Raw genomic sequence first — 288,358 nt, 5'->3', positions numbered from 1 at the left:
ATGGGGAACATTATTATTTCTCATTATGTATGCGTTGTGTCTAGATCCCAGGAAATGTGCACAAATATGGGAGATCATCATGTCATCCAGACATTCAACCAAAATATTTAATGGAGTGGTAATGCTTTCGATTTCTGTAGGTTTGTTCATTGGCTTGTGGTGGGATCAAACCCACATGCATACCATCAATGGAGCCAATGACATGAGGCATCTGCCCCAATGCAGAAAACTCCCCCTTGATGTCTGTCAACTGTCCTGGTATTGGGAACTCGATGTAGAGGTCCAGAAAATATAACATTGCCTCCAACATATCCCGAAGCACAAAGCTGAACATTGCCTGGGACATCCCACCAGCAGTTGCCACAGTATATTGGAAGGATCCTGTGGCAAAGAAATGTAGGGCTGCCATCACCGTCACCTTGGGGGTCAGCGCAAAGGGATTATGGCCGGGATGCCCGCCACCCCCTCCCAACACCTATCCCCAAGGATGGGAGAAGTCGGACACAGGTTGAACTTTTGGAAGGCGGGAGGGAGTCACCCTCCCGGCCGTATTTATTAAAATATGAAACAAAATGTAAAACATTAAATAAAAGTTTCATCATTATGCATTATGTAAAATTTTACATTTATTACATTTCGATGAAGACATGTACTTTGGCTAACCTTAACAGATCTCTAATACAAAGGTTTCCTAGCCGAGTCTAACATCCTGAAAATGCATACATTCTAAATTAAAATTGTACATCCTAGCATTAAGGGCCAATGGCAAGGTCTTAACCGGTGTCAGATCCCTACTACCAGACTCTCGCCCTCACGGTGTGAGTGGCGCATGCGCAGAGGACTGTACCCTCTGTGCCAACTCCAATTTCCCTTGTCTTGTTGGGGGCCCCCCATTTAAACTCGACGCCATCTTAAAGGTCGTCCGAGGACCCGTGTGAGGTGTCTGTAAGAAGGCAGCGTGGACTCCCCCTCCCACCCCACACTGTCTATCACATCCGCCGTCGCGGATATCCGGGCCCCGGGAAATTCGTAGGAGGGGCATATAGCCGCCTCCTCCCCTGGAAGGGGTCTATGGCCGTCCTCCCCTAGGCGACCCATACTTAGTGGGTGCCGCCTCCCCGTATGAGGGGCCAATGGCCGCCTCCCCCCAGGCGCTCCCATCCATAGTGGGTGGCGCCCCCCTCTAGGGACCTTGAAATTACTGCTCACCGATCATGACCTTACCGCCCGACCAAAAAATAAATACGACAGTTGTTTACCTACTAAGGAAAGAAAAATTCTGACATAGCCTCGATGTGTCATCAACTGCTCTCTCCTGCAGAGAACACATTCTGCAACTGCAAAAGTTACATCCTTATCCTAAACATTCCTTTATTTTCCTAAAAGGGGAAAAAAGGCCTATACTCCTCTTTCTCAGGAACACTTTATTTACACAAACATTTGCCATAAGGGGCTGGTGGGTGGGTCAAAATTGCTGCTTGTTCCGTCGAGGGCTCACGAGCAATGAGTGGGTGCAGCCTTCCGATCCGAGGAACAAGAGGACGCTTCTTCGGATTCCCGCTCTATTTATTCTTCTGCGGGAGGGCGTGTACCCTCCTCCTGTACGCCTACTGGGCGTGGTCTTCTGTGGAGGTGTCTAGGACAACCCTCTTGGGCGGGAGAAGGCGCACCCCAGCTACGCCACTTCGGGCATACCAGCCGAGCCACGCCCCCGCCCAAAATGGTTTACCGGGGGGATCGAGGCACCCAACCATACGTTCGGGGGGACCGAGTGGTCGCCCCTTTCCATATGGCCGGGATGCCCGCCACCCCCTCCCAACACCTATCCCCAAGGATGGGAGAAGTCGGACACAGGTTGAACTTTTGGAAGGCGGGAGGGAGTCACCCTCCCGGCCGTATTTATTAAAATATGAAACAAAATTTAAAACATTAAATAAAAGTTTCATCATTATGCATTATATACAATTTTACATTTATTACATTTCGATGAAGACATGTACTTTGGCTAACCTTAACAGATCTCTAATACAAAGGTTTCCTAGCCGAGTCTAACATCCTGAAAATGCATACATTCTAAATTAAAATTGTACATCCTAGCATTAAGGGCCAACGGCAAGGTCTTAACCGGTGTCAGATCCCTACTACCAGACTCTCGCCCTCACGGTGTGAGCGGCGCATGCGCAGAGGACTGTACCCTCTGTGCCAACTCCAATTTCCCTTGTCTTGTTGGGGGCCCCCCTTTTAAACTCAACGCCATCTTAAAGGTCGTCCGAGGACCCGTGTGAGGTGTCTGTAAGAAGGCAGCGTGGACTCCCCCTCCCACCCCACACTGTCTATCACATCCGCCGTCGCGGATATCCGGGCCCCGGGAAATTCGTAGGAGGGGCATATAGCCGCCTCCTCCCCTGGAAGGGGTCTATGGCCGTCTTCCCCTAGGCGACCCATACTTAATGGGTGCCGCCTCCCTGTGTGAGGGGCCAATGGCCGCCTCCCCCCAGGCGCTCCCATCCATAGTGGGTGGCGCCCCCCTGTAGGCACCTTGAAATTACTGCTCACCGATCATGACCTTACCGCCACAGGCCGGATAGTTGACTGGCTATCCGGCCCCCCCACAAACTCCTCCTAAAGGTCATGCTTTCTTAAACCCCTTAACCATGCTATGAAGTCTCCTATGAGTAAGACATTCCCCTCCCGGGAAAAGTGAACCCCATCCTCGAGATACATGTGATCACCCCGAATACACCCAAGCGGAATACTGTGCAACTGCGCTGAGCGAAACAACCTACCAATTTTGTTGTTGACCTTCTTTACTGAATGGTTCAGTGCTGACACCGAAAGGCCCCCCCGCCATACTTTCCTGGGAATCATGTGGGACCATGCAATCGTGCACCCCGGGATTCTTTTCGCCAGCCAGCTAACAGTAGACAATACTCGCTCGAGTAATACTCGCCTACCGAGTGTCACCATGTCGTTGCCCCCCAGGTGTACTATGATTACAGATGGCGGTGACCTCTGCTGCCCTAAGAGTCCCTTGATAAAAGATTCAAACTGGTCAATACAGAGCCCGCCCCTTCCGGGGAAGGTCACTCTGTACCCGTATTCCCCAGCTGCATGAGTCATGTCACCTGCTTTGAATACGTCCCCGGCCCGCCTCACGTATGAGTGGCCCACGACCCACACCACTCTCTCCTCAGCCGGTGATCTCTGACCGCTGGTCCCAAGGTGCCGGGTCGACTGCAAATTCCGCCCCGCATAACATGCTCGCGAAACTGTAAATCAAACAGAAGACAAGAAGCGTGAGTGCATGTAACTTGACTTCACAACATGTGCAACCGCACATACCTTTTAAAACAATTCGAGGACCATCGTCCCAACAGTTTCACCTCTTCGGCACTCTGACCCCTGGCTGTAGCCTCAGTAGCAGCCCCTATCCTGAAGGAGTGGGTCCCAAAATCGCACGGGTCCAAGCCCGCCGCTGCGATTGCCAATGTTAGCACCCTCTGAAACTGAAACCTCGTCAGTGGGGTGGCATCGATGTGTCTCAGTAGACTCCGACCCCATGTATCCGCCCTCAGCGCCAGATATTCCTCAATGCACTTTACCGGGCACATGGGGGACCCTTGCATGCGCTGGACCACAACACTGTCTCCCATAGCTGTCTGGTCAGTCTTGGACTTAGCTATTGTAACCACCATTGAATCACCCCTAATCAGGATGTGATTCCTACACAGACCTCCCTCCACATCGTTCTTATTCTTTGCTACCAGTTCGCTCACCCGCATAGCCCCATGGAATGCTAATGCAAAAGCGGCCCGGAACAGAACTGCCTCGAATTGGGAGGAACATGTCGTGGGTAGTATCGCCATGAGCAGGGACAACCTCTCTAACCCAATCGGGCGCCTCTCGTCTACTCTCCGACCCTCAAGGCGCTGCCAGCCACGAAGGGCTTTCTTTGCCAAAAAGGAAGATGTCGGGTCCTTGACGCCATGCACCTGCGCCATGAATGAAATGGCCGCCCGGTGCCTATTGGCCGTTGCCACTGATCGGCCTTCCCTATGTAATGCTACCAGAAACCTTAGGAAGCAATCCTCCTGACCCCATGTCTGATCCCCTGCCGGACCCAAAAATGCACAATAGGAACGAAACGCTCCTTCGTATGCCTTCCTTGTCCTGGGGGCTAAGCTTGCTGCCACGAGGTCTTGTAATCCGGGGCACCGAGTAGCCAGAGTACTTCGGGGAATGGTGCCGCCGGTAGGTCCGCAGTAGGTAGATAACCCCTGAACGCCTGCATATGTGAACGAGAGAGTGCATCAGCGGCATGATTCAGTACCCCCGGCACATGTTTTGCCCTGAATTGTACATTTAGTCTCATGCAAAGTAGTACAATTTCTTTCAGCAATCTCAATATCCACTTGCAGCGTGCTGCCTGATTATTTATGCATTCAACAACAGTCATATTGTCAGACCAAAATACCACGGAGCGATCTCTGAACTCGTCCGGCCATGCCCTCAGAGCCACAAATATAGGGAATAGCTCGAGGAAACCAATGTTACTTGTGAGACCGCTGGTGTGCCACCATGTCGGCCATGTTTGCGCCGACCATCGATTGCCGAAAATGGCGCCAAATCCCACGCTCCCCGCCGAGTCAGTCCACAAACCTAGCTCGTCCGAAGACGCTGGCGGCTTGTTCCACACTACTCGACCGTTGAAGTCCGCCAGGAATGCTAACCAAATACACATGTCCTGGCAAACCTCTGCGGACAGTCTCGTGCGGTGGTGTCCTTCTTTGAGACCGACCATAGCCTGTGCAATAGAGCGTGAAAAGGGGCGGGCCATTGGTATCACCCTCAGGGCAAAGTTAAGCTGACCCACTGCCTGTTGTAACTGATGCAGGGTCACTTTCTCCTTACTAAGGCACAGTTCCAGGGAAGCCCTAAATTTCGCTATTTTCCCTACCGGCAAACGGAAACATCCCTCCACAGAATCGAGCTCAATTCCCAGAAACTCGAGTGAAGTAGATGGTCCCACCGTCTTACCTGGTGCCAATGGCACCCCGAATTCCCTCATGAGGATGCAAAACTCCTGTAGCGCCTGCGCACATGTTGTGTCGCCGGCTGCCCCTAAGAACAGAAAATCATCTAAGTAATGCATAACATGGCTATGCCCAGTGGCCTCAGTGAACGCCCACTCCAAAAAACAGCTGAATTTCTCAAAATAAGCACAAGAGATGGAGCAACCCATTGGCATGCATCTATCCATGTAGTAACGTCCTTGGAACACAAAGCCTAACAGACGCTGGTCCTGTGGGTGTACCGGGAGCAACCGGAACGCCGACTCGATATCTGACTTCGCCATCAGCGCTCCGGGCCCCAGGCGATTCAACATGGTGACGGCATCATCGAAGGATGCGTACTGCACCGAACAAACTCCTGGGTCAATCGCATCGTTCACCTAGAGACCCTTCGGTGCTGACAAGTTATGGATCATCCTAAATTCCCCTGGGTCTTTTTTGGGGACTACTCCCAACGGGGAACAGACAAAATTTGCTACTGGAGGGTGCTGATATGGGCCCGCCACCCGGCCTAGTAAAACCTCTTTTTCAATCTTCTTCTCTACCACCGCTGGATTATGCCGAGCCGATAATTGGTTTCTACAAAGTGATTCCCCACGAAAATCCCCCGCCGGGATGCGGAAACCATATAAGAATCCGTTCCTCAACACCCCAGCGGAGACATGATCAGGGTATTTGTTTAGCCAGGGGGTTATTGCCATTATATCAACGGGGGTAGGTAACGGTACACGGTGATCCTCCTCAGTCTTGTTTGGACCCTCCCTTACCTCCCGACCCGCCATTTTTGGATCTGCACAAACTTTCCGGGTGCGAGGAATTCCCACAACCCGCACACGCATACCTGAACTTACATGCCCCTTGCGGTCTGGAGCAGTTACCTCTATTAAAGCTCCAACAGACCCCCCGCTTTCCCCCATTCCCCCCGGTCCTTGGTTGGTGATCGCCACCGGCGCCCGCTCGAAAGGGCACCGCCGGCTGTTGGCGGGAAAGCCCCGTCCCAATCCCGCCTGGCGAGCACGTCTTTGTCGCGCCCGGCAGGAGCTGCTTCTGCCAAGAAATGGAGTCGAGACAATCCCACGTCAGAGATGAATCGTACTCCTTGGCCTTACGGAACTTCATGTCGTAACCCATCCATTCGTTCCCCTCATACGTTTCATAGAAATCCATTATACGTGCCTGATAACAAGATAATTCGGGTAATACCGCGGGCTTACGCTCCCCAATAATTGCAGTAAACATCGCAAAGGCCTTGGCCCAATTCGATATAGTCTCATCCACCCTGTATCCCGCCATCTTGGCTCGCCAAACACTCGGGTGCCACAAATCTTTCTGCGTCTTAGCATACTCCATCTCGCGATGGTCAGTTAACAGAGAACGAATAGTGGAGATAACGGGGTGCACAGCGTCAAGTTGAACAAGATATTCAAGAAGGTATAATGGGTTTTGGGTGCTCACGTAGGGTGGTGTTATCCGTCGAAAAAACACCATCAAATATCAAGATTGTCGTGTATGCGGAGCCCCGCAAGAACATCCCCTGGTGGAGCACACCAATTGAGATCACACGAAGGTGCTTCTGTTTTAAGCAGTGAGGCTTTATTGCTTCATTTATATGGTGATTTTTAGGTTTGCACGGCTTTGATATTTAACAGCATATCGAGAATGTAATAATCCATTTACATGTGAACATTATGCTCCAATGCATTTCGGGCGTAGGCGCCCTTGGTCACGGAGAGTTCACAGTAAAAACGCGATGTCCTCGGGTGTGGTCCTGGGGTCATCTGTTTGCCGTCGGCCGAAATGCATCGGAGCATAATGTTCACATGTAAATGGATTATTACATTCTCGATATGCTGTTAAATATCGAAGCCGTGCAAACCTAAAAATCACCATATAAATGAAGCAATAAAGCCTCACTGCTTAAAACAGAAGCACCTTCGTGTGATCTCAATTGGTGTGCTCCACCAGGGGAGGTTCTTGCGGGGCTCCGCATACACGACAATCTTGTCAGTTAACAGAGAAAACATATTAACATACTTGTCAGCCCAAATCAATTCTTTCGTGGCCAACGGGATATGTTGAACCACTCTCTCCCGTCTTGAGGGCAATGAGCCCCCCCCCCCCGCAATTGGCAATGCCTGCTTACCCGGTTCGGTTGACGTTCCTGCTGTTTTTTCCACGCCAGCTGCCGGTCCTTCCGAGGTTACCTGTGGGGGGACAAGAGGGAGATTCGCCTTTGCGGCATCTCGCGACTGCCGCAACTGCTGCATTAGTAACCTGGCCTCTGCGGCCGTGTCTTCAGGTGCCGTAGCACCCCCTGTTTTCTTGCCGAGCCATGCGGCCAACTGGGCGGCCAATTCAGGCGGCATGTCCTCCTCGCTAGCGGGCGTAATCACAACCGGTATCGGCTGACCCGCGTCTGGGAGTACCGGGGCCTCGACCGGAATGGCAGGGCTCACCGGGGGTACCTCGGGGACGGGGACCTCCCCCCCTGGGGCCCTATTCCTGACCCGCTTCCCCCTACCCTCCGGGGCAAAACCCGGCAATGCCGGGCCTATTACCTTCTTTGGTTTACCCGGATTGTTTATCGCAGCCATCTGCTTCTTCATGTTCGCCATATCTCGTCCAACGTTTCGTTCCATCTTCGTAATTCTGCTAACCAACATCCAGAGCATCTGGTCAGTCTCGGACTTCTTTCCTGCCTTCTTGCCAGGCATTCCTTTCGAGTATTCACTCTAAGAAGATCAGAAACGGTCCTAGGTCTTTTAGCCTCGAAGTCGCTGAAAGAGAAACACAAGAATTATAAATTCTCAAAATTGCTGCTTGTTCCGTCGAGGGCTCACGAGCAACGAGTGGGTGCAGCCTTCCGATCCGAGGAACAAGAGGACGCTTCTTCGGATTCCCACTCTATTTATTCTTTTGCGGGAGGGCGTGTACCCTCCTCTTGTACGCCTACTGGGCGTGGTCTTCTGTGGAGGTGTCTAGGACAACCCTCTTGGGCGGGAGAAGGGGCGCCCCGGCTACGCCACTTCGGGCATACCAGCCGAGCCACGCCCCCCGCCCAAAATGGTTTCCCGGGGGGATCGAGGCACCCAACCATACGTTCGGGGGGACCGAGTGGTCGCCACTTTCCAATGTCCGTGCAGTCTGCAAATGTGGGGCAACTGGTCTCCCAACTACACATTGAGTGGTCTGGTGAAGCGGTATCGCCTGATGCAGTCCCATTCTTCCATGCTCTGAAGGTCGTGGAAGGGCCTGTGGATTGCCGGTCTCCTGCGGTATATATGTTACAAGTGAAAACACAGTTGAGATCACTTTCCAATGTGAAAAAGCAACATGCAATTACACACACAGCATTCTATCTGGACACAATGAAGTTAGAGGCCAAAGGTTGAGCCTAGATAAAAAGCACAGCAATGTGACCCTTAACAGACATGTTACCAAGTTATGGTTAGGCACCAATTACAGTGCTGTACTGTACCTGGTCACTGGTGTCCATCACTGTACATGTGAGCAAGCATCACATACTCTACAGCCAAAAAAAACTATCCAAATATAGGTTTGTGACAACTATCACATGGTAGAAAGGTACACAGAACTGCATCAGGTAATGTCAGATATGTGGGACACATGATACAGACCGCGGGTCACCATGCAAACCATGCAAACCACTGTAACACAGGGACACTGTCATGATGTAATGTCTGACAAACGTGTACAATCACATACACAGAACACTGACAATGTGAGGCAGGCATTTATTTGGCAAGCATCCACGTATGCCTCTGACACACAGGCAGAACAAAAACTCACATGAAAAACACAAGCTGATATGCCAGCTAAATATCATAGTACCAAAATTATGAAGTGTCAGCGTTGTACAAGACTCAGACACAGTAGATTAAAGACAACAAAAATGAACACAATGAACATTCTGATACACAGTCAACCAAAGCAGTGTATATGTGTGTACATAACATGTCTTTCCCAATGATAGCCCAGGACTGTGTCCAAGCTTGGGAGTGTGATCTGTGAAGTGAACTCTAAATGTTGTGATGGCCCCCACAAACAGTGTGTTGTGTGCCCCTCAAGCTTGGCTCCTCATGGGAGTGTGAGCTATCAAATCCAATGTCCAATGTCATGTTATTCATGGTCACCACACATGTAATGCACCAGAACATAACGTTTTTACTACTGCCTGCCCTGCTGATCGATTAGTTGAAGGTCGAGGTAAAAGGTGCATGGAGTTGACCATCATGCGTGATGTAATTGGCTGACATGTGTCAGCATATTGACTGACGTAGGACCTGTAATTAGTGTGGTACCAACATATATGTGCAGTATGTTGCTATTGGAGCACACAGGTGTGCATAAACAATACTATACATCCGGGCAAGCAGGTGAGACCAATGTGGATGACTTAGAGAAATTATCTTGATCATTTTGCCAAATGTTTTGTCCCAGACATAATGCTCAGTGTAATCACATGTATCCCAGGACAGGTATGCCAACTTTCGCCATCTGAGACACTGGCCTAGCACATGTTTGTGTGTCAGGCAACACTTTCACCATTCAAATGTGAGACTCCATGGGTCAGACTCTGTGACAATGAGTACACGTGTCAATCTTGGAAATGTTGGAAACCTGGCGAAACATCAGATGTATGTCTTTTGTCTCACATACACAAGTTGACATGAGTGTATCATCCCTTGACTGTGCATACTGGTGGCTTGAACATCAATGTGTATGCTGCATTGCTTTCAGCTTGAGAGATGTAAAATGTGCATGTAAATACATCTGTTGGTTCACCTAATCTGATGGCTAACTAGAGCAATGTGAGCCTGTCAAAGTATTCAAATTATGTTTAGCACGCAAGGGGCATGCATACTTGCCACCTACAAATGTGGCTTGAAGCAATATACACAGGGTTTTGACAAAGTGCTATCTGTAACCTTGAGAAGTACAATTCCAGTACCAAGAGTCCATACAGACAGTATTGCCAGAGATAGTGGCCAGTGGCATAGTGTGCCACATAAAACATTGTAAGAATGCAGTCCTTGTACTTGGAAGTTTATTGAATCTTTATCACATTTGTAACTGGTGAGCTGTATACAATGTGCATGCTATGCACAGTAATCACCCTAACACCCTCCATAGCTGAAACAAGACAGTGGGCCATTCAAGTTTCACCCTGGCTAGGCCTACAACCTTGGTGTATTCAAAGTAAGAATCATATGTGTGACCTGACAGCAGTGGACCAAAGACACTGGATACATGCACACAATCACTGTTTTCTGTGTGAAATAAGTCATGTTATGACTATGGAAGTTAGGTGTACTGCATGCAGACCATTTGACCAGTCACGTTAGAGACATAGGTGCACATCATGATGACTGGGGATGGAAGAATGTTGACCATGTCACATTTCAAATGTGTGCATCCCATTTGCAGTGTCAGCTCATATCACCCTTGCAGGAGATGAGATAGGTATGTCATGACACAAGACCATCAGGAGCATTACAGATCAGACCACCTGCTACATAGTGTAGTAGTTGATATAGTGCTGCCAAGAACCCAACTGGGCCTACAAAAAGCCCTCTCTACCTATATTAACTTTATGAAGAATAGGAGCTTACAGCTGAATGTGAAGAAGACCTTTGTTATGTCCTGTGGCAAGGGGAGAAATAATCAGTGTAACCTAGTAGTAGATAATGGGAAAATTGCATCAACAAAAAAGTTTTCTTATCTAGGTATTTCATTAGAGGACATGGGATCTGGGAGATCGGCAATTAAAAATAGGGCCCTTCTGTTTAAAAAGTAAATTGTAGCTGTGATGTTATTTTGTCAGAAAATGGGTTAAAGGCCCCCGGGGATCCTGCTAAAAATGTATCAAGCGAAATGCTTAAGCATAGCTATGTACGGGGCAGGAATTTGGGAGTTCTATGATGTTTCTTCTATTCAGGTTTTAGAAAATGCTTTCTTAAGATTTATATTAGCCGTTCCACAAAGCACATTGCTTTTTAACTGCCACAGTGAACTGGGGATCTCGCATATTGCCGATTTGATCAAAATGCAGCCCATGCTACTCTGGCACAGAGTTTGGACATCGTCACATTTAGCACTAAATAGAGAGATTTTAGCAGACTCTATGGGTCTAAAACTGTCTGGAAAAATCCCATGGTTAAGCTATATAAGAAAGCTGTCCAACGATATAGGGAGATCAAACTTTTATACTGATCTTAGTGTAATGTGTACTATGTCTAGAAAAGAGCTAAAGGGACTCTGTTTAAGTAATTTCGAGTCCTTAAGAATTGGGCTTGAAATTAACAAAAGTACTGTTCTTCGGCATCAAATGATCTTGTACTGTGACTCCATTCAACCATATTTAGTAATGTGTCTAGATGGCTATGATAGATACGTCCTGACTATGTTAAGGTTCGATCGTTTCCACCGCTTAGCACCTTTTCCAACTACTGATGATTGGATTAGACAGCTTTGCCCATGCCCATGTGATAATCACTCTATACAGACCACTATGCATGTGATTCTTTTTTGTAAATGTTATGTTTATGAACGTGCTAAATGGATTATCCCTTATTAAAAAAGATGCATGGAGGCAATGTCGTCCAGCTTTTTTATTATTACAACTGTTGGAAAATGTTTATGTAAACGGAATCATGGCTGGTTTTTTGAAAAGTGTAATGAGAAAAAGGAAAAGTTTAACTTTTTAACAAAGTAATAATTTTAATTAAATAATGTACTCTGAGGGCAGCTGATGGATGTATTTTAATTCGTAAATGAAAAGTACTGTATTAATGTGGTATCTGTGGCTTTTATGGTTTTATATGATTACTAAAATCGAATAAAGCATTTTCAGATCAGATATAGTGGTTGTGGTGTTTGACATTGATCTAACCGACGTTGCACATGACATCATGTGTCTGGGAACCATAGTTTACTGGCAGATTGGCAAATGCCATGTTCACATATGTGTAATAATTAGAAACCTGGCAGCAAAATGAGGTCTATGCTTGCTCTGTGATGTGTTTTAATGATACTCATGTGTCAAGTCTATGCAGATGACTCATGTGAATCTTTTTGTCATCCTTGTTCACAGCATCAGCACCGGCTACTGGAGGAGATAGTTCCACGGACCAAGGGTAAGCAGCTAGCCAGACTGGGTCCAGTGTGGAGGAGGAAGAGAGACCCAGTGGCACAGAGGTTGAGGGAAGCCACAATGAGGGCAGGTAAGAGACTTCTACAACATCTGAATACCACTCCAGCTCTAGTGATGACTCTCTTGTGGTGGTGGGTGTTCCCAGATTGGATCCCACAACATCAGAGTCCGCCCCTACCATCACCACTCACATCTTCACCCTCACAGCTGCTCCCATTCACAGTGTCCATGGACATTCCCGTGTAAGGGAGCATGTCTCCTTCGGGCCAGGCACCGCACCCCCTGCATCAGTCTCCCCTGCTGCTCTGAATGTGGAGGCCATGAATTTACAAAGCAGATCCATGTGGAGCAGACATCCATGCTGAATGTCTACCATGCACATACCAGTCTTTTGACACAATTGGTGTCATACATGCAGGGCATCTCATCAGTCATGTCTGCCCTACAGAGATCTAATCAGGCCCTGGCCTCCTCACTGACAGAAGCATTGTACCTCATCCAGCAGTCCCTCACCCCTTCTTCCTCTGCCCCATCCACAGTCCCCACTACCCTACCTGACCAAGCACACTCAAACAGGCACGTGCACACACAGCAACAGACACATGCAGCACACAAACACCCAAACAAAAATCAAAACACACATGCACGCACACTCAGGGGACTGACATCACACACCCTGAGGAGATGGCAAAAAAAGACAAACATGCATCCACAGACACTCCACATTCCACAGGTCCCTCTGCCTCTACAACTCCTACCCTTGACTGTCTTGCAACCCCCTCTTCCCAGCAGGTCTTCCTCTGTGACCTTGCCTCTTCACCAAAGAGCGATCTGACCACTCTTTCAAGGGGAAGTGGAAACCCACCAACCCAGAGATGAGATCCACACCTGCCTGTACGCCCTCCCCTAATAGGAAGACCCCATAGCCCCCCACTTGTACAACTCCCTGATCTTCAAAATCCAAAACCGCAATACCAACCCACACTTCTCCTGCAAAACCCACTTCCTCACAGTCCCAGGCCCCCCCTCCCAAAGTGGACACCTCAGACCTCAACCCTGTTTTCTCCACCGCCGTTACACCATCCCCAAGAAGGTCAAGTCCTCACCCCACCACAAGCACTCCCCTCCAATAGCCCCCCTTCAGTGTGTTCCTGACACTACAGTTAACCCCCCCTTAATCTGGCCATCCCACTGCAGTGGACACGCACACAACATCAGATCCCATCCCTCCCGAAACCTAAACCAGGCCCCCATAGCCCTGTCCCGGTGGTGCCAGGCATGCACCCATAGAAACCCTTCCCAGGGGAGGTGCCCCTTGCAGTTGAAGTGCAGGCAAGCAATGGAGGATGATTGGCCCTGCCCCCCTCCAGGACTCTACAAAAATGGACTGGCCCTTTGCCTTTTCTTTGTTTTGAAATATTGATGTTTCTATCACTGTGAATAAAGCATGCGAGCTTCTGTTAACTGTTGCTTTCTGTGTTCCCCAACTTGGTCATAAGTCAACTGTCATTAATGTGCAAATCTTGTTATGCGTATATGAAGATGTTGTGATTTCATGGACTGCATATCGTCCATGGACTGTGTGACCTATTACAGTATGTATCCAAGTCCTCATTGTCTACTTTTTTTTCGTGATCATCAACTATATTTTTTGCCAGTGAGGATGACATGAATTTGCCACACTGACATGTATTACTTAAACTTTTGCACATAGGTCTTGGTGAAATTTATATTAATTGTTCAAGTCTTTCACAATGCAACCGTCTAGGATGACCATGCAGTATAGGGCTGTGAAGTGCATTAAGTCATCTTTCTCATAATTACAACTGGGTACACTTGACGTTTGTGTACATGGTGGTGACTTTGGACACACCCATGTGCACAAGCTGATGGAAGTAAAGTATGATGTGACTTGGAAGTGTTGGAGCCATGTCTTAGTGTCCTCATGTGTTGAGCAGAGTGGACTGTGGGTGCCCAGGTGTGCAGTGTGTCCATCGGTCATGCATAGGCTACTGGAGCCTGTGTGACATCAATGCTCTTCATTGGCAAATAGGGGAGTAATAGTACATTTATTTGTGCAGCATAGCTGCAGGTGTGTTTATCAAGGTTGTTGTATGTGCTGAGCTTGCACACACAAGGGTAGAGGGGATGTAGACTGGTGTATTGTGTACATGGTGGTGACTTTGGACACACCCATGTGCACAAGCTGATGGAAGTAAAGTATGATGTGACTTGGAAGTGTTGGAGCCATGTCTTAGTGTCCTCATGTGTTGAGCAGAGTGGACTGTGGGTGCCCAGGTGTGCAGTGTGTCCATCGGTCATGCATAGGCTACTGGAGCCTGTGTGACATCCATGCTCTTCATTGGCAAATAGGGGAGTAATAGTACATTTATTTGTGCAGCATAGCTGCAGGTGTGTTTATCAAGGTTGTTGTATGTGCTGAGCTTGCACACACAAGGGTAGAGGGGATGTAGACTGGTGTATAGTATGTATGTATGGAGTGTAGACCCCTATGTGATGGCAGCAGACCATTTGAGATGGTGTCAGGTGTAGGGTGTGAATAAAGTTAAATATCATTTCTTGTGTAGGGGACATGGAGTGTCTACATTTTTCCTATGTGAGTGCTTGTCATGTGGGAGTGTGATTCAGAGTAGGTGAGCTTGATTTAGTGCTGCCACCCTGCACAAGGTGTGGTAGCAATGTGTGTATGTGATAGGGGGATATCCCAACGAACAAGGTTGTATTCTGGCATGTGATGAGAGCTGTGAGGTGAGGCACTATTGTGTGTTTTTAATGTAATAGTGCAGTTCTGAATGAGTGTTGTATGGTGATACTGTGCATGAGTCCATGGGGATATTGCTAATGGAAGTAATTTGTAGATGTGACAGGGCAACATTGAGAAAAAGTCTCACTAGTCATATGGGACAGAGTGGATTTATGAATGTAAAGGTATGTACATCAGTGATGTGATCATGTGTGCTGAATGTTGAAATATGAGGTGTTGTAGAGTTGTAGTATGTGGTATTTGAATGTGTGGATGCATATTTTCCAGAGTGAATATCCTTTGTACTTGTGCTAGTTTGGGGGAATATGCAGTGATATGCAAATGACTGAGTACAAAGAGTTTGCATGTCTGGGCGTGCTGTGATGCTGCACGTTGTGGCATGAGTGCAGCCAAGCATCACTGAGTTATGGCTGGTGATGACAGTGGTCCATCTGATATGTTGCGTTTGTCATCTGCTGAAGAGGGAATCCATAATGTACATTGTGTGCATATCATTTATCTGAGACATGCTGAGTATATGGTGATGGAGAGTGGTGCTGTGAGTGTAGGTGTGGATGTGATGAGGGCTGCACCCATGTGGTTTTGTATATCTTGGGTTGTAATGGTATGCGTACTGGACTAGATCTCATGATGCAGACATGCTTCTCTGTCTAGATGCACCAATGGGGGCTTATGACATGCTTGTGTGTTTGTGAGTCACTGATTGAGCCCCCACTGGTGTTGTCACCAGTGCAGACTGATTCTCTTACACATTTGGCTGTGCACTTGATCCTCAAAACCCTGTTGTTGTATCCTAAATCTGGTAACTCTTATGCTGTACACACTCCGCATCATCAAAATGGCATTAGTCATTGGCTGCACATACAGCAGCTTTTTGAGATAGATTTAGAGTTGCAGTGAAAGACATGCACCCAAGTTGCCAGTGTACATGTTCTGATCTTTTTAATTTTTTTTATTTTAACAGAGTTTTATACAGCGCAAACTTGACCCGGTATGGGGTATCAGAGCGCTTTACATGGCACCAGTTGCATTACGTGAGGACACATTCATTTTTGTTAGGCACAGGGAGATTAAGTGATTTGCCCAGAATCACAGGATGTTCAGCATCATTTCCCAGACTCGAAACATGGTTCCCCAGATTAGAGCTGGACCGCCCTAACCATTAAGCGAACTCCACATCTTAAGTTGTGTGCAACGCCGCCAGGCCACATATGGTGACTGTCTACTACAATGTTGTCTGATGCATGTTTTTCTCCATAGCAGGTAGGAATGTGGTCTAGACATGTGGCGCTGACAGCTGTGACACAACCACTTCTGTTTTGTTATAGTTGGAGGTTAATTATTCTATTTTGTGTGTCTGTGTACTTGTGTGGTGTCGGGCCAGTGTCCTCTGTGCTTCAGTGTACACATACTCATTACAATGCCATCCTTCTTTTAGTATGTGTACTCCTGTTGCCCTGCAGGGTTTGGATATGTGTTGTGGTGAACAGATATTGTGACTTTGTGTCACATACATGTTTGAGTCTCACACCTCCCGTATGTATTAGTATGTGGCATGCTGGGTGTACCAACTTGATGGTGTGATTCCCCCTTTGGTCATACACAACAGTACAGGGACACATGGTTGTATTGCTGTTACATTGATGGGTGGTCAATAATGGATTCATCATCAGACATCCATTGATCCACGCAGTGAAGGTGGCCTCTGCAATGTCACCTGTCAAGTGAGGTTTTGATGAGGCACAATGCTGCTGATCAAGAGGGGTGGTGTTTAGACTGGCCAAATGTGAGTTGGCTCCTGGCAAGGCCCCTACCTCCAATGAGGCCTCCCCGCACCGGCCATCCTTTGGGAGTCATGTTTGAGTATGTGAGATGACAGTGCTTCTTGCAAGGCACATGACACAGTGCGCAACAGTGAGTCTGCTCCAAAGTCTGGCCCACACTCACAGTTTGCATCTCAGCGGATCAGCAGACATGATACAGGCACCACAGTGCTGTGTCCTGTAGGAAATTGTGGAAGTGAGTCAGTCTCCTGATGTGGTATTTGATGGTCCCCCATGCCTGGCACACATATGAGTCTGGTGCACCCGCTCATCAACCAATGCCTGATTGACCTCATTGCCTAACCAAAACCTGTATAGAATACTTCCTGATTGGACTCAACACACATATGGCTTCGACCCCTGTCATGTGTATCGGCCAAGGCTAAGCCAACTTCCACACTCACACACATGTTGGGGCCAATTCACAGAACTAATCTGAGACAAAATCCTAAATTTACTACTTTTGGTATTCACAGAAGACATTTAGTAGTAGTAGTAAAGTTGGGATTTTGACTTAAGTTAGGATTTTGTGTTAAGTAAGGATTTTGTCTTAAACTTAAGTTTGTCTAATGTTTTGGTTTTAAGACAAAATCCTAACTTAAGACAAAATCCTAATTTAAGACAAAATACTAATTTAAGACAAAATCCTAACTTAGGACAAAATCCTAATTAAAGACTATGGGCCAGATGTAGGTAAATCCTATTTACCGACTCTTAAATACCGAATTTTACCGATTTGGTATTTAAGAGTCGGTAAATAGGAAGGGAGCAGATGTAGGTAATTCTAATTTTAGAATTACCGAATCTGTTGCCCATTGATTCCTATGGGCCTTGAAGCCCATAGGAATCAAAGGGCAATACCGATTCGGTATTTACCGAATCGGTAAATACCGAATCCTGCAAGGGTGCAGGGGGTGTCACTTTGACACCCTCTAGCACCCCAAGTACAGGCTTGTGTGCCATGTGGCACACATACATGCCCTTAGGGCATGTCTGTGTGTCACATTGCACAGGTGTGCATGCACAGATGTGCATGCACACCTGAATTCGGTATTTGACCACCCAATAGGATTGGGTGGTAAAATACCGACTCTTAAGGGCCTGTGGGCTGTGGCACTCTTAGGAGTGTCACCTACATGTGGATTTACCGAATCGGTAAATATACTAATTCTGTATTTTACCGATTCTGTAAATTTACCGATTCGGTAAATTTACAGAATCGGTAAAATATAGGCCCCCTACATCTGAAAACCCTAATACCGGTCAGTAACGGCCGAATTCGGCCGTTACCGACCGGTATTAGGGCTCTTACATCTGGCCCAAAATCCTAACTTTACTACTAATAAATGCCTTCTGTGAATACCAAAAGTAGTACGTTTAGGATTTTGTCTCAGATTAGTTCTGTGAATCGGCCCGTTGTGTTTGTTCTACACTGGGTGGGTATCCATTTGTCTTTATGTATCTTCCCCCCTGTATTTCATTCGTCTTTGAAGTGCATTGAGTGGATGGTGTGTTTTGTTTCTTCCTCCACTGGCCTTGGGCCTCCTACATCTCCACTCTGCCCATTCATTAGGTTTGGTAGTTTACGTTGCTGCCACAGTATGGGACTGCATCTCATCAAATATGGACTTTGGGATTGAATTATTAGTATTTTCTGCCGCTTGTACCCAAATGTGTGTGACTGTGTTGGTGCATTTTTGATGGTCACATGTCACATTGTCCAAGTACACATTGCTGGGAGTGTTATCCCCCCAAAGTACCAATTGGCTACACATAGCTGAGGTTATTTAACCCCCACCATAGTTTCTTGCATCAACAGGGCTACATGTGTTTGGCCTCGATCCCCCACTTAGTCACAACAGTGTAGTGGGGGTTAGCCCCCCAACCCCGTATTTGCTGGACCATGCTGAAGGTTGAGCCCCACAAGCTCCAAGTTGTCACAATAGTGCTGGTGGGTTAGCCCCCCAACCCCTTAATTTCTGTACCATGCTGGGGGGGTTGAGCCCCACAAGCTACACTTGACACTAATGTCCTGGTGGGGTTTGCCATTATACCACATTTTGTGTACATATTGCTGGGGGTTTGCACACGAAACACAATATTCCCATGACAATGCTAGTAGTGTTACGCATCCATCCCCCTATAGAGTAGACAATGGTGGGAGTGATAGGCATCCACCCACCTACAGGCATTAGATTACTGGTAGTGTTAGGCATCCACCCACAATTGGGGGAATAATGGTGGGAGCAATAGGCAATCACCCACCTATGGGGTGGACAATAGTGGGAGTGATAGGTGTTCATCCCCTATGGGGTGGCCCATGGGCTGGACAATGGTGGGAGTGATAGACATCCACCCTCCTATGGGCATTAGATTGCTGATAGTGTTACACATCCACCCCCTATAAGGTAAACAATGGTGGGAGTGATAGGCATCCACTGCCCTATGGGGTAGAGAATGGTGGGAGTGATAGGCATCCACTACCTCTATGATGTGGACAACAATGGGAGTGATAAGCATCCACCCCACTATGGGGTGGACAATGGTGGGAGCGATAGGCATCCACTCCCCTATGGACATTAGATTGCTGGTAGTGTTAGGCATCCACCCCCGTATAGGGTGGACAATGGTGGGAGGGATAGGCATCCACCCTCTATGGGGTGGACAGTGGTGTGAGTGTTAGGCTTCCACCCCCTATAGGGTGGACAGTGGTGGGAGGGATAGGCATCCAACCACTATGGGGTGAACAATGGTGGGAGTATTAGGCATTCTCCTCCCTATCCGGTGGACAACAGTGGGAGTGATAGGCATCCACCCCCCTATGGGGTCGATAAAGGTGGTAGTGATAGGCATCCACCCCCCTATAGGTTGAACAATGGTGGGAGTGTTAGACATCATCCCCCTTTAGGGTAGACAACAGTGGAAGTGATAGGCATCCACCACTCTATGGGGTGGACAACAGTGGGAGTGATAAGCATCCACCCCTTTGGGTGGACAGTGGTGGGAGTGATAGGCATCCACCCCCCTATGGGGTAGACAATAGTGGGAGTGATAGGGGTTCAGCCTCTATTGGGTGGCCCATGGGCTGGACAATGGTGGGAGAGATAGGCATCCATCCTCCTATGGGCATTAGATTGCTGATAGTGTTACACATCCACCCCCTATAGGGTAAACAATGGTGGGAGTGATAGGCATCCACTCCCCTATGGGGTAGACAATGGTGGGAGTGATAAGCATCCACCCCCCTTTGATGTGCACAACAATGGGAGTGATAGGCATCTACGCCCCTATGGGGTGGACAATGGTGAGAGCGATAGGCATCCACTCCCCTATGGACATTAGATTGCTGGTAGTGTTAGGCATCCACCCTCCTATAGGGTGGACAATGGTGGGAGTTATAGGCATCCACATCCCTATGAGGAGGACAATGGTGGGAGTGACAGGCACCACCCCCCTATGGGGTAGACAATGGTGGGAGTGATAGGCATCCACCCCCCTTTGATGTGCACAACAATGGGAGTGATAGGCATCTACGCCCCTATGGGGTGGACAATGGTGGGAGCGATAGGCATCCACTCCCCTATGGGCATTGGATTGCTGGTAGTGTTAGGCATCCACCCTCCAATAGGTTGGACAATGGTGGGAGTTATAGGCATCCACATCCCTATGAGGAGGACAATGGTGGGAGTGACAGGCACCGCCCCCTTATGGGGTAGACAACAGTGGGAGTGATAGGCATCCACCCCCCATGGGCATTAGATTGCTGGTAGAGTTAGGCATCCACCCCCTATAGGGTGGACAATGGTGGGAGGGATAGGCATTCACCTCCCTATCCGGTGAACAACAGTGGGAGTAGTAGGCATCCACCCCCCTATGGGGTCGATAACGGTGGTAGTGATAGGCATCCACCCCCTATAGGTTGGACAATGGTGGGAGTGTTAGGCATCATCCCCCTTTAGGGTAGACTACGCTGGAAGTGATAGGCATCCTCCACCCTATGGGGTGGACAACAGTGGGAGTGATAGGCATCCACCCCCCTTTGGGTGGACAGTGGTGGGAGTGATAGGCACCCATTCCCCTATGGGCAATAGATTGCTGGTAGTGTTAGGCATCCACACGCTATAGGGTAGAAAATGGTAGGAGTGTTAGGCATCCACCTCCTATGTGTTGAACAACGGTGGGAGTGATAGGCATTCACCCCGCAATGGGGTGGACAATGGTGGGCGTGTTAGGCATCCACCCTCCTACAGGGTGGGCAACGGTGGGAGTGTTAGGCATCCACCTCCCTATCCGGTGGACAACAGAGGGAGTGATAGGCATCCACCCCCCTATGGGGTTGATAATGGTGGTAGTGATAGGCATCCACCCCCCTATAGGTTGGACAATGGTGGGAGTGTTAGGCGTCATCCCCATTTAGGGTAGACAACGGTGGAAGTGATAGGCATCCACCACCCTATGGGGTGGACAACAGTGGGAGTGATATGCATCCACCTCCCTTTGGGTGGACAGTGGTGGGAGTGATTGGCATCCACCCCCCTATGGGCAATAGATTGCTGGTAGTTTTATGCATCCACACTCTATAGGGTAGAAAATGGTGGGAGTGATAGGCATCCACCCCCTATGTGGTGAACAACGGTGGGAGTGTTAGGCATCCACCCCCATATGAGGTGGACAACGATGGAAGTGATAGGCATCCACCCCCTCAAGGGGTGGACAACGGTGGGTGTGATAGGCATCCACCCCCCTATGGCCATTAGATTGCTGGTAGCCCACTATAGGGTGGACAATGGTGAGAGTGATAGGCATCCCCCTCTATGGGTGGACAACAGTGGGAGTGTTAGGCATCCACCCTCCTTTAGGGTGGACAACGGTGGGAATGTTAGGCATCCACCAACTTCCTTGCCTCTACATTGCTGCAAGATTTTCCCCTACTCCGATATTGACTGTGGTTTTGCACATGCTGTGTATTATGTTGCCTTTCCCAGGGTAGTAGTGTTTTTGTGTGTGGTAGGTGTCTGAATTACTGTCTGTGATGAACCCGTCGCTTGAGGTTGTAGTATCGGCCATAGGCATAGAGTATGGGTATAACGTGAGTAATAGGATATATGGCTGCACCATCTCGTTCGCAGGGATTGTGTTGTGGCGTGAATAGGAGCTGAAATACTGCTCTTCTGGATGCTCTGACGTCTGGGTAGTGGTGACGGATTCAGTGCATTGGAAGTACGCATCATACTTGGCCTTGTTGGAATCGGATTGGGAAATGCCTCCGTACGACTCCATTCAATGTTTACAGAGGCTTCTCGTTGGTAAAATGGAGCCGGAATCGGAGCATACGCATCGTTCGTTTATATTGAAGCTTTTTGCGCATCGTACTTTGTCATTTGGAAGGACCGGCTCCCAGGATGAGTCGGTCGGAAGGTAAGGCTACTTATTGCTTTGGGAGGGCCTTCCTGACGGGATCGTAATCAGGCCAAAAGACGGCTTGGTACCAGTGCTGTCTTCTAAAGAAAGTCAAACCATTTCTTCCAGAAAGTGGCTTCAGAACTGCTGTGCAAGACCTTGTGCTCCAACATCTTCACGGTGGCAAAGCCCTACTACATAGCTTCCAAAATGCCACGCTGGGTCAAATTTGTGGCATCCTATTTGCTCGATCATGTCTCATACTTGTTGCTGGAGATGACCATCTTGTGCGTTGTCACCATATTCATAGGGTACAAACGGAACATAGCCCGATGCCTTGATTCCTCCAGCGCCACTACCCCATTGGTGCGCTACCACTTCATGAGGCCCTTCAAGGGGCAATGATGAAGATAAAAAAGTCATATTCATGATAAGGTACCACTTCAATAAGTTTCTTTATTTTTGAATACCATGTTCCTCATCACATAATCTCATAAGAGCATCTCAACAAGTCAATACAAATACTCCCAGCACGTGTTTCAGGGACACACCCCTTCCTCAGAGATGAAAATTAAACAAAGACACACAATAACTTACCACAAAAAACCTATAAGTTGGTTGCATTTTAAATGTTCAAATCATATACAAAAAAGAAAAACAGAACATTACATAAAAAGTGTAGTTTCTGTATATCTCTTTATTGTATAAAGCATACATGTTCACTGATACCGTCAGCACATACAGGGAATGAAAGAAAAGTGCTTGTTCAAAACAGGTGGTGGATACCAGCTTAAAGAGTAATGAGATATGGAGACCAGTGTTTTAAAATGTTTTCACTATATTTGATAAGAACATAATTGATTGTAAGTAGGGATTCCACACTTGCTATATATATTCTCAATACTTCATATTAATCCTCAAGAAAAATTAAATTAAAGACTTTTCAGAAACACATGACAACACCAAGCTTAATGCGCCTTTCTCTGATTAATCACAGGATTGGAGAATAATTCAAATTATGAAGAATACATTAAATTGCAAGAGATTACAAACATGGAAATCATACCAGGTTTACAACCCTTTCATCAAATCAAATCCCACAGTAATTGTTTCCATGATTTCTCTGTACATTAAAGACTCTGTATTAACTCCAAATATAAACAATTATCAACAAATGCTTATCTTCAATGATCGTACAAAACGCCTTTATACACCAATTAAAATTGGGAAAATTTACTTTAAGTATAAATTTACATTCTCATGTGTTATCTGGCCACACTCAAAAACAATCACGTTCCTTCATTTATTAGTCTATTTATTATAGGTTTTGTTTAGAAATGTTCCTCTTGTTTCAGGGTATCATATAACTTGAAACTAATTAATAAAGGGTAAAGGAGTTTTTAATCATCAAGTTTCTTTTCCTTGGGATGATATACCTACTCGGTTGTATGTCAATACAACGCTGTGTTTACACCACACTACCATTTCAACGCTGGTTTTACAACGCAAGTCGTTACCACGACTTGCGCTGTAGGGTGCTGGACTTAGGAATAGTAAGATTTACTATTCCAACACCAGCCTACGTACAGTAGGGAAGGTGTTGGAATAGTAAATCTAATCTTCCTTAGCCTAGAGTGCCCTCCAGCGCAAGTCATGGTAACGACTTGCGTTGTAAAACCAGCATTATAATGGTAGTGCGGTGTAAACACAGCGTCGTAATGGATGTTCCCCTACCTACTCATGCAGTTCATGGACTCTATGAGATAATGAAGCACATCATATTGCAAAACCATGTACGTAAACATCATATGAAATCAGTCTTAGAGTACTATAGTCAGAAAAAGTATTGCTCTAAGCAATAGTTTACTGAAAGTCAGCATGAACACCAAACAGATGTGTACGTTATCAGATTTCTGGCAAATGTGGCGGTATATTGGCTGCTTCTTGTATACTGCAAAGATTCCTGCCCAAGTTCTGCCATGCGGTGTGACCCGGAAGTGATAATGCGCCATGACCCATTAACCCTACCAATGGGAGAAATACTTGAAGTACTAAACCCAGCTCCTTGTGTGGAATTTGTCTGTAGCCAATCCAATGCATAGGTGCTATTTTATTGAAACAACATATTGACTAGTTAGTTACAATATTTCCATGTATAATACTTCCAATTCATGAAAGACCCAATATAAAACATATTTTTTTTAATAAAAAGCCTTCTCCCTCACATAAACTCAAACTCACTACCTTCTTCATTAAAAGCCTTCTGTAATTGCTGTTGTGCTAGCTCTTCATGATTAAAATTGCTGTGGCCTTAGTTGTATATAAGATGGAATGAACTATGAGTAATGTAAGATTCACTTCTGTTTCCATTGTAAATACCACAGCCTAATTGATACTGGCTCACATTACAATAAAGTAAACAGCTCACTGTCTATATTCAAGCCATCTGATACTGTTTTAAGTTTATACATCCAAGGGATTTCCCTTATTCTAAACAGGTGTTCTAAGTCCCCCCTTTTAGTTAATGTTTTACTTGTTCAATTCCTAAAAGTTTAACTGATACACCTTTATCGAAGGTATGTTTCTCCTTCAAATGGGTCACAGTTGGATATTGTACACCCTCATTTTTATAGGGATTTGAGTGCTGTGTCCATAATTCCTTCAATGTTCTCATTGTGAACTACAGCTGTAAATGATCAGATAAGCACATGATTTTGCATTGCTTTTAATAAAAGCCTTGGTGCCAGATGTACAACCCATTTTTGCAGCCGCAAATGGGAGATTCTCCCATTTGTGGCTGCAAAAAAGGGTAATGGCATGTAAAAATGCTATTGTATGAGTCACTGACTCTCAAAATAGCATTTGTGACACCCACTATTAGGAAGGGGCGTCCCTTCCTAATATCGAGTAACCTTGCCATGTACAATTGTTTTGCGACTGCATTTGCGGCCGCAAAACACTTGCAATGTACCACCTACTTCAAGTAGGTGGTAAACCACTCACAAATGGGAAGGGGTTCCCTGGGGACCACTTCCCCTTTGTGACTATGTGGGAAAATATTTTTAAGAGCAGGCAATGGTCCCAGGGACTACTGCCTGCCTCAAAAAAATGAAAGGAAAACGGGCAGCATTTAAAAAAAAAGACTGCTTTATTTAAAAGCAGTCCCAGGCATGGTGATCTGCTGACCCAAGAAGACCACCATCCCTGGGAGTGCTAGCCATTACTAATGGGGTCGCAAATTTCAACAGCCTCATTAATATTCATGAGGCATACAATGTGCTACCCCTTTAGGAATCACTAATAGTGTCTGAGACACTGTTATACATGACAATTTGCAAGTCGCAAACTGCGAGTCTCAAATGTGATGCAATTTGTAAGTCACAAATTGGTGTGTCATACATCTGGCCCCTTATAACATACCTCCTCAGATTGTCACTGTAAGCAAATATTTTAGTGCCATCCATTATATATGTGCAACAATTGCATGGCCCACATTTATGGAACCTAGCAACTAAAGGTGGAAGTCATTGACTTCCTCCATGTTTTTCCTTGCTCTTATTTTTATGTATAGACATTTCACTGGGACTTAAGAGTGGGAGCCCTAGTATTAGAGATACATTGTCTGTTAAGAATTGTCTCAAATCCTGATCAACTTTCAATTGCAGTCAATGTTTGGTAAGCTTCGTAAATCAATATGATCTTGGCATTCTGTCTGTTCTACTCTTTGTCTTCTCCAGATCATGAACACTCTTTCAATGAATGTATTGACCATAATACCTTCCTCCTTTTTGTATTCTCACTCATGACTGCATGGCATTTGCATGGTATTGCCCAGATTGTTGCCTTATTTTGCTAAACCCATTTTCTGTTGGCCAAAAGACTCTGTGCACTTAACCCTTGCTAAACAGTAGTGAAGTGCATGTGCTATCATTTTTAATCATGTTCAAATTGGTGCACAACTGATTGGTACATTTAATTTGCTTGTAAGTCTCTAGTATGTTGTACCGCTTTTATCCAGGGCATGCAAAGTAAATGCTACTAGTTGGCTACAGCACTCAGTGTGCTACACACTAAAGAAGCACTCTAAAATATGGCTAAGGCTGGCCATTACAGCCTTGGTTGGCAGCTTTATACAGCCATTTTGACCTGGCAAAATAGCCTTTTGCCAGGCCAAACCTTCTTTTTAAACAATTATCACTCATCCATAATGTAAGCCTTAAAATTCAATAGGGCAAGGAGCATGATATTTAAAAGTAGGACATGTGAATTCACAGTGGCAAGGCCGTTTCTCCAAAATATTAACACTGTTTTCAACTATCACATTCAATTAGTGCTAAATTCAGTTTGGGAATAGTTAGAAAAATATTTCAAGGACTCATTTTAATAGTAGTTTAAAATCCAACTTAACCATCAAGTCAGATTTGACAATAATTGTTTTGGAAATTATACTTTTAGAAAGTTGTAATTTTCATTCTGAAAACCAGAAGCCTTTCCTGGCAGGGTCCAGCAGTCACATCACCTCTGATGGCTCCCCTGTGATGAGATGTGTATTGACCTAGACAATGGACAAAAAGCTCTGGGTGTGCCGAGGTGCCTCAATAACTTGACAGGATTATCAAAGGACACATACCCTGCAACTGTCAGATACAGTCCATGCCTATGCCTGCCCTCCTTTTGTCTCTCTAGTCAGGCTAACTCCAACCCAGTATTATTGGAAGAACTGACCTGCACTGGTTTGCAGGTTGGACAAAGGACTGCCCTCCACTCACAGGCCTGCATTGGAAGTAAATGTGGGCTTTGTTGAAGTGAATCTTAACCCCTAAGTGATGCTCCCTGGTCCTGAAACCTTTGCTGGTGCTGGAGTATACTCTTCTTGTCCCCAAACTGCAAGAAGTGGGACTGAGAACGTCTTTAACAGCCTTCTGCCTTGAGAACCAACGGAGACTGGAGTTACTGTATAAACTGCAGCCATTGAAATCGAATTACCGGTCAGTCTCAACTTGCCGGTTTGCTGTACTGAAGGAGTTCTGACTTCTGGAAAAGATTCTAAATTCAAACTTAGATGGCTTCACCGAAACCAATGCCATGCAGTATCCGATCAAGGTTGAGCCCTTCCAGTGCCAGGACTTCGGCTGCTTAGAACTTTCTGGCCTTCATTGACCAGTGCACTGGGACTCTGCTTATAAGTAGCCTTCTTTTCTCAAGTCCCCCTTTGGATTCAGCTTCCCGCTTGCCCCGCTGATGACTCGTGGATAACTACTTTTCCTCCATAAAGGTTTCCACGAGATGAACCTGGTCTCTGAATAATCAGACTGCTGATCAATCACTGTTGGCCTTAACCTTTTGACTTTGTCTTGGTCTTCTTCAAACAGATATCCATGGTTGGCGCTTTGTGCTTTTTGGATTCAGTTAAATTCAAATTAAAAAAATTCTTCTCCCAGGTTCTACTTCTTGAATTTGTCTTATTTTTACATCATTTTATGTATTAAAATATTCTCTATTTTTCTAAATTTGTTCCACAGTGTTCTTGCATTGTGTTTTCACTATATTAGTGTTTAAGTGCTGCATAAATACTTAGACATTGCATCTAAGTTAAGCCAGTGTGCTTTGTGCCAAGCTACCAGAGGGTTAAGCACAGGTTTATTTAGTGACTCCAGTGGTCCACAATGACAAGGATTGTGGTTATTATTTGAAGTGGGTTCTCCCCCCCTTTAACTAATACTCCATTTTCTTACACTTGTCTTTTGCTATGCACATCACTCTATTGACTTTTGGCAAGGTTTACACTATAGAAATAGCATACTCATGCACACCACAGCACTCCAATTATTACTGTCACTCTTTTTTCAATTAGTCCAACCACTCCACAATGTTTAGTTTGAAATTTGAGATTATGGCCATGTCTAAAAAGTCTAAAAAAGTTGCAATTATTTATAGCAGACTTCAGGGCAGCCCTGCAATTTACATGTATTGTAGATCAGGCAGGATTTGAAAGAGCAAAGGGGCCGATTACGATGGCGGGCAGATCGCCACTGTCAATCTCAATATTAAAACCGTCAAATTAGGATGGCGGTGGGAATGGGAATGGTACTGCGGCGGATGGAAAGACCGCCCGCCGTGGTCCCGCAAGGCGGCCCTTTTCCGCACGCCTTGTGGGACATGGTACAATGGGAGCATTATGGCAGTGCCTTGCAGGCACCGCCGTGTGCATTAGGATACCTGTCTTTTGTGGCGAAGATCCAGCCGCAAAAAGACAGGCGGAGAATGCCTTTGGGGAACGGTTACCTGCCCCCGGGGGCGTGGGGGTGGGTGGGGTGCTGCACATGGGGGGTACCTATGGTGCCCCCCTTCATTTGCATGTTAAGGTGGCCGGCACTACACGGTGCCTGTCACGTTGTACATACAAATGCAAAACATGTATTTTTATATTGCGGCGGGTGCTGCCGCTAGCTGCAATGTAAAAATACGGGATTCCCCCGCCAGTGTGGTGGGCGCATCGTAATTTGTATTATGGGACCGCCGCACCTATGGCGGCGGTCCCTTTTGCCTATGCGATGGCAGACGGACTTTGTCTGCCCGCCATCCTAATCGGCCCCAATGTTCCTCGGACAAGTGAATCTGCAAAAATAGTTAAACAATTATGATCCCTCAAGTGACTGGGAATTATTTTTCCATGGTATGGAGAATTTGTTTTTCAAGATCACATCTCCGATTTGGATCTCTCTTGATGCATTATTTTAACCATAATCCGTATATGAACGTAGCCCTAAAATTGGAACTCTCATTTTAAGATTACATTTACAGCAACTAGATTTATTATCCCTAGAGAAAAATGTAATCCTTACATCTTACATAACACATCTTTATAATATGAGTTTACCACCTATCAGGGTGTGTCCATACTGAGAGCTTCACACTTCTGTAATATTTTTGAAGAAGCTGGAACAAATACATGTAGTGAAACTGATAAAATGCTTCAGTTTCACTTATAAATAACAATATGTTGACTAACTCCTGGTTATCAAGTTCGGAATACAGCAATTTGCTCAGGGGAAGCCAGCAGTGGTGGTTACCTAATTTTTTAGGTTTGTATGGAAGGTCCACTGCACAACCACTAATGATGTGAGGATTTGAAATAATATACTTTTCCTTCTATTTTTTGTTCCTTGTTTCTATCTTTGATGTAATGCCAAAGTCACATTTTAATGGGTGTTGCTTCACATATTTTGGCTTTTGGATCACTGACAAAATATTGAGTGACAAAATATCGTTTCCCAAAATATCAGGACATAAATATCGATGTCATAAATATCGACATCCTATCTTCATTACGGTAAGTACTAAAATATCAACAACAACAAAAATATAGGGGCTCATTAGGATTGAGGAAGGTCCACCACAGCAAGCCATGCAATGGCGGGCCCTCCGCCATCTGACTGGCAATTTTCCCCCACCACATCACGATGGTGGGGGAATCATTCCGGTAGCGTGACGGGAGCATAGACCGCCTGCCACGCTTACGCCACAGGCAATTGTCACGATAGCCAGGCGGAGCGGATGGATGGATGTGAATGGTGGCGATACCTAGCAGGCATCATCCGCCAGATCACAATCGTGGCCTCAGCCAGCCTTTCCATGGCTGGTGGAGAATGGATTTAAGGGCCCTTTGTGGACCCTCTCTGTGTGGCGGGAGGTTGTCTGTGCACTGGGGGATACTCATGGTAACCCCCTACATTTTCCTGCACTAAGTGACTGGCACCGCATAGTTCCTGCCACGTAGTGCAGGGAAATGCACTACGTGTCAAATTTGCATTGAGAACGGTGCTGAAGCCAGCAGCAATGTCCGCAATGTGAAGGGCCCTGGATTCGCCCGCCATAGCGGCAGGCGCATCGTAATTAGCTTAGCAGGACCGCCGCCTTACTGGTAGGTGGTCCCAAGCACCGCAACCATGGCAGGCTGACTCCAGTCCACCCGCCAGTGTAATCAGCCCCACAGTTGTTGAAAATATTGAAGTAAAAAATGTTTTTTTTAATGTATAAAACATAATGGAAAATAAATTAAATGATACGTATAACTTTATTTAGAATTATTAGAAAATGTTAACAATTATAAATAATAAATGTAATGTAAAAATAAATTAAACACATATATATAGAAAATGTAATATATATATTTACTTAATACCAATTATTAAATAATTATTTTATTGAATTATAAAATAATAAGAATATATTAAAAATTGTAAAAACATATATATATATATATATATATATATACATGTGTATATATATATATATATATATATATATATATATATATATATATATATATATATATATATATATAAATACACCTGTAACATTATATATATAGATTAAGGGGCCGATTCCGATCCTGGGAAAAAAACTTCCGTACGATTTTCATCTGGAGCCATCGCCGTACGATTCGTACCCGTCAGTCCGAGACGCATAGTACGATCCGTATTCTGTCAATCCGCCTGAATCGTCGCAATCCGTACGTATTGCAAGGCTGAAAAAGTAACCGTATGACTCGTACACATGCCATACAACCCAACAAGTACGATCCAGACTGCGGTACGAGGACGTGATTCGTACGGTCCACGACAGGTAGGAGCGATTCGTACAGAAAAGCACACAATCACCTACACACCGTACGGTGCGTACACCCTATGATAGCAGGGGTACTGTGTGTACCCCTGCGATCTTGTGGTGTACGCACCGTACCCCGCGATCGCAGGGTGTATGCACTCCCAGCGAACGTACACCCAGCGAACATGGGAGTACGGTACGTACACCCCAAGATCGCGGGGTATGGTGCGTACACCCCGTGATCACAGGGGTATGCACCGTACCCCTGCAATCATGAGGTGTACGCACCGTACCCGGGGGGGGGCATTCCGTACCTGTTTCGGGGCGAACTCTGCTTTTACTGCTGTTTTCAGCTCCCGTAGAAAAAGGGTCGTACGGTACGTACCCGACACAAATCGTACTTGCCGGGTCGGAAAAATCAGCCGCGAACCGTACAGATGTCGCGTACAGCTGGTTCTGAGGGAGATTTGTACGGGGATTTGATTCGTACTGTCTCTGTACGATTCGTACGGAGTCCAGCCCGTGGTACAAATCGTACTTCATCGTACGTACGGGGGACGTTGCAGGGTACGAATCGTACGGGAAAAATGCTCCGAACGGCTATTCGGAGCGGTTTTTACTGAATCAGAATAAACCCCATAATGTAACAGGTATATATCTCTCTCTCTCTATATATATATATATATATATATAATGTTACAGGTGTATTTATATATATATATGTATTTATAATTTGTTTCTATATTTTAACATATATATATATATATATATATATATATATATATATATATATATATATATATATATATATATATATATATATATATATATATATATATATATATATATATTTATATAGGATAGTGATGTGGCGGCAGCAACATAGAGCGGAGTACAAGGAATATATTGCCTACTGGCAGTCGCCAGTAGGTAGTTCTAGTTAGGGTCTACTTTCCAACATTCTATTGGGAATAACTTTGGCGCCGGTGGATGAATCTTCGCGAATTTCTCAAAGTTCGTGGGCCGCTCCGCTCCGCTCCTTCCCTGAAAATGTGGGGGGGATTCATCAAGCGGGGGCCGAGATAAAAGGGGGTCCCAAAACGTGTTTTCTATATGTTAATTTCCATAGGGCGGTCAAACTCTCTTTTAGCCCGAACGGCTGAATGGCAGTTTTAAAAAAAAGTAGCTGTTTTAAAGAAATGTTCTTTTTGTTGTTTTTTAATTTTTTTATTTAAGTACCTACATGTAGGTACCAATGCAGGATGGAGGATTTGTATTTTGCGAAACAGTGAGGTTTCAGTAGTGAAATTGAATGCTTGTACATAGGACCTGCGCTGTGTTTGTAAAAAGTTATTAAAAAAACGATTTTAGGGGCAAATCAATGGTATTTACATTTGGGCCTTATTTATGATTGCCTTGTGCCGCCGGTGCGTCACTTTTAACATGGGAAAAAAATGACGCACCGGTGGAGCAAGGCCCGCATAAATAAGGCCCTGAGTTTCTTTGCTGTTGGTTTGTGTGTTGCTTTTTGATAATGCTTGCTATTAACATTTTCAAGATAGAGGATTTGTATTTTGTGAAACAGTGAGGTTTCAGTAGTGAAATTGAATGCTTGTACATAGGACCTGCGCTGTGTTTCTAAAAAGTTATTAAAAAAACGATTTTAGGGGCAAATCAATGGTATTTACATTTGGGCCTTATTTATGATTGCCTTGTGCCGCCGGTACATCACTTTTAACATGGGAAAAAAATGACGCACCGGTGGAGCAAGGCCTGCATAAATAAGGCCCTGAGTTTCTTTGCTGTTGGTTTGTGTGTTGCTTTTTGATAATGTTTGCTATCAAGATTTGCAAGATAGAGGATTTGTATTTTGTGAAACAGTGAGGTTGCAGTAGTAAAATTGAATGCTGGTACATAGGACCTGCGCGGTGTTTCTAAAATGTTATTCCAAAAATGATTTTGGGGGCAAATCAATGGTACTATCTAATCCTTGTCAATAATGTAAAACCAATTCAGGTGCTCAAAATATTTTTTTAGAATAACATTTAAAAAACAAAGATAAGGTCATATGTATAAGCATTGTAGTGTTTATATTGTTTGCTTATTGTCATTGCTTTGTTGTTTGGTAATAGTGGTCTTTAATGTGTTTTTTTTTTTACCACAGATTTAAATCAACATTTCAATAGTAAGGAAATATGCCCTCAAGCCAGAGGAGAAGGAAAGATGCTATGCGAAAAAAAACAAAAGGAGCAACGGAATTGAAGCAGTGTCCTACAACAAATACTACAAAAAACGCCAAAAAAGCTCCTGGTAAGACAACAAAGTCCTTTCTTCGGAATATATCTAGATCAAAAAAAATTATAAAGAACATGTGAATTTACAGAAGGAGAGAGCAAATTTGAAGAGAAAGGAGAGCCCCCCCAAAATCTTACTACTGCAGCAGGAGACAATAATATGTATAGGAATAGAAGGCAAAATGAATTTAAACGAATGTTTTGCAATAGGGTAGTTTTAAATTTAGTAAAAAACATTAGGAAAGGTACACAGAGAGCTGCTTTTTATAAGAAAAAGAAAAATGTAGAGAAGATTGTTGATCAAGCTTTTGAAGTTAAGAACAAATTATTTATTTTAGTAATCAATAGAATTAGGGCACTTAACAAGACAATTGATGTTTTCAAATCAATCAGTAGATCCAAAAGAGTTATAAAAATTTTGGCATGATTAACATTTTTATTATATTTACTCTTCCAACCAGGGTAAGGTGGAGATTGTTCAATCTGTCCAACTCCCCCCCTACTTTCTGTATAATAGGATTAATATTTAGTTCTACTACTTGTTCTAGTGCTGAGGCTATAGTTATTCCCAGATATGTTCCTGTCGTTGTCACCCTGGAATCCTGACATGGTGCCTTGCTGTTTTTTATAATTTGTGTTTTTCCAGTGTTCAAGGAATACCCAGACACTTTCCCAAATTCTTTTGCCTCTTCCTCCACATATCTTATAGCCTCTGTGGGTGATGATGTTATAACCGCCACGTCATCAGCGTATGCCAGGATCTTACACTCCCCCCTAAGTGTGATAATTGGGGGAATATGCCTATTTGCCTCCAGTTTTCTGATTAGCGGATCTAAATATATAGCAAACAGCAAAGGAGAGCATGGACACCCCTGCCTCGTGCCCCTTTGAATTTTTACATTGTCCGTTAAACCCGCGTTAATTCTAATTGCAGCGGTCGGGTCTCTATACAGTGTCTTTATCGCTGTCAAGAAGCCGCTGCCAAATCCCACTTTTTCCAGGACACTCCATAGGTATATCCATGACACCCGGTCGAACGCTTTTTCAGCGTCCAATAAAAGTACCGCGAATGGGTCCCCATTAACCTCCGTCATGTCCATGAGGGTAATTAATTTCCTTACATGGTGAGTGGTCCCCCGCCCTGGAATAAAGCCATGCTGATTGGTGGTGACTAACGGTGTTATTACACTGGCAAATCTAGTTGCCAATACTTTTGAATAGATCTTTGTATCAGTATTCATAAGGGTAATAGGTCTGTATGAGCCTGGATCAGTCGGTATCTTTCCTTTTTTGAGGATAATCACTATTTCAGCCTTAGACCAAGTGTTCGGTGTTGAGCACCCCTTCTGTGCTTGTTTAAAAGTATACAGCATATCTCCTGCCACCTCCTCCCAGAAAACTTTATAAAATTCTAACGGAATTTTATCTGGGCCAGCAGCCTTTCCTGCTGGTAAACTCTTCATAGCTGTTTCTACTTCCTCTAATTCCAAAACATTGTCCATCCTGTGTTTCTCTAATTCATCCAGCTGTCCCCCTTCATATTCATTCAAATACTCCATTATTTCTTCACGATCTTTTATCTGACTCTCAGAGTAAAGTTTCATGTAGAAGCTTCTAAAGACTTCCCTTATTTCTTGTGCATTAGTTACCATCATCCCTGAGCTATCCTTTATTGCTTTTATCTCACCTAGCGATGCCTTCTGTCTAGTTCTAGCTGCTAGCATTTTACCAACCCTTTCATTCAGCTCATAGCAGTTCTCCCTATTCACTGTATATTGTTTCGCAGCCCTTTCTGCTATGTACTCTTCTGCTGCCGTTCTTAATTTTACAAGCTTCAAAAGTGGGAGGTCTAATGAATCTCCGTTAGATGTTTGTCCTATCCTATTAATTAATTCCTCCTCTGCCGACAGCAACTCCCTCTTCATCCGCTCAGATCTTTCCTTTTCCTCTTTCCTTTTTCTAGCACCAAAACTGATGGTCTCCCCTCTTACTCCGGCCTTGAAACAATCCCACACTATCCCAGCCGATGCTGTGTCTCTGTTTATATTCAGAAACTCAACTATCCACTTCTTCATGTGCTGAATATATGCACCCTCCACAAGCAATGCCCTTTCGAATGTCCACTTAGTGTCCTTCCATACCGTTTTCATACCTTTCAGGGTGACAATAAGAGAGTTGTGATCTGAAAAGAGTCTTGGTATTCTTTCAATCTCTGCCCCATCCATGTGCTGAGTACTAATAAAAAAATAATCCAATCTAACACTTATCCTATGAGGTGATGAATAGAATGTGTACCCATTTTGTCCCGGGTTAAGAGTGTCCCATACATCTAATAATCCGTTATTCCTAGCTAGATTATAGACTGCTTTAAAGACTCTTCTCTTCCTCCCTTTGTATTTAACTGGGGGTCCTAGCCCTAGCCCCAAGCCTCCTGCTCCATTGATATTAAAATCCCCCCCTATCAATATGAAGGGTGCCCAAGTTGCCAACTCTATGTCAATTTCCTCAAAAATCTCCGGATCATCCCCTGTAGACCCATAGATAGAACCCAGGGTGACCCATGTTTCTCCAACCATACACTCTACTAAAGCCCATCTACCCCATACATCCTCCCATTTTTTCCTAGTGCATATATCTCTTTGCTTTGCCATAACAGCAACCCCCCTGTTCCTAGTGCCCTGCCTAGAGTGTGCTATAACCGTTAGCCCTAACTGATCCAGAAGCCTAATTTCAGATACCTGTATATGTGTTTCCTGTAATATTAAGAAGTCCAAACTTAATTGTTTGATCAGGGCTGCTGCCTTCTGCCTTTTTACCCTATCATTGAGGCCACATATATTCCATGTCATAATACGAGTACTCATCCTGGGTTTTTAACAAAGATTACCATTGATTTAATCATTTTACACAGAAAAAACTTGACGCAGTTTGTTGCCACAACTTTATAACTCACAAATTTTTCTTCTTCCATTTTATTAATCTTCTTATTCCATAATGTCTCTTGTACTCTATATTCCCAAATTCCTCTATGTTCCTTGCCCCCCTTGTGCACCCCACCCCTAGCCCCCCCCCCTGACTGTCCCACCCCCCCTACGGGCAAATAGGTCCATAGGACCTATATGTGACAGCTGTGCCTGCTTGGATCCCGTGCCTCCCTGCCCCCCCCCCACCCCCGTTGTCTGCTATCCATTGGCAGATAAAAAAGAAAGCAAAAAACTAACCCAAAATATGTAGTTTATTGCTGTCTTTCTATATATTATATACATCAGAATACTAAGACTATTCTGTTACTGTTTCTATTTCCCAGGACTATGCCCTAGATCCTACTATCTTTTTGCCATGAGGTCTACCACCAGTTCACTATCAGCGTGTGCTTGGGATTGTGGATGAGAATGCGGATTCTTTTCTTTCAGCCATTCCAAAAATTCAGCTGCCCTAATTTCTGAATGGAAAATTTTAAATTGGCCGTCTCTTACCACCTTCAATCTACTGGGGTACAGTAAATATGCCTCACAGCCAATTCTCTGGAACGGAGTTATTAATTCTCGCAATCTCCATCTGCGCTCTACCGTCGTGTGACAAAAGTCTGGTCTAGCAAAGAATTCTACATCTTGATATTTACATTTTGTCTGTGGCCTTGCTTTCCCCATGATCTCTTCCCGTAACAAGTAGTTGCCCACATAAATTAGAATTGCTCTGGGTTTACTTGAGCCAGCCCCCTTCCTCTGTACAAATGGAAATCTGTGGACACGTTGGATTTCTGACTCCCAATCCCAGCCTTTTATATCTGGCAGTGCCCCCTTAAGAAGCTCTATTATGTATGCTCTAATGTCTTTTCCTTCTCTTCCTTCCGGAATACCTAAGAGTCTTACATTATTCCTCCTCTGCCTATTCTCAAACTCTTCAAGCTTCCATAACATGTCACTATTAGTTCTTTCTTGATCTTGTTTAAATTCCTTCCAGCCTTTCATTTCGTCTTCCAAATTCCCTGTTCTTTCTTCAACTTCCGTGACTCTCCCTGCCAGTTCTGTACATGCCTTGCTTACTTCCCGAAGAGAGATTTGTATTTTTTTACTTTCCTGTCTGGCTCTCTGACTCTCTAACCTCGCCTCAGTTTGGATTTGTTTGAGCATTGAGAAAATCATTTCAAGCCCCTTAGGTGAGTCTTGGCCGAGTCCTTGAGTTTGGGATTGTGACTGATTATGAGCCTGGGTATGGTTCTGTATCTGAATATCAGATTGCCCTTGCCTAGCCCCCTCCCCAGTCCTCCGTAAAGGGTCCCTGATTTCATCTGTGCCACCAGTACCCTCTTTATACAACTGAGAGGTGGCTGCATAATCCCAATCTAGTCTTTTTGCAATGCTGTTAACAGCTGGGCTTATAGAACCTTTTGCTCTTCTTCTCTTTTTTGTCAGGACTTTTGGTTTGCGTTTTAAAGCTATATCTTGTATGGAGCCTGATGTAGTGGTAATCCCCGTCTCCAACCCAGACAATGTCAGGTCGCTTCCCGAGTCTACAATAGAGGAATCCGACTCACCTCCCCCTACCGCCCCCATCTCTTCCCCTTCCTCTTCACCCTCATTAACAGAAAAAAAACATTCATCACTAGGAGAACCAGTTATGTTTTTTGCTGCCTTAGGGTCATTGACAGTTACAACCTTCATGTTATTAACACCAACATCACCATTATCGCCAATATCCCCATTTTCATTGCCATTACCATTACCACGGTCATTTACATTACCACGTCCTTTTCCAGCCCCCCCTCCATCTGAGTGTATGCTTTTGCTGCCCTCTTGGCCACTTTTCCCTACTACAGGTGGATTAGTAACAGACAGATTATGACTGTTAAGGCTGCTTTCCCCCTCTCTAATTGCCTCAGTTAATGCCTCTGTTAAGATCAATATGTTAACTGTGTCTGCACCGGAGGGTAAAACATCCTCCCTAACATTCTCCTCAACATTATGTGCGGCTCCATTATCTCTCGCACTGCCAGAAGCCTCATTAGTGACATTGGCCATGCTGCCCTTTTCAGCACGATCTCTTATGTCCTTCTCCACAGCGATCTCGTCCCTCTCCTGCAGTAGGCTTCCTTGAAACAGGTCAGTATTTTTATGTACTTTTTCATTCGGAATAGTCTCATTTTCTATCCCTATCGCAGCACCGGATACCAGGAGAGTGCTATCGACCACTTTCATAGGGGCACCGTGTTCAGGGTCAAGGTCACATTCGGGCACATAATCCAGTTCACCTTCATCTTCTAGTAGCCCAGATTGTGCCCCTTCTGAATGACCTCCAGTCACATTAGTATCCACCGCCTGAGAACTAGAAACAGTGACAGGAAAAAAAGCCTCTGATACTAACGGTTGTCTCAGATTCCCTTGTTCTGTTACTTTTCCTTTATTTGCTTTGGCCAAAGCTCCTTTAAGTTTTTCCTTTTTTTTTTGTTTCTCCCCCGCAAAACTACCAGCCTCCTTACTTCTTACAGCATTCCTTCCTCGTTCATCAGTGCCGACCTCTTCCTGGGTCCGTGTCAGTTTTTTGGTTCGAAGGTTTGCTGCCGGCGCATCAGGCTCACTCCACGCTGCTTTCTCCTCTCTCAGCACCTTCGAGATTTTTGGCGCCATTGCGCGCCAGGCACCTGACAGCACTGCTGCCACCAAGCTTTGCTGCCGAAGACGCCGCTGCCTCCGTGAATGTCGATAGCTCTCCCTCCAAGCGTCCGCCTTCACCATCAGCTGATAGCCATTGACCAATACACGGGTCAGCACTGCATCCGCTGCCGGGAAGGTTAGTACCTGTGCAAAAAACCACATCGACCAGCTCTCTCCTCGTCTCTCCTCGTAGCTGTGCTTCCCGATTTCAAAATCCGCCGAAATCCGCTACAACCGCCAATACACGGGTCAGCACTGCTTCCGCCACCGGGAAGGTTAGTGCCTGTGCAAAAAACCACACATCAGCCGGCTCTCTCCTCGTAGCTGTGCATTCCGATTTTCAAAATCCGCTGAAATCCGCTGCAGCCGCCAATAGTCAAAACGCGGTATAGAATACAAACCGTCCGATGTTTTTTAGCGCTTCTGCCAGTCATTCACCTCATTGCTCTACCCGGGTCAGGGAGCAACAGGGAGCACGTCCTCCACCTACAGACTGTCAGCGGCCATCTTGCCCCATGTGGAAAGAGATTTCTATACCTCTTTCGAACAATTCCTCTATGGTTTGACAATGTCTGGTTTAAAAAGATTGAGAACATGATTAATAAATTCATATGGTCTAAAGGTAAGACTAGAAGGGCGGCGAGATTCCTGGCACTTCCACGTGAAAGAGGAGGATGGGCACTACCAGACATTAAGCTTTATTATTGGGCTGCTGCTCTACAGTATATGATGGGATTAATAGGTGGGGCCGAAGTAGAAGGAGAGGATCATCTGGGGTCACTAGCAATATACGGTATTCTGATGGGGGAAGAAACTAAGAACATTTTTTTGAAAAATTTCGACACGGTATACTATAAAAGAACACGCTTTAAGACGATGGTGGGAGCTCACAAGCTATGGAAGGCGTTTATGAAAAAATTTGGTTTGGGTAAATTTAATAGATATACGAGGATGTATGATAATGGGGCATTTCCGCGAGATATTTTCTCAGATGCAATATATAGAGAGTGGTTCCGAAATGGAGTAATAAAAATGGGGGACATTATGGGGACACAAGGGATGAAACAATTCGGAATAATACAGAAAAAATTTAATTTGCCAAGAAGCCATTTTTTTAAATACTTACAAGTAAGAAGCTTCCTACAAAATAAAAGAGGGGGGACGAAAGGTTTTGGAAAAAACATTATATTAGAAATAATAGAAAGTGGAGTAGATTGCACTATTAAAAGGTTTTACGCAGAGTTAAACGAACATAGAACAGATGACATGGCCAAATGGGGGGAAAGATGGTCAACGAAGTTGGGGATAGAACAAGACTGTTTTAAGGATTCAGTAGTCTTAGGGATAAATATTCTGTGCTCTGCATCATTACAGGCACAGCAATACAAGACCTTGTACTGGCTTTATTATACCCCGGCTAAACTGGCACAATGGGGAGCGACAAATGGTATACATTGCCCTAGGTGTACGAGTATAAACGCGGATGCTATCCATATGTTTGCAACATGTCCAAACTTAGTAATATTACTTAAGGAAATAGAAACGTTTCTACAAAGGGTATTAAAAATAGCTGTTAAATTAACACCCGTGACTATATTACTAGGGACAGATGGGAGTAATGAAGACGAAGCAGGGAAATACTGTATTTTTATTGCTATGGCAGTGTACAGACTATGTATAGCATCTGCATGGTTAGATCAAACGGTACCATCATTTCAGCAATGGCTAGCCAGGCTGTTGAATATACATAACTTAGAAAGAGCAATCTACTCAAGAAGGGGGAAAAATTCGAGGAAACTAGGCTTGAAAATATGGGAGGCTATAACGAAATGGAAGGATGAAGGTTGATGTATATAGAAATTGTATATAAACTGTATTTGTATATTTGTATATAGACTGTATATAAACTATGCATAACTGATAATACTTGGTGTATACTTAATGTATGTAAAGGACATCAAAAATAACATACAACTTCTAGGATTTTGAGTTAACTTTAACGATGATTGATGATATACTTTGTTTTGAAAAGTCAGCCCTAATTTACTCTATGTCGATGTTATACGAAGACGTTTGATATGAATATTCCATGGTTATGTTGTATTGTTCATTTGTTCCATGCCCCTTCTGTGCTCCAGAGGGTGGGAAAAATGCAAAAATCCATCAATAAAAAGAATTTAAAAAAAAAAAAAGTAGATCCAAAAGAGTAATTAATCAAACTAATTTTTGTAAAGTTTTTTCTGGAGAATGGATGCATAGTTCAAGTTTTGAGCCATTTTTTTAATGAGGAGAGTTACTTTCAGGATAATGATTTGGTGCATGCAGTTGACACCAGTGGTCGAGCATATGAGGTGAAAGATGGTTGTCCGATTGAAAAAGAGAAACTTGTGTCTAGAGATGTAGAAGAGGTATTAAGTGATGAAGTTTTAGGAAGATGTACTAAGGGTCCAATGTACAATTGGAAGTGTAGTAGTATTTGTAGTGTGCGACAGGATTCCATCGATGTTCTTCTTAATTTTTTACGTACATATAGTAAGAAAAGTCTAAAACAAAAAATGAAGATGTTTCAAGACTTAGATCCTTGCAGAGTGAGCGAAAACACAGATTTGCATGGGCATTCATTGGCTTGTCTTTCTAGAAAAGTACGTCAGAGTGTTTTTCATCATTTTAGGATGTTAGCAGTGCATCATAACAAAATGAGGAAATTAGTGATAAGGTTGTAGTTTGCAAAAAGTCCAGCACTTAAGCTTAAACAGTTAAACAGTGCTCTTTTGCATGGAACTGAATTAGATGTGAAGAAGATTTGTGAAGAAATTGAGATTTGTTATTTTTGTGAAAAAGAGGACAGTGTAGAAATTGACACAGTAATACAAGGTAATGTGGAAGAGAATGTACAGATTTCAAGTACAGAAAAGTTTGACCAGGAAATTAGCAAGTTTCAGTTGAAATCAAGTGAAAGGCCTAATTTTACTTGTGTGTGTTGTCGATGTACTCATTATAAGATTCAGACTAAGTTAGTTGATTTATATGCAAAAAGTGAAATGGAAAATAATAGTGAATGGAGGAATTTTGCAACTTATTTGTTGGGGGAGAATTCTTTTGATTTGAGTTTTGATCAGCGTATTTGTAAATATTGTTATAATAAATTAAATGAAAACAGAATGCCTGCTAGAGCTGTTTATAATAATCTGGAGTTGGTAGACATTCCTTCTGAATTGATGGATTTAAATACATATTAATATATTTTGATTCAATGTGTCCATCCTTTTCAGGCAATTGTTCGCATGGAGCCTAAGACAGGGAAATTGCCTCATTCAGATTTACAGAGAGGATTAAAGGGAAGAGTTGTTTATTTGCCTCTAGATTTCAAGAAAAATATTGATATAATTGGTGTAGAAAAAGTGGAAGAGGAACCTTTAGTTATTCTAGTTAATGGGGTTCCGACACAGAGTAAGAAAATCTGGCAAGATTTAGTGGATGTTAGGAAAGTAAAAAAGGCAACGTTGTATTTGTTCAAAAACAATGAGTACTACAAACATGTATTTGTTGAAGCAGAGGAAATAGTTGCAGAAGAAGACAGTGATTGTTCAGTCGGCCAAATTGAAAAAGTTGATGTGTCTAGAGATGAAGAAATATATGAACATTATACTGTTCATCCTTTGCATGCCAAAGAAGTAATGGGGAATGCAATTGACTTGTTTCAAATGAAAGCAGCAAAAGGAAGTCCCATTAGTGTATGGGAAGAAAGTTTAGAAGCTCGATGTTTTCCACAGCTATTTCCAACAGGTCGAGGCGGACGATATGACGATCGACCAGTTCAAATTCCTGCTTCTGAATACCGGACTTTAAGATTATATGCTGAAGATTCAAGGTTTCGTCAATGCATTCCATATTTGTTTCATCTACTGTATAAAAGTGACTTGTCTGGACTTTCATATGCAGTAAATCATATACTGAAAAGTGGAGCACATCTGCAAAATGTTTCGGCAAGGGATTTTATGGAGAAAGTCAATCTGCAAGAAAATATTTTGGAATCTCATCTAATCAATCTCATGGCATGTCAGTGTGGTACAAACGAGTATTGGTACCGTCGTCATGGGTAATTGAAATGTATGCTAAGAAACTTAGGAACTCCTACATGGTTCCTCACTCTTAGCTGTGCTGAGTATGCATGGGACTACTTACTTGAATTTCTATGCGAGACAAATGCTAATATACAAAATATAACATTGAAAACACCATGAGAACTGTGTTCTTTGGATCCAGTGAATGTATGCAGATATTTCAATCATAGATTTGAAGCTATGATGTCTGTTATTACCAATAAAAAATCCTCCTCTTGGAGAGGTTTTGGATTTCTTTTGGAGAAAGGAGTATTCAGCGAGAGGTGCTCCTCATATACATATGTTGTTGTGGATTAAAGATGCACCCAAATTAGGATCAGATTCGGATGAAACAGTGATGAGTTTCATTGCAGAGTATTCAACATGTGCTGTTCCGAAAAGTACTGAAGAAAATAATTTAAGGCAACAAGTTTTATGCTTCCAATCCCATCGTTGTGGGAAGTACTGTCGTCGAAAATTCAAAAACAAGGAAAAGTTCTACACAAAATGTCGTTTTGCGTTTCCACAACCAGTGATTTCTAAGGGAGTAAATAATTTGATGTCATCTCTACGACATACTGTGACGAGGAAATCACCCAAAAATACATACAATTTAAAAAGAAACGAAAAATCCAAGTACATCAACGACTACAACCCAGTGATTTTGTCCATGTGGAATGCTAACATGGATATTCAGTTCGTTGCTGACAACTCTATTGCTGTGGCTCGGTATGTGACATCTTACATCACAAAAAAAGAAAAGACAGAACTAAAGGAAATGTGGGAAGACATTTCACATGAAAAGAGTCTAAGCAAGAAATTATACAGTTTCAGTCATCTTCAATTCCTCTTTCTTGTAAATAGATCCTCATTTAGACTCCTTTCCCTTTCACTCATTTTCCTTTTACTTACTTCTCTTTCCTGATTTCGCTTTGGTATGTCACATTCTTTTAGTATCTTACTTACCTTCAGTAATTTGTTCTCCTTCTATTTCTTTTTCCCTCTTTTTTGTCTTTCTAAATTACTTTATTTACGTTTCTGTATCCTTCACTCTTGCTTTATTTCTTAGTACACTTTTTTTGATTTTTTACCTCTTGACCTGTTTCTTCTATTTTAAAATATATATTTTACTAATTATAACTTTTTTTTCTTTTGTCTTTCACAGATATTAAGTGTAGTTTAAACATGCAAGTAAGTTTTCATTAATTATATGGTAAGTTTGACTAAAAAATATAGTTTGTCATCACCCTTTGCTTTAACTTCACTACTTTTCTCACACCCTACCTCACCTCTGTTTCCTTAATCTGCTTCCCTCACTTATTCCTATCCTCCATGTTTATTTCCCTTTTCCTTACTTTCCTAACACATTCAACTTCTTTCAGTCTTCCTGCTCACCCCCACTCCCTCACTTTCCTTTCTTTTCTGGTTCACTCAGTCCCTTTCTATCCTTCCTTCCTTTACTCTCTCTGTTCTTTCTCTCTGTCACTCCCAATATCTTACCCTTATTCACTTTTATCCACTCTCTTTCACTTCTCTTTACTTACACTCACTGTTCTTCTCTTTCCCTCCATTACCGCTGTTCCTTTTCTCTAGTTCCGTCACTACCCGTCAGTCCCCATCCTTTACTTTCCTTCCTTTTACTTTCATCACCCATTCACATTCTCTCAGAACCTCTGATTTAGTCTTGTTCCTCTTTCTTCTCTTCTTTTGCTCCCTTATTCATGTTCCTTTTCTCAGTTACTTCGACTTATACCTTTTCTCTGTTTTACTATCTATTAAACAGTCCCTCTATGTTCTTCCTTCTAGCTCTCTTTCTCTTTACACCACTATCTCTGTCCCCTTTGTTCATGCTCACTCCTTCATTACTTTTTTTTTCTTTTTTTTTTGGTACGCTCCCGGGACGCGCCCCGGTACGCGCACCGGGACGCCCACCGGGAGCGCTCCAGGATGAAACATAAAAAAAATGAATATACTAAAAAAAAGGTATTATAATAATATACATATGTATTTACTGAAAAAACCATAGGTTTCACACTAGTTATAGATAGGAATTAGCATTTAAAAAACCTATGAAATTCACTGAAAAAACCATAGGTTTCACACCAGGTATAGTTAGCTGGAAATTTTACTGACATAAAACCATTGAAATTCCACGTTATAGTTAGTTGGACTCACTATAACCTGCACGTGTAATGCACTGCTGATGACGTCACATATTGCATCACTCATGACATGGTCAGTGACATCACTCATGACATCACTGATGACACCATCCTTGTGACAGAGTGACAGACCTCCTTTCACTGTAAAGTAACCCTTAAAACACATATTCAAAAATAGAAGCTAACATTTTCAAAAAAGTGGAGATACCCATCCCAGTTACAACAACCAATTCAGTAATTCCACCATTTATATACACATCCACTAATTCACCAACAGTTCTATATAGTCACTCATACATATACTCACTCATCATATGTAGTGATACACCTATACATCCTGTAACACATCGACAGTCATCCAAAAGTTGCTCACACACATACTCACACATGCAAATAAACTATTGAACATTCATTTATTTGCATATACAGCTATACACACACTAGCACCTTACTTCTAAGGAAACTTACACATACTTACTCTCTTAAACAATCACTTATAGAAACACATACTTATTTAAACAGGAACTCTTACAATCTCTCACTTTCACATATACTCACTTATATACATCAATACTCACATATACTATATTAAAACATATGTAGTTACTGATAAAGACACTAGTGAGACAGTCATTCACTCACCAACACACACATATACACACTCATCCACCCATACAGTCCTGCACATATGCCGTCTTCCAAACACATACAAACAGTGAGTCAGTCATTGATGCATCTATGTGCTAAGTAATACCCCCACTAAACCATACAGACACTCATACTGATACTAAAAAAAACCATCTAATAACTCATATACACACACATCTAGCTACTCACCAACCCATGCAGCCACTTATACACAAAGTGAAACACTGACACATATATTTAAATATTTAAACATTACTCGCTAATATATGTATTCACTAAGATACACTTAATAAGCCAGTTAACCAATCAATTAAAAAAAAAAACATTCATTAAAACACCTATTTAAACATGTATTCTTCCATCGACCTTTACATATACATATATAAAACATATTTATTTTTCAGAAAGACACACATTCACTGGATGGTGTCATCAGTTATGTCATGAGTGATGTCACTGACCATGTCATGAGTGATGTAATATGTGACGTCATCAGCAGTGCATTACACGCGCAAGTTATAGTGAGTCCAACTAACTATAACGTGGAATTTCAATGGTTTTATGTAAGTAAAATTTTCAGCTAACTATAACTGGTGTGAAACCTATGTTTTTTTCTGTGAATTTAATAGGTTTTTTAAATGCCAATTCCTAACTATAACTGGTGTGAAACCTATGGTTTTTTCAGTGAAAAAAAATATATATATATCTCCATTCCTGACTGGAGTCCGCCCTGAAATATATATATATATATATATATATATATATATATATATATATATATATATATATATATATATATATATATATTTAATATTAAAATATGAGAATATTTATTAATTTTTAAAACAACATTTTACACCACATTAAGTGTGTAACACAATAAATTACTATTCCCCCTCCAGCAAGTGCAACAGTAGGGAAAGTGTTGGATAGCGGAGGGGAATAATTTACTGTTCCCACTCCAGCAAGTGGAAAGGTAGAGAAAGTGTTGGATAGCGTAAGGGTAAAAATTACTATTCCCACTCCTGCGAGTGCAACAGTAGGGAAAGTGTTGGATAGCGCAGGGTAAGAATTACTATTCCCGCTCCAGTGAGTCCAATAGTAGGGAAAGTGTTGGATCGTATAGGGGTAAAAATTACTATTCCCACGCCAGCAAGTGCAACAGTAGGGAAAGTGTTGGATAGCGGAGGGGAATAATTTACTATTCCCACTCCAGCAAATGCAACAGTAGAGAAAGTGTTGGATAGTGAAGGGATTCATTTACTATTCCCACACCAATAAGTGCAACAGTAGGGAAAGTGTTGGATAGCAGAGGCATAAAAATTACTATTCACACTCCAGGGAGTGCAACAGTAGGGAAAGTGTTGGATAGTAGAGGGGTAAAAATTACTATTCCCACTCCAACTAATGCAACATTAGAGAAAGTGTTGGATAGCGTAGGGGTAAAAATTACCATTCCAACTCCAGAGAGTGCAACAGTAGGGAAAGTGTTGGATAGCGGAGGTAATAAAATTACTATTCCCACTGCAGACATTGCAACAGTAGGGAAAATGTTGGATAGCAGAGGGATAAAAATTACTATTCCCACTCCAGAGAGTGCAACAGTAGTGAAAGTGTTGGATAGCGGAGGTAATAAAATTACTATTCCCACTACAGATATTGCAACAGTAGGGAAAGTGTTGGATAGCGGAGTGGAATAACTTAGAATTCCCACTCCAATGAGTGCAACCATAGGGAAAGTGTTGGATAGCAGAGGGGTTAAAACCAAAGATTGCAGCTATTTAACCTAAATTCCCAAACAAAATAAAAACAAAGCAATTACCAAAAATATTTAGCAATTAATACATGAATATTAATGATCAACTAATGATTAATTTATTTAAACTAAATTACTTTCCACCCTCTACCCCAATAAACACCAAAACACACTCCTAAAAATATTCACACAATTAAGATAACTTATTTTACATCAATAAATTAATAACAATTAACAACAAATCATTAATTAATTAAAAAAAAATCATCTCAACATTTACAACTATAAACTTCACAACTCACACATCAAAACGTTTCCAAAATTAGCATATTTAATATGTAATTAATTAATTATTTAGCATTAATTAATTATAAATAATATACATCCCACCATATTCCCCTAAAAATGACACCACCAATGTTGTAAAACATGACACAATTAACATAAACAATTAACTTTTTATTAATTAATTAATACCAATTAACAAGCAAATTATAAACAATTAATATTAAATTAATTCAAACAATTAATACTATAAAATAACATTAAATAAATATTATATAACAAATATAGAAAAATGTATTCAAATTAAATTACTTCCCACCCTAGTCCCCCTTCAACCCACAACCAACTCCTAAAAAATGACACACTTAACATAATTACCAATTAATTATTAATAATCAACAACCAATTAATAATACATTAATTACTACTCTTAATAGTATAATATATTAAATACATAACGATTCATTCATAAATAATATTAATTAATTAGTTAATTATAATTCAATGACTTCCCCCCTATTCCCGTATAAACCCACAACCCGCTACAAAACTAAAACGCAAAACTTAATTAAAATAAAATTAACAGTTCTAAAAATTATTAATATATTTATTCTAATTAAATTACTTCCCACCCTATTCCCCTATATACCCACAACGGGACAAAAAAGCAAAATGTACAAAGACACAAAAATAGAACACAAACTTTTAAAATACATACTAAAATACATATCACTAACTAAAAAAATTATGTTTTAAACAGTTATATTTTGCAAACGATATTAATGACTTAGATATTGTTAAAAACAATATTACTTACCTTAGACTCGATATTCTTGTCCACAATATTCTGACAGTCAATATTTTTGTATCACAATATTTTGCACTCGATATTAGTGCAAGTCGACATTAAAAACTCGATATTCTGACTGGTTATCTGAGCTTTTAACAAAAAATGTTGCATACAATTTAATTAACTTTTCAGTCACTTAAATACTAGGGGGCAGATTTACAAGCCCCTTGCACCACCTTTGCGTCATTTTTCCCATGTTAAAAATTACGCAAAAGTGGCGCAAGGGGCTTGTAAATCTGCCCCTAATTATTCAATGTATTCTTTCATATATTCATCTCTTCAGTTATTGACTTTGTTTACTCCTGGACAAGTTATTTGGGGCCCATTTTCCTTGCTTGTTCCCTGCTTGCTTATGCTATGTCCAGGGCACCGTTGGTACTCCACTGTCCTAAATTACTGGAATCAAAACTCTAAATTCCTAAATTTGGTATTAAATCTCCAGTAAAATTGGCCTGATTTATTAGAAAGAGCAAATATGCCTACCCCTTTTTGTCCTTCGCCCAACTCTAAGGGGTCTTTTAGGATGGCGGGTGGAAAACCTCCCCGACCGCCATGGTAGTGGTAAAAGACCACCTGCAAGGACCACGGCATAACCACCGGTTCTACGATGTTAAAAGGAGCATGTTCTGCATCTCCCTGCACTGTGTGGCAGGCACTGTACAGTGCCTGCCACTTGGCACAGGGAAATGTAGGGGGTACCATGGATACCCCCCAGTGCACCCACACCCCCCCTAACACATTGGGGTCTCACAATGGGCCCCCGAAACATGTCTACACATGCTTCTCCATGGCAGTTCCAACGCCGCGGAAGGGCTGGCTACCGCCGACATCATAATCTTGCCGGTGGTGTTTGGCCCTGATCTGCAACAATTGTAGTGGTCCAGCTCCATCCGCCAGGCAAGCGGGCGGACTGCAACCGGCAGAAACGTGGCGGGCAGAAAATCACACCGCCACTGTCACGACCGCAATGCTAATTGGACAGGCATTTTTCTGGGTTTCGATCGCGGGCAGATGGCCGCCACAGGCACGGCTCGCCATCCTAATAGACCCCTTGGTTTTTTAACCCTGCAAATGACCACAGAAGATATCCAATTTTGTCACATAAATCTTCTCACTTTGAAATTAGAGAAAGAAAATAAACACCAAACTTCCTCAGAAGAAAGAGACTGGCATTTGACCTCGGTCTGTGAATACACTGCAAATAAGACAAGATAAGAACAAAATGTAAAGGCCTGTTTACAGAAAGCAAGCACTTGGGGAAGAATACAAAACGTGAATCAGAGAGGTGGTATTACAGGCTACTCTGCACATGAGGGACAAAGAAATGGTGGGCAACCTAAAACAAATAAAGCCAGCAAATAGAAATCAAGAAATATGAGTTACAAAACAAAACAAAAAGCCAATGGCAAGCAATGGACAGAATTAATGTTAGGGAAGCTTTCAGAATATTCCTAAGAAGTCTTTAAAGACCAGACCGAGCTGTCTCGTAAGCTTCGACCTAAAAATGTATCAGTTCTTGTGTAAAGCAGTACTCATGTAAAGTAATCTAATGGCCTGAAGCCAACTTTGCGCTGTATAACACTGCCAGAATAATCATGGTTTGAACTAATGAACATAATAACTCGTTTTTAGTAGAGTGCTTTATTCAATGACTTCTGAGTTCTGCCAACAACAGATATTACCCTCTGACAATAAAAGATATTTAACATTATCCAATTTAATATACTCATTCTTCATAAAATGTAATATACTCGTTATTCATATCAGAAATAATTACGTAGAGGCAGGCAGAGATTGAAAAATGTCAATTAAAATATTTTTAAAAATATGTGTAAGTAGGAGTGAAAAAATATATTTTATGTTGTGCGTTGACCCTAAAACCGCTCCTTTCCTTTCATAAGTGTAAGCCTAGCGCCTCCAGGCATGGAAACCCTATAACTGGTTATAGATGGAGCACATCATTCACCAGTATTGGCTTCTGTGCATGCAATAAGGCTTTCATGCTGGTGACCAACAATAGGAAATCCGACATTACACTTCAAGCATGCCCTAAAAACCTGCAGTGCCTTTGCCAACTATCACAGATGTCAGGGCACCAAAATGAACCATTCTCTTTACGTTTCGCATTTTCAGCCAAGGCAGTCATTTAAAACACATGAAATGTCCATTTTGCCTGAGAACAGATGGCTTTTGCTATCGAGGAAAGAAAACTTCCAGCACACAGTGACTCCCCTGAGGTAGCAGCAAGTGCTGTTTTCTAACCATTATGTTTAAGCGAAAACAAAAGGCTCAAGTGCAGCTGAATTGATTTATTCTTGTGCTTGAAAATCCATTGGATTATGATTTTGTGTTAACTCTCGCAAATGTTTGCAATTTTAAAACGTAACCATATCATGCAAGATGAAAGACTGCCATTCCTCTTCATAATGCAGATCACTCATTTATTTACTCAGATATGGAACTAAGGACCACTCTTTTAATTAAATATAAAGTGGATGTCATGTTTTCTTTATGAAAAAAACAAATTTCTTGTTTTGAATATAGACAAATGTGGAAACAAACGAATCTTGTCTTCATCAGAATTTCATACAAGACAGGAGGCTACGTTATGCATTAATCTTTTAATGCAGTCACAAGCAGCCGCACTTACATCATAAATAAAACAGTTCTAGAATGCAGTGGCAACATATGCTCAATAAAAGGCATGAGCAACAACAGAGCTGCCTCTTTTAAATGCGGCTCGCAAGCAGATAAGTTACTTTACCTTGCTTTCCTATTACCTTTGTTTACTTATGTATACTCTTTATTATTGATCTTGATTGCTTTCCTATTAACTTTGTTTACTTATGTCAAATCAAATCAAAATAAACTTTATTCGATTTTTCACAAATAAAAACCATAAAAGTATGCTAAAACACAACCTTACAGTACAGATTAGTCATTAATGCATCATATAAAACAGAGAACATATAATCATTAGCAGCCCTAATACATAATATTTGTACTCACATTTCTTAATTACACATTTAAAATCAAGACATAAATATATAAAAATAATTAATCATAACTTACCCTAGACTTGACTGCAGACTTTAGAAAGCCAACAATAAAAGGGACACAATCTTCCCTCAGTAACTGTAGAAACAGGAGAGCTGGCCGAGCCCATATAAAGTTCATCTTTTTTAAAACAGGAATTAAAAATAATTTCCGGGGGACATCATAAAACTTACATAAAAACATAAAGTGTAATATATCCTGTGGGGACAACCCGTTACAACCACAGGGTGCTAAGTGTTGGCCTTTCCTGTTGCCCCTTGGTACAGCAAGCAGGAGATGAAATAGATCTAAACGAAATCTGGTCAACAGATAGCGATCATACTTCGTAAGAGCCCCCAATAAGTATGGCTCAGTCCCTAGTGTGGTTTTCAACATAACAAATTTACGCACACTAGGTTTAGACAACTCGATCTCCTCCCTTTCCTGTGATTTCAGAGTAAAAAAAGCTTCCTTGATTAATCCAATATCTTTTTTGCAAATTGTATCGGGGTTGCTGAAAAGATTTGGGCGATTACGTTTGCCCAGCATTCGTTTTATGTACTGAAACCACGGGATTCTCAGAATGTTGTTAAGTTTCATGCAATCTATTAAAATGTGTTGCGTCATCAGCAAATACTCATTTATCCATATGTTTAACCAAAAAATTATAGGACGCAGGGCCAAAGTATCACACAAAAAGTGCATGCCTAGTTCTTCATGCACTATCAAATTAGCTGTACCTCCAGGCACTCCTAACACACGCTTTAAAATTTTTTTTTCCATCACCTGCAATCTGTCCAGACTACTGTAACACCAAATTTCACTCCCATAAGCAGCGATTGCAACACTTCTGGCATGATATATTTTCATTAATCCCGCAATTGGCCTATTACCTAATTTTGAGGCAAAATCAAACGTAGCACTATTCAGTCTCATCAAGTCTCTCTCTTTTCTCTGTTTTAACGGGCCCCAGGTAAGTTTATCATCTAAAACCATGCCCAGGTAAGAAAAAACATCAGTGCGTGGAATCGTAGCGGTTCCTGCTCTAAATTGAAAGCGGGATTTTTTCCGAGCCCCCAAATGCATGACAAATGATTTTGAGTTGTTGACTGTCAAATGCCAATCTCCCATAAAAGTGGAAAAAAGTTCAAGAAGTGACTGAAGACCCCTAACAGTTCTTGAGATAAGAACTGCGTTGTCCGCATATAAAAGAATTGTAAGTGGGCGCCTCCCTATGTATGGACAGTCAACAGCTGCAGCTGATAAGACCTTGTCAAGATCATTGATATAAAGGTAAAACGAGAAGGGTGCTAAAATACATCCTTGTCGCACTCCCCTCCGTGGAGCAAACGGCCTAGAAAGCTCCATGTTCTTAAAGTACCGCACCTGAGCAATGGTTTCATGGTGTAGATCCTGTAGGAAATTAACAATGCTACAGTCAGCTCCCATGGCCATCATGAACTGCCACAGCTTTTCCCGATTTACGCAATCGAATGCAGAGGACAAATCCATGAAGGCCAGGTAGATGGTTCCCGACCGTGCAATTGTATATTTACTAATAACCATTGTCAGGTTAAGGCACTGGGCTACCGTGGACCTTCCCGGGCGTAATCTATATTGAATGTCTGCCAAAATATCATTATCCTCCGCCCAGGTAGTAAGTCTCTCCAGGATTACTCGCCCCACCACCTTAACCACTGAATCGAGTAACGAGATCGGGCGGTAGCAATGGGGACTATCCGGGCTTCCCTTCTTGAAAATGGGAACTAAGGTGGAAGTGTCCCAGGACCCAGGGCATCCCACCAAGGCCGCAGCATTAAGTACAGAGGTTATGATTGATGCCCAAAAAACAGAGTCTGACTTGAATAAATCTGGGGGTATTCCATTGGGCCCAGGTGCCTTTTTGCAAGTTAGGCCAACAATACCCCTTTCATCCTCTCCCTGTGTGACAACTATAATTGGGTCACCAGCAGAATTGTTTTGGGAGCAAATAACGGGATTCGGGTCTTCAAACATCACTGTAAAGTAAGAGACATATTCCTCCTCAGTATTATGTGATCCCAAAGTGCTTACCTCCCCGTTATCTACTATTGGTTTGTTAATTATGCCCCAGAACCTAGCGCTATCTTTAATTGTAGCTGCCTCGATCAATTCAATCCAGGCCGACTTTTTCAAGCTTGATTTCCTATTTGCCAGTGTTTTTTTGTAGGCCAATCACATGTCCTTTATCAGGATACGATTCCTAGGAATTCCTTTAAGGGCCTTGTGTAGGTTGTTAGAGGCCTGTGTACATGCAGCATCAAACCACCTTGGTTTGAGGTTAACCTTTTTGCTTCGTGGGGCAGTTATTAAATCCCCTATTATACGGGAAATATTACCAAAAGCACTCATAACAGTATCCGGGGTAGCCCCAGCGGAATTACAAGACATTATGTCCTCTTAACAGACATCCTTGATAGTTTTATAGAAACCCTCCGGAGATATCTGTGACCATTTTAAATGCCTGTTTTCACTTGTGGGTCGAACAACACCACTTGGTACAACTACATTTTTGGCAGATAGGACAGGACTGGAGCATGATATACTGAGGGAGTTATGATCACTATGAACATTCTCCATCACAACCAAATTATCAAAAAAATAATATAAGGGGGATGAAAATATAATGTAATCAATAATCGTACCCCGCCTTTTCCCCTTAAATATTGGCACTTCCATGAGATGACACTCCTCTACTAGGGACCAGGCAGATAGAAAATTAGATTCCTGCATGATAGTATTCAAACTGTCCCCTTGGGTACTATGTTCAAAGTGGATCCCTTCCACCCCTGAGCATCCCAACTCTCTCAAACAAGATACCCTGGATTCTCCACAAGGGTAAATAATAAAATCTCCCAAAATTAAAATGTTACTCCCAACTTTGCTACCCAGCAAGTGTAGTAAAGATCCCAGCTGTTGCATATTGCCACACCCTTGTTCGTTAGTGACAGAGTTATGAAAAATTAACTAGACCCAACACATGGGCCCTTCTTCTCAGAACCAGCGTCTGTGAAACAGCAGTGGTGGATAGTGATTGGATACAGCATTCTAGGGCCAGCGAAATATAAGTAACCAGTCCTCTCTTTGATCTCCCTGTTACTGAGGGAATTGCTGGGGAGAAAAAGGCCTTATAACCTTCTAGTAGTAAGCTCTGATCCACAAGCCAAGTTTCTTGTAGACAAAAATGTTTAAATTGCCTAATAAAAGATAACCATGAGGGGTCTGAGAACTTGCTTGCCAAACCAGCAATATTCCAGGATATAATATTGAAAGTTTGTTGCCTCTGAAGTGCTGTTAGTGTACTACCCTCATCTACAGGGCGGCTTGGGCAGATGATGTCATTCTTAGGTTCTAGCTCACCCCCAGGGCCTAAAGAACTCTCCAGCAGTCAATCACAAAACTCCAAATCTGAGAGAGGTGAAAACCTGTTCATTAGATCAATGGGCGGGGTGAGCAAATTCAATGAGTTTGTGCCAGCATTTACGCTATTCTCGCCACAAACACCCCTGGCCCCAGTGCGGTATGCTAATGCTGTGGGATGTAATACAGGGGATGGATAGCTGCGACAAAAAGGCTGGAGTCTATATTGTCCAAGGGAATACAAATATTCTAGCGATAGTGCCGTAATTACTGAGATAGAACCCCTGCCTCGGCCATTATCATTTGGTGCAAGGAGTCTCTCAGCTATACGGGGCCTATAAATATTCACAATTACACAGTCCCCTCCACCCACCTTCTTACTGCTACCAATTCAGTCCTCTCTTCGCACCATATTGATATACTTTCCTACCCTTGAGCCCATAATGGTATTATGACTCATCCAGTGAAGCACTTTGTTCTTGAGTTGAGTAAAGTCCTCTGTTTTCCTCTGTGGCAGTTGAGGCACATTGACCAAAACTGTCACATAAGGTAGGGATTCTGGTGGCAGGTCAATCCTAGGGAAACACTCCCTCTGAACCTTATTTGGAGCCTTGCTAGTCTCCTGGACTACAGGATTGAGGCTCTTACTTGGGTTCTCGCCCCGATCTCCTTCTATTGAGTTGGATAACAGACGATCAATCTTGCCTCCAGAATCTCCATAATCAATTCCAACTGGGGCCAAAGTAGGTTTTCTCTTCTCTAAATTAATCAATCCATCTGGTGCTACTGGAACTGCTACTACTGGGGTTGGGACTGAAAGTTCTAAGGGCATTGAAGGAACTCCTGATGGTACAGTTAGGGGAACTGTCAAAGCTAGGGGATCTATAGGAGCCTTGAATGCAATAGCATCAATGCTAAGTTCAATCTGCATTAAACGATTAACTATGGGTTCCAGTTTGGCGTCCAGCAATGAGATCAGTACTGACTGAAAAGAATCCCTAATTCCCTTTATATACAAACACTGCGGAGATATGGGACAGTTGGCATTCATACTCCCCATGTTTGGTCTTGCTTTCTTTGCATTTCCCCCAGCTGTCTGGGACGTTCTCTTAATTCCTGAACGCAACACCCCCTTATCTATTCTGACTTCATCCGCATGAACCACCTTCTTATGTTCAGACATTTGAGGAGTATCTTGAAGTCTGGGCGCTGCTGCTATTACCGGTGTCACCTTTCCCCCCTGTAAAGAGGGCCCAACATGATCAACTTGGTTAGCAATGTGGAAGGCCGGGGATAGTGGAATTAAGGAAGCTGGTGGCAGAGAAGGAGGTGATATCCCAGTGGTGCTCCTGGGCTGCTATCTGGTTGAATATAGCGGGATGAAGATAAATCATCCTGGGCACCCGCCTCAGCATCCCCTTGATTAAAGCTATGCTGTTTCAGCAACCGGGATAACGGCGAGCGGGATAGGCGCCTATGGGTTAATTAAATTTCTTTATCGATAACCGCAGGGGCTCTTGTTAGAAACGCTTCCATGGTGACCACAGGAGCAGCGGCACTTTGGATCAATTATCAGTACCTGTCTAAGCCCTCTGTCCTACCATTGTATATTAGGCACAGGTATATCAATAACTACACAGTAATACAGCCTATAAATGACAACAGCACAGATTGTTCACCCTACTATTAGCTGTTCAGTGGTATACTCCAGAGGAGCTACGGCATAGACAAAACAAAGAGAGAGGAACACTGTGGCCACCCTGTTGCTAGTCAAGCAAGTGATAGAACCACAAATTCCCCCTTTTCAAGTCCATGCGGCATGATCCAAGACAACCTATACCCCAGCCCAGCACGGTCCATAAGTAAACTCAGACATGAGTCCCTTTCTCACTGCACCATCAGGATTCAAGCAAGCCGGGCCGACGACGGCTGAAATGCCAGAAACCGGTCCCTGGTAGCTTGTCTCCTTTCTGGTGAAGAATTGGCTTGGTAGTTTAGTCTGCCCTGTTCCCATGATGCACTGGTCCAGGGACAGACTGATTTGCATATAGCCAGGTTCTGAACTGGGATGGTGCAGTGAGATAAATAACGGTGATGGATCAAGCCCTGATCTTTGGACTGGGTAAGAGTGGTCTGTTTAATTCAGACACTCTGTTCATCACCACCCCCTTTTCTGAATCGTTTTTGGCCACTATAGGTGTGGCAGGGTATACTCAGACATGAGTCCCTTTCTCACTGCACCATCAGGATTCAAGCAAGCCGGGCCGACGACGGCTGAAATGCAAGAAACCGGTCCCTGGTAGCTTGTCTCCTTTCTGGTGATGAATTGGCTTGGTAGTTTAGTCTGCCCTGTTCCCATGATGCACTGGGCCAGGGACAGACTGATTTGCATATAGCCAGGTTCTGAACTGGGATGGTGCAGTGAGATAAATAACGGTGATGGATCAAGCCCTGATCTTTGGACTGGGTAAGAGTGGTCTGTTTAATTCAGACACTCTGTTCATCACCACCCCCTTTTCTGAATCGTTTTTGGCCACTATAGGTGTGGCAGGGTATACTCAGACATGAGTCCCTTTCTCACTGCACCATCAGGATTCAAGCAAGCCGGGCCGACGACGGCTGAAATGCCTGAAACCGGTCCCCGGTAGCTTGTCTCCTTTCTGGTGAAGAATTGGCTTGGTAGTTTAGTCTGCCCTGTTCCCATGATGCACTGGGCCAGGGACAGACTGATTTGCATATAGCCAGGTTCTGAACTGGGATGGTGCAGTGAGATAAATAATGGTGATGGATCAAGCCCTGATCTTTGGACTGGGTAAGAGTGGTCTGTTTAATTCAGACAGTCTGTTCATCACCACCCCCTTTTCTGAATCGTTTTTGGCCACTATAGGTGTGGCAGGGTATACTCAGACATGAGTCCCTTTCTCACTGCACCATCAGGATTCAAGCAAGCCGGGCCGACGACGGCTGAAATGCCAGAAACTGGTCCCCGGTAGCTTGTCTCCTTTCTGGTGAAGAATTGGCTTGGTAGTTTAGTCTGCCCTGTTCCCATGATGCACTGGGCCAGGGACAGACTGATTTGCATATAGCCAGGTTCTGAACTGGGATGGTGCAGTGAGATAAATAACGGTGATGGATCAAGCCCTGATCTTTGGACTGGGTAAGAGTGGTCTCTTTAATTCAGACACTCTGTTCATCACCAACCCCTTTTCTGAATCGTTTTTTGGCCACTATAGGTGTGGCAGGGTATACTCAGACATGAGTCCCTTTCTCACTGCACCATCAGGATTCAAGCAAGCCGGGCCGACGACGGCTGAAATGCCAGAAACCGGTCCCCGGTAGCTTGTCTCCTTTCTGGTGAAGAATTGGCTTGGTAGTTTAGTCTGCCCTGTTCCCATGATGCACTGGGCCAGGGACAGACTGATTTGCATATAGCCAGGTTCTGAACTGGGATGGTGCAGTGAGATAAATAACGGTGATGGATCAAGCCCTGATCTTTGGACTGGGTAAGAGTGGTCTGTTTAATTCAGACACTCTGTTCATCACCACCCCCTTTTCTGAATTGTTAAGTAACCAGCGGTAAATAAAGTGGCCCAGCCCGGCCTCTGTCAGTCTATGATGGGGGAAGGGGCTCTCACACCCTCTTATGCGCCTCCTGGCGCTCGATCATCATCTGTGGTGGTCGCGCCGCTAGTGCACCTGGGGCACCTGGGGAATGCAGTCCTCTCCCCTCGTGCTGGTGCAAGCAAGCATTCTCCAAGGCCCCCAAAACAGGGCACAGCAGGTGAAATAGTGGCCCGACAGCCACAACGGGCTCCCCTTGCGACACTATAGCATTGCTAGCAGTATTGTGCTATTGAACTGAAGCTATGTATTTGGCCGGCTCACCGCTTGTCCTGCCTTTGCTGGTCTCCAGAATGCTCACCAAATGCCGCTCTCCCAATGGCTTTTTCCTCTTTTTAAGCTCCTCTGCCCCTTGCCTCCTACTCCTCTCTTTTAATCATCACCACCACCTGCAGGAAACCTCCTCTGTTGCAGCACCCACTCTTTGCTTTGCAGAGAACCGAAGAAAACAGCTCCGTGAGCGCGCAACCGGCGCCCTGCTCCCAGCTGCTTTGATGGTTTTATGTATACTCATTGTTATTGATTTTGATCGTCTTTCTGCAGTGCTCTACATTACGAGTCTGCTTTTGCCGATAACCCTCCCCTTTCCCCTCCCTCAACTTCCAATTTATGGTTGTCGAGTCCGATCCCACACCCTCCCCCCTTCCTCACCGAAGTTCCTTCGGGTGAACCTGCACGCCTTCTTCACAATTCATCTTCACCCCTTTTCGTGCCTCTTCCTTGTCCACCGATTTTGCCTTTATCCAAGCCAGTTTCAAATACTAATGTAAAGCCAGTTTCCAATATTTATGTATTTTGCCACTATTTAAATCAGTTTGCGGCTTGTAAGATGCGCTCGCTCGCTCCGTCTTCGCAAGCGCGTCTTTCCCCACTACAGCGAGGAATAGCCCTCGGCAGCGGGAACGTCGCGTTCCCCACTTGCTTAGAGCCTTTCCTCTAATACTCCAGCAGCGGCTGGCTCGAGCGCGTCAGTTACATCGCGCTGCCAGCCTGCTGCCGGAGATCTCACCCTGATACTGTTTCCTCTCGTATTTTGTTACTGATATTTATAAAAGGGGCTAAACAACTTTATTAAAAGTCATATATAAAGGAGCTAAACAAGTTTATTGAAAGATAGCCCTTCTTTACATTTTACCCCCTCTCTGGCCCTGACCTTGAAGTCTTAAATATTTACCCAGCACTTTCAAAATAACCTATATTTCCTAACCATAAAAAATAAAATAATAAAAAAGAAGCCAAATTATATATAATACTTTTTCTTCCTTACTATATTTCCTTTTTAATCCTTACTTACCTCTTATCTTGTAAGTGCCTGTTATGTCTGACATGGAGTCTGACGATGCCATCGCCAGTTCCCCTAATCATACTAGTGATTCTTTTAAAAACTTCCTGCAAAAAGAAATGAGGTCCTGCATGATGGACATGCTGAAGGAGGTCATGTCATCCAAGAGACCCTTTTATTCTTGAACATGATGACACCTCTCCTTGTGATCCTCAACTCGTACATACCAAGAGCAGTAAGAAATCCAAGCAGCACTGCGAAGGCAGTATGGGAGGTCGTGGAACCTCAATTGACTTGGGAGGTCCCAGCACCTCAAACTGGTTTGGAGGCACTCGCGCCTCAAAAGATTTAGGTGTCCTTCGCGACACAAATAGGATAGGTGTCCGTAGCAACACAAACTTGATGGGCGTCCCTAGCGACATAAATCTTAACCCCTTCGGTGCTGATGACAGCTGCCAGTCGTCATGAGTCACGGTGCTCATGTGCTGATGACGGCTGCAAGCCGTCATGACCACGCCTGCGATCGGAATGTCCAGCACCGGCGCGGAATTCCAGCCACAGCCAAGGTGTTAATAGTGCCCATGATGATGCAGGTACCGACTCTGAAGAAGAAGTCTTCCATAACCCAAGCGACGAGTTTGTCCTTGACTTGAACAATTAAGATCTTGACTTCAATAACCAATTCAAGCTTGACTCTTCACCCTCTGCTAAAGATGCTATCCTTGACCCCTGGGTGGAGAAATGTTCTCCCCTCTTAACATCTCCCACCCCAATAGTTCCAAATGGTTTCCCCAAGATCATGTTCCAAAATTTATCACCAGAGGGCTCAGGAATTCTCTTGAGAGAGAGACACGTAACACTCTTAAGTCTGAATGTCCGAGGCCCTTTATTCAAGATCAAGACAAGGTCTGTCAGACTACAAACCTTGACCCTGATCTTATTAAAGTTTTATTTAAACTAGGTAAAGACCCTAGGAAGGGCCTCGAGAGAACTCTTAAAAAACTGCTAAGATCATCTCCTCGACATTCTCGGCCCCCTCACCAAGATTTTGGACTTAGCTGAAGATTCCTATATCTCTAACTCCCGTCTCGACATCAACCTGATCAGACGTTGGAGCCAAAGGGCCATTGTCTTACTTGGCAGCGCTAACTCAAGCCTCAACATCGAAAGGAGGAAGACCATCCTTAATAAAATCAATCCCAAACTGGGTGACTTAGCCGAGAAAGAACGTTCACAACACCCCAGAGCCCTCCTTTTCAGGGAAGACATGATTAAATCTATAGGAAAATACGTTTCCACCTTTACTGTCCTAGACAAGGTCCAGAGCAATCTGAGGCGGGTCTTCAACAGTAATGTTTTTGAACAGGCTGGAAGAAGGGGCCTTTCTTCCGGCTACGGCAACTACCGGCCCTTCTGATCCTCCAGAGGCAGAGGAGTATCAAGCAGAGGATTCTACTCTTCTAACTGCCACTTTTACCCGCAAAGAGGCAGAGGATCCCAGAACAGAGGTTTCTCCTCCCGTGGAGCTCCCAACAGCAACCCTCCAAGTAAGTCTTCCTCTCTCTTCTTCCCCTCTCAAGGTCGGGGGCAGACTCAAATACTTTTATGATGTTTGGAAATCTCTAACTCAGGATCCGTGGGTTCTGGAGACTGTTCAAGGTTTCAAAATAGACTTCAGGGATCTTCCCTCCTAAATACATACGCCAAAACCTTTGATTCTCTCAGTAGAATATCAAGAGATTGTCAAGGAGGAAATCTCCTCCATGCTTCAAAAAGGTGCTATTGTAGAAGTGCCATGGTCTCTGAAGAGATTTGTCAGTACTGTCTTCCTAATTTCAAATTCAAATTTATTTATTATGTTTTGGCTCTCAAAGAGGGCCACATAAACATATACAAACAAAGCAACACACTCATCAAAGGTACAAGAATTCTAAAAACATAATATTCAAACCGTAACAGCTACACTGCAGTCCATCAGTCCAACCAGGCCGGGCAGACACAGTTTTCCAGCAAAATTAATAAATAGCTAAAAATCCTTTAAAAAAGTTAAAAACATAAGCACAAAACATTGCATTTGGTGGGCAATAAAGTGCATGAAGAAAATCTTGTAAAGTGACAATGCTGAGGCGGAGACAGATTACTTTAAGCCATCGATCGCGCAATTTACGTAACATAGGACAAATCAAAAGTACATGCATACAGTCCTGGTTATTCATTTTACATAAATTGCACAAAGGTGAAGTTCCATGCCATTTGGACATCAACACGTTAAGAGGGATTAGGTCATAACGTAATAAAAACCAAAACCTACGTATCCCATGTGGTAAGTTCCATAGGGCATACGGTTGAGGCTGTTTCAACCTATAGGAGGAGATGAGCGGCTCCACATTCCTTTTATCTCCAACTGTTTTTTTGTCGGATGAAAAACAATACTCCCACGAAGCTTCCTTAAGTAGCTGCTTTAACTGCGTGGGAGAGTAGGAGAAAAGAGCGCTTTCATCCAGTTTAAGGATTTTCACAGCCCCTCTGAAATTACTAACGAGTTTAGAGAACTCCTTAAAATTGCCCAAAAGTTCATTTTTGAGTAAAACTCGCAGGGTTCCTTCTCTCGCTCTGGCCAGACTGGCTACCCACCTTATTAGGGCGCACAGCCCCTGAACCCAGGCACTCCTGAGTCCAAAATCCAGCCTGCAGGCAGCCAGTGGACAGGCATTGTTAAGAGTCGAGAGGGATCTTAGGAGTTTTCCCTCAGTCTTGTGGCAAAAGTCCCAATATTTTATCTCTATTATTTCTATACCGTACAAAATGGTTGCGGGGATTTTAGCTCTAAATACTTCTAAAAGGCTAGAAAAATGTCTTTTTCCCGTTGCCAGGTATAGGGACTTTAGCCCATTGCCATGGGCAAGAGCTTTGCGAGAGCAGTGCTCTATATGGAGATTCTCGCTCATATTGGCCGAGAATATTTTCCCTAAAAAGGTATAACAAGTTACAACCTCCAATCTATGCCCTCCAATAGCCCAACCAAAATTTGTCGAACGGCATTTCTTCCTACCAGCAATACACATCACTTTACTTTTATTAATATTGATTTTCATATGATGCACCTACTGTCTTCCTAGTTCAGAAAAAGGAAAAAGGTTGGAGACCATTTATAAACCTTCGAGGGGTAAACAAATATCTGGTCTACAGACACTTCAAAATGGAGGGTATTAGCCTCCTCAGAGATCTCCTTTAACAAGGAGACAGGCCCATCAAGCTAGATCTAAAGGATGCTTATTTTACCATCCATATTGCCAAAGAACACCATCCATTCCTTCAATTCATTTGGGGCAATCATCTCTTTCAATTTCAGGCCCTCCCATTCGGCCTCTCATCCGCCCCTTGGTGCTTCACCCAGATTATGAGAACTATTGTCTCTCTTCTGCGAGAAAGAGGCAATCAACTAATTATCTATCTAGACGATATCCTTATCATGTCCCAACTCCATTCTCAACTTTTGGAAGACCTCAAGGCTACCATGAATCTCATAGAGAGTCTCGGCTTCATTATAAATCGAAAAAAGTCTATTCTTATCTCCTCCAAATCTCTAGAATTCCTCAGGTTTACTGTAGATACCTCAAAATGCCTCCTTCTTCTTCCCAACAAGAAGATCACCAAGATTCGCAAAGAGATCAGATTTGTTCTAAAACAACAACCCCTTACTCTCAGGGAATTATCCAGGCTTCTGGGCTTACTTTCTTCCTCTATTCAAGTCATCTTTACAGGGCCACTCAATTACTGTGCTCTACAGAGAATAAAAACCCAAGCCCTCAGGTCTGGTCTTTGGTAGAAAGACCTTGTAACCCTAGATCAACAGGCCTGGTCGGAACTCTTCTAGTGGCTGGACAATTTTGGCACATGGAATGGGAGAGCCATCTTCGGATCAACTCCGGATTTTGTCCTGAATTCGGACGCCAGCCTTCATGGTTGGGCTGCTTGCTTCCTCAACCAGAACGCGGGCGGTGTTTGGTCTCATACAGAATCCTCCCAACATATACACTTTTCAGAACTTATGGCTGGTTTATGTGCCCTAATGAGCTTCAAACACTCTCTTCAGGGCAGATCTGTTATCCTCAAAATGGACAACATCTCCGCAGTCTCCTATATCAACCGCCTTGGTGGGACCAGATCAGCAGACGTCTCCGATTTAGCCAAGAAACTCAGGATGTTCTGTTTAGAACACAAAATTTCCCTGAAGGCAGAATATCTCCCAGGAAAGTCACATCTTTCAGCAGATTGGAACTCGAGATTCCTTTTGGACTTCAGTAATTGGAAACTCAATGTGAACATTTTCAACGCCCTGTTTCTTTTTTGGGGCTCTTTCGATGTAAACTTATTTGCGAGCAGATTGACTTTCCAACTGCCGAAGTACTTCATCTGGATGCCAGACCTGGGCGCTCTTGCAGTGAACGCCTTTCTCCAGTCATGGTCTCACCTTCAACCTTATGCCTTTCCTCCCTATGCCATGATCCAAAGGGTTCTACAGAAAGTGAGACAAGACCAGTGCTCTTTGGTCCTGATAACTCCCTTCTGGCCTTCTCAGGAGGCATGGTTCCCAAAAACTCTGGAACTGTCCTTCGACATCCCCTTCCTAATCCCTGCAATGAAAGGTCCGGTTTCCAACGCAAATGAAGAAGCTCACCACCTAATCCTTTCAGGGAATTTGAACCTTCTTGCTTGGAAAGTGTCAGGCAATCTAACGAGTTGTCTGGACTTTCGTCATCAGCTCTTACTCTTCTCAGAGAGTCCTGGGCACCTGGCAAACATTACAGATACAATACCATTTGGAGAAAATGGTTTTGTTGGTGCATGGAGAGGAACTTGGATCCCGTGGAGGCTCTTATCATCAACATAGTTTACTTCCTTGTCGAATTATTTGACAACGGCCTCTCCTACAGATCTATTAATTGTTACAGATCAGCGATCTCTGCTGGACATTCTCTCGTCAACCGTAAGACAGTAGGTAAGAATGGTATCATTTGTAGAGCCTTGAAAAGTATTAGACTAGGAAGACATACTAGACCCAAATACCATTCCTTGTGGGATGTTAAACTTATCCTGGACCTTTTTACTTCGTGGCCTGATAATCCTTTTCTTAATAGGAAATGTCTTTCCATTAAACTTGCAACTCTCTTATGTTTGATTTCTTGTCGTAGGGTATCTGATGTTAAATCTCTTGATATTTCTAATAGATGTTATGACATGTATGGTGTTAAGTTTGAAATCCTTAGAGGAGAACTAAATCCATGTCAGATTCTATCTTTTACCCTTGTTTTGATTACTGCAAAATACTTTGTGTTGTTGATTGTATGAATAGAATACAATTCCAGAATGAGAGACCTTCATCCTCAGGATGCTAATCAACTTCTCATTTCATTTGTTAAACCTTTTAAGCCGGTCTCTTCCTGTTCCATCACTAGATGGGTCAAACTGGCTTTGAACCTCGCTGGTATTGACCTTTCTAAATTTCAAGCCCACTCTCTCAGAGGTGCTATGGCTAGCAAGTCCTTCTGGTCTGGTTGTAAGTTAGATGACATCCGTAAAACTGCTGATTATTTGCACTTGTTCTTTTACTATTTACAGTATGCATTTTTTCTGCCTTTAATGCTTTAGGTTTTCAACCTTTTTTAATTTTTCATTCTTCTTTTCAGATAACTCAACCTAATGAATTGTCCTCATCTCCTCGACTTCTCTTCTCTTCGTTTCCTTTCCCGGAGTTCCGTATATTCTTCGCTCTCAAGAAAAAGTTGCATTTCAACCTTACAAACTCTCTTTTTTGCTTCTTTCCATTTAAAAGAGGCAGCTCTGTTGTTGCTCATGCCTTGTATTGAGCATATGTTGTCACTGCATTCTAGAACTGTTTATTTATGATGTAAGTGCGGCTGCTTGTGACTGCATTAAAAGATTAATGCATAATGTTAGCGTCCGTGTCTTTAATGAAATCCAGATTCTCTGGTCATGTTAATCGGAGAATCGCAATTCTCTCCTCGATAGCCCAGGGCTCATAAAGATCCCAGCTCCTCTCTGGGACACCAACTAGATGCAGATTGCGGCTTGGCTTGCACATTTATTCATGGACTGCTTGTTGAAATGTTTGCCAAAGGGTGAACAGTCAAAATATCGAAAATAAAATATCGACAGGACAGAATATCAAGTTTTTTTACATAGAATGGACAGAATATCAAATTTCAAAAATATAGTGGTGCAGAATATCGAAATTCAGGAAAAAAATATTGATTTTTCATAATCTCGAAGTAAGTAATATCGACAGTCATAATTTAGTTGTTAAACATATCTAATTTTTTATAGTGTTTTAAGTGTTAGTTTTTGTGTTAAAAGTATGTATTATTTTTTAAATGTATGTTTGAATTTAGTCAAAGAAATGAGTTTTATGTTATTTAATTTTTGCGTAATTTAATTCCGTAGCGGGTTGTGGGTTTATAGGGGAATAGGGTGGGGAGTATTTTCATTATAGTAAATTAAATATTCGTTTTTATTTATTGGTATTAATGATGAATTTACTGTTAATTCATTATTAATTGGTAATTAATATTTATTAATTGATAATACATTCTTATTAATTGGTACTTAATTTGTATTAATTGATCAATTGATTAATATATGAATTGTATTAATTTATTATTCGGTGCAGTTGTGGGTTTATAGGGGATTTGGGTGGGAAGCAATTTTATTGCAATTAAGTAATTATTGAAATTATTTTTGTGTATTGATAATGAATGTACTGTTAATTATTAATTGGTAATGCTTTTATTACTTATTAATTTTTGGTATTGAAAATAATTGGGCATTAATTAATTAGTAATAGGTAATTAATGTTTAATAAACAATACATATAATTAATTAATTATTAAATATTTTGTCATTGGTAATTCATTTTAACTATTTTTTTATTGGTATTGATAATTAATTTATTTTTATTCAAATATTAAATCATTACTTTCCCTACTGTTGCACTCACTGGAGTGGGAATGATAATTTTTACCCCTAAGCTATCCTACACTTTCCCTACTGTTGCACTCTCTGGAGTGGGAATGATACTTTTTACCCCTACACTATCCAACACTTTCTCTACTGTTGAAAACTCACTGGAGTGGGAATAGCATTGTTTAACCCTGCGCTATCAAAAACTTTACCTACTGCTGCAATCACTGGAGTCAGAATAGTAATTTGTACCCCTACGCTATCCAACACTTTCCCTACTTTTGCACTCACTGGAGTGGGAATAGTAATTTTTACCCCTACGCTATCCAACACTTTCCCTACTGTTGCACTCACTGAAGTGGGATTAGTAATTTTTAGCCCTACGCTATCCAACAACACTTTCCCTACTGTTGCACTCTCTGGAGTGGGAAAAGTAATTTTTATCCCTCCGCTATCCAACTCTTTCCCTGCTGTTGCACTCACTGGAGAGGGAATAGCAATTTTGACCCCTAAGCTATCCAACACTTTCCCTACTGTTGCACTCACTGGAGTAGGGATAGTAAATTTAACCCCTACGCTATCCAGCACTTTCCCTACTTTTGCACTCTCTGGAGTCGGAAAAGTAATTTCTACCCCCGCTATCCAACACTTTCCCTACTGGTGCACTCACTGGAGTGGGAATAGTCATTTTTACTCTCCCACTATCCAACGCTTTCCCTACTGTTGTACTCACCGGAGTGGGAATAGTAATTTTTACCTCTACACTATCCAACACTTTCCCTACTGTTGCACTCACTGGAGTGGGAATAGTCATTTTTACTCTGCCACTATCCAACGCTTTCCCTACTGTAGTACTCACTGGAGTGGGAATAGTAATTTTTACCTCTACACTATCCAACACTTTCCCTACTGTTGCACTCACTGGAGTGGGAATAGTAATGTTTACCCCTAAGCTATTCAACGGTTTCCCTACTGTTGCACTCACTGGATTGGGAATAGTCATTTTTACCCTCCCGCTATCCAACACTTTCCCTACTGCTGCACTCACTGAAGTGGGAATAGTAATTGTTACCCTCCCGCAATCCGACGCTTTCCCTACTGTTGCACTCACTGGAGTGGGAATAGAAATTTTTACCCTACTGCTATCCAATGCTTTCCCTACTGTTGCACTCACTGGATAGGGAATTGTAATTTTTACTCTTCCGCTATCCAACGCTTTCCCTACTGTTGCAATCACAGGTGTAGGAATAGTAATTTTTACCCCTACGCTAGCCAACACTTTCCCTACTGTTGCACTCACTGAAGTGGGAATAGTAGTTTTTACCCCTACGCAATCCAACAACACTTTCCCTACTGTTGCACTCTCTGGAGTGGGAAGTGTTTTTTATCCCTAAGCTATCCAACTCTTTCCCTACTGTTGCGCTCACTGGAGTGGGAATAGCAATTTTGAACCCTACGCTACCCAAAACTTTCCCTACTGTTGCACTCTCTGGAGTCAGAAAAGTAATTTTTACCCCCCGCTATCCAACACCTTCCCTAGTGTTGCACTCACTGGAGTGGGAATATAATTTTTACCTCTACGCTATCCAACACTTTCCCTACTGTTGTACTCACTGGAGTGGGAATAGTAATGTTTACCCCTACGCTATCCAACACTTTCCTTACTGTTGCACTCTCTGGAGTGGGAATAGTCATTATTACCCTTCCGCTATCCAACTCTTTCCCTACTGTGCACTCACTGGAGTGGGAATAGAACTTTTTACCCCTGGGCTATCCAACACTTTCCCTACTGTTTTACTCACTGGAGTATGAATAGTAATTTTTACCCCTACGCTATCCAACACTTTTGCTACTGTTGCACTTTCTGGAGTGGGAAAAGTAATTTCTACTCCCCGCTATCCAACGCTTTCCTTACTGTTGCACTCACTGGAGTGGGAATAGTAATTTTTACCCCTACGCTATTCAACACTTTCCCACCTGTTGAACTCCTGGAGTGGGAATAGTAAGGTTTACCCCTATGCTATCCAACACTTTTCCTACTGTTGCACTCACTGGAGAGGGAATAGTAATTGTTACCCTCCCGCAATTCAACGCTTTCCCTACTGTTGCACTCATTGGATTGGGAATAGTAATTTTTATCCTACTGCTATCCAATGCTTTCCCTACTGTTGCACTCACTGGAGTGGGAATAGTAATTTTTACCCTACTGCTATCCAATGCTTTCCCTACTGTTGCACTCACTGGATAGGGAATTGTAATTTTTACTTTTCCGCTATCCAAAGCTTTCCCTACTGTTGCACTCACTGGGGTGGGAATAGTTCTTGTTACCCTCCCGCTATCCAACGCTTTCCCTACTGTTGCACTCACTGGAGTAGGAATAGTAATTTTTACCCCTACGCTATCCAACACTTTCCCTACTGTTGCACTCTCTGGAGTGGGAAAAGTAATTTTTACCCCCACTATCCAACACTTTCCCTACTGTTGCACTCACTGGAGTGGGAATAGTAATTTTTACCCTCCCGCTATCCACCGCTTTCCGCTTTCCCTACTGTTGCACTCACTGGAGTGGGGATAGTAATTTTTACCCCAACGCTATCCAACACTTCCCCCACTGTTGCACTCACTGGAGTGGAAATAGCAATGTTTACCCCTACGCTATCCAACGATTTCCCTACTGTTGCACTCACTGGAGTGGGAATAGTCCTTTTTACCCTCCCGCTATCCAACACTTTCCCTACTGTTGCACTCACTGGAGTGGGAATAGACATTTTTATCCCTAAGCTCTCCAACACTTTCCCTACTGTTGCACCACACTGGAGTATGAATTGTAATTTTTATCCCTACTCTATCCAACACTTTCCCTACTGTTGCACTCTCTGGAATGGGAAAAGTAAATTTACCCCCGCTATCCAACACTTTCCCTACTGTTGCATTCACTGGAGTGGTAATAGCAATTTTTATCCTTGCGGTATCCAACGCTTTCCCTTCTGTTGCACTCAATGGAGTGGCAATAGTAATTTTTGCCCCTACGCTATCCAACACTTTTCCTACTGTTGCACTCACTGGAGTGGGAATAGTAATGTTTACCCCTATGCTATCCAACGCTTTCCCTACAGTTGCACTCACTGGAATGGGAATAGTCATTTTTACCCTCCCCCATCCAACACTTTCCCTACTGTTGCACTCACTGGAGTAGGAATAGTTATTTTTACCACTACGCTATCCAACACTTTCCCTACTGTTGCACTCTCTGGATAGGGAATTGTAGTTTTTACTCTTCTGCTATCCAACTCTTTCTGTTGCACTCCCTGGAGTGGGAATAGTACATTTTACCCTCCCGCTATCCAACACTTTCCCTACTGTTGCACTCTCTGGAGTGGGAAAAGTAATTTTTACCCACCCCCCCCCCACTATCCAACAAGTTCCCTACTGTTGCATTCACTGGAGTGGGAATAGCATTGTTTAACCCTGCGCTATCAAAAACTTTACCTACTGCTGCAATCACTGGAGTCAGAATAGTAATTTGTACCCCTACGCTATCCAACACTTTCCCTACTTTTGCACTCACTGGAGTGGGAATAGTAATTTTTACCCCTACGCTATCCAACACTTTCCCTACTGTTGCACTCACTGAAGTGGGATTAGTAATTTTTAGCCCTACGCTATCCGACAACACTTTCCCTACTGTTGCACTCTCTGGAGTGGGAAAAGTAATTTTTATCCCTTCGCTATCCAACTCTTTCCCTGCTGTTGCACTCACTGGAGAGGGAATAGCAATTTTGACCCCTAAGCTATTCAACACTTTCCCTACTGTTGCACTCACTGGAGTAGGGATAGTAAATTTTACCCCTACGCTATCCAGCACTTTCCCTACTTTTGCACTCTCTGGAGTCGGAAAAGTAATTTCTACCCCCGCTATCCAACACTTTCCCTACTGGTGCACTTACTGGAGTGGGAATAGTCATTTTTACTCTCCCACTATCCAACGCTTTCCCTACTGTTGTACTCACTGGAGTGGGAAAAGTAATTTTTACCTCTACACTATCCAACACTTTCCCTACTGTTGCACTCACTGGAGTGGGAATAGTCATTTTTACTCTCCCACTATCCAACGCTTTCCCTACTGTAGTACTCACTGGAGTGGGAATAGTAATTTTTACCTCTACACTATCCAACACTTTCCCTACTGTTGCACTCACTGGAGTAGGAATAGAAATTTTTACCCTACTGCTATCCAATGCTTTCCCTACTGTTGCACTCACTGGATAGGGAATTGTAATTTTTACTCTTCCGCTATCCAACGCTTTCCCTACTGTTGCAATCACAGGTGTAGGAATAGTAATTTTTACCCCTACGCTAGCCAACACTTTCCCTACTGTTGCACTCACTGGAGTGGGAATAGTAGTTTTTACCCCTACGCTATCCAACAACACTTTCCCTACTGTTGCACTCTCTGGAGTGGGAAAAGTAATTTTTATCCCTAAGCTATCCAACTCTTTCCCTACTGTTACACTCACTAGAGTGGGAATAGCAAATTTGAACCCTAAGCTATCCAACACTTTCCCTACTGTTGCACTCACTGGAGTAGGAATAGTAATCTTTACCCCTACGCTACCCAAAACTTTCCCTACTGTTGCACTCTCTGGAGTCAGAAAAGTAATTTTTGTACCCCCCGCTATCCAACACCTTCCCTAGTGTTGCACTCACTGAAGTGGGAATATAATTTTTACCTCTACGCTATCCAACACTTTTCCTACTGTTGTACTCACTGGAGTGGGAATAGTAATGTTTACCCCTACGCTATCCAACACTTTCCCTACTGTTGCACTCTCTGGAGTGGGAATAGTCATTATTACCCTTCCGCTATCCAACACTTTCCCTACTGTGCACTCACTGGAGTGGGAATAGAACTTTTTACCCCTAGGCTATCCAACACTTTCCCTACTGTTTCACTCACTGGAGTATGAATAGTAATTTTTACCCCCACACTATCCAACACTTTTGCTACTGTTGCACTCTCTGGAGTGGGAAAAGTAATTTCTACCCCCCGCTATCCAACGCTTTCCATACTGTTGCACTCACTGGAGTGGGAATAGTAATTTTTACCCCTACGCTATTCAACACTTTCCCACCTGTTGAACTCCTGGAGTGGGAATAGTAAGGTTTACCCCTATGCTATCCAACACTTTCCCTACTGTTGCACTCACTGGAGTGAGAATAGTAATTTTTACCCTCCTGCTATCCAATATTTTCCCTACTGCTGCACTCACTGGAGAGGGAATAGTAATTGTTACCCTCCCGCAATTCAACGCTTTCCCTACTGTTGCACTCACTGGATTGGGAATAGTAATTTTTATCCTACTGCTATCCAATGCTTTCCCTACTGTTGCATTCACTGGAGTGGGAATAGTAATTTTCACCCTACTGCTATCCAATGCTTTCCCTACTGTTGCACTCACTGGATAGGGAATTGTAATTTTTACATTTCCGCTATCCAAAGCTTTCCCTACTGTTGCACTCACTGGGGTGGGAATAGTTGTTGTTACCCTCCCGCTATCCAACGCTTTCCCTACTGTTGCACTCACTGGAGTAGGAATAGTAATTTCTACCCCTACGCTATCCAACACTTTCTCTACTGTTGCACTCTCTGGAGTGGGAAAAGTAATTTTTACCCCCACTATCCAACACTTTCCCTACTGTTGCACTCACTGGAGTGGGAATAGTAATTTTTACCCTCCCGCTAGCCACCGCTTTCCGCTTTCCCTACTGTTGCACTCACTGGAGTGGGGATAGTAATTTTTACCCCTACGCTATCCAACACTTCCCCCACTGTTGCACTCACTGGAGTGGAAATAGCAATGTTTACCCCTACGCTATCCAACGATTTCCCTACTGTTGCACTCACTGGAGTGGGAATAGTCCTTTTTACCCTCCCGCTATCCAACACTTTCCCTACTGTTGCACTCACTGGAGTGGGAATAGACATTTTTATCCCTAAGCTATCCAACACTTTCCCTACTGTTGCACCACACTGGAGAATGAATAGTAATTTTTATCCCTACTCTATCCAACACTTTCCCTACTGCTGCACTCTCTGGAATGGGAAAAGTAAATTTACCCCCCGCTATCCAACACTTTCCCTACTGTTGCATTCACTGGAGTGGTAATAGCAATTTTTATCCTTGCGGTATCCAACGCTTTCCCTTCTGTTGCACTCAATGGAGTGGCACTAGTGATTTTTGCCCCTACGCTATCCAACACTTTTCCTACTGTTGCACTCACTGGAGTAGGAATAGTAATGTTTACCCCTATGCTATCCAACGCTTTCCCTACAGTTGCACTCACTGGAATGGGAATAGTCATTTTTACCCTCCCCCATCCAACACTTTCCCTACTGTTGCACTCACTGGAGTAGGAATAGTATTTTTTTCCACTACGCTATCCAACACTTTCCCTACTGTTGCACTCTCTGGATAGGGAATTGTACATTTTACCCTTCCGCTATCCAACACTTTCCCTACTGTTGCACTCAATGGAGTAGGAATAGTAATTGTTACCACTACGCTATCCAACACTTTCCCTACTGTTGGACTCTCTGGAGTGGGAAAAGTAATTTTTACCCCCCCCCCCGCTATCCAACACGTTCCCTACTGTTACATTCACTGGAGTGGGAATAGTACATTTTACCCTTCCGCTATCCAACACTTTCCCTACTGTTGCACTCAATGGAGTAGGAATAGTAATTGTTATCACTACGCTATCCAACACTTTCCCTACTGTTGGACTCTCTGGAGTGGGAAAAGTAATTTTTACCCCCCCCGCTATCCAACACGTTCCCTACTGTTACATTCACTGGAGTGGGAATAGTAATTCTTACCCTCCCGCTATCCATCGCTTTCCCTACTGTTGCACTCACTGGAGTTGGGATAGTAATTTTTACCCCTACGCTATCCAACACTTTCCCTACTGTTGCACTCACTGGAGTTGGAATAGTAATTTTTACCCCTACGCTATCCAACGCTTTCCCTATTGTTGCACTAACTGGAGTGGGAATAGTCATTTTTACCCTCCCGCTATCCAACACTTTTCCTACTATTGCACTTACTGGACTGGGAATAGACATTTTTACCCCTAAGCTATCCAACACTTTCCCTACTGTTGCACCATACTGGAGTTTCAATAGTAATATGTATCCCTACACTATCCAAAACTTTCCCTACTGTTGCACTCTCTGGAGTGGGAAAAGTAAACTTACCCCCCGCTATCCAACACTTTCCCTACTGTTGCATTCACTGGAGTGGGAATAGCAATTTTTACCCTCCCGCTATCCAACGCTTTCCCTACTGTTGCACTCACTGGAGTGGGAATAGTAATTTTTACCCCTACACTATCCAACACTTTCCCTACTGTTGCACTCACTGGAATGGGAATAGTAATTTTTACCCTACTGCTATCCAACGCTTTCCCTACTGTTGCACTCACTGGAGTGGGAATAGTAATTTTTACCCCTACACTATCCAAAGCTTTCCCTACTGTTGCACTCACTGGAATGGGAATAGTAATTTTTACCCTCCTGCTATCCAACGCTTTCCCTACTGTTGCACTCACTGGAGTGTGAATAGTAAATTTTACCCTCCACCTATTCTACGCTAAAAATATAGAATTTGTTCAGTTAATATTAAGTTAATATATATATGCATTAAAAAATAAACATGAATGTTTATGTTTTTTAACTTTATTGATTAATTTTAAGGTTATTTACGTATTTTTAAGTATGTTTTAGCTAAATAAATGTGTTATTTCATTAATTTTACATTACATTTAAAAAATGTGATATTTTAACAAACTATATTATTTACAACAATATTTTGGATTCAATATTTTTGTACTTACCTGTTTGTAGGGAGGAGTACGATATTCTCGCATTCTATATTTTTTACTCGATATTTTGGCAGGTCGATATTTTCCTCCTCGATATTATGTCAGTGATCTGTGCCAAAGTATACCTGGTTGCTTTTTGGTTACTTTGTTGTTGCATGGTCAAATTTTGCAGCTCTGTATTCTGGGGCAGTGGAAACGAACAGATCCTGCTGCAGCTCCAAAACAGCCCCTCTACAAGTGTTCCACAATGCTCTGCAAGTACTTGACTCAGGCAACTCCTAACTCTTGATCCTTCTGGTCCTTACTGCAGCCTTTGATACTGTAAATCATAACACACTTCTCAACACACTAAAACAAAGAATGGGATTTGAAGGCACGGTGCTCAAATGGTTTGAATCAAACCTCACTGGCAGATCTCTGATGGTTAAAACTGAAAATGGTCTCTCTACATCAAAGGCTGTAGATCGAGGCATCCCTCAAGGCTTGTTCCTCGCGCCCACCCTTTTCAATCTTTACATGGAACCACTGGAAGACCTACTAAAAAAGTCTGGGATCCATTATCACCTCTATGTTGATGACACCGAACTCATAAAGTGTCCTCCCTACATGACATTTCAATCCTCGCCACCACCCTCAACTCCATCCAAGAATGGATGACGTCTCATCATCTGAATCTGAATCCCTCTAAAAACCGAATTCCTTCTTATCTCAACCTCAAACTCTCCACTTCCTGTTCAATCATGGATAGATAATCTGAACATTCTTAACAGCAATCCTACCATTGTTGACAACTGAATCCCAAGGAGTCATCTTAGACAAAAGTCTCAGCCTCCAATCGCAAATAAACACTATGGGCAAGAACGCACTCTCCCAACTGCACAATCTCTGGGGGATTCGGCATTTTATTTCTGAGCAAGACCTGAAAATTCTGGTTCAATCTTTGGTACTCTCCAAAATGGACCACTGCAATACTCTCTTGCAGGCCTCCAGTAAAACCCAGCTATCTCCTCTAAAATGATCCTTCATTCTGCGGCGCCTTCAGTATATGTGGACAAAAGAAACAACCATATTACGCCCATAGTGATCACTGGCTTCCCATTGAAGCTAGATCAATATATAAGACTGCTTGCATCACCCATAAAGCCACCCTTGATACCCGACTAACAGGCCGCTCCAGAACTTCACGCAGTGCTGAAAATCTACTACTCAAACCTCCAACTTTTAAAAGGGAAAGACTTATGGCGCAATCCTTCTCAGGTAATGCGGCTAGAATTTGTACCTCGCTACCTCCAAACCTTTGCACCACTACCTCTTTCTGAATTTTCAAAGGCAACCTTAAAACTCTTTTCTTCCAAAGACACTTCTATCAAAAATTCTCCTCATCCAGCTCCCCACCAGGCACACGCCTCTGTATCACAGGTCTTGCCCCTGATTGTTACATGTCACTCGCAACAGCTACTTCAAACCTCTGTCTCAAATTCATAAATATGTTGTATGTATTTGTGTAACCCTAATCATTCCACCTTTTCCTAATATGTAATCTTGAGTGAATATGTAACTTGTTAATCTGTAACTCTCACCATGAGTAACTGTAGAGTTGATATAAGTAATGTCACCTACTGACATGTTACTCTGAACTCCTTCTGTAATTTACTTCACTCCTTTGTAAAGCGCTCTGACTCCTCTGGGTAAAGTGTGCACTATATAAAAATGCATAACTAAATAAATAAATAAAATAAATAAAGTCCGCCAAGGAGAGTGTAAAAGCAAGGATGTCCTCTTTTGAGCTACTCATGCCTCTCTATCTTAGATTCTGTAAAGTGGTCACACTGCTTAATTTGAGACGGTGGGAGCAAGCTCCAGCATACATTTTCAGTTACCTCAACGCCGTTCATCATCAGCCTGTAAACCTGAGCCAGAGACAGAAATGTACAAAAAGGAGACAAGATGAAGTAGGGAAAGAGATATATAAGCAAATAGTGCCATATGGAGAAAGCAGTAATGAACACATCTACAGGAAGTGTAGGGTAGTGGAAAGATGAAGCATGAGATGGAATCAAGACTAGGCCTCCTTTTTATTCCGACCACCTTAGTTTATGGCAATGCAAGCAGCAGTATAAAACAAAGGGGCAGATTTATGAAGGACTTGCGCCGCCGGTGCGTCACTTTTTCCCATGTTAAAAATGACGCACCGGCGGCGCAAGGCCTTCATAAATCTGCCCCAAAGAATTTTGGGGCCCTCCATTAGCTTTTTTTCACAAATAAGGCCCTGGAAGAGGAGTAGTGAGACTATTTCCAGACACCTGCTACCAGGTCGAGTGATGTTAACCATGTCTTAAATGAATGAAGAGTACATTAGCTGCTTCACCCTTCTGTACTTTTTTTCAGAGAAGTGTGTCTTCGCTCATTAGGAGACCTAATAGCAAACAGGGCACACAGCACCATTTCTTTGCCTGTGCACACACTGAGGCCGGGATACTGTACAACATTAACATAAAGCATGACTATATAGGCCATTATTAGGACTTTGTTTGTTAAGGTGTGGTATTTCCACAGGGCGAGGTTTTGCCATGTGAGGTAAATACCTCCTATTCCGAGATTTTAAAAGGAAATGTAGCATAACATGTAAAGTCAGATTTTAACCTACCAAATTCCACTTGCTTTGTCTTTTTCCCAGGACACCTTTTGGGAAGTTTGACCTTCCAGAATTTATCAGGGAAAAACTGTGAGGGTGTGATAATGACCACACAGTTTGTAATTTCGATACTTAAACTCGTCAAGAGGGTCACAACATAGCGAAAGGTCGCAACGACATTCTGGGCTGGTGGAGATGTAAAATGTTCCGTATGGTTTTCTTTGCAAACACGCTAAAGGAGTCAGAATGATACACTAAACAACCAATAGCATGAAGTAAGAGGAAAATAGTCCTGAGGGAGGATCTACCCTCTCTTTACTTTAAAGAATTTGTAATAAGTGGTCTTGCAAACACCTGCACTGACAAGCCAGATCAAAACAATGGACATTGAAAAAGGGCCCCCACCAGGGCCTGTATTCATGTCCTTAACTTTACAAACAAAGCAATTGATTTCAGTTTTGGCAATGGGTGTAAGAACACTTACATTATTACAAGTCAGATATGCACTTCATGTTACATTTTACTTGTGTTACTTCCTGCTGCAAGGTTCTTATGTCCCTATTGCCTACGAGATTACCATAGTTTTGTTTGTGTACAGCATATGAGTCTTGTATAGAGTATACTACAAGCTGAGTCAATTACTTCTACTTGTGTCAATGAGTTTAGAGTGTAAATAGGTGTTCATGACAGGGCATGACTCAGAGGTCTGGAGTTGAGGTTGAAGCCACTGAGGGGCATAAGCCCTTATCGCCAAGGGAAAGTCACTTTTTTGTGATGTTCCCGTGGCGATAGGGGCCTTGCCTTATGTACAAGGCAGCGTTAAGCCACTTAATATGCATGAAAAGGGCATGCAGTGGGTGTTCTGGTGGGCGTTCCACTGCAAAACCCATTGTATTTGACGCTGCCCCCTATGTACAAGGATGGCGTACATAAAGTAGGCAAAACGAGGAGAAATGAATTATTTCTCCTCGTTTCTGCTTTTTCCTTGTGTGCTGTTTTGTACAGCACACATGGAAAAACCATAACCAATCCTCCTCTGCACTCTGGTGCAAGGGTGCCTGTGTTGGGGCTAAGTTGTTAAAGTTAGCGCCATCGCAGGGGGAAACGCAAGGCTGCCCCACAATCTTGTAAAAATGGTGAAGCCTTGCGTTTCCAAAGTGGCGGAGCGTATCATTAAGCCAAGGAGGCCAACGAAAAGCTCCGCCACTTCATTGTACATATCCCCCCCGAGAGTTTTTTACTTCATGGTCATTTATTCAATGATTTTCTGAAGGCTCACTAAGCGATGGTCACATGTGTGTTATTTGTAATTGCAATTTTGTGAGTGAAGGGAGTACGTAGGTATTGAAATATAGACAGGCAATACAGCAAAGGTGTGTGAAGGGAGTTTCATGTGGAGGAGATGAAAGGAAGTACAAGCAGAAGGGAAAATGAAAATACAGTGCTGGAGAGGAAGGAGATGAAGGATGGCACATACAGATGGAATAACTTCAGAAAAGAGTGTGGAGGGAAAGTAGATACATGAGATTTGCTAAGAAAGTGATGTGAATAGAAGCATCGGAGTTGTTGCTCATTTATCGGTTAACAAATATAAATCAGTGCGAACAAGCATAGGTATTGCCAATAGTTCTGCCAAGTTGTAGGTGTAGGAGTTAAAAGAAAACACACACAGAGGCTGAAGCATGGAGAAGTGTGGCTCACTGGTTAGAGGAGGCAGACCTGGAAGCAGAGGTCAGCCCAGGACCAGGGTTCAATTCCCGGCTCGGCGGGGTCTTGAGTCCTAAAATGTGCACGGACTCGACAATTCTCGCTCCGGTGCATACTCGATTCACGGGTTCACACTCTGCGACTCTGGGCAATAGCTTGCTTAATCTCCACAACGGCCCCTCGCGGTGGGATGCCTGGCTTTCACCTTGTGGATACCCTGTCCGGGTTATCTCACAGGGGAATACAAGGATGGGTTCCCTAAGCAAGCGCTTAGATACCGGGTCGGTGATTTGCGCTATATAAATACATGTACATTTACAAGCACAAGATTGTAGTTTAAATGTTTTAAACCGCACCGATAATTACATTGCCCACGCCTGTCTTAAAGGATTCCTAGATAGCTCCTCTTTGTCCACGCACCTCTTAGAGACCACCACATTTTCATCACATTTAAAGCACCTCTTAAACACCAATGTAATACCATAAGTGGAGTAACCATTATCATGAGCCCAACTATAATTTTTATCGCTTTAGTAATATTTCTTCAACCTTAAAGACAATAGTTCCATGATTTCAAGTTTCAAGCTCAAGATTAAATCTACAATGAGATCAACAATAAAACACCAATCATTTCATTAATCAATACATTTAAGAAGAAGAAACAAAAATGTAAAATGTTACAGTACCTAAATTGATTTCAAGACTCTTTTTACCTATTAATACATGTTTAAAAATGAGTTAAACAATTTTTAAAAAAGTACACCACATCATTTAATTTACTGTATGATAAAATAGTTGAAACACTTCTTTTATTTCTTTTTAAGTTTTATTAAAAAAGCCATTTTAGAATGCTAAACCGAGTTGTTTTAAGGGCAGTACACACAAACAAAACACTCAGTAATGTTAGTACAGCCTCAATATATAAAGTGCATACTATGTCCTCCCACTTTATGTGCTGCCAAGCGTCAGTCGCACTAGCAAGAGGCAAGCAGTTTAGCCTGCACAATAATATACATCAACAAACTTTGCGGCAGATTTACAATGACTGGCACATCCCTGCATATCAGCAGGGATGTGCCAGGTAAGATGCGTCACACAAGTTTACCCTTGCACCACCACAGATGTGCCACATTTACAATGCGGCGCATTGTGGCGCAAGGATAAACAGATGCGTGACACATCTGAATGGCGGAAGGGCGGCGCATTGCTGGGGTCATGTCACAAGTGCACTCCAGCAATGCTCCGGGGCTGCCCATACCTTACATGCTGCTTCACGCCTTACGCTTGCTTCAAGCAGGCGCACAATTTTGACGCAGCAGCGTCGGAAAAGTGACTCCGTGTAATCTTGTTGATTTCACTGTGTCACTTTTCCGAGGCTTTTTCCGACAGAACAGCCACCCTGCATACCTTAAACCTGATGCAGGTTTAATGTGGCACAGGGCTTTAACACCTTGGCTGCTATTGATATTTTCCTCCTGTGCTGAAAATCCTTGATCATCATAGTTTTATGACGAGCTCAGCTCGTCATCAGCACAGCTCAACTGTGCCTCATGACGAGCTGAGCTCGTCATGAGCAGGGAAGGGGTTAAAACAGGACGCATCTTCCTAGATACACCACGTTGTATATAAGTGGGAGTGGTCTGCTTAATTCAGATACTCTGTCCATCACCACCCACATTTCTGAAACGTTGTATATAAAGCACAACACGGCGCATGGTTTACGCTGCCGCTGCGTCACAGAAGTGACGCAACATTGGCGTAAATGTGAGGCAAAGGGCTTGTAAATCTGCCCCTATGTGATCTGAGTTCCAACTTAAGTAAGATTGAGATGCAGCTACTCGGAAGGACTGGACTATTTCATTAAACCTCTGCTTCTTCTCACATAATCTAATGTTATTTTCCATCGAGCTATTTTTCATAAATACTTTCAAGTAATTTGTGGCAGGTAAAATGTTCTAGATCTTCCCCATTGAGGCTAAATTGCAAGAGTGCATAGCCCCACTTAAAGGTGTAAAACATCCAATAGCTTCCGAAGAATGCCTTCATTGGAGTGAACCAGACGATAGCACCAACGAATTACAGCTGCCAAATCCCTTATGAATGTACTATTTAAGCCCATTTCTAATCATAATGCCTCAATTGGTGCCATTGTTTTTAAGGAGCAAATTGACAACAATATCTTTCCCTCTACCCTATGCAAATAATGACAGTGATCTACTTTTTACCGTCTCTGTACAGTATAAGAGGGTCGGAGAAATTTTAATTTTATAGACTGTGAAAAGATGGTGAAAATGTCTTAGAGCAAAGCCAAAGGGGATGATGAACGGAGTTGCAAGCACTCACCCCCAGTCAACTGATCTGAGTTTAATCCATCATCATTCTTTAGCTCACTTCGCCACCCCAGTTCAGACATGGCAAAAAGCAAATCAGTCTGACCCTGTGCCTCGTGGGAACAGACCAGCCCGAACTGCTAAGCCATGTCTTCCCTGGACGTAAACAAGCATCCTGGGACCAGTTTCAGGCTAATCAGCCATCATCAGCCAAGCTAGTGAGCAAGGGACCCATGTCTGGGCATACCATGCCAACTTAGGGTAAACAAAGCAAAACCAAAGGGGATGATGGACGGGGTGTTGAACATTGCAAGCACTCACCCCCAGTCAACTGATCTGGGTTTAATCCATCATCTATCTTTAGCTCACACCACCACCCCAGTTCAGACATGGCCATATACAAATCAGTCTGACCGTGTGCCTCATGGGAACAGTCCAGCCCGAACTGCTGAGCCATGTCTTCCCTGGACTTGAAACAAGCATCCTGGGACTGGCTTCTGGCAAACAGCCCTCATTATACAGGCTAGCTTGAATCCAGTAGCAAAGTGAGCAAGGGACCCACGTCTGGGCATACCATGCCAATTTAGGGAGAACAAAGCAAGCACAAGGAGATGATGGACAGAGCACAGACGCTTTTCAGACACTCACCCCCAGTCCCAGATCTGGGTTGAAAACATCATCATTCTTTAGCTCACTTGGCCACCCCAGCTCACAATGGATTTAGGCCCAGATCTCTGTACTGGGGTGAATGTAAGACTTTGTCCTGCGTTCTGTCCATCAATAGTTGTTTTTAGATTTGTCACCCCGAGTGGCAGGTGTATGCCCAGACGTGGGTCCCGTGCTCTCCATGCCACTGGAGTCATGCTATACTGGCTGGTGAGGGGTGAAATCCCAAAACCGGTCATAAGATGCTTTTTTACAGTTAAAGCAGGACCTGGCCTTGCAGTTTAGCCTGGACTGTACCCAATGGGCACAGGGTCAAGACTGATTGTAAATGGCTGGGTTCAAACTGGAATGGCATGGTGAGCAAAAAAACAATAAATTGAGGCCCGGATCTCTGTACTTGTTGTGCATTCTGTCTATAAATTGTTGTTTTTGCATTTGTCAGCCCGAGTGGGACGGGTATGCCCAGACGTGGGTCCCATGCTCTTCATGCCACTGGAGTCAAGCTATCCTGGCTGGTGAGGGGTGAAACCCCAAAACCGGCCTAGGATGCTTGTTTCCAGTCCAGGGAGGACCTGGCCTGGCAGTTCAGGCTGGGCTGTACCCAATGGGCACAGGGTCAAGAATGATTTCCATATGGCTGGGTTCAAACTGGAATGGCATGGTGAACAAAAGAACGATGGATTTAGGCCCAGATCTCTGTACTGGGATGAATGTATCACATTGTTCTGCATTCTGTCCATCAATTGTTGTTTTTTCACTTGTCACCCTGAGTGGGACAGGAATGTCCAGACGGTGGACCCGTGCTCTCCATGCCACTGGATTCAAGCAATCCTGGCTGATGAGGGGTTAAACCCCAAAACCGGTCCTAGGATGCTTGTTTTCAGTCCAGGGAGGACCTGGCCTGGCAGTTCGGGCTGGACTGTACCCAATGGGCACAGGGTCAAGACTGATTTGCATATGGCTGAGTTCAAACTGGAATGGCATAGTGAGCAAAAAAGCGATGGATTTAGGCCCAGATCTCTGTACTGGGTTGAATGTATGACATTGTTCTGCATTCTGTCCATCAATTGTTGTTTTTGCATTTGTCACCTGAGTGGCATGTGTATGCCCAGACGTGGGTCCAGTGCTCTCCATGCCACTGGAGTCATGCTATACTTGCTGGTGAGGGGTGAAATCCTAAAACCGGTCATAAGATGCTTTTTTACAGTCAAGGCAGGACCTGGCCTGGCAGTTCAGCCTGGACTGTACCCAATGGGCACAGGGTCAAGACTGATTGTAAATGGCTGGGTTCAAACTGGAATGGCATGGTGAACAAAAAAACAATAAATTGAGGACCGAATGTCTGTACTGGGGTGTATATATGACATTGTTGTGCATTCTGTCTATAAATTTTTGTTTTTGCATTTGTCAGCCCGAGTGGGACGGGTATGACCAGACGTGGGTCCCGTGCTCTTCATGCCACTGGAGTCATGCTATCCTGGCTGGTGAGGGGTGAAACCCCAAAACCGGCCTAGGATGCTTGTTTCCAGTCCAGGGAGGACCTGGCCTGGCAGTTCAGGCTGGGCTGTACCCAATGGGCACAGGGTCAAGAATGATTTCCATGTGGCTGGGTTCAAACTGGAATGGCATGGTGAACAAAAGAACGATGGATTTAGGCCCAGATTTCTGTACTGGGATGAATGTATCACATTGTTCTGCATTCTGTCCATCAATTGTTGTTTTTGCACTTGTCACCCTGAGTGGGACAGGAATGTCCAGACGGTGGACCCGTGCTCTCCATGCCACTTGATTCAAGCAATCCTGGCTGATGAGGGGTGAAACCCCAAAACCGGTCCTAGGATGCTTGTTTTCAGTCCATGGAGGACCTGGCCTGGCAGTTCGGACTGGACTGTACCCAATGGACACAGGGTCAAGACTGATTTGCATATGGCTGGGTTCAAACTGGAATGGCATAGTGAGCAAAAAAAATGATGGATTTCGGCCCAGATCTCTGTACTGGGTTGAATGTATGACATTGTTCTGCATTCTGTCCATCAATTGTTGTTTTTGCATTTGTCACCTGAGTGGGACGGGTATGCCCAGATGTGGGTCTTGTGCTCTCCATGAATCTGGAGTGTTCTGGAGTGTAGCTATCCTGGCTGTTGACGGGTGAAACCCTGAAACCAGTCCTAGGATGCTTGGTTCCAGTCGAAGGAAGACCAGGCCTGGTAGTTCAGGCTGGACTGTACCCAATGGGCACAGGGTCAAGACTGATTTGCATATGGCTGGGCTCAAACTGGAATGGCATGGTGAGCAAAAGAACAATGGATTTAGGCCCGGATCTCTGTACTAGGATGAATGTATGACATTGTTCTGCATTCTTTCCATCAATTGTTGTTTTCGCATTCGTCACCTGAGTGGGACGGGTATGCCCAGATGTGGGTCTCGTGCTCTCCATGAATCTGGAGTGTAGCTATCCTGGCTGTTGAGGGGTGAAACCCTGAAACCGGTCCTAGGATGCTTGGTTCCAGTTCAGGGAAGACCAGGCCTGGTAGTTCAGGCTGGACTGTGCCCAATGGGCACAGGGTCAAGACTGATTTGCATATGGCTGGGCTCAAACTGGAATGGCATGGTGAGCAAAAGAACAATGGATTTAGGCCCGGATCTCTGTACTCGGGTGAATGTATGACATTGTTCTGCATTCTTTCCATCAATTGTTGTTTTTGCATTTGTCCCCCCGAGTGGGACCGGTATGCCCAGATGGGGGACCCATGCTCTCTATGCCATTGGATTCAAGCAATCCCTGCTGATGAGGGGTGAAACCCCGATACCGGTCCTAGGATGCTTGTTTCCAGTCCAGAGAGGACCTGGCCTGGCTGTTCCGGCTGGACTGTACAAAATAGTCACAGGTTCAAGACTGATTTGCATGTGGCTGGGTTCGAACTGGAATGGCATGGTGAACAAAAAAAATATGGATTTGGGCCCAGATCGCTGTACTAGGGTGAATGTATGACATTGTTCTGCATTCTGTACATTAATTGTTGTGTTTCTACATGAACAATGTGGCATCAGGCACCTGTACTCATTAGGGAGTGAACCTATTTTGTGAGGGAAGATTGGCCTATTGATTTCCTTCTGTGCTGTAACTTCTTTATGAGGTAGACCACATGTGCTGCTTTCTGTACTATACCCATTTTGTGTGACAGAGGCCTTCAATGCTGTGTCTTGTGTGCCTGTTTTGGGACGCAGACTTGCACTGCTTCTCTCTGTACTGTACCTGTAATGTGCAAAGGAGGCCTGCACTTCTGCTTGCTGTGCCTGTGTTGTGAACTAGACCTGCCTTGGCTCTGTGTGGAGAACATTTTCATTTCCACAGTCTTTGCTGTACTTGTACTGTGTCTAAGAGAGAAGCTTACATTTCTTATGCATGTTGGGACCTGTTTTCTGTGTGAGGCAAGGATGCACTTCTGCCCATAGTGTATTCGTTTTGTGTGTGCATATGAAACTTGATTTCTGCGACCTCTGCTATGAAGTACAGGCAGTACAGGCAGTTATCTGCGCGGATACAAGCCAGAAGTCTTAACATTTATTTCATGCTGTTTTAAGATGTTATAAGTTGTAATTGTTTTTTAAACCGACACTGCTGCTAGAGTACTTTGCAATTTATCGACTAATTCAAATTCATGCCACGTTTTAAAGGTTTTAAACAAGGAATCAATTTGCACTTTTTGTTTGCACAGCTGCTCAGGGAATCTTGATTACCTGCTACACGCTTTTGCACTTGACTCTCCCCTGTCCACCGCAGCTCTTGTAGCTGATTGTGTGGAGGGAGAATTCCCTGCAGGAAAATACTCACTTCCGGGGGGCCACTAGACGGCTGCCATTTTGGAGAATTTTATTTATGTTTTAAATTTTTTATTAAAAAAAAAAACTTTATTGAGTAAAAGGCAGTGCAGGACATAAAATTAAAAGCAAAACTTGTGCTCCATGAAACATCAGCGTCAATTGTCAACACAGCGAGTAGACATGGAAAGCGTATCATATCCCTACCCCATCAAGATCCATCCCACAGGAGACAAACAGACCCAGTATCATTGTCACTGAAAGGGCCTGAGGCAAGGGGGCGGAGGTGTCCACTACAGGGAGGGTGATGCAGTCACTGGCCAGCACCGGCGGCCGCTGCGGACTCAGGGCCAGCGGGGAGAGCAGGAGAGGCAGCGCCACTGGGGTGAGAGCGGGAGAGGTAGGCAATCAGGGGGCCCCAGATATCAACAGGACGGGACCTAGCGGTCATTAAATCCCAGAACTCCGAGTGTCTGGCATCGAGAGGCATCCTCAAGCCAACTCTCAACCTTGGGAGCCGGCTTGTGACCCCAGCACATGGCCACCCTACGCCTAGCGAGGACCAGGAGCATTGCAATCAAGCTGCGGGAGATGTCGGAGCAGAACGTGACAAACCCTAAGAGGCACAGAGGTGGACCAGGCTGCACTGTCGTGCCAGTAATGTCAGAGATAGCAGAGCAAACTGCCCCTCCAAAACTCCGAGACCCTCGGACAAAGCCAAGCAAGATGCAGCAAGTCCACCGTAGGAGCGGCACATCGCATACAATTGTCTCCAGGATTGAGCCCAAGCCTATGGAGTTGCACCGGGGTATGGTAGAACCTATGCAGAAACTTAAAGTGGATCAAGTGAAGCCGGTAGTTTGGGGACAGTTTCCTAGTTTGATTACAACAATAAAGCCAGTCAGCGGTCATGGGAGCGGACACCAGAGCAATAGCGAAGAGTTTGGTAACCAGTTTGTGTGGGGACGAAGAGGTGTATATGAGATCCAGAGAGGGCATAGTGGCTGTGGGCTGTGGGAAGGTGGAGTGCAGCGTCCAACGCGTGGCACGCAGCTGGTAGAACAGGAGTTTATCTTGTGGTCCCAAGGCATCAGGGGCGTAAAAAAGGTGTCCTCCGGATAGAGGTCTGCCACTGTCGCAAGACCCAGACGAGTCGCACACCTGGACATACTCGAGGCCTGTAGGGAGGGAAAATCCGGGTGGTTTATGATGGGCACAGATTTGACGGTTAGCAAGGGGAGGTCAGAGAGCCGGCGCAGGCCAGACCAGGCCCATCGAAGTGTTGCGACCGTATCCACCTCAGCTCGGGGGTGCACTGCGGGCGCGAAGAGAGCCGTGGACAAAGGCCAGGGGGAAGCCAAATCCCTCTCAATGGCAACGTGAGGCTGGTAGGGGGCCCGGTGGACCCAGAAATGCAGAAAACTGGCCTGAGCGCATAGTGCATATAGCTTGAAATCTGGCTCGCCCATTCCGCCAGCAGACATGGGGAGAGTAAGAATATCGTGAGCTACTCTAGGTTGTTTACCAGCCCAGACCTAAGAAATAATCAGAGAACGCAATTTGCGGAAAAAGTGTGCAGTGAGGGGGATGGTAATATTTAAAAACAAGTAAAGAAATTTAGGAAGAACAACCATTTTGGCGATGGTGATGTGACCCACCAGGGGCAGCGGGAGCCTACTCCATGATGGAATCTTGGATTCCAGCCAGTCCACCGCACGGCAAAAGTTCGATCTCCACAATTCGTCCGAATCTCGGCTGCGCCAGACGCCCAGATAACGCGTCGGACCAGAGGCCCAAACAAATGGAAAGTCAAGGGGAAAAGGCACTGTAGCGTCAGTCAGGGGGAAAAGTACCAACTTGCCCCAGTTTACCTGGATGCCCGACAGCCCCCTAAACCGAATGATTTCACGGACGAGGGGGACAAGGTTCTCCTGGGGGTGACGGACATAAAGCATAATGTTGTCTGCATACATTGAAATGAGTAAGGCACGAGAAGAGAATCCAAGGCCCCTATGTGTATGGTGCTGTCGCAGCCTGGCAGCCAGAGGCTCCATAGCTATAGAAAAAAGCATGGGCGATAGCCAGCACCCCTGGCGCGTGCCGCGAGCAACAGCAATGGGGTCCGAAATTTGGCCATTGATGCGGAGGCGTGCTGTAGGGTTGGTGTATAGGAGTCTGATGTTGCGCAAGAAGTGGTCGCTAAAACCCATGCGTGGCAAGATGTATAATAAAAAGGGCCACTCCAGCGTGTCAAACGCCTTGGTGGCGTCACGCAAAGTGGCTACGGCTGGTAGGTCAGGATTGATTTGATGCAGGATCGAGAAAATTGTGCAGAGGTTGTGAGAGGTCGCCCTCCCTGGAATAAAACTAGATTGGTAGGAAAGAGCGATGGCAGGCATAAGTAAGAGAAGACGTGAAGCGATCAACTTAGCAAAGATTTAATTATCAATTTTTATAAGAGACAGGGGTCGGTAGGAGTCTCGGCTTATCAGGCTTAAGAAGGAGGGTCAGCAGTGCCTCGCGCAGGGAAGGCGGGAATGAGCCAGAGTCAAACGAGTCTTTGTACATTGCAGCGAGATGTGGCTCCAAAAGACCGGCAAAAGTCTTATAGAAGGAAGCTAGAAGACCATCTAATCCAGGGGCCTTGTCGCCGGGCAGACTGCTGATGGCTGCCAATATTTCTTCTCTGGAAAATGGTTCATCAAGAAATTTGCAATGGTAGTCTTCCAGCAAACCAGGCTGATGGAGTCGAAATATTGATCAAGGTCCGCTCGAGGAAGGGTGTGCCAGCAGAGTAGAGATGCGAGTAAAAATCAAGAAAATGGGACTTGATGACTTCCAGAGAAGTAGTCCTGTCCGATCTACCATCAACTAACGCCGTGACGTAGGAGGCTTAACAAAAAGGGGTAACCCTGTGTCCCTCAGAACCTGGGTATGTGTAATTAAACAAAACGTGGTTCTGTCGGGTGGCTATACCAATTACTTTGAGTAAGGCTGTGTTGAGCTCATAAACGATTGAAAAGAATGATAATAAATTACATTCAGATACACCTCTCAAACACCAGATTTAGTTCAAGGTTTTTATGTATGAAAAAATCAACATTGTATTGTACTGGAATTACTTCATCCCAATTTAAATACAATAACATTTAAAAACATGTGAACAAGTGACTGTTGGTGAACATAGTGAATAGTGAAACAGATTGAGTGACACTTATTTACAAATCTATACAGTATTGTACAAAAGTAAGTGGGAAAGGGGAGGGTTAGGGCAAAGTCTTTGGTTTTGGTGGTCAGAGTTCTAAATGAGTGCTCCAAGGACACAGATGGTCACTACGCCTGTTCCTGGAGATTTCTTGACCAATGTAGTGCGTCGACGTTTCGACCCTTTGGTGCCCCAATCGGTGGTCACGGCGGGTCTGTATCAAGACAGGGAAGGGGGGGGGGGGGAAACAGAAGGTCGGGGAATCGATGGATGGAGTAATCACACCCTGAAGGAAAGCCTGAGGTCAATCCAAGACAAACGGAGGGATGCTTCCGTGGCAGGTCCGAGCACCGACAAGCAGCGTGTGCAGTAGCTCGAAGTAGCTACTGCACACGCCTCTATATCTTCATTCTTCTCTCGAATGATGGTCAAGATCTTGTCCATCTGGAGCAGTTTCTGCCTATCCTGGGTGACCGCATCCACTGCGTCGTAAACCCTGGTCTCTACATGAAGGAGTCTGTTGTCGTGGGAGTCAACTCGGGCCTTTACCGAATCAAGGCGAGCAGATAGCTGATCCAGTTGAGAGGCAATGCCAGGGACGGTTGACTTAACTTCGAGCATTATCACCTTGAGGTCGTCTGCCCGGCACCCTTCGAGCCTGCACCGTCCTGGCGAGAGGATTTCCGGAGTTCAAAGGCGATCTTAGGTTGCTTCAGGTCTGATTTCCCCATGGCGAACACAACACTGTAGGTCCACAAGGTGCACAGGGAGGAGATAGATTCGCAGATGCAGGAAAATCAACAGGCTATCAGCAGCAAGTGGAAGGGAGTCCAGCAGGGAGAACACACCAGGGCTGTCGTCCCCAGCACTGCGTGGGACACAGATGTAGGTAAGTTATGCGCGTGAGGGACCAGAAAAACAGTCCGTGCCCGGCCACCACCAGCAGAGGAAAAGGAGAGGAAGACCGGAACAAGCCACGGTGCGGGGGGACTCCAAGCCGGAGTGGCGGGCGGTGGGGGCCAGTTCAGCAGATGCCCGATTAATCCAGGAGGCGCAAACCAAACTGGGGCGTGCGATGTACCAAAGCAAGAGACCTCTGGTGGATAGGCGACAGGATCGTGCAGGGCGTTGTGCCCCGGTCCGGGTCCGGGTGAGGGGGTTCCAGTCTACCCCAAACAGCCGCAACAAGGGGCCCCAGAACTTACATGCGTGCCAGATATCCGTGTTCCAAGTACCAGGGAGGGCCAAGGCAAGGCGAGCTGCAGATGGGCCCAAACAGTTGCCGCCCGAGCCCAGGGGCTGAAGAGGATTGTCAACAGTAGGTGTGGCCCAGAGGTGTCTCACCCCAATGGGGGGGGGCAGCATGCCCTCGCAGCAGACCACTGTGGCGGCAATAAAAGTTTCTGAGCCAGTCCTCCACCTCCCTCCGCGAAGCAGCCGGGGCCGGGAGCAGCAACCGGGCTGCAGCGAGGCCCAATGTAGGAAGCGCTGGGGGCAACAGAGGCGTGGTGACAGGCCAGCCCTCTCAGCACGGAACAGCGAGGGCTAGCGGAGAGCGGAGCGGCACCGGCCAGGGGAGCAAGGGGGGCACGCCACTCATGGAGCACAGCGGCACAGAGCCCACTCAGGTCTGGGGCCGAGGACTAGGTCGCAACCGAGCTGAAGATCAGGCTGCAACCAGGCCGCGGCACCGCAAGACAGGTCTCACAGCGAGCGCCCCCCAACCCCACCACCTGACACCCACAAATGGCGCGACTTACTGCGTCGTGCGAGTTGGGCTGCAGCCTGGAACACCAACGCACCACGGCCCTCGAACGATGTCGGCCCGGGGGAAGGTGCAGGCAACCGCACAGCGAGGGGGCCCAGCGCCAGCCACTGAACCTGTATCGCTGCCGAGGGAGCACACAGGAACACCAGACTGGGATCAGTAGATGGCAGCGACCCAGGTGTCTGAAAGCAGGCGTAATTGTGCAGCAGGAATGGCGATGACTGCAGGATAGTGGCGGATTGTAGTGCTTGGCCAGCAGAGCCCACTTAGAGTGCGGCCATCTTATAGCCGGCCAAGCCACGCCCCTGCTGTTTTGGAGAATTGACAGTCTAGACATTATTCTTGGCACCTCACTGGTCGGGATTTAAGGACGAGATGGCGCCGACGCGCAGGAGATGCGCACTGCGTGCGCGCCGCTGGCGCACCTAAGGCAAACCTATCTGTGCCCGTCCGCAACCAGTCCGGGACCAGGGGCAATGAATCCTGTCCAAATTGCCCAGGCTCCTGAAAAATTGATTATATATTCAATAAGGGGGCTTGAGGCGCTAAAGACAGTAGTTCACCCCTCCTGCCTGCACTCACTGGTGGTCAACGAGCCCCTGAGCTGCCCTATCTACAGCTTTGTATCAGGAGCCAGGGTGTAGCAAGGAAGTTGCAAAAGGAAGGAGGTAGACTACACCAAACTTTGGAGGATGGGGCTAATCAACTGTAGATTCCCTTCCAAAGCATGCAACCAAGATCAGTTTACTAATTGAGGAGGAAGACCTTGAGGTACTATTCCTCACAGAGACTTGGCTCCAAAAAAGATCGATCCCAGAGATTGTAAGCACCCTTCACGAACAATTAATCAATCAATCAATCAATCAATCAATCAGGTATTTTTTAAGCATGACTATTCACCCGTAAGGGTCTCAAGGCGCTGGGGGTCGCAGGTTCCAGTCCATCAAGGAGGGGGTCTGTCGAAGAGCCAGATTTTGAGGTATCTTGCGAAGATGGGGAGCAATGTTTTATGTCTGATGAGGTGGAGCGGAAGGTCGTTCCAGGCTCTGGCCACGCGGAAGTAGAAGGAGCGGCCTCCCGATCAGGTCTTCCTGGTTCAGGGGACTATGGCGTAGGAGAGCTGGGCTGATCGTAGGCTCCTTTGGGGTGCGTGAAATTTGAGTCGGCTGTTCAGGTATGCTGGTCCGGTGTCGTGGAGAGCCTTGTGAGCTGGGACCTGTGTGCTTTTCTTAGAGGCTATCCCAGACATCCTTGACAGCATGATGATAGGGAAACGCGCCTTCAAGGTATTAGGCCACTTTAATATTCATCTGGACGATCATACCAATCCATTGACAAAGAGATGTTTAGCTGACCTTGAAGCCTTACAACTAACACAATAGGTGCATCAGGTCACCCATGTAACGGGCCACACTTTGGACCCTATTTTTTCCAATGACTCCAGATTGGAGCCGGTTGCACCCATCCGAGTGCCCTGGACAGATAATTTCTTTATCCCAATTCGGTATAAAAAAAACCCTAACGAAAAACCCCAAAGGTGTGTGCTCAGTGCTAGGACACAAATGGCCTAGCATGGCCCCTGAAGCCTGGCTCAGAGACCTTGAGGTGAGATTTCTACAAGATACAAAAGATCTAGAGGAAGCCCAAAAAAGTGGCTAACCTGGATAAATGGATACGTGGAGTAGAACTTAAGAAAACCATGTCAAATAAAGCCAAAAAAATGTAATAGGTCTTCCTAGTTCAGTCCTCAATTGGTCGCTTAAAAGAAAAGCTGTAAAAAGCTAGAAAGAAGTTGGAGGAAAACGTATGCCCCGAGCTTAAAATAGCATATAAAGTAGCTATTCAGCAATACCAAAAGAACATTAGGAAAGCGTAAGCAGCTTTTAAAAGAAATAGAGAAGTCCTCTATCTCTTCAAATGAGCTGTTTAAGATTGTAAAGTCTCCTACAACAATTGAATCAGGTACATTCCTTTCTCAATGCTGAAAAGAGAGATGTAATGGGTTAGCTACATTCTTCAAGATTAAGGTGGAAAACATCTACAACTCCATTCATTCAAACACTAGCCAGGCATCAGTAGCAACTGAAGTCTCCTTGAGCACTCTTGAACTCTAGCACAGAGCAGTCAGCATCTTCCCTTTCCCCTGCTCTGTTTACTTTTCCCAAACTAAATGAAGAACAGGCTGGCTCCCTTTTACGTAACATTAAATCAGGGTCCCCTATGGACCAAGCTCCCCCTCACATCCTTGCTCAAGGGGGGAAATGCAAATTAACCCAACTCTCTTACCCAACTCTCTTACCTCATTTCCCTGAAAGATTGCAGAGAAACACGTGAAGAGGGTCATCTCACACTTTCTGGAACTTAATGGTATCCTACCCCAGATCCAGATGGGATTCCGACGGGTTACATAGTACAGAGTAAGCACTACTTGTTGTCAGCGAAAAATTAAAAAGCTTACTAGATCAGGAAAGAGCCGCTGCTATTGTGTTACTAGATGTAAGTGCGGCCTATGATACGGGTGACCACGAAATCCTTGTCAACAGCCTCAAAGATATCGGGATTAGAGGTACTGCCAATCAATGGGTGGCCCCGTTCCCCAGGGATAGATCCTTTCAGTGCATGGAGGCCGGCATACTGACAGACACCTTCTCAGCCCCTTCGTAGTGCCTCAGGGATCTTCCCTGAGTCTGACCCTTTTTAACATTTATCTGAGGCCGCTGGCTCACATAATACAGGAGTTCAGACTCTCCATTGTGTCATATGCCAAAGACATACAACTAGTGGTCTCAATAGCAGACACCCTTAATTCTGACCATAGACAACTAACCCTGTGACTGCAAAAAATAGGAACATGGATAGCCGACCGTAGTTTTAAGCTGAATGGGGATAAAACGGAGCTTATGATCTTGGGAAGTGGTTTCACCCAACGCTCAGAGATCCCCTGGCCAGTAATTTGGGCCTCTCCTCCTACCCCTAAAGCGTCCCAAAAAATGTGGGGATGTGGCTCGACCACAATCTAACCAATGAGACGCAAGCCAAAAAACTTTCAAGTACTTGTTTTGGGCTACTTCGGATGATTTGGAAAATGTTGAGCTTACTCCCAGAGAACTCAAGAAGGACGGTGGTGCAAGCCTCTGTAGTTTCGAGAGTTGACTACAGCAACTCGTTATACCTTGGCTCCCCCAAATACGTCACAGACAGGTTACAAATGGTACAGAATAAAGCAGCTAGACTGCTTATCAAGATACCCAGGCACCAGTCAGTGAGAGCCTCCTGGAGCGAGCTACTCTAGCTTCCGGTTCAGGCCAGGATTAAATTCAAGTCCCTGTGCTTGGCCCACAGAGCCATGTATGGGAGAGGCCCTGCTTTGTTACGAACTCTGATCTCCCACTATTCACCCCGTCGCTATCTCAGATCAGGGTCGAAGTTTCTGATGAACACTACTAGAATAAAGAGATCTAGGTGGGATGGAAGGTCAATTACTCACCTGGTGCTGAATCTCTGGAACAGTATGGTCCCAGAACTTCGACTGATTGGAGACGATCAGTCCTTTAAAAAGAAACTTAAAACATGGCTGTTCCCCTAACTTTTCACAAGAAAGTTTCCTTACCTGTTTCTTTCCAGCGCTGGAATGCCCGTGGGTAGCCATGCACTTTATAAATCCCTAAACGTAAACCTAAACCTAAGTGTGCACCACTGTTGCCCTTATCATACTTATTGTCTAAGCAGGAAACCTGCTAATTTGTTGCCTATCCTTTTGCATTTTATTGCAAGTGACACCACGATGTTATGGGCCCCCTTCAGCAGTTATATCTGCACTAAGGTGTAGGGTCATAAATGACCTAAAACATGAAGTGAAGTGGCAGGTCTGCAAGACCATGGACTGAGTGTCAGCCAAGGACTCCCCAAGATGGCAGTGATGGATAAATGATGAAAATGATAAAAATGAGGAATGATGAAGCAAAGGAAGAAAAAGCAGGACAGAACCAAGAACAAGAGAAAATAAAGAAAGAATGAAAGTGAGTCCAAAAAGAATAAGACTGTTGTAGGTAGAGAAGCTGTGCTATTTACATTGTGGACCTCAATAAAGCAAACCAGTTCCACAAAAGGAATAAGACTGAAAAGAAAAATGTGAGAAGGGGGGAAGAAAACGAAGGGTAGAGAGGGAGTATGAAAGGAAGGAGAAGAACTGGCAGGAGAAAGACACAGAAAAGGTAAAAGAGGAAGCAAAAAGGTGACGTAAAGGCAAGTTACAAAGAAAACCAGGATGAAAGAAAATATTAAGAGAATGGAATGAAATAGAAAGTAAGAACTGAACAAATAGGGTCAAAGAGAGCATGACGAAACTAAACACAGAATGGAAAGAAATTTAAAAAAGGTATAGAGCAATACATAAATGGAGAGTAAATAACAGACAAAGAAGAAGGACATGGAAAGAGAAGAGCAGTAACTTAGCAATAAGCAAAACAGAGAAAGAAGAATAGGAGGAAGAATCTTAGAGACGAGAACACGGGAGAGCAACATAGAAGGAGGGGGTGGTATGCAGCTATCCAGAGTAAGATGTATAACGGAAATAATTATGGGAGGCTGTCACGTAACAGAATAAATGGAGAGGCATGGTGGGAAATCAAGTGATAGAGTGAGATGCAGAGAAGATGTAAATTAAAAGGAAATTCGTGCTGGAAGAAACATAAACCTAAGATGTTGAAAAGAAAACTGTGAAATACTGACATAAAAGTCAAATGGGGAGCCATCCGAAGAAGGAGAAGAATTATGGAAGGGAGATGTGATAGAAGGTTTTAGGAACGAGGCATTGCATCTGTGTTTCGGTACTTAACCACTGCGAGACGTGGCTGGAGCCATGCACTCATGCCCCGGTATTTAAAGATTTGTATCATCGCTTCACTGACATGCCATGACCCAATAGGAAGAGCATAAAATAAGTTGGCAATGGCAAAGTGGTTTTCTTAACAAGAACTGTCTGCCTGCAGTCTCCAAGTTACATCAACAGTGGATGAGCATGCAGACACATGAAGGTCACAGGCTTCAATAACATTAAAACAGCTTAAAATACTAATGCATCTATTACCAAGATGTGTGTATCCACAAGTCCAAACACACACACTAAGATGTTTATGGGATAAATGTACTAACTTTGACAGCAGTCACATTGCTTAAGGCAGCCCACAAGATTTCAGCAGATGTTAGATTTTGGCGAAAATTGCGGTTTTCGCCAAAATCTAACGTCCTCTAAAATCCTGACTTAGCTATCCCTAAAATAGGGGGTGGATTATGCTGATACGACCACAGAGTCGTATCAGCAAGGTCATCGCCGTTTTGCAGGGAACATCGCAGGAATTGTTATCATCATGGAGATACGCGTTGCTTATAACGCGATATCTCCGCGATAAATACCTGCGATAGCCGGCGTAAACAAAATTGTGTTAAGCGCGCTTTGCAATAGTTATCGCAAAGCGTTGCTAATATGCCCCAAAGTCCTTTTGGAGAGCTCTGTGAATGTGTCAGTACTGGAATATTGGGAAGCCAAGAAGTTCAGGTAGAAGTGCTTTATACAATTTCAGGAGAGATATGTGGTGAAATAACTCTGTTGGTCTTTGCGTACTGATATATTATCGAGATTGAGATGCTCTGCATGTTTTGATTCTGTGAGTCCAGAGTGCACTGCAAAACAGATTACAGGGGCACTGCGAAAACTCTAATAAAGTCTAATTACTTAAGTACAAATGTACAAAGTAAGCAAACAGCAGGGGTAAGTATTTGGAGACCAGGGCACAATGCAGACCCAGACATTGCAATAATACTGCAAATGTCTTCACACTGGTGATCTACTGCATCATATATATCACAATTGAGGTACATTGTGAAAACTTACCTGATCTTTCAATGGCAGGACAGGTTAAAATAGACATGGATTATAGCAGTACTAAGAAGGCCTCAGAGAAAGCAAAGCTTTGCCAGGGCAGTTGAGGCTTTTCTGCCAACTGGGCATCCTGGACATTTCATATTTCACTGGAGCATTCCCAGTACTAATCAGGCATTTAAGGGTCTAGTTTGGAGCATGATCATGTGTAGATTTTTACATCAGGACCTGGCTAGGTTATTGATGTATCCTAGTATTATCTTTACATATTTTGTTATAATGTTCAAGTGGTAACTAATTTTAGGGCTGTTTTGTTGATTTTTTTCTGGTATTTAATATTTAATAGATATTGCATTTGTTGTACGTTTTTGCAGCAATTTCACTTCTATGATATATGTATGTATGTGATGAAGTCGTCTGAGCTGTCATCTGTGATGTGATCAAGGAAGCCACTTAACTTGTCATGAGTGATGTAATATGTGATGTGGCAAGCAATGCATAACAAAGGTCAAAGTTGTAGTTAGATCACTGAAAAATTACAGGCGAATTTCAGTGTTTTTTTGTTTTTAAACGTAAGATTTAGTTTCATTTCAATAACTAACTACAATGCTACTTTAAACGTTGTTTTTTTAAACATATATGAAGATCTTTACACCATATCTAACCATGACATAACTCTAAACTTTGGGGCATATTATCAAAGGGGTTTATCTCCGCTTTTTTGGCTTTAAAAGCCAAGAAAGCGGATATACAATTATCTCCCTATTACCTAGCTGTCGCTAACACCAGTTAGCGACAGCTAGTAGGAGATACCGACCATCTTGGGCCCCACTTTGCATGTCAGTGATATTTATCACTAATGACATGCAAAGTGGGCGTGCCAAGATGTTAGCGACTGGAAACAGTCGCTAACATCGATATCTCCTATTACCAACTTTTGGAGATATTCGCGCTAAGCGCAAATATCTCCAAAAGCTAACACCTGCCCTGAGCAGTTCCTAGCCATGTTATCCAATGAGAGGTGGATAACATGGCTAAGAGCATTAGCTCGGTAATGCATGAATATCGCTGACTTTTCAGCGATATTCATGCATTGCAGCCGATTTTTATCGCATTTGCGATAAACCTTGGTAATACCAAGGTTTATCTGCGATAAAAATCGCCGCAGCTTATCGGTAAATTTTTGTCTCTAACCAAGCAATAGCGATAATTATCGCTATTGCTTGGTAATATGCCCCTTTGTGTTTTACAGTCAATTTGTGACATTTTTTGATCAAATGGTAAATTAAGTGTATGCAACGCCTTCTTCAGACGGCCAAACCCGGCCATGGGTGTTAGAGACATGGCCAGGCCTCCAAATATGGTCCTGCACCCTACCATTTAATAGCATCCAACCTGTATTTCTGTGTAGGTCACAAACATTTGCTCCTAGCCAATTTGATATATTATTTGTGTTAGTTTTCTTTATTGGTTCGAAACGTAATTTATTTTAACTTTTTTTTACATCTTTAACAGTAAAGAGCTACTTCTTTTCTTTATATTTTCTTTATTGTTTTACTTTTTGTACTTAAATTTTTTATTTTAGTTCTTTCAACCCACCATATGGGCCTGGAGGTGAGGGTGTCCTTACTCTGCACAGTTATTTTCCCTTTATTTTTTCAGGGCGCTGGGACTGAGTGCCCGAATGCTCTAATGGCAGTTGAAATATGCCAGCCATTCGGATAATTTAAATACCACAGTACTAGTACAAGTACTGTGGTACCAAATTGTCTGATGGTGAAAAAATCCCCCTCAACCAATCAGGTTTGAGTATTTCTTTGATTCTGGTGCTGCAAGACTACTACAGTGCCATACTGCGGTATTTCCAAGGTACCAACAGTTCAGATATCTCTAACTCTTCTACAAGGTTAATCCCTTAATGCTGAACCCTAGCCCTTCTTTAAATACTTATATCTCAAAAACAGATGTATATCAAGTCACAATTAACTTGCTTTCTAAGTAAAGTTCTACAGTTTTACCAAATTTGGTGTAATTCCATTGATCCGCTTTCTTGGGTCCCACTTGACGGATCAGAGAAAAACTTTCCATGAAGACGCCAAAATGGGTAAACTTTTTTTAAAGTTTTGTACACATTCATCAAATTGCTCCAGCATTATTAAAGAAACAAAAAATCACTTTACCTATGAAAAGTCTAACCTAACTATAAGTACACCGGATCTAGCTCTGCATTGTAATCCATACATATTCAATGAAAAATAATGATTTTGTAGTTAGTTGAAAGAATGAGACCTGAATTAATATTTACTAACCCAAACCACTGAAATTTACCAGTTAGGGTTTATTGAACTAACTATAACGTGTGCCTAGTCATGCACTGCTTTGACCACACATATATCATCACTCATGACATCCCAAATAGCATATTGATGACATCACTTTAGGCATCTCAAATTCAATCATTGATGACATCACTGATAACATCACAGATGGCATCATACATGGTACTGCTATTCACCCATGTACCATCACTCATGGCAACTCAAATGACATTATTGATGGAATCATTGATGACATCTGGAATTATATTATGATGACATCGCAGATGATATCATCCATTATACTGCTATTCACATTACTCCATAAGCTTTCAATTTTTTTTAAAAAGAAACATTGGTAGTAAATGGCTCACTCTCATATACAACATACACTTACTATATGTACGCATGTGGTTGTAGAGAATGGAAATAGTGTTGTCCCTATAGCGAAAACTATTGGTGCAGGGCTTACCTACCAGTAAAGTTTTTGTGAAGAAGTACATCTCAAATATAGGATGATTAAAAGGTTTCTTTTTCTTATCACAAGAAGAAAAGGATCTCATCCACAGGAGACACAGGCAGGCAGCAACTGACAGAGTCCTGGCCTCAATTAGAATCATCACATAACTACATCATGACATTCTACGAATAACATTCTACAATCAGCAAGTCACACATACATAACACAGAGAAGGATACCACACACCTTCCCCTGAAACACAAAAATTGCTATTTTAAAATATAGTCTTTAAGAACTGCAGGAGCACGGGTTAAACGTGTACTTTTCCTGACAGGAACATCAGACTTAACATGAACTTCCTTGTTAATCAAATTGCTATTTGTCAAAGTCTTTCCAGCAGAACCTGGAAATGAAGCAATTCGATTCAAATTCCAAATCCTTCCATCATTTAGCTTAACAGCATTACGAAAGAGTTTTGTGACATAAAAGGGAGAAGAAAACTTTGGCCCTGAAGATCTAAGTGGAAGGCGAATTCTCACCCGATCCCCAACACACACTTTAGTATGAGCAACTGCATGTCTGCTATCAAAGTTCTTCTTCCTCAGATCAGACTTCATCTCCTGCTTCAATGAACTTAGGCCCTTGTTATCATTCCCTGTTTCCCCCCCTAAATTTCTCAACCAAGTTTGAAATATAGAAGTGTTTGGAGTGCGACCTCGGAAAAGCACAAAAGGGATCTCACCTGTGGTGGAATGTGGTGTAACTCTATAAACCATTACTCTTTCCATCAGGTTATTTTTCCAATCCGAGCCCTGATCTTTAGAAATCTGAATAGATTCCTTAAGTACGCGGTTGAACCTCTCCACCATTCCGTTACATTCCGGATGGTAAAGTGAACAACGCTTGTGTTTAATACCTTTACTCGCCAAGAAATCTTCCATTTCTTTCGATACTAGCTGTACACTATTATCTGTAAGGATAGTTTCAGGGAACCCTTCCCTACCAAAAACATCTCGTAAAAATTTGACTACATCCTTGGTCTCAATGTTTTGGGTTATTTTTATCTCTGGGCATCGTGAGAACATATCCATCATGACTAACACGTACCGTTGACTGTTCCCAGAAGAAATGGGACCTAGAATGTCTAAGGCTACATCCTGCCAACAACGTACCGGCATGTCCCTAATACCATTGGTTGCGTCCTTGTCTTACACACCTTGTCAGAAGAGTTACATTCAACACAATCACGAATCATTCGTTCTACAAGAAGATCGATACCTGGCCACCAGAAATGTAACTGTATCCTCTCCTTTGTTTTGGATATGCCTTGGTGTCCTTGGTGAGCTAAGAGAAGAATTTTTTCCCTAATCAGAGAAGGTGGGATAAGTCTAGTGCCTCTCCACAACAATCCATCCTTTAAGGATAATTCATCCTTGACATTCCAGTACCTCTTGGCAGTAACACTCAAATTCTTAAGACATGGCCAACCTTTACTTACCAAATCACAAACTTCCTGTAACTCAGAGTCTGTACACATAGCGTCTCTCCAATCACACTCTTGAACAATTCCTTCAACAATCTCACACACCTTGAACTCATCTACCTCCCAAGAATCTTCAGATGATAAAGAATTCTGGTCATTCTGTTCCACAACTAATCAAGAGAGAGACAATCCGCAACCTTATTATTCACCCCTGGTAAATATCTCACATCAAATTCAAACTCGTGGAGAGCGATAACCCATTTACAAATACGTGAAGAAATGGCATCCAAACCTTTTTTATAAAAGACCTCCTTCAATGGTTTATGATCAGTGTGAACCACAAACGAATTACCCCACAGACATTTTTTCAATTTCCTAATTGCCCAATAAATACAAAGGGCCTCCTTTTCAATCACAGAATATGACAACTCTGGGCCAACTAAAGATCTAGACAGAAACAAGATGGTAATCTCTTTCCCATCTCTCATTTGCTTGAGCACAGCTCCTAAACCTCGGGAACTAGCATCTGTGGCCAAAATTGAATCATAATTTACATCAAAACTCAGTAAAGAAGGAGCTAGACTCAAATCTTGTTTAACAAGTTCATACTCCTTTTGACACACCTGAGACCAAGAAAACTTTATTCCCTTTTTTAACAAAGCTCTCATGTTAGAAGTTTTATTCGCAAAATGAGGCACAAATTTGTTATAATATTCCGCCATACCTAAAAAGGTAACCAACTCTTCTCTAGACTTTGGCGTAGGCAAGCTGTGTATAGTTTTCACCAACTTATCCTTTGGTTTTATACCATCAGGAGTCAAACAGTGACCTAAATAGTCAATCTCAGTCAAATTAAATCTGCACTTATTTTCCCTTAAAGTCAGTCCTCTGTCCTCAAAACGCTCCAGAACAGATCTAACTCTAAGATCATGTTCACTTTGTGATGAACCAAAAACAAGTATGTTGTCTTGATAAATTTTAACGCTAGTAATACCCATCAATACATCCTCCATCACTCTCTGAAAAACAGAGGCTGCAGAGATTAAACCAAAAGGTAAGTGAGTAAACTTATATGTGCCAAAAGGTGTGATGAAGGTTGTGAAACCCATGGACGTTTCATCAATCCTCACTTGATGGTATGCAGCCCTCATGTCCAGAGGGGAGAACATGCAAGCATTCCCAAGTTGAGTTAACATGGTATTAATTTCGGGAAGAGGGTATCTATCTGCCACAACCTCTCTATTAAGACCCCTAAGGTCAACACAAAAACAAATCTCGCCTGAGAGTTTACGTGCTAAAACAACAGGCGAAACCCATTCACTTGCCTCATATTTCACAATGATTCCATCACTCAAGAGTTTCTCTAATTCCAACCGCATAGGTTCCTGCATAGCTAAAGGAACGCTACGCACTTTACATGCTACAGGAACTGCATCTGTCTTCAAGATAATATTATGAACATAACCAGAAAGACAACCTAGTTTGTCACTAAAGACATTTTCAAATAGTCCTCGCCAATCAGGATTAGACACCTCATTTTTACTAAGATTAGAGACCTTTTGTACACCTACCACATTACAGCCAGATGTACACGGAGACACATCATTTAAGACAGGATTATCTTCCCCAGAGTGAGATACTATGTCTCTTAGAACAATGCAGGGATTCTCACCAGGAACTAAAGCGAGATGTTAGTCGGCCTGATGAAACCAACTTAGAATGCTGTCCCCCCTGCAGGAGATGTAAATTTTCCCTGCAGTAAGTCGTCCCTTGTAGTCAATTTGACCATTGAAATAACCTACAAGTTTAATAGGTTTTCTCCCATAGGCCAGTGGTCTTATATCAGGCTTAAACACTTTTACCTTTCCAAAAAGTTTCTTCTCAAAGAAAACCTCAGGTATTAAAGTGATTTTTGCCCCAGAGTCAAATAACATTTTAACTTCACAATTGTCAATGCGTACAACATCAACAGCACCTATACATTTTTCCCATCAGATAAGGAAATTTCACCACAATGTAACTCATCTGAATCAGAATTAAAGGCTTCATCAAATAAGGAAATCTCACCACAATGTAAGTCATCTGAATCAGAATCAGAGTCTTCATCAATTATCATTTCTTTCACTTGTTTATTTTTCAATTAGTTTGAGACCTGCAAGCTTTCGAGTAATGCCCTACCTTACCGCAGTTGTTACATTTAGAAGATAAATCAGGGCATGACCTATCATTAGCCAGATGATCAGAGGCATTACAACAAAAGCATTTTAGTTTTGAATTAGTGGAGGTTCTGGAAAAATTATAAGAAGAAGAAGCAGAGTTGGACATTTTCTTAGCAGTTTTAGTTGTAGCTCTCAGGTCTGCTTTTTCCAGGGACTTCTTATTAACAACTAGGACTTTTTCCTCAGATGTTTCCTTTTCTTTCTTAAAAACCTTCACACATGCATCAGAATGTTCTAGTCTTTTGGCTATAGTGATGACCTCATCTAAATTAGGATCATCTTTTTGCCACAGTTCGTCTTTGACTTTTTCTAAACAACATCCTAACATGAATTGATCACGTATTCTTTCCTCTAAAGTACCTTCAAATTTACAAGTGGCAGCCAATTTGCTCAAAGCCGTGACATAAGTCTCTATAGACTCCTCATCTTTCTGCATGCACCTGCCAAAGTGGTACCTTTCTAAGATGGTACTCACTTTTGGCAAGTAATGTTTATCCAGTTTTTTAATGTTGACCTCAAATTCATTTAAATTGTTCGCTTCTTCAGTAGTCAATTCAGGTAAATGTTCGAAGACTTTTTGCCCCTCAGAGCCTAAGCAGTGCATTAATAGTGCAGACTTCCTTTCCGCAGAAATATAAGTACCACACACCCTTGCATAATTTAGAAACACTTTTTTCCATTTTGACCAGCAAATGGGTGGATCCCCTGGTTTCGAAAGGAAAAAAGGCGCAGCTGTAACGTTCTGCATAAGTGAATAGTAAAATAAGCACAAAAGGTGAAAACAGAAAAATTAGTAAAGTATGTCAATGAATCTGTAAGGAAGTAAAAGTAAGTTAAAATACACAAGATTATCAGCAAACCCTGTGAAAATTAATTAAAAGAAAGTACAGTATGAGTATAATAAATACACTCTAATAAAGCTGAGTGTGTCAGCGTAGATAAAGTATTCAAAACCATACACACTACTAAAATAAATACACTCTAATAAAGCTGAGTGTGTCAGCGTAGATAAAGTATTTAAAAGCATATACACTGCTAAAGCTGAGTGTGTCAGCGTAGAAAAAGGCCTTTTCCTACGAAGCACAGTTCAATGTTCAAGTGTTACTGTTGTTATGAGATTAAACGTTGTTACCGAAGATAAAGTCTTCAAAAACGACAAATTCTACGAAGTACAGCCAGTATTCAGGTTTTCTTGCCGTTAGGAAATGAAAGGCTGTCAGCTCTCCAACTCCTTTCACAAAGGATAATCGAGGAAGAAGCGCCGCTGTGAATCGATGTTCTGGTGCAGCGTTGTTAAGGAAGCCGAACGTTGCCAGGAGTCAAAGAATGTTCGTCCCTGTCTAAGTGTGACGCATGTGAAACACCGCGTAGAGAGGCTTGAAACGCAGCGTCAGGAGCATGCGCGTATGTTGTAATCAACAAGCTTGGAGCGCGAAGATGGAGGTAATTGTTTACTTCCAAATTTTCTTCGTTGTGGCCTCGCGGTCATTCAAAGCCCAAATTTACACAAGTCAAACACTTAGAATGAATAAGGGATGGTTTTTTAACAGTTAATGCCTTAGGAACAAGAAAGAAACTCAGCAGGCAAAACTCAGCAGGCAGTCATTGAAACTCGGCAGGCAAAACTCGGCAGGCAGTCATTGAACTTAATAAATAAATTAATGTTCTCCGTGAGGCGAGACTCTAACTTTCCAAAACTTCAGGGGTTGCAAATATTTCAAAGCCAGCAAATAAAAATTATATTAAAGGAAAGCCTGGGAAATCTGCCACTTTTAAATAAACGATAAGTGGGCAGATACCATCAAACCTCAAAAGGGAATGTAATGGCAGCAAAATAAAAGAAAGAAAATTTTAAATTGATGTAGAATTTTCCTTTCCTTAATTTCCAAAGCCGAATAGGAAAACGAAATTAGTGTAAAGTACCTTAAGATGAGGTTTGGTGTTGAGATCCTTTTGAGAATTTCCTTTTAAAAAGAAATGTTACCCTTCTTTTCCACATGAATGTTGAAAGTTGGAAGAGAAGTCCTCATCCCGTCCTCGTCGCCAATGTGAAGAAGTACATCTCAAATATAGGATGATTAAAAGGTTTCTTTATTCTTATCACAAGAAGAAAAGGATCTCATCCACAGGAGACACAGGCAGGCAGCAACTGACAGAGTCCTGGCCTCAATTAGAATCATCACATAACTACATCATGACATTCTATGAATAACATTCTACAATCAGCAAGTCACACATACATAACACAGAGAAGGATACCACAGTTTTACATGCAAGAGGTGCTCCACGTTGAACAAGGTAAAGCTTGAGAACACCAGGTATAATGTATGTTGCTTAGGCACCTTTCATATTAGGTTGTTACTTGAAGAGTATTATCAAAAATCTGTGAGGAAAGCAAAGATTGCTTGCACAGTAAATTATCTACTGGTGAATTTTTGGACATGAGCCCATCTTAATTGGTTGTTATATTGTGTTGTAGAGAAACTCTGTGTGCATTGGATATCAATGAGATGTGTGTGTTTATATGTAGATTTTCCATGAAGATTTTGAGACATTGTACATTGTTACTATACAATATAAGGGAGATGGTTTAACTCTGAGGAAGTTTGTTAACATGATTCCAAGGTTAATGCAATTATGATCCTTTCAGAAACGTATGACTTTATTTTACCAAACTACGGATGGTTATCCAAATGGTCTGGCTCACGGTGTCTTATCAGTGGCTACCTGCCAACCTCTTGATTTCCATATGCTGTGTTAGAATTGGGGGTCACCAGTTGGCAGGCTTCTGACCAAATAGGATCCCTCTCCTCCAGTCAGGGCAAGGTGGACACATGTTAGTAGATAATCCCTGCTGACCCCTTTGGTAGCTTGGCAGAGCAGACAGGCTTATCTCCAGGGCAGTGTGTAAAGTATTTGTGCCAACACATACAGTAATGAAATAGAGCACCACAAACGGACACCACACAGGTATATTTATAAAAATAATATATCTTTATATATTTTTAGGCAGACTTTAAAACGGACATAAACCAACATAAAATAGGCTTCTTGAAAGAAAAGTATTCTTCTTGTGGAAAGGGTTCTTAAAAAGCAAAAAGAGTCTATTGCAAAAGATTGTGCAATTCAGAATGCACCACTAGCAGTCTTTGATTGGAAAGGACTGCCCCTCTCTTCAAGGGGACCCTGGGCGCTTGTGCGCGTAAGAATGTAATGCCCCTATGAACTGTACCTCCTTAAGGCTACTCGGATGATGATCCTAACAATATATTCCTTTTAGCCCGGTATCGTACTTCACTCGGTGCTGCTACGGGCTTCCAGGGAGGGGCTTGGTGATAAATCCCTTCAGAGCCGGCTGATGCAGGCGATCAACACACTCCGCGCCTCCCTCTTTCCCCAGGTGGACACGCGCTCGTCCGAAGCAAACACTTGAGCGTTACCTAGGGGGGAAGCGGCAGGCAGTACGGCTCCCGGGTTCCTGGTGACGTGAAGCTCTTGACAAAGAAAGTAATTGGGGCTGGCACTGCCTAGTGTTAATCAATTGCAATCCAAATAAAGTTCTGTAGCGTGCTGCAGAAGAATCGCTGTCTTGTCCAAGCAGCGTCTATGATTCAAAGTCTATTACGAAGCTACCCCGTGGTGGGGTAGGGCACCTCCGGGCACCGCACAAATGACTGCAATAGTCTAATTCACTTTAAGTGAATTAGACTATTGCAGTCCTTTGTGCGGTGCCCGGAGGTGCCCTACCCCACCACGGGTTAGCTTCGTAATAGATGTGAAGCTCTTGGCAGACGCGCTGGGCCAATCCCAGCGCTGCTTCCGGGCTTTCCTCCGGATGACTCGGCAAGTCGCGAGCCACTCACAGTGCGGCCTCTGGGGATTCCGGCGATGACTTCAGGGCCCACGGGCCAATCGCAGCGTGGCAGGGACGACGAGCCCCCCTTCCCTCACGGCAAACTTCTCCGTGCGATTCCTCGGCGGGGGGACCCTCTGGACCTCGCGGTTCCAGCGGTGGGGATCAGGGGTCCTCGGCTCTTGGGGGAAGGCACAGCCAGGCATGGCCCGTGGCCGCAGCGGTGATCTTTGGCAAAACAGGCACCAGGGGGAGAGCGGGCCGGCAAGGCACACACCGCTCTCGTTCTCCTCCGGTGCAGCTGCAAAAAAAGTGTGATCTTCCCACTCTGAAGACAGCAGAGCGGTGCAGGTCGAAATGGCAGGAATTTGATGGCCCTGATTCCTGGGATCAGGAGGCTAGCTCTACTTCTAGCCCTTGGAGAGTTCTTCTTGGCAGGAGGGGGACCAAGCACACAGCACAGTCCCAACGGTCCCTCTTAGGTAGAACAATAAAGACAGCAGGTCAGCTCCCAGACACACAGCAATGGCAGCACTGTTCCCGGGGTCTTTTTACGGTGTCCTCTTCAGCAGGGACTCTCCTCTTCAGTCAGAAGTAGTCTGATTCTATCGTGCACGGGTCTTTCCTTTATACAGCAAATTGTCTTTGATGCCTTTGAGGTTTTGTGATTTAGGCACGGGTTGCCCTTGCCCAGAACCTGGGGGTGGGAGTCTCTTGGTCCTGGGGAATCTTTCTCTTTGAAGCAGGGAGGCAGGGACATCAGTCATCCAGCAGACAGGGGAGCCGATATCGTAAAAGGCAGGGCACAGCCCAGCACCACTCCTCCCCCTAACCTTCAGGGGCAGCCAGCTATCATCCTACTGCTGGAGCTTTCCCAGACCCTGTCACACTCCCTCTAACTCTCACACCCAGGCAGGCCCACGGACAGACTGGACAAGGAAATAACCACTTTCTAAAAGTGCTATTTTCAAACAGAACAATTAAAAAACCATCTGTGCTAAAAGATGTATTATCGATTTCTGAATCCTGGGAAACCAGGTTTGGATTTTCTATCTTGCTCCTGGGGGGAGATAGGTAGGTACACATGGGACCCAGCCCTCCCTAATTCTGTCCTATGGGCAAAAATAGCCTTGCTGCAGGTAAAAACGAGTTTGGCAGTAGTCCAATACTAAAGCATCTCCCCCACATCAGTACAGGCCCTACTAGGAGCACTTGCTCTTTGGCACTGATCAGCAGTGGCAACATGCCCAAAGCATCTAAACCAGCAAAACGTAACCCAGCATAGAGTCAAAAACATAGGGGGTAGAGATCAAAAAGTCAGGGGAAACCACGCGACGGATGCCAGGTCTAACATGCGGGTCATGTGAAATCTTTAAGAGGGTGTTTGCATTAGGGTGAATATAACTAAGAGTTTTTGGAGGGTATTCAAAGTTTAAAATCTGGGTGACCCGTTAAAGGTTATAGAGTTAGTAAGTTTGTTATTGGTTGAAAGGGTGGCAGCTTCACCAAGGCAACAACTATAATCATTGTCAGGGTGTACCACAAAAGTCACCAAATTAACCTGTGCTTACCTTCTGGCAGTTGGGCACAAAGCAGTCATGCTTAACTTAGAGGAACTGTAGAAAGTATTCAAGCAACACACAAACAGTAATAAAGTGAAACCACAACATAGGAAAAATACCAAACCAATTTAGAAAAATAGATTATATTTTAATGGATACATTTGTGACAGAATGACAATAATCTAATCAGTGAAACCAGAGTTATTGAATTTCACATTTTTAAGTAGATACACAGCGCTTAGATGCTTATGTGGCCGTGCTAGAGCTGTAGAAAGTCACAAGCACAGGCTGACCACAATGGAACATAGGCTGTTAGGCCAGCTGAAAAAGTTACCTTATGAAAGTCTGACATTTACAGTTACATTCGCAGTGAAGTAGCTCATGAGGAGATGGGAGAACATTGTGGATGGTCAGTGCTGTGGAGTGAAGAGCAAACAAAACAGGTGATGGACAGAATGTGGATCAATGTCACACATTCACCCCAGTCCGAAGATCTGGGCCCAAATCCATCGTTTTTTTGCACTCCACACCACCCTGGGTTAGACAATGGCGATATGCAAATCAGCTCTGACCCTGTGCCCCATGGGAACAGTCCAGTCCGAACTACAAAAGCCATGTCCTTCCCAGAACGGAATCAAGCATCCGAGGACCGGACCGGTTTCGAGGTAACACCTCTCATCAGCCCGGCTAGCTTGACTCCAGTGGTGTGGAGTGCCTGGGACCCACGTCTGAGCATCCCCGGCGGCAATTGCAAACAAAACAGGTGATGGACAGAATGTGGATCAATGTCACACATGGAGTGAAGAGCAGGCAGGGAGGCACAGGCTTTGTCACTGTAGTGCAAAAAGCCAGTCAGGCATTACTGGCAGTCGTTGCTCGGGCTCCCCATTGGCAGTCACCAGCAGATGTCATTGCTGTAGCACAAAATACAGCTCTAACATTCCTGGTCATTGCTGTAGAGTGAAGAGTTGGGTCCACCAGAGCTTTGCATTGGCTATTGCGATGCGCAGCAGAGTCTTGGCACGAACAGACCTGCTCACGGTCAGGAAGAGCCAAAAATGTCATAATTTCGTCTTGGTTTTTAGGAAGAGCTCAACTAATACAGCAAAGGGTCCAAGACCTCGGGAGGTTGCTCTTGGAGATCAGGAACTCACTCCAGATGAGGCCAGCAGGACTCAGACAGGTCCAGTTGCAGGTCCATGTAGTTCATATGGCTCAGGTCAGCTGGGTAGCTACAGGGAGGCATCTGTAGCCTGTTATGACCCTATAGCAAATACAGGAAGTCAGCCATCTGACCCTTGGAGTCACCCAGGTTATCCTGGGATGAAGGTATCAGGTCCTGTCTTCCTTCTCAGAGAGCAATGCAGTCCTCAACCAGGAGGGTAGCCCTCTGGTAGCAGTAGTACAGTCCTCTGGGAGACAAGGTAATTTCCACAAGTCCAAAAGTGTACTGATGAGTGGTTCCGATGGTTCAATATTTATACCTGGTGCCAGCCTTTGAGTGTAGGGGAACACCCTGCCCTACTCCCACATCTGGTTCTGAAATGTCTTCTCTTCCCCTATCAAGGTTCCAAGAAGTCTGTGGCGACTAAAGGCCACTGTCAGGTTTGTGTATGGTGGAGGCAAACCCTTTGAAGTGCAAGTGGGACAGGGCACAGTTCCTCCCCCCAGCCACCCTGGCAGGATGGCCAACTTTGCCCATACTCAGTCCCCTTTGTGTCGCTGTCTGGAAGGAATTCATAAACCCCACAGCAGAACCAGAAAATGTCAACTTTCTAAAATTATCATTTTCAGAATTGTGACTTAAAACCCCTAAAGTTTAAATCACAATTAATGTCAGTGTAAACCACATATCTGTTCCCAACACAAATGTCTCCCTTTTTAATTGTAATACGTTAATCCACTGTTCGTCAATGGGAGAGATAGGCTTTACCAGAGTAAAATGCAACTTTAGGAGTTTTTTACAGCTAGGACATGTCAAACTTAACTAATCACACATGTTGTACTTTTTAACTGCAGTGCACCCTGCCCTATGAGCTTTTATAGCATACCTTAGGGAGGACTTGTATGTAATAAAAATGAATATTTAGACTTGGCAAAAGGTTTATTTTGCCAGATAAAAATAGCAATTTCCAGCTGCATACAGGCTGCAGAACCAGGTTTTAAAAGCCTGTTTTAAGTGGGTGGCTCAATGAGTGATGCAGGTCCACTAGTAGCGCTTAATGGATACATGTAATACTATTTACTAGGGACTTACAAGTAAATTCAATGTACCAATCAGGTGCAAGCCAATTGTACCTTGTTTTGGAAGGAAAGCATGTGCACTTTAGCACTGCTTAGCAGTGGTAAAGTTCAGAGAGTCCTAATGCCAACAAAGCTAATTCAGAAAACAGGACAGGTGAAGGCAAAATGTTTGGGGTGAGCCTGCAGAGAGGGCCAGGTCCAATCAAAGCATTTTGGTTGTTAGGCGGGGGAAAAGGAGCAAAAGGAATGTGACATTCATAAAATGAGGGTGAGTTGACACATATAATATGAGTTTTGCCTGTTGCGTAAATATATATTAATGCTCACTTGATGGGTGATTTATTTATTTTTATTTATTTTGGAGATTTATAGAGCGCATGGCTGCCGGAGAGCGTCCCAGCGCTAATTGAAATCCACTATCAACTCCAGAGGAGGGGACCGGCGGGAAAGAAGAGATCAGGGGAACAGCCATGTCTTCAGGGATTTGCGGAATGAAAGGAGATTAGGTTGGGCCCGAAGGTCTGGTGGAAGAGTATTCCACATCTTGGACGCCTGAAATGAGAACTGTCGACCTCCAAAACGTGTTTTTTTGATCTTAGGTATTTTGGTCAGGTGGGCATTGGTTGAGCGTAGGGTTCTGATTGTCGTGTGAGGGGTCACGCGATCTTTCAGGACCGGGGGGGCTTTTCCATGCAGGATTTTGTGGGTTAGGCACATGGCCTTGAACTGCACCCTTTGTTCAACCGGGAGCCAATGGAGCTCCTTGAGTGCAGGTTTGGCGGAGCAGCGTTTTTTGGTGCCAGTGAGAATTCTGGCGGCCGCATTTTGCACCACCTGCAGCCTGGAGATGACTTTTTTTGGGGAACCAAGATATAGGGCGTTGCCGTAGTCAAGTCTAGACAATATGAGGCCCTGCATGACCAATTTTCTTGACTGGAATGGTAGGAGTGGGAGAATTTTACGGATGGAACGGAGCAGGCCGAAGCAAATTCCTGCAGTTTTCTTGGCCTGCGTGTTGAGAGTAAGTTTGTCATCCAGCCAAATCCCCAGACTCTTGATATCAGTTTTGGGGATTGGTGGTGGGCCCATACTGGAAGGCCAGAGAGACTCCGGGCGGAAGTGGGACTGGTTGCCTAGTACCATTAGCTCAGTTTTTTCCCCGTTGAGCTTTAAGTGGGAGTCGCTCATCCAGCTGACTATATTCTCTAAGCAGGAATACAGATCAATGGTGAGGGGTTCTGACTGGCTGAGGGAGACGACCAGCTGTGTGTCGTCCGCGTATGTCAAGAGTTTAATGCCATAGGGGACGACGATCTGTTCCAGAGGTGCCATGTATACGTTGAAGAGTGTAGGGCTCAATGAGGAGCCCTGGGGCACTCCGCAACGTATAGGGGTTTCCCTAGAGATGCAGTCTCCTTCTGCCACCTGAAAGGAGCGATTGTGGAGGAAGGATTTTAGCCATTCAAGGGCTTTCCCAGTGATGGCGAGGTTTTCCAGGCGTTGGGCAAGGATGCTATGGTTGACGGTGTCGAATGCTGCGCTGAGGTCCAGGAGGATCACTGCCACTGATCCTCCTGCATCGATGATTTTCCTGGTTTCTTCGACTACTGCCACCATTGCCGTTTCTGTCCCTTGGCCCGGGCGGAAACCAGTTTGGGAGGTTTTTAGCAGCTCATTGGACTCCAGATAATGAGAGAGCTGGGAGTTGATGTATTTTTCCGCTAGTTTACTAATGCCTGGGAGGAGTGATATTGGTCTGAAGTTGGCCAGGTTTTCCGGGTCAAGGGATGGTTTTTTTATAAGTGCCTTCACCACCGCTTTTTTCCAACTTGTGGGCACAGTTCCAGATTCAAAAGAGGCGTTAAGTAGGTTGGTCATGAGTGGGAGGATGCTCGGGGCAACCTGCTTCAGATGTCTCACCGGAGCTGGGTCATGAGGCGATCCGCTTTTGAGGGCTTGTAATATAGAACCAAGCGTTTCCGCGTTAATGAGTTGGAACTTGCTTAGCTCAATGTCTCTGTTCTGATGTTGGGAAGAGGGACGGGGGGAGGGGTCTATAGGAGAAAGAGGCGGAAGTTGTTTGAGTATAGTTTGTATTTTTGAGTCGAAGAAATTGGCTAGCTCATTGCAGTGTTCGATTGAAGGGTCTCGCGCAGCTGGGGGGGTAGGGGGTTTTAGAAGCTTTTTCAGGGTGAGAAACGTCTCCCTCGATGAACTTGCTGCTTTGCTAATTTTCTCACTGTAAAAGGAGATTTGTGCGTTTTTAAGAGCTTTTTTATAGTTAAGAATCATCAGTCTGTAGTTGTTTTTGCTGATGGGATTAAAGTCTTTTCTCCAGACTCTTTCTGCTCTCTTGCAGATTTTTTTTAAAAGGCGAATTTCTTGGGTAAACCATGGAGAGGTTGCTTTTGTCCTTGGTTTACGATGAGGTTTTTTTGGGAGAGCTTTGTCTAGAGAATTAGTGATCTAGGATGAGAATTCCCTATCGGCAAGGTCAATGGTTGAACTGAGGGTAGGGACTGTATCCTCGAGAGCTTGTTTCCATTTATCATAGTCTAGTTTCGCCCAGGGTCGAGATGGTCTGCCGGGAGCTTGGATTTGCGGCGGTTTGGGGTAAGTACACCAGCTGAAAGGAATAAGTAGGTGGTCGGACCATGGCACCGGAATGGGAGGCCTGGTCACAAGATCCTGGAAATTACAGAATATGGGATCGAGCAAATGCCCACGGTTATGAGTGGGGAGGGAGTTCTGTAGGTGTAGTTGGTGGACTGCCAAGTCTTGGATCAGCTCTGAGGCCGTGTTGTCTTTGCAATCCTCAAAGTGGACATTAAAGTCTCCTAGGATGAGGAAGTTGGTCCGGGCGCTAGATCTGGCCAAGGAGCATTCTAGGAGGGAGTTAAGAAATTTTCCCATGGTACCAGGGGGACGGTAGATAAGGAATCCGGAAAGAGAAGAGCAAGGGGAAATTTGCAGGGTGAAGTGGACGTTTTCACAGTCTAACAGAGGACTGTCAAGGAAACGGCATGGCATTGAATCCTTGGAGATGACAGCAATGCCTCCACCTCTGCCTTTGGGACGGTTAAGATGTTGGATACCGAATCCTGGGGGAAGGACTTGGACTATGTCGGCGTCTGAGTCAGGCGTCAGCCACGTTTCTGTAAGAAACAGTATTTCGAGGTTATGGTCTTCAATGAGCATATTTATTTCAAGGGCGTGTTTGGGCAGTGATCTGCAATTGATCATTGCCATGTTTATAGTCGTCTGGGTGGGGACGTTGATGATAGAAGGGGTGAATTTGAAAGAACAATGTGGACAGTGGGTAAAGCGAGAGTCTCCTTTCAGTACTTGGGAGCATGGCGATGGAACGGGCCTGTTGAGATGGCGTAGAGCATCTCCTGAATAAGTAAACCTTACCTCAGGCCTCTTGCCTGGCTCCTGGCGTGTACTGGCGCGGACGGGCGCAGACGGGCTTGCCTTAGGCGCGCCTTCGGCGCGCAAACGGCGCTCCCGCTGCGCTCGTCCGCTGCGCTTGCGTGGGAGGCACATTTGAGGGGAGAAGGGGAGGGCGTGGCCTATCCGGTGGGCGTGGCCTCGCGACTGGCGATGGCGGCCGTCAGAACAACTTCACGAAGCAGCGCTAAATCTGCTGCCTGTGAGCAAAGCGAATGTCAGGGGCCCAGCAAGAGCTCAGGGTAGGTAAATAAGTTTTAAAACAATGTCTCACACAGAAATAAACAGTTTTAAAATATCGTCGCAAAACCTCCGGCTTCCGCCTCAGAGGTAGTGTTTTCCAAAGGGCGCACTTGTGTTCAGTGCTTTTATAGGCTGGAAAGTGGGCGTGGCCTATCCAGTGGGCGTGGCCTCGCGACTGGCGATGGCGGCCGTCAGAACAACTTCACGAAGCAGCGCTAAATCTGCTGCCTGTGAGCAAAGCGAATGTCAGGGGCCCAGCAAGAGCTCAGGGTAGGTAAATAAGTTTTAAAACAATGTCTCACACAGAAATAAACAGTTTTAAAATATCGTTGCAAAACCTTCGGCTTCCGCCTCAGAGGTAGTGTTTTCCAAAGGGCGCACTTGTGTTCAGTGCTTTTATAGGCTGGAAAGTGGGCGTGGCCTATCCGGTGGGCGTGGCCTCGCGACTGGCGATGGCGCCGTCAGAACAACTTCACGAAGCAGCGCTAAATCTGCTGCCTGTGAGCAAAGCGAATGTCAGGGGCCCAGCAAGAGCTCAGGGTAGGTAAATAAGTTTTAAAACAATGTCTCACACAGAAATAAACAGTTTTAAAATATCGTTGCAAAACCTCCGGCTTCCGCCTCAGAGGTAGTGTTTTCCAAAGGGCGCACTTGTGTTCAGTGCTTTTATAGGCTGGAAAGTGGGCGTGGCCTATCCGGTGGGCGTGGCCTCGTGACTGGCGATGGCGGCCGTCAGAACAACTTCACGAAGCAGCGCTAAATCTGCTGCCTGTGAGCAAAGCGAATGTCAGGGGCCCAGCAAGAGCTCAGGGTAGGTAAATAAGTTTTAAAACAATGTCTCACACAGAAATAAACAGTTTTAAAATATCGTTGCAAAACCTCCGGCTTCCGCCTCAGAGGTAGAGATAGAAAATTAGACACAACTGTGACTTGATGATTCACTTAGAGTCTACAAAGTCCATAAGATATTGTCATAATTCACTGGAAGATGTCATCAGTGATGTCATCAATGGTGTCATTTAGCATGTCTTCAATGATGTCATATGTGAGGTCACATGCAGTGCATGACAGGCGTAATTTATTGTCAGTTCACTAAACTAGAACTGGTGTATTTCAGTTATTTTGGGGAATTTAAATGATAATTCTTGTCTTATTTCTAACTGCTAACCTTTGTTTTTTCCCCAAAAATTTCTTGGGGGAGGTTTAGCATACATCAATATCTTTTTATCATAACTAAATATAACATTTCTTTACCCTTCGTTTTTCAGTACATTTCTGTTTTTGCAAGCAAATTCTCCGGTAGAGAAGCTCTTACGTGTCGCACATCACAGGCACGCAAGCAGGAAGCAAGACAGCAAGGCAGGCAGCAGGGTGCCGGACTCCGCCTCCGATGAATGCTGCACTGTGAATAGCACTCTGAGAATAGCACAGCGGGTGCCGCAGCTGATAGCATGGCACCGCACCAAGGATTACATTGATGGTGCTACTTCTGAAACCCGTTGTCCGTCGCTAACTCCCGCTGGGGGGTCCCGCTGAACTCAGCTGCCACCTCCTGCCACCTCATGAGACCAGCAGTTCCAGTCCTGTCCCAGCTGAAATCTATGAGTGCAGTAAGCAAGTTCAGCACAGCACAGCGGTAAGCCAGGAAGGTGTGGACTGGGGGTGGTGAACCCAGCTGCCATTAGTGGCGGCTGCTGAGTACCAGCCCAGGCGAAGCTGCGGAAGTGGCCCAACTATGTTGGGTGCAGCTTGCGGCCACAACCAGAGTGCCCTGCTCACACGGCCCTCCAGGCCCACTGTGCCCCCCTAGGGAACACTGCAAGGCAGCTTGGGGAATGCTTGGGGGTAATTTTGACTCACTAAACCTCCTATTGAATAAAACACTACAATTTGGACATATTGATTAGTTGTTTGGTAAAGGGTGAGGCACAGATAGAAGCAGAGACACGTGTACAACGCAACATTTTGGGGCAGAGCCAGAGAGGCACGAGTGAACGAGTCAGACTGTTTGTACCCCCTGTAGCCTGAGATGAAAGATTTCAGAACCACGACCCGCTGCCTGAAATTTGTACCTGTTCTTTCATCATGGGTCGTGGATCATGCCGCTGCCGCGAAAACTTCAAACTCCCAATTTTAGCGGGTGCTGCGGTACACTTTCTTCGTCTGTAAGTCCAAAAACGCAATTTATTTGCTGGTGATGCCCTCCAGGGGCCTGCATTCAGGGCGCTCAACGGCTTCCTCTGGATCACCCACAGGATCTCCAGTGTTCCATCCTGGGCTAGCTAGTTGCACTACTGATCCCACCTCTGACCATACTTATCCCTTAAGTTACTCAAGATCATCAGGTGCAAGAAACCCAGGATCACCTCTCACACCTGAAATCCTATCCCTCTGTGATGTTGATGTTCAATAAGGCCGTTAAGAGTTCATTAAGAGGCCCAGCAGCAATGGATAAGGCCCAGGGATTGGCTTCTGGTGTAGTTTGTGAGTTTGAGGTGGTTGCTTGCCCCGCTCTTTCTGAGCTGACAGTTCCACTTTTCCCTAAATTTCTCCATCACATTTGCGGAGTATCCACAAAATCTCCATTAACACAGGCCACCAACGGCAGTGGCAGAAGATACTGAGATAAAAATGGACATACCTGTGCAAAATGTTGAGGCTCCATCGAAAACAAATTCCGCCGGAAAGTAGTTGTCTCCACTAGCAGGGATTAGTTATTATTCATTATTAATTAGCAATTGTAATGTTTTATCCTTGATTGGTAAATCTAGCCCCCTGAGCAATACAGAGTAGTGTTCTAGTCAACAAATGCCACAGACTGTAGACTACAGCCTTGAACTCGGGGGTCTAGAGGATTACACCTTGCCGGATATTGCCCTACCATTGGAAAAAAACAAAGTTTTGAAGGCCAGGGAGTTGGTGCAGAGAAAGTCTTCGGACACTCAGCCCAGTTGTCCTGGTATGCTAACCCTGTACAATAACACCCCCTCTAGTGCATCTTGTGTGCATTCATTAGATGTGTCTAATCTGGAGGTGTCAGAGGCTTCGCCAGATAAAGGGGTACATGATTTTCTGCAAGTATTACATGTAGCAGATAATATATTGGGGGAAGGTTAATCTTGAGATATTCTATGTTTTAGAGAGGCTTCTCTTGTCAATTTGATCCTTTTTGGAGAAAATCACTATGAATTCGGATCATATACTGGATGTCCTTTCACCAGATTTAATGGGGGTACAGAAGCTCTACTCTGTCAATCCCAGTATAAGTAAGTTTGAAAAGGACATTGAAGTAAAATCCCAGACATGCCCGACGTGTATTGAGGTGTCTAGTTTGGGAATTCAGGCTGAAGTTCAGAAGATTCAGGAAGATAAGGGGGTCCCCGTTGCTTCCAGGTTTAGAGGTAGTCACCTGGTAAATTCTGCCCCTAAAAACAATGCACATGCAATACTTTGTACATTAGTCCTGGGGACAACACAAATGCAACTGCACCTATGAATACATTACAGGTGTACCCTATCTTTAAAAAAGGGTACACAAACATATCTTGCACTATTGAATTATTAACCAACACCCTCCAAGTTAAACAGTCCATTGACAGTTTTGATTCTGTTTCCCATTGGGAGGTTGCCCCACTGAAAGAAAGCAAAGGACTAAAAGGTCAGAGAGGGAAAAAGAATAAGACTTAGCGCATTCCTAAATGGAATCTCACAAAATTGCGGTTTTCTTTGGCACTTGAGGAGCCAGAAATCTCAAACTCGCGTCAAAGTAGGAAGGACCTCCAGTCTTTGATGACGGTCAACATTTGGGTGTTACGAGATAAATCCTCCCACCCTCTCCTCTATAGTAGGTGACCCCTCTTGGAAGGAATTTGGGAGCTGGAAGGACAGGAAGAAAGAGGGATTCCAAAATGCATAGGAGAATTTAAAAAACGTATTGGCACCAAGGACTTAGTAAAGACCACAACTCAGAGAAATTAATAGCACAAGCCTATCCTGTTGAGCCAGAACTAGACCGGGCCATGGATAAAGTCCCCTCATCCCTCCTGGCCGGGGTACTCTCCCAGTTAGGATTGATCCCAGCCAGGGGATGCTCTTGGAGGGAGGTTCCGACCTTGCTCCCTGTACTGGTCTGTTGTCTGCATTGGGTTCTGATCTAAGGTTTAGTGATAAGACATATGCTGAACACAGATTTGGGCAAGCAACTAAAATTCTGATCTTCTCTTCCCTGTTTGATACCTTATCAGCTCTATCCAACAGAAGCTCTGCTGCAGCAGCTATCAGAAATAGAGAATTTAAGATTAGTGATAAGCAAAGGCATTGAGCTGGGAAATCTAGATCTCAGTAGCAATCCCCCAAATACCAGAGTCACATTTAGATCAGGGCTAATTGCAAAACTAGTGTTGGCTAATGCTGATTATTTTAGTAAAAGATGGATGGATGGGTTTCCACATGTGGAGCCCTCGGTGAGTCCGCTCAAATCTCACAGAATTGACTGCCAGGAGCCAGTCCCAACACAAGGGATACCGTAAATCCAAAGGATATTAAAATCTTGGTGGGTAGTTCTTCAGGAAAAAGAGAGATCAACAATATAGGACATGAGGTTCAAAGATCCAAAAATCTCAAAGGGGATGAAGCGATGGACCCATGGAGTTGGGTAGCTGGCTCACTGAATGTCTCAAAAGCAAATACAAAAACCCAAATGCTGTACAGGTAGCCCATTCGGAAAAATCTTGTCTTGGAACCTAGCGGGTGTTGTAAAATCCAATCTTAAATTTTAACTCCCTACTACAACACAATTCCAAAATAATTTGTCTCCAGGAAACATGGAGCTGCATGGATTTCAATTTTGATAACTTTTTTTTGTATATTGTGGTTCAGCAAAACCTTCAACAAAAGGTCATGCTAGTGGTGGCCTAGGCATTCTTTTTTACCTCAGCTGCACTATAAATTTGAATCCTGTGGTTTTTCTCCATCCTTCCAAGCTTTGCATGGGTGTGAAACTTAGGCTAGATAAAGGTATGCGTGGGCAGACTGCATTTCTTTTTTTGGTAAATGTATACATTCCACCAGGGAGAGCATCACACTCACTGGTTGAATCTATTTTTTCCTTTGTGCATAAGACAAGTATCTCCAAAGAGTGCACCTCGATATTGATGGTGGGTGATTTTAATGCTAAAATCTCGACCTGCTCCTCTCTGACTTTTTCTGACTCTGAGTTAGAGGACATATGGTCCATCCCTGAATCCTTAGTGCCTGGCCATATTTGATCAGGTGGGCAGGGTTTATCTTTCTTGCATAATCTGTGAACATGTGCTCTTGTGCTGTGGAATGACAGATTCCATGATGATTCTCTCCTGCCTCTTTCACCTTTCATGGCCCACGCGGGCACTCACTGATTGACTATATGATGATATCCTGCCAATTCTTTGGTGCATGTACGCAATTTAAGGTACTGCCCATAAACATGAGAGATCATGGAGTCCTGTCAGTAGATGTTAACATGGAGCTCGTGTTGCTGGAATCTTGGACTCAAAGGAATGAAAGTATTCTATACAGCAGAACTAATGGGTACACTTTTTGGTCTAATAAAATACTCCCATTTTTTAGGTAGATTGTTGAAAATGCATATCCTGACCTAGTCAGGATAATCCCAATTCCAGGTTTGAGAGGATAGTAGCCCTAATTTGATTGTGCAGAAGCAAAAAGCAAGTTAGTAACACTAATGCTTTAGTGGCTAAATCATGTGAGATAGAAAATCTAAATTGTGAGATTAACGCCCTGATAAGGGACCAATTTGAACAGTTGTCTATGTCCAGACAAAGGGTAATTAATAGAGTAAAACAGGCAGGTAAATGAAAATTGGCGTTAGAGTGTAGAGGGGTGGAAGATGCACATTGGATAAAATTAAGAGAGGTTGTACAGTCCAGTTATACTCGTAAATTTGGGGCTTTAATAGACACATTTTGTGACGGCAGAACTAAAGCGAAACCGGTTTTGATATCTGATGTAGAATGGACCATATATACATTTCTCAGTTATATGCCTCAAATCCCTTGGCTGGGTGGAATTTGGACTTTGTATTTGACTCCCCAGTGGGGAGCAACTATGGCTCCCCCACTTGTAATGAAATAGAGGGCTACATTAAAGTGGCAAGGTATTCAGGTGCGATGGGCCCTGATGACGTACCAATAGATATAGTTAAACAGGACAGCGCAGCATGGGCACAATTCTTCTTACTGCTATATGCATGGAACCATTCCATCATCCTGGAAGGGTAGTATTGTGGTCCCATTATATAAAATGGGACTAAAATATTTCCCTTCCAGCTGTAGAAAGATCACATTATTGGATGCTACCCGAAAACTGTTTGCCAAGAGCATACTTACCCATCTTGAAGACTAGGCCTTTGGAAACTGTTTTGTCCCTGTGGAGCAAGCCGGGTTCTGTAAACATAGTGGTACCCTTGATAATATTACTGCCCTGCAAACGTTAATTGAAAAATACCCAAAGAGTAGGAGTATGCCGTTATATGCGGCCTTTAGAGATTTCTCAAAGGCTTTCGATTGGTTAGACCGGGGGACACTATGGAGAAAATTGGCTGCTATGAGGATACCCATGAACCTATTAAATTAATTATCGCATTGCATTCCTCCACTTGGACTCAGGTCCTATTGGGTGGAATTCAGGGCCTGTCAAGTAAAATAGAGACTCATAACGGGCTGAGGCAAGGGTCGCTACTAGCCCCTCTTCTCTCTTTATATTAATGATTTGCCAGGTACGGTAGGGATTTGTAAAAGGGACTCCCCAAAAACTAGGAACTATGAAGTTGAGCTGCCTGCTCTATGTGGATTATGCCATTTTGTGAGATTTAACTCCAATTAGACTCCAAAGATGACTTAGTAAGTTATTCAGAAGATTACTTTTTTAAAATAAATATCCCAAAAAGTAAAATTATGTTTTTTAGATATTGGGGATGCTGAATCAGGAAATATATGCACTGGTTTTTGGAGAATGATAAACTTGCCGTGGTAACGTTATAACTTTACTTAGGGAGAATTTTCACAAGAACGTGCTCCAGTAGCGATCATATTGAATAATACAGAGGCAAGGAAATCTTGCAAACTGCCGCAATTAGCATACTTGATAAGCATTGCCGGGAAAGACACTTTGCACATGTTTTATCTATATATATAAAAACGAAAGTATGTCTGTTTGTCCTTTTTGCATTACTACACCATTCATCCGATCACCATGAAACTTTGGGAAGTTGTTGAGTACACTCCCGCCAAGGTTTCTGGCAAAAAATAAAAATAAAATAAAAAAAATGAAAAAATTGTTAAAAGTTGTTGAGTACACTCCCGCGAAGGTTTCTGGCAAAAAAAATATATATAAATAGTTAAATATCGGCCCCCCAGGGCCCTCATAATCTTTCCAATACTGAAGGTTTACAGTTTACGGTGCGACTCGCTTTTGCAATGACCATCAACAGAGCACAAAGACAATGGCTGCAAGTGTGTGCACTAGATTTGGAGAATCCGTGCTTCTCACATGGACAGCTCACGCGTCGGAAAACCTTCTGATTAATCTTTCAAATACTGAAATAGACAGCGAATTTGCGAGCATTATCGACAGTTATAACCCTCAAACGGAAATCGATTGGTCAATCTACATCAGAAGCACGAAAGAAAAAAGCATTACGAGCTTCAGAAACAGACGAGCAATGGGAAGCAAGATTAGAAGCTGTTCGAAGACAATCTGCTCAAGCCCGTAATTCTCAAACGAACGAGCAATGAGAATCAAGATTGGAAGCCGATCGAGTACGCACTTCTCAAGCCTGTTCTTCTCAAATGAACAAGCAATGAGAATCAAGATTGGAAACAGATATATTACCACTGCTCAAGCCCGCTCGAATGAAACAGGAGTGCAATGAGAATCAAGATTGGAAAACAATCAATTACGCACTGCTCAAGCCCGCTCAAATGAAACAGGAGAGCAACCAGAATCAAGATTGAAGCCAATCGAGGGCGCACTGCTCAAGCCACACTTAGAAATGTTTTCCATATTAAAATGAATAAGTTTCAATAACAATGACACAATGTAAATTGAATGTTATCATAACGAGTTTGCTTGAATTTCCTTTCTTCTGAGATCTCAGCAATGCGCGACGGGTAAGCTAGTCTATATATATAAAAACAAATGTATGTCTGTCTGTTTGTCCTTTATGCATTACTACACCATTCATCCGATTGGCATAAAACTTTGGGAAGTTGTTGACTAAACTCCTGTGAAGGTTTCTGGCCCCAATAAAATTAAAAATTGGTTAAAAGTTGTTGAGTACACCCGCAAAGGTTTCTGGCAAAAAAAAAAAAAGAATTGTAAAATATCGACCCTCATAAACTTTCCAATACTGAATGTTTACAGTTTCCGGTGTGACTCGCTTTTGCAATGACCATCAACAAAGCACAAGGACAATCGCTGCAAGTGTGTGGACTAGATTTGGAGAACCCGTTCTTCTCACATGGACAACTGTATGTGGACAGCTCACGCGTCAGAAAACCTTCTGATTTATTTGTGTACGCACCAGACGGAAAAACTAAAAATACCGTGTATCCACAAGCACTCAAACAAATAAACAGAAGTAAAACAACACTTTAAAATGTTTTCCATATTAAAATGAATAAGTTTCAATAACAATGACACAATGTAAATTGAATGTTATCATAACGAGTTTCCTTGAATTTCCTTTCTTCTGAGATTGCAGCAACGCGCGACGGGTAAGCTAGTCACAACGTATCTCATAAAAGAGATACAGCACTGTGTGCAGAGCATCGCAATATTGACCTTATAGTGGGGATTAGTATTTATAAAAAACCCCAACCTTACATTATATGGAACCTTCAACATGGAGTGCGCAAAATAATCCTGTTGCTCTGGTTGAAATTACTTCCCCTAAGAATTATAACAGGAGCTTGAAAGGTTCTTCCGAGGCAGTATGTGGTACTTGTGTACAGGAGTTAATTCATGTCCTATTTGTTTGTCCCCTACTAAAACCTTTACGATGTAGATATTTTACCCCTTTTTTTTAAGTGCAATATTGTTACAGCTGATGAGGCCCACATCTGTCTTCTGCCCTCCCCCCCTCCGAACAGGTCTGTTTAAAAATGTTTCGTTTTTTAAACAGTTTTTAAATATATTGTAAAGAAGAAACAGGTTGCCCCATTTAGCTGTAGGCGGCCGATAGGTTCCCTTTAGAGCTAAACCTAATGTACTTTTGGGTAGCTTTCATTAGAAGGTTGTAATTGTTTAAGTGTTATTGCTATAATATGTTCGTTATTAATTATTTCATGGTTGCATTTTAAAAGGTTTTTTGATATTGGTGCAATAGTTGCGTGCTTGCACTTGGATTCCTTGTATGCTGCTACAGTCATGTACAATTGAATAACTATCAATCCAAGATTTTGATATTTGAGCACTTGCACTTTTTTGTTTCCCTTTATGCTGCTAGTTACTGCGTACTGTACAATTCCGAATCATATAATTTTTTTAATCCTGGATTTTAATTCTTAATCTGAGACATATATTTTATATTTATTGCAATTATCGCAAAAGCATTGTTGAAGTTGTCTAAGGATCCAATAGTTTAAATTGCCTGGCCAGAGCCTGCAAGCTTTGTATAAAAGCAAACTGAGATTGATTTTGTGCCTACATTGCTCCTCTCTGCAATTAACACGTAATTATGATTTTTTAATACTTTATGAAAACAGAATTTCTCTTTTTTTAAGTGTTGGTTGAGTTAATCATTTGCATATATGTTTTTATGTGGAACTCTTTAGAGTTCCAAATCATAAGAAATACATTAACAATTGAAATGAAATTGTGAGCATATTCTAAATTTAGTATGTGTAAAACCTACTTCAGGAGGTCAAGGTCACTGTACATGGCCTGTGGCCATGCTCAGTTCTGGTTGGCCGCAGGCCTGGTTTTCGGCAAGGCCCTTCACCCTCCTCTGAGCAAGCTGCAGTTGTGTGCAATCAGTAGATGTGTCTTGTATTACAGTACCAGAACACCATTGCTTTAGCAATGCCCTTGGCAAACCATCTGAGTCCCAGGGAGTAAATTAGGTTATGCAAGACATAAATGCTAGAATACAATAAATTAAGCAATAATCATTCTTTAGAAGCTCTATCTCCTGCAAGTTGCCCTTGATAGCTATGTGACAAAGCTGACACTGTTTTCATTAGGAGTTCCAATTTTCTGCGCACAGTGTGAGGTTGCTGTTTTCACAACGTTGCAACTTCTTAAGAAAAAAAGGCAATTAACACAGTTTTATTAGGAACATAATTCCTAATGACTGTCTCAATAGGGGACCCTTTAGGATTCATTAAAAATCCAATCTGCTTTTAGACAGTTAAACAAACTTTTAAACGTTCAAGAAAGTCACCCAAATCTAATGTTTCTTGCTTTCACCTGTTTGTCACTTTCGATATACAGCTCAGAATTTGGGGCTAGTCATGTCTTGTTACTCATTTGCCAACTTCTTTTGTTTCTTACTGGTAATTTATCTAAATGCAAAAACAACAAATGATGGACGGAATGCTGAACGAATCAAACATTCACACCCATTTATTTTAGCTCACCATGGCACCCCAGTTTCGACCGAGCCATATGCACTTCACTCTTTATCCTGCTCCCTATTGAAACGGCCCAGCCCGAACCGCCAAGCCAGGTCTTTCCTGGACCAGGAACACGCATCTTGGGACGGCTTCAGGATATCAGCCAGGCTAGCTTGAATCCAGTGGCACAGTGAACACATGACCAATGTCTAGGTATCCCCTTCCCACTTAGGGCGACAAAACCCAGATGTGTGTCCCATGCCCAGATGTGTGTCCTGTGCTCACTGTGCCACCAGATTAAAGCTAGCCTGGCTGATGAGGGGTGATACCCCGAAACCGGTCCCACGATGCTTCCAACTTTTTCTGATTTCAAATTGTGCTACAGGGAACTGTTGATCGTCTGTTCAATGACTGGGGCTGATTTAGAGTTTGACAGAGAGGGTACAACATTTCATGGTGACAGAATTTCCAGTCTAAATATGGAAAATGGGCACTCTGTCAGGACAGTGGAGTATTTAACTGCCTCACTCTGATGGAGTACAATTAATACTCCAAACTATAAATTGGGCACTAAAAAATCTTCCCACAATCCATCAAGCCAAAAACTCTGAAGATGCAGTGGATGTTGCCTAGTGTATTTCCATTAACTCCATCCTGACTACATTAGAAAAGATGAGCAGCACCAAGAAGCAAAGAAGCCATTTAGGATGAAACACTCAGAACAGTTTATCGTGCTTCTAATGTTGCCATGTCTTGTTCCAAATAAATACAAACATTTTTACAGTATCACCAGTCTGTGTTACGTTGTGTTGCCTTTTGAGATCTAAACATTGAGAACTTTAATTTATAATTTATTCTGTTTCAGTATATAGCGATGGGACAGCAGTGTTACTCTTCTAATATATCTTTCGTAGCTGGTGACAAATGTTTGTATGGCCTAATTGTGCTGGCAACAGACAAGGAGTGTGGTAAAATTCAGAGATGCATATTGACATGCATTCACAGTGGTTTCCTTAGTATTCTAAACTAATGTTTAAATCTGGTGCTCTTACTCCCCGCAATTACACCCCCCAACATGCTTAAGCTTTCCCGGGTGAGGCATATTGAGGGGAAATTTGTAAAATATGTTTATTTCTTCTCGTTATTTCCTCTTTTTATGTGTGCTGCAGCACACATAGGAATAGGAAATGCATCTGATGATTGTTTTTGTGCAGAAGGTATCCCTTCCAGCACAAAAAACTATCCTGTCTGCAATACAGGCATCCCTGCAAGGAGCCTGCATTGGTTCTTGGTAGCCACTAGTGCACCAGTGCAGAGGGAGATCAGGAATGTGGCATATGTTAATAGATATGGCGCATTCTTGCCCTCTCTTTTTGACACAGGGTAGAGCATCAAATGTTAGTAAATCTGTTCATATCTATTATACCAACAAATCACATTACTCGTGGAAATGCACTGAAAACATTTATTTGAATGCATATCGGTCAACTGACCTTTAATTGTGTTTGGATATTAAAAGCTGGGATGTTTGAATCACTTGCTGTGCAAGATATTGAAAGGTACAGGATATATTTACTTGCAAAGGGGTAGCAAAGAAATATCTCGGTCTTATTGATGTACGTGTAATCATTACTTGAGCACATTGGCCCAATCGGAAAGCTACTTTAATGAAAATTCAACAGTGTGTAATTTTACGCTTATCCTCTTTTAAGCCTCAGTGGTCGGCCAAATAACTCTTACTGTTATCCATAAACTATGTATCTGACAGTATTATTCTTTCTGCGAGAACTTTAGTAAATACACTCTGGGACCTTTTTTTTGAGAGCCCTTTGTCACTTTTGCACTACATAAAATGGTAGACTTGTGATGCAGGGCTCTCAATTTGATTTATGATGCCAAGCAAAGCTAACCTGTTTGGCTTTTTGTGGCTTCATAAATCACGTGTAAGGCAACGCAGTGCAAATCACTGCGTCTCCTTACTCTGCACCTGGGATGCATTCCATGGGCATTGCAGTGGGTTTTTACCATGCAATACCCGTGGAATTTGATGCTGCTCCAGATTCACAAAATCATGTAAACCTGGGGAAGCAGAAAATCCACACACCTCCCAAGGTGAGGCATAATGACAAGAAATATGTTTATTTCTCCTCGTGTTTTCAACCTGCAGCACACATAGAAAGTAGAAAACACCTCTTAGGATTGTTTTGGTGCCCCTACTTGCACAAAAGCAATCCTGCATGCAACAGAGGCACCCTTGCAAAAATGAGCAAGGGTGCCTCCTTTGGTGCTAGGCTGCCAAAACAACACCATTGCAGGGAGAAAGGATAGGAATGCACAGTATTGCTTAAATAGGGTGCATTCCTGCCATTTCACTTTGGCGTAGGGCAGAGCAGTAAGGCACCTTGCTGCACTGCCCTATGCCAAAATCCTATAAATGAGAACTTTTGTGCCAGGAACATCAGAAGTCCCTTACAAAGCCAATATCCCCGGTATTGGCGGTCTATAATGGCAAAGCTGTTAGCTCCGCCCTGTATGGGGTTGAAATATGGGGATGTGAAAGTCTTAGGGGGATGACAAGCTCTGAAAATTCCTTTTTAAAGAATTTAATTAAACTATCACAGAGTACCCCCGTGAAACCACTATTCTATGATCTAGGGTTATCCCCAATAGCGCTTATTGCGTACTTTCGTCCAGTCTTATATTGGAGGAGGATCTGGACCACCCCGCAACTCGAGATCTTCGCAAGGGGCCTGCTTGATATTATTCGCTGTGACACCTTTCATAAGATCAAGTGGTTAGAGCATATTCAGGATCTCTTGTCTAACATGGGTTTGCGGGATCTGTGTGAGGACCCTACAATCTCAAGGTTCCCACCTAAAAAGATTTTAAAGACCTTGTATTGGCAGTATGTGGACTCTAGGTCCTACAGGACTACTGATCCTGGGTCCTTGACCGGTATGTTCTTGGATATCAAGGATGTTCCGAAACTGGAAGCATTATGGGACGTTATCTCAAAACCCCTTGACCGTAAATGATATTTTCAACTGAGGATTAGGAGCCTACCGGTGGGGGCATTCACTAGCAGGTGGTCACGGGGGGCCAAGGCTGTTTGTCCATCATGTTCAGCTCGCCCGGAAACTATAGGGCACATGCTATTCGAAAGTCCAGTATATATGGAACCCCGGAGAATGTGGCTTCGCCCAATGTGCAGGCTAATGGGTACCGACCGGGGATCGGTTGCAGTTCGTATTATCCGTTCCTGTACCGACACAACGGTTTGTATAGCCGTGGCAAAATTCTTGGGCTGGGCCTGGGTTATCAGAAGCAGAATGCTCAAAGATTAATATATAACCACTGTACCGAACTTAGAATTTTTTTTAACAATGTGTATACCTATTTAATTCCATAGTTTTATTGGATTCAACTGTGTAATGAATTTATTGGTTTTTATATGTAAATAAGTATAATTTTAAACTCAATTTATATGCCCAAATTTACATTTTTGTATGCACTGTTTGCTTTTATGACAATCGTCGAATAAAGCTTGTTTGAATTGAATTGAGAACCTCAGTATTACAATGCTTTTGAAAGAAGCATAGATGTGAATGGAGGGGCTTATTTATTAGAAGTTGTATGCTGCATTTGCACCTCGTACATGCACAACTCAAACCTTAAATAGGATTCATGACCTTGAGTCGCTCCACAATTCTGGAGTGATACGACGCAGCGCAAATCACTGCATTACCTTTCTTTGCCCTGGAAGGCATTCCATGGGCAATGTATGAGTATTCCCATGCAACTCCCTTGGTTTTTGATCCATTCTCAGATTTTCCACAACTGATAGACCTGGGAATGCATCAAAAAAGATACACCTTCCCAGGAGAGGAGTAACGAGGACAAATATCTCTATTCCTCCTCGTTTCTTCCTCTTTCTATGTGTGCAGCATACTGCAACACACATAGAAAGAGGAATATGTCAAAGAGGAATATGCCTCTTATGATTGTTATTGTGCTGGAAGGTGCCCCTTTCTGCAGAAAAACAATCCTGTTTGCAAAGTAGGCACTCCTGCACCATGGTGCATGCAGGCCTGCATTATCGCTAGGCTGCCAATAGGGCACCAGCTCAGGGGAAAAGGCAGAAATTCACCATATTGCTTAAGTACGACACATTCCTGGCCCTTCCCTTTCACGCAGTGCAGCAAGGTCAATTGCTGAGCTGCACCGTGTAACTTTTTCATGAATAGGCCCCTGAGGCTCTTATTAATTAAGGGCCTATGCCACGTTTCCATCACTTTTCGTGACACTGTGCCAGAGTAAAAAATGCACAACACAGTGCCATATTTACAAAGTGACACATCTAGGTAAATGTGTCACTTTGTAAACCCCTGTGCTACATTATATCTGAGTCAGATATAATGTGTGTTCCCCTGTAAAAAAGGCTCGTAGAAGTGTCAGTGAAGTCTATGAGATTTTGCTGCAACACTTCTACAACACTTCTATGACTTCACTGCATCAAATCCTTATGCCTGCATCACAGCAGGTGTAAGGACTGACCCAAGCAATTTTACATGAGACTCACCCATGCGTAATGACACATTGCTGGAGTTGCATCTGCTTTGCGACACAGTCCAGCAATACTTCAAAACTAAGCCACCAAATACGTCAGGATTCCTGACATATTTGGTCAATACTTGTGACATGGAGCACCGTACAGTAAATACGGTGCATTCAAGGTGTCACAAGGAGGGCTCAATCAAAAGTGTCACATCGCTGTTTTTTTTTTTTTTTTTTTTAAGTTTGAAGTTTATTGGAATATAAAGAAACAAAGACAGAAAATGAAGAAACAATCAAGAGTTATGAGAAACATGAGACCAATCTTACATAATAGCAAATTTAGTTGGGGAAAACTGAAGCATAAAATATAAAATAGGTAATGAATATGAGGAACATAGGGGGATGAGGAAATATCTTAAATTATGAAAGTATATAAAGAATATGGTAAAACAGTAGCTGTAAAAGGTAATATAATAATCGAATAAAGTAAAGTAATGCATTCATGGTGGTTTACAAACTTCAACAGTACGTATCGGAAATAGTGGAGGAGGTCTAGCAACTGTGGATAGATAGTCAGTGAGGGGGAGCCATAAGAGATCACGTTTGATTGCTAAGGAGATAGGAGAGACAAAATTAGTGTCAAGTCGGTGATTAAAGCAAACTGCGTTCCACCATGCAGTAAAAGAAACATCATTAGCTTGTTTCCAGTGTGATGTAATATGGTGGAAAGCAATAGCTATGCAAAGGTCAAGTAATTTTTGGTTGGGATGGGAGTCTGCAAAGATGGGAGAGAGGGAACCTAAGAAAATGTGTGAAATGGAGAATGAAACTGTAAAATTGAAAATCTTTTGTAACTGGGACCAAACTAAGTGCCAGAAACGTAATATAGGAGGACATTCAAATAACATGTGTTTCAAATCAGCCGAAAGGGATGTGCAGGACCAACAAGTAGATGGAGTATCTGGGGTCACATCGCTGTTTTCATCCAGCAATGTGTCACTATTCATTGATGAGGCCCATAATCTCTGAGCTTGGAGGAGAATGGATATGGCAGCCAAGCTCGTGTTCACAGCTACAATAGCTCCACAGCTGTTAAGATCAGCCGCACACCTGACATGTCCTTGATAAATACGATGAACAAAAAGCATTCTTTTTTTGTTTTTGCAGAGTCTTTTGAAAAGCTTTACAGATGATTTCAACATACTTCTAGAAATGGAGAAATGTTATTAATGAATGTAGCATGTTTCTCCCTTTCGCAACTGTTTTTATGTCTGTGTTAAAGAAACTGTACTAAGAGCTCCTGTTATGTAAGGTCGCAATATGTAGCGATTTAGATATTACAAATGTGAGTAAGAAACAGAGATAAAACGATGGACCCTTCCTAATGTCAGCACCTGACTACCTTTCTCCCCGAAATGTTACGTGGCCCTTGAGTTACTAAAGGGAATTGTGTGCACACTGGCTGGCACCCATCGTTACTGTGCCTATTCCCTAAGGAATCCAAGTACAAATAAAACAACCGCAAAGGTGCACCACAAAGTACAAAAAATAAGTGCAAATGATATTTAGCACAAGAAAGAATTTTTTCTCAAAAAGATGTTGGTAAACACCCGCAAAGTCGATGTGGAACACATCAACTTTGCGGGTGTTTCGGCGGGACGTAGGCTCTGTGGATGGGCGCCGGCTGCTTTAATACGAACGGCCTACTGGAATACAGTGCCCACATCCTCCTCCCTGGGACATATAGGACCTCTTGTCCTTTGAAATTCCGACAAATAACTCAGAATATGAAATGAGTCATATACATATTAAGGTTGCGAGACCGACCCCTCTTATTGTTTAGGAATCCTGCAAAGCTTTGTCCTCATCACTCAAAATTTTTTTACAGTTCAACCCTGACTGTTCCTAACTGGAAGTAAATAACTATTCCGGCTTGCATATTAGGACTACTGAGTCTGGGAAGGCGCCCTTCGGACTCTTTCCTGTATATTCGGTCAAAAAGATACGAACCAAGATTATAAAAGCCCTGAAGAAGTCCCAGCTTGGGACGAAACGCGTCGGCTGTATGTTTTACTGAAAATTGAAAATAAAGATTACCAGAAGATTACTAACATCTTTTTGAGAAAAAATTCTTTCTTGTGCTAAATATCATTTGCACTTATTTTTTGTACTTTGTGGTGCACCTTTGCGGTTGTTTTATAATTACAAATGTGAGTGTCAGATGGCACTCAAAGCCCATAATCAAGGACCAATTATCATAAGATTATCTGAGCCTGACTCTGGTCCAAACATGTAGAATTAGTTGGTGTTGAAACATAAAGCAGTAAATGTGTCCTTTTAGGTCATGCTTAGCATAGCACGCATTCCCTGCCCTAGGAGATGACCTTTAGAAATTGGTCTGCTCTTTTTGTTTGCTCGTGCGTGTGGGGGCAACCACTTTGCGGTAGCGGGCAGCGGCGCACGCAGGGGCCATCTCTCTTTTTTCCTTCTAGTTTTCGTGTCGCGTCCGCGCGCACGCCGGGCCATCAGTTTTTTTTTCTTGTTTTCGAATCGCGTCAGCACGGCCGCGCGCGCAGGGGGCATCTGTTTTTTCTTGTTCACGTCTGCGCTTGTTTTTCTTCCCCTGAGTTCCGCTGCGGCTAGTGGTTGACTCTTTGGCATGTGGCTGTACTCCTTTCTGTCCCGCATGATGGCCGTGACGGCGTGGGTGAAGGATCCCTTCACCGGAAAAGTTGACCGGCATAATGTCTGCGATGGGACCCCAGTGCATGATCTACTGCTTCCCAGGGACAAGGTGAGGGAGCTCTTGACGCAATGGGAACACTATGGCGTCATAAACATGCGCACGTCACATGGAGTGGCTGTCTCCTGAGTATACCGCCAGCCTTGGTGTTGTCACAGGTTGTTGACATCTTGTGGATATCTTTATTGTTGATTACGATTCTCCGAAGTTGCTTACTGTACATCTGTTTATCCTTTTGGCAAGTTGCGCTCATTATGATTTTAGTGGTGAAACTGTAATTTCTTTGCAGATGCCTTTGGTTCGCCATGAGCGGCACAGGGATAAAGAGTTGGGCTTAAATAGGTTTTAATATCTCTGACCAGATGTGGAATCGCTTGTGAACCATTTTCACCTCTTTATCATCTTATCCCGTGCTTGGCCGTGGGTTGCACCATGGACGTTAATTCTCCATAATATATGGGGTAGTGGAAGTACATCAATTTTTTTAACCCGATAGTATGTGACATCCCCGGCAGTAAATGTGTTAAATGAAGTTGCACTTTATTAAAAACATACAACTGTAAATCCCAATTGTTTACTGTGTTTCAGATGCATAGCATTTCCCAGGAAATAATTAAGTAAACTGTAAAGGTTGTAAGCTGTGCTTGTGATTGCAGGTGCGAGTTAGTGCGCTCATCATTATATCTCAAGCTAGGCAATGCTGGCTTACAGGGAAAAATATGATTGGCAGGAAAGTTCTCTGTTACTTTCTAGAACCCAACCGACCAATTGGCTGTTGCATCTTCAAAATGTTCGTTTTCAGCCGGTCGTTCTCGAACTCCTACATGGGTTGGCATATTTTTATACAAGAAACCAAACTGAGGCGAAATTTACATCTGAATGAGGCTTTGCTAAGTGCTAGAGACCTGCAAGCACTCTTTCTGGTGCTTATTTCAATTCGACTTGTCCTTAACTTGAAATGAATTTTAAGGGTTTATTTAATATTATTATTTTTAAATTCCGAGGTCTACAAAGTACTCGAAATAATTGGTGTGATCTACTTGTCTTAGGTTTTCGTTATGGACTTGTTTTTCTTTGTGGGAGCACCCTGTTCTGAAGGAGAGTGTTCTTAATGTGTATTTCCTACTGATCTCAAATACAAAATAAATAGGTTGAAACTTATCACTTTCAGATGTGGTTTACCACATTCATATAGTTCTCTAGGCCATAACTATAACAAAGCACTAGATGAGCCACCCATAACCAGTAACATGATGATTACATTTAGACTTGGTTCAGTGATAGGACGTAGAGTAACGTGGCCCACTCCAGTATATTGGTAATACTAAACCGATTTCTGCCATTCCTGATTCAAAATCCTCAAAGCTTAATTCTTTTATATGAACACCAGTTCTCCCCTCACCTCCTACCCTTGCTAGTCGAATTCTCTTGTATTATTTTGATATGGTATTAAGCGTTATTCTTATGTCCGTCTTCAGAAATGAAACCTGGGACAGTCACTGCTGGAACTGGACACACTTTCCTCCGGGCACCCCTACGTTGGGGGTAAAGAGGTGTGGAAACCGAGAGGAGAGGGAGCCACGACAAGCAGAGTCTGACAGCACCGTATACATTTATTTAAAAAAAAAACACTGCTGCAAAGAAATTGGCTGCAAGGACAACCATGATAGTAAAGCTGTTCTGGCTTAGTTGGACACAAACAGGGTACATTTTACACAGGTGCAGAACAGTGGCCTTGGTCTGACAGAGGGTGTGACCCTCTTTTAATCCTAATCCTATGTTTGCTTTTACAACCGGAATGCGTTAGTGATGGCCTAGGATGACCTAGGATGTAGAATTGTATAGCTCTTCAATCCCTGGTGGCACAACACACAGAATAATTTACTGCATGGCTAAACACATATAAGGTCCCAAAGGCGAGACCTATTGGCCTGCCAATGCTTGTTTCTTATTCTGGTTAGGGGAGGAGTATCCTGCAGCTATCGATATTTTGGCAGTGGATGTATTACAGAATAATGTATCCATAACTTCGACAGCAACTCCACTCTTTCCATAATTCAAAAGCACATTAAAAAATATTTGAGTGATGACATTCAATTACTCATTAGCGCCTCAAACACTTCCTCATCCCATCACAACAGAAAAACTGTCATCATTTTCTCCTACTCTGCCGCCTTCACTAAGATCCCCCCACAACAGGCGAGGGTGCAGTAGGCAGGCCTGACCTTCCAGAATTTTTGTATATGTGTTTCCACAATGCCCATGACCTGGCTGGGCTGTTGTTTTTTGAGGCAGAGAAGTATAGCTCAGATCGGCCCATTGTGGTTGGGGTCCGTAGGACATGTTGTGCTGAAACCTGGTCTATTCAGTGCCTTCAGTTAATATGGAGACAATGTTCCTCCAAAACCATCTATCAATAGACTGGAGAGGTTGGGCCTAAACAACAGCTGCAGACCTTGCTTGATTTCTTTGTTGGCTTTGAGTTCTGCTTCATGGTAGAAGTTGTGTGCTCTACCACACTGGAACAAGACATTGCCTAGACTTGTGGCATTTTTTCCGCAATCACAATTGCTGCCCGGAAGGATGTTTCCCCTTTTAAATGCAGACTGCAGGGACTGGGAAGTGTAGGTGGAGCTGAGTACTTTAGTGCCCTCCTCAGACATGTTGCCAGCCCTAGACCTGGATTTGGTGCTGCATGCAATGGAAAGCTTAATTGCACCTTTGGTGCTGTCTGTGATGCAAACACTCTTTGGATTATCCTTTCCACTGGATTGCCAGTGATGGAGAAAGGATTTGCTCATTGAGCGACTTGCTTGTATCAAGGACCTCAAATAATGTTAATAAACTAAACCAACATGTTTGTGTTACTAATATTGCACATTTTTACACTACACGGGGTATCCCAGTGATGCTTGCCTATGTGTTTACTAAACCTAATACGCTTGCCATTAAAATGGCTGCTGCTGCGTGGGAATTTAGACTGCGCATGCGTCGGTCATACCCATTTGACGTGACGTATTTGCAGTTCTGGTGAGAAAGTGTTTGCTCATGCGCAATACAGCTGACATGGCCGCTTTGTGTTCTCACATGCTCTGAGCTTGCATTGCCGCTTTCGCAAAGCTGTCTGTTCTGCCTAAAAACTTAATGCTTTAGTTATTATAAAGTAATGGGAATAATATAGCAACTCATGGTATACAGTGAAAACATTTATTCCATGTACTAAAACTGTTCTTTTCCATTTCATGTAACACTTCGAAAACTTGGCCTGTTCTAACGTGATCTTGCTTGAATCTGAGTCTGCGCGAGATCTGCGAGTCTCCACAGAAATGACCTTTGTACGGAAGCCAGAAGGCAACCCAAGCCAAGATGAGCCTGGGAGAGAGCCTTCTCACCTAGTTGAAGAAGCCGAACTGTACTACATTTGTAACAATTGTATATGAAAATTGTATTCACCATTGTTAGGGGAAAACATATGTCATGGGAAAGTAAAATTCGAGGGGCGGGTAGAAAATTCAAATAAGGAGCATGAGAAAGTCTAAAATTTAGGTGGTGTGATGACCTAACCTCCTCCTTTGTCCAATCAAAATTGGGGATCCTTACACTTTCAACATTTGGGGGGTGGTACACTGACCCGAAAAACAGTATAACTAGCGTAGGTTTAGCTAGAGAATTTGTCCAACTTGTCCGAATAGCTGACCTGTCACTGATCCAACGCACTCTATAGGTGACTGAATTCATAGAGCTGCGAAGCACTCTGTTGGGAGGTTCGAGAAACCCATTCGGGGTTTATGCAGATTTAGAAGTACTGGCGAAGGACTTTGCTGGGAGATTCGAGAACCCAATGAGGGTTATTGGCAGATTCCTTGCAGAGAGGGAGTAGCGCAGGCGTTGCAACCGAAGCTGCGGGTGTTGGTCGTACCCTTTGGTGAACCTGGTCCTGATCCAAATTCTGGGGTTATCCTGTCCTGACTGTCCATGAGCTGTACCTGCTCGCCTACTGGCATCTAAGTCCTTGAGGGTCCTTTCCCGTCTTTTCCAACTGAGCTGTGGCCAGGGTTGGTCTTCACTCTATCCTAGGTAAATATAAAGTCTGTGTGGGTGATTGCTTATATATATTTGCATTTCTAATTCTCGAATATTGCAAAGTATAATTGCATATGTTCCTTTTTCTCCCCTGTCCCTTTATAAATGAGATTTGCATGCATTATTTGTCTATTAGCATGTTCCTCTTTTCTACCTAGCTTTAGCCAATGCTAAATCGTTATTTTATAGTTTATGTTCCAATCTTACCCTCCCTATAGTGAATAAGCAAAATCCGGATAAATCAAATTGCATAAGTTTAATTTCCTATTAACAGTTAGTGAATTACAAAAGTCTACTTTGATTTAGCATGTTCCCTTTCTTTACCCGCCTTTAGTGAAGTTGTGAAAGTCTGTTGATCTAAATTAGCATGTTTCTTATTTTCACCTTCCCTTTATTTTTCGATTTCTAAATTAGTATTCTCTGCCTTATTCATAGCTATACGTTATTTCTAATTCTAGTTATAGATAGTCTTATCTGTGTAAATCTTATGCTCATGACATATGATGATGATGATGATTAGATAAAGGTTTTCAAAACTTCTTGAGTCTGTGGTTATTATAAAGAGTGCAAACAAATTTTAAATGATATTGTATTGTGATGACTGCTTATCTTTTCAGCTAGCTCCTTGATCCATTGTGATCTTAGGTACCTGTGACGAGGATTGGTAAGTCAGGTACATAGGAAATAAATAGAAAGGAACAGCGTCGCTGGTAGTAGAGTGTAGGTTACCCGATTAAATAAGTGTGATAAATAAATGATGGGCCCAAGTGTGCATATTTGGTAATAAAATAGTCGGGTGGCCTGCACGCTCTATAAGTAATAGTTATGTGGGCCCTTGTATGGTGCTGTACATGCTGCTTCTCCTGTTTTATGCATAGTGATGCCTATGTAGAGAGCAAGAAGAATACAAACTCATATCATCATGCCTCCCCTCAGAGGGGAAGGTGGAAAGGGAGCAGTAAAGAGTGATGCTCAGATCGAAGAGCACTGCACTACCTGATTCACAGATAGAGAATCTCATTGATTTTCTCTAAGGCTTTAATTACTCTAAATGGACATGCATAATGAAAGGAAGAGGCTCAGGACTTCTTTGCCAGCATCCTTTGTGGCTTCCTTTGCAGTGTCCTCACGTCCGGTATCGCTTCCTGTCCATCTCCTGAACGTTATGCAGAAGACAAAGTAGCACCTGATTATTTGCCTATGCAACAATTCACTGAGCAAGCAAAATCTTGGACTGCCGTTCAGTACAGTGCTTATGTTAGGAGCTTCATCTTGTGGATGAGCAACCAAGCAACAGTGATACTATCTTTCAGCATTTCTGTACTGTGACCTCTTCTAGGTTGGCAGTTAATCATGACGTGAAATAGTGGCTGTTGTGAAAATAGAAACATCCAGACCTAGCTACATTACTGCAGGTTTTCATCAAGGAGTATTTATTTATTTATTTATGGGCTTGTAACGCGCCGGCATCACACCCGAAGGTGTATCTCCGCGCGGTGCTGTGAAGAAACAGGTCGAGCAGCGCTCCAACTAGAATAGAGTTGTCTTTAGGCATTTCCTGAAAGCTAGATGACTCGGGCAATCTCTGAGGGAAAGGGGAAGACTGTTCCACAGACGCGGGCCCATAATGGAAAGGGCGCGACCTCCCTGTCTGGTATTGCTTTGCTAATTGTGAATTCAAGCCACCTCGCATTATTGTGATGGAACCTTTGCTGTTCCTCATTGGTTATGATAAAGTGAAAGTGTTGGTTCAGGTTCTTTTTGAAGAAGACGAGATTTTCAACTCATTTTGAAATTTGGAATTCATTTATATAATCCCGTTTCTAGTGTTCATATTTTCACTAGATATTGCAAGGGCCATATATAATTTGTATATTATTAATATTATGATTAGGCATATTTTAGTAAATACTCTACCTTTGTGACGAGGACCACTATTTCCACCTTGTACACATTGCACACCATTGCCTGGTGCATTAACTTCATGCACTCCAGCAACTGCACCAGTACAAAAACCAAAATCATTTGGAAAATCTTTGGGGTCCATTACGATGTCGGGCGGTTTGCCTCCGCCAGGCTGGCGGTGGCCACCGCTGGCCTGACGGAGGCAAACCGCCCGACATTGCAAGCCCAAATACCCCCGCCATATTAGGATGGCGGAGGGGAAGGTGGCGGTGCAAAATACTGCCCGCCTGTTTTCCGCCCCGGTTGCCTTGCGGCCGGGGCGGAAAACGAGTAACATGGAGGCGGTGTCTGTTAGACACCGCCCGCAATATTACCATGGGCTTTTTTCAATGCCTTTCATTGGCGGCAATGCCGCCACGGAAAGGCATGCGGTGTTCACTCTAGGGGCCCCCTGTGGGCCCCCAGAGTGAAGGCCAAAGGGGGGTGGCACATGGAGGGTACCTGTGGTACCCCCCTGCCTTTCCATAATCGAAGAGGCAGGCAACGTGCGGTGCCTGCCGCTTCTTTTGTGCAAAGGCGTGCTTTAGTTTCCTAACATTGTGGCGGGCGGTGCAGTGAGCACCGCCCACCACAATGTTAAATTGAGAAATGCGCCCGCCACTGTGGCGGGCGCATCCTAATGGCAATGTCGGGACCCCCGCCCTTTAGGTGGGCGGTCCCGATTTCCCCTAGGGTGGCGGGCGGGCAAAGCCCGCCCGCCATCCTAATGTGCCCCTTTGTTTTGAGTCATAATCCATTTGGCTTTTCATTTTTCGTGTTAACATTGCAAAAATCGCTACAGTACTTGTGAAGGCCAATATTTCATTCAACGATTTTCCTGCCAACACATCACACTAATCTCCAAGTGCAATCCCAACACACAAAAGCCAAAACGAATCCAGAAAGGCCTTCTTTCAAGGGGTCTTCAACTCCACTATACTGCCTCTAAATCTGCATCAATTTCTCATATTATGAGAAATTGATGCAGATTTAGAGGCAGTATAGTGGAGTTGAAGATTTATTCATCCGGATCTTGTGTTGCTCTCATAATTTTTACACAATTTACCGGTTTTTGAGGAACCTTTGTTCTTAAATGCACCATAATCTGATTATATTTCTGTTGAGGGCTTTTAGGGAGGAGCTTCTCTCTACGGTTTTTCTTCTAGCCACTGTACTAAAGTCTTACACTCAGTCCACAAATCCTGAGGCACAACTATTGATAATAAAGCATCCAAATCTGTGCAAAATACTTTTGAAATGGTCATAATCATTTCCACTTCTGTATATCACTTCTTGGCTTCCTCTCTGTGCTTTGGAAAATTATTTGTAAATGTTTACAGATCACTACTTGTTAAAAGTATGCTAACATATGCTTCTTCATGCGATTCTCTCAACTGAAAATCTTTTTCAACAACCACTTCACATTCAGAAACACACACACTCACATTGTTGTTCCTTTTACACTTTTTCGACACCCTAAGCTTATCAGGTGGTTCCATCCATTCTTCTAATACGTCATTATGTCTTTTTGTTTTCCAATTGTGTCTAATAATTCTATTAAATTTTCTTGCAGTGTTTTGGGATTCTGATTCATTTATTCCTATTGTGTCAATCCTATTTTATATGACTAGAAATTATATCTTATTTTAATTCCACTTTTAATTTCTTTGCCAATCCCTCAAGTTTCTGAAATGTGCAATGAGCACATCTTCCTGCTTCAGCACCCAAAAATTCCAATTTATTATTTTATGCATTCAAATATTATCTTCATATGTTTCTGTGTCTGCCTTAATTTCTACATCTCCTTTGAGTTTGAAAGTATTAATCTTCACCACTTTCATCTAATGTTATGAAGATGGAATAGACACTATCTTATATGTCCTGACACGGCTCTGCTGATTCTGTCTCTTCCACCTGCCTTGCAAATGAGCCTCGTTACATAGAGGTGGCCTTACTTCAGTAATCTGTCCATGAACACATCCTCTCCATCAGAATCACTCTCATTCTTTTCCATCTCATTCTTGCTCTCATTTTTGTCTCGTATGTTTTTTGTTGTATGGTTCATCAGCAATCACAGGGAAAGCCCCCATATTTTCACTTTCAATTTTCATGCCTTCTCCCATAAGCACAATCTCACATCCATCCAATGGTTGACAACTTTAACAATTTGCCCTTGCAGCATATTCGGATGTGCTTTCTATTCACCAAATAGTTCTACCCATTCAGGGCTTTGGTGTGCACAGATCTAGGCTGTGGCTTACTTTAAAACTTGGTATGTTAAACATTCTCAATATTTTTCACTTCAAACATACCATGCACAAAAATCTTTAACTTTTAATTGTCAGCAGTAACTCTATTTCAAGCCACAAACATATGTAATCCATGGTCCAAGAGCATTTCATGGGCAGGGCAGTATTATTCATTCACCAGCAGGAATTTCAGACTTATTTAACACCTTGGCTGCTAGGCGTTTTCCCCCCCTTGTGCTGGAAATTGCCATTTTGCTGGTGTCATGACGAGCTCAGCTCGTCATCAGCACAGCTCAACAGTGCATCATGACGAGCTGAGCTCGTCATGAGCATCGAAAGGGTTAAAAGTGCACTATGAGTAATTGAGTTGTTGGTTGGCTGGGATGGGGGCTCTGGTCAAACAACAGCCACAATACTTGGCAGGATGAACCACAAAAAGTACCCAGATTAACAGTAATAAAGTGAAAAGACAACTCAAGAAAAATCCCACACAATTTTAGAACAATAGAGTAAATTAATAATAAATTAATTGACAACAAAATGAAAAAATGTCCGATCAGTAGAGGTAGAGTTATCAATTTTAAAAGTTCAAAGCACCAACCGTGAGCATCTAGTCATATGAGAGTGGATCTAAGTTGAAAAATATGGGCATCTGCGATAAAACGCCAGTCAGATACAAGAAGTGGATTGGACCGGGTCAGAGGATACCTTCAGACTTAAAGGAATTTTCAAGAAAAATGTTATAAGAGGGTAAAATTCAGCAGGGAAAGGCTGCAGGCGGTGTCTCAAGAGGAAGCGCTGATGTCAGGGAGCCGCTGGAGGAAGTCATGGTGAGGATTTCTATGTTTGTATGTTTTAGAAGGTGACATTCTTCAGCAGGTTGAGGCAGGAGACTGTAGCGAAAAACAGTTCCAGGAGGTTGGACATCCCTTAGACAAAGGACCACTAAACAGGATTTGCTGCTGCTGAGAGGAACATAGTGAGAGCAGCCATATAGTCAGGCCAACCAGCAATGCACCTTGGGTGGATCGAAGAACAGGTTGGTCCTGGTCTACTCTCTGTTCTTGGAGCACTGTTTATCCAAAGATTATTTAAGTCCCATGTTTTGGATTTTGGCTGTCTGGGCACCTTAAGCATCATAACCAAGGGTCCTTAGCTGGAGTGACAACATTTGAGAGTTCAGGACTCGTAAAGGCTGGGTACAGATGCAGGTTCAAGATGGTAGGAGCCTTTTATGCTCCTTGGTCTCTGAACAGGAGGCAAGTAAACTAGCCATTGGAGTCATTTTGGTAGTCCTATGTTCAGGTGAAGGGATCATACAGCTGGGCTGGCTTGTAAGGTTTTAAGGCAGACTCCATGCAGCAAAGAAGTCCTTCCAAATGCAGCCAAGCAGTCTGCTGGAGTACACAGCAGGCCGCAGCAGTAGGCCGTCTTCTGAGAGTCATTCCACAGATTCAGAAAGTGAACCCCAAAGTGGGTCTGAGGGGCCTATGTTTATACATGGTGCCTTCCTAGGTGTGGGAGATGTTTCTAGAGGTTTCTCTTTGATGTGCTTGGAATTTCCTAACTCCCCTGCCCTGGATCTAAGCTGGCTGCAGAGACAATGTAGATGTAACAAGCACTTTGTGCAAAGGCAGAGATTAACCTATTCAGTTGCAAGTAATGCTGTGCCAAGCTCTGTCCCCATCCTGCCCACAGATGGTGCATTCAGGCAAACCTAATTCCTCTAGTAGGTTTTGTGTGGTATTCACAAAGTCAAGACTGCCAACTACACTCAGTCACGTGACACATGGGAGTCTGCAGGTAGAAAATGGCAAAAGACAGGAAAAAGACAACTTTCCAAAAGTGGCATTTTTAAAATTGTAATTTAAAATCCAACTCAACCCTTAGTGAGGATTTTCAAATACAATTTCATAGATACCAAACATGAAATGGCTATCTGTACCCAATCAATGGTCAGCAATTATTTAATGTAATAAAGCAACCCAATGTTATCCTTTGAGACAGGTGTGCCTCACAGTAGTGAAAAATAAATATAGGAGTTTTTCACTACCAGGACATGTAAAACTTAAATATGCCAATCAGGTGTAACTCAATTTAACCATGTTTAGGGGAGTAAGCACAAGTACTTTACCACTGGTTAGCATGGTGAAATGCACAGTGTCCTAAGGCCAACAAAAACAAATTTCAGCAGAAAAATTAATGGAAACAGGTAAAAGGTTTGGGGGAAGACGCCCTTGAGGCTGACAGGTCTAACAGGCACCCATTGTAATCTCAGCCTTTTCAAGCCGAGACTTAAAATGCAATATGTAAAACCTTACCATAAAACGTTTGTCTGCCTACAGAGATGAGACCAAAAATGAAATTCATCACAGATTAGGTAAAAAATATTAAATTAATCCAATCACACCAAGATCAGTTCTCAACCAGTGGTAACCTACCCTTGGATCCAATGCATCAAATTTCTTGCAAAAAAGAAGAAACAACACTACCCATATTAATTCATACACAGCTAGACTATTAATAGTTTCCTAGGACTTTAACCTTTAGGACTTTAACCTATATCATGACTTCACATCACCTGTCTTTTCAACAGACAACCTTAAAAAATTATCTTTAGAACTCGATATCCATGAATCCATAAACCTTTTACATTTACACATATACTTTTATTCAAAATGTAAGAATCATTACAGAAGGCAAAATGTAGTTAATTTGTCAGAACCAAATCTGCACCAATAATGCATAAAAAAATCCAATTACTAAAGGTTATAACATAAATGAATTTGCTGTGACCAAATATAGTATAGTAATGAGCTAGCATAAATCTACTTAGTTTGTACATCAATGGAAAGTAATCAACAAGAGACATGTAGTCTGCCCCTGAGAAACTTGATAGAGACAATAGATACATCAAGAGACTTTTAAAGAAGGAGATCACTTAGGAGAAAAACAAAAATAAATCTAATGAACAATCTGTTATGGGGGCTTTGAGATATGAAAGAGAGGAAACATCTCTAAGCATAAATCAAATAAGCAAATGAAACGTCTCAAGAAAGTCTCTGAATAGTCTGGGAGACATCCAAGAACGTCCACACTTTAAAGTTCCATGGAAATGAAAAACATCTCACTTGGCATAGCATGAAGTGGTTCACAGGGCTGTGAAGATATATGGCATTAACCAATTAACAGTGTAGAAATTGTGCTACATAAAATAGGATGTCTCAGTAAACACCTACATCATTAATAAGTAGTGAATATTGTTTACCTTATACACAAGGGAAATTGCATTGCACTTTTAAACAATTTGCCATGTTTAAATCAATGAAAATACTGTTGTGGCTTGGCAGCAGCAAGCCTTGAATATTGCAGTATACAAGAACATCTCAATAATGCACGCGTATAAATACATTGTATTGAGTACATGATAACCACACCATGAATCCCATGTCGACTATTTTAAGAAAACAAAAACACAGGGGAGAAGCATGCATGCATGAAAATTGTTCATGCAATTTCGAAAGCCACATTTTCTTCAGCAACTTTAAAAAGGATGTTAGCGTAAACAGACAGAGGCCTGTTAACTTAAATCTGTGGCCTAAGTAAGTATGCAAACTTACACACACATAAGTAAAAATTATTTTCTAATTGATAAAAATACTTTATCACTAATTGCAGCCTTTGGAATTTTACGATGAAGTTCAAAGGAACTAGTACTGTCCACAGTTGTGACAGCATTACAGTTGGACAGAATAACAAGTTAGAATGTACCAATCTCTGAATGAACAAGACAGGATTCGCCAAATTAAACAGAAAGAAAAGTCTTAGAATTAACAGTCACTCAGACACATGAACATGAGCATTGTTAGACCTGACCTCTTTGGCGTGGTTTCCCCCCAAACATTTTACTTTCACTCCTCCTGTTTTGTTGACTTTGTTTTTAGTGGCATTAGGCTTCTGTGCACTTTACCACTCCTAACCAGTGCTAAAGTGACTGAGCTCTCTCCTTTAAACATTGTAAAACGGGCTTACACCCAATGTGCACATTTAGTTTACTTATATGACCTGATGGTAGGGGCAGAGCTGTCATCTACCACATTTGTGCTTCAAATTAGCTGCCTCAGCACACATACACGCATAAAGAACTTCAAATTACCTTTTTGTGACTCCATACATCCTGAGACCAGGACAGGGAGTAGGGAAATTCCAGAACCATAAGTAGGGGAAGTCTAGAGGTTTTTACCACTTCAAAGCTGGTATACATATTAGACCCTCAGACCAACTCTTACGTACACCCCTATACCTGTGGATGGTACAGAGAAAGGACTGCCCCACTGCCAGAGGACTGCCCTGCTGCTTGAGGCTGCCCAACCACCTGAGAAGGAAGGCTGGGCTTGTTCCCTTCATCCCCCCCTTAAGTGGGTAAAAGAGTCAGCTGACTGGCTTGCTCCGCTGAGCTACAGCATCATACGAATCTCCAGAGGCCTCCCTGCAACTGCCCAGCTGATCTAATGTACTGGACCTGACTGGACCTTCAACTGGGCCTACCTGTGCCCTGCTGGCCTCTCCTGGTTTGAGTGACTAATCCCCAAGAGGTGCCTCCCAGCTCATGGGCCCTTGGTTTGTCTTCAGTTGAGCTCATGCTGGAAGAAAAGGTAAAATCCTAAAGTTTTGGGCTCTTTGCAACTATAAAGGGCCTGTTTGTGCCAAGATCTTGCTGGCTGTGATGACCACCAATGCAGAGTGCTAACCTGGTCCCTGTATCTGACACACACTTTACTGTGGTTTGTGATTTGTGATTTTTGCTCGATCTTGCATGACCAGATGACAGCGAGTGGCGCTTTGTACTTTGAGGGGCTATATCGACTTAGATCTTTGAAACTGCATATCTCTAGTTCAACTGGTTGGATTTTTGTTGTTTGGCTGTAAAGTCATTTGACACATTTTGCTCCATTTTTCTAAATTGGTGTGGGGATCTTCTTGAGTTGTGTTTTCTCTACGTTACTGTTTGTGTGCTTCATAAAAACTTTACACCTTGCCTCTCAGTTAAGCCTGACTGCTTTTGTGGCAAGATATCATAGGATTAAGCATAGGTTAATTCGGGGACTTTTTGCAGCATACCCTGGCAAGGATTATGGCTGTTGCTTGAAAGGGTCACACCTAAAATTGTTTAAAGCAGCTTTCCCTGAGCTTTCTCACTGGTCCTGGGAGACCGAGATACAAAGAGTCCACAGATTTCCATTGTTTCTAAAAAAGAAGACTGGCCCAGACATTAAACCTCGTGCAATATTAATTTTTTGGGGAATTTTTTTGCTGCGCCAAGTTATTTTCGAAAAGGCGAGACCAGACTCTAAACGATCGGGGGAAGGTCCTACTTTTTTTGTATACACGGACTTCTGCCACACTACGGTAGAGGGGAGGTAGCGGCTGCGAATGCTGATCACCCCGTTTAAAAAAAAGGGTGTGAGGTCTACTTGATGAACCCCGCAAAACTGAAGGTCATTTATCAAGGGAAGACCAGAGTTTTCATGTTGGAAATTCAAGCAGAGAATTATTTAAAGGAACTTACTGATGGCTAACTGAATATGTGGCTGAATCCGCTTACTTTGACTTATAGCGTTGCTGTAGATGCATGAAATTTGTACAAAATTGCCGGTCTGGAATGTATTATATATGTACTGCTCCTTTTTCTTGTTGGGGTAATATGGGGCATTAGGCCTAGGGTGCTCAGGTTTTTTGCTTCCCTTCTGGATTGCTGAATTTTATGATAGGGCCAAATTTGCTTTTCCTTCTCTTTTTTTCTTTTTTTTCTCCTTTTTTTGTTGGTATAAAAGGATCCAGGGAGTGACCATGTGGCACGAGATACGTGGGAGGCATCACAAGGGTCCGAGGACCTTTTTTGCCTGTTTGTTGGTGGAGAGAGGCATGGGGGGGGGTGGGTTCTGTTGGGGGGATCCGGCGCAGGGGGGGCGGAGGGGAGGAAATAAACAGAAGTTATATGGGGGGCAGGATTGAATGGGTCTTTCTTTTTCTTTTTTCTAGCTTATTTTTTGTTTCTGGAGTAGCATTGTTGGAATACTTTTTTGGGGATGGTTAATATTAGGATAGCATCCATAAATATTTGTGGACTCAATGATCCAGTTAAATGACGCAGATTTAAGGGGATATCCATTTCTTGTGGGCGGATATTATCTGCCTACAGGAGACCCACATGTAGGCAAGTCGCCATAAACTTCTCGAGTTTGAAGGGTTCCAACTGGCTGTTTGGATAAAACTGGAGGCAAAGACCAAAGGGGTTGTTATTCCTATTCGTAGAGGGGCTGCGAATATAAGTTGTTCTTTGGCGGATGAGCTTGGACGATGGGTTATTATACATGTAGAATTTCAAAATAGAGCTTTTTCACTCTGCTCTCTATATGGCCCGGTGCTAGATGACCCCGCGCTCTATAATAAGCTTAATCTTGAATTAGTTGGTTGGCCTTCCCCGTGTATATTATGTGGAGATTTTAATATCAATATTGGGAGTGAGCTTGCTAGCCGGCCGGATTTCAGGTAAGTTGGTCGTAAACCAAAAGTTTATAAATCTTTGAGGCAACTCCAGGAACTCCATGGTTCAGTCGGTACATGGGCTTTGTTCAGGAGGCAAGAACCAGAGTTTACCTATTTTTCAGCCCCCCATAAAATTCATTCTAGATTAGATTATTTCTTTATTTCTTCTAGTTTGGTACAGGGGTCCTTAATTTTTAAATATCCGAGAGTAATGTCGGATCACAATCCCTTAGTATTGGAGGTAAATATTCAGCCCAGGCCTAGGAAACCGGATGCTTGGACATTCAATCGAGGTTTGTTAAGAGATAGTTATTATGTGGAAGACATGTCATTATGGATTGTTAGATTCATTAACGAAAATATAGGCAGCACTAATATTCAGAATGTCTGGGATGCACTTAAGGCAGGGATAAGGGGGGAGACCACTCGTTATGGCTGGGAGAGTCAGAAAAGGGAGAAAATGAAGTTAGAGCAGCTTTATTTGAGGCTGGAAGAAGCCGGGAAAATGCTTGCTAGTGAATTATTGAGTGGAGGGAATGGTGATTTGGCACAAATCCAGATTATAATTATCTAATCAGATATTATCGCTATCTCTCAGGCTAAAGCTGCCAGCAAATTTCTTGCCTGGCGCTCTAAAGCGTATGAAAGTAATGAAAGAGCTGGGCAAATATTAGCTACTAGAACAAGAGAAAGGATAGCTGCTACACGAATAATGAGCATTATGGATCCAGAGGCTGGGTTGGTTTCGGATGAAGAGGTTATCGTTCTGGCATTCAAAAATTTTATCAGACATTATACGAGGAGGATATTGAGGATAATGGTGAAATTCAGATGGGGATCCAGAGATATTTGGATGGCATGGCTGTGCCGTCTCTATCAGAGGATGAGTTGAATATGTTAGATATGGAGATTAATGTTGAGGAACTTGGAATGGCTATAGATTCAATTCCAAGTGGTAAGGCGGTCAGTCCGGATTTTCTGCCTGAAGAGTTTTATAAGATTTTTCGTACTCAGCTAATCCCAGTAATACTGCAGCTATTCATTGGTGTTTAAAATGGGAATGCTCCCCCGAGTTCTTGGTGGACCGCAAGGATAGTCACTTTTTTAAAAAAGGGGAAGGACCCCACAGATACTGGCTCCTATTGCCCCATTACCATGATTAATAGTGACAATAAAATCTATTCCAAAGTGTTAGCCGATCATTTAGCTGGGGTAATTAAAAAGATGGTTTCTCCGCTACAGCACGGTTTTGTCCCTGGCCGCGAAACTATCGAACATATACGTCACACCATCACATTGTTCGATTATACCAAGGTTACAGGAGACCCTATGGCTATAATTCTGCTAGATGCTGAAAAAGCTTTCGATAGGGTCTCCTGGCCTTTTTTATGGGCTACATTGCAGCATTATGGCATCAGAGACAAATATATTAGGACTATTAAAAGTATGTATTTCCACCCTATGGCACAGGTCTCGGTAATGGGAAATCTATCAGCGACAATTCACATACGAAGAGGAACCAGACAGGGATGCCCATGTTCTCCCTTATTGTTCGCGATCTATATAGATCCGTTAATTCGGAAGATTTATGATGATGTTCTAATCCATCCGGTGCTGACTAAAGGGGGAGCTATTTTGACTGATTCTCCCCAGGCTGCTTTACAACAGATAGGCATTCTAACATCTCGTTTTGGCGCATTATCGGGCTACCTTCTTAATGAAACCAAAACCCAAATTGTATGTAACAACAAGTTTAATTTTATAGACCCTCGAATTATTAATAAAGCCAAATATTTGGGGATAGAGATTACTTCCTAAACTGAGCAGATTGTTGAAATGAATCTCAAACAGCTAGTTAAAAAGTTAGATTCAGATGCTCGTCGGATTAATAACTTGCCCCTAACTTTAATGGGCAGATGCAATGTGGTGAAAATGACCTTCCTACCAAAGATTCTGTACTGTCTTAGAGCTATTCCTTTATTGATTGACCCCATTTGGTTTAAAAAAATAGATCAGATTATTTCATGGTTTCTCTGGGCTGGTAAACGCCCCGGACGGGCTTTGAAATTTATGACTTTGTCCAGAGAAAGGGGGGGCTGGGAAGTACCAAATTTTCAGATGTACTATTGGTCTATAACACTTAGACATATAGCACCGATGTTGGATATTGGCTCTTTAGACTGCTTAGATAGCTCAATTTATCATTTAATTTTGGGGGAGGAGGCACGGGGGCTCTTATTTAGGCATATTGATTTAGCTTATTTTAAAAGGATTAGGTTTAAAACTCTTCTTGTAGCATTCAAAGTTTGGACGTCGGTTCGGAAAATATTCGATATTGGGCGATTGCATGTATATATACCGTTTTCTATGAACCCTCTTTTTTCTGAAATTTTTAAGGATGCTTATGTTAATAAATGGCTTGCTCGGGGTTTAGTGGGGTTAGGGACATAATGAAGATGAGCGACTTTTGTCCTTTGAAGCGATAAAATGTAAATATGGACTAGGGAATAGACAGTTCTTTAAATATTTACAGGTCAGAGATTTGTTTTCTAAAAGGACTGTCTCTTGGGAGTGTATTCCATTAGTAGAAGCTATCAATGGGAGTCAATCAACCATATCTTCTATTTATAAATTATTGAATACTAGGAGACCAGACGATTTGATTAAACATTTTACTTATTGGCAGAGAGGGGTTCAAGCCAGCCAAGGGGCCACTTTTTTTTAGTCAATCTGTCCTTATTTCTGCTAATTTGCAGGTCCAATGCTACAAAACTTGGTTTAATTTGTATATAACACAGTCTCAAATTCATAAATGGGGAGGGGTTGCAGGGATCAATTGCTCTCAATGTGGGGAATTAGCTGCAGATAGCATATATATGATTGCCTCCTGCCCTTCTTTGAGTCAACAGTTGTATGAAATGGAACAACGCTTAAGCCAAATTCTGTGTTTTACAGTTGAAATGTCTTTTCAGTTAATAATGCTTGGGGTGTCTGAGCAAAATATGTTAGAACTGGAGCGTAAGCTCTTATTTGCAGCAATGACTGCATGGAGATTGTGTTTGGCAACAGTGTGGTTAGATCCTGTTCCGCCAACAATTCATGTATGGTTTAGCAAATTGCTATCTATTTACAAATGGCAAAAATCTGTATATAAGAGGAGAGGGTTTAGGGCTAGGAGAGAGGGTGAGCGAATTTGGAAACCTTTAAGAAATTGGATAAATTCTGAGCAATAGGAATCCCAGGCTTCTTTCCTTTTTTCTGTTTCTGTTTACTCCTAGGCTTATATTTTATGTCTTTATGGGTTACACATATAATCCTGTTCTTCTCTCTTTTATGTAACTTCCCTGGCTCCCTGGTCGGACCCTCTGTGGCGGGGTTGGGGGGGTAGGGTTAAAATTTTCTAAAAATGTGGATATATGACATGTATGAAATTCAAGGTTAATTTTTTTTTTTGTTTGCTATGACTGTTTTACATGCCATGTCTCCCAATAAAAATGTATGAAATACTGAAAGGGTCACACCCCCTCAACAAGCAATCCACTGTATCTTAGTCATAAACTGCAATCTGATAGTTAGGTACTCTTTATGGGTTTCATTGTCCCAGAAATTATTTACATTGGATTGGCTTGTCCCAAATATTTTGTTACCTAACTCTAGAACAACATACTTGTTGGTGCAATATTAAACAAACAGTGTATTGTTATAGCCCTTTAAGGTAAAGTGAATGCCTCTAGTACATAGTCTTTCAGTAACTAAGTGACCATCTGCTTGTCTCTGATGATCAGGAAGAAAGCCAGAAATTTCAAGAAGATGTTCCTGGATCAAGCATTGGAAAGAGGAACAATCTACAAGGAGAACTGGACCATGATACAAGCATGATCAGAAACTCTAGGTAGTAATTGATTCCTCATGGGCTCAAATTAAATAGCGGTCTTATATTGATTCCAATGATAGGAGACATTGTGAATACCTTGGAAGGGCTCACAGGTCCTGCATAGCAGGCCTGGATAATAGAGGAATTGGTGTGAAATAGCATTACATCAAATTTGGAGAATATATAAAGACATTAATTGGAAATGGGCAATGCAGAATACTCAAAACACATAGTCATAATCACAATTACAATTTTGTTGAAGCTATCAGATATAGTTCGGAAAAGCAGACTGAAGAAAATATCTGCTGTTGCAGAGATTTCATGTGGGATGTCAAGAAGAAAACTTTTTAAAGACACAAGCTGACTAGATTGTACAGCACGTACTATCAAGTAAATTTTTCAAATAAATGATAACCAATGTGCTTTTTCCCAATTTGATTTTATAGTTGTATAAAAGTCTATTTGTTAAGATTGGTCCTTAGACATCAATGAGCAAGGTTTCTAATAGACTTATTATGTCACAACGGTGATTTAGGGTCTAGTATTGTATTTCCTGATAGTATTTATCCATAGACCAGATGTTCGAAAGCATACATGATAGGGATACTGGCTAATTGCGTCCGCCTAATTACAAGGGATTAGAACATAATGCACTTATAATTAGGCAGACAGAATATCTGTCACGTTTGTTAGAGAGGGCAACATTCTCCTAACTCTAAATCTGGCCCTTAGTCTGGAGCCCAAATTGCAACTCGATATCGTATACTGAATCGCATTTAAAAACACACATTTTCTGTTGCAAATGTTCAAATTAGACATTTGGGACTGGTAAATCGCTTTGAACATCAGGCACATCATTTGTTGTGTCAAGTTTTTGGTACAGCCATGACTCAAAATGCTGCTCGAGGTTTGCAAAGCAATGCAAGGACCGATTAGCGTGGCTTTGTAAAAAAAGTAATGCAACACAGACCCTTGCTCAGTTTTGCATTGCACTGCATAGGGTATGTTTTACATCATCCACCTATATATTTTGATGTAAACCCTTATTTACTAAAGACAGACTGGTGTGCCTAACTGTGAGAGGTGTAACAAGGAGAAATATGTTCATATGTGCATGTTACTTTGTCTTTCCATTTGTGCTGCATCCAGAAGTATGTATGGAAAGGGGAATATGTCTCTAAGGATTGTTTTTGTGCAGGAAGGAATGCCTACTTACCCTAAACCCCATAGCATAGGCATTCTTGCAACATGGGGCAGGGGTGCCTGTTCTGGTGTTAGGCTGTTTGGAGTGCACCAGAGCTATGAGAGAAAAGAAGTACACCATATCCTTGCAGATAAGGCCCATTTCTGATATCTCCTTTTCATGAAACACAGCGCAGCAAGTTGCCTTGTTGCGTTGGTTTGCTCCAAAGTTTAGTATATCAGTATTATGATATATATATATATATGTATATATAAAATCTACTTAATTGCCTAATCCCTCTTATTATATCCATTGAGCATAGCCATGAGGTTACTAGTCCGTCTATGAGCACTATGGAAAAACCACGCAGCATTGCAGAGCTGTCAAAATATTCTTAGATTTGAGGTGATTGCCTGGCTTTGGAATGGAAGGGTGAGGGCTGCTAAAGGGGAATTCACTGCCAGAGCTGCTAAGAGCTGTATCATATCTGACATGAACAACTTTAAAAAGATTTGATTTTTTGCAAAGCCTTTTGCAAATACTAATACGCTTGCAGAAAGATTAAATATATATTTTATGAAGAATTTAAAGGGCATGTTTTTTTCCTATCAGTTGTTATAAAAGGAAGACTCGTGTTGTATCAGAAGCAATTACACCTTTTAATTTAGCACATTTTAGCACAATTAGTTTTAGCACATTTAAATCCTACAAATTAGTGCAGTTATGAAAGTTAAACACACAGATGTTTAAGTAGGCATACATATTATTCGCAGTCAGATTTAGCAAATTACTGTTGCTAAATATAATAGTATGGAAAAGCCACCAGGCACATGTAGCACAATGCATACGTTTGCAGTAATGAGTCACTTACACTTCATGGCTTCTAAAGGGAGTTCTGCAAAGTCACAGCACTAGGCAGTTATTAAAGTCAACACTCGATCATTACAATCATCACACACGATCACATGGCTTACAGGAATCCAGGCATGCAAGCATCAGTCTTTAATGGAAAAATTGCAGTAGATATAGATGTTTTAAAGTTAGGACAGCAGTGGAGGATCAGGTGGATAGAGGTCCAGTAGGCAAGAGATGATAATCATCTGGTATTGTACAGTATTATGTCTCAGGGCCAAATTACGACTTTTGACAGAGTGCCAACTGCTAGGTCACTGCTCCGCCGAAGGTCGCTGCCGCCCACCAGATTATGACCAATTTTGTGGTCTGGTGAGTGGGCGGTGTGGCTGTCCCACTGCAGTGCGGCTTTCAAAGGTGGCGGTGCCTTTGAAATGTGGCACCACAATGGGAATACAACATGGGGTTCCTGCATGGCATGGACTCAAACATCCATGCTGTGCAGGAACCTGGGTTCATGCACACAAGTGGGCACAAGTTGCGCCCCCTGCATGCATCCCCAGGCTAAGGGGGTGCAAGGGGCCTTGGAGAGCCCCCTTTATTTTTGCACCACCAGCCTTCTTCATGGAGAAAAGACCTCCATGAAAGGAGGAGAGACGACCTTAAAATGCGACCAGGGCCACTGCACTTTACAAAATCAGCTTAAAATATTCTGGTTTGTGAGATCTTGGAAGAGGTGATAGAGCAATATACTTTCGTTTCAGCAAATACATTTGTGAAGCCTTCATGCTTGACTTGTGGCACATTGCAAGGTATCTTGGATGTCTGGTTACTTGGCTGTTCATTGTCTTGAATAGGAGTTTAATCCTTTCTCAGAAGCATCTAAGAGATATTTGAAATCAGGTACTTAGCTCTGAAGATGTGGCATTTGTAGTTTATTTTGGAATCTCTCAATCTTTTCAGTTTGAATGGCGAAGAGTGTTGTTTTCAATACTGGATTTTCTCAGGTTTTTTCTTTCAGTATATAGGTCTTTTCGGAACCAGAGAAAGAAGGTTTATGAATAATAAATTGTGCTTTTACGTGGCCTGATACGTCAAACAGAACCTTGGAGAAATTCTCAGAAACACTTTGTTTCTTTATAACCAGTATGCAGATATTACCAAGATCGACCTGAATATGTAGTCCTGGTACAATACCCTCCTACACTTCAACGCCTCGACTAGAACCCTGAACTGGATGTCAAACCACCATCTGAAATGCAACCCAACAAAAACAGAATTTATATCAATATCACTGAAATAGTCTAGCCTTCTTGCAGAAGAGTGGTTGAACTTATTTTCTCCCCTGGATTAAAACCCAGCATTGTGGATAACAATTTATCTTTGCGTTTTATTCTTCGGCATTGTTTGCATTCTGAGCACCTGCCTCTTCTGTATGAGAAAATGGATTTGCTCCTCAAGGAGGCAGTGGATCCTGTCCACAGATAAAACCATGGCAAAGGCGTTCTTCTGTGTTCTTGGCCTGAATGCTCTCTGGTGACTACTTGCTAATCATCGATCTCTAGGCTCTCAGACTGACTGTCAGAACAGTTCAAGTTCAGATTGAAAGGTTGTTCATTTTAGTTTTGCAAGAGAATTTCCTGAGGGCCACATACTTTCAGGAAATGTGATTTCGCGTACCAATCTGTTTGTACCACATACACACACACACACATTCTGTGTGATGGGGTTTTATTGAGAATAGAGTGTGCTGTCCTTTGGTCTTAAAGGTGTCAGCAAACATTATGGCTATGGTGATGGCACCCAAACTAGGCCATCTTAGACTTCCCATTATGCAGTATGCGGATGATCTGGTACTATTGGATCAAAGCATTGGTATGAAAAGGGCATTGGAGACATTACATTTATATAATATGGAAAACAAACTTCAAACTAAGGCCACCAAAATGAAGGTTCTGTTTTTTGGTTATAAACCAAAAAACCAACTGGTGAAACAGTATCATGGCCCGTTAAGTATTACCACTGCTAACAAATATAATTATCTGGGAATACAATTCTCAGACACTGGCAGATCAACACTGCAAGCCAAGGTAAGGAAAGTCAAGGCGGCTAAGGTTACACATAGATTATGTAAATTAATGCCCAAGCTCCAAAGCCATTCTGCAGAGGGTATCAGATGGGGCATGCAAGCAAAACTAATTCCAACATTGAGCTATGGGGTTTCTCATCTTTCAAGGACTGCTTACCGGAAAATTGGAGTGACTGTACCAAATGGCTTTTAGAAAGGTATTCAATCTCCCATATTCAACACGGCACACATTGATTCGGCTGGAGTACAATATCCCAACAATGGACGTTGAATGCAAAAAAGATATAGTCAAACTCTACCATTGTGTTCCCAAGGCTGCTCTGTAAATGTAACAGGAGAGACCGTATGTCCAGTCACTTAAAGATACTTCACTGGCTAAGAATTGACAACAGGGTTAAATTTAAGACTCTCAGCCTCATGCGCAGGATTAAGTGGGGCAATGCTCCCAAATACCTTCTGACCCTTGCGCATACCTACATGCCTGCCCGAGACTTGAGATCCGCCTCCCAAGGTCTCTTCTGCGTCCCTAAAATACGTCGGGCTAGGATGGGAGGAAGATCTTCTTCCTACCTAAGCCCAAAGATCTGGAATTCCCTTCCCCAATCTCTCTGTCTTGAAAATAGGTACCTACACTTTCGCAAAGCCATCAAAACCTGGCTTTTCAACCAGTGAGCGCTTTTGGTTTCCCATTTAAAACTTTTTCTGTCCTTCCAGTTCAAATTTCTGTTTAGCGCCGGGAAGCCCTTTTTGGGTATCTGTCGCGCTCTATAAACTAAATAAATAAATAAAATAAATAAAAGGTGGGTCCTGACACAATCAGGGTAGCACTAAAACAGTTTTCAAGGATAATAACAGCTGTTGGGCTAGGTATCTTATGAAGGCCAACGAGCCACTGGGCCTGCCCTCAGATGTTATAATTGACACATCCTTAACAATCGTCAGACTAGAAAGTTTGTTAAAGATACAGGGTAAGCGCATTACAAGGGAACAGGATCTTCAACTGATTAGACATACTCTTGGTGCAGAGGGCCTTGTCTACTCACACAAAGCCACACCATGTCAACCATATCTGAAAGCAGGGCTGGGAAGGCAAGCCCTACTGGATATTCTGAGAACCAGGCTCCTAACACTGCCAATATGGGGCTATAGGGGCCACTGGAAAAACAAATTTCCAGGAAACAAGGGATATTATCTGTGCCAATATCACACAGAATCAGCCAAGCACATTCTATGTTGCTGCCCCGCCCTACTGGGCCTGAGGTGGTTATACCTAAGAACAATATTCCTGCAAAATGGCTTAAGAACATGCAAAGAAGCCCTAATGTTCATCTACACTATCATGTTGCCTATGGTCCTAACACGAATTGGCAAGTTTTACGCTGAAGCAGGAAGAATTTTATGAACAACCCAAGAAACACGTTCTGGGGGCTCTCATCTGAATTGGCCCTAAGTGACTCTAAAATCGCATCTCGCACCCTAGGACCCAGAGGAGCAAATTAGTACGCATGAATGTTGCATTATTCGAGGCACCTTTGATATGGGTCTGACTCTACATCCAGTGTCCTGTTTACTTCTGGCACAATCTCTTGGTGGGGTCCTCTGCACAAATATGAGCAACATACATTCAAGTGCTCTACCTGCACCACAGGTTTTAACATATTATTATCATTGATCTTGGAGGAGTTTTGTTTTTAACTCGTATGAAATGAATTTTTGCACCGATTCGGCACCCTAAATCACAGCAGTATAGGGTCCCGTGCATACATTCTACAGCATTTGGATGTTCCAGATTTTTTGATTTTTATACATGCTCTCCACTGAGATACACATATGATTGGCTTGGGTGAAAAATATTGAGGGCCACAAAGTAACCTTGGAGTAATCCACAGTAATCTGCCGATGCATGCTCACACACTACATAATTTTATGCATGTCCACATGGCACAATACTGCACGCCTACGCAACCCATAGTTTCTGGTTTTGCCCATTGATACCTCATCTTGTATTTGCCTCGCAAAATAACTTTTCGAGTTATTTGCTGCTCCCATATCACAGGGCAGTAGCACTTCCTGATGCTGTTAACCTCGCTTGGGCTACAAGGCTTTTTATATATTTTTTATTTTTTTTACTTAAACAAACATTGTATAGGTTTTAACCATTTAGTTTTACATTTGACACCTGCTTTACAACGTCATTTTTTTTTGCAAATGATTTTAGGTAATCATACAATAAAGATGTTACTTACTGGTGATAGCTATCCTTCACAATTTTGGAACAATATCTCATCTATAATATATCAGCCTCTAAGGAGGCCATAGACTTAGGCTTGTCAGGCTCTGGACAAACACAGTTCCCTTCTTAATGAATATGGTACATTGCATCGCAATGTATTACATCGCATGCTTTTTCAACACGGTTGTTACAATGACAGCGTTGTTAGTTTGGGATGCTTTTTCATTGCAAGTCATTACAAGGTCTGGCACTAGGGGGCTCGCTGGACTTAGGAATATATTTAATTACTATTCCTACTCCAGTTTGCGCAACAGTAGGGAAGGTGTTGGAATTTATTTCCAATACCTCAGCTCCCCCTAGTGCAAGTCTTTGTAATGACTTGCATTATAAAAGTATCACGTACTAACAACGCTGTCGTAACGACCACGTTATAAAAGTACAGCGATGTAATGACAGTGTTGTAAACGCTGTTTCCCCTTCTTAACTCTCCAAAGTTTCATTTGGAACTCTCTTAAGATCTGATGTTCACTGGGGCATGAATCAGAACTCATGTGGAGGAGCTGTTTTTCCAGAAGAAAGAACATGCAGACTGAGATGGTTGCATTTTTACAATGAAGCAACAATGACTAAAGGCTGATTATAAGTACAGGCAGCATGATGACTATTTCTGGGGTTAGTGACCTGCAGGTCGCTTGCTCTATTTCACCCTTACAGTTTTCACTGAAGATTATGAGTTGATATTGTTTGTTCTAGGCCTTCTATGTGTTGGTCGTGCTGAGGACTAGTCCACATGTGGACCTCTTTTTTGCCATATCTGGCAATATTTCAAGAGGACAACCAGTAACTTTGAGAACCCCCTAAACAATGGAGTCTCTGTCTTTTATTAGAATTAGTGGTGGCTTTCTCCCACAATCCTAAAATCTTTACAAGAGCTGTTCCTCTCTATCTTCCTTCCCTATCACACTGGATGCAAGCACCTTGGGTTGAGATGCTAGACTGGAGAGCTAAATGGCAAAGTGTTGTTAGCTTTACTGGTTAATTCAGTTGGGGGGAGTTGTGGCTTGTATTCAGGGGAAGTTGTTGATTGACTTGATAGGTAATACAGCCACAAAAGCTTTCCTTACCAAGGAGTTGATCATAGACATATTGGCTCTAGATAACTTTACATTTAAAAAAAAGAATTGGACAAAATTCCTCTTCTCTAGCGCCATGAAACCTCTGGGTGCCCGTGCGCTATACAAATTATGAATAACATAACATAACATAACATTTTGTTTCTCCCTTCCACTCAAATGTGGGAGTGGATTTTGTGCAGGCAAATTGTCTTAGCAGGATCTTTCATCCTTGATACTTTCACTTGTCTTTGGTGGTCTTTGCAGAGATCTTTCAGTTTCAGGATGGACCAGCAAATTCTACATACATCTCTCCTACTTTCTCTTACAGTACCCGGAGGAGAGGGCCTTGGGGACTTGAGAGATTTAAGCGACTTCACTTGCCTTTGGTCTTGCTCTAACTCTATGAATTCCTTACCTTTCATCAAATATGAATATTGCTGGTCCGTATGTTCAGGGAATTCAGGGAGGCGATTTTCTGAATGAAGGACATATGAGCACAATCAAGCCAGTTTTCAGTTTAGACAACATTAGGCAATTCATGCAACGCATACTCCTGCCATCACATTTCCATAGGTTTGCTACGGTATTGTGTTTTATTTAGGTCTGGATATGGTAGCATTGAAATATGCATGTATCAATGCTTGTAATAATACCCATGAGCTTTTTCACATGATACTTCCGTTATCACCAGGACACTTTCTCTAGGTCCACCTGTAAAACCTTACAAATTGAACATCATTATCAGAAACAAAGGGAAGCATTATTTCAGTGAGGAAGCTATGGCTGCAAGGACATTCTAGCAGACAACCCAGTTAACCAGCTGTAGAGTGGACTGTGTGAGCAGAAGCAGTTCTCCCTTCCTGTATGTGATACTTTTATTCCAACCCTCATAATAACAGACCTTTTAAATGGTAATTCCTAGTAGCCAAGAGGCAATAGGAAAGAGAATAATTAAAAGTACCATGTTATTCCTCAACATAATGTCTTCATCTTCTCTATCGTCACTATAATTGTGATATTTTTTACTGTTATTTTGAAAATATTCTATATTTGCTTGGCATCTAATAGAATCCTTCACTAACACTAGTTCAAATGTCTTGTGAGCGTGCTAATTCCTGGCAAAATGGAATTATCTAGAAGGTTCTTCAATTCATAAGGTGGATCATTTCTGGGGACATTTGGCAGGGATTTACAGTACACCAGTCCGTTCCCCCTCAAATGATAGATTGGTCTACCTGCACTACCTCTTGGCCAAGGGAAATCTAGTAGTTGCAACCATGATTGGCTGGTAACTCAAGTGTTTGACCTCAGCATCCATATGGTCTGGGATGCCCGCAACCCCTGAATTGAAAAGGAGAAAATAGCAAACCAATTGATGGTATTTACGCCCTTGTTACAACCTCATTTTACATAATCATTACATGAACATTAATAATTCACTTAGACAATAACGTATGCAAAATATATGATTATTTTATTTTTCTAATTCTTTTGTTTCATTTTTTTTAAAAACTTTTTTCCATTTTTTGACAATGATTCATAGAATAACTATAATAATTCATACCAGTAACAATAAATAACATATAATACCTCTTGTGAACAAACATGCAACAATATACAATAAATACAGACAAGGTGCTTTACGATATGTTCGGTCGGTGGAAAGTTATATGAAGGCAAAATGCAGTAGAGTGGGACACAACGCGTTTCGGCCTGAGGCCTTCATCAGGTGACCGTCATTTCATTTTTTACACAAACAGGTGTACAACAAGTGCTTTATTTATTAATTGCGCGGAGTATGTTCCGGTTATTTCATAGGGCGAAGGTTCTGATGATTTTAATGATGCAGATGGTTCAGCAGGAAATGTATAGCACTGATATGTGATGATACCAATTATTATTGGTTATCAGGATTATTCTTGGGATATATTTTGTAGTTCAGAAGAGATACGCAGGCACAGCATGTTTCCTTCCACAGTTATTTCACAATTTTGATCTTAACAGTGGTAGTGTAGAAAGAGGGAAAATTTTTTTAATGGTTATGCCACCATTCTTTATATTTTCACATTCGCCATTCCTTGTTGTAACTTGTAGAGAGGGTTGGTTTCACTAGGTGGCCTCTTCTGGATTGTAATATTTGATAGCTGTGCGCGTTTCTCCGTAATGAGGGGATCTGCTGGTGTGCCTTCCAGTCGTGCCGGCGTGAAGGCACACCAGCAGATCCCCTCATTACGGAGAAACGCGCACAGCTATCAAATATTACAATCCAGAAGAGGCCACCTAGTGAAACCAACCCTCTCTACAAGTTACAACAAGGAATGGCAAATGTGAAAATATAAAGAATGGTGGCATAACCATTAAAAAATGTTTCCCTCTTTCTACACTACCACTGTTAAGATCAAAATTGTGAAATAACTGTGGAAGGAAACATGCTGTGCCTGCGTATCTCTTCTGAACTACAAAATATATCCTAAGAATAATCCTGATAACCAATAATAATTGGTATCATCACATATCAGTGCTATACATTTCCTGCTGAACCATCTGCATCATTAAAATCATCAGAACCTTCGCCCTATGAAATAACCGGAACATACTCCGCGCAATTAATAAATAAAGCACTTGTTGTACACCTGTTTGTGTAAAAAACGAAATGACGGTCACCTGATGAAGGCCTCAGGCCGAAACGCGTTGTGTCCCACTCTACCGCATTTTGCCTTCATATAACTTTCCACCGACCGAACATATCGTAAAGCACCTTGTCTGTATTTATTGTATATTGTTGCATGTTTGTTCACAAGAGGTATTATATGTTATTTATTGTTACTGGTATGAATTATTATAGTTATTCTATGAATCATTGTCAAAAAATGGAAAAAAGTTTTTTAAAAAAATGAAACAAAAGAATTAGAAAAATAAAATAATCATATATTTTGCATACGTTATTGTCTAAGTGAATTATTAATGTTCATGTAATGATTATGTAAAATGAGGTTGTAACAAGGGCGTAAATACCATCAATTGGTTTGCTATTTTCTCCTTTTCAATTCATGTCTGTACAATCCCTACGATTAGCAAACCACTAGGTTGTAGGGGTCCCCTCTTTCCAACTTATGCCCGCCACCCCTTCCACCACCAATCCCAATGGTAGGAGACAGACACATTTTTGAACTTTTGGAAGGCAGGGGGGCCTTGCGACCCCCCCGGCCGTATTTATTAAAATATGAAACAAAATTTAAAACTAGTAAATTAAAACGTTTCATTTATCATGTACAAAATTCAACTTTCATTACACTTGATGAAGAGAGGTATCCAGTCTAACCTTAACAAATCTCTAATACAAAGATTTTCCTAACCGAGTCTGACATCATGCATTGCATACGAATTTTGTACATCCTATCGTTAGGGGCCAATAGCAAGGTCTTAACCGGTGTCAGATCCCTATCACCAAATTTCCGCCCTCATGTGTGAGTGGGCATGCGCAGAGGGCTTTACCCTCGTAGCCAACCGTAACTTCCCTTGTCATGGGGGCCCCCTTGCACTCAGGGCCATCTTACGGTCGTCCGAGTTCCCATGCGGGGTAACCATAAGATGGACAGCGTGGACTCCCCCACTTTCCCCGCACTCTCTTCCGCTGCAGCGGATATCTGGCCCCCGGGAAATTCGTGGGAGGGACATATAGCCGTCTCCCCCTGGGAGGGGCCTATGGCCGTCTCCCCCTGGGTGATCCCATCCGTAATAGGTACCACCCCCCCCGTGGGAGGGGCCAATGGGCGCCTCCCCCCGGGCGCTCCCATCCATAATGGGTGGCGCCCCCACTAGGGACCTTGAAATCACTGCTCAGCGATCATGACCTTACCGCCCGGCCGAAGACTAAATAAATATGACAGTTAATAACCTACTAGTGGGAAAAAACCTATGCATAATTCATATCACAGCAAGATAAATCCCTCAATGCTACCCCCGCCCTTGTAAAGCGGAAGTCCCAGAATAGTACCCAACATACTATAAACATTGCTACAAAGGAGAAAAAGGTCCTATAACAGAGAAACCATTTTATTGCATACCGTTTATCACACTTCTACAAAGGAAGAAAGGCCTATATACAAGTATTCAGTTGCATACACAATCTTGGAATCAATCTACAATGGGAGAAAACGGCCTAGACAAGACGTTTATGCATCACAATCAATCGCAAATCATAACTTTGTTTACTCCCCAACTTCTGCAACAGGGGCTGGTGGGTGGGTCAAAAACTGCTGCTTGTCCCTTGAGGGCTCACGAGCGATGAGTGGTGCAGCCTTCAGAGCGCGGGAACAAGAGGACACCGGCCTGGACCCCCGCGCCTTTTAACTTGCAGTGGGGAGGCGGGGCGGCATCCCCCTACCGCCCAAAAGTGCACGGACTTCCGGGCGGGTGTTAGGACAACCCTCTTATGCGGCGGGGGCGTGCTCCAACCACGCCACTTTGGGCATACCGGCCGGGGACACGCCCCCCACCTGCAAAGGTTTCCCGGGCGGTCGGGGCACCTGGCCATACATTCGGGGTGACCGAGAGGTCTCCCCTTTCCATATGGTCCGGGATGCCCGCCACTCCTTCCACCACCAATCCCAATGGTAGGAGACAGACACATTTTTTAACTTTTGGAAGGCAGGGGGGCCTCGCGACCCCCCCGGCCGTATTTATTAAAATATGAAACAAAATTTAAAACTTTCAATTAAAACGTTTCATTTATCATGTACAAAATTCAACTTTCATTACACTCAATGAAGACAGGTATCCAGGCTAACCTTAACAAATCTCTAATACAAAGATTTTCCTAACCGAGTCTAACATCATGACATCATGCATTGCATACAAATTTTGTACATCCTATCATTAGGGGCCAACGGCAAGGTCTTAACCGGTGTCAGATCCCTTTCACCAAATTTCCGCCCTCACGTGTGAGTGGCGCATGCGCAGAGGGCTTTACCCTCGTAGCCAACCGTAACTTCCCTTGTCATGGGGGCCCCCTTCCACTCTGCGCCATCTTAAGGTCGTCCGAGTTCCCGTGCGGGGTAACCGTAAGAAGGACAGCGTGGACTCCCCCCCTTTCCCCGCACTCTCTTCCGCAGCAGCGGATATCCGGCTCCCGGGAAATTCGTGGGAGGGGCATATAGCCGTCTCCCCCTGGGAGGGGCCTATGGCCGTCTCCCCCTGTGGGATCCCATCCGTAATGGGTGCCGCCCCCCGTGGGAGGGGCCAATGGCCGCCTCCCCCCGGGCGCTCCCATCCATAATGGGTGGCGCCCCCACTAGGGACCTTGAAATCACTGCTCACCAATCATGACCTTACCGCCACAGGCCAGATAGTTGACCGACTATCTGGCCCCCGCACAACTCTAATGGGTCATGTCTCCTCAATCCCACTAGCCAAGCTATCATGTCTCCTATCAATGTTTTTCCCCACCCTGGACAGGTGTACCCCATCATCTGAAAAACAGTGGTCCCCCCAGATGCACCCGTGAGGTATACTTTGAAGGTGGTTAGATCAAAACAATTTCTCCATTTTATTGTTGACCCTCTTTACTGAATGGTTCAACGCTGTCGTGGACAACCCACCCCTCCATACCCTCCTCGGAATCATGTGTGACCAAGCTATTGTGCACCCCGGGAGTGTCTTTGCTAACCAACTAACTGCTGAAAGTATGTGTTCGATTAAAGCCCGTCTGCCCAACCTCACCAAGTCATTGCCCCCAATGTGCACTATGACTACTGATGGCGGTGACCTGTGCCGCCCTAACAATTCTTCGACAAAACTTTGCAGTCGGTCAATACACAAACCGCCCTTCCCATGGAAGGACACCCTGAAACCATATTCCTCAGATGTGTGAATCGCATCACCTGCACTGAATATGTCCGCGGCCCGTCTCACGTATGAGTGGCCCACGACCCAGACCACTCGTCTTCCATTCCTCACTCCTGACGTGGTAGTTAGCTGATACTGGGCCGGTCCCAATTTCCACCCTGCGTCACAGGCTCGTGAAACTGTAATCCAAACAAAGACAACAAGCTTGAGTGCACTTCTCAAATAAATTACAACATGTGCAACCGCACGTAACGTTTGAAACAGTTTGAAGACCATCGCCCCAACTGTTTAACATTGTCTGCCTGCAGACCCCCGGCCGTCGCTTCTGTAGCGGCCCCTATCCTGAATGAATGAGTTCCAAAATCACTCAGGTTCAAGCCCGCAGCTGCAATCGTGATCGCCAGCATCCTTTGGAACTGAAACTTTGTTAACGGGGTGCCGTCAGCATGCCGCAGCAAGGCCCCCCCCCCACGTCGTCACCCTTTGTTTTAGGTAGGCCTCAACGTGCATCACTGGACAACAGGGACTACCCGGAGCGCGCTGCAACACAATGCTACTCCCCTGGGCCTCCTTGTCTGTCTTTGACCTGGCAATCGAGATCAGCAGGGAATCCCCCCTCACTTGCCTATGGTCCCTGCGCAGACCCCCCTCAGTATCCCCTTTATTGGCAGCCACTAGTTCACCTACCCGCAGGGCCCCATAGAATGCCAGTGCAAATGCTGCCCAGAATAGGACAACCTCGCTAGGTGAGGAGCATGTCTCCTCTAGTTTAGCCAGCACGGCGGTCAACCTGTCAAATCCTATCGGATGCCTGGTGTCCTTTTTGCGCCCCTCTAGGCGCCGCCAGCCGCGCAGCGCCTTTCTGACTATAAAGGAGTCCGTCGGGTCCCTGATCCCTTGGAGCTGAGCCATAAATGATATGGCGGCCTTATACCGAATGGCGGTTGCCGCCAACCGGCCCTCCTCATGGAGTGCCACTAAAAATTGGGTAAATGACCCCTCCAGACCCCATCTATGCTCCCATTCAGGGCCCAAAAAGGCGCAGTACGAGCGGAACGCCGCTTCATAAGCTTTCCTTGTCCTGGGCACTAAACTGGCTGCCACGAAGTTTTGTAGTCCGGAGCGCCGATTTGCCATAGTGCCTCAAGAAATGGCGCTGCCGCTAGCTCCGCTGAGGGTAAACAATCCCTGAATGCCTGCATTTTGAAACGAGAGAGCGCATCAGCTGCATTATTCAGTACTCTCGGCACATGTTTTGCCCTGAATTGTACATTTAGCTTCAAGCATTTCTACACAATTTCTTTCAACAATCGCAATATCCAATTGCAGCTTGCTGCCTGCTGGTTAATGCACTCCACCACAGTCATGTTATCAGACCAGAATATCACCGAGTGGTTTCGGAACTCTTCTGGCCAGGCCGACAACGCTACCCAGATCGGGAATAACTCTAGGAAACCAATGTTGCTCGTCAAGCCACTTGCCACCCACCATGCTGGCCACTGCTGGGCCGACCATCGGTTACCAAGGATCGCGCCAAACCCCACACTGCCCGCAGAGTCAGTCCATAGACCTAACTCTGCTGACGAGGCCGGGGCTTTGCTCCAGACTACCCGGCCATTGAAGTCTGCCAGGAATGCCAACCAAATGAGCATGTCCTGGCGAACCTCTGCCGACAGTCTCATGCGATAGTGCCCTTCCTTAAGGTCAACCATGGCCTGAGCAATGGATCGTGAGAAAGGGCGAGCCATCGGTATAACCCTCAGCGCAAAATTCAGCTGTCCCACTGTTTGCTGCAGTTGATGCAGTGTCACCTTGTCGTTCCTAAGACATTGCAGCAAGGAGGCCCTGAATTTGGCGATTAATCTCCGCCAGCAGACGGAAGCAACCCTCCACGGAGTCTAGTTCAATACCCAGAAACTCCAGGGAGGTAGTTGGCCCCACTGTCTTACCTGGCGCCAACGGAACCCCGAAACCCCGCATGAGCACGCAAAATTCCTGCAATGCCCGTGCACAGTCCTGAGAGCCCGCCGGGCCGAGAAACAGGAAAACATCGAGATATTGCATCACATGTTGGTGCCCTGAGGCCCTTGAGAATGCCCACTCCAGGAATGAGCTAAACATTTCAAAGTAAGCACAAGAAATTAAACAACCCATCGGCATGCACATATCCATGTAGTACTTTCCCTGGAATGCGAAACCCAACAAGTGCTGATCCATGGGGTGCACCGGCAATAATCTAAATGTGGATTCAATATCCGATTTTGCTAACAGTTCCCCGGTGTTGCGCAATCACGCTGAGCACTCCGATGTTTCCTTCTTGACGCCGCTAGTCCCAACTCCCTCTTGAACCAGTCAACTGAGCAAGGATTTGAATTCACTTGCTGAACTAACTCGTCCTTAAGGGAAAGGGGAAGTGGATAGAGAAATAAACAAAACACTGGTCTTCGTCCAGTAGTACTTTCTCTGAGAAGTGTTCCGGGCCGTTCGTGTTCTGATGTTCTGGTCACTTGTACAAGAATCTTCTGAATATTACAAGACATACAATAAATAAAGCATTCCTCAAAGCGTAACTTGCAAAACTTATAATGTCTCACTTATTCAATTAACATACCAGCTGAAAGACCGGCCCTAGTATACACTTCGTTGGGTCTGGAGGATGTCTAGCTCTTGACTACTCCTTGAATATAATAACAGGAGAATTCTAAGACTTTAAGATTCATTGAATCAGTCAAGTAGTTAGTGTGGGTTAGTTATCAAAAGTAAGTTAACACTCCATGCACATACCTTGAGACTCAGATTGATTGCCGGAAAAAATGGAGTCTGTAAAAAACTAAAGAAGAAAAAGAAAACACAAACACCTGCACCGAAAACCTCTAGAGAAATGAGCACTTTTGGTATACTCGGTTGCACTATTGGTTAAATGTCACCAATGGCTTTAAATGACAATTGTAGTATTCTCTGCTTATTTAAATCATAAGCTAACTACCAAGTCATAACTCAGATCCTTTGTTGTCTTTTCCTAAGATCAAAGCCCGAACAATAATTATTCACATTGAAACCTTGAATTGTCTTGGGTTTGTTTAAACCACATGAATCTTAATGCATCTACAATAGAAACCTTGAATTGTCTTGGGCTTGTTTAAACTACATACAAGAACAGTTTACTGCATTTACATTAAAACCTTGAATTGTCTTGGGCTTGTTTAAATCACAAGAATCTAGCACTCACCGAGAAACATAACTTTGAAATGCCAGCAATAGTCTTTAAACAATGATTGTAGTCTAATAGCAGATCGAGCTACACTTTAGTCCAAGGTGTTGCCTAGCAACCTAATTCTTACTGTCCTTCCTTTTCAGTGTCCATGAGTAGAAGACGGGTCTCGAAGTAGACTTCCGGTGGACGTCGGCGATGACCACTGGAGGCTGGTCTTGAAAGGTGAGTTGTTGCCAGGGATTCCTCGGGAGATGAGAGGGGGGCAAAATTAGGGACAAGGAAGGGAAAAAGCCAGAGAGAGGTGGAGGGTTCGGAGAAGGCCGCCGAAGCTGGAAGGTCCGGGAGGAGGAGAAGAGGAGCGCTCGTCGTGACGCAATGCAAAGAGACAAAGCACTGTCACAAACGCGAGCACTCCTTTTATGGGCTCAGCAAGTTTTCGGTTCCTAATTTGCATATGTACACGTGCAGCCAAATAAGCGTGTAAAGCTTCTAGAACCCAGAACATAGACATTAAGCCAAAACAACAAGCATTGGCTAATGCAACGACCTGAACAAGAATGTATGAACCTTATTAAACAACTAAAGAGCTGTTAATAGCATGAACATGTGTACCCTTAAAAGTTCTCCCCCCCAAAGGTCGTCTCACTGGGCGTGGCTTGTCTGGGTGTAAGGCGTGGAAAGATCTAATGAGTCTAGAGGCATGTACATTGTTTTCTGGCTCCCATGATCGTTCTGAAGGATCATAACCTTTCCAGTCAATAAGATAGTAGAGACGACCTCGTATACGCTTGGCATCTAGAATCTTTTTTACTTCGTATTCGAGGTGATCTCCCACCACAATCGGTGGAGGGGGATTGTCTGGCCGTGTTGTTGGATCATGAGGTTTTAAAAGGGAGACATGGAATACAGGGTGGATTGCATATTCATCAGGTAGGCACAAAAGAACCGATACAGGATTTACTATTTTCTCAATAGAAAAAGGACCTATGTATCTTGGCTTCAACTTCTTGGGACCTTCTAACTGAATATTTCTAGTGGACAACCAAACCATTTGCCCTTCTTTATACAACGGTGCGGGTATTCTATGTTGATCTGCTGAATTTTTCATTTTTTCCATGCTCTTAACCCATTGTCTTTTTGCTCGTTCTTGGATGTCGAGTAGTGAGGTTAGTCTTTCGAATACCGCAGGCATGGTTTGTTGTTTTGTAGGTAAAAGAATGGGAAGAGATCTAGGATGTTGTCCTGTCAGGAAATAAAATGGAGAACAACCTAAGGCTGAGTGTGAAGTGTTATTGTATGAAAATTCTGCCCAAGGCAGAATCTCGTCCCAATGTGTAGTAGTAGTGGATAATAAACAACGTAAGCCTTGTTCAACATACTGATTCACCTTTTCTGTTTGACCATCAGTCTGAGGGTGACAAAAGGATGACAAAGCCAGTTCTATCCCCAAATGTTTACTGAGTTGCGACCAAAATTTGGACACAAATTGAGGACCTCTGTCAGAAATAATTTTACTTGGCAGACCATGCAATTTTACAATAGTAGACAAGAAAATGGTGCTAAACTCTGCTGCTGATGGTAGTTTTGATAACGGAATAAAGTGTCCCATTTTTGATAATACATCTACCACCACTAAAATCGTGGTGTACCCGTTAGACTCAGGTAGGTCTGTGATAAAATCTAAGCTAATAGTATGCCACGGTTGTGGAGGTAAGTTCATAGGATGAAGTAATCCCATTGGAGGTGTATGTAATGATTTCTGTCTGGAACAAACAGGACAAGACCTTATATATTGTTGGATAACCGGAATCATTTTTTCCCACCAGAAGAAACGTTGACATAATTCTAGTGTTTTGTTAACTCCTGGATGGGCGGCTATAGCCAAATCGTGATTCCATTGTATGACCCTGTCTTGTAATTCCTTAGTAGGAAGAAACAATTTGTCTTGATGGAAGAATAAACCGTCACTAATAGTATTGTGCTTCCTAGATAACCATTCGTGTGTATCATGAGATTCGAGTTCCTTTTTGACTAAGTCAAGAAAATTGGTTGTTTCAATTGCGACTAATATCCTTTCTTTTGGAAGAATACTTGGGGTATCTGTCATCTGATCACAATCCTTTTTACAAACTAAGCGTGAAAGGGTGTCTGAAAGCAATTGTTTATTACCTGGTCGATAAGTTATTATGAAATCGAATTCACTGAAGAATTGCAACTATCGTATTTGCCTTGGAGTAAATGCTTTTACTGTATAATAGAATTGCAAGTTTTTATGATCTGAATAGACGGTTATCGTATGTTTGGCCCCCAATAGATGATGTCTCCATTCTAGGAAAACATCTTTGATAGCCAGTAATTCACGTTCGGCGATTGTGTAATTTTGTTCTGCCAACAGTAATTTTCTAGAATGAAAGGCTACTGGATGTAAGTGGCCTGAATCAGGATTCTTTTGTAGAAGTACTCCTCCGATTGCAGTTTGAGAGGGGTCTGCTTCAACAAAAACGGCCTATCAGGATCTGGATGCACCAAAATGGGTGCAGAAGTGAATGCCTTTTTTAACAAGAGAAAAGCGTTGTTTGCTTCCTCGGTCCAAAGAAAGGATTTCCCTTTTTTCAGTAGCTGTGTGATGGGTGTCACAATTTCAGAGAAATGAGCGATGAACCGTCTGTAGAAATTTGCGAATCCCAGGATTCGTTGTGTATCTTTAACAGTCTTTGGGGTTGGCCAATTTAAAATTGCATCCACCTTTTTTGGATCCATTAAGATCCCATCTGGAGATAAACAATACCCCAAAAATTCCACCTTTGATTTGTTGAATTCGCATTTCTCAAGTTTCACAAATAAAGAATTATCTCTTAATCTTTGCAAAACTGAACGAACATGTTGTATATGATCCTCTGTATTTTTGGAGTAAATCAAGATGTCGTCTATGTACACAATACAGCAGACGTCCAGAAGGTCATGTAAGACTTCATTTATGAAGTACTGGAATGCTGCTGGAGCATTACAGAGACCAAACGGCATGACCGTATACTCGAAAAGACCAAATTGTGTACGGAAGGCAGTCTTCCATTCATCGCCTTCTTTTACACGAATTAGGTGATAAGCCTCTCTGAGATCTAATTTAGTATATATGCTGGAGCCTTTGACTTGATTAAGCAATACTGGGATGAGGGGCAAAGGATACCTATTCTTAATTGTCGCCTTGTTGACACTGCGATAATCGATGCAAGCCCTCAAATCGCCCGTCTTCTTCGCTACGAAGAAAAGTGGCGATGAAACTGGTGAGGTAGAATGTCGAATAAACCCCAACTCCAATAATTCGTCTAAATATTTTCTCAAGTACTCATTTTCAGGTTCTGTCAGAGCGTAAATTCTGCTACACGGTAGTACTGCTCCGGGAACTAAATCAATACGACAGTCATAGACCCTGTGTGGAGGAAGTTTGGTAGCTTTTACAGGGTCGAAGACATCTGAGAAGTCTTGATAGTCGGTAGGCAGACTACTGACTTCAGAAGTCAAGGCTGCACTAAACAGAGGCATTACTGGATCTTTAGTTTCTTGATAGCAATGTAACTTACAGTGAGATGAGTCCAGAATAACAGTTCTTTTTTGCCAATCAATTTTTGGGTTGTGTAATTCCAACCAAGGAATACCCAAAATCACCCCAAAGGTTGGAGTGTCAATTAAATCGAATACTGTATGTTCAGTATGACCGTTGTCAGCTATTATGGTCAAGGGTTCTGTGTGATACCGTATTAGTCCAGAAGACAATGCTGATCCGTCTACTGCCCTCACAGGTTCTGGTTCTTTCTTAAGAACTTGTACTAGATGCAACTTGCGAGCAAGTTCCAAATCAAAAAAGTTCCCTGTGGCCCCTGAATCAAGAAGTACTGGTATACTATGTCTTTGTTGAGTGGATAAAATAAAGATTACCCTGATAGTGAAGTGTTTAGGAACGCAAGAAACTACATTAGTAGCATAGTGAGAGATCTTTACTGGAACCATGTTTCTCGAAGAATCGATCTCGTCTTTCTCCGAGAAATTTAGTTTTCCGACTGCGAATGAGGAATAGAGTCTATCACGAAAACCTTTTTCTTGGCAGGTTTTACCGAACAATCCTTAGCGAAATGTCCGGGCTTCCCGCAATAAAGGCACAGGTTACCCTTGCGCCTTCTTTCTTTTTCTTCGGTCGATAAAGGCCCTTTGACTCCTCCGATTTGCATGGGTTCTACTGAAGAAGATTTATCCTCAATCTCTTTTTTGTCTGTTCTAAAATGTAAATTTCTTATATCTCCTCTGGGTCTTTCATTCCTACGTTCTCCTAATCTATGATCTAATTTTACAACTAAATCCTGAAATTCAGCAAAATCATCAGGTAAGTTCACAATATGAGCCAATGAGTCTTTAAGTTCGTCTTTAAGGCCCCTATAGAATAAAGAAATTCTTTTTTCCTCGGGCCAACGTGACGAAGATTTAAAAGCTCGTTATCCGATGCCTGGATAAATACATGCTTAGCAAACAAAGTGGACATAGCTGCCTTAAAATTGCTTAGGTTATGAAGAAGAGGATCATTAGAGTCAACTAATGGCATGGCCCAGTTAGCAGCAACTCCCCCTAAGTAAGAAATAATGAAAGCAACTTTAGCTGTATCATTGGTAAAGATCTGTGGTTTGCACAAAAAACGCAATTGACACTGACTTATAAAGGTAGTAAACTTACTACTATCGCCGACAAATCTTTCTGGATTAGCTAATGGGACAGGATTAGGAGTGACCACTGTGACCTGTACAGGAGCCTCAGAAGAATGTGTCTGATGTGAAGTGGTACCAAACTTGGAAGGGGTTAAAATTGGTCTCCTCTCCTCGGATGTGTCCCTCCATGTAGTAAAACCTACTCTGGTTTTATCTAATTCCTGTCGAAGGGACTGATTCTCTAATTGCAACTCCTCCATCTCTTCATTCAATTTTTGCACTAATTGTGTGAGCTCAGGGATATCCATGGGAGCGAGACAACGAGGTCAAGAGGAAGCAAGGTGTGGCTTTGTCTTCTGTTGCACAATCACGCTGAGCACTCCGATGTTTCCTTCTTGACGCCGCTAGTCCCAACTTGCTGAACTAACTCGTCCTTAAGGGAAAGGGGAACTGGATAGAGAAATAAACAAAACACTGGTCTTCGTCCAGTAGTTCTTTCTCTGAGAAGTGTTCCCGGCCGTTCGTGTTCTGATGTTCTGGTCACCTGTACAAGAATCTTCTGAATATTACTAGACATAGGCTCAGCAAGTTTTCGGTTCCTAATTTGCATATGTACACGTGCAGCCAAATAAACGTGTAAAGCTTCCAGAACCCAGAACACAGACATTAAGCCAAAACAACAAGCATTGACTAATGCAACGACCTGAACAAGAATGTATGAACCTTATTAAACAACTAAAGAGCTGTTGATAGCATGAACATGTGTACCCTTAACACCCGGGGCCTAGGCGATTCAACATGACCACTGCGTCATCTAACGATGCATAGCTCACACTGCAAATGCCTGGATTTATTGCCTCATTCACGGAAGCCCCCCTTGGTGCAGACAGATTATGTATGAGCCTGAACTCGCCCGGCTCCTTCTTGGGAACCACCCCTAATGGGGAACACACAAAATTGGCAGCTGGTATTTCACCAAACGGTACTGCAACCCGCCCCAAGCGAACGTCTTTTGCAATTTTTGCGGCGACCACAGTCAGGTTGTGCGTAACGGACAGTTGGTTCCTGCATAAGGGGGCCCTCTGAAAATCACCCGCCGGGATCCTGAAGCCATACGAGAAGCCATCCCGCAGGATCCCGGCGGACACATGATCAGGGCATTTGCTCAGCCAGGGGGTCATCGCCAAAATATCCACGGGCGTTTGCTTAGTCATCCGAGCCACCGTGTCAATCCTGCTTGGTACCCCCTTTTCCCCCGGTATCATTGCCTCTGGCTCGGCAGCTAGTATCGGGGTGGGAGGTGTTACCACAACCCGCGCAGGCATGCCTGAACCTGCATGTTCCCTGCGGCCTACTACACGTTCCCTTGTTAAAACCCCAACATACCCCTCGCTTGTTCCCATTCCCGCCCGATCTCGACTGAGTTTCTCCCCCGCGGGCTGGTCGAAAGGGCTGTGGTTGTTTCTGCTGAAAAGCCCTGAAACCATTCGCACTCTACCCTGTTCCTGCCGCCGAGCCTGGCGTGAACTGCGCATGCCATGATACAGTGTCCAAACAATCCCAAGTTAACGATTCATTAAACTCTTTTGCTTTTCTAAACGACACATCGTACCCTTTCCATGCGTCCCCCCCCATATTTCTCATGGAAGCCCGTGATCCTGCTCTGGTAGCAAGCAAGGTCTCCCAAGAATTCTGGTGTTCGTTCACCCATAATTGCCACAAACACAGAAAAAGCCCTGATCCAATTCATCATAGACTCTTCCACCCTGAATTCTGCCATTTTGGCCCTCCATTCACTTGGGTGCAGCCATTCCTTCTGGGTTTTGGCATACTCTAATTCACGATTGTCCATCAACAATGAAAACATATTAATGTACTTGTTTGCCCACACCATCTCTTTTGTGGCCATCGGAACATGTTGGGCCAGGCATTCCCTCCTTGACGGCACAGCGCCCTCCCCCATTATTGGGAGCGACCTCTTACCGTTTTCCATTGTACCTCCGGTCGTGTCCGTCGCCTTATTCTGGTTCTCGACCGCGGCCGTGCTCGTCACCTGCAGAGGAATAGAAGGCATGTTCCCTTCCCCAGAGCCCCTTGCCTGCCTGAGCTGGTCGATAATTTGCCTGGCCTCCTCAGCTGGATCTTCCGCTGCCGCGGATCCCCCCGCTCCCTTCTTCAACCAAGGCAATACCGCCGCTAGATGCATCGCCAGTTCGGGGGGTACCTGATCCTTATCCAGTGGTGTGATAATCACAGGGATTGGCAATCTCCCTTCCGGTGCGGGCACCGGGCTGGCCACTGGGGTTACTGGGAATAGCGGAACTTCCATCGGAACCGGGACCTCGCTAGGACCCCTTTTCTCTTTCTTCTTTTTCCCCTTGCCCCCCCCCCTGAAGTAACGTTTCGCAAAGCAGGCCCCACAATCCTCTTAGGTCTCCCTGAGGGCCCCGCCTGAGCTTCCACTTTCTCCTGGAGTGCCGCTAAGCTGCGACCCAATCGGTCCACTTTACCAAATTTCCTGTCCATTGCCGACACTTGGTTTACCAGTGTGCGAAGCATCCGTTCCATCCCGGAGCTCTTCCCATTCTTCTTTCCAGGCATATCCGACGTTCTGTTTTTCTCTCTGCCTGATTTCCAGCAGCTCCTCGGATCCCAGATACACCTCGACGCCTGAAACAGAAAAAACAACGATTACCACGTTCAAAAAACTGCTGCTTGTCCCTTGAGGGCTCACGAGCGATGAGTGGTGCAGCCTTCAGAGCGCGGGAACAAGAGGACGCCTGCCTCGACCCCCGCGCCTTTTAACTTGCAGTGGGGAGGCAGGGCGGCATCCCCCTCCCGCCCAAAAGTGCACAGACTTCCGGGCAGTTGTTAGGACAACCCTCTTAGGTGGCGGGGGCGTGCTCCAACCACGCCACTTTGGGCATACCGGCCGGGGACACGCCCCCCGCCTGCAAAGGTTTCCCAGGCGGTCGGGGCACCCGGCCATACGTTCGGGGTGACCGAGAGGTCTCCCCTTTCCATTGTGTTAAAAGGGCATACAGCCTTGAACTACATGGATTAATTCGTAATCTTCATTATTTCTTCAATGGACATAGATTTATGGGTTGGCGTGCATTCATGTGAGACATTGTTCTCCTATAACAGAACAGTAGTGTGTGGGCTTCTTCTGTTGCACAGATTCACTGACGTGATCCTTACCTTCACCGCCTGAGGCATGAACACCTGCACATGTAATACTGCATTTCTGAACCCCGACTGTTGCTCAGCCCTGAATGTTGCTGCACACATTGACTTGTGCCAGACAGTAATGACCTTACAACAGTTTGTCTTCATGTGGGTGGTTGTAACATAGGTGTATACAAAAAAGCGATGGATGAAACGCTTGAATTAATCTCAGCCACTGGCAATTGCTGTGGGAAGCATCCCAATCCATTGTTATTTTGCACACCAACCAATTAACAAAATAAAGCCTACATGTCTACTACACATAAACATTGACCTCACAAGTGAATAACTTATAGCCTATTTGTATGAGGTTTCCAAAAAATGTATTTCTTTCGTTGCCCAACCATTGTCAGAGATACATTTTAAACTCTGTAAAAATTTGTATACGTTTTTAATCACTTGCATTAATTGTAGAAACATGCACTCATCTCTTGTTCTCTGCTTTGGGCCTCTGTCCCATCCTCAAATACGCATCTATTTTTTTGCTACAGTTTCCTCCTCCCTTTCCAATTATTTAGACGGTGTACTCAAAGATCCTCAGCAGTCTGGCTATTTTTTATTCTGTGCACCTGAAATGCTAACTCCACTGTGGTTGTTTGGAGTCTTCACTCTTTTTGAGATATGCCTTTATTCCCAAGTACACTGCAGGCAGGTTATAATTGTCTCAAACAGAAGGTCAATTGAATTTTAATTCTGAACTTAAGTGCCTGTCTCCTTGTATTGGATTTTTTTGTTTCTAGTGAAACACTAATTTTCAATTAATTGATCAAAACTCAGACCTCTAATTACAAATTAAACTCCACTGCAATCAGCCTGACAATTATTATCACTTTAATTCAGTATTAATTAAAAGACTTCTAGGTTGCGACTCAAACAAGATGACCCAAAGGCTCTGCAATTCATCATGATCCTTCAATAATTGCCTGCTTTTCAAATTTCATAAACAGAATCACCCACAAAATCTGGAGTTTCTTTGTCTTTTTCTCGTCACCTTGTTTCAACTTTGTCTTTGAGAAGAGGAGCTTCAACTTGTTTTGTGCTCATACTACAATTTTTAGAATTTCAATTTGTAAATAAATATAGGTATATAAAGCCTCTACTTTTTTCGAGATTTTCAAAGTGTTCAACGTCTTGTAAACGCTAAGCTTGTTTTCTAGATGTCAGCAACACTAACTGTATCTATAACCCTACAATATTATGTGGTATGAAGTAATGTCATTGCTTCATTGAGAACAGCACATGCCTTTATCCTTGTCATGGAACTAGGGTCTCTGATTCAAACCGTTATGGTTATTTGACAGAATTTAAACAGCTTTTCTGTTCGTGTAATAAAAGGGCTCTGTCTGTTCGTGTAATAAAAGTGCTCATACTCCTGAATAAGCAGAGACAAATCTCTTATTCATTATAGGCTTTATGAACCTAGTCCTATGCTAGTTTATCTTTTGTGGAACCGAATGTGCGTTATCTCTCTCTCTCTCTCTCTCTCTCTCTCTCTCTCTCTCTCTCTCCATCTCTCTTGTGTTCACTCTAAAGTGCCATGAATGAAATAGTTCAAAAGTTCTTAACGCAGACATCTACCAGGTGCACTTTGAGCACAGTAGATGTTCATTATGGGTGCAAATCACGCCTGTTCACTTTTCACATAGGGGAAGGTGCATTGTGGAAGGGCTTTCCGGGTAGTCCAGGTGCTTTCCTGATTAGTTCAATCTGCACAGCAAACGTGTGTTTGTCTATTATTTCGTTCTGAAGCACCCTGCACCGGATGTATGACGTTACAACGCATACCATTACAACTACCTACCATTACAACGCGACCATTACAACGCATACCATTACAACGCATAGCGCTTAGAGGTGCTGGATAGTGGTAAGTATAATTTACTATTCCAACTCCAGTCCCCCTGGACACTAGGGAAGGTGTTGGATAGTAAATTAAACTTATTCCCTATCCTAGAGCGCCCCCCAGCGCAATGCGTTGTAATGGTATGCGTTGTAAAAGTTGCGTTGTAATGGTAGGTAGTTGTAAAAGTTGCGTTGTAACAGGTGTATACCCCCTGCACCCTACCTACAATGGTTTCTGAAACCCATTTCAGATATCCGAACTAAAGGGACTTACGTTTTAAAACAAGAAGGGCCTAATTTATTACACATGTAAATCAGACATACACATGCAAATAGCCTGCTTAATCAGTGCAAAACCACGTTTAGAATTCATGGAGGGCGACTTTGCACTCAGAAATTAATTTAGTCCTAGGGAGGTCTGCATGTGATAATATTTACTTATATGGACTGTGAGTGTGTTTTCAGCACAGCAAGGCTAGTCTTTTCTTCTTTACATATGCAGGCCTAGCAGCCAATTGCTGAAGCTGCTGAGCCGCTATGTCTGGGCGGTCATACAGTCAAATCGGTCCTGGGCAACTTGAAGGCGGGCAGGCAGAAAAGCCCTGACTGCTGTGGCCGGTGTGCTCGTACCATGGGTCCCAACTGTGGTCTCCTCAGAGGTTTGCTTCCTCCTCACCTGGGGAGTTACCAGTGGCAACAGCACCCACAGGTGCGGACTCCTTGGGGTCCCCCAAGAGATATAAGTGGCACCAGAGTGGCTTGCATCCTATCACCTTGGATGTTCTCCCTGCTCCACCCTCCTCCTCATAACACCACAGAAGCCTGAGAGGAAAATGTTGAATAAAAAGAAAGGCTTGACCCAAACAGGGCCCGGTTATGTGTGTAGGCCCGGCGTACGGCTGTAAAATAATGGACACCACACCAGTAGAGTTGGAACGTAAACTGCCCCGAGACATGGGCTCCCGGGCTCTTTATTTTTTTCCCGTATATCTAGGCCATTCAATCATGATCCGACGCAACGGGGGTAGTTCAATAACACCACCTGCTCGGGAGGCGACATGGAATGACCCCTGTAGCCACCGGAAACATAATATTCCTCCTTAACCTACACAAACGCAAATAAAAAAAAAAAGAAAAACAGTGTGACTGGAAAAACATAAGAATATGTATGTCAGCCGTAGAGCTGGACACTATCTCAGGCCTCAAACTGTGCTTCAGTTTTTGTTTCACTAGATAAAGAATCCCATATGAAAGAATAACTGGTTCAAAAATCAACATTTGCCACTCTGTGTCAGAAGGACAACCTCTTGCAGAATGACATTTTTCAATCTAGCAGGGCGAGCTCTCATATTATATCTGGTCATGCCTTGCCGACAATGTCCAGGACATACACCCTCCATCCCATCTGGTTGTACCGGAGAAACTCCCCTCAGACCACTCTTTTCATGAGTCTCTTGGGCATGGCCCCTTGACTCCGATAGTTCCGCAAAAGGAGGAGGAGAGTCGACCACCACTGACGGAACCCTTGTCGCCTCCCCTCTTGTACATGCTACCATCCTCGCCTTCAAACTCATGTTTCAAAGAGACCTCACCATTACCTGTAGATTGATAAGTCTTGAAGAATGATACATTTCTTGTGATGATCTCACGACCTTTCTGGGCAGTTAGCATCGTTCCTTTCACAGCACTCACTTATCAGGGGTCTACTTCAAAAGGCAATAGGAATTTTCTCTCAGGACGCCAATTTTATACAAGCACCCAGTCACCAACTTGAAAATGCCACCGCTTTGCATGTCTTTTCCTGGACATTTTGTCATTTTTCACCTGTCGCAAGGGTAAAGCATTAGCAACCTGAACATATAGTGTAGATGGTGCGTCAACATGAGGAATTGCATCACCAACAACCCGGTTCAAACATAGAGTGCTGGGAGAGAACTTGGTTGTGGCATGTGGAGTGAGTTGATATTCACAAAGGAAAACATATAGAGGACACTCAAGATTTTGTCCTTTAGCCAGTGCAATTCGCAGAACTTTATTGTGAGTTTGCATACAATGTTCTGCCTCCCCATTGGCCTGTGGCCATCGTGGGGTAATCTTCCGATGATGGATCTCTCTGGATGTCACGTAGTCAGCAAACTCTGGACTAGAAAAAGTAGGTCCACTATCAGTTCTTAGTTCTTTCAACAGACCATGGGTGGCCATGACTTTCTCGAAATGAAGGATAGTCTGGCTTGCAGTGATAGATTTGAGAATTTCAACCTCTGGATATTTTGAAAAGTCATCAATGATCACCAGCATGTGGCGACCATCTGAAATCTTCCATAGTCCGCACTGGCTCACTACCATGGAATAGAGGAAATGGCTTTAGTGATGAGAGGGGCTGGTGAGTCAGCCTGACCAGTGGCTTGACACAGAGAGCATTGCTGCACGGTGCGCTCCACCCTGTATCCAGCCCGGGAACTACTGACTTTGTCCTGACGGTCCCCTGATGAGCTACCTGAGCAAGATCCACCACCTGCTGTTGCAATGTCTCTGGAATCACTAAAGAAGAACCTCTCAGCAAGCACCCTTCCGGTGACACAACCAGGTCATGGCTCACATTATTCTTAAATACCAGCATTGCTCATGCCTCCTCGATACGATGAGAAACGTTCAGGGTAAGAATGTGCCAATTTCCTGAGGTGACTGCAAAGATTGCCAGTTGCAAACATTAATCAGCCCATGTAGCTGAGATAATCTCTTCCAGGGAGATGGGCAGAGGCCTTGAGCGCTCCACCACCAACCTGACGTACTCCTCTATGTCTTCAGGATCTGACATTCCACTAGCTGTGTCCGGTCTCACATTTCTCAAGAGATAATCTGCAGGATTCTGAGACCCTGATCAGTATATTGGAGACAACCAATATTCTTGAAGTGGGAGGATCCATTTTTCTATTCTGGTTGGTGGTGTTGATGACGATCCTGTGAATAGTGATATTAACGGTTTGTGGTCTGTGTGAACCACAAATGGCTGACCATACAGATATAGCTGGAAGTGGCAACATCCCCAATGAATAGCAATTGCTTCTTTTTCAATGTGTGAATAACTCTGTTCAGTAACAGTTAGCCCTCTGCTCGCATATGCTATGGGAGCCCACCCTCCATCATCCTGTCTCTGAGACAAAACATCTCCAAGACCAGTGAGGCTAGCATCCACTAACAACTCAGCGTCACCGTGAGGATCAAAGTATGCCAACATGGTGTGGGCAGACAGTGCTTGTTTGGTTGCTGCAAATGCTTCCTCCTGGGTGGTCCCCCACTCTCATACAGGATTGGCTTTGAGTAGTTCTCTCAGGCAAGAAAAGAGAGCAGTGAGATTTTGGATAAATCTGCCACAAAAGTTGACCATCCCCAGGAAACCACGGACACCACTGAAGATCGTCGGGGAAGGGGCTGATTGAAACGGTAGCCAAAAAAGGCCACTTCTGATTGCAGGAATGCGCACTTCTCACAATGAAGAGTGAGTCCATTTTCTTGCGGACTTCAAAATGTTACCTGCAGCCGATCCCGATGTTCTACAATTGATGGGGCATGCACAAAAATGTCATCACTGACATTTATAACCCTAACCAATGTGACTAAAACTCCTCTTATGGTGTCCTGAAAAACCTCAGCTTCACTAGAAATGCCAAAACTTAGGCATGTATATCTTTATAAACCCACATGAGTGGAGAAGGTGGTAATTGCTTGTGAATCCGAAGCCAGCATCAACTGATAATACCCTGCCCGCAGGTCCATTTTGACCACAATTTTGATCCACTCACTTCCGCCTCAATTTCATCAACAGTGGGGGTCTAATGGCATTCCATCCGTATCGCCATATTGGGCAACCTCATGTCCATTCGAATTCTCACTTTGCCTGTTTGGGTTTACGAGCAACAACGATTGGTGACACCCATGGAGAAGAACCCTCCACCTTTTCAATTATGTCAGCCAGTTTGAGCTTTCTGAGCTCCTCTTCTACTTTTGGGCTCAGATGAAAGGCAACCCAGCAATGTTTCAACGCTACAGTTGAAAGGAGTCATCAATATGAGATGTTTCAGGCGATCTTTGAAATACCCAATGCCCACGGACAGGTGTGCAAACTCCACTACCAACTCATTCACGTTCCCAAGATGAATACTAAAGGCGAATGACAGTGCTCTGTGCCAAGCTAAGAGTGAGTACAGGTAAACTTTGGCGTGTACTACACTTACCTTGACTAGAGTGTGAATCCTTGCTTGGACAGGATGCATAACTCTGCCAACGATAGACCCCATATTTTTAACACTGTATCTATTCTGCTTATCTGGAAATCATTTATTGAGTCATACCTTTAACTTAATTGAATTTACTTTCTGTCTTCTAGTGTGTGGTGAGGTGCCTTAACTCAGGGACAGATTGCCTCATGCAATTGAGGTTTAGCACCGTCTCGATTCATCAAATTGTGGGTGTTTGGACTGAAGTGAATTTTGGGGTGTCAACATTGTGGAGCCTCCAACACCCACAGTGCTAATTTGAAGCATGTCTTGGTCACGGTTTTGGACTGATTGCTATCTTTAATAGTGCATTAGCTATAGCGGTGGTATGTCACCACCTTCAATAGTGGTAAAAGGTTGCTTTACACTTGAACCATAATGCAAGGAGCTGCTTTTATATTGAAAACCCATTCGCCCCATTTAAAATCAACAAAGGGGAGAGTTATATAACAAAAGAAAAACACAGCAACAACAGGATAATAAAAAAATAGGACAAAATTCAAACCCATCAAAACAGCATAATCGGACCCAAATGACAACACAGCCACATTACAATGCAATTACATCCCACAATAACACAATTAGGGCCATATGTAGGTAGCTTAATACCGGTCGGTAACGGCCAAAAATCGGTAAATTTACTGTTACCGACCGGTATTTAGCTTTTTCTAATGTAGGTGGCTGGATGTAAGGATTCAATAATTTACCAATTCGGTAATTTAAGGAATCAGTAAATTACCGAATCCTTACAATACCGAATCGGTAAATTACCGAATCCTTAAATCCTATGTAGGGAGCACTCAAGTGCGTGCATTTTTGATTTAAGGATTCGTTATTTCCCACCAACTACAAGTTGGTGGTAAATATCAAAAACCTTTAAAAAAGCATTTTTGCGCTTTTTTAAAAGTGCCATGTGGCAAACATACATGCCCTTAGGGCATGTATGTGTGCCACATGTGCACACATGCACGATTCAGGGGTGCAACAGGGTGTCAATGTGACACCCTGCCAGCCTTGAATATGTTCCCTCTTTTGAGTTATGTTGTGTTGTTTTTGGTATATTTTTGTGTTGTATTTTTATGTTGCTGTGATATTGTTGTGTTTTTGTGTGTGATATCCTCAGTAGTGTTCTGCAGGTGTGTTTTAGGTTGGTGTGTTTCCTTGTTGTGTTTGAGTGCCGTGTTTTGTAGTTGTTTTCCTGTGTCTGTATTATGTTTTGTTGGTGTGCTGTTTCATCTTATTTGTGTGTGTTATTGCCTAATTATGTGGTGTGTGTGTTCCATTTAACTTTTATTAAATTGCTATTGCATATTGAGGTCTTGTTTTATTGTAATGTTGCATACTGTTCTGGTGCTGTTGTCGGACTGTGGTGTCACTGTAACTCAGCTGTAGTTTTACTGCTTAAATATGAAAAGATATTCCTGTCACATATTACAACATTTACAAGTTTTCTGTCACCCCCAGCAGTGGTTATTAGACCTGTCAGCCTTAGGGTGGTCTTCCACCGAACATTTTGCCTTCCTCATGCACTTGTGTTTGATGGTATTCGTACTCTGCGCACTTTACCACTGCTAACCAGTGGTAAAGTGGTTGCACTTTCTCCACTAAAAATGGTAATATTTGTCTATCCCCAATTGGCACATTTAATTTACTTATAAGTCCCTTTAAAGTGGCACTACATGTACTCAGGGCCTGTAAATTAAATACTACTAGTGGGCCAGCAAAACTGATTTTGACTCGCACTTAAGTAGCCCTTTAAATATGTCTCAGGCCTCTCATTGCAGAGCCTTCGTATGCAGTTTTAAATTACATTTCGACCTGGCGAAATTAACCTTTTGTAAGGCCCAAACCTTCCTTTTTGATACATATAGGTCACCCGTAAAGGTAGGCCCTGGACAACCCAGAGGGCAAGGTGGGATGTCCTGCTAAGTAAAACTTCACTACTGCAAGGTTTTGCTCTTCCATGGGCTAAACTTTGAGTTGCTTCTTTACATTTTATATAATTTCCAAATGGGAAGAGATAACTAGTTCAAGTGTGATGCTTCTGAAATCACAATTAAGACTGACAACTTTTGGTGAAGTAAGAATTTAAATTGCAATTTTGAAAATTCCACTTTTAGAAAGCAGACAATTGTTTGCCTTAGCCATTTGGTTCTTGCAACCTTTCTCTACTCACATGAATGGGTGTAGTTGACAGCTGGGATTTGTGCATTCCTCAAAGTCAGTCACACACAATGGGAGATTAGGTGTGACTGTATGGGCCATCACTGGCAGGATGGAATGGAGGAGCTGGACACACCCTCACTTACACCTGAGTATGCTGTGTCCTGTCCCCAGCCTCGCCTACACCTGAATAGTCTGTGTCCTGTCCCCAAAGGGCCTGATGACCCTGCATTGTCACTTTAGTCAGCTTGGAGCCAGGACAGAGGAGGCAGGGAATTCCTTGCACTTCAAACCAACTGTCTGGATGGTTCTCCCACCTTCTAGAGTCAGGGCACTAGGGAATAAACGATGGACCTCGGACACCACCACTTCAGTACACTTACTGACCTGTGGATAGAGTAGGTGGCAGGCCAGGATGGACCCGTTGCTCCACCCTCAGTATTGGCGATTCATACCTGGCTGGCATTCCAGTGACTTCGCCGGGCGACATCCTTGCGGCTTTCTCGTGCATCTGAAAGTTGTAGACACCGAAGACACCAGGAACCTGTCGAGTGCAGGGACAGGATCTTCTCTGTTCACACTGAGGAGGCGGGGCGATTGCAGGAAGCGGATGCCATCGGTGGAGGTGGGCGGCTGCCTCTGATCTCTGACCGGCGGGGAAGCCTTTCAACGGCCGCTTTGCTGATCAACTGCCGCTTCGTGGATCATTCGCGCCTTTCTGTATCACATTGCCTGCAGCCCCAGCGCAGCAGGGATCTGAGGCCATTTGGATACTTATCTCCCCCTAAACTCCCTGAACTTGTCGGTCTCTTGACGGGCAGAAACGTGAAGTAGAGTGCTGGCAAAGTGCTAAGAGACAGCAACTGGACGGACCGTCGGAGTATGGTGAAGAGCTTCATGAGAAAAAAAAAAAAAAAAAGTTACGGAGGATTCAGGGGGTGACACCTGGAATTAATAGTGATACTAGAGGTAGAAGAGGGACACAAAAGGACACGAAGGGAAAAAAAAGAGACTCGAAAAAATGGGCAAACTTTTGAAGCATGCAAACGCGGTCACCAAAATTGACTCTGCAGCTCGTCTTAAAGCTAAAACACGCTGAGCTCAGGCAAAAGAAGCTCTAAGACTGGCCAACAAGGAGAATACCATCAACTCCCATGGCCTCAATAGTACCCTTGAGAGCTGGGAGGAGGAGATGCCCCCCACCACCTCCCCAGAATACGAGGTACCGGTGATAGATCAGGCAAATGCTGCATCACATTCGATAGAAGGCGCAGCTTTGTCGTCTAAATCACAGCAGGACAATTTTGTATCAGACGTCCCAAAGAAAGTATTAAAAGGAGCAAATGAATTTCCGTTGTTTTTGAAAAAAGCAACCTAACAACCCCTCTTGCCAAGTCCAACCTCCAAAACATCAAAAGGCCTATGAGTGGTACCAGTGTTGCCCGTATCATTAGTAGATCCTGCTTTAAAAGTTCAGGAGAAACCTCACTGCTATCTCGAACCCGATCATCTGGTAGTCCAGGAGTCTTTTTCAGAACAAGGCCAAGACCAGGTGGTCTTGTCAGCACCAACATTATTAAGTCAAGGGGAAACGACTGTCTCTAGTAAAATTCACTCAAAGTTATGAGGAACATTTGATGAAGGTAATGAGTCAGCAATAAATATCTCTTTAAACCCGATGTCACCTCAATCTAAACTTCAGCCGCAACCCCAACCACTGTCTCAGGGTCAAGTATTGGTAGAGGGGTTGTCGGCCCAGGAGGATACCATGGCTGGAAATTCGAATCTTGGTACTACTGAATTGCAAAACAACCCCAGCCAAGATACGGAGGGGTTTATCAATTAGACATCAGAGCCATGCTCAACTTAATATTGGAGGAGGTTAGAGAAATGAAAAAAACAAAAAAATTGGAAATTGCCTCTCTGCACCTACTGCTAAGGAAAATTGAAGAAGTATTGTCTTGCTTCCCCATCAAACTACAAGAGGCCGAAGCTGGAATTTCAGCATTAGAAGATCAAATTAATACGGTTATCGGGGTAGTGAAAGAGGCAGTTAAAAATAAGAACTACATGGAGAATAAACTGGAGGATCTTGAAAACCATTCCCGGAGGTAGGACCTCCGAATAGTTGGGGTCTCACAAGGTATCGAAGGTTCTCAAACTCTGCAATGGGTCTACTACTTCATTAAGCAGAAAGTTCTCCCGGAATTTTGAAAAGATCTTACTATTACTAGGGCACATCGAGTCCTAGCCCACCCCTTCCCCATTTCCACAATGCCACGAACAATTTTGCTGAACGTTGCAGATTTTCGAATAAAGGAAAGAATCTTGACAAAGGCGATACAGCAGAGGCAGTTTTTATCATCAAGTGTTGCATATTTTCATTTGTTCAAAGCCCATGGTGCCCAAGCATCAATTGCCCAACAATCGAAACTGCGAGTTCTTGTTAAGGGAACGTTTTTTATGTTTTCTGATTTGGAAAGGCATTATTAATAGAGATTTCGCACGGATCCGGAGCTTAAGGGAACAGTTTAAAACACTTGGATCCGCTATATGTGAAGAAAAAGGGTTTCTCTTTTTTTTGGTGCTAGGCGTGCTCGCCAGACAGATAATTTTGAATGTTTTTTCTTCTTTTTTTGCTGGGGTAAACGAGGACACCCAGGGTGTAATTTCATGACACCCAGAAGGTTAGATGGGAGGAACAAAATGTGGCTAGCATGGCCAGTGGGGACATTTCCACATTTCGATGGATGTTTTTATTTGGGGTGGGAAGGGTGGGGATGGTAAAGGGTTCACTGCAGGAAATAGAGCAGGAGCAGAAGGTAAAGATTGCAAGCAATTTAGAAATTTGCTATTGAGTAAACCAGGAGTTTACTCTAGAGATAGAAACAACAATAAAAACCAGTAAATGTAAGATCCTATCAGTCAACGCTAACAGAATTTTAAATAAACAAAAGTACAGCGCTCTTATTAAATGACCGATATCATTCAACCCCCAAGTCTTGTTTTTTCAGGAGACACACTTAAAATCTAATTTCCCTAAATTATTTTTATCCAGGGATTTTTCTAATGTTTTCTTTGCGTCTGCAAGCCTTGCGATGAGAGGAGTTGCCATCTTTTTTTCTAGAAAACTACCCTGGGAATTTTTACAAGTTCATAGGGATCTACATGGGAGATGAATATGGGTGGCAACAAGGTTACATGGGAGGACCTTGAATTTCATAAGTTACTATGGCCCTGTCTCGGATGACATTTCTTGGCTGGTCAAAATTAATGAGCTTTTGAGGGGAGCCCCTGGACAGTTTATTGTAGGAGGGGTTTTTAACTTTATATAGGATTTAAAAAAAGACACTTCAAATAAAAATAAAAAACAACTGAAACCAAACACCCAAAAAATGGTGGAGGCCATTAAACAAGAATATCAACTAGTAGATCCATGGCGAAATATTAATCCTGATAAAAAATGTTTTACCTGTTACTCACACCGTTTTCAAACTGCAACTCAAATTGATTTTTTCCTTACATCCAGATCTCTTCAGGTTTTCAAGGCAGATATCAGGTGCAATCCCTTCTTGGACCACGTGTATATTGAGCTCGAACTCATACTTGGGGGCGGGGGGGGAGTAGAGAACAGCCCAGGTGGCAGCTGGACTGCCTCCTCCACCAAGACCAGGATTAGGTGAAAAGCTTTAGAGAATGGATCTGGAAATATTTTAAGGTTAATGAGAACACTGCAGAGCCTTTTTCTGTGTGGGGCGGGTTCAAGGCGGCAGCTCGCAAGCAAATAATTGCCTATACGGCTGCCAAGTCAAATGCTCAGAGGCTTAAAATAGCTGAATTACAACCTGCAGTTGAAAAAGAGTATGCCCTCCAGCTTCAGCAGCACCACAATCAACTCGAGCTGGCAAGAACAGCTCTGAGGGATTTTTTTGTCTTAGAAGAGCTCTGCAGTTCCAAAATGTATCACCATACGGTTTACGAGGATAGCCAGTTAATAGGTAAACTTTTGGCTAATTCGACAAGAAAAAAACAAGAAGCAGCTATAATATCCAAAGTACTTGACCCCCAGACCGGTCACAAAGTTGTCAATGGCAACGATATTCCACAGATCTTTTTAGAACATTTCCACCAACTTTATTCAACAGAATATTCGGTGGGGGAGGAGCTGATCCAGGATTATTTTTCAAATGTGAATATTCCAAATCTTTCAGATAACCGGATCAGTCAACTATTATCTGATGTGGAATCTGCTGAGATATTGGCATCTATTAAAGCAACAGCCGCGGCAAAAGCATGCAGACAGGATCGTTTCCCCATCAAATTTTATAAAACTTTTTCAAAAGAATTAATCGCGCCTTTGAAAAAACTATTTAATTATTATAAAAAGGGTGGTTTGGTTCCCGCACTTTTGAAAGAGGCAATAATTGTGTTCTTTGTCAAAAAAGATAAAAAATCGTGCAAATGTTAATTCTTATAGGCCCATCAGTCTTTTGAATTTGGATTATAAAATGAAAGTATGGGCCAAGAGCTTTTTATTTGTCGCCCAAGAGACAATTAATAGAGACCAGACTGGTTTTATAGCAGGTAGATTTATGGCGGCGAATACCGAGTTTTTAATACATGTCTTGGACTATTCTAATAGCAATCTTATTCCCTGTGTTTTGCCCTCAGTCAATTTGTCTTTCCTTGGCAGGTTATTAACATGCTATGCAACATTTACCAGGGGGGTTCGGCCCTGGTAGCAATAAAATCTAAACGAGCAGGAATTATAAAAATAAACCGGGGGGCAAGATAAGGTTGTCCGCTTTCGCCAATGCTTTTTACATTTTTTATTGAGCCATTGGTAATTAAAATGCGAAATAATGCTGCTATTCAATCCCCCCTCCCCGGCATGGAAACCTGAAACTTTTTGTGGACGATATTATTTTATATTTGATGCCTGACAAAGATAATCTGGAAATGGTACTAAGGGAATTTAGGGATTTTGAGCTAATTGGCGGCTATAAATTAAACTCTAACAAAACTGAAGTCCTTGCCCGCAATACAGATTCAAATCTTTTTCCATCTTGCATGAGGGCTCAAGCCGCTAAGCTAGATCCAATCAGATATTTTGGGATATTCGTGTCCAGCCAATACCAACAGCTATATAAATTGAATTACATAAGAATGAAAGATAGAATTGAGACTTTTGGAACAGTGGCTTTTACCCCCTTTAACGTTGGTGGGTAGAGTTTCATTAATTGAAATGTCCATACTTCAGTTGCTTATATTTCTTTTTGTTAATGTCCCTATAAAAATAAACCTGTCTTTTTTTAAAGAAATGGAAACGCTGTTTAGAGAATTTGTCTGGGGCAAGAAAGTGTCAAGGGTTAAGCTGACTGATGTCCAATTACCTACTTCACAGGGGGGTTTAGCTTTGCCTCATTTAAGAACTTATTATGAGGCAGCATTTTTAGATATAGTGGCTGGCTTGATGGGATCTAAATGTACTCAAGATAGCTTCTTTACTGATAAAATGATACAAGAAATTGGTTCTCAAATTCAAGTGTGTTTAAAAACCTCCAAACTTCCTAAAAAACTAGATACAAGACCTTAAGGGATTACTCTTTTAGACTTCAGTCCTTTTTTAAATAGACGGGCTCCTCGGGTCTGCAATATTTGAGATTGAGATAGTGTACTAGTCTCGGCCTCCAATTTCGAGAAAGCCATCTAAATAATTGGGAAGGTTGTGGGCTGTGGGAGCTAAGACATTTTGTTATTCTAAATAGGGTGATCTCCTGGCAAGAGGTAATGGCAAGGGCTGAGCGCCTTAGGAGACCTGACATTTTTTAATATTTGCAAGTAGTTCATTCTCTAAAAAATACTAATGGCATTTTTGATGCCCCAAATGAACTTGTGGTAGCTCTCTACGGGGCCAAAGTTAATGGCGTAGGGAATTGGTACTGGTTGTTACATCACCAGGGACAAGTACCCCTGATAGAAAGCCATTTGACTAAAATAGGTCGTGAGACACATTGTATTTTTTCTCTTAATGACTGGGAAGCCTATTGCCATCTAGGAAGTAAATCCCTGCGTGCAGCTAATTTTAAAAAGATGGCCTTCTTATCACAATGCTCTCCTACTTGACTCCGGAAGCTTTGGAAAAAAGATATCCGGAGGTCGAAAACTTGTGCTTTCGCTGCCAGGCTAACGGAGAGGGCGAGTGGCCCATTATTCTTTTTACTTGCCGATGGTTGAGGCCCTTTTGGGAGGCAATTTTTGTAGATATAGAGCTGGCAATTGGGAAGAGAGTTCAGCTTGAGGCCGAGGCTGCTCTGTTTGGATTATGTAGAGACAAAATGATGTTAACAGAGGCTGAAAAAGTTTCTCTATTTATTTCTTGTACTGTAGTCCATTCTTTAATTCTTCAGAATTGGAAATCTAGTGATGCTCCCTCACATTTCAAGTGGTTTAATAAAATGAAAAGGACACAACATTTTGAAGAAGCTTATGTAAGACGGGTGGGAGCAACTAAGAAATTTGAAAAAAACGAGAAGTTTTTTTAGTAATTTAGAAAAGCTAAAGGAGGGATATTAACACTCAATTTTAATGTAGAAGTTGTAGCAGTGATTGTGATAAAAGAGAACTAGCACTTTTCTTGCTGTTGCACTTTAGAAGCACTGGCATTTTTCTTGCTGTTGCACTTTACTACATGTTTTTGCACATTGATATTTTTTGTAATCATTGTTGATGTTATTAGCTGCTACAGACATATTTTTTAAAATTTTGTCATGGAAAGAAGAAGCTATTGTATTTTTGTAAGAAATGGTTTCAAGAATTATTTTAATCATAATATGTATATCATGTACTTAATGCTCTACTCAATAAAAAATATATTTAAAAAAAGACCTGTGGATACTCTGCCAGGACGAAGGACAGCTGTGCTGCTTAAAGACTGCCACTCTGCTGGATTCCAGATTTTCTGTGCTGACCCGTTGTTTGCTGCCCTCTTGTGTTGGTGAGAACGACTGTATGTGCACCTCTTTTACCCAGAACTCAAAGTGACTCCAATGGCTAGTTGGCAAGCTTCCTGATCTGAAGCCTCAGGGACGTAGGAGGCTTCCAACAACCTTGCATCTGCACTTGAACTCTGCCATCTGTGAGCCTGCCCTGCCAAGCTGTGCCACCCCAGTCCCAGACCCTTGGAAGTGGGCCTAAGGTGCTCTGATGTGTGGTACAAAATTGAGGGGAACCCATGCTTTGCCACCACTGCATGGAATGGACCTGTTGCATAGACATGATGTGCCGCTGCAACCTGCATTGCCTTTGGAAACTCTGCCATGCAACGGTTCCCGGGCGCGGGCATTGCATCTCTTGACAACGGCAGCCTTGACACCAGACTCCTCATTGTAACTTTGCAGCTCTTCAGAACAGACACATTGCACCAACTACACTTTGCATACCAGACACTAGGAATCACATCACAAGCTCTGTAGACAGGATCCTCGGCGTTGACGCAACAGGACCTCGCATTACAGCCTCGCTGCATCACGGAACCGACATATCACCTCAGCTGTTTCATGTATCTCTGAAATGGATACATGCAACTCACTGCAAACCAGGATTTAACATAGTTATGTTTAGAGGGCATAACTGGGTTCCTGTAACCAGCCTGCGCTCCATCACGGTCAGCCTTAACTTGCGACTTTGTCCTGGTCCTACTTGACCAAATATCCACTGTTGGCAAATATGCCATTTGGTGCTATTTTCTTTAAAAACGTAAACATTTTGATGGATTTTTTTTGTAATGGCCTTGTTTTAGTTATTAAAAACTTCTCTGTTTTTCTAATATTGTTGTGGACTCCTTATGTTGTGTGTTTTCGCTGTGTTACTGTTTGAAATGTTGCACACATACATTACATATTGCCTCTAAGTAAACCTGACAGCTCTGTACCAAGATATCAGGCTTTGAACACAGGTTGATTTGGGGTTTGCCTAATATGCAGTCTGCACGCTTCATTTCAATGTTGGCAGGTCCATGGAAAACACACTGGCAGAGTGATGCCGACTCCACCAGGAATAATCACCCACGTCTATGGTGTCTTATGCAGAAGCGGCTGTCAGCAGGAGTCCAGCCAAGATGACCGACAAGGTAATCACGATTTGGCTTACCATCGAGGCAGCTGTGGCGGAAATACCTCCTAATTTGAGTTGGCGGAATCCTAGGAAATTAAGTAAGAAGGTACTTTTTTTTACTGTTTTCACTTCTGTTTCCATCTAAACCCCATCATCCATGTTACTTCTTTGCAGCTCTGACTTCAACATGACGCCATCACTCAGTTGTTGCTGGGACCTAAGGTAAGCAACTTTTACAAATTCCTTACTACGAAACATTTGTTGATAATTGCTGTCGCCTTGTGTATTTTGCATTGCTCTTATATACAATTTTCTCTTATGTGTATTGCAGTAGTGCTCATTTTCCAACTTATTAAGGTAACATGAACACACCTGTATTGACATTTTAAAAAATATATAGTTTTTGGTGGTTGTGGGAATTGTGCTCGTAGTGCCTGTGGGTGTGCATTCAATAGTGTGTGTATGTTGTGTGTGTGGCATGCACTATGTAGAAAAAGGGGCATAACACATTACTTACATATGTTTTTGAGGCAAACACATGTGTATCAACATGAAAATAATTTGTACTTACCAGTCTTTCCTCCACCAGGGTCTCACTCCATCAGCAAACGGTTACCAGGATAACTGGAACATCTAAATAGACTAAGCTGAATACTGCGAGCTCGACAGCGATGGAGCCTGCAGAGCCAGCAATCATGTAAATAAGGTGGGTGGGACTCTGTCAAGTCAATGGAGATCATTGAACCACCGCCACGGAGGGACAGCAGGAGTACCGCCAAGATCTAAATCAGACCCTCACTCTTACAAGGAATGTGGTTGCCGCTTGACCAAGGTTCACACCCCAGTAAGCCAAAACCCAATTTCTTACACTGGTGTACAGCAGTGAGGATTGGACTTGTGTATGTGCAGTACCATACATTAATTTTGTGTTACGCTACCAACCCACATAAATAATTTAAGACCAATCCCAGTTAAATTCTCCCTGATTGGCCTTTTTGACTTTCCAAAAGTGTCTCTCTGAATCCACCTTTTGGAACTTGGAGTTTTAATTAGCAAACATGGAGTCCTAGGCCATGGCCAAGTTCAAGGATCTGTAAAGCAGGGGGATTCCAACCAAGAGCACCACCAGGAAGGTGGAATGCAAAAGATTCTGGAGGCCTGGGTGGACGTCTACCAGTCTCTTGTTATAACAGCTGAAGGAGATGAGGAGATAGACATACAAGAAGGGGATTTGGATCTCAGTCCTGAGGTCCAAAAGCCTGCTGAAGGGGATGATTTAATCACTAATTTCGAGCTCCATGTCATGATAGGGAGTACCATCTCTTTTCACACCTGTCCCCAGAGAAGCTGGTGGAGAGGAGGGAAGAGAGAGAGTTGAAGATAGAAATGGCCAGACTCAGGATGGAAGAGAACTGACCACAAACGCAGAACAAAAGAAGGTTGAAGCTGAGAGGTCCTTGGAGGAGAAAAGGTTACTATTGGCTCAAGAGATGAGTTTGAGAGAGCTGGATCTCAAGGCCAAGCAGGCAGAGTCCAACAGAAATGGTGACAGCTTACCTTCAGTGTCTGAATGACACAGAAAGATTCACCTACCCAAGGATTTAGTGCCCAATTGTGTGGTGAGTGATGACGTGGACAAGTGTTTTTCTGTTATGAGGTAGACCTGAGGGTTCATAATATCCAAGAAGAGCACTGGGGGTTCGTGGAAAACCATGCCTACAATGGGATGGGATACACTTTTTACTGTAGAGGTTGGGGATCAAGCCAGGTACTCTCCCAATAAGGCCATCTTGATAGCTCAAAAGTATCACCAAAGGTTCAGGGACAGCCAGAACCTCCCCAACCAATCCTAGGAATATTTTGTGGATTGCTTCAACAAGGCACTGAATGGTTGGTTGTGGAGTAGCAAGGTAATGAATATAATGGCTGTACAATCTAATTTCAAAAGAGAGCATAATCTCAGTATTTGTTTTCCAGAGCTGCGCCAGCACCTAGTTAACAGCAAGCTGACTGATCCAAGGACAAAACCAGCATCAAAGTGTGCGAAAAGTAGTGTGGACGGGAAACTATGCTCCGCTGGCAGAGCTTGTGGAGTTTTCCCCACCTCTAGCTCTGCTTGGAGCACGATGGTCGGCAAAAACTCTGCCAACCACCACATGGTGGAGTTTACAGCCCAAAGTGAATTAAAAGTGTTACGAAACCTAGGCGTATGTAACTCTTTTCCCATACTTGTTCAATGTGTCTTTAATGTACAAATCACGCGATGTGACAGAACTGGATGGCAAAAGAAATGTAAATGTTTTGAAACACGTCTAGATTATTGAAGGGAGCAGGAGAGGACTGCGTAAAGTGGATGGGTTTATGTCTCAGTAGGAAATGGGTGGAGATTCAGAGGTGACTGCTATAACCATTTTTGCGAAGAAAGAGAACAGGAACGTGCACTGATTAAGAACATTTGATACTTTTAACTGATTATTTCGACCAGCAAAACAGTAAGGGGCAGGTTTACAAGCCCCTTGCGCCACTTTTGCGTCATTTTTCCTATATTAAAAATTTCACCAAAAGTGGCGCAGGGGCTTGTAAATTTGCCCCTAAGTATTGTAATTCCTTTGGAAACTCCTAATCGTGCAACTGTGGCAACCGCTGACCTATTCATGTGAGGCACCTCTTTTCCAGTAACACATGCATAACATCAACAAAATGTGTTGTAATGTGTGGGAATGATAAACCGGAATTTGCTGCATTAGTTTGCTAACTCTTTAAATGACAGGGTATGTTTTATGCACTTTTAAACAACAATAGAAATCACTTGCCCGGCTAACATTTGTACTGGAAGGGAGATAACCATTTTTTAAATGAATGCATTTTATCTATTGTTTATAACTGATTAAAATTGTAGAGGCATTTACCAGAACTTGCGTGTTTTTACGATATCATTTTTACATTTTTAGTACACTGAATCGATGACAAATAAAGATCTGCAGAGAAGGGGTATCAGTGACAAATAAAAGATGTGCAAAGAAGGGACACTAGACGCCAAGGTTTATTATGGGCTCCAACGCCTTGTGCTGTCTTGGAGATGAGCCCAACTGGTTCACAAATTATGAACTTGTCTCTGCAGTCTTCAAAAGTATCAGGCAAAGAAAGAGAGGGTTGATTGCAGCAGTAACACAGCCAACCTCAGTCTGGCTGCCCAGCAGAGCCTTTACTCCATGCTTATAATACTCAACGTGCTCCCAGGCAACTTGTGTTGACCGGTGCTGGATATAACATAAATCGGTATGGGGTGAGTTTCCTTGCTGCTTTTACCATTTCCTATTAGGCACACTGTTCGATATACTTTAGGTAATCTTTGGTTTTGGTTTACATTTGCCGCTCCCTAGGCCACAGTGTACCGAAATGCTGCAGCTCGCAGAACTCCATGGAATGGTTTTGAGTTTTTAGGTAGCTCCATGGAATTCCAGGAGTTATGTCCACCCCTACAAAAAGGGTATCTGAGGGAGTGTCCCACAAGCGTGGTCAGGGGTCCTACCAGAAGAAAGAGGGGATAAAAACTTAAAAATAAGGAATTCTCTAAAGGACCCCAAAATATTTCCCAAGGGAGTGGTGGTAACCAGTTCCAGTCTGAGCCTAAGAAGGAGGAGTTCTTTGGCAAGCAAATATGTGGGTTTTACCTAAATTCACTTAGTGCTAAAAGTATGGGCACTCCAAGGGTGACTCTAAATGTCCCAGGAGGACACAGTTCCTCACTGGCAGACAGACACCTGTGCTGAAGAGTGCAGCACTCAGGGAGGAGGTAGTCCCAGTTAGCTTTGAGGAGCAGACAGAGGTGACCCTTGTTTCCCTGGGGGATAAGGAGATGGTGCCAAAAGTCCATATGTCTGCAAACACTTTTGAGTACAGGTAGTGGGTCGTCACCAATGGGCAATGGGTGGAGGCTCTGAGAGACACAGAAGCCAGCATGGCTACTTTAGGTGTCAGCTGGTGTGTCAGAGCAGATCCTTCCTAACACATTACACCAAGGCAGTCACCAAGAATCAGGAGAGCCATCTACCTGTAGCTTTGGTTCCCTTTGAGTTATGAAGGGTCTCAGGTTCTCTAAAAATAGCAGTTAGCTATGCCTGTAGATTTTCTGTTGGGCAACAACTAGGACCATACTATCTGGAAGGAGGTAGAGCTCAGGTTGCAAATAAAGAAGTTGGGATTACGTGAATGGGTCTGTATGACCTCAAGGTCCATGGCTCCCCAGGAAGCGAGTCAAGGGCTCCTGGAGCCTGGAACAATGGCCCAGGCAGCTGGCAAGATTGAGAGGGACCAGGGGCACAGGAAACAAGTCCCTAAAGTTTTCAAAGTTGACGAGACATCTAGGGAGGATGCCCCCTAGCCAACTGGGAATGGCATTGCCATCATGGGTGACTTGCCTGAGCTTGCTGTTTGGAATATTGGGGATGGACTCACCAGGGAGGAATTCTGCAAGGTGCAGAAAGAGTGCACCACTCTAGAGGACTTGAGGCAGCAAGCTGAGGCCCAGACAGCACATCTGGGGATCACCTGATCTATTGGGAGAATTACCTCCTATGTAGCAAGTCTAAGGCTTCTGGATCTGGAGCAGCCTGTGTGCTGGTGGTCTCCCAGTGTTACAGGACCACCATCCTACTAGTTTTGGTTCATGACATACCCCTGGCATGACATTTGTGGCAAGTGAAGACCTTTGCAAGACTTATTGTCCACATCTATTGGCCCAAATGAAGACAGCCTCAGATGCATTTGGTAGTTCTGGTCCGACCTGCCAGTCCAGTTGGAAGTCAAGAAAAAACCTCACTGCTCTCCTGACCCCATTAGCTGTTGTTGTCACTCGATTTGAGAGGATGAGCATTGAAATTATTGGACCATTGAACCCCAAGACAGCATTAATCAATCAGTTTTTTCCTGGTATTGGTGAACCACATTACTCGATACCCAGAGGCCATCCCTCTGAGGCCAGTGACTGCACCACCAGTGGCCAGGGCTCTGATGGGGAATTATACCCATGTGGTGTTCTCAAAAGTGGTAGTGTCTGACAGAGGCACTAACTTCATGTCATGTGTCAGTGGATGAGTGTAGAAAAACGTATAGGTTCTCCACACCCTTTCACCCCCAAATCCGCAGTCTTTTGGAGAAATTCAAGAAGACCTTTAAAGGCTTAATACTGGCCCTACCTGAGCCCATGAGGGGTAAGTGGACATCCTCCTTTCATGGCTCCTCTTTGCCTACAGGGAGGTTCCACAGAACAGAGTAGGGTTTAGCCCCCTCAAACATCTCTATGACCACCCTTTTATGGGACCTCTTAGCCTTGTGAGGATGAGTTGGGAGAAAGCTTCCAGGAAACCTCCTCAGGATTTGTTCAGCTAATTGCTGGTCCTCCAAAACCAGATGCACAGCTTCTGGAAAAAGGCAAAATGTAATCTTGAAGCCCGTCAGGAGGTTATAAAGCTTATAAAGCTCTGGTATGACCAGAAGGCCACTCAAGTAGAGTTTCAACCTGGACAGAAAGTGTGGGTTATAGAGCCTGTGGAGCCCAGGGCTCCCCATGGTTGCTGGACAGGCCTATACAAGAGTAAGGGGCAGAAGGGGGAGTCCAACTACTTGGTAGATCTACAGACACCTAGGAGCTCTTTAAGGGTGCTCCATGTGAACTGCCACAACCCGCACTTTGAGAGGTCTGAAGTAAACATGTTACAAGTAGAAGATGAAGAGTGGGTGAGGAGAGCTAGCCTCTCCCTGACCTCCTGTCTGCCTGGGAGTATGATGAGTCAGTGGAGGGTGTCAACCTCTCCCCTACCCTGTCCAAAGAGCAGCAGAGTGACCGTCACCAGTTACTGGGACAGTTTTCCTCTCTGTTTCCCCTCACCCTATGGCTCACACACCTGTGTGTCTATGACATTGACAATGGAGTATGTCCACCTGTTAAATATAAAATATACTGGTTGTCAGACAGGGTGAGGACCAGAATCAAGGATGAGTTCACCAAGATACTGGTGTTAGGGCTGATTGAGCCCTACAACAGTTTCTGGTTCAACCCCTTGGTGCTGGTACCAAAGGCTAGCCCACTGGGTGCCACACCAAAACTTAGGTTCTGCATGGACTACTGGAGACTCAAATCCATCATGAAAACGGATGCACCCCACATCCCCATAGCTAGTGAGTTCATAGACAGACTGGGTTCAGCCAAATTTCTCAGTACTTTTGATTTATCATCAGGGTACTGGCAGATCGCTCTGACTGAGGATGCAAAAGAGAAGTGTGCATTGTCAACCCCAGAGCACCCCTTCCAGTTGAAAGTGATGCTATTTGGGGTAAAGAATGTTCCTGCCACCTTTCAGAGGTTTATGAAACACACAAAGGTGATGGGAGGCTACATGCAAAAAGTCTTTGCACTGGCAATAGTTTGGGGTAGCACTCCAACCCATCTTTCTTTTGCTGACATGCCTCCTCAATTTAGACCCAGCTAAATGCAAATCAGTCTTGACACTGCTCCTCATGGGATTAGTCCTGCATGAACAGCCAAGCCAGGTCTTCCCTGAACTGTAACACAAGCAACCCAGGACCAGTTTCACCCTAGTAATGGGCTCATGAGCTGGGTACAGCTTGGTTTTAGTGACACAGTGAGCATGGGATCCATGTCCCATGCCAAATTATATCAGGGGAAAGGCTAAAAAAAAGGCAAAACATGCAGATTTCAGTGTAATAAATACATATTCTGCATGATATGCCTAATTTGAAACGTAAAAAGTAAGAATAAGAGGTATTTACCTTTGTCTGGGGTAATGGTATTCACCACATGTAGTACATACCTCACCTGTTCAGATTAACTTGCAATCTGGGCATCAGTAGTACATTTACATGTTTGAGAATATCCCCATAGAAATGATTGAACAGATGTATGTGAAGATTTAGACTTGCAGGTTAGTAAATTGCATTTTGCAGTAGGCCCTATAATCTCCTATTTTATGAAGATCATAAAATATGCATACTAACTATGGTATTTCTATAGAAGGAAATGACTGGGGCCTAGATTGGCTGCAGGTAAGTCTATCATATAACACACATTCTGTTATGCTTTTTTGATTCTAGATTTGCAAAGCCCCTGCATTGCCATTGCATCACACAAGGCAGTGCAAGGGTTTCAGTGAGATTTACTAATGTTGCAGGGATTCTTCTCCTACACAGAACTGTGCACACAGACCCAGGACCTCAGTGAATTGTGGTGGACCAAAAAATTCAGCTCAGTACCTAGAAACCCTAACCGGCTAGCATCAGTGTCACATTAGCTCTTCGTCCTATAGCAAAGGGCATGCGACTTAGGTTATACTCAGGAATGGTGGGAATCAAGAACACTCTTTTGTTTGTTATTCTCATACCAGTCCACAACAGGAGTAAAAAGAGACACGGGAAATGTTAAAATATTTATTTTAACGACGTGCTCTAAGATGCAGTATCTTTGCTTACATGAGCAGACATATGATTAAAAATAATATGATCAGCATTGTTACAATTCCATAAAACACAAAAGGGGAAATCATAGTACAATGATGGTGAAGGCAGGTCTCATAGTGCCTAGTGAATCACCCTCCCTAGCTAGGAACAATGTTTTTTAAAATATAGGTCTCTTAGGCTTGTGTGGGGGACCCCATAGCTCCAAGATCAGCAGGAGTAAATCACATTAGGATCTGCAAAAGCTCTCTGTCTCTCTGGAAAAACGGAATTCTTCCAAGTGTCTGAAATCATGCCTACAGTGCAATATTAAAGGCGCCAGAATCTCTGTAGACTGCGGCTGCATGTATGTTATGTCTGAAACGTGAGCCGATCAGCCCGAACAACAGCTACCTTGTTATGATAACTTTGGAGGCTTTAGCACTCACTGTGAAGACTAGGATCGCGATGTACGTCTAGGGATGCCTAAAACAAGCCATTCTCATGTGAAGTATTTCATGCAGCCTAACTTACAATAACAGCTATATGCAGTGTTGTGTGATAAAACCAGCAAAAGTTAAAATGGTGTTTAAACTTCTAATAAGCCTATGCTAACATAGCAATGTGCGCAAACAAGGCCCAGCCCTCACTACACTAAGTCTTGCAAAGCCACCTTGTGCGAATCTGCATGGCTTAGTAAATCTGGAGTAACGCAAGGCAGCACAAATCCCTACCTCATGCTACCTTGCCTTGGAAAGGGGTTGCATGGGTGGACTGTGGTTGTTCCCAAGCATTCACCCATGGATTTTGGTGCATTATCAGATTTACGGGAATGTGTAAATATGCTATGCTTTCCCAGGTGAGGCGTAAAAAGAAGATATATGTTTATTTCTCCTAGTTTATTCTTCTTTCTATTTGTGCTGCATTCTGCAGCACACAAAGAAAGAGAAAAAAGCCCTTGAAGATTATTTTTGCACAGGAAAATGGTTCTTCTGTACAAAAACAAACCTGGCTACAATGCAAGCACCCTTGCACCATGGTGCAAAGTGTCCCTCCATTGGCAGAGAGAGATCAGGAATACACCATTTTTTTTTTTGTATGGCACATTCCTGCTGTTGGAGTAGGCCCCCTTTGCATGGTCGGTCCCAAGTGTTTTACCTTTACGTTCTACATTTTGCGCAAAGTCATTTTTGCTGGCCTTAGCACTTTGCTACTGCTAACCAGTGCTACAGTGCTTGTGCTCTCTTACTTAAACATGGTAAAATGGTAAAATTGGCTTACACCTGTATTGCATATTAATTTCTTTATAAGTACAGTTTAGAGTGGTGTACCACATACCCAGGACCTGTAAATTAAATGCTACTAAAGGGACTGCATCCGATTTCTTGACACCCATTTGAGTAAACTCTTAAAGCATGTCCTAGCCCTGCCATTGCAGCCTGAAGGCAGTTTTAAACTACCACTTCTACTTGGTAATATGACTCCCTTCCCAAAATGAAAAAACTCCCCTTTTATTGCATGTACGTCACCCGTAAAGCAAGCCCTAGGCAGCCCAATAAGGCAGGCTGCATTGGCACGGTAATTACAAGATTGGACATGTACTTTTAAGTTTTACATGTCCTAGTAATGAAAAACTCCCACATTTATTTTCCACTACTGTGAGGTCTACCTCTCTCATAGGATAATATTGGGTTGCCTTCTTACAGTTAAGAAGTGTTACCTTTTGATTGGGAACATCTAAGCATTTTTGGTGTCTGAGAAATTGTTATTAAAATCTTCTTTAAGGATAAAGTCGTATTTTAAGTTACAATTCTGAAAAATCACAATTTTAGAATGTTGGCATTTTTTTGCCCTAACTATTTGGTGCCTGTAGCCTGTTACTGACATATGAGTGGGTGTAGTTGGTAGTTGGACTTTGTTTATTCATCACAGACAGCCACACAATAGAGGGATTATGTGTTCTTGGATGGGCCATCAACTGGCAGGATGGGGTTGGAAGTGCTGAGCACAGCCCCAGTGGCAACTGCATGTGCTGTGATCTGTCTTCACACAAATTACTTGTCACTTCTGCATTGTACATGCAGCCATATTCGAACTAAGGCAGGGGAGTCAAGAAACATCAAGCACTTCAAAAGGAATTCTCTAGAAAAGTCTACTGCTTAAAAGAAGGCACCAGCTGTAAAAATAGGTAAAGCAGACCCACTCTTCAGTTCACTTTCTGGTGTTCCAGAAGGACTGCTGATGTGTACTCCACAAGACTGCCTTGCTGTACCTGGAAGGACTGTGTTAAAACTGGGGGTTTTGTTGGCAGAGGTAGGCACCCTCTCTAAGCATGAACCAACATTCTAGTCAATGTCAGTCAGATGCACACTATAAAGTAGCCTGTTCTCACCAGCCAGTAGCTTGGCACAGAGCTATTAGGCTTATCTAAAGAGGCAATATTCGACATATTTGTGGAACACACACAAACAGCAACAGAATGATAACACCACAGAAATACTCCACACAAGTTTAGAAACACAGAGAATAATTTTCTGAGAAAACAAGACCAAAACAACAAAAGTCCAATAAGTGGAACCAGAGTTATGGATTTTTAAAGAATAAAACAAAAATAGTGCTTAGACATTATTAGTGCTAAAAGGTTACTTGAGGTTGGGCTAGACTGGGGTAAATCCAAACCTCCGACCTACCATGATGGAGGGCATGCTGGCTACAGGGCTCAGACAGTTCCCACACACAAAATTCCTTGGGTAGAGCAAAGCATTGTCATCAAGAGTACGATGCGTCAGTTCAGATTTGTGCAGTCTGTTCAGTGCGTGAAAGTCAAGCCTTGCAGTCGGGACTTCAGATCTGCACGGCATCAAAATCAAACTTCACAGTCAGACCTTGGATGAGCACTGCATCATGGTTAAGCCAAAAAAGTAAGGGGTAGGTTTACAAGCCCCTTGCGCCACTTTTGCGTCATTTTTCCCATATTAAAAATTTCACAAAAAGTGGCGCAAGGGGCTTGTAAATCTGCCCCTAAGTATTGTAATTCCTTTGGAAACTCCTAATCGTGCAACTGTGGCAACCGCTGACCTATGCATGTGAGGCACCTCTTTTCCAGTAACACATGCATAACATCATAAAAATGTGTTGTAATGTGTGGGAATGATAGACCGGAATCTGCTGCATTAGTTTACTAACTCTTTAAATGACAGGGTATGTTTTATGCACTTTTAAACAACAATAGAAATCACTTGCCCGGCTAACATTTGTACTGGAAGGGAGATAACCATTTTTTAAATGAATGCATTTTATCTATTGTTTATAACTGATTAAAATTGTAGAGGCATTTAACAGAACTTGCGTGTTTTTACGATATCATTTTTACATTTTTAGTACACTGAATCGATGACAAATAAAGATCTGCAGAGAAGGGGTATCAGTGACAAATAAAAGATGTGCAAAGAAGGGACACTAGAAGCCAAGGTTTATTATGGGCTCCAACGCCTTGTGCTGTCTTGGAGATGAGCCCAACTGGTTCACAAATTATGAACTTGTCTCTGCAGTCTTCAAAAGTATCAGGCAAAGAAAGAGAGGGTTGATTGCAGCAGTAACACAGCCAACCTCAGTCAGGCTGCCCAGCAGAGCCTTTACTCCATGCTTATAATGCTCAACGTGCTCCCAGGCAACTTGTGTTGACCGGTGCTGGATATAACATAAATCGGTATGGGGTGAGTTTCCTTGCTGCTTTTACCATTTCCTATTAGGCACACTGTTCGATATACTTTAGGTAATCTTTGGTTTTGGTTTACATTTGCCGCTCCCTAGGCCACAGTGTACCGAAATGCTGCAGCTCGCAGAACTCCATGGAATGGTTTTGAGTTTTTAGGTAGCTCCATGGAATTCCAGGAGTTATGTCCACCCCTACGAAAAGGGTATCTGAGGGAGTGTCCCACAAGCGTGGTCAGGGGTCCTACCAGAAGAAAGAGGGGATAAAAACTTAAAAATAAGGAATTCTCTAAAGGACCCCAAAATATTTCCCAAGGGAATGGTGGTAACCAGTTCCAGTCTGAGCCTAAGAAGGAGGAGTTCTTTGGCAAGCAAATATGTGGGTTTTACCTAAATTCACTTAGTGCTAAAAGTATGGGCACTCCAAGGGTGACTCTAAATGTCCCAGGAGGACACAGTTCCTCACTGGCAGACAGACACCTGTGCTGAAGAGTGCAGCACTCAGGGAGGAGGTAGTCCCAGTTAGCTTTGAGGAGCAGACAGAGGTGACCCTTGTTTCCCTGGGGGATAAGGAGATGGTGCCAAAAGTCCATATGTCTGCAAACACTTTTGAGTACAGGTAGTGGGTCGTCACCAATGGGCAATGGGTGGAGGCTCTGAGAGACACAGAAGCCAGCATGGCTACTTTGAGGTGTCAGCTGGTGTGTCAGAGCAGATCCTTCCTAACACATTACACCAAGGCAGTCACCAAGAATCAGGAGAGCCATCTACCTGTAGCTTTGGTTCCCTTTGAGTTATGAAGGGTCTCAGGTTCTCTAAAAATAGCAGTGAGCTATGCCTGTCGATTTTCTGTTGGGCAACAACTAGGACCATACTATCTGGAAGGAGGTAGAGCTCAGGTCGCAATTAAAGAAGTTGGGATTACGTGAATGGGTCTGTATGACCTCAAGGTCCATGGCTCCCCAGGAAGCGAGTCAAGGGCTCCTGGAGCCTGGAACAATGGCCCAGGCAGCTGGCAAGATTGAGAGGGACCAGGGGCACAGGAAACAAGTCCCTAAAGTTTTCAAAGTTGACGAGACATCTAGGGAGGATGCCCCCAAGCCAACTGGGAATGGCATTGCCATCATGGGTGACTTGCCTGAGCTTGCTGTTTGGAATGTTGGGGATGGACTCACGAGGGAGGAATTCTGCAAGGTGCAGAAAGAGTGCACCACTCTAGAGGACTTGAGGCAGCAAGCTGAGGCCCAGACAGCACATCTGGGGATCACCTGATCTATTGGGAGAATTACCTCCTATGTAGCAAGTCTAAGGCTTCTGGATCTGGAGCAGCCTGTGTGCTGGTGGTCTCCCAGTGTTACAGGACCACCATCCTACTAGTTTTGGTTCATGACATACCCCTGGCATGACATTTGTGGCAAGTGAAGACCTTTGCAAGACTTATTGTCCACATCTATTGGCCCAAATGAAGACAGCCTCAGATGCATTTGGTAGTTCTGGTCCGACCTGCCAGTCCAGTTGGAAGTCAAGAAAAAACCTCACTGCTCTCCTGACCCCATTAGCTGTTGTTGTCACTCGATTTGAGAGGGTGAGCATTGAAATTATTGGACCATTGAACCCCAAGACAGCATTAATCAATCAGTTTTTTCCTGGTATTGGTGAACCACATTACTCGATACCCAGAGGCCATCACTCTGAGGCCAGTGACTGCACCACCAGTGGCCAGGGCTCTGATGGGGAATTATACCCATGTGGTGTTCTCAAAAGTGGTAGTGTCTGACAGAGGCACTAACTTCATGTCATGTGTCAGTGGATGAGTGTAGAAAAACGTATAGGTTCTCCACACCCTTTCACCCCCAAATCCGCAGTCTTTTGGAGAAATTCAAGAAGACCTTTAAAGGCTTAATACTGGCCCTACCTGAGCCCATGAGGGGTAAGTGGACATCCTCCTTTCATGGCTCCTCTTTGCCTACAGGGAGGTTCCACAGAACAGAGTAGGGTTTAGCCCCCTCAAACATCTCTATGACCACCCTTTTATGGGACCTCTTAGCCTTGTGAGGATGAGTTGGGAGAAAGCTTCCAGGAAACCTCCTCAGGATTTGTTCAGCTAATTGCTGGTCCTCCAAAACCAGATGCACAGCTTCTGGAAAAAGGCAAAATGTAATCTTGAAGCCCGTCAGGAGGTTATAAAGCTTATAAAGCTCTGGTATGACCAGAAGGCCACTCAAGTAGAGTTTCAACCTGGACAGAAAGTGTGGGTTATAGAGCCTGTGGAGCCCAGGGCTCCCCATGGTTGCTGGACAGGCCTATACAAGAGTAAGGGGCAGAAGGGGGAGTCCAACTACTTGGTAGATCTACAGACACCTAGGAGCTCTTTAAGGGTGCTCCATGTGAACTGCCACAACCCGCACTTTGAGAGGTCTGAAGTAAACATGTTACAAGTAGAAGATGAAGAGTGGGTGAGGAGAGCTAGCCTCTCCCTGACCTCCTGTCTGCCTGGGAGTATGATGAGTCAGTGGAGGGTGTCAACCTCTCCCCTACCCTGTCCAAAGAGCAGCAGAGTGACCGTCACCAGTTACTGGGACAGTTTTCCTCTCTGTTTCCCCTCACCCTATGGCTCACACACCTGTGTGTCTATGACATTGACAATGGAGTATGTCCACCTGTTAAATATAAAATATACTGGTTGTCAGACAGGGTGAGGGCCAGAATCAAGGATGAGTTCACCAAGATACTGGTGTTAGGGCTGATTGAGCCCTACAACAGTTTCTGGTTCAACCCCTTGGTGCTGGTACCAAAGGCTAGCCCACTGGGTGCCACACCAAAACTTAGGTTCTGCATGGACTACTGGAGACTCAAATCCATCATGAAAACGGATGCACCCCACATCCCCATAGCTAGTGAGTTCATAGACAGACTGGGTTCAGCCAAATTTCTCAGTACTTTTGATTTATCATCAGGGTACTGGCAGATCGCTCTGACTGAGGATGCAAAAGAGAAGTGTGCATTGTCAACCCCAGAGCACCCCTTCCAGTTGAAAGTGATGCTATTTGGGGTAAAGAATGTTCCTGCCACCTTTCAGAGGTTTATGAAACACACAAAGGTGATGGGAGGCTACATGCAAAAAGTCTTTGCACTGGCAATAGTTTGGGGTAGCACTCCAACCCATCTTTCTTTTGCTGACATGCCTCCTCAATTTAGACCCAGCTAAATGCAAATCAGTCTTGACACTGCTCCTCATGGGATTAGTCCTGCCTGAACAGCCAAGCCAGGTCTTCCCTGAACTGTAACACAAGCAACCCAGGACCAGTTTCACCCTAGTAATGGGCTCATGAGCTGGGTACAGCTTGGTTTTAGTGACACAGTGAGCATGGGATCCATGTCCCATGCCAAATTATATCAGGGGAAAGGCTAAAAAAAAAGGCAAAACATGCAGATTTCAGTGTAATAAATACATATTCTGCATGATATGCCTAATTTGAAACGTAAAAAGTAAGAATAAGAGGTATTTACCTTTGTCTGGGGTAATGGTATTCACCACATGTAGTACATACCTCACCTGTTCAGATTAACTTGCAATCTGGGCATCAGTAGTACATTTACATGTTTGAGAATATCCCCATAGAAATGATTGAACAGATGTATGTGAAGATTTAGACTTGCAGGTTAGTAAATTGCATTTTGCAGTAGGCCCTATAATCTCCTATTTTATGAAGATCATAAAATACGCATACTAACTATGGTATTTCTATAGAAGGAAATGACTGGGGCCTAGATTGGCTGCAGGTAAGTCTATCATATAACACACATTCTGTTATGCTTTTTTGATTCTAGATTTGCAAAGCCCCTGCATTGCCATTGCATCACACAAGGCAGTGCAAGGGTTTCAGTGAGATTTACTAATGTTGCAGGGATTCTTCTCCTACACAGAACTGTGCACACAGACCCAGGACCTCAGTGAATTGTGGTGGACCAAAAAACTCAGCTCAGTACCTAGAAACCCTAACCGGCTAGCATCAGTGTCACATTAGCTCTTCGTCCTATAGCAAAGGGCATGCGACTTAGGTTATACTCAGGAATGGTGGGAATCAAGAACACTCTTTTGTTTGTTATTCTCATACCAGTCCACAACAGGAGTAAAAAGAGACACGGGAAATGTTAAAATATTTATTTTAACGACGTGCTCTAAGATGCAGTATCTTTGCTTACATGAGCAGACATATGATTAAAATGATCAGCATTGTTACAATTCCATAAAACACAAAAGGGGAAATCATAGTACAATGATGGTGAAGGCAGGTCTTATAGTGCCTAGTGAATCACCCTCCCTAGCTAGGAACAATGTTTTTTAAAATATAGGTCTCTTAGGCTTGTGTGGGGGACCCCATAGCTCCAAGATCAGCAGGAGTAAATCACATTAGGATCTGCAAAAGCTCTCTGTCTCTCTGGAAAAACGGAATTCTTCCAAGTGTCTGAAATCATGCCTACAGTGCAATATTAAAGGCGCCAGAATCTCTGTAGACTGCGGCTGCATGTATGTTATGTCTGAAACGTGAGCCGATCAGCCCGAACAACAGCTACCTTGTTATGATAACTTTGGAGGCTTTAGCACTCACTGTGAAGACTAGGATCGCGATCGATGTACGTCTAGGGATGCCTAAAACAAGCCATTCTCATGTGAAGTATTTCATGCAGCCTAACTTACAATAACAGCTATATGCAGTGTTGTGTGATAAAACCAGCAAAAGTTAAAATGGTGTTTAAACTTCTAATAAGCCTATGCTAACATAGCAATGTGCGCAAACAAGGCCCAGCCCTCACTACACTAAGTCTTGCAAAGCCACCTTGTGCGAATCTGCATGGCTTAGTAAATCTGGAGTAACGCAAGGCAGCACAAATCCCTACCTCATGCTACCTTGCCTTGGAAAGGGGTTGCATGGGTGGACTGTGGTTGTTCCCAAGCATTCACCCATGGATTTTGGTGCATTATCAGATTTACGGGAATGTGTAAATATGCTATGCTTTCCCAGGTGAGGCGTAAAAAGAAGATATATGTTTATTTCTCCTAGTTTATTCTTCTTTCTATTTGTGCTGCATTCTGCAGCACACAAAGAAAGAGAAAAAAGCCCTTGAAGATTATTTTTGCACAGGAAAATGGTTCTTCTGTACAAAAACAAACCTGGCTACAATGCAAGCACCCTTGCACCATGGTGCAAAGTGTCCCTCCATTGGCAGAGAGAGATCAGGAATACACCATTTTTTTTTTTGTATGGCACATTCCTGCTGTTGGAGTAGGCCCCCTTTGCATGGTCGGTCCCAAGTGTTTTACCTTTACGTTCTACATTTTGCGCAAAGTCATTTTTGCTGGCCGTAGCACTTTGCTACTGCTAACCAGTGCTACAGTGCTTGTGCTCTCTTACTTAAACATGGTAAAATGGTAAAATTGGCTTACACCTGTATTGCATATTAATTTCTTTATAAGTACAGTTTAGAGTGGTGTACCACATACCCAGGGCCTGTAAATTAAATGCTACTAAAGGGACTGCATCCGATTTCTTGACACCCATTTGAGTAAACTCTTAAAGCATGTCCTAGCCCTGCCATTGCAGCCTGAAGGCAGTTTTAAACTACCACTTCTACTTGGTAATATGACTCCCTTCCCAAAATGAAAAAACTCCCCTTTTATTGCATGTACGTCACCCGTAAAGCAAGCCCTAGGCAGCCCAATAAGGCAGGCTGCATTGGCACGGTAATTACAAGATTGGACATGTACTTTTAAGTTTTACATGTCCTAGTAATGAAAAACTCCCACATTTATTTTCCACTACTGTGAGGTCTACCTCTCTCATAGGATAATATTGGGTTGCCTTCTTACAGTTAAGAAGTGTTACCTTTTGATTGGGAACATCTAAGCATTTTTGGTGTCTGAGAAATTGTTATTAAAATCTTCTTTAAGGATAAAGTCGTATTTTAAGTTACAATTCTGAAAAATCACAATTTTAAAATGTTGGCTTTTTTTTGCCCTAACTATTTGGTGCCTGTAGCCTGTTACTGACATATGACTGGGTGTAGTTGGTAGTTGGACTTTGTTTATTCATCACAGACAGCCACACAATAGAGGGATTATGTGTTCTTGGATGGGCCATCAACTGGCAGGATGGGGTTGGAAGTGCTGAGCACAGCCCCAGTGGCAACTGCATGTGCTGTGATCTGTCTTCACACAAATTACTTGTCACTTCTGCATTGTACATGCAGCCATATTCGAACTAAGGCAGGGGAGTCAAGAAACATCAAGCACTTCAAAAGGAATTCTCTAGAAAAGTCTACTGCTTAAAAGAAGGCACCAGCTGTAAAAATAGGTAAAGCAGACCCACTCTTCAGTTCACTTTCTGGTGTTCCAGAAGGACTGCTGATGTGTACTCCACAAGACTGCCTTGCTGTACCTGGAAGGACTGTGTTAAAACTGGGGGTTTTGTTGGCAGAGGTAGGCACCCTCTCTAAGCATGAACCAACATTCTAGTCAATGTCAGTCAGATGCACACTATAAAGTAGCCTGTTCTCACCAGCCAGTAGCTTGGCACAGAGCTATCAGGCTTATCTAAAGAGCCAATATGCAACATATTTGTGGAACACACACAAACAGCAACAGAATGATAACACCACAGAAATACTCCACACAAGTTTAGAAACACAGAGAATAATTTTCTGAGAAAACAAGACCAAAACAACAAAAGTCCAATAAGTGGAACCAGAGTTATGGATTTTTAAAGAATAAAACAAAAATAGTGCTTAGACATTATTAGTGCTAAAAGGTTACTTGAGGTTGGGCTAGACTGGGGTAAATCCAAACCTCCGACCTACCATGATGGAGGGCATGCTGGCTACAGGGCTCAGACAGTTCCCACACACAAAATTCCTTGGGTAGAGCAAAGCATTGTCATCAAGAGTACGATGCGTCAGTTCAGATTTGTGCAGTCTGTTCAGTGCGTGAAAGTCAAGCCTTGCAGTCGGGACTTCAGATCTGCACTGCATCAAAATCAAACTTCACAGTCAGACCTTGGATGAGCACTGCATCATGGTTAAGCCAAAAAAGTAAGGGGTAGGTTTTCAAGCCCCCTGCGCCACTTTTGCGTCATTTTTCCCATATTAAAAATTTCACAAAAAGTGGCGCAAGGGGCTTGTAAATCTGCCCCTAAGTATTGTAATTCCTTTGGAAACTCCTAATCGTGCAACTGTGGCAACCGCTGACCTATGCATGTGAGGCACCTCTTTTCCAGTAACACATGCATAACATCATAAATATGTGTTGTAATGTGTGGGAATGATAGACCGGAATCTGCTGCATTAGTTTACTAACTCTTTAAATGACAGGGTATGTTTTATGCACTTTTAAACAACAATAGAAATCACTTGCCCGGCTAACATTTGTACTGGAAGGGAGATAACCATTTTTTAAATGAATGCATTTTATCTATTTTTTATAACTGATTAAAATTGTAGAGGCATTTAACAGAACTTGCGTGTTTTTACGATATCATTTTTACATTTTTAGTACACTGAATCGATGACAAATAAAGATCTGCAGAGAAGGGGTATCAGTGACAAATAAAAGATGTGCAAAGAAGGGACACTAGAAGCCAAGGTTTATTATGGGCTCCAACGCCTTGTGCTGTCTTGGAGATGAGCCCAACTGGTTCACAAATTATGAACTTGTCTCTGCAGTCTTCAAAAGTATCAGGCAAAGAAAGAGAGGGTTGATTGCAGCAGTAACACAGCCAACCTCAGTCTGGCTGCCCAGCAGAGCCTTTACTCCATGCTTATAATACTCAACGTGCTCCCAGGCAACTTGTGTTGACCGGTGCTGGATATAACATAAATCGGTATGGGGTGAGTTTCCTTGCTGCTTTTACCATTTCCTATTAGGCACACTGTTCGATATACTTTAGGTAATCTTTGGTTTTGGTTTACATTTGCCGCTCCCTAGGCCACAGTGTACCGAAATGCTGCAGCTCGCAGAACTCCATGGAATGTTTTTGAGTTTTTAGGTAGCTCCATGGAATTCCAGGAGTTATGTCCACCCCTACGAAAAGGGTATCTGAGGGAGTGTCCCACAAGCGTGGTCAGGGGTCCTACCAGAAGAAAGATGGGATAAAAACTTAAAAATAAGGAATTCTCTAAAGGACCCCAAAATATTTCCCAAGGGAATGGTGGTAACCAGTTCCAGTCTGAGGCTAAGAAGGAGGAGTTCTTTGGCAAGCAAATATGTGGGTTTTACCTAAATTCACTTAGTGCTAAAAGTATGGGCACTCCAAGGGTGACTCTAAATGTCCCAGGAGGACACAGTTCCTCACTGGCAGACAGACACCTGTGCTGAAGAGTGCAGCACTCAGGGAGGAGGTAGTCCCAGTTAGCTTTGAGGAGCAGACAGAGGTGACCCTTGTTTCCCTGGGGGATAAGGAGATGGTGCCAAAAGTCCATATGTCTGCAAACACTTTTGAGTACAGGTAGTGGGTCGTCACCAATGGGCAATGGGTGGAGGCTCTGAGAGACACAGAAGCCAGCATGGCTACTTTAGGTGTCAGCTGGTGTGTCAGAGCAGATCCTTCCTAACACATTACACCAAGGCAGTCACCAAGAATCAGGAGAGCCATCTACCTGTAGCTTTGGTTCCCTTTGAGTTATGAAGGGTCTCAGGTTCTCTAAAAATAGCAGTGAGCTATGCCTGTAGATTTTCTGTTGGGCAACAACTAGGACCATACTATCTGGAAGGAGGTAGAGCTCAGGTTGCAATTAAAGAAGTTGGGATTACGTGAATGGGTCTGTCTGACCTCAAGGTCCATGGCTCCCCAGGAAGCAAGTCAAGGGCTCCTGGAGCCTGGAACAATGGCCCAGGCAGCTGGCAAGATTGAGAGGGACCAGGGGCACAGGAAACAAGTCCCTAAAGTTTTCAAAGTTGACGAGACATCTAGGGAGGATGCCCCCAAGCCAACTGGGAATGGCATTGCCATCATGGGTGACTTGCCTGAGCTTGCTGTTTGGAATGTTGGGGATGGACTCACCAGGGAGGAATTCTGCAAGGTGCAGAAAGAGTGCACCACTCTAGAGGACTTGAGGCAGCAACTGAGGCCCAGACAGCACATCTGGGGATCACCTGATCTATTGGGAGAATTACCTCCTATGTAGCAAGTCTAAGGCTTCTGGATCTGGAGCAGCCTGTGTGCTGGTGGTCTCCCAGTGTTACAGGACCACCATCCTACTAGGTTTGGTTCATGACATACCCCTGGCATGACATTTGTGGCAAGTGAAGACCTTTGCAAGACTTATTGTCCACATCTTTTGGCCCAAATGAAGACAGCCTCAGATGCATTTGGTAGTTCTGGTCCGACCTGCCAGTCCAGTTGGAAGTCAAGAAAAAACCTCACTGCTCTCCTGACCCCGTTAGCTGTTGTTGTCACTCGATTTGAGAGGGTGAGCATTGAAATTATTGGACCATTGAACCCCAAGACAGCATTAATCAATCAGTTTTTTCCTGGTATTGGTGAACCACATTACTCGATACCCAGAGGCCATCCCTCTGAGGCCAGTGACTGCACCACCAGTGGCAGGGCTCTGATGGGGAATTATACCCATGTGGGGTTCTCAAAAGTGGGAGTGTCTGACAGAGGCACTAACTTCATGTCAGTGTACATTAAGTCCATGTGGGATGAGTGTAGAAAAACGTATAGGTTCTCCACACCCTTTCACCCCCAAATCCGCAGTCTTTTGGAGAAATTCAAGAAGACCTTTAAAGGCTTAATACTGGCCCTACCTGAGCCCATGAGGGGTAAGTGGACATCCTCCTTTCATGGCTCCTCTTTGCCCACAGGGAGGTTCCACAGAACAGAGTAGGGTTTAGCCCCCTCAAACATCTCTATGACCACCCTTTTATGGGACCTCTTAGCCTTGTGAGGATGAGTTGGGAGAAAGCTTCCAGGAAACCTCCTCAGGATTTGTTCAGCTAATTGCTGGTCCTCCAAAACCAGATGCACAGCTTCTGGAAAAAGGCAAAATGTAATCTTGAAGCCCGTCAGGAGGTTATGAAGCTTATAAAGCTCTGGTATGACCAGAAGGCCACTCAAGTAGAGTTTCAACCTGGACAGAAAGTGTGGGTTATAGAGCCTGTGGAGCCCAGGGCTCCCCATGGTTGCTGGACAGGCCTATACAAGAGTAAGGGGCAGAAGGGGGAGTCCAACTACTTGGTAGATCTACAGACACCTAGGAGCTCTTTAAGGGTGCTCCATGTGAACTGCCACAACCCGCACTTTGAGAGGTCTGAAGTAAACATGTTACAAGTAGAAGATGAAGAGTGGGTGAGGAGAGCTAGCCTCTCCCTGACCTCCTGTCTGCCTGGGAGTATGATGAGTCAGTGGAGGGTGTCAACCTCTCCCCTACCCTGTCCAAAGAGCAGCAGAGTGACCGTCACCAGTTACTGGGACAGTTTTCCTCTCTGTTTCCCCTCACCCTATGGCTCACACACCTGTGTGTCTATGACATTGGCAATGGAGAATGTCCACCTGTTAAATATAAAATATACTGGTTGTCAGACAGGGTGAGGGCCAGAATCAAGGATGAGTTCACCAAGATACTGGTGTTAGGGCTGATTGAGCCCTACAACAGTTTCTGGTTCAACCCCTTGGTGCTGGTACCAAAGGCTAGCCCACTGGGTGCCACACCAAAACTTAGGTTCTGCATGGACTACTGGAGACTCAAATCCATCATGAAAACGGATGCACCCCACATCCCCATAGCTAGTGAGTTCATAGACAGACTGGGTTCAGCCAAATTTCTCAGTACTTTTGATTTATCATCAGGGTACTGGCAGATCGCTCTGACTGAGGATGCAAAAGAGAAGTGTGCATTGTCAACCCCAGAGCACCCCTTCCAGTTGAAAGTGATGCTATTTGGGGTAAAGAATGTTCCTGCCACCTTTCAGAGGTTTATGAAACACACAAAGGTGATGGGAGGCTACATGCAAAAAGTCTTTGCACTGGCAATAGTTTGGGGTAGCACTCCAACCCATCTTTCTTTTGCTGACATGCCTCCTCAATTTGGACCCAGCTAAATACAAATCAGTCTTGACGCTGCTCCTCATGGGAACAGTCCTGCATGAACAGCCAAGCCAGGTCTTCCCTGAACTGTAACACAAGCAACCCAGGACCAGTTTCACCCTAGTAATGGGCTCATGAGCTGGGTACAGCTTGGTTTTAGTGACACAGTGAGCATGGGATCCATGTCCCATGCCAAATTATATCAGGGGAAAGGCTAAAAAAAAAGGCAAAACATGCAGATTTCAGTGTAATAAATACATATTCTGCATGATATGCCTAATTTGAAACGTAAAAAGTAAGAATAAGAGGGATTTACCTTTGTCTGGGGTAATGGTATTCACCACATGTAGTACATACCTCACCTGTTCAGATTAACTTGCAATCTGGGCATCAGTAGTACATTTACATGTTTGAGAATATCCCCATAGAAATGATTGAACAGATGTATGTGAAGATTTAGACTTGCAGGTTAGTAAATTGCATTTTGCAGTAGGCCCTATAATCTCCTATTTTATGAAGATCATAAAATATGCATACTAACTATGGTATTTCTATAGAAGGAAATGACTGGGGCCTAGATTGGCTGCAGGTAAGTCTATCATATAACACACATTCTGTTATGCTTTTTTGATTCTAGATTTGCAAAGCCCCTGCATTGCCATTGCATCACACAAGGCAGTGCAAGGGTTTCAGTGAGATTTACTAATGTTGCAGGGATTCTTCTCCTACACAGAACTGTGCACACAGACCCAGGACCTCAGTGAATTGTGGTGGACCAAAAAACTCAGCTCAGTACCTAGAAACCCTAACCGGCTAGCATCAGTGTCACATTAGCTCTTCGTCCTATAGCAAAGGACATGCGACTTAGGTTATACTCAGGAATGGTGGGAATCAAGAACACTCTTTTGTTTGTTATTCTCATACCAGTCCACAACAGGAGTAAAAAGAGACACGGAAATGTTAAAATATTTATTTTAACGACGTGCTCTAAGATGCAGTATCTTTGCTTACATGAGCAGACATATGATTAAAAATAATATGATCAGCATTGTTACAATTCCATAAAACACAAAAGGGGAAATCATAGTACAACGATGGTGAAAGCAGGTCTTATAGTGCCTAGTGAATCACCCTCCCTAGCTAGGAACAATGTTTTTTAAGATATAGGTCTCTTAGGCTTGCGTGGGGGACCCCATAGCTCCAAGATCAGCAGGAGTAAATCACATTAGGATCTGCAAAAGCTCTCTGTCTCTCTGGAAAAACGGAATTCTTCCAAGTGTCTGAAATCATGCCTACAGTGCAATATTAAAGGCGCCAGAATCTCTGTAGACTGCGGCTGCATGTATGTTATGTCTGAAACGTGAGCCGATCAGCCCGAACAACAGCTACCTTGTTATGATAACTTTGGAGGCTTTAGCACTCACTGTGAAGACTAGGGTCACGATGTACGTCTAGGGATGCCTAAAACAAGCCATTCTCATGTGAAGTATTTCACGCAGCCTAACTTACAATAACAGCTATATGCAGTGTTGTGTGCAAAAACCAGCAAAAATTAAAATGGTGTTTAAACTTCTAATAAGCCTATGCTAACATAGCAATGTGCGCAAACAAGGCCCAGCCCTCACTACACTAAGTCTTGCAAAGCCACCTTGTGCGAATCTGCATGGCTTAGTAAATCTGGAGTAACGCAAGGCAGCACAAATCCCTACCTCATGCTACCTTGCCTTGGAAAGGGGTTGCATGGGTGGACTGTGGTTGTTCCCAAGCATTCACCCATGGATTTTGGTGCATTATCAGATTTACGGGAATGTGTAAATATGCTATGCTTTCCCAGGTGAGGCGTAAAAAGAAGATATATGTTTATTTCTCCTAGTTTATTCTTCTTTCTATTTGTGCTGCATTCTGCAGCACACAAAGAAAGAGAAAAAGCCCTTGAAGATTATTTTTGCACAGGAAAATGGTTCTTCTGTACAAAAACAAACCTGGCTACAATGCAAGCACCCTTGCACCATGGTGCAAAGTGTCTCTCCATTGGCAGAGAGAGATCAGGAATACACCATATTTTTTTTTGTATGGCACATTCCTGCTGTTGGAGTAGGCCCCCTTTGCGTGGTCGGTCCCAAGTGTTTTACCTTTACGTTCTACATTTTGCACAAAGTCATTTTTGCTGGCCTTAGCACTTTGCTACTGCTAACCAGTGCTACAGTGCTTGTGCTCTCTTACTTAAACATGGTAAAATGGTAAAATTGGCTTACACCTGTATTGCATATTAATTTCTTTATAAGTACAGTTTAGAGTGGTGTACCACATACCCAGGACCTGTAAATTAAATGCTACTAAAGGGACTGCATCCGATTTCTTGACACCCATTTGAGTAAACTCTTAAAGCATGTCCTAGCCCTGCCATTGCAGCCTGAAGGCAGTTTTAAACTACCACTTCTACTTGGTAATATGACTCCCTTCCCAAAATGAAAAAACTCCCCTTTTATTGCATGTACGTCACCCGTAAAGCAAGCCCTAGGCAGCCCAATAAGGCAGGCTGCATTGGCACGGTAATTACAAGATTGGACATGTACTTTTAAGTTTTACATGTCCTAGTAATAAAAAACTCCCAGAGAAATTGTTATTAAAATCTTCTTTAAGGATAAAGTCGTATTTTAAGTTACAATTCTGAAAAAATCACAATTTTAGAATGTTGGCATTTTTTTGCCCTAACTATTTGGTGCCTGTAGCCTGTTACTGACATATGACTGGGTGTAGTTGGTAGTTGGACTTTGTTTATTCATCACAGACAGCCACACAATAGAGGGATTATGTGTTCTTGGATGGGCCATCAACTGGCAGGATGGGGTTGGAAGTGCTGAGCACAGCCCCAGTGGCAACTGCATGTGCTGTGATCTGTCTTCACACAAATTACTTGTCACTTCTGCATTGTACATGCAGCCATATTCGAACTAAGGCAGGGGAGTCAAGAAACATCAAGCACTTCAAAAGGAATTCTCTAGAAAAGTCTACTGCTTAAAAGAAGGCACCAGCTGTAAAAATAGGTAAAGCAGACCCACTCTTCAGTTCACTTTCTGGTGTTCCAGAAGGACTGCTGATGTGTACTCCACAAGACTGCCTTGCTGTACCTGGAAGGACTGTGTTAAAACTGGGGGTTTTGTTGGCAGAGGTAGGCACCCTCTCTAAGCATGAACCAACATTCTAGTCAATGTCAGTCAGATGCACACTATAAAGTAGCCTGTTCTCACCAGCCAGTAGCTTGGCACAGAGCTATCAGGCTTATCTAAAGAGGCAATATGCGACATATTTGTGGAACACACACAAACAGCAACAGAATGATAACACCACAGAAATACTCCACACAAGTTTAGAAACACAGAGAATAATTTTCTGAGAAAACAGGACCAAAACAACAAAAGTCCAATAAGTGGAACCAGAGTTATGGATTTTTAAAGAATAAAACAAAAATAGTGCTTAGACATTATTAGTGCTAAAAGGTTACTTGAGGTTGGGCTAGACTGGGGTAAATCCAAACCTCCGACCTAACATGATGGAGGGCATGCTGGCTACAGGGCTCAGACAGTTCCCACACACAAATTTCCTTGGGTAGAGCAAAGCATTGTCATCAAGAGTACGATGCGTCAGTTCAGATTTGTGCAGTCTGTTCAGTGCGTGAAAGTCAAGCCTTGCAGTCGGGACTTCAGATCTGCACTGCATCAAAATCAAACTTCACAGTCAGACCTTGGATGAGCACTGCATCATGCTTAAGCCACGCAGCAATCTTTTCTGATAGCCACTGCGTTGGCATCAAAGGGCACTGCATTGGTTCCCATCGGCACAGTGGTGATGATGCCCAGGGCTGGAGATGCGCCTCAGGCAAGAGTAAGGCTCACAGGTGGCAGAGTTCAGCAGCACCAGCAGATTTGCAAGAAGTATTTTATGACCGTGAGACTTTAGAAAACAGGAGTCAAGCCAGCAAGATTTTGGAGTCACTCGGGATTCAAGTGAGATGTACCAATCCCTGTCCCCAAGGCAGCTCAGCACAACGGCGAAGCAGGTCCTTAGAACAGGGCAAAAGTAACAGGCCCCCGGGCCAAACGGCATACCGCCAGCTGTTTTCAAAGATGCACCGGAATATTGGGGCACATTACTTGAGAAACTCTTTGCAGACATCCAAACATACAACCTAGTGCCTGAAAGCTGGCGCGGTTCTATCACAATGCCAATATACAAGGGCGGTGAGAGATCCAACCCTGCAAATTACAGATTAATCGCCCTGCAGGACGTCGGAGCCAAATACTTTGCATTGCTATTATTAGTTGATCTGGTAAATTGGTCAGGAGAGAGGGATCTGATCCCACTTAATCAAACAGGATTTAGAGAAGGGATCGGGACTATAACAAATATTTTATCCATCTCCATGATCGCGGATAAATGTAAGCGCATTAAACAAGATCTGAACTTGTGCTTCATTGACCTCCAAGCAGCATTCGACAGCGTGGATAGGAACCTATTATGGGCGAAATTAAGAGCCTGGATGATTCCAGAAAACGTATTAAGGGGTCTGCTGCTATTTTACTCCGACACCTGGACGCAAGTATGGCTAGGAGACGGGTCACGACTATCAAAAAAAGTGCACACAACATCTGGCTTAAAACAGTTATGCGTCCTGGCCCTGCATCTGTTTAATTTATTCATTTCGGACCTCTCAGCAAAGTTAAATGGATGTAACGCCCACCCGCCAAAATTAGGCGACATACAATTGACACATCTGGCTTACGCCGACGATATCGTCCTCATGAGTCAGACAAAGGTTGGCTTATCAAGACAGCTATCGGTTCTATCAGCTTTTCTGTCTGCAAACAACTTGGCTCTTAATTTTTCAAAATCTAAAACAATGCTAATTACTAATCGGCATATAACTTCACACAATGTTTGGCTAGAAGGAAAACAGTTGGAAAGGGTGAAAAGTTACAAATACTTGGGATATTACATCGATGATAAGCTCACCTTAAAGGCCCAGAAAACCTATTTACTTATAGATCAACAGCACTAAAATTTGCACTTAGCACTTTATCGAAAAAGCTTGAAGGTCCCTCTTTAAAACCCTTACTTACGGTGATAGCCAATAAAGCTCTTCCAACGCTAACCTACGGTAGTGTAGCAATGAATGGCAAGGATTCCGTTCTCCTAAACAGTTTAATTACCAAAATTTACAAACATGTACTACAATTGCCGAACTCTGCTTAACCAGCGCAAATTCGCCTAGAGTTTGGACTAAAGAATGAAAGCTTGGGACGGCTTTATTCATGCATAAAAGAGTGGTATTGGATCAAAAAGAGAGCAGCAGCTAATAATTTGAACAAATATCTATGGCAGGAATTAGAAACTCAAAAAAAAAAATCAGAAGCAAACAAATATCTGACTAGTGCATTGGAGATAACATGCACCGCTAAAATTTGGGACAAAAACCTGCCATTTTCAGCATTCAAAATAGCACTAAATAAGGCCGCAAAATTTCACTCTCTGATTATGGACAAAGCCATTTTTTTGCACCGTTCACATTCTTGGATGCTGATCAATAGCTACAGATTTTTAACCCCAGCGGCTTATCTGGATGCAACATACTCAATCTTTATCAAAAGAAAGCTGATGGCATTGAGGTTCGGTAAATTTCCAACATTGGCCGACGAGCCAGCCTGGAAACATACAGAATCCGTCTCCTGCCGCCTCTGTGGGCATGTAAAAGAAGATCTTATTCATATAATATGTATCTGTAAACCGTTGACAATGGAGCGAAGGCGCTTTTTAAGGAACATATTCCTAGCAAGGAAACTACGTACTTGTAGGACTGCTGTAATTGGTTGTCTGGACGCAACGTCACCACAATCAAATTGCAAGACTGTAAAGTTCATGAGGACTTTCGAAAAACTTGTGAACGCAATGTAAATACTAAGTTTTTGTTTTATTTCTTTAATATTTCCAGTTATTTGTTTAAATATAATTATTAGGTTTTAAATAGAAGACCAAATTCAATTATCAAAATTTTAATTTAAGTTGAGATGATAATGGAAATGTGTTGTATTTGTTCTTATTCATTGATCACATTTTAATTATGCTTAAGACCGATAAGGAAATTTTGTTAAGGTTTTAATTAACTGAACAATAAAATAAATATACAGTTCTCCAGCGCAGTCAGTCAAGCAGAGTAAAATCCTTGTAGCACAGCAGTCTTACTCCTGACAGAGTTGTTCACAGGTCCTGTGTTTGTTACACACACGTTTGCCAAAGCTGCACACACCCCCCAGGTTACATTCATCTGGGCAGTTTATGACCCTCAGTTTACCCTTACTCGGTATGGAGAGACGTTATCCCACCTGGTGGGGTGGTGGAGAGGAGTAGGTGCCCCCATTGAGATGACAGAGCTTCCTTCGTGCAGAGCAGTGGATGCCTGATGCACGGCAAAGGACTACAGGGGCATATTACCAACAACTAGCGATAATTTTTGTCTCTAACTTGTTTAGAGACAAAAATTATCGCCGCACATCGGCGATTTTTATCGCAGATAAACCTTGCTATTAGCAAGGTTTATCGCAAATGCGATAAAAAACGGAGCAATGCATGAATATCGCTGAATAGTCCGCGATATTCATGCATTATCGAGCAAATGCTCTTAGCCATGTTATCCACCTCCCATTGGATAACATGGCTAAGAACTGCTCAGGGCAGGTGTTAGCTTTTGGAGATATTCGCGCTTAGCGCGAATATCTCCAAAAGTTGGTAATAGGAGATAGCGATGTTAGGGACTGTTTCCAGTCGCTAACATCTTGGCACGCCCACTTTGCATGTCATTAGTGATAAATATCACTGACATGCAAAGCGGGGCCCAAGATGGTCGCTATCTCCTATTAGCTGTCACTAACTGGTGTTAGCGACAGCTTGGTAATAGGGAGATAATTTTATCTCCGCTTTCTTGGCTTTTAAAGCCAAAAAAGCGGAGATAAACCCCCTTGATAATATGCCCCACAGTTCCTATGAGGCAAAGCGGAAATGACCGTGTTTGCTTGGGAATGAGCCCGTGTATAGGCCTGGGCGGTAAATTCCGTTACGCTCGCGTAATTTGCGGAATTTGGGTAATTTCGCGTTCCGCGGAGAACGCAAAATTGCCCAAAATTCTGGGTTCCGCGACTTCGTGACATTTTTTGCTTGTTCGCGTTCTAAAATGCGTGTTCGCAAGATATTTCACCCCGAGCACGCAAACAGCGATTGCGAACAGTAAAAAAGCATCGCGAACAAGCAATTCCGCATGTTCGCAGAATTTCTGCGTGTTCACAGAGATTTTTTACCGTTTTGCAGAGATTTGCGTAACGCGATTACGCAAATTCCGCCCATCCCTACCCGTGTAACCTGAAATTGAAGTACAGCATAAAAGTGCCCTGGCTAGGAAAGACGCTGCTGATTATTCCACCAAGCAGCGAGTTCTACATGCTGCCCTCTAATGCTTTTTGCCTGGTAAAGGTGCATGCAGGATAGGGGAAGTATTATTTTCATTTACAGATACTAAGGCTATTATTTACTATGTTCGGAAAGATATGATTATAGAGAGTTACCATTTATCTGTATTGCTTGTTTTTCAGGTCTCCATCCCAGCTGATCCTACCCTTTCCTTCTCCCACTTGGTCATCCCAAATCCCTGTGCGATTACCATAATCAGGGTTGGGACTATCGAGAGGGGGATCCCTTTTTCCATTGAACCATTCCTGAGGAATAACCAGGCTAACAGAAGCTGACATTGTTGTTCTGTCTTGGTAGGGTCAGAGCCATAGTACTAATACCCAAATGTGCCTTTGGTGTGGGGGCACTTCAAAGCAGCTCCTTAAATTGCACAGGGCTCCTTTCACCCCAGTCCTGTCTGTCAGGCTATCTTTGGGGGTTAATCAGCCCTTATTGTGGGACACAGGAGACTGCCTATTCAGATGTGAGTGTCAGCTCCCACTCCTCCTTCCTGCTCAGGAAGGCTTACAGAATGCAGATGAATTTAGATAAGTCCTCTGTCACACCAACCCTTCCTGTGTTTGTGGCTTTCTGGAGGGAATGCACAAAGTGAATCTATCACCCAGCCCACACATGTATTGCAGACAGGATGTAAGGCACATAGAGCAGGCAGAGCAGAGTAATGTCCTCTTTGTAAAAGTGACATTTCTAAAATAGTAATGTTGAATCCAACTTTATCAATAAAGAGGATTTGTCTTTACTATTCCAAAGATATGAAACATGATGCAACTACCCCTTCCTAAACAGGAATTACAGCTTTAAAAAGTTTTAAGGAATTCCCAATGCTAGCGTATTAGAGGAGTAGGCCTTACAGTAGCAAAACATGAATGTAGCTGTTTGTCACTACCAGGACTTGCAAAACAAAAAAGCACATGTCCTACCTTTTACTTCCACAGAAACCTGACATTAGGCCTTCAAAGGGTCTACTTTAGGGGTGACCTGCAGGTAATAAAAGGGGAGCTTAAGGCTTGGCAAGTGGTTTTAAATAGCAAGTCGAAGTGACAGTAAAATACACACACAAACAGGTCTTGCAATGGTAGGCCAGAGACAGGTTTGAAAGGCTATTTGTGTAAGTGGCATAACCATTGCCGCAGGCCCATTTGTAGGATTTAGATTACAGGTCCTGTATATATGGTATACCACCTTACAAGGGACTTAAAAGTATCCTAAATATGCCAATCAATCAATCAATCAATCAACCAATCAAAGCATTTATATAGCGCACTACTCACCCAGAGGGTCTCAAATGTCATCATGCCTTAGGGGAGAAGATTGTGCACTTTAGCACTAGTTAGCTGTGGTAAGGTCCTCAGTGTCCTATGGCCAACAAAAAGATACAGCAAAAAGTGGGGGTCAGCAGACAAAAAGTTGGGGGTAGATCACCCTAAAGATGACAGGTCTAGCAGACAGCTTTGCTGTCTTGATACTGCCTTGGACCCTCAGCGGCTTGCCCTGTTGCTTGATCTCTATTTCATCACTTGAAACCAGGACTACTAGCGTGACTCTGAGGGCTAGTTGGCTGGACTCCTGATCATAGCCTGATCAGAACCTCAGGAGCAAAATAGGCTCCAACCAACTTGAACCTGTACCTGACCCAGCCTGAGTGAGTCCTAGCCCCCCAAGTGGTGCTCAAGTGGTGCCTCTCTAGTCCCCAATGCTTGGTGGTCATGCTAAAAGTGGCCAAATAGGCAACATCTAAAACTTGGGAGTGTTTGGCTAGAAACTGCTCTGAGAAGGAGGGAAGACCAAGATCACCTGCTAATATTTCCGACCAAGGTGCATCTCCGATCCGCCTGACTTCGTAGCAGCTCCTGCATTTTTCTCCTCAGCCGCAAACTCTGTTCAGCAATCCTTAACCGTAGGCGTGTCCAGCCTTGTGGAACTCTTATAGGCTATAGCCTCAAGCCTCATCCTTCTGGAGACTTTCAACTTCCAAACTTCATCCAGCAGGTCCCCAAAAATGATGCTCCCTCCTCGGACACTGCCTGCAGCCTTGCCCTGCTGAACTTTAGCGTCTCAGAACATTTCTCTTTGAAATTTCTTCCAAATCTTGAAAGTAAGCGCCAAATGGTATTTTGAATCTGACTCGCACTCCATTGCGATCGGCCATATCTTTTGACTTTGCTTTGGTCTCATGCAATTAGATGTCCGTGGTTGGTGCTTTGACATTTTTCACATTAGTTTTTGCCTTAAACTAAAAAAAAAAAACATACCTCCGGTTCTACTAACTGGATTTTTGTCATTTGTTTCGGTGTCAAATAATTTAATAAAATGTAGTCTGTTGTTCTTATTTGGTATGGGTTTTTTCTTGTGTTTTCACTTCATTGCTATTTGTATGCTGCATTAATACTGTACACATTGGGCCCGATTCCCAGAATGAATTTACTACTTTTGGCATTCACAGAATGCACTTACTACTTTTGGTGTTCACAGAATGCACTTACTCATTTCGGTATTCACAGAAGTTAGGACTACTAACTTTAGGACTCTTAAATGCCTTCTGTGAATACCGAAAGTCTTAAAATTAGGATTTTTCTCAATTTAGTAGTAGTAAAGTTAGGACTACTAACTTTAGGACGCCTAAATGCCTTCTGTGAATACCGAAAGTCTTAAAATTAGGATTTTTCTCAATTTAGTAGTAGTAAAGTTAGGACTACTAACTTTAAGACTCCTAAATGCCTTCTGTGAATACCGAAAGTCTTAAAATTACGATTTTTCTCAATTTAATAGTAGTAAAGTTAGGACTCTTAACTTTAGGACTCCTAAATGCCTTCTTTGAATACTGAAAGTCTTAAAATTAGGATTTTTCTCAATTTAGTAGTAGTAAAGTTAGTAGTCCTAACTTTACTACTACTAAATTGAGAAAAATCGTAATTTTAAGACTTTCGGTATTCACAGAAGGCATTTAGGCATCCTAAAGTTAGTTGTCCTAACTTTACTACTACTAAATTGAGAAAAATCGTAATTTTAAGGGTACACAGACAAAATATCGAGATTTAAATTTCGATATACAATTATATCGAAGTTTAAATATCGATGGGACAAAATATCGAAGGTAAGTAATATCGACAGTCTTAATATCGATATTAGTATGATATCAGTAATATCGAAGTTTTAAATATCGATGTCAATAATATCGAAATAAATAACTTCGATGTTACTAATATCAATTTTTAAATAAATTTAGTGTATATTATATTGTATTTATTATGTTTTATTATTTATTTTTAATGTAATTTAATTAAATATTGTCTTTTACTACTGTAGCGGGTTGTGAGTTTATAGGGGAATAGGGTGGGAAGTAATTTAATTATGTTAAACTAATTATTAATTAGTAGGAATTATTAATTAATTAATTGAGAATTAATTGAGAATTAATTTAAATTAATTGATTAATTGATAAATATGTTCTGTAGCGGGTTATGGGTTTATAGGGGAATAGGGTGGGAAGTAATTTAATAATAATTAATTAATTAATATATGTTTGTACATATTTTAATTAATAATTAATTGGTAATTAATTTATATTAATTAGTTAATTAATTAATATAATTTTGTACATATTTTTAATTAATAATTAGTTGGTAATTAATTAATATTAATTAGTTAATTACATTAATTAGAGTAATTTTTTTATATATATAATTTTTTGTTATTCTTAATTAATTAATTGGGAAAAATAATATTAATTATTAAATTAAATTAATTACAGCTAATGTGCTAATATATTTACTTTATTGTTATTGTTAATTAATAATTAATTGGTAATTAAATAATATTAATTAATTTTGGGTAAAGGAGTTTTTTTAGGGTTCAGGGTCAGTTTTCAGTTTTTGGGTAAAGGGGTATTTTTAGGGTTCAGGGTCAGTTTTCAGTTTTTTGGGTAAAGGGGTATTTTTAGGGTTCAGGGTCAGTTTTCAGTTCTTGGGTAAAGGGGTATTTTTAGGGTTCAGGGTCAGTTTTCAGTTTTTGGGTAAAGGGGTATTTTTAGGGTTCAGGGTCAGTTTTCAGTTTTTGGGTAAAGGGGTATTTTTAGGGTTCAAGGTCAGTTTTCAGTTCTTGGGTAAAGGGGTATTTTTAGGGTTCAGGGTCAGTTTTCAGTTTTTGAGTAAAGGGGTATTTTTAGGGTTCAGGGTCAGTTTTCAGTTTTTGGGTAAATGGGTATTTTTAGGGTTCAGGGTCAGTTTTGGGTTTTTGGGGTACAGGGATATTTTTAGGGTTCAGGGTCAGTTTTGGGTTTTTGGGGTACAGGGATATTTTTAGGGTTCAGGGTCAGTTTTGGGTTTTTGGGGTACAGGCGTACAGGGTAAAAATAAAAAAAAATTACATTAAATCAATTAAATGAAATTAAAAAAAAGAAAATTACATTAAATTATTAAGTGTTTTATTTATTTTAAATGTATATGTATTACTTTTAATTTTGTTTTAATATTTTTATTTAATATTTGTAAAATTATATGTATTTTAAAATTATGTTTACATTATTATTAATACATTTAAAAAAACGATATTTTTAATTTCGATATTTTTGTACTACGATATTATTTTTTCGATATTTTTGTACTTACCTTTATGAAGATATGACTCCGATATTTTTGATGTCGATATTTTTGTGCCGATATTTTTGTATTTCGATATTCTGTCTGTCGATATTATGTCAGACATTCAATTTTAAGACTTTCGGTATTCACAGAAGGCATTTAGGCATCCTAAAGTTAGTAGTCCTAACTTTACTACTACTAAATTGAGAACAATCGTAATTTTAAGACTTTCGGTATTCACAGAAGGCATTTAGGCATCCTAAAGTTAGTAGTCCTAACTTTACTACTACTAAATTGAGAAAAATCGTAATTTTAGGACTTTGGGTATTCACAGAAGGCATTTAGGAGTCCTAAAGTAAGGAGTCCTAACTTTACTACTACTAAATATAGAAAAATCCTAATTTTAAGACTTTCGGTATTCACAGAAGGCATTTAGGAGTCCTAAAGTTAGTAGTCCTAACTTCTGTGAATACCGAAATGAGGAAGTTCATTCTGTGAATACCAAAAGTATTAAGTGCATTCTGTGAATACCAAAAGTAGTAAGTGCATTCTGTGAATGCCAAAAGTAGTAAGTTCATTCTGTGAATCGGGCCCAATGCCTCTAATGCCTGACTGCTTTTGTGCTAAGCTACCAAAGCTTTAAGGATGGATTAATTTAGTGAATCTTCTGGTTCACCCTGACATTGATTGAGGCTGTTGCTTTACCAAGGTTAACACCTCAGTCAACCAACAACCTAATTTCTCCACCTACTCTCTCCCTGTCATGGAACACAGTACGGCATTGAGTGATTTACTAGTAAATCTGCCCTGTAATGTCAATTGTGCCTCGATCCATGTATGTCATGTCTTACTTTTCTGACACAAGAATGCAGATCTCCTTCCCCATACTTTGACATGATCTTCATCTTTGCCACACTAAATTGTAATGGAGCATAGTGCAAAGCAATCATGCAAGTAGATTTTTAAATATTAGCCTATTATTATCAAAAGAGGTATCACACCACTAACCTTTCTTATGCCATTAAAAATGCTATTAAAAGATTAGCATGAGACTTTGTACATATTACTTACCATTGACTCAACATCAGAACACTTAGGAATATTTTTGCGTGTGACACTGGACATTTTCGGATTAAATGAAGCAAAAGTGCATGAAGAAAGCCGGTTGTGGGATAATCCTCCTTTAGCGTGTATCATTAAGCATTACTAAGGATTTTTATAAAGAGCCATTAATATTAAGCATTAAGAGACAGCAGCAGCTGCCCCCATAGTAAGTTGGTAGGGAGGTGGGAGGGGGAGCTTGGGGTTGGGTTTTAAAAATAAAATAAAATAAAAAGACTTATCTGCCTCTCTGCTACTGCTGCTGGCCACCTCGATGCTGATTGTAAATCAAATACCTTGTCAGATGGTTGTAAATAATTTTTTGTGAGATTTTTTTTATAATATACTGGATTGCGTAAGTATATGCAGGGTAAATAATTTGAAAAAATCCTCATTGGATTTCTTTGTGATGCATATTTTTAGGCTTATTTTCACATATAACCTAGCAGAGTTAACTTTGCGAACTTCCGGGTATATTTACAAGCCCATATCGCCACCAACATGTCACTTTTAGTTACATTGTGGTGGCGATAGTGGCTTTGCCTTATTTACAAGGCAAAACGAGGTGAAATGTTTTATTTCTCCTCGTTTTTGCTGTTTCTATGTGTGTTGTGCAGCACACATAGAAACAGCAAAACCCCATTGATTATGTGCAGGAAATCATCCCTTCCTGCACATAAACAATATAAAAAAAGAGGTTTTGCAACTTCTATGTGTGCTGGATTAAGCAGCACACATAAAAGTTTTGATGGAGCCGGTTTCCACTTTCTAGACTTACCCTGGAACCCCTGGCTAATGGATCTTTATTACCTGCTTTGCAAGCGTGGAGGGGAGAGAAAATCATTAGCCAATTATACATCACCATTACCCATTGATCTAAAGAACACAGACTCCTGATCTAAAATGTTAGTATATTTATTATAGAGCCAAGAAAAGTTGGACATACAAATACCTCAAAACAAAAGTGCAAAAATACATGGGCACTATTAGGAAACCAAATCTATGTATGACATTTAGACGATGCAACATACATAAAATAGCCAATTCAAGAATCAGAACACAAATAATTCAAGAGACTGCATCAAAAGCCTTCTTCATTTGTAAAAGGGTTAGTCTGTACCTACAATACTGCTCGCAGGACATCCCTGCTTATCATTTTCGCTAGGCAAGTCCCTAGAAGGTCTCTCTAGTAAAAGAGAGGGACCCACAGACCAAAGGGGTAGGGTACCAAAAGACAAATGTCAAAACAGGATTTCTCCTTTGGGCAAAATTACTATAGCATCTACACTTGCATACACAACATTAAATTCAGAGAGGAACAAGGAGGAAAATATAAAAATAATAGCTTCATAGAAAAATAATAGGTTCATAAAAAAAGTACAATTTATTCAAACATATATTAAAAATATAATATACATTATTAATTAATAAAAATGATACACATAAAAATATCAAATGATACAAGTTTAAAAACACACAGAAGTGGGAAACAGAAGAAAGGAATAAATGGTTCCTATTGTAATGAAGCAAATACAGTAGTCCGAAGCGCAATCAAACTCTAATACATATGTAGCTTTTGTAATTAGAGTCATTGTTTCATAGACTTAACGTATTGGAACTCAAAGATTGCATCAACGCGTTTTGGTGGGAACGTATTTAGAGAGCCAACACCTTCTTCAGGATATAAAATGTGAATCCCACATACACAGTAATTATATCGCAAGGGGTCGCAAAGAACCTCAATATATCCAAACTGTCAACGCGATACCACTTTATGGTTATCTTTATACGGATTGTTGCTCCGTTTACTTCAGAGAGTCAGGATTCGCAATAATTCACTGACATAATCACTAGTCTTCAATCTGCTAACCACAGTCATTCAGTACATGCAGTATATCCCAAACGGAGGTACCCGTATGCTTAGAATAGTTATGGGCGTTGCGGGTTACGTTGTAATCCCGACCACCATGAATGCAGGACCGCCAGCAGTCTGCTTAGTTCCAGAAATGCAGGTTGTCGGGTCAGACGCCTCAGTAGATCTGTACCCGACAACTGAGGTGACGAAGGGAGCTAAAGAACGATGATGAATTCAACCCAGATCTGTGACGGGGGGTGAGTGTCTGAAAAGTTTCAGTGCTCCATCCATTGTCTCCTTGCGTTAACTTTCTAATCTTCACATCACTTAGAACTACTCCCTGGCTCTGTATCATTCCTCCAAACATATCTCTACAATCTCTCCTGCACTTGTGCCACGCTTCTTTCGACAAGTCATTCTCATTTCCAAGGGCCACATATCCTCCACATGATAAAGCTTGGGAAATATGAAAGCCAAATAACATGTAAGGCTGGGTGGTTAACTCCGCTCCGCCATCGAAGTTTGTGGATTTTTAAAACTGCACTCCGTTTGGAGTGAGAAGCTTTCTAAAACTCTGCAATCGCAGCAGAGCGGAGTTAACCATTCTGCTGGGAGACTTACCTTCCTCCCAAATCGGTGTCCTGCTCCTGCTGCTGGCTCCACTCGACTTTCGCTGCTCTGGTTAAATTAACAGGAAAACTGCAGTGCTCATGGCATACTGCGCGAAGGCATGCCTGACCCAATGAAATCTCATGATAGGGTTAGGCAATGTGATCACACACGCTCTGTCCCACAAATATTACATTATAATATGTCTGTGTCTGTCTGATGCAAAGCTTTCCTAGGAGTTAGAAATCTAAAACTATTGGACCATAACTTCCCCTTGCCTTATGGGCTAACTCCTCCTCAGTACACTGAATTTTTACATCTCTACTATTAGGCCTACATAATGATTGTCTAAGCCTATCTTCTATCTGATCTACAAATTTCTTTTCTATGTCAGTCAACATACAAGTCAGATTGTGTAAATGCGCCTAAGCTGTATCCAATGTAATGTTGGTACAAAATATTTTGCCATTCTCTCTTCTTGTTTATAATAGTCATACTCATTCAGGTTCTTATAAGTTGGTACTTTTGAAAACACTACGTCATAGTTGGAAAAATAATACTCATAATGTCCTTTGCTATAAAACATGCTAAGCAATATACTACAAGTGATACCATATGTCAGGGGTAGGTGGTGATATCTTATTCCCTCCTCTACTGATGCTGGTAACTGCATGCACACATAACAATCTCTCACATCCATAGTGTCCACATACTCATATAACAGCTTCACATATACATTCAATGTGTAATCACCTTTATACAAATCTACATGCAATATGCAACTAGTTTGTTCTATCATAGCTCTGTCAGCTCCTAAAGTACCCTCCTTTGTGCTAAAAGTAGAAGTCGGGGATGTCCCTCGTATCCTCACACCCTCAGTTTCTCTTTCATGTGACTCTACAAGGGATATAACAATGACTACACCTATAACTATGATTACTCCTACTATGAGTGTGCCCATTGCACACGTCTTCCTACAATTCGAATTTCCAGACTCTATTTTTAATTGATTTTAGGTGGCAACCTGTAAGAGGATCAAGCAAAGTCTTTTCTCTGCCTCTCACTTGTCGTACACAAAGTTCATACACGATCTTAAAATCTTGCACTTAATATGAACTAAGGTTATAGTACAGATATTTGCACTGCTTAAAAGAGTTCTGTAGTCCTTTTTCTTCTTCTGCCAAAAGGTACCTACATTTATTCTTTTCCCACCCGTCCTAGGTTATCTTCTTGCAACAACAGCTTTTCATTTACAGTTCAATTTACATCATGAATGAGATCGGAGCCAACTTCTTCAACCACAAGCTGTAAGATTTCCATACAAAATGCTGCCATCTCCTGAGCTGAAGGCTGGTGCCCAAAACTTGGAAACGAAAGCTCGCTTAGAAACAGATTCTGCAAGCTATTCAGTCTTGGACAATCATGCATAGTCAGTGTCAGAACTCAGTGAGCTTTTACTCCACGTACCAACAATTCAATCTCAATTATCAGCACTGAGGTTCTGTGCCTCACTCGTCCAGATCTCAGTTTCCCCAATCTTTCTGTTCCCTGCATTTGTGATCAGATACGTTCACTCTGATGCAGCTTATCTCTAGCACAGTACTCTTGGTCTCCTTCTTCTTCACTGACTTCCTGGATTTTGCTCTGTATCACTCTGCTCTGATTCAGGCGTTTCACATATGGGGGAAAGATCTCTTTCAGATACAAGTCTCAAATTCAGCCTTTCTTGTCTCACCAGCCACGGTTCTCTTTCAAACTTTGTACTTCTCTGCAGCACTCGACCAGGACCCACACCAGTCTCCTTAGCTGAGACTGACTCTATACCAATCACAACGTTACTGTCTCCCTCAGAGTTTATACCTGGGCCCGGTTTGACCTGGGCCCCTGTTAGAAATGGGGGTTTCTAGTTGGCAAAAGTTTGCACCTTTGTCCAAGTAGGGACCATTCTTTCTAGTCAGGATAAGGGAGTTACACTCCTAAAATAACCCCTGCTCACCCCAGTGGTAGCTTGGCACGTGCAGTCAGGCTTATCTTAGAGGCTGTGTGTAAAGCAGCTGCACATAACCAACAGTAAAACCGTGAAAGGACTACAAAAAGACACCACACCAGTTTTGAAAAATATCCAATATTTTGATATATCCAAAACAAGACCAAAAGTGATAAAAATCGACCATACAGTTCTCAGAAATCTTCAGTAATCAAAATAGACTTGAAATACAGTTCCTTGAAGTCAATAGCGCTGTCTGGGGCTATCACGGTGTAGTAAACAACAAATCCAATGGTGTTGGGAAGACCCGTAAAACAGTACCTTTAGAAATGCCGGGCATCAGCGACCTCTTGATGAGCTGTAAAGAGCCGACATTTGCAAGCGTCTGTTCAGGAGGTCGGTGAAGGAGTTGTTGGGCCCTTGAAATCACACAAGTTGCAAATCGAACTCCTCAGGTTGAAGTCAGGAGGGCCGGCATCAGCACGTGTCCCGGCTGCGGTGTGAAGTGCCCACAGGTCATGGCGCAGGCAGCAGCTTGGTGACAGTCGTCTTGCGGTGTTGGCGAGACCAGGGCTGGGGTGCAAAGTGATGTGGTGCTCATTGTGGTGCTGGCAGGTCACAAGGCAGGCATCCGCGTCTTTACTGAAGCGCTGTTGTCGGCTAACGAATTGGAGTCGATTGTGCTATCATTGGTAGGCCAAGATTGTGATGTGGGATGAGGACAGTGCGTTGTGTAACTTACGATCGGTGCTCTCGAACCACAGTGCAAGCAGCGGCGTCAATGTTGGCATGGAGCTTCATCAACAGGGATACCAAGGCTGTGTCATGAAGCGAGGTGGTGCAAAGTGAGGTGCCCAAAGGTCGCGGTGCAAGCAGTGGATCGGTGGCGGCGTCTGGTGGAGTTATCGGTGAGATCATGGTTGCGGTGCAGCAGTGCCCTCTGCAGGGCCTTCAGGACATGGAGTCAGCAGCAGCATCGTAGATGGCGTTGGGTTGCTTTTTCTTCTGTTGCAGCACAAAACACACAGTCCCCAGTGCTGGAAACAGATAAACTTGAAGTGTTTTCTGTTCCTGAGACTACTTGAACAGGGGGAAAGCTCTACCTCAAGCCCTTGGAGAAAGTTGAAAAAAGTTCAGTACAGTCATTTCACTGCCCAAGACAGAAACAGTCACTGCAGCGCAACACAGCAAAGCACCAAGCAACATGGTAGTCCCTCCTTACAGCTTCTCCAGCTCTTCTATGTTGGCAGTCTTCTTGGTTCCAAAAGAGTTGTAAAGTTCTAGGTTATGTGCCCCAATATTTATACTTCAAATTCCTTTGTTTAATCAGGCAGAGTGTCTGTGCTTTGTCCAAACTAGTTTGGTCCTCTCTGGCCCAGCTTCCCAGCAAGAGGCAGAGACAGCATGGTCCAAGGCAGACAGGGCCTATTTAGGTGCAAGGGAAATCTCCTCCTACCACTCTCAATGCAGGCCGGGCCTATTCAGGTGCTAGTGAAAGCTCCTCCCACTACTCTGAATGCAGCCCACGCCTATTCAGCCCAACCCTGACTCATACAGATACTCTGGAGCATCTTCACATCCCCAGCCCATGTCACTCCAAAGCCAGACAGTCAATATACATCCTACCAGAGGCACACTGGCTGGCTAAGCAAGAAAATACCTACTTTTTAAAAGTTGTGTTTTCAAACACAGAATGTAAAAATCACCCTCACTAAAAGATGCATTTTAATTTTCTGAGTTCAGTCGTACTAAACTTTGTCTTCCTATCTGGTCCCAATGGGATGTTATATTTATAAGATGTTATAAATTAACTCCCATGCTTTCCTATCGGCCAGACAGCCTTTCAATAGTGAAAAACGAAATCTGCAGTATTTCACTATCAGGACATGCAACACATATATGGACATGTCCTACCTTTCACATACACTGCACGCTGCCCATAGTGGTACCTTAGGCCTACCTTAGGGGTGACTCACATGTAAGAAAAGGGAAGGTTAGGGCATGGCAAGTGGGTACACTTGATATTAGAAAATGAAGTGAGCGGTGCACATTGGAATTTAACAGGTTTGAGAGTATGCTGAGAAAATAGGATGTGTATTTTTGCCAAAATTGATTAATGTTCTACGTGTGCTACACAGTGTTTGTGGGCTGCCTGTCCCACATTTATATGAATCTCCAAAAAATTCAAGAGAACTCTCACTTGATTATCTGTGTGCACTACCGTTAATCTTTCAACATATTAAACACTCTGTTCAAAATTAAAACAATGTTAAGCCATGGGATGTATCATAGCACACAAAAGAAATATTAACACCAAATGAATATGCAATTTAGTGGCCCCCGAGGGAGGGACTGGTGTCCCAAAATGCATCGGGCTATCTCAAAATGTTTTTTTTGCTCTACAAAATATGTGAAAACCGGATAGGCATGATGTATAGAAGAAATATCTGATGTTCATTATGTGACATGTATTGTTAATGTACAATAAGGTTATGTACATGAAATTGTTGATTGTGAAAATAACAATTTTTTTTGTGTACAATGATACATCCCATGGATTAACATTGTTTTAATTTTGAACAGAGTGTTTAATATGTTGAAAGATTAACGGTAGTGCACACAGCTAATCAAGTGAGAGTTCTCTTGAATTTTTGGGCGTATAAGTGGGTGCACTTGCCAAGTCGAAATGACAGTTAGAAACTGCTTGCAGACTCCACAGTGGCAGGTCTGAGTTACCTTTTCTGGACTACTCATGTGGGTGGCACAATCAGTGCTGCAGGCCCACTAGTAGCATTTGATTTACAGGCCCTGGCACACTCAGTACACTTACTAGGGGCTTACACAATTCATAATACAAATTTCAGAGAGAGCATATGTCCTTTAGCACTGAATAGCAGTGGTAAAGTGCCCAGAGTCCTGAAACTAACAGCAGCAGGTCAGGAAAAAATAGGAGGAAGAAGCAAAATGTTTGAGGATAACCTTGCAAAAAGGGCCATTTCCCAAAAAAAACTCAGCTCGACTTGGTGGGTAACCATTCTCGTCAGGAACCCCCACAGTTTGCCGTGGCCTTACCACCACAGCTGGATTCTTTTCAGGGAGAGGAGCTGTGTCTTCCAATGGTTCTGGAACTCTGCGGGTGAAGGGAGGTAGAAATACAGTTTTGCAAACCTTCACACTTCACAGCAGTATTCATCAATAAGATCACCTGATAAATACCTTGCCACCAGGTATCAAGACAGTTCTTCCTCAAGTACTTACAAACCAATACCCAGTCTCCCGGGCATAGGTCATGCAAGAGGTCCTTCGAGGTTGGTGCAGTCATAGCTTCAACCTGGTGAGACACAGAAAGAACCAAATCAGCTAATCTCTTGCAATAATAAAGGATCAAATCATCAGTGATGCTTATAAATGCTGTGGCTGGCACTGCAGGCAAGCGCATCGCCCTCCCATCCGTATCTCATGAGGTGAAAGTCCTGTTCTCCTATCAGGAGTACTACGCAAAATCATCAGCAGCAAAAGCAACATATCAGGCCAGTTCAAAGACATCGAAGAGCACACTTTCGCCATCCTCAATTTAAGAGTCCTGTTAATGTGGTCCACCATTCCGGACGCCTCCAGGTTATAACTACAACGTAGTCTCTGGTTAACTTTAAGGCAGTGCACAACAGTTTCATAATCTTGTTGTGGAAATGCTTTGCTCTATCTGATTCCAATGAGGATGGAAATCTGACCCGTGGTAGCAGCTCTCTAAGCAATAACTTTGCTACCATGAGACTATTACATCTCCTAGTTGGATAAGCCTCAACTCACTGTGAAAAAAAACATACACCACCACCAAGATGTACCTCAGGCATCTCAATAAAATCAAACTGAATCCTGTTAAAAGGACCCCCTGACCTCCCAATATGACTCAAAGCAACCACAGTTTTCTTTCCAGCATTCATCTGTGGACATGTAACACACCTGTGGCACACTGCTTCAACAAACACACAAAACTTCGGATTAAACCAGGTTTGTCATAGGACTCATCAAGCAATCTGGTAACACTACTCTACCATCGGTTGAGACCCAAATGCCATCATCTCTTTTCTCACAACCTGCCTTAGTCCAACCAGCTTCTACTTGGTCTGACATTTCTGCAGACGGTTGACCTCATCCCAAGTTTCCGCTATGGCTAGCATTATGCTGAGCTCGGTCCCTACAGTGCTTTCTCCTGAGTATACCCCATTGCAAATGCAAGCATGTTCAGTGCAAAAGCATGCAACTAAACCTGTGTAATAGTTACCCATAGTAACAAGGTCTTCCACCTTCCCATGAGCAATGCATTTTACTACCCCCACTTCATTTGGTTCCTACAAAGCTTCCAACAGTTGTCTCATGTATTCCCCATTCCTAATAGGAGATCCTGAGGACGTTAAGAACCCCCTCTGTGACCATAGCTGTCTGAAGTTATGAACCACACAAATCCATCTTGGCTATTCGTATAGATGGTGACTCGAATGTAATCAGAAACAAGATATGCATGTTTCAAGGCAATGATTTCAGCTACTTTTGCGGAGTGTGCCCCCTGTAACCAAGCAGCTTCCACAACTACAGAAATAGTACAAACAGTAAACGCTGCACTCAAGTTACCCTCATTGTCTCTTAAGCATATTCCATCTACAAAAAGAACTTGATCTGATTCAGGCAGTTGTTCTTCCACAATGTTGGGCCTTGGTTTGGTACAAAGCTCAGTCACATACAGACAGTCAAGGTCCTCACAATCTTCCCCTTCAGGATTCGTAATAGGCATCAAGGTTGCAGGATTTAGTATAGAGCATCTCTTCAAGATAACATGTGCAGAGGCCAATATGATCTGTTCATAACGAGTAAGCCTATTATTAGTCAAAAGCTGTGCTTTGGTTCTTGTCATCAGGAGCTCAAATGAGTGTGAAACATAAGCAGTAAGTGGATGACCCATCACAATACTTTCACATCTTTCGATGCTGACACCAGTTGCAGCAACGGATCTGAGACATCCGGGCAATGCAGAAGCTACTGGATTTAATGTAGCTAAAAAATAGGCCACTGTTCTACGGACACCCCCATGTGCCTGGGTAAGTACAGCTAGTGTACAACCCTCACTTTGGCAGCAAAAGAGCGAAAATGCTCTGGTGTAATCATGCATTCCCAAAGACGGAGCACAACACAGGCTCTCTCTCAGCTCCAGGAGTGCTACCAGACAGTCATTTTCCCATGGTACAGAAGCACTCACATTCTTGCACCTCAACCTCTATAACCACTGTCAACAATAGCTGGACTTTCCCAAAAACATCCGGATTTCCTTTTGAGTAGTGGGTGGATTCATTTGCAAGATCGCATCAATGTGATCTGTTGACACCTTCATCTTGCCTTTCTCAATACGGTGACCCAAATACTGGACTGAGGTGAACAGTACTGGAGTGTGCTGGGGGGACACCCCGTGCCCATTTTCTGCCAGATGGGTCAACAAAGCAACAGTATCAACTCTACAAGCATCCTCAGTCTCTGAAGCAATCCAGAGATCGGCAATATATTTTAATCAATCAAAAACACTTGTATAGCGCGCTATTCACCCGGAAGGGTCTCAAGGCGCTAGGGGGGAGGGGGCTGCTACTGCTCGAACAGCCAGGTCTTGAGTTGTCTCCTGAAGGCGAGGTGGTCCTGGGTCAGCCGAAGGTGGATGGGGAGGGAGTTCCATGTCTTGGCCGCCAGGTATGAGAAGGATCTTCCTCCGGCGGTGGCTCTTCGGATGCGTGGTACGGTGGTGAGGGCGAGGCTGGCGGACCGTAGCTGGCGGGTGGGCGTGTGGAAGGTCAGGCAGTCGTTGAGGTACTTGGGGCCTAGGTTGTGGAGAGACTTGTGTGCGTGGGTGAGGAGCCTGAAGGTGATCCTCTTGTTGACGGGGAGCCAGTGCAGGTTCCTCTGGTGGCTGGAGATGTGGCTGCGTCGAAGGATGTCCAGGATGAGTCGGGCTGAGGCGTTCTGGACGCGTTCTAGTCTTTTCTGTAGCTTGGCTGTGGTTCCTGCGTAGAGGGTGTTTCCGTAGTCCAGCCGGCTGGTGACGAGGGCCTGGGTGACAGTCTTCCTGGTTTCGATCGGGACCCATCGGAAGATCTTGCGGAGCATGCGGAGGGTGTGAAAGCAAGAAGAGGAGACGGCGTTGACATGTCTGGTCATCGAGAGGGTGGAGTCCAGGATGAAGCCTAGGTTGCGTGCGTGGTCTGTCGGCTTGGGGGCGGTGCCCAGGGCTGGGGGCCACCAGGAGTCGTCCCTGGCGAAGGGTGATGGTCCAAGGAGGAGGACTTCCGTCTTGTCTGAGTTCAGTTTCAAGTGGCTGCTGTTCATCCACTCGGCGACGTCTTTCATCCTTTCGTGGAGGCTGGTTCTGGCGGTGTCGGGGTCTCTGGTGAGGGAGAGGATCAGCTGGGTGTCGTCGGCGTAGGAGATGATGTTGAGGTTGTGTTGGCATGCGATGGCTGCAAGAGGTCTCATGTAGACTTTGAAGAGGGTGGGGCTGAGTGATGATCCTTGCGGGACGCCGCAGATGACTTCAGTGGCCTCGGAACAAAACGGGGGGAGGCGGACTCTCTGTGTTCTTCCAGCGAGGAATGAGACGATCCACTTCAATGCCTTCTCTTGGATGCCGGCGTTGCTGAGGCGTTGGACTAGGGTGCGGTGGCAGACAGTGTCGAACACGGCGGAGAGGTCCAGGAGGATGAGTGCCGCTGTTTCCACGTTGTCGAGAAGGGCTCGGATGTCGTCGGTGGCTGCGATGAGGGCGGTCTCGGTGCTGTGGTTGGCTCTAAAACCGGACTGCGAGGGGTCGAGTGATCCATTCGTCTCGAGGAAGGTGGCAAGCTGTCTGTTGGCGATCTTCTCGATGGCTTTGGCAGGAAACGGGAGGAGTGAGATGGGGCGGAAGTTTTTGAGGTCAGTGGGGTCCGCTGTTGGTTTCTTCAGGAGGGCGCTGAGCTCGGCGTGCTTCCAGCTCTCTGGGAAGATGGCGGTGTCGAAGGAGGTGTTGATGACATCTCGGAGTTGGGGTGCGATGGTGGAGTCGGCCTTGTTGAAGATGTGGTGGGGGCAGGGGTCAGTCGGAGATCCAGAGTCGATGGTGTTCATCGTGCGGGCTGTGTCTTCGGTGGTCACTGCGGTCCAGGTGCGGAGGGTCGTGGCGGGGTGCGTTGGTTCGACGGTAGGGTGCGAGGATGGTGTGCCGAAGCTGTTGTGGATGTCGGCAATCTTGCAGTGGAAGAACGAGGCGAGGGAGTCACAGAGATCTTGTGAAGGGGTGATGTCGTTGTTGCCGGTGCTGGGGTTGGAGAACTCCTTGACGATGCTGAAGAGTTCCTTGCTGTCGTGAGCGTTGTTGTCCAGTCGATCCTTCAGTGATGTCTTCTTGGTGGTGCGGATGAGCTGGTCGTGCTTGTGGGTCGCGTGTTTGAGGGCGGTCATGTTGTCAGTGGTCCGGTCGAGGAACCAGGCTTTCTCGAGGGTGCGGCAGGTCTTCTTGGAGCCCTTGAGTTCGTCGGTGAACCAGGGGGCCTTCTTGCTATTCGGTTTGCTGGGGGGGTTCTTCAGTGGTGCGAGGTCGTCAGCGCAGGCTGTCAGCCACTGCGTGAAGTTGCGGGCTGCTTCGTTGGGGTCCGGTGTGCTGGTAGGTTGGTTCTGGATGAGGGAGGTGGTGAGCTGGTCGGGGGTGATCTTGCTCCAGCTTCTGTGAGGACCCTGTTGCGGGTGGTGGTGGGTAGTGGTTTTTCTGAAGCTGAAGTGGACGCAGCTGTGGTCGGTCCAGTGAAGTTCGGTGGAGTGGCTGAAGGAGATGTGCTTGCTGGATGAGAAGACGGGGTCAAGCATGTGGCCGGTGTAGTGGGTGGGGGTGTTGACCAGTTGCTTGAGTCCGAGGTTTGCCAGGTTGTCCAGCAGGGCGGCGGTGTTGCTGTCCTTGCTGTTCTCCAGGTGGAAGTTGAAGTCCCCTAGGAGGATGTAGTCGGCGGAGGGGAGGGCGTGTGGGCTGATGAAGTCTGTGATGTCTTCGCTGAATTGTGTGCGTGGTCCCGGGGGCCTGTAGATGAGGGTGCCTCTGAGGGTCGTCTTTGGGTCGGTGTGAATCTGGAAGTGGAGGTGTTCAGCGGCGGTGAAGGTGTCGTCGGCGTCGGTCATGATGCGGATGGTGTTCTTGTGGATTATGGCGATGCCTCCTCCGGTTTGGTTGACGCGGTCCCTCCTGATGATCTTGTATCCATCCGGGATGGCGATGGCGATGTCGGGGGATGAGGAGGCGTTCATCCATGTTTCGGTGAGGAAGGCAACGTCTGGTGATGTTGTGTCGAGCAGGTTCCAGAGCTCGACGGCGTGCCTGTGGACGGAGCGGGTGTTGAGCAGGATGCACTTGAGATCGCTGCTGGGGTTTGGCCTTGCTGGTGCGGTGTATGTTCGGAGGCAGGTGAACTTGCAGGTTGTGCAGGTGAAGGGTCCGTGGAAGCGTTTCGGGGCGGCTCGGCAGCAGGCGGGGTTCCGGCCGGCATCCAGTGCGTTGAAGGTGGCGGCGTCGTAGGTCTGTCGGGTCGTCTTGCATCGTCGGTGGGGCCAGGGGTCCTGGCACTGGGCGCAGTCCAGGCGTGGACGGGCGCAGACGGGCTTACTTTTGGCGCGCCTTCGGCGCACAATCGGCGCGCCCACTGCGCGTGATATGGCAGAATCGACTCCACATGTCACAGCCCCTGCATGTGCTGCCATCCCTGTTCTTTCTGGCCCCATTGAAATCTTTCCCACGACTCTCGCACTAGAGGCTTTCTGTGGTGCTTCCATTCCTTCCATGCTCGCTGTACTTGCCAGTTCTCACCTTCCCTCCTCTGAAAGTGGATTATAGGGAGGAGGGCGCTCCGCTAATAGTTTGTCTAACAGACAGTCAACAGTGTCACTTGCATCCTCCCCATTCCTATTGCTAGTGTCTCCATCCTTCATTAATAATGGGTACAGTTTTTACCCCTCAATGGTGTCTACTCTCCACCTCTTCAACTGTGCATCCCATTGTGCATCCTGATATGCTTTCATTGCTTTTTTTTACCCTTCCTTGAGATTTTTCCCTGTTCCTTGCATGTGCAGCTCACATCCAAGCATTGAATGCTTCGAAATGTGTTGTCCTAGGTGGAGGCCATAATGAAGACATCACTCCCCTCAACTGGTATCATACATCCAAACGGAATGACCCATAATGAGGGAAAGCCAAATCTCCCTCGCTCTTCGTAATCTTGTGCCAATTTTGAAGCCAAACTATAGTATGGAGACCTACGTTCATTGCCATGTAATGTGCCGGAGTATCCTAGGGTGGTGCTTCCTCACCCACTTGAGTTATCACACATGTCTCCCCTGCACAAATCTCATAGTAACCCACATTATTTTTCATGACAAATTCCTAACTTCGACTTCCTGATGACAGCTCACCAATCCCAGTGTGGTGTTACACCAACCAACCTATCGCATCAAAGCGCACCCTGACATCACTTTTTCCTCCTCACAGCAATTCACCCTTCTTCACAATCACACCATTCACATTCAATTTTGCACTCATAAAACAAAGTAGCTGTCTGCCTTCCAAATGAGGGGACAGACACAATAAACCAAAAGAAAGTAACTGTCTGCCTTCCAAATGACCGGAAAGTTTCAGTAAACCAAGCAATTGTCTGCCTTACTAAAAGATTGATAGAATTCAATCACTCAAGCACATTCATCCCCCATGACCCACGACCTGTGCTGGCCACTCAAATCGCTGGAGTCCTCGCCTGCGCAAAAGGCTTTCCACACACAATTCTAAAAAGTCCACTCACACAAAGTTCCCTGTCTCAAGCGCTTCGTCGATAGTGCTCCACGCCTTTCCAACAAACCAATGGTCAGGCAATTACAACAAATCAGTGTTTCCTACATCACAAATATATCCCGGGATCTTACGCTACACTTGAGCCCGATAAACCAAAACCAAACCGAAACCTCATGGACCATGCGCGTTTGGCCTGATAAACCACATTCATCCGACTATCATCTCAACTCTGCAAGACATCACAAACTGAAATTACCACAATGTAATACACACATCCCGTTTCATACTCACACCACCATTCACCGCTGTCCTTGCCACACCATCAATCTTCACCGACATCCACCAAAGCCCGTCATTGTCCACTCTCAATCATTGGGCTCTATTTTGGGACTCTGTGGGTCTAAATCTAACTAGCTTTTCTGGATTCTCCCCTCATTTCAAGAGGTAACCGTCCTCTGCTACCAACTGATAGAGCCAGGTTCCATTTTCTGGACTTACTCTGAACCCTTGGCCGATGGGTCTTTGTTACCTTCTTTGCAAGCATGGAGGGGAGAGAAAATCATTAGCCACTTATACATTGCCATTACCCATGGCTCTAAAGAACACAGACTCCTGATCCAAAGTTGTAGTATATTTATTATAGAGTAGGCATGGGCGGTGAACTCTGCTCTGTTCGCAGAGTTTGTAGAGTTTTCTGCCCTCCGTGGAGCTTGCAGAGTTCAGAAAACTCCACTCCACGTAGTGCAGCGGAGCTTTTTCCCGCTTGTGCTTGAACAAGGTAAGTTGGCGAGCACGAGCTGCCACATGGATAGAATTTCTACCCGAGCTGCAGGAAGATCAGCGCAAATGGCAGTTCGCACTCCACTGCTTTCGAAACTACGCAAAGGTTTTTTGTCCCTTTGGAGGGTTTTGCATAGGGAAACTCCGCGAACCACGCCCAGACCTATTATACTGCCAAGAAAAGTTGGACATAAAAACACCTTCAAACAAAAGCGTAAAAATACATGAGCACTATTATGAAACCAAATCTATGTATGAAATTTAGACAATGCAAAATACGTAAAATAGACAATTAAAGAAGCAGAACACAAATAATTATAGAAACTACATCAAGGGGTTTCTTCATTTGTATTTCGTAAACAAAATGGATTAGTCTGTCCCTACACTACTGCTAGCAGGACATCCCTACTTAACATTTTCCCCAGGCAAATCCCCAGGAGGAGTCAGCACATGAAGTCTTCCTAAGAAGCGCACTCATGTTCAATGGGTCAAGTAGCTTAAAGCTACTGAGCTCGGTCTAAGATACTCTCTTCTCTCCAGGTAAGGCAAATTAGCCCGGTGGGAGCAGAGAGCTCCGAAAGTGCGTCCTACAGCCACGCAATCTTGGCTCGCCCCCCCAGTGAAACATTTTTGTTTGCCCATCAAAAGTAGTGATTTGTTAAAGACACCATAAAGAAATCAGTAGTTGGAAAAGGTTATAGCACCAAGGATGGGATTTGACTTTCTAAACTTAGTAGTATACTTATTATTTGTCTCTGGTCTACACGTTTTGACATCATTTGATGGAATCAGAGCAGTGCCAAAGATGCTTGGTGTCTAGGTGTGATGATGCTTATAGATAGGGTTGCATATTAATAACAGATTAACCAATAGGGATGTCGATCTTCTCAGGTAGCAGATGCATATGGCCAAATTAAATACCATGAAGGCGTGGATGCATTTCTTCTGCACTTTACAGAATATCTGGGCGGCTCTCTTTCAAAGGTCCCCACCCGCATCTATTGGATGGATACACAAGAAGGAAGAAAACCAAATACTTTAACGTCCTTCGAAACGAATGTGATCCCTAATAAAGCTAAAGAGGGTTTTATTGCCAATTGTATCAAAGCTTGCCTATGAATGGGAGGGCCAGAAAGAATCATTTCAAGTGCAACATGCGACTGCCTTCATCAATTGCACGCCCACATTTGTTCCCAGAATATTACTTGTATGTATGTATGTATGTATGACACACTTATAAAGCGCTCCTGTCACCCAACGGGCATCCTGGCGCTGTGATCTAACAGATCCTGAAACACTGTCAATACTATATCACCAAGCTACACTATCCTAGGGAACAGGTGAGTTTTTAGTTCTTTTTTAAAGGAGAGAAGGTCTCCTAAGCATCTGAGCGACAGTGGCAGATCATTCCACAACTTGGATGCCGTAAAGCCAAAGGAACGGCCCCCCATTCGCTTTCTCCAGATCTTGGGAACAACTACCAAGTAGGCTGAGGCAGAGCGGAGAGATCTAGTAGGGATGTACCAAGAGAACATCTCCTGTAGGGGCAGCGGTCCCAAGCCATGAAGGGCCCGGAAGACCAAGCATAAAGCTTTAAACTCAACCCGCTGAGAGATGGGCAGGGCAATTATTGAGGTATAATTTCTCACCCCTGTGTCAAATTGCACAGATATAGTCAGGAGTGACGTGACAAAAGTCAGTTTAAAACAATTGAGGAATAGTTTGTTAGTGAAAAGATGTTACTTGACTATACCCAGCTAATAAAGATGGATGCTTTTACTGATCAAGTGGAAGGCAGCAGACTGCGCTCTCTTTACATTCTTCACCTGAACTAGGGTAGAAATCTGTTCAGGTTCTGTCAAAAGTGGAGTGTGCATTTCTGAACTAGTGCCAATGCTTGCTTGCTGTATCATTTTGCCTCGTAGTAAGTCTTTCCATTGCAATATATGAGTTGGTCTGTTTTCATTTGATGGCAGGGAATATTTCTTAAATGCCACAGTCATCTGAAGGCTTTTGCCTATGAAAGTGACATGTTCTGCATTAAAAGAAATCTTTACTGAAATTATGATTACATAATACGTATGTAGATGCTCTATGTAAAGTGTCATGGGTTACTTTTAATGAAAATTTATTCACTTTTGATGCCGCTTAAAATTAAAAAATATTTTCAATAAAAAGAACAATTGTCTTCTATTTTGTAGCATTTTTATAGTTTTGTCAATCATTTGTCTTTTTACTCAGGTTCCCAATTCATTTTTGAGTTTGATCGGCTTGTTTCTTTTTAAATTGAACTTCTTTAGTTTTTCTGCCAGTTATATGAGCCACTGTTGACCTTTTATGTTACTTATATGTGCATTTATGCATAGAAAATGTGTAATAATTTACACTTAGATATTCTGGTCACGAAATGGTGACCCTTCAAATATTCCCGACCCTTAGGGGTCCATTATGATATCGGGCGGATTGCCTCCGCCAGGCTGGCGGTAGCCACTTCCAGCCTGGATGGAGGCAATCCGCCCGATATCATAACCAGATTTCCCCCCGCCATATTAGGATGGCGGGGGGGACCACGGTGGATGGAAAGACCGTCCGCCGCTTTTCCGCCCCGGTCCCCTTGCGGCCGGGGCGGAAAAGGAATAATATGGTGTCGGTGTCTAATAGACACCGCCAGCCATATCATGATGTCTGGTTTACAGTGCCTTTCCGTGGCGGCGATGCCACCACAAAAAGGCATGCGGTCTTCATTCTGGGGGCCCCCTGCAGGCCCCCAGAATGAAGTACAGGTGGGGGGTGCACATGGGGATACCTGTGGTACCCCCCCTTCATTGTCATTTACAAAGCGGCAGGCACCGCACAGGGCCTGCCGCTTTGTAAATGACAATGTGAAAGTGCATTTTCAGCATTGTGGCGGGCGGTGCAGAGAGCACCGCCCACCACAATGCTGAAAATACAGGATGTGCCCGCCACTGTGGCGGGCACATCCTAATAGCACCCCCGGGACCCCCTCCCTTATGGCGGGCGGTCCCCATTTACGATGGGATGACGGGCGGGTAAAGTCCGCCTGTCATCCTAATGAGGCCCTTAGTCTTTCTGGGTGGGTCTGGGATGACTTTGTGGCTGCATTCAGAAGAGCTATGAAAAGTTTATATTAAAAGGCAACAACTGTATTATTCACCAATCAAATAATGTCAAATATCTATACAGGCGTAGCAGACTTTCTATGTTTAGCCTGTAAATAAAACAAGCACTGGCGTTGCCAATAGGTCTCGCAGTAGGAAAGTTGGAGCTATTACAATTGCAAATAACAATGCCTTTTATTTTTGTTTTCATTTTAAAAACATAAAGGGCTTTGTCATTTACAAAACCAATAGCTCCAACTTTCCTACTGCGAGACCTATTGTGCACTGCACAGTGTGGGTGAAAGTGGCACTGCGTGTGTGTGAGTGGCTTTGAGTGAGTTGCGTTGCGTGGGTGAGTGGCGTTGCATGTGTGAGTGTTGTTGCGTGGGTGAGTGGCGTTGCGTGGGTGAGTGGCGTTGCGTGGGTGAGTTGCGTTGCGTGGGTGAGTGGCATTGCATGGGTGAGAGTGGTGTTGCGTGTGTGAGAGTGGGCTTGCGTGGGTGTGAGTGGCGTTGTGTGTCTGAAAGTGGTGCTGTGTGGGTAAAAGTGGCACTGCGTGGGTGTGAGTGGATTTGCGTGTGTGAGTGGCGTTGTGTGTGTGAGTGGTGTTGCGTGTGTGAGTGGCGTTGCGTGTGTGAGTGGCATTGCGTGTGTGAGTGGTGTTGCGTGTGTGAGTGGCGTTGCATGTGTGAGTGGCGTTGCATGTGTGAGTGGCATTGAATGGGTGAGAGTGGCGTTGCGTGTGTGAGAGTGGGCTTGCGTGGGTGTGAGTGGCGTTGTGTGGCTGAAAGTGGTGCTGTGTGGGTAAAAGTGGCACTGCGTGGGTGTGAGTGGATTTGCGTGTGTGAGTGGCATTGCGTGTGTGAGTGGCGTTGCGTGTGTGAGTGTCGTTGCGTGTGTGAGTGGCGGTGCATGTGTGAGTGGCGTTGCGTGTGTGAGTGGTGTTGCGTGTGTGAGTGGCGTTGCGTGGGTGAGTGGCGTTGCGTGGGTGAGTGGCATTGCGTGGGTGAGTGGCATTGCGTGGATGAGTGGCGTTGCGTGGGTGAGTGGCGTTGTGTGGGTGAGTGGCATTGCGTGTGTGAGTGGCGTTGCATATGTGAGTGGCCTTGCATGTTTGAGTGGCGTTGCATGTGTGAGTGGCGTTGCGTGTGTGAGTGGCGTTGCGTGGGTGAGTGGCGTTGCGTGTGTGAGTGGCGTTGCATGGGTGAGTGGCGTTGCGTGTGTGAGTGGCATTGCGTGGGTGAGTGGCGTTGCGTGGCTGAGTGGCGTTGCATGTGTGAGTGGCGTTGCATGTGTGAGTGGCGTTGCGTGTGTGAGTGGCGTTGCGTGTGTGAGTGGCGTTGCATGGGTGAGTGGCGTTGCGTGGGTGAGTGGCGTTGCGTGGGTGAGTGGTGTTGCGTGGGTGAGTGGCGTTGCGTGGTTGGGTGGCATTGCGTGGGTGAGTGGCATTGCGTGTGTGAGTGGCGTTGCGTGTGTGAGTGGCGTTGTGTGTGTGAGTGGCGTTGCATGTGTGAGTGGCGTTGCATGTGTGAGTGGCGTTGCATGTGTGAGTGGCATTGAATGGGTGAGAGTGGCGTTGCGTGTGTGAGAGTGGGCTTGCGTGGGTGTGAGTGGCGTTGTGTGGCTGAAAGTGGTGCTGTGTGGGTAAAAGTGGCACTGCGTGGGTGTGAGTGGATTTGCGTGTGTGAGTGGCGTTGCGTGTGTGAGTGGCGTTGCGTGTGTGAGTGTCGTTGCGTGTGTGAGTGGCGTTGCATGTGTGAGTGGCAATGCGTGTGTGAGTGGTGTTGCGTGTGTGAGTGGCGTTGCGTGGGTGAGTGGCGTTGCGTGGGTGAGTGGCATTGCGTGGGTGAGTGGCTTTGCGTGGATGAGTGGCGTTGCGTGGGTGAGTGGCGTTGTGTGGGTGAGTGGCGTTGCGTGTGTGAGTGGCGTTGCATATGTGAGTGGCCTTGCATGTGTGAGTGGCGTTGCATGTGTGAGTGGCGTTGCGTGTGTGAGTGGCGTTGCGTGGGTGAGTGGCGTTGCATGTGTGAGTGGCATTGCGTGGGTGAGTGATGTTGCGTGTGTGAGTGGCGTTGCGTGTGTGAGTGGCGTTGCGTGGGTGAGTGGCGTTGCGTGGCTGAGTGGCATTGCATGTGTGAGTGGCGTTGCATGTGTGAGTGGCGTTGCATGTGTGAGTGGCGTTGCGTGTGTGAGTGGCGTTGCATGGGTGAGTGGCGTTGTGTGGGTGAGTGGCGTTGCGTGGGTGAGTGGTGTTGCGTGTGTGAGTGGCGTTGCGTGGTTGGGTGGCGTTGCGTGGGTGAGTGGCATTGCGTGCGTGAGTGGTGTTGCGTGTGTGAGTGGCGTTGCGTGGATGAGTGGCGTTGCGTGGATGAGTGGCGCTGCGTGGATGAGTGGCGTTGCGTGGATGAGTGGCGTTGCGTGGATGAGTGGGGTTGCGTGGATGAGTGGGGTTGCGTGGGTGAGTGGTGTTGCTTGGGTGAGTGTGGCATTGCGTGGGTGATAATGGGCTTGCGTGGGTGTGAGTGGCGTTGCGTGTCTGAAAGTGGTGCTGTGTGGGTGAAAGTGGCACTGCGTGGGTGTGAGTGGCTTTGCGTGAGTGAGTGAGTGAGTGGCGTTGCGTGGGTGAGTGTGGTGTTGCGTGGATGATAGTGGGCTTGCGTGGGTGTGAGTGGCGTTGCGTGTCTGTAAGTGTTGCTGTGTGGGTGAAAGTGGCACAGAGCCTTTGATGTGGCCTGGCGCAGGAGAAATGCTGCTGCTGCTAATCAAATATAAAACGTGTTTAGGGACTCACGGCTGCCGAGAGTAACAAGGCAGTGCTGGGAGGGGGGCTGCACACCAACTGAAGTGCTCTGGTTGCACGGCCTGCGGCCAGCCGTGTGAAGTGATAAGCCTTTGAAGTACACAGGCATGCTGTGATGGAGGTGTGAGAGGTCTGGCAGGGAACAGATGGCCTGGCTGTGAAGCAGGGGGCGGGGCAGCGCTGGGGAAGCCTGTGGGAGGGTGATTGATGCCTTTGATGTGGGGAGGGAGGAGAGCCTTTTGCGAGCCTGCAGGAGAAATGCTGCTGATGCGCGTGCATGTTTAATCACGTGATTCACGTGAACTTAAAGAAAACCGCGGCTGAAAGCCCGTGGTTTGAAGAGGGTTTTGCCGACTTGAATTCTCCCCATTTCCCATTCCTGCGGAATGGTAAAGGCGAGACTTAAAAACTAATTTGCACTCTAAGAGATAGTGGAGAGATAACTTTGTATGTAGCTCCAGATGTTAAAATCATTTTGCAGTATTTTCTGATGATATATTGCTAATAGCTCTCGGGGGTCAAATGTTGAAATAGCTATTCAGCTTGGTGTTGCCTCTGGGAATAAGTTTATTGATGGTAAGATAAAGATCTTGGCTGGTTACACCCATAATACACGATGTTGTTCTTGTCCACAATCAACCGTTTTCTCACTTTCAAGCTCCATAAAAACTAACGCAAATGTCCACTGTTTATGATTGAAAGGATTAGTTTGAACCAAATGTCATCAGCATGAGGGATTTATTTCTGGTTTGTGCCCTTCGGTTCCTGCTCCTTCAAGAAATGAACAGGAATTCGAACCAGTTAATGTGAGGGAGCAAGGGCAAGTGGGTACTGAAAGTGATTAATTGTAGCTGTAATGCAAAGGTACAGGTTAAGGGGATTTACTAAGATTTTACAATGTGTTTGCGTCGGGCAAAATCATTTTTTTTCGATTTACTTACCAGAGCTAAACTTCTTTAATGTGGAAATAATGTGAAACTAACAAAAAGCAGCACCCTGTTTCCAGCATTACTTGGCGGCAAGGGGCCGTACCTTGGGTGGAGCATGGGCATTTCCATGAGCCACCCAAGGTTTCTGATACTAAACCCAATTTACTAAATAAAGTAGACAGGGTTTAGCATCAGAAACTGTGCCTTTTTTCAGTGGGCGCGAGGTAGGAGAAATGCTTTAATTTCTCCTTCCTTTTCCGAAATTCCACATGTGCTGCACTGTACAGCACACACACAAAGAGGAAAAATGGATTAACCCCTTCGATGTGGATGACAAAGCCAGCTCGTCACGGGCGTTACCTGCGCTGTGCGCATGACGAGCTGGCTTTGTCACGTAACCCGCGAATTTCGAATCTTCAGCGCGCAGTGGGAAAACCCGCTAGCGCGCATGCCGTTGAGTCAGTCAATGCATAGTATTTGGTACCCATTCATTACAAAACTTATGCTAGACTTGCGGAGACGCCCTTGCACCATGGCACATATCAGCTGATTTCAGCGCCGGTGCTAGGGCCAGGGGAGGAGAGCGCCATATTTCAGTATATGTAGAACTCTCCGCCTCTCTCCTTTCCACGCAGTGCTACACAGCACAGCTTTTTGGCTGCTGTGCTACGTGAAAGAGTGGTCTATCTGCCCCTTAATGCATTGGACTTGAAGCTATACCCGGGAAGCTCTAGCAGATAGAATCTGTCGGAGCATGAATTCATCAACCTCCCTGTCCCCAGCTGGTGCTATCGTGTTCTTCTGCCAAGGCAATAACCATAAGCACTCAAGTTCAATGGCCTTTTATACTACCAATAAGTGAGACTGCATTGCGCAGATGCAATCTGTCAAGCTTAGGCTAAATGTTTTCTAGAATTCACTTTAACTGCACCCTTCAGCCCATAATCTTCTGTGGCAAAACAATGTGACATGCCCATATCTAAGGGAAACCGTGACAGAGGTCTGAAAAGATAAAACCCTTCTCATTTTCTCTGATGTCTTTTAAAGAAAGTTGAGACCCAGATCAATCTACACAGAACTCATTTCTTTAAATATTTTTTGGTTCTTTCTGCAGTGACACCCCTGCTGAACTTCGAATGAACTCCAACATTTCATATGAGAAGCTCGCTAAAGAGGAATCAATCTTAAAGGAGAACTTCATTAGGCAGTTCTACACCGTTCAATTAGATCTGTGAGAAAATCTGGATGTCATCTGGAGCAGATGGGATCTCACGTTGGACTCGGAAATGTGACCAAGCAAATGACAGATTCACTGGATCAGGCCAGTTGCCTTTGGCAAACAGGCATTACAACGCAGCTGTTACCATGCATAGCCTTTACCACGCGTTTGGTGCAACATATGTACCGTTATCAGGCATAGCCTTTACCATGCAGGATTTTACAATGCATATGCCTTCACCGAGCATGCGTGTACACCGAACAACGTTGTAAAGGTATGAATGGTAAGAGCATATGCGTGGTACTGGTGGTAAGGGCATATGTGTGGTAACAGTGGTAAAGGCATATATGTGTCAGTCAGCATCATTAGAGGTGCGAAGAGAGCCTCCGCCTTCCTCTTTAGGGGAGAAATAACCTGCAGTGTGTCAGCCTTGAAGGGCTGTCTCGTAATGGGGTAAGGAGAATTGCACAGGAAAGTGTGGGACGGGGAGTTTTCAGGGCCAGGGCATGGCTTTCAGGCTTTGAGCTGCGGGTAGTTTTTTTGAGCGGGCAGTGGGGTTGAGCCATGGACATGTTTTAGGGATTTTATTTGGGACCAGCTTTTTTTATAAGGGCAGGAAGCTGACAGGATTGCGCTAGGGACCCAGTATTAGGGCTTAGGGCTCAGGGCTGTGGCCTGGATCCTTTAAACAGATGGGGCCAGGGGGTGTTGCACCAGGATCCAGTTTTACTGAGCTTTTGATTCTGACTGAACATGTATTTATTTTGCCCAGTTTAGAATGATTTACACTCACTCCCATAGGGAAATGGGAGGTGAGGTTCATCCCTGCACCCCGTGGCAGGCAACGAAATGTGGCTGCCATGGGGAGCAGGGACCAACAGGGGGGCACCGTAGGTGCAACCTCGGCCTCTAACCGAGAACCCTTACACACATGGGGACCATGCCGGAAACCGAGCATTGTAATCCCAAGGGCAGAAAGGCCCGCCCTTTGGGATTATGAGCCTATTCCAACCAGCCGAAGGGCTCCTTGAGCCCATTCGGAAGCCAGCCAGAATAAAGTACACGTTCATCCACAAAGGGGCATCTTGGCACAGAATAACAGATGTTTATTGTTACCCAACACAATGGGACTCACTTTATCGACCTCAAAAAGGATGAGAGACTGAGTGGACCCCCGGGATTTGAACCTGTGACCACGAGGTCGAACACAGGCCCTGCAGTAGATGCTTTAATCCACTGAGCCAACGCTCCCATGGACTGGCTGGTTTCAATTCAGACCCGCTGCATCATAATCAGCCGGTCAGAATTGAAACCGACGATGATGGTTGGAAAGCCTTTGAGTGAATGTTGGAGGTTTTTATCATCGTAATAGGCCCCTAAGTGTGCAAAAAACATATTGCCATGCAATTAGAAATTTGGTTATTGGTTTTCGGGGGAGGAAGCCCAACTCAGGCAACAACCTCAACCCTTATCATGGTGAACCACAGAAAGTCACTAAAGTAACATGCTTAGCTCTCTGGTAGCTTGGCACAAAAGTAATACGCCTTAATTTAGAGGCAATGCGCAAAGTATTTATGTTGCACACAAACAGTAATAAAGTGAAATCACAACTCAAGAAAAATCCAAAACCAATTTAGAACAATAAAGTACATTTCAATAAACAAAATTACCCCACAACAAATTAAATCCAATATCCAAAACCAAAGTAATGAATTGTTAGAAAAATAGTGCCAAAAGAACAAAGCACCAACTGCGGGTATCTGGTAATGCAAGACAGGGCCAAAGTCAGAAGTTAAGCTAGACTGTGATAGAGTGCGGGTTAACTACATGTTTGCCCTGGTCTAAGAGTTACCTCCAGGCATAGAACAATTCTTGAAGATTTCCTGGCAAAGGTAGGGTTTTTAGCGAGTTAAAGGCAGCAAGCTATATCCAAGATGAGGCCGTTGTTGTCAAGGAGATACTGGACGAGGTCATGGTGAAGATTTCTACCTTCTGACTTTTTTCAGAAGTCAGATTCCATCAGAGGGTCAAAGCTGCAGGCTATAGTTGAAGAGAGCTCCACGAAGCCAGGTATCTTCATCGGAGAAGAACATAGTGGAAGCTTCAGCGAGGTCAATTCCACCGGCTATGCACCATCTGTGGATCGACTTGTAGATATTTCCCATACTCCTGTTGGTTCTCAGAGCAGAATTTCTGAAAAAGTTTCTTAAAAACAGAGTTTGGGCTAAGGCAGGAGGAGTGCTACCAACAGCAATATAAAGTGTCCAGGAACTTGGGGCACCACTTGGGGGCTTCGGACGCACTCCAGCTGAGGCAAACAGCAGGGTCAGGGCATCTGCAAGATTGTTGTGCTCCTGTAGCTCACAGAGGAGGCTAGCCAACTAGCCCTTGGAGTCACTCTTTTGATCCTGACCTCAAGAGAGCAGGTCCAGGTTTCCTTTTTCAAAAAGCAGGACAGCAGCACAGTCCTTCCAGCAGCAGGGCAGTCCATCTTGCAGCAGGGCAACAATACAGTTCTTCTGAATCTACCACAGGTCCAGAGGTGATCAGATATGGGGTCTGACAGTACCACCTTTTATCCCCAGTGCTGGCCTTTGTGTGGTGGGACCATGCCGGAAACCGAGCATTGTAATCCCCCACAACTGGGTCCGGAAAGTTCTTCCCTTGAGGAAGATCCAAATGGACTAACTTGGCAAAAAGCAGGGCAGTCTTTGTGCAAGGTTCACCTTGTGTGTGATGTAGGCAAAGCCATTTGAAGTGTTAGTGGGATTGGCTACAACTTCAACCTGCCAATCCGTGCAGGATGGCCCATTCGGTCCACATCTCTCCCCCTATGAATCATTGTCTGGCAGCAATACACTGCTGAACTGAGGTGGCGAAGTAAGCTAAAGAATGATGAGGGATTCAACCCAGATCCGTGACTGGGGGTGAGTGTCTGAAAAGTTTCAGTGCTCCGTCCATCATCTCATTGTGTTGTTTTTGTTTGTCCTATATTGGCAGGGTATGCCCAGACGTGGGTCTGTCGCTCACTTTGCCACTAGATTCAAGCTAGCCTGGCTGAAGAAGGGTGTTACCCAGAAACCGGTCCCTGAATGCTTGTTTCCGGATCAGGAAAGACCTGGCTTGGCAGTTTGGGCTGGGTCATAGACTTATTTGCATATAGCTGGGTCTGACCTGAGGTGGTGAACTGAACTAAAGATCGATAGTGGATTCAACCCAGATCTGTGACGGGGGGTGAGTGTCTAAAAAGTTTCAGCGCTCCGTCCAACATCTCCTTGTGTTTGCTTTGTTTAACCTAAGATGGCAAGGTATGCCCAGGTATGGGTCCCTTGCTCACTTTGCCACTGAATTCCAGCTAGCCTGGCTGGCGAAGGGTGTTACCCGGAAACCGGTCCCAGGATGCTTGTTTCTGGTTCAGGGAAGACCTGGCTTGGCAGTTTAGGCTGGATTGTTCCCATGAGGCACAAGGTCAAGACAGATTTGCATATAGCTGGTTCTGAACTGAGGTGGAAGTGAGCTAAAGAATGATGATGGATGCAACCCATATCTGTGACTGGGGTGTGTCTGAAAAGTTTCAGCGCTCAGTCTATCATCTCCTTGTGTTTGCTTTGTTTACCCTAAGATCGCAGGGTATGCCCAGATGTGGGTCCCTGGCTCACTTTGCCACTGCAGTCAAGTTAGTATGGATGATGAAGGGTGTTACCCAGAAACCAATCCCAGGATGCTTGTTTCCAGTTCTTGTAGAGTTGGCTTGGCAGTTCGGGCTGTGCTATTCCCATGGGGCACTGGGTCACGACTGATTTGCATATAGCTGGATCTGAACTGTAGTGGCGAAGTGAGCTAAAGAATGATGATGGATTCAATCCAGATCTGTGACTTGAGGTGAGTGTCTGAAAAGTTTCAGCGCACCGTCACTCATCTCCTTGTGTTCACTTTGTTTGGCCTAGTTGGCTGGGTATGCCCAGACGTGGGTCCCTTGCTCACTTTACCACTAGATTCAAGCTAGCCAGGCGGATGAAGGGTTTTACCCAGAAACAGGTCCGAGGATGCTTGTTTCTGGAGCAGGCTTGGCAGTTTGGGCTGGACTGTTCCCTTAAGGTGCAGGTCCAGACTGATTTGCACATAGCTGATTCTGAACTGAGGTGGCGAACTGAGCTAAAGAATGACAATGGATTCAACGCAGAAATGTGACTGTGGGTGAGTGTCTGGAAAGTTTCAGCGCTCCGTCCATCATCTCTTTGTGTTTGCTTTGTTTGCCCTAAGTTGGCAGAGTATGCCCAGACGTGGGTCTTTTGCCTTGTTTGCCACTGGATTCAAGCTAGCCTGGCTGATGAAGCGTGTTACCCAGAAAACGGTCCCATGATGCTTGTTTCCAGTTCAGGGAAGCCCTTTGTAGTTCACACTGCACCATTCCCAAGAGGCACAGGTCCAGACTGATTTGCATATAGCTGGTTCTGAACTGAGGTGGCAAAGTGAGCTAACGAATGATGATGGATTCAACCCAGATCTGTGACTGGGGGTGAGTGTCTGAAAAGTTTCAGTTCTCCGTCTATCATCTCCTTGTGTTTGCTTTGTTTGCCCTAGTTGGCAGGGTATGCCCAGATGTGGGTCCCTTGCTCACTTTGCCACTGGATTCAAGCTTGCATGGCTGAGAAGGGTGTTACCCAGAAACCGGTCCCAGGATGTTTGTTTCTGGTTGTGGGAAGACCTGACATGGCAGTTCGGGTTGGACTGCTCCCATGAAAAAAGAAGAATGCGGAACACCGTCATACATTCACCCCAGTACAGAGATCTGGGCCTAAATCCATTGTCGTTTTGCTCACCATGGCATTCCAGTTTGGACCCAGCTATATGCAAATAAGTCTCGACTTTGCGCCCAATGAGACCAATCCAGCCCTAAGTGCCAGGCCCTCCCTGAACCCGAAAGAAGCATCCTAGGACCGTTTTGGGCTTTCAGCCCTCATCAGCCCAGATAGTTTGACTCCAGTGAGATGGAGAGCAGGGGACCCACGTCCGGGCATACCATTCCGACTCGGGGTGACAAATGCAAAAAGAACAATTGAGGGACAGAATGCAGAACAATGGCATACATTCACCCCAGTACAGAGATCTGGGCCTAAATTCATAGTTTTTTGCTCACCTTGCCATTCCAGTTTGGACTCAGCCATAAGCAAATCAGTCTTGTCCTTGCACCCAATGGGAACAGTCCAGCCCGAACTGCCAGGCCAGGTCCTCCATGGCCTGGAAAGAAGCATCCTAGGAATGATATTCATTCTTTCAGCCCTCATCAGCCAGGATTGCTTGACTCCAGTGGCATATAAAGCACGGGACCCACGTCTGGGTATACCTATCCCACTCGGGGTGACAAATGCAAAAAGAACAATTGATGGACAGAATACAAAACAATGTCATACATTCACCCCAGCACAGAGATCTGGACCTAAATCCGTTGTTTTTTTTCTCACCATTCTATTCCAGTTTGGACTCAGCCATATGCAAATAAGTAGACCTTAAGGCCAATGAGACCAATCCAGCCCAAACTGCCGGGCCAGGTCCTCCCTGGACTGGAAACTATCAGCCTAGGACTAGTTTTGGGCTTTTGGCCCTCATTAGCCAGGATAGCTTGACTCCAGTGGCATGGAGAGCACAGGACCCACGTCTGGGCATACCCATCCCACTCAGGGTGACAAACGAAAGGATGCTTGTTTTCGTTCCACGAAGGACCTGGCTTGGCAGTTCGGTCTGGACTGTTCCCATGCGGCACAGGGTCAAGACTGATTTGCATATGGCTGGGTCCAAACTGGGGTGGTGTAGTGGGCAAAAGAACAATGAATTTAACCCAGATTTCTTGACTGAGGGAGAATGTTTGAATCATTTAGCATTCCGTTCATCATTTGTTGCAGTTAGACTAATCTCGTAAGGCACAGGGTCAAGACTGATTTGCATATAGCTGGGTCTGAACTGAGGTGGCGAAGTGAGCTAAAGAAGGATGCTGGATTCAACCCAGACCTGTGACTGGGGTTGAGTGTCTGAAAAGTTTCAGAGCTCCGTCCATCATCTCTTTGTGTTAGCTTTGTTTCCCCTAAGTTGGCATGGTATGCCCAGACGTGGGCCCCTTGCTCACTTTGCCACTGGATTCAAGCTAGCATGGCTGATGAAGGGTGTTACCCAGAAACCGGTCCCAGAATGCTTGTGATGATGATGGATTCAACCCAGATCTGTGATTGGGTGTGAGTGTCTGAAAAGTTTCAGAGCTCTGTCCATCATCTCCTTGTTTTAGCAAACACAACCCACAACAGCAGAGTCATGTGACCCAGGCTCCTCGCAGAACAGCACATTTTATCAATTGCAATTTTTTAAAAATGGCATTTTTACAGTTATAATTCAAAATCCAACTTTATTATTAAAGAGGATTTTAAATTACAATTCAAAAGAGTCAAAGAAATATTTTATTACCTGCTCCTAATTCAAAGTTAATTCTTATTGAATGTAATAAAGCAACTCTATGTAAATCTATGGGAGAGTTTGGCCATATAAATAGTGAAAAACAACGTTTGGAGTTTTTCACTACCAGGACCTGTAAAACTTCACCCTGCATGCCCTGCTTTTTTAAAGGCCATCAAACCGTGCCCTAAGAGCATTCAGTGTCTTCCTTAGGATTGACTTAGAAGTATTATAAAGGAAGGTTTAGGCCTGGCAAAAGGTTTAGTTTGCCAGGGCGAAATGGCAGTTTAATACTGCACACACATGCTGCAGTGAGTGGCATGCCTGAGACATGTTTAATAGGGCTACTTTAGTGATTAGCACAATGAGTGCTGCAAGCACACTAATGGCATTTGTTGTACCTATAGTACCAGATACTAGGGACTTATCAGTAAACTAAATGTGGCAATTAGGTATAGACCAATTTTATAATGTTTTCGGAAGAGAACACAAGCACTTTAGTACTTGTTAGCAGTGGTAAAGTTCATAGGGGATATTATCAAGAAGTGGCAATAATTATCGTTAAACGCCATTAGCGTGACTTTTTTATCGCTGTCTACAGCGGGAAATTATAACCTTGTTAGCGGCGTATTAACAACACATCGCTAACAGGCGATAGTTTCTCTTACAGGCTGAAATGTCCAGCGATAAAATTAGCGCGTCTGCGATAAAAATCCTCACCCTAACGTTAAAAAGTGGTGATATGCCCATTAGCGATAAAAAAAACGCACGTTAGGCAGCCCAACATGAGTGATTTTTCCCTCTAACTTCAAAAATAGCCTCACAGTTCACCTCCCATAGAAAAGATTACCAAAAAAAGTTTAATGCAGATTGGAGCAACCAGTGCCAAGTGAAGCACACATCAACAGCCCCCTCAAGCCACCCAACATCCGGGATGACCAGGATGAGAGCCTGGATGCCGTGCTGGACCTACATCTTGAGCCAGGATGCCTCCCTGGACCTTCGTCAGGAGCATGGATGCTTCCCTGGACCTGTGCCTGGCTGCCCCACTGGACCTGTATCTTGAGCCTGGATGACTCCCTGGACCTGCATCTGAAGCCTGGATGCCCAGCTGGACCTGCGTCTGGAGCCTGGATGCCTCGCTGGACCTGCGTCTTGAGCCTGGATGCCTACCAGGACTTGCGTCTGGAGCCTAAATGCCCCGCTGGACCTGCGTCTGGAGCCTGGATGCCTCGCTGGACCTGCGTCTTGAGCCTGGATGCTTCCCTGGGCCTGCTTCTGGAGCCTGGATGCCCCGCTGGACCTGCGTCTTGAGCCCGGATGCTTCACTGGACCTGGGTCTGGAGCCTGGAGTTGGATGTGGAGGAGCTGTGGAGTCGATGAGACATGGTGGGAGACATTGATGCACGACGATTGCCAGTACCTGGTTGTGAAGTCTGGCAGGTCGCATGGAGCCAAGTAGCTGACCTGTGTGAGAAGACCACCTTGCGACCCTTGGAGCAGTTAATGTTAGAGGCGCTCCTGCGCACTAACGTAGTGAGGTCTGCATCACATACTACAATCCACCACTACACCGGGGTGCACGGAGGGGATTACCAATGATGTGTGCCATCTCCCTGCATCACAGGCCGGAAGATGTTGGGCTGGCCATACACTGTGGAGGCTGAGGCCCCTGTTCTACAGTGAATTTGTGTGGTGTGAGCACTGCACTTTCACAGCTAAGTGGACCCTGCTGCATCATCAGCATCAGGAGGTCCACCAGTGTACTAGGCGGTGACTGCTGTACCCAGCCAAGTGAAATCACACCAGGCTGAGGCTCCTGCTGGCTCAGTCACAGATTTGGAGAGAGTGCAGTGGATTGCGCCACAGTCTTAATGTCTAGGTAAGGAGAAGGTGGGACGCGTAGTGCAAGAGGGCCAGGGGTGAGTCGCTCAGGCCTAACACACATTGATGACAACCCCCAGTGGCGGCCCTTCCGCTATGGCGGAATAGCGTTACCCACCGCCTCAAGCAGTGCAGAAGAGGAACAATCACCATATGATGATATCTCAATCAATGAATCAATCAGGGGAATTGTAAGCGTGCTACTACCCCTTGAGGGTATCAAGGCGCTGAGGGGGGAGGGGGGGGGGGAGGCGCATAACTGTTAGCCGAAGAGCCAGGTCTCGTGGGTCTTCCTGATGGTGTTCAGGGAGGGGGCGTGTCTGATATCTGCCGGCAGCTTCCTTCAGGTCATAGATGGAATGTGGGGGAAGGATCGTCCACCTGCTCTGGCTCTGTTGATGCTTGGGTTTTTGGCCAGGGCGATTTTGGAAGATCGAATGTCTCTTTTGGGGACTTGAAAGTTGATTCTGTCATTGAGGTATTTGGGTCCTGTTTGTGTAGGCCTTTGTCGGCGTGAGTGAGGATTTTTAAGGTGACTCTTTTCTCCACGGGGAGCCAGTGGAGTCTACATAGGTGTTGGCTGATGTGTTTGTGCCAGGGGATGGCGAGGATGAGTCTGGTGGCGTTGTTCTGTAATTTGCGGAGTAGGGACTAGTACATGTTGGCATAGTATGTGTTTCATTAGTTCAGTCTGCTGGTGATGAGTGCATGGGTAAATGTCTTCCTTGACTCCAGGGGGCTCTATTTGAAGGTCTTGTGGAGGATGCAGAGGGTGTTGAAGCAGCTGGAGGTGACGTGTAGACCTGTCGGTTCATGGTGAAGGATGAGTCGAGCAAGATGCTGAGGTTTTTGGTGTTGTCTGAGAGGGTAGGTGGGCTTCCAAGGGCAGCAGACACCAGTTGCCATCCCATGCTGAAGGGGTGGTTTCAAAGACGAGGACAACTGTCTTCTCGGCATTGAGCTACATGCCGCTGGTGGTCATCCAGACCAACGTCATGCATTCCTTTCAGGAAGTTTAGTCTGGCAGTGGTGGGGTCTTTGGTGAGGGAGAGGATGAGCTGGGTGTCATCAGCATAGGATACGATGTTGAGGCTGTGTTGTCAGATGATGGCGGCGAAGGAGGCCATGTAGATGTTGAAGAGGGTTGGGCTCAGAGATGACCCCTGTGGGACTCTGCAGGTGATTTACGTGGGATCGGAGAGGAAGGGTGGCAGTCTGATCCTTTGGCATCTTCCGGGGAGGAATGATTGGATCCAGTCTAGGGCTGTTCCTTGTATGCCGGCGTCGTGAAGACTGGCGACTAGTGTGTGGTGGGGGATGGTGTCGAAGGCCACTGAAAAGGTTGAGTAGGATGAGGGCTGTGGAGTGGCTTTGATCCAGGAGGATGCAGATGTCGTCTGTGGCAGCGAGTAGAGCAATCTCGGTGCTGTGATAAATGTAAGGAGGGCAGGGGTCAGTGGGGGCCCCCGAGTGGATGCCTTTCATGGTCTAAGCGGTGTATTCGGTTGTGACCGGCGTCCAGGTGGAGATGGCGGACTGGCTGTTGTGTCAGGGGCCAGCTGTGGTGTCTGGTGGATGGTCGGCGAAGATGTTGTAGAGTTTTTTAATCTTGAGGTTGAAGTAGGTTCCATGCTTATTGAAGAGGTCTTGGCATGGGTTGATGTCTGTGGCTTTGCTGCGTGGGTTCCTGAATTCATGAATGACCTTGAAGAGTTGCTTGTAGTTGGTGGAGTTGTTGAGGATTTGGTTGTGGTAGTCCGTCATGGCGTCCTTGTAGGTATTGTAGTATTGTAAATATCTGGTGTCTTGGTGTTTCTCCAGTTCTTCTCTAGGCATCTGCAGGTGGTTCTTGATTCTTGGAGATCGGTGGTGAACCAGGCGGCTTTCCTGGGGTGCTGTTTGTCAGACTTGTGTAGCGACGAGTTTGCATGCGCAGTTGGAGAGCCATGTGTGGAGTTCTCTGGCTGCAACTCTGGCGTCGGATGTGTGGGAGCCCAGGGTTTTGGTTAAGGTCTGGCAGCAGTAAAGGCAGGAGAACTGGACGTGAGTTGTGTTTGGCGAGGCCTGTTGTCAGTCTCTGAGTTTACCGTGGTTAAGTGCGTGGATGGTGGCTTTGCTGTAGCAGTGGCTGGTTCGAGATCCAGGGTTCCTGGCGCTGGTCATGGTCAGGTCACAGACGGATGCAGACGGGCTTGGCTTAGGTGCATTTTCTGCCCACCAGCGGCGCACGCCCACTGCGCAACCGCCATTTAGTAGGGGGGAGGAACGATCAGCTAGGAAGCAGCAATTGGCGAGGACAAGGGTGCGGGCCACAGGGGCAGCAGCTGCAGGAAGCAGGAAGTGCGGGCTCCGAGAAGCCAACAAAACAGATCACAAGTTAAAAACAAGGGATAACTAACTGATGTAATCATGCTATGTATCCTAAGGGGGTGGGTGGATGGATAGGATGGCTCCAAACACAGGGCAGGGCATGGGCAAATTGGCATGCCCACTCAAGTGTGCAATGACTGTTTGGTCGGCCCATTCAGGCTGCCCAAAGCAGTCAGGCACACTTCCCTGTTCGCAATGCAGGCTGCATTAAAGCCTGCATGGAGAACATGGCCACCCCCCAGTCCCTGGCTGCATGACTTGTCCTGTTACCGATTACCAATCACACTGCTGCATCGCAGGGGAGGGAGCCTGGCTGCCTACTTCCTTTTCCTAGAAGCAGACGCAGTAGAGAAGGAGCTACAAAGACACGGATCACAGCTTCAAGGTAAGACTTCCCTCAATACATTTTTAACAACACACGCTCCCACACACATCCCCGCGTCTACGCACCATCCAGTGTTATTTCCGGCATTTACCACCTCTCAGCAGTCCAGCACACCCGTACTTCTCAATGGTGGCTGATGTGCGCCCATGCACAGCGGGCGTAACACTTGTGTGCCAAAGGCACATACGTAGTTGCGACGCATGCCATCACCTCGCATTCCATTCCAATGCATACTAATACTAGGCACATTGCCACAGTAGAGTGGGTGTTGCATAGCGGAGACATAAAGATCACTGTTCCCACTTCAGTGAGAGCAACCCAAAACTAACCTTTGCACCACAAACCCAACCGTGAACCCTGGAATTCCTTTTTTGATCCCCAATATACACACACACAAATCACATTTGAGATAAATGCAAACCCCATTTTTCATATTTTACCCCAACAAATACCCAATTTTTCATATTTTACTCACAAAAACACCCCATTTGTCCTCTTTTATCCCAACAAACACCACATTTTTCATATTGTACCCCCCATTTTTCATATTTTATCCCAGAAAACACACAATTTTTTATATTTTACCCCAACAAACACCCCATTTTTCATAGTGTTAACCCTACAAACACCTAATTTTTCATATTTTACCCCAAGAAAAATTTACATTTCAAAATTTTACCCAAAAACCTTTACACACCTGAGAAATTTTAAATTACCCCATTTACTGACCTCACAATGCGTTGTGATCAAATGCGATGTTAAGGCACCCACGTTGTCGGAGTTGCGTTTTTAACAATGTACTACCTGCGTTGTAATGGTCTTCTTCCATGCCAAAGGCAACCCAAAGGCTACGCTGTTTGTGTCCGTCTGTCCCTGGACCTCGCTCAGCACCAAGGAGCCAAGGAGCATTCCTCTTGGACACTCAACCGATACGACACCAGCACCCTCCTCGCCATCAACACTGGACACCATTTCGCCTGCCAGGACAAACCTCTGTTCCATGCTGGACATCGCCTTCACCATCACTGACGGCTGCAGTTTCACCCACAAGGAGCTCCCCGACCATAAAGGAGGAGGCATTGCCTTCACCTACAGAGGCACACTCCGACAGACAATGCACTCTAATGTGCCAAGGGTGCCCATGGACCAGGTCAACTCCCAGATCCGGGCCAAGCCCAAGAAGATCCTCTGCAGCACCCTCATGTGGAGGCCCCCCAGGCCATGGCCCCCCATTCTCAAATACCATTGAAGACCTCATTGCACCCCAGGGTCTCCCATCCACTGATCACATCTAACTCGGTGAACTCAAATTCCACCTGGACAACCACAGTGACGAGAGCACCAGCCCTTCCTGGGGGGGAGGAGTCACTGACATCAGACGCAAGCAGCAAGTCACCTCAACAGGCCACATAGCAGGACACACGGTCGAGCACGTCACCTCCGCCAGCGGGTACTTCAACTAAACCACAACACCAGACTCTTCTTGACCGGCCATTATTGGTAACATCACGTCTTCACCTTGCCCACCAGACGCCACCGCCATCATCACACCCCCTCACCTCTGGATCAAGGCCAGCAAAGAACATAGCGTCAACTCCCTCCGCGTCAACACTCCACCAATGCTTCCAAATGATGACACCGCAGCGCGCAACCACCACTGATGGATCTCCAACAGCGCCGAGATTCAGGCACCCCTTATGAACCACACTGCACCAGTACCTTCCGCCTGCCTGATGGCAGGCATGAGGGTGAGGCAGTGCCACAGGGATAGGCTGGCCCCATGCATTGCTGGAGTTGCGCCCTGGTTGTGACACAACTGCAGCAATGTGTGACTTTAGCACAGGCAGATACGTAAGTTTTCCTGACGTATCTTTCATTACTTGTGTCATGGAGTGCTGTCCAGATATTACAGCGCACCCATGCTTTCGCAAGAAGGGCATAGTGAGAAGTGTTGCAATGCTGTCTTGTCGCAGCGCAGCAACACTTTTCATGACTGTGGCATAGGAATGCACAGTATCTTATTGATTGTGTGCATTCCTGCATTGTAGTTTTGTCGCAGGGAAGCACTGTAACTTTGCTTGCAACACTGGCCAGCACCAAAACCTGCAGAGATATGGGCCCAAGTTTTATCACCATTTTTAGGACCAGCTATTTTCTGGTCTTAAGTAACTGGCTTTAACTGCAGCTAGAGCCATTTTTTTGGCTCTTCAAAATTTCAAGGAGCCCCTTGATAATATCGAGTAGTGGTGTTTGTGTGCCTTTTTGCACGGGAACGCCTACTTTGCATGTAATTAGCGATAAATATCGCTAACATGCTTTGAGATTAAAAAAAACGGGCCGCTATCACCCAAAAACTTTTCCTAAGGCCCGTTAGCTGCAGCTGGCCAATAGGCGATAGGCCCTTGATAATATGCCCCATAGAATCCTAAAAAAACAGGAAGGATGAAGGTAAAGGGGTGTGAGTGACTCTGCTTAGAGGACCACGGCCAACACATACCTATCACTGTTGTGCTTATCACTGTTTGTTTTACAAAATCAAATTAGAAGTAACTTCTCTCCTCGCTCTGGAACGCATTACCCACAGCACTCCGTAACGAGACGAACTACATTCAGTTTTGCAAGTCCTTAAAAACATGGCTCTTTGACATATAATCTGCCTCTCCTGTTTCATAAAAAGCCCTGGACTTACTTCTTGCGCCGGGAAACCCTTTTTGGGTAGCTGTTGCGCGCTATAAATGTAATAACTAAACTAAACTCAACTCCAGTTCCCCTTTTTCTTGTTTAATCTGTGGCTTGAGTTATGCTTCATGACCTGCCTTTAACTATTACAGCTGGCTCTGAAAAAATGCGCTGTAACATCATAACAGGAAAACCCTATCTCTGTATGATAAATTGATTTGCGAATATGAATAACGTATCTGAAAATTACCTTTGAATTTTAATTGTGAATATTTGCTCTGTTGCTGTTTTTATTAAATTGAATTTATGGATGGTGAAAAATGGGATAGGAACAACTTTCTCCTCAGTGTGATAAAATTGGTATATGATAATGTATGATGCATTTGTGAATCTAATCTCCAGGTTTTTAAAATACTTACATTTTATCTTTGATATGTTTGTATTGCTGAATTGTATATCTTATGTAGGAATGCATGAATGTGTTTTAACTCTGCTTGCTTTTATGATTATCAGATTTGAAATCGAATAAAGTTCTTCTTTTGATTTTTTTTTACTTATTACAGTTGGACTGCTACATTATTTCATTATTGCAGGTGACTAGAAAGTCACACAGTGTCTGTAGTAAGAAAATTAGAGGTGGGAATTGCAGGCTCCGGAGTATTTTGCTATTATAACTCTGTAGCACTTTATCAAACTTTTTTTCAGGACTATCTATTTCTTCTTTCTTAATTGTTTTATGCGTAGTTTTATTCTTGTTATTCGAACTTGGATACTGTGATGCACAGATGCAATTTTCTGCTTCAACTTTTCTTCTTTCTCTTTTTATTCCCATTCATCATGAACAATTTTGCATATCAAATATTTGCTGTATATTGTATGACTAATCTTTGGAATAATAAATTAAAACAACGTGCCACACTATGACATTTTGTTGTTTCTAATTCCCTATATTGGAAAGCATGTCTTAGATGACATTTAATGCTAGTCATAGTATATTGTCAAGCTTTGCAATTATTAGACTTTGGGGCATATGTACAAGCCCCTATCACCACGGGAACCTTACTTTTTCTGACGTTCCTGCAACGATAGGCGCCTTCCCTTACTTTAAGCCACTTAATGTGGCTTAACGCTGCCTTGTACAGAAGGCACCCTTTCACACTAACTTAGCATGAAAGGGGCATGCAGTGGGTATTGTGGTGGGCGTTCCACCGCAATCCCCTTTGTATTTGATGCTGCCCCCTATGTACAAGGATGGCGTACATAGGAGGCAGTGCCAAATTTAAAACCAGGAACATCCTGGTCTTAAGTTGGCGAAACGAGGAGAAATGAATTATTTCTCCTTGTTTTTGCTTTTTCCATGTGTACTACCTTGTGCAGCACACATGGAAAAAGCTAAATGCCATGGTTTGTTTATGTACAAGACAGTGTCCCTTACTGTATATGAACAAACCTTTTTAAAAAACTTAAATTTTGCAACTTTCATATGTGCTGCACGAAGCAACACACATGAAAGTTACAAAATGGCATTTTAGGATTGTTTATGCGCAGGAAGGGACACCTTCCTACACATCACCAATCCTCCCCTGCAGACAGACACTCTTGCCCTCTGGTGCAAGGATGCCTGCGTTGGCGCTAAGTTGTTAAACTAGGCACCATTGCAGGGGTAAACGCAAGGCTGCACCACATTCTTGTAAATACGGTGCAGCCTTTTGTTTCCAAAATACGCTCTGCCACTTCATTGTACCTATCCCCCTGTCTTTATTAAGAGGGGATAAACGTAAGGCACACCTGATCTAAAGGCGTTAAAGTGCTGCATACTGTCTATCTACCAATGTGGATATAGATCTCTTGAGTTTCTCAACATACATAAAGGACGCCTGAGCTGATGCCAGGAATTTTGAACTGTAGATTAATTGAAATAATTAAAGCAGAACCGTTAAATAACCATATAAATTTAGAGTTATACATAAACACATTTCCTGTTGGGTGTGGCCTGTATTTCTATCCACTTAATTACAGAGATCAAAGCGTATTTTGTCTTAAGTTTGACTTAAGACAAACTTAAGACAAACTTAAGACAGACTTAAGACAAAATCCTAACTTAAGTCTCTCTTAAGTCTGTCCTAAGTCTGTCTTAAGTTTGTCTTAAGTCTGTCTTAGATCTGTCTTAAGTCTGTCTTAAGTTTGTCAAAAGTAGTACGTTTAGAATGTTGTCTTAAGTTAGTTCCATGAATCGGGCCCAATGTATGCAGGGTGGGCGTTCTGGCGCAGGAAGCCTCGCAGAAGTGACGCAGTGAAATCTATGAGATTTCACTGCATCATTTCTAGGACGCAAATGCGTCAATATCTTACTCCTGCCTCACAGCAGGCGTAAGGCTGACGCAGGCCCTTTCACATGGGGCTTGCCCCATGTGAAATGGCAAATTTGCAAATATGGCTCAACCAGCATTTTGCAAGGAGGGCGCAATGAAAAGTAACGCATCGCTGTTTTCACACAGCAATGCGCCACTTTTCATAAATGAGGCCCTGAATATTTTGGAAAAAACGATGGGCAGCTTTTTTGCTTCATATCTTTATATCAGTGCTGATTTGAAAAACAAAAAATACATCCTTTAATGATAAAATACTAAACACTATTTAGAATTTCTCCAAAAGAAATGACACAAATAGAAACAGAACAAACTAGCATGACTCGCATAAATATGTAGGTATGTTTCTCAGTTACTCATTGGTGCAAATTTACACCACTAGGGTAATTTAGAGAACATTGACCCAAAATGTCAACATTGTTAGTGGTCCCCTCAACAAATACGCAAAATATTTAGCTCAAGATTCTGAATACAAGACTTGAAGGATATTTTTTTAGATTTTGCATCACCTTTGGGCCACGCAACGGGGTGCAAGGGTGATGCAAAACCTAACTGAGATTTTTCAAGTCACGCACGGCCATCTTACATAGCTCTGCATGGCTTGATAATTCTAGAGTAACTCACGGAAGCCCAAATCACTGCCTCGTGTTACTCTGCCGCAAGGAGGCATTCCATGGTCAAGTGTTGGTTTTCTCAAGCATCTACCCATGGATTTTGGCATTCCCAAAGTTACCATTAGTGGTAGACCTGGGAATGTGTTAAAATGATATGTCTCCCAAGGCGAGACATAAGAAGGAGAAATATCTTTCATTCTTCTTGTTTTTTCCTTGACTCCTTGTTTTTCCACTGCAACACCCATGGATTGTGATGCTTCCCCCTATTTACAAGGGCAGCGTAAATAGAATGCAGCGCCAAAATTAAGACCTGGGAAAACCTGGTCTTAAGTTGGCGAAATTAGGAGAAATGCTATATTTTTCCTCGTTTTTGCTTTTTCCATGTGTGCTGCCTTGTGCAGCACACATGGAAAAAGCAAAAAACCTTTTATTGTTTATGTACAAGAAGGTCTGTCTTCCTGCACATAAACTATCTTTGAAAAAAATGATATTTTGTGACTTCAATGTGTGCGGTATTAAGCAGCACACATAGAAGTTACAATGCTGCATTTAAAGATTGTTTATGCACAGGAAGGGGGACCTTCCTGTACATAAACAGTCTCCTCCTGAACGCTAAATTTAGTGCTAGCGCAGGGGGAAATGCAGGGCTGCACCATATTCTTGTAAATATGGGGCAGCCCTGCATTTCAGAAGTGGCAGAGCGTGTCGTTAAGCCAAGGGGCTAAAAGCACACTCCCCCACTTCTTTGGACTCATGCCCCTGGTCTTAAACAGGCGAAATGCTTTGTTTCTCCTCATTTTTGCTGTTTCCTTGGGCAGCACACATAGAAATGTCAACATACATGGAAACAGCAAATTGGCTATGATTGTCTATGTGCAGGAAGGTCCACCTTCCTGCACATAAACAATCATTTAAAAAAAATTATGTTTTGCAACTTTTATGTGTGATGCATTAAGCAGCACACACAGAAGTTACAAAACGGCATTTAAAGATTGTTTATGTGCAGGAGGGGGGACCTTCCTGTGCATAAACAATCTTCCCCTCAACACAGGCATCCTTGCTCTATGGTGCAAGGGTATCTGCATTGGCGCTAGGCAGCTAAAGTTAGTGCCAGTGCAGGGGGAAACCCAGGGCTGCACCATATTCTAGTGAATATGATGCAGCCCTGCATTTCTGAAGTGAGGAAGCGTGTTGTTAACCTTCTTGGCTTAATGACACTTTCCGCCACTGTATTGTAAAAATGCCCCTAGGTTCAGAATCTTGGAAGAACAGCAAAACAAGCCTTATTTAAGTTTGATTGGGGTTTTGACTGTCTGCCTGAGGGCTTCATTTAAAAAAAATGAAACCAGAAAGTTTATAAGCTCACATGGATGCATATTTACATATTTCAGAAATTCAGAAAAGCTTTGAGGTTACACGTGGAAATCCGTAACATTGCAGCTTTGCAAGTGCGATGTGAGTTCCTTTTTCATATGCGAGATTACACGTGTACATTCTCACCTGCAAATTAACAAAACAAGTGCAAATGAACTTGCTTTTTTCTGTATTTTGCACACAGGGAATTTTTTTTCCACATTGTAGCGCAGCGTGGTTCGGGAAAGGAAGACCGCAGTGGCGCTTAAATGAGGGTACGCCACACTAGTTAGTTTTACTTTGGCCGGAAGACCCCAGGTGGTCTCCTGACGTTTATTTATCCCCTCAGGTTGATCCCGCCCGAGAGGTGTATGCTGTGCGTGTGCATACTACAATGTATTGGAGAGCCCGATGGCTCTCTACATCCCTCCTTCTTTTAGTGGCTGACCATCAGGTTCCTAAGGTTCACATGGATCTACACACGAAGTCTCTCAGTCTCTGGCTGGGTGCAGGGTTCAGCCGGAGACCATAATTCTGGCTCCGGGAACTGGAACTGACCACTGCATCCGATTGAGTGTTCAAGGGTAGCCCAGTCACCACATCTTGACTGAGCCTGCCAGCATCTGGGGCAGCCTCTTCACTCCCTGCTTGCGAGCTTCTCGGTGGGGAAATCAGTAGCTCTGGCTAGCTGGGTGGAGTAAGACTTAGGGTATCATCAGGACCCTCTGACTCTTCTTGGCCAGGGTTTTGATCATAAGTTCTCTTGAAGCTGGACACATTCCTTTTGATGACCTGCGACCCTCACTGGGCGGTGACCATGGTTCCTTGTATCTTCACAACAGTCCACCCTTCTGGCTTATAGGGTGTCCTAAATTTCATGCCAGGGTGTCTGTTCTTGACCACAACGTAGTTAACGACTTTCAGCTGAGGCTCTCTTGCCCGCCGGGCTTCACTCGCTTTCCGATTAGTCATTGTCTTTCTTGCTTGGATGGCCGCGTTGTCCCATTCTGAGGGCTTCCACATTGGATCAGTCAGGATGCTATCCCACGGGGACCTTTTGAAGAGTAAGTGTGAGGGAGCACACTTGGTCATGCTGTGTGGCGTCTGCCTATAGGCATCAAGGAACCGGTCGAGTGCAGACTCCGCATTCTCCCTTTGATCCACGGCAATGCGCAGGGCCCAGTTGAGTGTTCGCATGAGACGTTCCACCGCCCCATTGGCTTAGGGCCACAGAGGGGTGATCTTCCGGTGGTGGATTGCCTTTTTCTCTAAATACTCTTGGAACTCCCGGCCTTGGAACGGGGGTCCATTAGCTGAACGATTTTCATCCGGCAAACCCATGAGTGCAAATGTCTTGTTGAGGACTCTCCTGACATGCACGAATGTCGTTATGCTACTACCTCCACAATTTGAAACTGTGAGAAGGAGACGACCATCACCAACATGGCGTGCCCATCCGGGAAGCTCCCAAAATCAAAGGCTGATTTTGGCCCATGGGATTTCTCTTGGCTCTTCAGTGATCACCGGCTCTAGCGCCGGGTATCCCCCAGTGATGGTGCACGCCTGACATTGCCTCACCATGTCTTCTACCATGGACTTCATAGCTGGGGACCAGACTTTGTTCCGTAGTCTGGCCTTTGTCTTCGCCATCCCTTGGTGCCCGACATGCGCCAGCTGAAGAATCCGTTGTTGTAGTCTCTTTGGAATTATGATGACATGTCCTCTCAGAACAACTCCCTGTTCTCCCACACTCAGTTAGTGGTGTACCTGCCAGATCTGTTGCCGAGTGTGGCAGTCTTCTGCTCGGAGTGCCTGAGTCCAGTCCTTGAAGTGAGCCCATCCATCGCTCAGCAGGGTGGATTTCAATTCAATATAATACAATACAACAACATTTATAAAGCGCATCAGCTAGCTCAACAGAGGTGTCCGGGCACTAGCTGTCACGATGCTCTGGTGCTCCAACTCTTCGCGGGGGCAGTAGTGACGAATGTCCCAATCCCCCCTCCACCGGTACCCTCGCTTCAAGAGCAAGACCACCAGCAGAAGGGAAAGGGGAATTGGACAGAGAAGAGAATACCTTAACTTCGACTGACACCCATATCTTCGAGAGACTGCTATATTTCCTGCTGTCTACTCTGGAGGTGCCTAATACACAGAAAAGGGAGAGAAAGAGAATATACCACAAACCTTTCTTCAATACGCAGACTGTTCTTAAAGGTAAACAAAACTTGTCCTACCAGTTCTAGCCAAGGTATTTGCCCCTCTTCTATAATGTTGATAAATATCTGGCTGGGCTTCTAGCTGTGAAGAAATACATAAACATTAGTCTCTCTACCTCGGAGAAACCCTTCTACTCTCTCTCTCTCTGACCAAACTAATACCTGTGAAGCCTTCTGCCAGACTTGGTCTTGGGGATTCTGTAGAAGGTTGGAATTCTTAAAAGCAGTACAAGGAATTGTTCCATCCAGTCTTTTCCTAAGCGCGCAAAAAGGAAATAGGGAGGAAGAAAGGGGAGGGAAAAAAGAGGGGGAAGCGCAAGGGGAATGTCCAGGGACAATCCGTAAGGAAGTCAAATTAAGTTCTTGTACAAGGAGGCTTCGGTTATTTAGAGCGTTAACACCTTACTTGTCGAATTCTGCAACCTCTTCTCCGGAATAGAAGGTCTTACTCCTTATAGTCGGGTCTTCTAGGATTCAGGAATTTCTATGGAACCTACTATGACGTTCTCGCTGGTCAACCTCTTGCCCCTTCAGAATGTAGGGTGGTCTGAACACAGAACCACTGAATTCTGTCAGAAACGCTGTTGCCTCTCTGGACTGTGAGAGCGCACTGCGTGAAATTTACTGTTCACAATTGTCTCTGAGATACTCTGCTTCTATCTCTAAACTCTCTACTGTTCCTTACTCTGACTTCTCCCGTCATGAATTTCTGACGCGGAGCGGCGGCAAGGAACAGCTTCTCAAACGGAATCTTTGTTGAAGTGTGCAGTTTGAAGCGCGCGACTTCCTGATACCCATTAGAGGGCGCACCTCCCAGATTACTCATAACGGGACATTGCGCGGCCATCTTAGGGAGGTGAACTATTTACAATCTTAAGCAGCTTTCTGTTTAATATTCCCGATTCCCCCCAGAATTTCTAAGCTTCCCAGAGGAGCAAGGGAACCAAACATTGGCCCGTGTAAAACGGGGCATAGCAGGGAAACTAACTAGCTGTCTTGAGGAAACTACTGTAGCTACCTGGTGAATCCTGACAGTACCCCCTCTCAAGGACCGAGTCATCGGTCCTGGTTTGTGTGGAAATCTGAAATGAAAACGTTTTAGCAGTTGAGGGGCATGGATATTATTTACAGGTTCCCAAGACCTTTCTTCTGGGCCAAACCCCTTCCAATCCACTAAGTATTTCAATTTCCCTTTCTGGTACTTGGAATCAAAAATATCTTTGACCTCATACTCAGTATGTCCTTGAATGTTAAGTGGGTCAGGAGGTTTATTTAGTCGAATGGGTGATTGGATCTTTTTCAATAAGGACACATGGAAAACTGGATGCACACCTATCTTGGCCGGTAGTTTCAATCGCACAGTAACTGGTCCTAACACCTTGTCTACCATATACGGACCCACAAATCTCGGTTGGAACTTCCTGTTACCCTTCAAATGTAGATTCTTAGTGGACAACCACACCTGATCTCCTTCCTGGTACTGTGGGGACTTTTGTCTATGTGAATCTGCAAATCTTTTGTAGGAAGCCTTAGCTTTTTCCAGATTTTGCTCTGCCGATTTATGCAAAGAACTCAGATTTGTAAGGGCTCTCTTGGCTGCTGGAACACCTAACTCTGAGGGGGGGGGGGGGGGGGGAGGCGCATAACTGTTAGCCGAAGAGCCAGGTCTCGTGGGTCTTCCTGATGGTGTTCAGGGAGGGGGCGTGTCTGATATCTGCCGGCAGCTTCCTTCAGGTCATAGATGGAATGTGGGGGAAGGATCGTCCACCTGCTCTGGCTCTGTTGATGCTTGGGTTTTTGGCCAGTGCGATTTTGGAAGATCGAATGTCTCTTTTGGGGACTTGAAAGTTGATTCTGTCATTGAGGTATTTGGGTCCTGTTGTGTAGGCCTTTGTCGGCGTGAGTGAGGATTTTTAAGGTGACTCTTTTCTCCACGGGGAGCCAGTGGAGTCTACATAGGTGTTGGCTGATGTGTTTGTGCCAGGGGATGGCGAGGATGAGTCTGGTGGCGTTGTTCTGTAATTTGCGGAGTAGGGACTAGTACATGTTGGCATAGTAGGTGTTTCATTAGTTCAGTCTGCTGGTGATGAGTGCATGGGTAAATGTCTTCCTTGACTCCAGGGGGCTCTATTTGAAGGTCTTGTGGAGGATGCAGAGGGTGTTGAAGCAGCTGGAGGTGACGTGTAGACCTGTCGGTTCATGGTGAAGGATGAGTCGAGCAAGATGCTGAGGTTTTTGGTGTTGTCTGAGAGGGTAGGTGGGCTTCCAAGGGCAGCAGACACCAGTTGCCATCCCATGCTGAAGGGGTGGTTTCAAAGACGAGGACAACTGTCTTCTCGGCATGTGTGCTGCCTTGTGCAGCACACTTGGAAAAAGCAAAAAACCTTTTATTGTTTATGTACAAGAAGGTCTGTCTTCCTGCACATAAACTATCTTTGAAAAAAATGATATTTTGTGACTTCAATGTGTGCGGTATTAAGCAGCACACATAGAAGTTACAATGCTGCATTTAAAGATTGTTTATGCGCAGGAAGGGGGACCTTCCTGTACATAAACAGTCTCCTCCTGAACGCTAAATTTAGTGCTAGCGCAGGGGGAAATGCAGGGCTGCACCATATTCTTGTAAATATGGGGCAGCCCTGCATTTCAGAAGTGGCAGAGCGTGTCGTTAAGCCAAGGGGGCTAAAAGCACACTCCCTCACTTCTTTAGACTCATGCCCCTGGTCCTAAACAGGCGAAATGCTTTGTTTCTCCTCATTTTTGCTGTTTCCTTGGGCAGCACACATAGAAATGTCAACATACATGGAAACAGCAAATTGGCTATGATTGTCTATGTGCAGGAAGGTCCACCTTCCTGCACATAAACAATCATTTAAAAAAAATTATGTTTTGCAACTTTTATGTGTGATGCATTAAGCAGCACACACAGAAGTTACAAAACGGCATTTAAAGATTGTTTATGTGCAGGAGGGGGGACCTTCCTGTGCATAAACAATCTTCCCCTCAACACAGGCATCCTTGCTCTATGGTGCAAGGGTATCTGCATTGGCGCTAGGCAGCTAAAGTTAGTGCCAGTGCAGGGGGAAACCCAGGGCTGCACCATATTCTAGTGAATATGGTGCAGCCCTGCATTTCTGAAGTGAGGAAGCGTGTCGTTAGCCTTCTTGGCTCAATGACACTTTCCGCCACTGTATTGTAAAAATGCCCCTAGGTTCTGAATCTTGGAAGAACAGCAAAACAAGCCTTATTTAAGTTTGATTGGGGTTTTGACTGTCTGCCTGAGGGCTTCATTTAAAAAAAAAATGAAACCAGAAAATTTATAAGCTCACATGGATGCATATTTACATATTTCAGAAATTCAGAAAAGCTTTGAGGTTACACGTGGAAATCTGTAACATTGCAGCTTTGCAAGTGCGATGTGAGTTCCTTTTTCATATGCGAGATTACACGTGTACATTCTCACCTGCAAATTAACAAAACAAGTGCAAATGAACTTGCTTTTTTCTGTATTATGCACACAGGGAATTTTTTTTCCACATTGTAGCGCAGCGTGGTTCGGGAAAGGAAGACCGCAGTGGCGCTTAAATGAAGGTACGCCACACTAGTTAGTTTTACTTTGGCCGGAAGACCCCAGGCGGTCTCCTGCCGTTTATTTATCCCCTCAGGTTGATCCCGCCCGAGAGGTGTATGCTGTGCGTGTGCATACTACAATGTATTGGAGAGCCCGATGGCTCTCTACATCCCTCCTTCTTTTAGTGGCTGACCATCAGGTTCCTAAGGTTCACATGGATCTACACACGAAGTCTCTCAGTCTCTGGCTGGGTGCAGGGTTCAGCCGGAGACCATAATTCTGGCTCCGGGAACTGGAACTGACCACTGCATCCGATTGAGTGTTCAAGGGTAGCCCAGTCACCACATCTTGACTGAGCCTGCCAGCATCTGGGGCAGCCTCTTCACTCCCTGCTTGCGAGCTTCTCGGTGGGGAAATCAGTAGCTCTGGCTAGCTGGGTGGAGTAAGACTTAGGGTATCATCAGGACCCTCTGACTCTTCTTGGCCAGGGTTTTGATCATAAGTTCTCTTGAAGCTGGACACATTCCTTTTGATGACCTGCGACCCTCACTGGGCGGTGTCCATGGTTCCTTGTATCTTCACAACAGTCCACCCTTCTGGCTTATAGGGTGTCCTAAATTTCATGCCAGGGTGTCTGTTCTTGACCACAATGTAGTTAACCACTTTCAGCTGAGGCTCTCTTGCCCGCCGGGCTTCACTCGCTTTCCGATTAGTCATTGTCTTTCTTGCTTGGATGGCCGTGTTGTCCCATTCTGAGGGCTTCCACATTGGATCAGTCAGGATGCTATCCCACGGGGACCTTTTGAAGAGTAAGTGTGAGGGAGCACACTTGGTCATGCTGTGTGGCGTCTGCCTATAGGCATCAAGGAACCGGTCGAGTGCAGACTCCACATTCTCCCTTTGATCCACGGCAATGCGCAGGGCCCAGTTGAGTGTTCGCATGAGACGTTCCACCGCCCCATTGGCTTAGGGCCACAGAGGGGTGATCTTCCGGTGGTGGATTGCCTTTTTCTCTAAATACTCTTGGAACTCCCGGCCTTGGAACGGGGGTCCATTAGCTGAACGATTTTCATCCGGCAAACCCATGAGTGCAAATGTCTTGTTGAGGACTCTCCTGACATGCACGAATGCCGTTATGCTACTACCTCCACAATTTGAAACTGTGAGAAGGAGACGACCATCACCAACATGGCGTGCCCATCCGGGAAGCTCCCAAAATCAAAGGCTGATTTTGGCCCATGGGATTTCTCTTGGCTCTTCAGTGATCACCGGCTCTAGCGCCGGGTATCCCCCAGTGATGGTGCACGCCTGACATTGCCTCACCATGCCTTCTACCATGGACTTCATAGCTGGGGACCAGACTTTGTTCCGTAGTCTGGCCTTTGTCTTCGCCATCCCTTGGTGCCCGACATGCGCCAGCTGAAGAATCCGTTGTTGTAGTCTCTTTGGAATTATGATGACATATCCTCTCAGAACAACTCCCTGTTCTCCCACACTCAGTCAGTGGTGTACCTGCCAGATCTGTTGCCGAGTGTGGCAGTCTTCTGCTCGGAGTGCCTGAGTCCAGTCCTTGAAGTGAGCCCATCCATCGCTCAGCAGGGTGGATTTCAATTCAATATAATACAATACAACAACATTTATAAAGCGCATCAGCTAGCTCAACAGAGGTGTCCGAGCACTAGCTGTCACGATGCTCTGGTGCTCCAACTCTTCGCGGGGGCAGTAGTGACGAATGTCCCAATCACCCCTCCACCGGTACCTTCGCTTCAAGAGCAAGACCACCAGCAGAAGGGAAAGGGGAATTGGACAGAGAAGAGAATACCTTAACTTCGACTGACACCCATATCTTCGAGAGACTGCTATATTTCCTGCCGTCTACTCTGGAGGTGCCTAATACACAGAAAAGGGAGAGAAAGAGAATATACCACAAACCTTTCTTCAATACGCAGACTGTTCTTAAAGGTAAAAAAAACTTGTCCTACCAGTTCTAGCCAAGGTATTTGCCCCTCTTCTGTAATGTTGATAAATATCTGGCTGGGCTTCTGTCTGTGAAGAAATACATAAACATTAGTCTCTCTACCACGGAGAAACCCTTCTACTCTCTCTCTCTCTGACCGAACTAATACCTGTGAAGCCTTCTGCCAGACTTGGTCTTGGGGGTTCTGTAGAAGGTTGGAATTCTTAAAAGCAGTACAAGGAATTGTTCCATTCAGTCTTTTCCGAAGCGCGCAAAAAGGAAATAGGGAGGAAGAAAGGGGAGGGAAAAAAGAGGGGAAGCGCAAGGGGAATGTCCAGGGACAATCCGTAGTGAAGTCAAATTAAGTTCTTGTACAAGGAGCCTTCAGTTATTTAGAGCGTTACCACCTTACTTGTCGAATTCTGCAACCTCTTCTCCGGAATAGAAGGTCTTACTCCTTATAGTCGGGTCTTCTAGGATTCAGGAATTTCTCTGGAACCTGCTATGACGTTCTCGCTGGTCAACCTCTTGCCCCTTCAGAATGTAGGGCGGTCTGAACACAGAACCACTGAATTCTGTCAGAAACGCTGTTGCCTCTCTGGACTGTGAGAGCGCACTGCATGAAATTTACTGTTCACAATTGTCTCTGAGATACTCTGCTTCTATCTCTAAACTCTCTACTGTTCCTTACTCCGACTTCTCCCGTCATGAATTTCTGATGCGGAGCGGCGGCAAGGAACAGCCTCTCGAACGGAATCTTTGTTGAAGTGCGCAGTTCGAAGCGCGCGACTTCCTGATACCCACTAGAGGGCGCACCTCCCAGATTACTCATAACGGGACATTGCGCGGCCATCTTTGGGAAGTGAACTATTTACAATCTTAAGCAGTTATCTGTTTAATATTCCCGATTCCCCCAGAATTTCTAAGCTTCCCAGAGGAGCAAGGGAACCAAACATTGGCCCGTGTAAAACGGGGCATAGCAGGGAAACTAACTAGCTGTCTTGAGGAAACTACTGTAGCTACCTGGTGAATCCTGACAGTACCCCCTCTCAAGGACCGAGTCATCGGTCCTGGTTTGTGTGGAAATCTGGAATGAAAACGTTTTAGCAGTTGAGGGGCATGGATATTATTTACAGGTTCCCAAGACCTTTCTTCTGGGCCAAACCCCTTCCAATCCACTAAGTATTTCAATTTCCCTTTCTGGAACTTGGAATCAAAAATATCTTTGACCTCATACTCAGTATGTCCTTGAATGTTAAGTGGGTCAGGAGGTTTATTTAGTCGAATGGGTGATTGGATCTTTTTCAATAAGGACACATGGAAAACTGGATGCACACCTATCTTGGCCGGTAGTTTCAATCGCACAGTAACTGGTCCTAACACCTTGTCTACCATATACGGACCCACAAATCTCGGTTGGAACTTCCTGTTACCCTTCAAATGTAGATTCTTAGTGGACAACCACACCTGATCTCCTTCCTGGTACTGTGGGGACTTTTGTCTATGTGAATCTGCAAATCTTTTGTAGGAAGCCTTAGCTTTTTCCAGATCGCCAGAAGTGAGAAATAAATTGGGTCCACGATCTGAAACCACATTCTTGGGGACACCATGAATCTTTACAATATTCTCACTGAAAACTCGAGCTAGATCTACTGCGGTTGGAGTACCTGACATAGGGATGAAATGACTCATTTTGGTGAAGGTATCTACGATCACCAATATTGTATCAAATCCTTTACTTACGGCAGATCTACTATGAGATCCAGGGAAATAGTATGCCATGGAGAAGTTGGAGTGGGCAGTGGCTGCAACAAACCCTGTGGAGCCTGTCTACTAGGTTTACTTTGACAACAAGACTCACAAGACTGAACATATCTCTTGATCTGATTGGACATCCCAGGCCACCAAAAATAACGCTGCACCAACTTTCGGGTCTTAGCAACTCCTTTGTGACCAGCCAGCGGATGATCATGGCAGCTCTGCAAGGCCTTTTCCTGAAGACTGATTGTAGGAAGATATAAAGCTTCTTTGAAATAGGGTAGCTGATGCCGACACTGTCTTTCTTCTCCTTGTTGGACCCACTGCTGAATCTCCTCTGTGGTTAAACTCTTACGAACCTCTTCCTGGAAATTATCTAAAGAAAGTGCACACACTATCTTTGCTTCCGGAATGATTGGTTTAGCTTCTACAGTATGCTCGGATTCCTCAGTATGCGATCGGGAAAGTGCGTCCGCTTTCCCATTCTTAGGACCTGGTCGATAGGTAATCACGAAATCAAAATCTGCAAAATAAAGAGACCAACGCAGCTGTCGTGGTGTCAAGGTTTTGGCGGTTTTTAGTAACTGTAAGTTTTTGTGATCTGAAAAGACTGTGACAGTATGCTGAGCTCCAAGCAAGTAATGTCTCCAATCCTCGAAGGCATCTTTCACTGCTAATAACTCTTTCCCAGTGATGGTGTACTTCACTTCGGCAGAATTCAATTTCCTTGAACGATAAGCCACTGGATGAAGTTGTCCAGTTGCTGAGTGGCGCTGCGAAAGAACTCCCCCAATAGCCTGATCTGAAGCATCAGCTTCCACGTAAAAAGGTTCAGCAGGATCTGCATGCAAAAGAATGGGGGCTGATACAAATTTTTTCTTCAGAACCAAAAAAGCTGTATTAGTCTCAGTAGTCCATTCAAATTTTACTCCTTTCTTCAGAAGACCAGTGATGGGAGTGATCAACTGAGAAAATCCCTGAATAAATCGTCGGTAAAAATTGGCAAAGCCCAGAAATCTTTGAATTTCTTTAACATTCTTGGGTGCCGGCCAATCCTCCACTGCTTTTACCTTTCCAGGATCCATAGTAACTCCCTGAGGAGAGATAACAAATCCCAGAAACTCCACCTTGGAAGCATGAAATACACACTTTTCCAGTTTTACAAAGAGATGATTAGCTTGCAATCGCTCCAAAACCATCCGTACATGCCGAGTGTGTTCCTGAGTGTTTTGAGAGTAAATTAAAATATCATCCAAATAGATGATCTCAATCTTATCAATCAAATCACTCATGATGTCATTGATGAAATGTTGGAACACCGCAGGAGCATTACAAAGACCGAATGGCATGACACAGTATTCAAAAAGACCAAACTTGGTTCGAAAAGCGGTCTTCCATTCATGCCCTTCCTTCATGCGGACCAAGTGATAAGCTCCTCGCAAATCAAGTTTGGTGAAAATTTGAGCTTCTTTTATTTGATCCAGCAAGACAGAAATCAACGGAAACAGGTATCGATTTTTAATGGTGATCTGATTTAGTGCTCGATAGTCTATACAAGTTCTCAAACTACCTTCTTGCTTCTTCGGTATAAAGAACAGCGGCGAAGATACTGGAGACTGGGATGGTCTAATAAAGCCGTTTGCAAGATATCGATCTAGGTATTCCTTTAGATGCTCGTTTTCGGCTTCCGTAAGGGCATAAATCCAACTACAAGGGAGAACTGCTCCGGGTTCCAAATCAATAATGCAATCATAAGCACAGTGTGGTGGCAACAAATCTGCTTCCTGCTCACTAAATACGGTCTCTAAATCTCGATACTCTTGGAGGAATTTCTTCAGTAGTTACCGCTCCAATGGATTGACCTCCAAATAGACAACAGCATAGATTGTGTGGGTTCTTTCACCAGGGTTTTAGAACCATAACAGTGAGATAAGCAAAATTTCGAATGCAGACTGACGGTTCGATTCTACCAATCTATGGTCGGATTATGAAGGGCTAACCACGGCAATCCAAGAATCAGCTTGAATTGTGGAGCGTCGATTAAATTAAATTGTAACACCTCACGATGACCATCCACTTGAGTTATTTCCAATTCCTCCGTGTGACTAGTAATGGGACCGGAAGTCAGATTGGTACCATCTACTGCACGTACAGGCTCTGGACGGTCTTTCTCAATTGCTCTAATTCCCATCTGTCTAGCATATCGTATATCGCAAAAATTTCCAGTGGCACCAGAATCAAGCATGATAGCCACTCCTAATATTTGATGTTCACGAAATTGCATTGTCACATGGAGAATCACGTGAGGTGTCATTGTTTGGAGAGTATTCAAAATTAGATGAGGTTCAGGAGTCGTCTTGTCTTCCTTCACCACCAGAGCGACTCCGCCTACTGATGGTTCACCTCGTTTCCCTTAAACGGAGTCTTAGGCCGCTTGATGCACTCCTTGACAAAATGGCAGGAAGCGCCACAATATAAGCACAACTTCTTTAACCTCCGTTGTTCCTTTTCTTCTTTGCTCAATGGACCACAAACTGATCCTATCTGCATTGGCTCCAATTCTGAGTTTCCTCCTGAACCTTTCTCAATCTTTGCTCTGTCAAAACGAGGGAAATTCATCTTCCAATCTCTCTTCTTTTCACCTTTACGTTCAGAATTGCGAAAATCCAATTCTAACACCAAATCCACCAAAACTGATAATTCTGTGGGTCTATTGGGAATTTGAGCCAACGTATCCTTGATTTCGTCTCTTAATCCACGATAGAATAGGGCTGCTCTTTTTTCCTCCGTCCAGCTGGTCTCCAGGATCAATTTGTTAAACTGCGTAAGGTAAGTAATTAGATCTTTAGACCCCTGACGCAGCTCCAACAACTCATTATCGGTGGCCTGAGAGATCCTTCTCCGATCAAAAATTCTGAGAAACTCAGCCTTGAATTTGGTAAAGTCACAAAGCAAAGGATCATCCTCACTAACCAAGGTCATAGCCCAATTGGCGGCATCCCCACTCAAATATGATAAAATAAACGCTACTCTAGATTGAGCATCTGGGAAAAGGGTGGGACGGCACATGAAGTGGAGGGAGCACTGGGTCAAAAAATATTGGGCCTTTTGTGGATCCCCGGAAAACCTTTCTGGAGCAGCCAAAGGAATCAAAGGTGATACGGAATGGATTACCTGAGCAACGAACTTAGGGTCCGTAGTTACACCACTAGGACCAGGGACTGCGGAACTCTGCACTGGATTTCCCATAGCTAACCCATCTACCTTTTGTGCTAATAGTCTTGTCTCCTGACGGGAGGCCACTAACTCTAATTTTAAACTCTGATTTTCCTCCCGAACTGCTCCCAAATCCCTTTGAATTCCTACTAATATAGCGCCTAACTCCTTCAAATCCATCCCTTCAGCCATACTGCCAAGGCGAAGAAAAATACGTGGGCACTTCAATCTGTCACGATGCTCTGGTGCTCCAACTCTTCGCGGGGGCAGTAGTGACGAATGTCCCAATCACCCCTCCACCGGTACCTTCGCTTCAAGAGCAAGACCACCAGCAGAAGGGAAAGGGGAATTGGACAGAGAAGAGAATACCTTAACTTCGACTGACACCCATATCTTCGAGAGACTGCTATATTTCCTGCCGTCTACTCTGGAGGTGCCTAATACACAGAAAAGGGAGAGAAAGAGAATATACCACAAACCTTTCTTCAATACGCAGACTGTTCTTAAAGGTAAAAAAAACTTGTCCTACCAGTTCTAGCCAAGGTATTTGCCCCTCTTCTGTAATGTTGATAAATATCTGGCTGGGCTTCTAGCTGTGAAGAAATACATAAACATTAGTCTCTCTACCACGGAGAAACCCTTCTACTCTCTCTCTCTCTGACCGAACTAATACCTGTGAAGCCTTCTGCCAGACTTGGTCTTGGGGGTTCTGTAGAAGGTTGGAATTCTTAAAAGCAGTACAAGGAATTGTTCCATTCAGTCTTTTCCGAAGCGCGCAAAAAGGAAATAGGGAGGAAGAAAGGGGAGGGAAAAAAGAGGGGAAGCGCAAGGGGAATGTCCAGGGACAATCCGTAAGGAAGTCAAATTAAGTTCTTGTACAAGGAGGCTTCGGTTATTTAGAGCGTTACCACCTTACTTGTCGAATTCTGCAACCTCTTCTCCGGAATAGAAGGTCTTACTCCTTATAGTCGGGTCTTCTAGGATTCAGGAATTTCTCTGGAACCTGCTATGACGTTCTCGCTGGTCAACCTCTTGCCCCTTCAGAATGTAGGGCGGTCTGAACACAGAACCACTGAATTTTGTCAGAAACGCTGTTGCCTCTCTGGACTGTGAGAGCGCACTGCATGAAATTTACTGTTCACAATTGTCTCTGAGATACTCTGCTTCTATCTCTAAACTCTCTACTGTTCCTTACTCCGACTTCTCCCGTCATGAATTTCTGACGCGGAGCGGCGGCAAGGAACAGCTTCTCGAACGGAATCTGTGTTGAAGTGCGCAGTTCGAAGCGCGCGACTTCCTGATACCCACTAGAGGGCGCACCTCCCAGATTACTTATAACGGGACATTGCGCGGCCATCTTAGGGAAGTGAACTATTTACAATCTTAAGCAGTTTTCTGTTTAATATTCCCGATTCCCCCCAGAATTTCTAAGCTTCCCAGAGGAGCAAGGGAACCAAACATTGGCCCGTGTAAAACGGGGCATAGCAGGGAAACTAACTAGCTGTCTTGAGGAAACTACTGTAGCTACCTGGTGAATCCTGACACTAGCGTGAACCAGCAAGACATGGGAGGAAGAGGATAAGAAGCAGAATTTTTTTTGAAGCTAACCATGGCTAAAAAGCCATGTCTTTAAAGCTTTCCTGAACTCCCCTTCTGCCGGTATAAACCGAAGTCTGTCAGGGAGGGAGTTCCATAATCTGGTTGCTACTACTGAGAAGGCCCTGCCACCAATTCGAGCTTTCACAAATTAGGGAAGCCACAGCAGATTCTGCGAGTTAGAGTGTAACGAGCGCATTTGCTTATGGGACCGGATGTGTATAATGATGTAGTTGGGTCAGCTGCCTATCTGGGCCTTGAACGCAATTGTCAAGGCCTTGAATTCTATCAGCTCCACAACGAGTAACCAATGGAGCTGTTTGACATGCCGAGTGATATTTTGTCTAAATGACACTCTTCTAATCAATCTTGCAGTCACATTCTGCACCATCTGCAGTCTCTGTATCAAGATACGCTGGAAGACCAAGAAACAGACTGTTGGCATAGTCAAGCCTTGAAGTCACCGTGGCATGAACAGCTAATTTTCGACAACTCTCCGGGAGTAGATATAGAAATTTCCTCAACCCCCTTCAGAATTCCGAAGCAGGTGGATGTAATGGACCGTATTTGGGATGCAAATGTCATATCAGAGTCGCATTTTACACCTAACGTTTTTGCCGTAGAAATCAGACAGGGTGAGAAGCCCATTTCCTCCGGCTACCACAGACCAGGCAGCGGTGGGGAATTCTTGCAGAAGAACAAAACTGTTTCTCTGTGTTCAGTTTTACCTATTGTTATTCATCCAGCTGGAGACGTCACACAGGCAGCCCCTAAACCTCTCAAAAGAGTTTCCCGACTGGTCCTTAAAGGAGAACACCAACTGTGTATGGTCTGCATAGGAGATGGTTTTTATTCCCCATTTTGCACACACAAAGGAGCCAGATAGGTATTAAAAAGTAGCGGGCTCAGCGCTGAGCCCTGCGGCCCCCCACACCAGAGGGGTTTAGCTTCTGATTTAAAAGGGTGTAATATGACTCTGCGTTCGATCACTGAGATAGGATCCAGCGCCGTTCCCTTCATTCCCACCCACTTCAGTCTAGCCAGCAATATTGAATGGTCCACCCTATCAAAAGCGGCGGAAAGGTCCAATAGCAATAGCGTAGCCGAGGCTCCACCGTCCACCTCCATTCATATAGATTTGGCCACCTCCAGCAAAACCGTCTCGGTGTTAAAGACCGTCCCAAAACCAGACTGTGTTTCATGTAATATATCATTGCTGGTAATGAGTTTGCTAAGTTGATGTTCAACCAGTTTTTCCAACATCCTCGCTGGTGCCGGGAGAAGAGAAATAGGGCGATTGTTGTTTTAAATCCACTGGGTCAACATTAGGATTGTTTAGAATGGGTAGGAGTATAGCATGTTTCCATGAATCTGGAAAGATGCCAGTGGTTAGTGAATTGTTCCATATGTGGTTGAGGGTTGGATTCAGCTTATAGGCAAGAGCTTCCCACAGTTTCGGGGTCAGGGGCCTGCTGGGGATCCTGACTTACATTTCAAAATTACACCCAAGGATACCTCAAGTGAGATGGGAAGATATACAGACAAGGAAGCATCCCCAGCATGGCTCTTCTCATCTACGGACTCGATGGTGTCCTGCTTAGGCGAGAAGGCATCGTAAACCTTATGTATTTTTTCCTCAAAAAAATCTGACAGTTTTTCACAAAGTAAAGGGGATGAAGGTATCTTACTCTCTAGCGCTGTGGGTTTGGTGAAGGAGCAGACAATCTTAAAAATGTCTCTGCTAGAATTATCTGACATATTAATACGCTTCACAAAGTGGTCTCTTCTAGTGATTTTCATGGCTTTCTGGAGATCATTTAAGGCATCCCTGTAGGTCTTTTTTGCCAATGGACAATATGCTTTTCTCTAGAGCCGCTCTATGCGCTTACAGTTGCTCTTTGCTATTCTCAGCTCCTCAGTGAACCATGGCACCTAAAGTGCCCTTCTAGGAGAGCTGACTAATTTAGCTGGAGTAAGCTTTTCCAGAGCACCCGACATCCACACATCCAAGGTCATAGCGTCCTTATTAGGGTTGTTGGACCATTGGGGTTGGCTGTCCAGCAATACCGGGCCTAAGGAGACTGGCATCAATTTCTTCCAGTTCCTTTTGAGCGTTTGTATAGGTTTTCCTTTACATTGAGGTATTGCTCTGCTGCAAGAGAATGGGATCAGAAAATGATCAGCCCAAATCTGTTGTTGCAGGGGCTCAACGACCATAGAAGAGATGTTGGAAACCACCAGGTCAAGTGTATTACCAGCACAATGGGTAGAAAACCTTACGGGTTGTGTAAGATTGGCTCCCTCAAGTGACATCAGTAATTGTGATGCTTGAGTACACTTCACGTCTGAAATGTGAAGCTTAAAATCTCCTAAGGCCAAAAAGTTTTTATATTGTAAAGACTTTTGCGTAATAAGGTTGCAAAGGTCTGAAGTGAGACAGGGGGGAGCTAGGAGGCCTATAAATAAAAAGTTTGGCTAGGGATGCCGTTGGACCAGTCTTAATACAAAAATGTAGTCCCGCAATCTCTCTAAGGTTAGAAACCTCAGAGGTTGTAATCTCGCAGGAGTCTCTCACACTAATAGCAACCCCAGTGCCCCTTTTATCTCCTAGCCTGTTTGCAGAGCAAATTTGAAAGCCCGGCGGAATGGCAAGTGTTTAACAGGATTAAACTCCTCTTTTAACCATGTTTCAGTACGAAACTACATGTCCCAGTCATTATTAGACAGGGACATCCATACATCCTCCGAGTGTTTACTTAGACAGGCTCTAAGTCTGTCTTCTGAATGTTTTGACTCTGAGTGAGTGAGCAAGGCTCGGGTAGTATTGCCAATCCCCTCAGAGAGCCCAATAGCCAATTTACAGTGAGCGCAGACAGATGGAAAAGCTGCATGCGCTATAATAGTAACAAGGCAGTTAGAATGTTTCTCCTTCCTTAAATTCATTAGACCTTCGCAAGTCAAGTAGGAGGGCTTACTTTTTTTACAACGAGCGGCATGGCTGGCGCTGGCGCAGACGGGCATGCCTTTGGCATGCCTTTCACTCAGGTCGATGTCTCGTCTTCATCCTTTACTTGGCCAATCTCCTCTAGCGTCATGGGTGTGGGGCATGCTTCCTGCGAGGTCATTTTCACAAACGCATCAGAGTGTGCCACATCAATTGGTGAACTTCGAGGTATCATGGACTCAGGGTGTCAAGTGAGGTAGTCTGCTGGGTTGTGTGCTTCCAGGTGAAAGACAATTTTGTAATAATATGCCTGTAGCTGCACGGCCCATCTCTCTATTCTTGGGGGCGCCAGCCTCGATGTCCCTGCAAAGAGCAGGAGAAGTGGCTTGTGGTAAGTGACCACTCGGAATTCCTGTCTGTACAAGTATTGGTGAAAGTGCTTTCACGCCCATTTTATGGATAGCGCCTCCCTCTCAATTTGGGTGTACAACACCCCAATACTCAGTTTCTTGTAGATCCTGAGGCCAACGTGAGTTGAGAACATGGTGATGTACCTGCCCTCAGGTTTGAGCTCTAACTGGTGGTACCCTGTGTAAAGGTCCAGATTCGAAAACTATTTGGCTCCGTTCAGATCCGCCACGATGTCGTCCCTGGTGGGCGTGAGGTGTCCTTCCCTCTTGACTGCCAGGTTCGGGAGTCTCATGTCCACGCAGAGCCAGATGGCTCCGGGCTGCTTGGGTTTGGGAGCAATGACCAGCGGGGATACCCACAGAGTTGGTCCAGACACCTTCTCGATGACATCGAGGTCCTCCAGTTTCTTCAGCTCTACTTCCACTTGCGGGTGGGGTTGGAACAGTCCCCTCAGGTGTCTCTGGGCGATGGGCCTCACTGTAGTGTCAATGTGGAGCTTGAACTGTTTTCCTTTTAACTTGCCAAGCCTGATAAACAGTGCTGGGTACTCCCTCAGGATGGTTTCAGCTTGGGAGTTGTGAATCTCGACCAGGTCTTCCTCCATATGGCAGCTGAGTAGCGTGCCTTTTCTCCCTTCCATGCCGTGGAACCAGGCCACTGTGGCATGTTTCGGCTGGCTATTTTTGCCTTGGGGGGGAGTGGGTCTGTCCCTCCGTAGGTGTAGGTTCAGGCTTTGGTGGGTGCGAACGGGGGCCGTGGTGACAGACGGTCATACTGCTCCGAGTCCATGATGTTGACTGATGCGCCCGTGTGGATGAGCGCCCGGACAGCAGTCCCTTCTACCAGGAAAGAACACATCGGTGGCGGACCTAATCCCCAAATTTACAATGTGCCAGGGGGTGCATTTGCAGACTTGCTATGTCAGGCCAGCCCCCTCCCTGCACCATTGTGCAAATGCACCCCCTGTCACGTTGTAAATTGGGGGATTAATTCCCCTTTAGTCCTGAGGGTCCCTGGGGGCCAACTAGCCCACCAGGTACCTCCAGTAAGCGCCACAGAGCTGCGTTGCAGAAAGGTTTAAAAAGGGGCATGGCCTCTGAACACCTCTCTGCAACGCAGCTCTGTGGTGCATACTGGAGGTACTTGGTGGGCTAGTTGGCACCCAGGGACCCTCAGTGTTCAAGGGTAATTAATTCCCCAACTTACAATGCGCCAGGGGGCACGGTTGCAGTGCTGCAGTGAGGGGTCGGGCCTCTGCCGCTATGCCATTTTTTTTATTCTACAAGGGGGCTGTGTTGCCCCCCCTTATTTTACATTATTTGGGGCTCTGAGTGGTCTCAAATATATGAAGTCATGCAATGCAGCACAAAGTGCTGCATTGCGTTACTCTGCCCTGGGAAGGCATTCCATGCAACGCCCATGGAATTTGACACATCCCCATATTTACAAGAACTCGTGAACCTGGGTATATGCCAAAATCTTACACCTTCCCAGGGGAGGTGTACTGAGGAGAAATAGAATGCAGCACACATAGAAAGAAGAATGTGCCTCCTAGGACAGATTTTGTGTAGGAAGGTGTGGGGAAGGACTGAATGTAGACATATTTGATTAAATACAGCACATTCCTATCCTTTCCCTGTCACACAGTGCAGAGCCGCAAGGTGAATTGCTGCACTGCACTGTGTCACTTTCACATAAATGAGCCCCTTTATTTCTAAAAGCACCAGTCGGCCAACAACCAAACTAACAGATAATAAATGAACATGTAAAAGATGAAATCCCTTTTCTGAGCCAGTTAAACAAACAAACTCAAGAGTTCCTTTTGTATGCTATATACTATATACAATAAATGTGTCATAAATGACACAGATCCAATACTA

Source organism: Lissotriton vulgaris, chromosome 3_1, assembly GCF_964263255.1.
Source record: "Lissotriton vulgaris chromosome 3_1, aLisVul1.2, whole genome shotgun sequence".
NCBI classification, from domain to species: Eukaryota; Metazoa; Chordata; class Amphibia; order Caudata; family Salamandridae; genus Lissotriton; species Lissotriton vulgaris.
Note: the sequence above shows the minus strand (reverse complement) of the source record.